This window comes from Arctopsyche grandis, chromosome 8 (genome assembly GCF_051622035.1).
Source record: "Arctopsyche grandis isolate Sample6627 chromosome 8, ASM5162203v2, whole genome shotgun sequence".
Lineage (NCBI taxonomy): Eukaryota > Metazoa > Arthropoda > Insecta > Trichoptera > Hydropsychidae > Arctopsyche > Arctopsyche grandis.
Window position 1 is genome coordinate 24131098 of NC_135362.1, and position 288358 is coordinate 24419455.

Below are 288358 nucleotides of genomic sequence, written 5' to 3' on the forward strand. Positions count from 1 at the left end.
TTTTAAAAAGGATATTACATGTATTGAAAGGGTTCAAAGGAGAATTTCAAAGATTCCTTCTGAACTCAAATCACTTTCTTATAATGAAAGATTGAAAATAATGAATCTCACTACATTGGAGACGAGAAGATCTAGAGGTGACTTAATCGAAGTCTATAAAATTCTTAATAATCACTATAATTGTCATATGTCTAATGTTATTTCATTCAACATAAACACTCACCTCAGAGGTCACACGCTTAGACTCCAAAAAGATAAATCTAATAAATTGATCAGAGATACATTCTTTTCTAACAGAGTGGTTTCAGTTTGGAATAGTCTTCCCAACGATTTAGTAACCTCTATTAATATTAATATTTTTAAGAATAAACTTGATACTTTTTTTAAAACCAAAGGATTTTTGTGATTCTTCTTTCCCATAATCATATTTCTGTATTTTTATCTTTTTTTGTTTATTTATTTTATATTTTTTTTTTCTTCTCTTATTTTATTTTATTTTAATATTGTTTTTTTTTAATGTATTTTAATTTTTCTCATTGTTTTATTGCATATATGTATAATTTGTAAAATTATGTTTATTCAAACCCCTTGGGCCTATCGGCTTTGCCGCCTCCCCCAAGTATATTAAATAAATAAAATAAATAAAAAAAGAATGTCACTTGACAACAAAAGAACACCTAAAGCCACTTCTATTAGTATTACATTTCTTTGGCGCTAGTCCATTTATGTAATTTTTGTATGGAATTGTGTATGTATGTTTTACGTGTCGAGAACAATTGAATGTTCTCTTTCGCTTATTGGATGAATGGAGAATTTTTCAATAGGAGCTCAAAGAAAAACGCACTCGAAATAGATGGTTGACGCACCAGGCTCGGCACGGACAACTGTACTTACTATTATCCTACCATATGTCATCAGGATAGGATCAGTGGCGGCTCGTGATAATTTTTAGTGGCGGGGCTGCACTGAAAAGATGTCTAAAAAATGTCACCATAATTGTTCTATCATGTCATAACAGGACAAAATAAGCACAATTTTTAGCGTACGACCACTTACATGTGGATTTAAGTACTATTGAAAAAAAAAACTAGCAAAATTCACCACCCATTAAAGGGGTGCGTCCAAACGCGATGAAGATTTCGAAAAATACGCTGCCACTCCAGTAAGATTGCTAAAAAAAATTCGCGCTTGCTGGTTTCGCGACCCGGCTTTCTCAACAACTAAATTAAGTTGATGAGCATAACAGTGAACGAAGTGTGCATTTTTATAAGTTTGTTTCAAAATTTTCTGTACACCTCCCCTCTCTCCGCTCATTACAGCGGCACCGTCGTAAGTTTGAGCAATAAGTTTTTCATTGTCATCGTTTAAAACTAGTGTAGGCGGGGTAGGTAAGTGTGTTGACAGCGCTGTTGAATGATCAGAAGGTTGCGTAGATCACGTCGGGGTCACCAATGTAGGCGGGGTACATGTGTGTTGACAGCGCTGTTGGATGATCAGAAGGTTGCGTAGATCACGTCGGGGTAGTACCAATGTAGGCGGGGTAGATGTGTGTTGTCAGCGCTGTGGGCTGATCAGAAGGTTGCGTAGTGTAGTGGTGGCTGTTCAGGAGCTGTATGTCGACGCTTGCTGCTCTGGGTCGACTGGCGTTGTTTGGGTTGTACCTCCTTTTATAGTGTTTCTGGAATCGCCTGACCGATGGTGGTGGTTTGTTGATGCGTAAGAAAGGAATGCACTTTTGTCGAGGCGTAGAATTTTCTGGAACGATTGATGGAAGTGGTTGTTGATGCGTAAGCGCATGTGGTTGTTGATGCGTGAACGAGGAATGCACTTTTGTCGAGGCGTAGAATTTTCTGGAATGATTGGCGCCGTTCCGCTCGATGTGGTTTAATGGTGGCGGCGTGTTTCGACCGTTTTGGTTCCACTCGACTGGTAGGGGCGTTCCGCTTGAGTTTAATATAATGACTGCAGGTGTACGACGTCTGGTTTTCGGGAATGTAGTTTGTTGTTGCGGAATATTCTCGAATGTTTCGATGACGATGACGACGACGAGATTCCTACACTAGTTTTAATTGTTCAGTAATGCATGCGCTCTTATTTTCCGGATTAAAAAAAACCCCAAAAACTTTACCCCCTAATTCGTAACGAAAAACATTAACCTGTTGACAATGTACATATATACATCGGTTGTTTCATCTGCCATAACAGCTAGATAAGTTGCTTTTTTTATTTCAGCACTTATTTGTTCCCTACACACGTTCAAAATAAAATCTAAAAGTTCATTTTGAATAGTTTTTGATGTCCCTTTAAAAACCGAAGAAGTTTGAAAATGTTTTTTTAAAGAATCGTCGAAATTTTGTGAATATTCTAGAAGCCCCCGAAAAACTCCTGGATTTTTTGAATTATCTGTTTCATCGTGTCCCCTCATTGGCATTTCAAATTTACCGCAAAATTTAATCAATAATTTTAAATAAAACATCCCGATTTTTTTTGACGTTTTCGTTATGCTTATCTATTTCCCGCCGACAAGCTTCGCTTAAATGGGTTTTTATGTTAGCCGATCCCAAAATCGTGAGATTACACACATTTTTTAAGTGTTCGACACTTCCCTAGTGTTATTTAATTTTATCGTTTAAATGTTTTAAGTCAATAACTCCTGTTTTATAAATGTCTGGATTAAATTTTCGCGAGTAACTAAAAGATCTACTAGTTGCAGGCTGTGAAATAATTAAATTGGGCGTGAGGCAGCCTAATGCTTTTATAGCGACTTTTTCGGTAAGTTCTAGTCGCGAAAAGTGCAAATTTTGTAAATATTTTACTGAATTCTTTTTTTCTTCCATTTTTAAAAGAAAAAAAAACTTAATATATTTAAATAAAAATTACGAGAAAAAGTTAAACAGATTTGAAAAAAGTTTGCTGTTATCAAAATGAAAACGACTCACCGAAGATTTGATGAGGGCTCGTACACAACCAATTAAGAGTAACGAAAACGAATAAAGCTGTGATCGTGCGATTCAACTAATCAAATGTAAGATCAAGCGCGCGAAATCTTAAACAAACTGACAGATGAATGTCGTTTAACAGGCGAAGGCTGCCGACTATCCAGCCCAAAACGCCAGAGTGAGTGAAAGAGAAAGAGCTATCTGCAGTTGCAAATAGCTCTTTCTCTTTCTCGTTCCGCAACCCGGGCTGCGTGGCGCTCAGGGCGGCGCTGTAAAACTTTACAGCCAGTACAACAACATTTTAATTCATCTATCACCATACAAGTTAGTGGGGTCTTCGAGACGGTCAACATTACTTACAATATCACCCTTTTGGATATGGGTGATATTGTACGTAATATTTACTCTGTCGAAGGCCCCAATAGTTCGTCCATCCAACTAATAAAAAAAATATCATTAATAAATAAAAAATTAAATGTATTATTAATATATTTAAGAATTTTATAGGAGGGGCTGCAGCCCGGCAGCCCGTTAGGACGAGCCGCCACTGGATAGGATACTTATAATTTCTTAAAAACACCCACTCAGTTTTAGTGATTTTTGTTTATTTTTCTGCTAGTATTATATTAATATAAATTTGTTAATTTTTGACTGGGCAGTTCACCGCATCAGCGCTCCTTAGGACGAGCCGTTCCTGGTTGGGATTATCAAATGTGTACATTTTATTCCGGCGACTGTTTTTGGTTGGCTAAGATAATTGGGCGAGAGATATATGTACCTAATAAAAAATACTTGGGAGAAGACATACATATTATGAGTCTATATTTTTCTAATTTATTTCTGAGTCAGTCGAAAAGTATCATAATCGAATGAAAAATTTAGTGCTTGCTAGTATATGCATACACGCGATGTATATTTTTCTATTTATTATTAAATAGCAAATTGATAATGAAGCTTTAACAATTAACAAAAACTAAAGCCAATGCACCCGAAAAATGCGGTGAATCCCCTGAATTGAGAACAATGGTGGAAAATTTGGACTAGATTATATTAATGTGATGCGATATATCTTTATCGATATGAAAAATGTCAACACGGTTGATATACAGTTGGTCGTGATTATGATGTTTAAGAAATATAATTAAAAGGCAAAGATCGAATTAAAAACATTTTATTACTAATTATACATTTATCATAAAGGTATTAAACTACATATAAATTCATTTCCTGGCAGGTGTGTATATTATATTTAACAGTCTGCAGTCGGCTTCCAATATGGTTAAATCCGTCTCCGAACCTAAAAACCTAGACGACAGTTCCAGATCGTTAACCATCAGTCGAACTTTAGTACCGATAACATAATCGTTCGCATTTTTAATCGGTCGATTGCACACACACTGAAACTTCCATCCGAAATCAATATAGAGATCGTTTTCGACAATATTCACTATTTCACCGGCCACGATTTTGCCTCGGGGATCGCCAAGCTGAAACATAGATTGCAGGTTATGGCAAATGCGAACTCGTTATTTATAGTATGAGGAGTTTGGAGGTGACGAACGTCTACGAATTTGGAGTGGCGAAGGAGAGCTGCGAAGGTGCGATTGTCTGGTGGGGCTGGAGCCGTCGCGGCTTCTATGTCGGCCGATTGTCTCGCGAAGGCTTTTGCGAAGCCGCTCACTCTGTGGACAGATTCTGATTCCGGGGGCGAAGTCTCTGTCGTGGTGGAGAGACGAGCCCCGAACGCCCCCCGGCCGGCTACCGCGAGCCCCCCTCTCAGCCTCAACGCTGTCAAACCTAGCATCGTAGGTTATGTCAATTTACTCCGTGCTGGACCCACGGATATGACAGCTGACGTAACAACGCATTCTACGGCCAGACTTCATTTTATTTTAATTCGGTAAACGGACTACTAGTCAAATGTGAGCCTGTCACAGGACAACTGGTCACTCTAGATCGGTCACTCGTGATCATCCGTCACGCTAAAACTGGTCACGAGAAAACTAGTCACACGCTAAAACTGGTCACACGCTAAAACTGGTCACGAGAAAATTGGTCACACGCTTAAACTGGTCACGAGAAATGTCGCTTGTCGATCGTTTGCATCAAACCCACATTTTATATATTACTTGATATTAAACTAAAACTTCTACATAATTATGTAGATATGAAATTTCAGTTCAGAAAGGTTTTGGAGAAAATCTTAAAAAACTTTAGATCAAAAGCACCACTACCGAAGTAAAACTATTAGAAAAAAATAAATAATACACGTGTATGAAATTTATTATACCTTACCAAGATTTATTGACATCGATAAACAAATAAGTATGTATGCAATTAACACACTATCATAATAATAAATGTTGTAATATAACATTTATAAGATTTGGCAAATATATGCCTCGTTGATTCTGTGCATATTTACATACATACATAATGTAATACATATGTGTGTATGTATGTATGTACATATGTACATATTTATGATGAAACATTTTCATCTTGATTTTAAGGATGTATACAAACTACATTGCGAATTTAAATTAAATATGATTTATTTTATTGTCATTTATTTGAGACATTTAAACATTTATTATAATTTTAACAGTTTATCTTTTTTTAACAACACATTTATTTTTTGTATTTCATAATACTGATTATTTTATAATTCAAAATATTTTTGATTGTTGAAATTGACAATCATAAATACATTTCAATAGAATATTTTCATTCACAAAATAAATGGACTATTTTAAATATTTTTTGGAACACGCACGGGGAAAATATCTTTTTGGTTGCTAATTCTAAATGCAAAAATTCTACAACTAAAAGTATTTTTATAAATCAGTGAAATATAATATAAAATCAATGAGACATAATTTTTTTTTTCAATAAAAATTTCCTATAAAATATCAATCAATAACTAGATTTAATTGACTTTTAATAATATGACTTTAAAAGTTTTAATTTGTTGAGATTCAGTATGTTATTTGAAATCAATATGGAAAAGCAAAATATGCTACCTAAAATGCACGTTTACATTTTTTAACGAGTCTTAAATAAAAATAAAATTACATTAAAAACTATTATCACAATTTTTGAAATTTACAATTCTGGACCGAAATCTATTGTAAATTCAACGAATACTACATTCAACAAAATATTGCATTATAGTTCCATGTTTATTTATTAAATATGAAGCTCGATCGGGACAATGAATACTCTATAACAGGAACAATATTAATATTTCAACATGAAGTTCACTTCTTTTCGTTGATTTTCAATATTTCAGCATCGTTTTTCTCCAAGCCAGGTTTCACCTCTTTTTCAAATGGGGGATTTTCGATGTGTGTATTTCTCACAAAATGTTTCTGCTTCACATCATCCGATTCCAGAGCGTTCTTCTTTATTATTTCAGCTCCAGATTCCTTATTTTCGGGACCCTCAATAGTCGATGGATGCAAAGTGGCCCAATTTTTCAAATAGTTCACTACGGTAGTGTGACCAAATATCTCTGCTTCGTTCAATGGGATGCTTCCCCAACGGTCGTGAGGATCGTGAGGAACGCTACAATGTTCCAAAAGAAATTCAACACAAGATAAGTGACCTTCAGCTGCAGCTAGATGAAGTGCCGTACGTCCATCATAATCTGATAAAGTCATATCCATTCCGGACAAACGATGTCTAAAAATAAACAGTAATAACATATGTACATCTACTTAAGTGATTTAAAACAACAAACATACATAAATGCAGAATTTTACCTTCGTAAAGCACTCAAATCACCACTGGCAGCGGAAAATAAAAGGTTAACAATGCTCAACCCTGTCGTTTCGAACTTAAATCTTCTCGGGTTCTTTTTGTTAGTTGCATATCTCAAATTGTCATAACGATGAAAGTTAAAACGTTCCACCAGTTCCTGAAAAATTGATTATACAAATCATGAACACGTCAAGTATGACTGGAAGCAATTGGTCCTATATAAATACCCCGCAAAATTGTAGTCCCCTGCAACTGTTTCCAAGTGGATCTAAAGTCGGCGACCAAACGCAGATTCCCATAACGTTTGGTACAACTATGAGCATAGCACCAGACACCCCTGACTTAGCCGGAAGACCTACTTTGAAAGCAAACTGTCCGGAATAGTCATACATTCCGCAGCTGTGCATCAGAGACAGGACGTTGCGGACTGATTCAGCTTTTAAAACTTTTTCATCTGTTATAGGGCATATTCCACCGTTGGCGAGGGTGGCTGCTATCACCGATGAAACATCACAATTTGCCTCCATTGCACAACACTTGAAATTAAAATGGTAAATGTATTAGGGATAATATGATATTAGTGTGCATTTTTTATGATCTTAAGTCCTAGATAGTCAAAAATCAACTCACTTGAAAGTAAAAATCCATACACTCGCGAAGATTCGTCTTATCTGGGTAACATTTGTGTTCCCGCATGTAAAATCCCAGAGCATAGTTACGATCTGCCGCCTCTCTCTCCGACAAGAATGTAGCATTGTTAAAACTCAACGGCTCGTTGCCGGCCATTCGCTTAAAAAAGTCCATTACATAGTCAAACTTTTCAGCGAGCGTCATCTCTGGCTTAACAAGAGTCTTCAGAATTGCGCACACTAGAATAGCCCCAGCGTTGATCATTGGGTTATGCGGTTTCACTACAATCAAATTCACTCATAAATACCGTATAAATATATACATAAATGTATTCTAAATATGTATAGACGACTTACTGTTAAAATCTAAAACTAATTCATTGAAATTTCTTCCACTTGGTTCGGTGCCGATGAAGGAATGCACAACGTCCGGGCCGAGGGTCTCCAAAGCCATGGCATATGTTAATGGTTTACTGCACGACTGAAGTGTGAAAGGTATCGCTGTATCACCAATGGAGAATCTCTGTCCGTCGATTGTGCAAACGCTTATACCCCAATAGTCAGGATTCATGCGTGCAAGTTGTGGAATGTAACTGGCTACTTTGCCGTCGCTGTTGCTTTTCGCCAGCCAGTACATCTCTTCGATGTCTTTGATGAAGTCTTGAAAGTCGGGGACGACGAATTGGCTCTTGAAAGCTCGCGTGATCAAGACTATGTTGGGAGATATGACTTGTTTGAAGGTTTCACGGTCGAGTTTTTGGGTTTCCGGCGAGCCACCTTCGAATCCAGACTGTCTGTGAACTTTGTGCAAGTTTGTCATCACTTCTTTGAGTCGAGGGTCTGTCTTTCTTATTCCAGTCGTTCTCAAGGCCTAAAACGATCAATGTTATGTATAAAAAACTGAATGAAAGCTTTATGATTTGTATGGTTTTACTAACGGCCAGAAATTTTCCAATCGGCAGAAGACCCGTCTCCTCATTTTTAAACATGTCAAATAGAACATCTTCAGCGTTTTTATGGTCTTGTTCCCTTGATCTGAAATTATCAATTGGTTGATTGATAAATGTATTCTATATAGCAAGTCATTTTGTAAAATATTTTGGCAATATATTGTGAACGAAAAATGTAAATATTTCAGATAGGGATTTATTAATTAAAATAGCGTCATGCAAATTAGATAATAAAGAATACTTCCGTCAAAAACAGTCAATATTTTATTTTTTAAATACAAAATTTAATTTATTCATGTGAGATAACGATTTTAAAGTTGAACCTATACTCGGCCAATTGTCCTCTTTAACTTTGTGACTGACCTCTTTGTTTCTAGCAACGCTTTTTAATTTATTGACCTTGACAAAGATTGGTTAAAAGACGATTCGACTACTGATGATTAAACAGTATATATGTAAGTATTGCGACATATGAAATTTAATTCACAATACTGACGCAGTTCAATGCATTGAACTATAAATCATATTTAGATATAAAATTAATGTTAGATTCATTATCTTAAGTGGTTGATGAATCAAATTAAACATTCTAATGAAACTTGTTATGATTTTCGTCACAATGAATGCTAAATTTAAAGTCAAACATTGACTTGTGATCTTATCATTCAATGAGTATAATGTGATTTTTTGACCCCGGCCCATGATGAACTCAAACATTAACTTTTTGATATATTCGCGGTTATAGTATTCAAAGATACCACATTTAATTCAACCAAATAAATTAATCAATATAAAAAATAATATATAATTACATACATGCAAATTGTTATTGGAGTTCAATAGAAAGCAATATACACCAGTGGCGTGCCGTATGATTCTACCTGTTTTTGTCGCACAGCCTTACTTACGTGTGCGCAAGGGGACTATGTGACATCATGCCGAGTCACCTTGTATCCTGCTCGCACACACGTAAGTAAAGCTGAGCAACAAAAAATAGGGAGATTTTCCCTGCACGCTACTGCCATACACATGATTATTTCTAATTAAAATTTTACATTTCCAAATTGGAACATAATCTATGCATGTAAAATCTTATTTTAAATCAGTGCTTAATTTCTTATGTTCAAACTTGCCTATGTAAATGATTTACAATGTCAAGGATTTTCGCATACTATGTATTCATGTGGCCAACTACTATATATAGACCGGCCAATTACTGCCGCCTTCTATTATAGATTAGTTTCATTACTGTAATTCACATTTACATATATAGTATTGTATTGTGAAAGATGAATTAGCAATGCGAAAATCCTTAGCATTAACTACACACTAAAAAGAGATACTGCATTGTATGTTATATCAAAATTAATTACCATTCGGTTCACACAAACACGACAGTTAATGCAAGCGTGAACACAAAGCAATATCAAAATGTATCAAAAATTGAAATTCCATCTAAAACACTGGATATACTAACTGGCCACTTACTTGTCCTCGAGACGGATATCGTGGACGAAAGACAAGTTCCTTGCGCAAAGACAGACAAAACAGAAAGAAGATTAGAGTCGGGCAACAATACCAAAACGTACCCTAAGTATTTCGCGAGCAGTTTGTAAAATCTATCTTGTTTGTTGAGCGATCGAGCCACGTGGTTGTTTTTATTAGTGTCGAACTGATGTTCCTTGCCGATTTCACCCATTTTGGAGGATTGGAAGGGAAAGCTCCTACCAGAACCGAATCGTTTAAAGGCAAGACGATCTTTGTCGCCAAAAGTGATGCTGGATGTTAGTTTTGTAAAATTTTCCAACGTTCGAATTAAAAGAGCAAATAAATGGTGATAATAGCTTTTGCAAATCCTTGGTACTACCAGTCAAAATAAACGTAAACAACTTAATGCTCAATTAGTGCATGTTGTAGTTTACATTTCATTCCGTGTATTGGTCTGTTTATTGATTGGCGATAATATGTTGACTTTCTATTAAGGTAAATTGAATGTGACATCGTTTAATGTCTATTTTAATTTACAGACGTATGCACGTACATACTACATACATATGTACATTGGTGGAAGATAAACGTTTCTGCAATATAATAACAGTGGATCTTGGTTGTTACTGAATAATTCCATATATTGATTTTATCAATCTACAATAGTGTGTCTTGAAAAGCGATGCGGTGCAAACAATCGACAAGCGCCAGACAAACTGAACTACAGATTAACGACACGTGTACCTTATGCGTGCGCACTGCTCGCACTTACACTAAGCGAAATCTACCCGAAGTCCCGACATACCTACCCTGTATACGTTCTGTGCTTCTGATTCTTTAGTTCCGAATTTTGCCTTATTAAACTCGCCAGAAAGATCCAACTCAATTTTAATAATTGCATCTGTGCACATCGAAAGGTTACTCGTCATCTGATGTGCAATCTATCATTTGTGAAGTCGAGAATTGCGTTTAAAGCAGCCATCCAGTTAATCTGTGGTTCAGTCTGTCTGGCGCTTGTCGATCGTTTGCACCGAACCCCTTGAAAAGACCCAGTTTTTTTTTCATGAACCCATTGACAAATAATAATATTAATGAACAACAGCTGGTGCTTTTCTTGGCAAAAGTGTTTCACAATTGTTTTTATTTTTAGGATTGAACTTTTCAGTTGGGTTTTTTTAGATTTTTTATTAGTTTCACCGACCGTGCTCATGGCGCAATATTTGTGAGCTGATTTTGAACCTCTTCTGTTCTTCCGATCGCTTTGATATTTTACCGACATAAAGGGGGTTAGCTCTCATTATATTAAGCAAATATTAGCCAGCAGCATGGCTCGGAGGTTGCGTTGATAGTAAACACCGAGAGGTCGCCGGGTTCGATTCCGTGAGTATAATCTTTAATGCTACTGGTCACACTTGGATATTTGTGACTCCAAGTTGATCGTTTCCTATCAGAGTTTGCCAATTTATCTGATTGAAATCATTGTTGAAGCGGTTCCTCCATCAAATTGGCAAACACCATCCTATCCATTATGTCACCCCTATTTGAATATGATTTCAAAAATTGATTGTCTATAACATATATGTCTCGCTAATTATCTTATATATATAATATTTGTATAATTTTAATAAGTCTGGTCACAGTGACGCGTTACGAGTACTCTATAATGTCACTGTGGCTATATGTACATAAATAAAAATAATAATAAAATAAAACACACGTCGCACGATTATCGCGTTCCTGTATGAGCATGCATGGCCGACCTTGCCTGAAACATCTTCGTTCACACAAGGGCAAAGACAAGATTCGACTCGCTCTACATAAACAACCTCGACACAACCGACAACCTACCAGGATATAAACTATCGCACTAGCCCCAGATCCCAGTGAGAAGTTCAGCCAGCCCACTCCTCTGAAGTCGAGCAACTATCTCCTTCACATACAATGTTACTTGTACAATAAATAATCTACCATCTTACCCACTATGTCACCTCTATTCGAATATGATTTCAAAAATTTATTATCGATAACATATACATATGTCTCGCTAATCATCTTATATATAGTATTTGTACTATGCTTATATGTCGGGTCACAGTGACGCGTTAGAGTATTATGTAATGTCACTGTGGCTAATATGTAAATAAATTAACGAAATCATTAAAAATTTCAGGAATCATCTGTCAGATCGACGGGATGACAGCTAGCTATCTAAAAACACCTTTCTACCGCTCCTGCGCAACTCACAGACGAAACAGTTGAACAATAATTATAAAAATGAATTTTTTTACTCATATAAACTTAATATTACAAGCTTTCACACCTTCTCATATACGTACTTTAATTCAGTAATAAATTATATAAATAATTATTTATATTTACATATATCGGACAATTTGTACGGTATATCCAGATAGCAAGCTCGATATACATATGTACATATATGTAACTGAATTAGTGCATGGGAAATTGATTGAACGGAATTTATTGTAGTTTATGTTCGTAAAAAAATGGTACTACTTTACTTGCCCTTGAGCAAATTTTATCTACCAAATTTTTGAGCCAATTTTCGAATACTAGAACTTCCTGACTAGATGAGATGTAATAAATTTTATTAGTAGTTAAACCAGTTTCCATTCGGCTTTGTATTCGAGTGGAATGTTTTATTTTAACATCCTCTTCTATTCATTTAAATTATGTAGAGATATGAGATATGATGAAATCGATAATGCACATTTCAGCATAACGTGCAAAGGTAAACGAAATTATCTAAAGCAAACAATTGTCTTCTGACAGGCTTGAATCACAATTCGTGCAAATTAATACTTAATGTGGATTTAGATTGTGAAATTTCACCAATGTAATTGACAGTCGCCTGTGATAGATGACAAGTTAAAGTGCATACGATAATCTACAACCTATGTATTATGTAGTAGGTACGTGACGCAAAAGTCCAGATTACATTACCCAGAAGTCTTACAATACGACGAACTATATGTATATGTATTTGAAGGTTCAAGGTTGGCTGCTCGCATAGTATAGTAACTTGAAAGAATGTTCAAGATGACATAACTACCGTTGTAACGTTGTAATAATAAATAATATGTCCTAATTATAAGTACATATTTACAATCCCAACAATATGACTGCCAAAAATGAACTAGACCTTACGTTCTAATTATAATATCACACACGGTTAGAGAACGATTATATCAGAGGCGTGCAAACACACTCGAACCGTTTCGAGGTCGTGATAGAAAATTTGAGACGGCAAAATTTTTCGTGGAAATGTGAGCATTTTCTGAAAATTGCGCGTACGACTTGTCCGGATAATTCGGGCAAAGCAGTCGACAAACTTGAAGGTCAAGATTTTTAACAAACTCTGATATGAATTCAACGAATAGAGGAATACGAAATTAATATGAATTCAACGAATACAGGAATACAGTGGAACCTCGATTTACAAGTATAATTCGTTCCCAAAACGTACTAGTAATCCAAAACACTCGTATATATGTATGTATATCAAATTGTGCAAATTGTCGACGTATGTAGATTTCTAAGAACATCTTGCGATGTCGGCCACTCGCATGTTGGTGCTTCTCGATAATTTTCTTCTCAACTTATATCGTGATCAATGATCACGATAGAAATTAAGAAGGAGAAGGATTATCAAGCCAAAATTTTGCTTGTATCTCGGAACACTCGTAAGGGCGAAATCACACAGGGAAGAACTCGTACGTCGTGTGCTTGGCTCCCCGCTGTGGGGGTTATTCTACATTTCTTCAAATATGGGATACACCGTTATCGATCACTGTCAAGCAAGGATAAATACAAGGATAAAATTTTACCGAAAACACACCAGGGGGTGATTTTGGAACGGTGTGTGCTGGGCGTGCCATGAATATGTGCAAGGCATGCCACATTTTTTTCGCATGTTTAAAAGTATCTAAAAAAAACATGTACCCCGTTCCTTTTTGTGTGATTTCGCCCTTATAGTGCGGCAAGCGTTATCGCAGATACACAGGTACACAGACAGAATAGCGATATTTTATTTATTTATTAATTTATTTATAGTTAGTTTTGGATCATTGTGGCATTACAGGAAGAACCTAATACGCCACAATGGCCTATTTATGATAACGTTACCCAAAAATCAAGGTTGTGTACGCTAAAAATGCGGACCCGGGCAACGCAAGTATAATATTTATAACTAAGCAGTTTTTTCATGGGTATAATTTTGTTTAATTTAAAAAAAGCCCTATGACATTGCTGAGAGCTAATTGATACTAATTGATATCAATCAAATTATTTTCCCTCTAATTGATACCAATGTACTATTTTAGTTCGAGTGGTCAATAACTATACCCTGGCCAACTGGGTCTACCTTACGGGACCGAAAGTGAAACGCAACGATCGAAAATCGAAAGATAAAAAAAAGGTCTCTCCCCTCCCCCCCCCCCCCCCCCGTCGTACATACTCACTTAATTTGCGCGAGCAAGATACAACAGTAACAAGAGGAACAGGCTTTTCCTCCCGTATTCTGCGCGCGCACATTTAACAAGGCTGTATGACAAAAAGAGAGATGATTTCACCGCATGCCACTCACATGTACATATTATATATACATAGTACCGTTTACCATGCACCCTTTTTTTTTGATATTTCGAATTAAGATCTTTCGATTTTCGATCTTTGCCTTCCGATATTTGCGTTTTCGGGCGTTTCACTTTCGGTCCCGTGAGGGAGACCGTGGCCAACAATATCCTCAATCTAATAATATGAATATTAATTATTTGAATGTTGATTTGTACGATCATACAAAATTTTCTAATACATCAATTTGTGACCAGTATTAAATGTATGTTCTTTTGTTTCTTCAATACTTAAAATGAATACAAAATGGAAGCCAAACTCCATTTGAATTTCATAACGTCAATCAATTTATTTTCAATAGCAAACAATACATATGTATATATAAAAAAAAAATATATTTTTTTAACTATTCAAATTTCAATCGTCATAATTGTTCGACCAATCAAATATAATACTTGATTTGTACGATCATACAAAATTTTCTAATACATCAATTTCTGACCAGTATTAAATGTATGTTCTTTTGTTTATTCAATAATTAAAATGAATACAAAATGGAAGCCAAACTCCATTTGAATTTCATAACGCCAATCAATTTATTTTCAATAGCAAACAATACATATATAGAGAAAAAAAAAATTTTCTTTTCTTATTTAAACTATTCAAATTTCAATCGTCATAATTGTTCGACCAATCAAATATAATACTGTGGCAAATTCTACAATATAGTTGCTTTTGCTTATACATAATTCATGGTAGAAAACGACTACATTCTTTCAGCAACGATTAAAACTTCGGCTTGAGAAGCGTAGGAGCGTAGGAACTAGACAAGACGAAAACTTTTCTTTATTTTCGTACGAGTGACGAGAGACGAGAAAAACAACCGTTCGAACGCTTCGCGCTAATGAAAAGCACATCAGTGACGAAAATATTATACCACGGGCGTGTAAACAAGCTTCCAGGTGTTATCAAGCGTCACTTCATGAATGAAACACGCATTATAATAACTCAAAAGACGAACATATCGTACCTGTTTTGATTTCCGAAGAAGTGTTCGAAGGCGTAGAAGCCAGACTTGCCTCCATGGTGGCTCATGGGACCCACGGAAACGGGCCGACACTGAAACTGCCAATGAAAACATTCCTCAAATCGTGTCAGGACATATCATGTTTCAGGACTTACATAGTATTTGCTACTTACCCTGGTGGTTGGTTTTCGATCCACATCGGTCTGTATGCGCGTTCTGGCCACATTGGGCGGTCTGATTAGGGTCGACGAGGGTCTGGAGATGGTGATCTGGTTGGCGAGGGTCAACAAGGACCTTCTGTTGGGATACATTTCGAGGTCCAGACAACTAGTTGACACCCAGCGGCGCGCGCACACGATCTATAACAGCCGCTGCCGAATTTACACTGGCAGTGGCGGCACGAGACACATTTTTATCTATGTTTACCCCGCCACTGAATCACCGTAGAAATTCCCTCGATTATAATAGTCATATACGTATGTATATCTATATTATGTACACGCTTAGGATAGTTTTTTGCGTGACTGACACGCGAGTTCATCCATTTATAATGTGTTAGGGGAGTATTATTTTCAGCTGGTGGTTTCGCACGTGTTCTATTCGAAGTGCTCGGCTCTTCCTGGATGACGTAATTGATTTCTATACAACTTTTTACAGGTGTTTTATTTTTAATAGTTTCTAAATAAAATGAAAAATACGTTTTTGTTGTGTCTTATATTATCATTCTGGTGAAAATATACTATTCTTTGGAGTTTAAGTCTGCATACAAATAAATTCACTTCGAAGGTTATGAATCCTATTCTAGTTTTCATTGGGTTGGTTGGATTGGAACTGCATATATAGAATTTTAGAACTTGCCATTTCATTACGAAATAAAAAACCATCTCGATGCGTATGTAAAACTTTGTGAAGTTCATTAAGATGGCTGTACACCCGAAACCTTAATTTTGTTGCCGTTCCTTTCTTCGATATATATATTGAGTGAATGCGACAATATATATATTGAGTGAATGCGACAATATATATATTGAGTGAATGCGACAGTTGCGCTTCGACCAGATAATACGTATTTTAAATCGACAAAATCGAGGTTTCGTATTCTCCAATTTTCTCCTCCGAAACTGGACTAATTAAAAAAAAAAATTCATCATCGGTATGAAAAAGATATTTTCTATTCAACTGTGCGCGTATTTTTTTTTAAATCGACCGTTAAATAAGCACGCTGGACTCTTTTCGTGGGTGTAAAAAAGAGGCGATTTTATAGATGTTTGGCGGCTCCTAGCTCCTATAAAAGATAACTAATCAAAAAAATAAAAGCATAGATGCATGCCAATGGTGGATATCCATAGCATATTAAAAAATAATTTCTCTAGTGCCATAATTGAGGAAGGGAGAAGTGTAATACGTTTGTATGGACAAGGCGCTGGTGTCAGCCCTCTTAAGCGGATTTTTCGCTTTTATGTATGTAAGTATGTAATATATAATAGAATTTTCAAGCAGTTTCACTACAGCGTAGTTGAAATTCTATGAAAGAATTTTACTCCTTTTATAAAAGGTTTATCAGTCATTAATATATGAGCCGTTATATTATCTCGAAATATTTCATGGTTTTCGTTTAACAATATTGTAACGTGGGAACATAAAAGAGAGTATCCACTGTCTGCATTCGTGGGTGAAAATATAGACCCCGGATTAGGCTAACGGGACTCAGTAAGTTCCCTAGAAAAGGATACGCTGAGTTTTCACAGACCAGGGCGAGTGCGTGCGTAAGCAATAAACTCGCCAGGATATATCTTTAGGTACCTAGACCACTGGTTCTTAACCTTTTTGGAGGTACTTACCCCCACCAGTTTCATATGCGCATTCACCGAACCCTTCTCAATTGGCACCCAAATCATATGAGTCGGGTGTGTGTCTTGACATCTGCCGAACCCCTGAGACTGACTCATCGAACCCATGCTAAGAACCACTGACCTAGACAATAGACACATTAATGGATCGGGGAAGCTATGCTGTGCAACTTGTCCTTTATAAGGAGGTACACAAGGTAGATCGGATTATTCTGGAGTGAGCGGTGGTTCCGTGGGGACCTCTGGAATCGTTAAATAAATGCTGTGAAGCGATTTTGGCCTTTCATTTGGATCTTGAACCCACCCCTATGCAACAATACTTAAAAAAAAGAGCCTTGTAAAATACTGGTGGCCTGTAATACGTTTATTTTGCTTTTACGAGATTCTGGGCATATCGAATTTAAATAAGTAAACTGAATCAAACAGAAAGTGTTTTTGGAACTGAAAATTGAACTTCCACCACTTTCAAATATAACGGCTTATACTCGAGTTTTTTGAATTTTGGAAATCAAATCAACGTTCACAAATCAAATTCTATTGATTTCGTGAGTCATCAACGTTTCTAATCTAACGCTTCTAAGAACTGTGTGAGCATATGATGACTTTCTCTTAACATCAAATAACCTTGTCCATGCAAAAAAGCGAAACTATCACACAAAATTTGGGTCAAACAAAATTTTTAATACAAAATAATCAATAAAATACTGCGAACTGCATTAAAATATAAACAATTTTTAGGAATAAGTTTGAATACCCCAGTACCGATATAATAAGAAACCAAAATCAACAAGTCTTTCAACAAATATATGTACATAAAAAATCTACACAATGATTATTCCAAAAAAGTTAAGCATGCTAAGTGTTGAGATATTTAACTGTTTTGAATTTGCTGAACAAATTTGAAATATCAATCAACGATCGATTTTTGAAAAACATTTACCATTCCGTAAAATAAACATATTTACACATTTCACATGAAAACTATTCCATGACACAAAATAGGCACAGGAGTATCAAAGGATGAGTCATTTTGGGAGTTGCTTAAATTAATATCTGACGTTCAACACAAATTGATAAACAATATCACTAGTGGTACTATGTATAGTAAACCACAATGGCATTTCAAATCATTCATAAACTTCCTGTTAGAACGCCAGGTACCGATTAAGAATCCATCAAATGTAATATGTACTACATATGTATATAAATAAAATAAGATTGTATTATAAAAAAAATAATACACACATGTTTAATTAGAAAATTCAACACTTTCGCTAAGATAAAACATTACATTAGTGATCAGTCTGACAAATATACAAGAAAACATTCGAAAGAAAGTGTAGATAGTCTTCTTCGATCATTTGAACTTCAGTTAGCGGACAATATTCCGGATCAGCAGGACTCAAGAGTACGACATCGTCTTGAACAGGTAGCGATTCGTCCCATGTGACGTGTTTTGTAGACCGACTCGTGCTTGGCGTCGAAGATATACTCGATTTAGATGTGAGCAAAGATGGCGGGCTTTGCTCCGGAGACTCTTTAGTGCCGGGCGACTCTCCAGTAGTTTTCGTCTTGTCTAGGTGCAGTTTCCTGACGACGGAGACTCTCATAGAGTCGTGGGAGCGTTTCGGAGGAGGCGGCGGCGGAGTGTGCAAGCCTTCGACGTTCTCGGGTCTCTCCTCTTCGTCTTCCGATTGGATCATCGACAAGGATTTGTTCTCATCTTCATTCGACAGTAACGGATAACTGCCATACTTTCTTCGGCACAGATAATTCTTTGGATGAGAGAGATCGATGACTTTCTTCTTCACAAAGTCGTGGAATACTGGAAGTTCAGCGCACAGTTCTCTGCGGATGAGCTGTTTGTCCCGATTGGACATCATCGGATCTTTCGCCGCCAATAACGCTTGTGAAGCGAGCAGCGTGAGCAAATTTTCTAATGTTATAAGTACTAGTTTTTTATCTAGAGCAGCGAGACAATTAGGATTTATCGAAGTGCTTGTCGTCGAAGACACACTGGTGACGCTGTCACTACGGAATGATCGACGACGGATGCCGTCTTCGCAACCTGATCCACCAGATGTGCGTCTCCTCAAGGAACTCCTCTTTCCGACGTATCTTTTTATATTGTTCAACGGAATATCTTCAGCGTGATAGTTCTGAAAGTGTTTTTACGTTAAATTACATGTCAAATAAATCATTCCAGCGGTTCAATAAAAGACACTTACGTAATTCAGCGAGCGTGTCAAAAGACATACAGCAGACATGACCGTGCCGAAGGTCAATTGAGGAAACGGATCCGAAGACAACTTTGGAGCACCAAATTGCAGCTCCATTAACGGTTGCCAGTTTGAAGTTTCAAAGCATGGATCGGTCAATATATTTAGCAGGTTCGGGCTGAAGGATCTCAAGCACATGGCGGACAAATTCATAATTTCCAACAATCTAAAAAAAAACATGCAATTTATAGATGCACCATTATAACTACAAAACGGTTTTTATGGACCATAAAATTTCAGATGTACGTGTATCTAATTATATAGAAAAACAATTATACATAGATTTGATCTAACATAGAATTGCTAGTTTAAAAAGCATGTAGTAAATTAGAATCATATTTCCAGCTATTTGCTTATCAAGCGACGTTTGAAATGACTTGATTACGAATCACTATCAGCTAATGGTTTAAGTCTGATTTATTCGTTAATTACACTGAGCAACAAAAAATCACGTTTTTGAGTTACCAGAGCGGAGACCAGCCAATCTTTACTAAGTTTGACCCGCTGAATTGGAATATGATATTGATTTTTGTTGGTGGGTGATCGTTTACGAGATATGAGCGTTTAAAAAAATCCGTGATTTTTACAGTTTTTTGGTTTTAGGGTCTTTAACTCGAAATTTAGGATTGTTACGATCAAAGTGAGTATTGGAATCAATAGTCAGATATTTTTCCTATTAGTTTTTATATTTCATTGCTTTAAAATACTTCTAATTAATTGTCTAGCGAATTTTAAAAGTCAAAAATATATTTTTTTTTACGGATTTTTTTTCCGTGCTATTTTTTATTTATTTGGCAAATTTTTTATTTCTCCACGTTTATAAGGATTGGTTTTCTATCCCAATATTTTTATTTTTTATCTTAACGTACTAACTCGAGCGGTTTTTGCGTAAGAAAGATTTTCATTCAGATCCCGTGAAAATAATGAAAATCAAAAATAAAAAATAAAAAATTTGCCAAATAAATGAAAAATAGCACGGAAAAAAAATCCGTAAAAAAAATATATATTTTTGACTTTTAAAATTCGCTAGACAATTAATTAGAAGTATTTTAAAGCAATGAAATATAAAAACTAATAGGAAAAATATCTGACTATTGATTCCAATACTCACTTTGATCGTAACAATCCTAAATTTTGAGTTAAAGACCGCAAAAGCTAAAAAACTGTAAAAATCACGGATTTTTTTAAACGCTCATATCTCGTAAACGATCACCCACCAACAAAAATCAATATCATATTCCAATTCAACGGGTCAAACTTAGTAAAGATTGGCTGGTCTCCGCTCTGGTATTTTTTTTTTGTTGCTCAGTGTTATTGAGTCTGGTATTAGTGAAATACTGTCATTATCGTGATAGTCTTAATGCACCATTAAATTTAGAATAATGGCTAACACCATACATTTATATGAGGAAAGCTGCATTTTTCAAGATATGCAATTGTTTTTTGTTAACACTATAATACATACTTATTTAAAACTGCGATGACTTTCGGTGACGGGGCACTATCTACCTCATCTATCGTAGGCAATGAAGATGGTGGTTCAATGGCTAGATGTATTCCTCTCGGTCTCAAAATCAATGTGACACAATAATGAAGACACATACTTATACTCCGCTATATATGTGGAACAAAAACATAAAGTAAAGCATAGTAACATTGTATTGTACGATAAATTCAAATAGTTTTATATAATTGAACCAACCCAATCGATAAAATTTTAATAGTCATCATTTCATGGATGATTTTTGAATAATAGAAAAGAAAATTTAACGACAGTAAAGGAAATTATTAGTAAATGGGAAGGTTAAGCCTAAATAAAAAAAGTCCATACAACGACGTACCATAAAATTCAGCAATGACTGATAATGTTCATGCTTCCATTTAAACTCGTACTTGGTCAGCTGTGAGATGAAATACAAAGCAGTGTATGTTAAATTCAAAGCCTCCATGTCCAACGACTGCCGCACCAGCAAAATCGACTCCGTCAAGTACTCTTCTTGAACACCGGCAAAGACGATAGCATCAGACGAGAAGTAGTTACCTTGCTTCTCCAAAATAGCCGTGACGAGCTCGATTCCACAACGGTAAGCTTGCCACCAATTTCCCACCTGCCAACATTCATTCGAGTTTTCCAAAGTCGGGTGAGCCAACTCTTTCGGCGGCAAAAACTTCAACCACAAATTCTGACCGATGTCACAGTACAGCAACTCTTGAGAAAGTTTGCTACGAGCGAAAGCCGTCAAGCAATTCAAAGCCGCCAAAGACTGCCTGAACAAAAAGTGCTTTTGGATTGAATTCGTAACACAATATACCAATTTACTTATGAGACTCCTCGATATGAAGTAGTTTTCCCATAAGAAGCCGTCTTTGAATATGTATAAGCTTTGCTCTAATAATTTCAAAACCATCACTGATGAGTTGGAATTGCCGTTGACAGGTTTGTCTGTATATCCATTGATATAGAGTTTGTCTAGTTGAGAGGTAGCGATATGACAGACAGCTCCGATTACTTCCAATGAAAGCTCTTTATCGCCTTTCAGGTCATATGCTAGAATATTAACGGAGAGTGTGCATATTGACAGTATTGAGTATTTTGCTCGGTGATGTAAGCTTTCGAAGGAAGATGATGTGTGATTTAGTAAGGCTGTGATTTGTTTAACGTGTTCTTGTCTGTCTCCGAAGCAGTCGTCTTTCCAATTCGAGAAGTACGTTACATACATTTCAGCAAGTACGATGACGATTCTGTTATCGCCGACAGTTGCCATCTCCCTATTAAGGGTCTCCAAGCAAAGAGAGACCATTGTTATTTTATTCTTGGTATTGATCGGAAATGGTAGGTATTTTATGATGATGCAAACAAAGTCCTTCCACGAGGTAAGTAGACTCAACCAACTAGGGGTTTCGTCTTGTATTTCGTCTTCGATTTGACGACCTTCGAAGGAGAATATGTACTCGATCCATTTCTTTAAATAGTCGTTGTTATGATTGAAGAAATTCTCCAACGCACCTTCTAAACTTTTGTCGACTTTACCTTCGAAGATGAACAATTCAATTCCGACCATGTTGAAGATTTGCGAGTACGCTTTCAAGTCTGGTAAGATCTTTTGGAACAAAGGACTGCATAAGTATTCCCAAAAGTCAGGGTTTCCTCTCAAGTCTTTGACAAGCATTTGCATATTGTTTTTCCATAAAGCATGAAACAAGCTCATTATTCTACTAAGCAATGGATTGTAAAGGCTGTTTGTATTCTGCAAAAGAAATTACAAAACTTTAATAATACAAACCAATTTTTTATGCATATGTATTGTAATGCAAAGTCTTACGTCTTTAACAGCTGATAGATACTCCGCCATATAAGTGAGGATTCCATCGGTCTGCTCATTTACGTCGTTCTTGAGGAACATTCTGCTCTCGTCCTGAGGGTGTGACACTTTGAAGAAGACTTCAGTGAGACCCGGTTGATATTCTACGCATGACGCTACGAACTCTAGTATGACAGTCTTCAACATTGGAGACTCAGTCTCGTCTCGCAGTCGTTCTAAGAACATGATGCGAATTTGGTGTGGTGACATGTCCAGGCATACTAAAAGCGACATACGAGATTCCTGAAATGATAAAATATTTAATATACATCGCAAGTAGTGAAGCAGGTTAGGTTACATGTTGGAAAACGAGTTGTCAAATAGAATAGAGTTGTGCAAAACTAACCAAAGCGAATCTTTTGAGTAGTTTGCAAGCCGTATTTGGGAGATTTTTGTTGAAAACGTGATTCATATAACCGGTGACTGTCGGGACAATCTTCAAAGTGCCTTTTTGTTTCGGTTGAGTGTAGATCAAATGCTCCAGCGGACTGAATGAGGACTTGTCGCGAACTAGATGCTTCAATCTCAAGACTTGCATCAACGCCGACATCGACATTTGAACCATTTTTATAGAATCGAATTCCAATCCGGTCGTCCAATTAGTCTCGTCTTCCATCAGCGACTGTATTTTGTCTTCACCTGGAATTATTTATTTATTTTATTCTAAACAGACCATTTTGGCATAACAGGAATTCCTAAAGCGCCACAATGGTCAAAAACATAACAAAAAAAAAAACAAAATAACAATTAAACACAAATCAATACACAACGAAAATCACCCATCAATTATAAACCCTTATTTAATAATTATAAACAATAAATCGACAACATTTGATAATATTTGTACATACCAAAAGCGACTAGCTTTAACAACGCCATAGCATTTTCTAAATTGAGCAGACTATGAAGGCAAGTCTTATTCAACAGTCTATCTACAGGACGTGTACTTTGCTCCGGAGACAGTTGCAAGATTTTAAACAGATAAGATATACACTTAAAGTATAACTTTCGCTTCTGTTGCGCCGATTTAAAATACCACTCAGACATGTGTGGGAACACTTCCCTCAATATGAATATCAATCCGGGTAATAAGGCTCCCGTAGCAATTTCTTCACTATGCTCACACTGTAAACGAGAGACTGGTGAGTAACAAGTATGAATTTTAGCTAATTTCATTGTATGTATTTATAATATGAGAACTCACTTCGCAGAAGGCAGATATTAGATTCAGATATGAAGTGAAGACTTCGTATTCGCCTGATGGCAGTTCTACGTTCACCAGATAGAGACCAATCAGCGATGAATGGAACGACTCGCCATTAGAATATTGAACTTCGGTCAAATTAGGATAGTCGACGTATGGAAGAAGACCAATGTTCATCAATCTATAATATAATATACATAACGTGTCAAAATTAGGTTAATTTTTTAAGCTTGAGTCAAAGTGTAATCATTTCAGTTATGTTGTCAATACCTGCCGAAAATTTTGCTGGAAAATTTGGGCACCAAAGCCACGGAAACGTCTAAACAAGCGGAAATCAATGAAGGATACGGGGTTTTAGAATTGCAAAATCTGACTAAGATATCGAAGACGGTCTCGCAAGGACCGACCAACGAATCAAATACAGCATCGTTCGATTCCAATTGCAAGAGTACTGAATGTAAAGCTTTGATCCCCCAAATGGCTCTTTCGATATCTTCTGCGATGTCTAAATTTCCACGAAGGCAATAGTTGACGAGATGATTCAACTCTTTGTGCAGTATTTTCCAATAGGAAACGTTCACTCTGAAATGAATGAGAGTGGCGTTTCTTCTGTCCATTATCGACGCTTGGGTTCTGCTTTTGATGACAAAGTCTTGATCATCATATGGACAGTAATCTTCAGTCAGTCTTACGCTATCTTCATTATTCATAACATTGGAAATGGTGACCGCTCTCGGCTTATATCTTTCAGTGTAAAGCGGTAGATTATTTAATTCACGCAAGAGCTGAAAGCCAAATACAATAAAATATGATATCCACGTATTACAAAAATGATTTCAATTGAAATAATGGATATTACGATTTGCAAACTGTGCGGTGAAGCTTTCGAAAGTCCGATGATGAAAATTGAGAGTGCTTTGAAGTCGAACGGAAAGAACTCGAGAGCCGTATTCCATAATGACACTAGTCCAGCAGATGCAGGCTCGTCGATCGACTGCCAAAAGTTTTTAGCTAAGGTTGAGTCGATTAATAGTTCGCCGCAAAGTTCGATTGCACAAGGATGCAACGATATGGAGCCATCATTGTCGAAACGGTTGCATATGTTACACAGCAGTTGATATACAGAGTTCCGGAATATAGAAGCGCACCTTGTGTTACCCTAAAATTGAAAATCTATTTTATTGAGCGGTATGATTTATTCTTTTTGATAAATTGTCTAAACTTACGGAAAACATTGAATGTTTGCACATATTGTGTAGGAATTCAAATACTCTAAGTTGTAGCGCTTTTGTTCCGAATTGTTGATATTTATTTATGAACGTTTCTTCGGCAATGGAATCCTAAAGCACATTGAAATTGATTTTAGTATGGCTAAATCAATGCATAAATATATTTAAGCTTTATAAGTGCAAAAACAAATATAAACCTCCAGCAAAAGTAGCATCCACGCTAGTAAAAGTGCACCGTGTTCTTCATTGTGTTGTAACCGAATGAGTTCATTCTCTACATCATCTTTTATACTTTGTATTATAGTAGGCACTGCCGATCTAAAACATATATTATTTCAACATTATTAAAGTGTGTTTGTTAATAATCTATTACGAAATTACTGTCCACACACCCTTTAGCATCGTTTACTATCTTAAAGAATATCGCAACTTCAGCGTAAATTATCTTCAAGACGGTTAACTTATTGGTGTCATCGAGATGTTTGTGGTAAATGGGTTGCCGTCCAAAGTTGTGCATTTTGAATGTGGAAAACAACTGTTTGAATTCTTGAACGTATAGCTTATTTTCATCAATCACTAGTAATATGAGCATCAACACTTCAACCTGCTCGCGCAAATTCCGTTCCATCCACAGCTTTTGCATTTCGAAAGTGACAACATCGCCATTTTTCGATTTGATAGGCGGATTCTCGGCGACCAAATACTCGAATTGTTTAATCAGGGATTTGCGTACATTTTCTAATTCTATGCTCTTTATGACTGAATTGAATTCGTTGTGGTACATATGATCAGAATTTTGTTTGAATTCTATTATCAATTTGAGCTGATTCAACATAAATAAACGCTCCGAGTTGTAAAATACCCAAACGTCTAATAAAAGTTTATTTGTTAGAACGTCCATAAATGAGAAGTTTTTCAACGCGCTTTCAACGGAACCGTGAAATTGATTCGATAAATAGTGACAAAATATATCCCACGTTTGAAAACTCTCCAAATCCTAAAATTTGCAATGTGTAAATTCATAATGGTTTATATAAAAAAAAATTTTAAAATAAGTTGAAAAGATTACCATAAACTGTTGTAGTTTTTCAATGAATGATATAACTTTAGGGTATTCATTTTTTTTCGCAGCTAATTTAGTGTATGATTCGGGTGAACTAGGTTGAAAAAAGCACAAGCCTTTTTCCAATTGATTTTTGACGGTGTTAAGCTTTTTAGTGACTGTGCTACGATATGAGGCATTGTTCGAGCTGGAATTTGAAGTTAACCGCCAAAGTTCCCTCCAATAACTATAACGAAATCAAGATATAATAGATTATAGGTTATGTTCAAAATATCAAAATGTCATTTGAATAGCCTTTTACAAGCGTACAAAAGATTTAAAAATAATAAGATATTAAAAATAAGATTGCAATACCAGACGGATTCGTGTTCTGCCATTGAAATAGATTGTAATCAAAGAAGGACATTAAAAACAAATTGGAAGCTGCAATGACGGTTGTGGCGGCAATAGGTTATAAACGTTTGACATTAGTGAATCAAACATACGTCATCTAACGACCATATACAGAAATAATATAAAAATTTATTTGGGCATGACGTCAATGTTGGATCATAAAGAAATTAAAAAAAAAACAACACATTAAAGCAGGAATGGTAAATACATGGCACGCGTGATAGGTTGGAATTCATTTATAATACGTCGAAATCGTTATTTTTGACTGAATACTTGTTATATTATACATGTTACGTACTATTACGTGGGGGTAATGTGGGAGTTATTTTTTATTTACTTTTATTTATCTAACTCAGGTCTACCCTAAACAGCTGCTCGCTCAAAAGTTTTACAACTACTGTTTATAACTCATTGAATGCATTGGCCATTTAGAAGGTTTTCTTCCGATTCTTAACCAAGTGAGTGAGCACTAGTAGTAATTCGAATTAATTTGATCCTATTCAGATTTGTGTCCGCGCACAAAATCTCTACATTAATGATAAAATCCAAAATATGCCAACAGTATGTATGATATGATGCCAGACGTAGTGGTGTCACCTTAATGGTTTCCATGGGTTTCCGGAAACCCGTTGTTAAAAATCAAAAGTTTCAGGAAACGCGTTATTTAATCTAAAAATTCATATAATTCTTGTCAAAAATTATACAAATCTTGAAAATGTAATGAACTCTCATGTAATAGTGCCTTGGACGAAAAAAAATGCATGTACATACATATATATATTTTCAAAATAATTTTATTGATTGAAAAAAAAAACCCCGTTTCCATACTACTTCGAGGGTCAAGAATTTTCAAAGTTGTACCTGTATGGATTATTTGATTTGGTATGTAAACGGTTCGGTGATTACTAGTCAAATGTGAACCGGTCACAGGACAACCGGTCGCTCTAGATCGGTCACAAGTGATCACCCGTCACACTAAAACTGGTCACGAGAAAACTGGTCACACCCTAAAATCGGTCAACCAGTTTTTTCGTGACCAATTTTAGGATGTGACCAGTTTTAGTGTGACCGATCAAGAGCAACCGGTTGTCTTGTGACTGGTTCACATATGACTAGTAGTCCGTTTACCATGTAAACACATCCAATGTGCGCTCGACCTAAAGGTATGTTCATACCTATCCAGCACGACCCGTATCCTGCAGGTGTCATGCAAGTGCGGATAGTATTCTTTAATACATTCTATATGGACGCGCATGAATGCGTAAATGCGCATGCGCAAATGGATTATGAATACGTCCATATAATGTACCAAAGAATACTATCCGCACTTGCATGACACCTGCAGGATACGGGTCGTGCTGGATAGGTATTATGGGGGATGAACGAATGAGACGACTGGCATGTTAATGCACGTGTTTATTATATGACAGCTAAAGGCAGAGTGAGTAGTGGCTCTCCGAACCCAGCCGAGTTGGTTCCCACTCGCAGGAAGGCAACCAAACTCGACCATGTCGTATAAGCGAGCCGCCACAGTATGAACAGACCTTAAAACGACGTGGAACGGATGAATTTGAATAGGTCCGTACTTGTATTAAAAATTCCAAAGGTAAAGTACTTAGAAATGAATATTTTAGCATGCCAATAAAATCGTTTTCGCCATTCCTGTCTTAGGTTTAGGTCTATCAAGTGAACGTTATTTGGAAAGGGCATTTTTGTAAATTTGCATAGTTGGCAGCGAGCGGGGTGACGTTGGCAGTGTTGAGTGCACGTTGTCAGTCGGCGTGCGACCGGCTTGCGTGACAGTTGTCGTTGGGCCGACTCATTCCATTCCATTCCCCGTTCAAAATGCCACCAGTGAGCATAGCCGAATTACGTGGCGCCTCCCGGGAAACTGGAATCAGGGCCATCCTGATGGGGCCTCCCGGATCCGGCAAAGGGACTCAGGTCACTCAATCATTCAATCACTCGATCACTTTCTCTTGCACCTTCACCTTGAACCTACTCACAATACCTTTCGCGCCATACATAACCTAACCTAACCACTATTACTTATTACATAATGCAACAATCGTTACTGATTTACACCTCATTCTCACAACCGATACTGGCGATTTCATTTTTCATTTGATTTTTATACAATACTTATGATTTGTTGCACAAACAAATATTTTGCTTGTTGCTTTCATATACGCGTCAACCGTTCAAGCGAAACGACACACTGTTTTATATGTGTATGAATTGCTATATAAAAACGCAAATATATTTCCTTCAAAAAATTACGAAGCTTTTTCCAAATACTTGTGTGCTTATTAGAGAACCAAAATAATTTATAAACTTTTGTACAAAATTATGATTATTCTAATATATGTATGATATTCAGTCGTTTTTTTTCTTTTGTAACTTTGTCCGAAGTTTAATCATTGTATTTTATTTTAGTCCAACATATCACATGTTAATGAATTTATATACATACATAGGTATTGAAAATATATGTAGGAACTATGAATTATGATAATTGTATTATCTAAAAAAAATATTTTCATTTGACCCCAGCAACTAGCAAATACACCCGGCGTTGCCCAAGCCATAATAAGCTAGCAATTTGTTATTGTTATTTTACATATTTTATTTTATTTCAATCGAACATGTACACTCGCCTTTACAGATCGCTTCAAAGCGACGAGTGTACTAATACAGATACAATACAATCAATACAAGCATTTATATACAATGCGAATTCTTACAAACATCTTCCACAGTGACATCTATGGAGAAATTTTTGCAGCATTTTATTATACAAATCGAGGAATCTCAAGACGCTGAATAATTTGAAATTTGCAAGAGGTATTGAAAAGGAGATGCCAATTTTACAGGAACCGTTTCATTGAAAATCTGATAAATAAGCAAACTCTAATAGGAAACGATCGACTTACAAATTATTTATTGATTTACATTGATATATACCAGGAAAGCCTAACAGGTAGACAATTAATTACAAACATTGCAGCATTTTTATTATATAAAGCGCTGTATTTCGAGATGCTGAAGAACACGAAATTAATTAATGAATTAATTCATAGAGATGTCTATGGATTTAGATTTCAATATAAATTTTTACATATTGTACATAAATCAAATTCAGATATTGGTGACATAGTGGGTCGGATGATTTTTGCCATTTTGATGGTGGAACCGTTTCAACAATGAAATCAGATAAATTGCCAAACTATGATAAGAAACGATCGACTCGGAGTCACAAATATCCAAGTCTGACTAGCAGTATTAAAGATTAGCACGGAATCGAACCCGGTAACCTCTCGGTGCTAAACATAAACACATGGCTGATCAGCAGCATTGAAGATTATACTCGGAATAAATTCTTTTCAATCGAAGTCAGCTCACAGGATCGAACCAGGTGACCTCTCGGTGCTTAGCATAAATGCAACTACCGAGCCATTCTGCTGGCTAATTATATGAAAGTTTATAAATATACCAACGTATATTCAGAAATATGTGTACCTGGCGTCGCCTAGGTCATAATTTTCTTTCAAAACTTGCAAGTTTTGTTTCAAATCAATCACTCCATACATTTGATGATTGAACTTTGTTATATATTGTGGGAATTTAACCTTTCACCGTGTTGCGTAAAAAAATAAAACGACACAGAATCTTGACAGTCTCATCAAACATTGATATCAACTGATAAAAAATGGGTATATATTGTTTGATATGTCAAACGATCAAAGAACAAAAATCAAACTTTCCTTATCGATGAATCAATAGTAACAATTACAATGTATCGAAAGTTGTAACTGTGTGATATTTGGAGGCTGTTGACATTCTATTTGCTGTATTATAGATTGTACGTGATCGAATTATTCGAGTGACATAATCATGTGGAATTTTGGTTTATTGATCAATGTTTCAATACGGACTCGTTTTTTGAACACTGCATACAATTAAAAAAGTTCATTTTGCATTGTACTTTTTAGGCATCTAGAGTTAACCAGCGGCGTGGATTAGTGGTTAGTATATGTTTTCGAGCAGAGTGGTCACGGGTTCGAGTACCAGTAGAGTCCGGCTGCTGGCCAGAACTTAGTTTGTGACTCCAGGTCGATCGTTTCTTATCGGATTTTGCAAATTTTTCTGATTTTCATTGATACAGTTCCTGTAAAATTGGCATCTCCTCTCATATCTCTCTTGCTAATCTCAAGTTATTCAGCATCTTGAAGTTCGTCAATTTGATTATAAAATTCTGCAAAAATTTCTCCATAGATGTTTGTATGAATTCGCATTGTATAAAATGCTTATGTATATTGATTGATTGTATTGTATCTGTATTAGTGCACTCGTCGCTTTGAAGTGATCTGTTTTCTACATAGTCTCCAACTTTTTCAATATGCATACGTTCCAGTTGTCCACAAGCTTACGTATTACTTCCAAGAATAAGGTTTTCGGCTAATGATGTACACGTTGAAACTATCTGTGTGTAAATAAATTGAAGAACGGAAGATGTAGAGAAGCTTTAACTCCCTCATATAATTGAAATAATTGTAGTATCTTATTCTTCTTCTAATGCCTTATCCGCATCCGGACGGTGGCGACCAGCTCGTCGATCATTTGTAGATATCCACATGTCTTCAGCGGCTCGGAACAGACCTTCTGTGCTCATTGCTCGGTCGTTAAGCTTCTGCTTAGCGTCGAGAGGCACCGGGTTCGATCCCATGAGCTGACCTCGATTGAAAAGTATTTTTCTGTAGTGCTGATGGTCAGACTTGTATATTTGTGACTCCAAGTCGATCTTTTCCTATCAGAGTTTGCCAATTTTCTCTGATTTCATTGTTGAAACGGTTCCCGATTAAAAATTGGCTAAAAATCCTTCCTACCTACTATGTCACCGCTATTTGATTGTACAATTAAATTTATGTATAATTCATAAGATGTCTCGTAATTCAATGACTTGTAATAAAAATGCTGCATTGTAATTGTAATTTGTAATTGGTCAGGAAGGCGCATTGGGGTTTACCTGTACGGTCTTCCTGGTATATATGTAAAAAAATAAATATTAGCCAGCAGCATAGCTCGGTCGTTAGGCTTCTGCTTAGCACCGAGAGGCGCCGGGTTCGATCCCATGAGCTGACCTCGATTGAAAAGAAATTTTCTGAGTACATCTGTAGTGCTGCTGGTCAGACTTGGATATTTGCGACTCCATGTCGATCGTTTCCTATCAGAGTTTGCCAAATTTTCTCTGATTTCTAAATTTCTGATTTCCCGTTTAAAATTGGCCAAAAATCCTTCCTACCTACTATGTCACCACTATTTGAGTATGATTAATGTACAATAAAATTTATGTACAATTCATAGATGTCTCGTTAATTTGCTAGTTTTTCAATGTCTCGTAATTCAGCGACTTTTATAATAAATAAAAATCTGTATTGGTTGTAATTGGCCAGGAAGGCGCATTGGGGTTTACCTGTAAGGCCTTCTTGGTATATATGTAAAAAATAAAAATATCAGTACACATTCGCATGTTTCGAAGCCAAGAAATCTTCTCCCTGCCAATCCATTTTCTACTTTCTATTCGTATTTTGGACCCCGTGTCATCTTTCTCCGCTTGATGACAGAAACAAGTCCCCTGCCTATCCCTATAATGCCTAGGACAGCTATATTTGAGACTTTTTTGGTCCATGGGATCTTCAGCATACGCCTGTAGACCCATCCTGGGCTTCAGAGTACACGTTTCACATCCATATAGTAACACTGACGAGACGTAGCCCAAACGCGGACGAATTGGAGTATAAATCAGTAATATTTTCATTGAAATTAATATTTAAAACGCAAAATTTGCATAAAAATTTCTTTATTTGGTTATAAATAATATAGAATGTCGCGCTATTGATAAATATTTCAATGCCACACATACATTTGCACACACTATACATACATAGAATCCACTTGTTGTTGAACGATATTTTAAAACTGTTCCAGGCGCCGCTTTTAAAAGAAAAATTCTGCGTTTGCCACTTGGCGACAGGCGACATGCTCCGAGCTGAAATATCTTCTGGATCTGACTTGGGACATGTTCTCAAGAAGGTCTTGGACGAGGGAAAATTAGTCAACGACAATCTAGTCGTCAATATGATCGAAAAGAACTTAGACAAGCCTGAATGCAGGAATGGCTTCCTTTTAGACGGTTTCCCACGAACAGTTCCTCAAGCGGAAATGGTAATAATACAGGCGACAAACACCGACGTCTCGCGATTGAAGAATTCATTAATCATTTTGATTGACGTTTTCAGTTGGATACGTTGTTGGAGAAGCGACGCGCGTCATTGGATGCTGTTATCGAGTTCGGCATCGACGATTCATTGCTGGTGAGGCGCATCACCGGCAGGATGATCCACCCGTCAAGTGGACGGAGTTATCACGAAGAGTTTCATCCGCCGAAGCTGTCGATGACTGACGACGTGACCGGCGAGCCGCTCATCCGACGGTCGGATGATAATGCCGAGACTCTGAAGAAGCGACTCACTACTTACCACTCGCAGACCAAGCCGTTGGTCGACTATTACGCGTTGCAAGGTCTCCACTATAGGGTAGACGCGTCCAAGTCGGCCGACGAGGTCTTCAGCAAAATCGACAGCATATTCTTGAGGAGGAGTTCCGCTAGGCTCATGCATAAGTAACGTCGTTAGAACAATTTCAAATTTTTGTATGTATGTATGTATATACATACATTTACAAATTTTTATAAGTTTACTATATACCAGTTTGTTTCGATCTTATATTTTTTAGTTTTATTATTTTTTGTTACGATCCATCTTCATTATTATGTTTAATTTTCGATTCCTTGTACATAATATAATAAATATAATTTACATTTGATTTTATTATTATTATTTATTCATTCATATTCCATGGTTGCTTCATAACCGATGATACAGAATTTTAGCTTTAATATAGGTAGATTAAAATTCTTAAGGGTTTTTGTGCTTTTTGAAATATTAATAAGTTTTAAATCTTATTTAAGAAAGAGTGGTAGTATATTTTAATATTAATAATATATTTACTATATGCATATATGTTACAGTCCAAGTGTACACTTCGATCTTTCATGAACATACTAGTTTGTTCATACACCAATCTACCAATCTAGCTAGTGTACACAAAAGAACAAATTGAAAAACGAACTAGTTTCTTCATACACAAACCAATCTAGCTAGTTATAGTGTACACAAATGAACAAATTGACAAACCAACTAGTTTGTTCATGCACAAACTATTAGGCATACGTTTAAGTATTCTCAATCTCAATGGCGTTGAAATATTTTAAAAGTTGCGATTGAATGTTGTACTGCGTTTTCTATAGAATTTCACTTTTAAATACTTGGTGTTTTGACAGTACAAAGTTTCATGCGACACCTGGTGAGTCTATTTGAAGATTAACTGAAGTAAGTCTATTGAAATATTTAATATTTCATTTAATTTAATTTATCTAAATTGAGTCTATTTGAAGATTAAATTAAATTAAGATTGACGGTTAACTAAAATTCGTGTATGGACAAACTAGTATGTTTACAAACGAACCGGAGTGAACACTTGGACGGAATCAGATATATTCTTTGAATGATGAGAAGGGGTCTAAATTGGTAAATATGGATGAGAAGTATGGTCGAGGCAACATTGAGCTTTTAATAAGGTGCTAGAATGGCATTGAAGAAGGTATAAAAGAAACTAAAGAAAATGTATGTAATTGGGGCTATCACGTTAGATGTCATTTATCTAATATTGGGCCAATCCTAAGCGAAATTATACCAATGGTAGAAATGTTAATTCAACAATGAACAGTGGCAGTCAATCATTTGATTAACCCTTTGAGTGCTGACGTCTTTTCTGTAGAAAGCCCGCCACGCTGAAAATTACGACAACATTTCAACTAGAATTATTTAGAAATCCAATAGAAAGCAGGTATAAAAATTGTATCTAATCCAAACAAACCCTAGATAACTACCGCCGAGGATTTCGAGTTTTGTAAAGGTGTGTTTAGACTCCCTAATATATCTTGCAACAATATAAAATAAAAAAAATAAGTCTATTAATGAATGTATTTTTCCAGAACTAGTTCCATCTTCTTCATTGTTGTTAAAATGTAATGCTCACAATCTAAATGCCAAGCCACAATCTAAAATACTCAGCAGTTAGGGATTTCCATCGGGAAATTCTGCTATGGTTATAAATTCAGAAATTCCGGTGTAAACCAGTCTTTATAAACGTTGACAAATTAATGACACAGATTACACGACCCATGTTCAATGCTACCTGGAAAGGCTTAGCCGGTAGTATTCTTGTTTACTTTTTACATGCCCAAAATACAAAGCCTTTTTCAGGTCCATGGAATTATTGGCAAAACGCCGATCGGCGTTGGTCAGCATTCAAAGGGTTAAATGGTAGCTTTAAATGCTCTAAAATAGGAACTGAATAACAATTTCGACTAATTGGCATTAATATCATTGATTGCTGCCAACTGGTAGACATGAATATATTAATTTACCGTAAATTATTATTCAAGCGGCCAATGACTATTGTTTACTGGAATTGAGGCTGTCAAAATGTATCGACTATTCTTCAGTTTCAGGCTTGATTCTATATGGAATTGTATTTCAAATCAATGATGAACGGATATGATTGTTTTTGGTTACTTGTGGAAGTGTGGAATTAGAGCTGTTGTAATCTCTAAGAGCCCAACCACACCAGGCGACTTGCGGGAAACTCTGTATATGACTTCGTTCCGCGAGCAGATCAAATGTATGCAGTTGTATGGAGCATACCACACCAGGCAACTCACCAGTTGCCCAGGTAGTAAAGTTACCCAACCCGCGAGAAAAAACTATGACCATGTGAGACTATAGTCATGTATTGAAAACTTTTATATGTGGGTATCAGTGGGCGGATTCTTGGTTGCTTCTGGTTGCCCAAGAGTGGAAATAGAGTAACTTGCAAGTCACCAGGTGTGGCCTGGCTTTAATACTAGGCACAATCGTACGTTGAATTATCATATTGTGGAGGTTAGAGCTTGATTGGTGTATCCTGCGCCTTTTGTATGCTTTTTATCCTTCTGCAAGAAGTGTGTTGATGTGTTTAGAATGTTCACGTTCTGATGAAGAAAATGGAGTATCATTGAAGTCATGTCTATGTATATATAGAGACCGATCAAGTTCAAACCCGTACGGGAAGTAGTTTCAGTATAGGATAGATTCAGTAGTGGAATACTTCAGGTTGGACGGAGAGTTCTTGTAGTATTTAATATTGAAAAGGCGGTCACATTTGAATAATTTATTTTTTCAATATACAAACTTGATAAAACACGTCTATCAATTGACACTGGAATATCCTAACAATACAATAAATAGTAAAATTCGCAACAAACGTCCATTCAAGGCAGAATTATCAAACAACGTTTACACACGAACAAGCTCGTTTAAAAGTCGCCAACGATCTCAAAAAATTATTTCCGCAAACAAAACAATCATTTGTACTTTTTTTTTTCCTTCATTATTTTCACATCATATAATAAATCTAAACCGTTACATATTTACACACACACACACACACACGCACTCTTATACAAGTTACATACATATATACCAGTGGCGTGCGGTGATATTCTCTGTCTTTTTGTCATACAGCCTTATTTAATGTGCGCGAGCAGGATACAAGGGGAACGGCCTGCTCCTCTTGTATCCTGCTCGCGCACATTAAGTAAGGTTGTACGACAAAAAGAGAGAGAATTTCACTGCACGCCACATATATATATATATATATATATATATATATATATATATATATATATATATATATATATATATATATATAATATATATAAACAATAACACTAATCAGTACAAATCAACAAATTATAGATTATAGTTTTTAAGGTTATACATTTTTTCAATTCGATATAAATTTGATTATCAGTTTGTATATGTGTCAAATATATTATATATATATACATTATTACATAAATTTCATAATAAAAATTGATTGAACGGGTTATTTATATGTATACTATTTTTTTATTGTTTATTAAAAGTAAAAATTCTTCAATGCTTCATCACATTTCTGTATTGTTATTGTGAGAATTTTCACTTTGAATATATTGTCTGTACAGCCAAAAGAGTTTTTGACGAGGTTTTTACTGGATTATTATCATAAATAACAATATTAGAAGACTAGGCTGCTAGAAAATATTACCGTCGAACGTCTTCTACTCAACTTCTACAGTCCGACGAAGATTAACATTGCTAATTATCCAATTATTGTAACAGTTTGAGGTATAGGAGGAAGAAAATATCTATGCTCTAAATTTTTACTATGAACCGTCTTCGCATCTGATGAACGATGAAGTCTTGACGCAGAAGCGTCACCGAGCACATTCCAAACATATGAGAATCTTAACACACATAGTATATACGACAAAATTAAATAAATGCATTTCAATATATAGGCATAATATGATTCACACATACCCACATTAAAATTTTTGACTTAGAATTTCATACGGTGTAAAACGCATTTTATATAATAATAATATTAAAAAAAAGACACTATTTCAAAAGGCAATTAATACTATTAATACCATTATACTATACAAAGAAATATAAACATTCATAACTAATACCTAATCCTAATATGTACATACATACATATGTATATGCATCATCATATATTACGCTTGCCAAATCATCCATCATCCATTTTTGAATTATTTTTTTGGTTATTTTCATATAAGCTACAAATATAATAGAAACTAATGGAAATTAGTATCTACAGTCGTGAATCGTTATTATTGTAGAACATTTCAAGTACCTGAGCCGTAATATTATACGTACATATCATTACTTTATATATTTTATATGACGCTAAGCGCAAGAGAGCAATTTCATTAAAATGTATCCAAATTAAGGCATAATTAATATTATTTATGTTGTATTTATTATGTATGCATAAATATATTATTATTATATATATAAATATGTTGAATATTCAATCGAGTCTATCCTGGGAACGGCTGGAAGACCGTGACGTCTTGAGATGGTTCAAGTAAGCGGCCGGTGCCCATCCTTCTCCTGTACCTCCTTAGCAACGGAAAAAACAATAAAAATCAGGAATTGTTATTGATAGGACGATTTTACAAGTTAAATATCAAATGATTTACCTATGAGTTTGACAAACCACCATCCGGCGCATCCGACCTTTAACAATTCAACTCGATCCCCGTCTCGTAGCGATACTTCTGAAGGTCCTACGGCGCAGTAGTCGGCCAGGGAAACGAGTACACTTCCTACTGCCTAGTTTTCAAAAATTACAAGAAATATATAGTAAAACAATACATGCCTTAAAAGTTAGCATGTATTATATGTATGTATACGATCATATAATCCTTAAGTGCAATAATATTATGTAATAATAGGTACTCATTAGAAAATCTAAAATTGCAAATCATTTTTGTGCCGGCGAAAACCTTACAAACCATTTTTTATAAATATTTTTTTACAGGTCACAGTAATTGGCCAGTCTAAGCATAGTAGTTAGCCACTTGAAACGTATTCTTATGTTGGAAAAATAATTGCAAATAATACATTTAACCGTTTGCCCGCGGCCGTCTTCTATGGAAGCTTTGGGCGACAAGTTTGTAGCGCGGCTGTCTTCCATAGAATTTCTGAACTTTGTACGGGATTTTGAGGCTTATATGCGCCTATTTCAACTGTTTTAAGGTTCAAAATTGGTTGAATATATTACTGAGAGTTGAATGCCATCTATTCAATTTGCTTAAAATGAATATATACCAGTCAAAAATTAGTTTTTTGTGGAACCATACTGAAACCTCGTTTATGTGACGTCACGTCTTCATACAATTATGAAGAATGATTATTTGACAATTAATCCAAAACTACGAGATATATTATGTATTTTATTGTTTAAAATAATACTTTATGTGTTAGTTAACATATCTAGTTACTTGAGTAAATATTAAAATCTGTATTTAAGGTCGAAAACTCGATTGCCAAATTCGCGAAAAAGGTACCGCGTACAGGGCTTGTTCGCTATATTTATTGCCGCGGGCAAAGGGTTAATAATTTTAAATCTGCTTCTCCTGAATTTCATATAGAATTCTTTACTTTTTCACTTACGGTGTGTATGCTTAATAAATAGCATACATATTTACATATTTACATAATGCATGGGTAAATTAAATTAAGTAAAGCAGAAACAATTTCCGACTACAATGCCACTTTTTTTAACTGCTAATTAAATCTTCAGGTGGCCAACCACTATAGACCAATTGATGGCCGTCCTGAATCGTTAAACTTTTGACAGAAAATTACAAAAAAAGGTTTATTCATACTGGTACAGCACATACCGGCAACGGCACGCAAACAACAGTTCGAAAAGTATTATTTGGTATATTCTATATGGACACATTCATATGATCCGCAATGTGTACGTGGCGTAGCGTAACAGCAGTAGCCGACAAAATCTATTCATATTACACAGCAGTACATGTCACTGTAACTCATCAAGCAAACCCAGTTTTCTTTAGCCACTGTGGAAATGCCCACACGTGATGTGACGTCACAGTAGCGAGTGCACGCGTACTAACGAAAGTGCGCATGCGCATATGAATATTTTCTGAAACGCCATATTGTGACAATATTGGTATCATTGCTTTCTGTGATGTATATCTTTAATTTATACCAGGAAGGCCTATTATGAAGAGAAAATAGCTAAGGTTGCCAATTTGTTGGAACCGTTTCAATGAAAATCAGATGAATTGGCAAACTCTGATAGGAAACGATCGACCTGGAGTCATAAATCCAAGGTTTGGTCAGTATAAACCAGTGGGATTTGAACCCGTGACCACTCTGTTCAAAGCATTATATGCTAACCACAAGTTTATTCTGCTGGTAAGCCGATTTTGTAATGTAATGTATATGTGAGCCGATTTTGCCTTGCACGCAGTCAAAACAAGTCTGAACGTGCGCTGCTGTATAGTGTGAATTGAAGTAGTCTTTTCCGTGCACTGCTGTGCCGGGCTGTTGCCTTGCAGTGCTGGATAGTATGAACAGACCATTAAGGGTTTGACATATATAGTTTTAGACATAGCTTGTAAGGTTTACATCGTATAGTATATTTTTACATAGAAAGTGCATGAACTTTCTACATATTGCATTGAATAGTATTCGAGATTGAAAATTCAAAGCCAGTTTTATATATGTATATAGGGTGCTTAAAATCTAATCTAAATAGATTTATGTGCTTGAATAGAGTGAAAAGACCCGGAAGATTTTTTTCTATATGTATTTCTTTCCCCATATATATAGTTTTACAGTTTTCTTTATGAGTACTAATGAGAGATTATAATATTAATATTGGTTAGTATCACATCCACAAACATACACAAAGTTATGATTGAAAAACAACCATCACCACTGTTAAAAATAAACATGCAAATTGCGGTTAGATAGATGTATAGTAGATGCAAACCGTTTCATAGCAAGTTAAAGCTTATATTAGACGGACGGCAGCCGGTAGAGCGTATTGCAGACTTTGAATTGTTATGTAAAGCTGTTAAATGGTAGATATGAGTTTGTTTATAATTGAAATTCTCAATTTGATACATTTAATTGTTTGTACGCGTATTTTTTTTGGCCTTGGCAACTTGTTATTGAAAACTTGGGTGATGTTAGGTATATTTACTTATTTTCAATAAGTTTTAAAACAAATTTCATCCGCAAGCTTTCAAACTAGTGAATTTATGTAATGTATGAATAACAATACAATCTTGAATGTATGTAGGATTCAAATTACGAATGTGAAATGCACCAAATGAAAGTTGGTGCTACTTTAGTATACGGTCTACCTTAGCATGCGATCTACCTTGTAGCAACGAAATGTTTATTACAATTTTTCTTTTTTCCTGCCGCTCCATAATGTTGTCGAAGCATTTCTATCAAAATATCGTCAACAGATACATATCTCTTAACCAAATCTTAAATGAATAGGGCCAACCTTAACTTAACCTAACCTATCCTGACCTTTAAATAAATAAGTGTTGGCTGATAAGATATGTTTTTTTTTGTGAAAATATTGATAAAATAAAACTTAAAAAAATATATCTTAGCAGCCAACACCTATTTATTTAAGGGTTAGGATAGGTTAGGTTAAGTTAACCCTTTGGCTGCTACGAGGTTTTTCAATGTCCAAGCGAAAAATGCTAACATTTGTAATTATTTTGAAAAAAAATAAATATAATATTTTTTTTTTACATACTTACTTCGCCGAACACTCGTAATTTTTATAATACTTTATATACATTTTTAAGAAGCAGTCGTGGACTCGTGCTCTCTCTTTCTGTCTTGCTTTTACATGCGTGCGTGCGAAAGAGATACCTACATATATACACTAAATAAGTTTTGACGATTTTTTTCCGACGCTTTATTCTTTTCAATAATCTATTTTTAGATATCGATGTATCCTTACAACATGCGATATATTCGAAACAGGTAGCGGTCTTTCTCTCTTTCTTTCTTGGTTTTAATTGTGTACGTGTGAGCGAGACACACAAGGATGCGAAGTTTCTAATAATCAAATAATTTTTCAACATGTATCATAAACATTTTGTATGCATTTCAGTTGCATTTGATTGATTGCATGAATTCGTGACGTCTCGTGACCTATATAATTGAAAGCGGATTTCTATTGTTTATTGCCATTTATTTTAACTCTGCAAAATGATATCGGACAGTGAAAGTGATGAAAGCGAAATAATAGCTCCTCGCCGAGGAACTCGACAAATCAGCAGCTCTACTGATTCTGAAAATGAATTTATCGACAATAATCAATTCCCAAGTAATAACTCCTTATATGACATTGACAACGAACCCGAAATTTACTTTGATGATGAACCCGAAATTGAAGAGCTTTTATTTAAAAAATTGATAAATATTTATAAAGCTTGATTGAAAAATAAATATAAATACGTATATAAAAAAAATGTTTCGTGCCACTGATGCGCTGGTGGCTCAAAGAAAGTATTGAAATACGACAATTAATGACGTCAACAACGATCGTCGTAGCAATCTTCGCCGATTTCAAAACAACGATTTATCGTTGTTGTAGCAATCAAAGGGTTAAGGTTGGCCCTATTAATTTAAGATTGGGTTGTTAGGGTCGGTATTATTCAGTCTCAGTGTCACACGCGAGAGCTGAGACAGTGAGACCGCATATTAAAGTAAAAACGTGAAGGTAGATCGCATACTAAAGTAGATATGTGAAGATAGACCGCATACTAAAGTAGCACCTGAAAGTTTAAGTTAGTCAGTTTGTATCAAAAGTCCATGTGGACAGATGCTTTTGCAATGAATAATGGGTTTAAACGAGTCTAATTTCGTTACTCCTGCCATTTGTCCTATCCGATAGGATCCTAAAATAGTGTCTAAGTTACGCTCTGTCCGTTACCGACCGAAATATAGACACAAAACAATATCCATTTTTCACATTCTCCAAATTCGTTAAATCAAAAATAGTTAGAAACAAACGTAATAAAAAATTATGTATTGCATTCCTCAAATATAATTTAAAAAAGAAATAATAAAAAAAATATGATAGTGCATAGTTCAAAGCAAATCAAATATCATCGGACTCATGACAACAAAACATAAATCAAATATAATAGAAAACATAAATGAATGAAAACCAAACTTACTGGTTGATTTGCGTAAAAGTGATGATCGATGATGAGCAAAAGAAAGGCTTTCAAAATCTGCACATTATGTATATATATATATATATCTATATAGGCGGCAGCAGATCTTCGATAATTTAGATTTATATAGACATAGTTAATTATTGGATAGAAGTTATGTACAATTTCATTCATATATGTTTATATATATAAATATGTAGGTGTATGAAAAGATTCGTTTTAAAACAAACAACACTCAGCGGTCTTCTCAATATTGAGAAACGTAAAACGTAGACGTGCTTTGCGTGCTGCCGATAAAGAATTGAACCATTCTGTGAATTGTGCCCATCGTCTCCACCACCTGTCGAAATAACAATGCTCAGTGCCAAAACGAACCCGGCTACATATATACACAAGTTTATAATTTTATCTTTTTAATATTAAAATAAATATAACATCAGTGTGGTTGTAAATAGTATATACGTGAAATTGTGTATATATAATATATATAAATATAATTATTGAAACAAACTTTCTTTCAATCCAAATTAGCTTGAAGCGTTGGTAAAAAAGTTAATCTGAAAAATTTAGTGAGTTATTTATAGAGTTGTATGCATTTTTGAAAAATTATAATTTAGAAAAATATAAGTAAATAATTTGCATGAAATGTGAATGAAAATATAAGAAAGAGCCGATTCGTGTTGAAAAAAATAATAATGTGATATAACGGTCGATTTTGAGTAATAAATTTTTTATTAAAATTAACGACACTACGACTATGACTTTCAATTTTTTAATAAATTAAATTTAAATTCCACTATAATAACTTCAATATTAAAAACCAATAAAATCGAAACTAATTTTTTTGGGAGTAAATTTGCATTAGACATTTACATATAATCAACGCTCGAGGCGAATCAAATCGTGATTGTTCAGTTAAGGCCCAGTTTTAGAAAAACCCATATATTGAACGGGGTTCGGTGATTACTCCGCATAAGGGCGAAAACACACTGAATAGTACGGAACGTCACGTCCTTGGCTCCACGCTGTTCCCCAAACTGAATTCGGGTGTAGTTGCACGTGCAGAGTGCATATGTTTCTCCTGGTTCGGTGATTATAACTCACAAAGCGCTCGCCCAAGTCACATAAATCTCTATAACGGAACATCTGCCAGCCGAAAAGTCCATCATACTAACGAAAAGTCCATCATACTAGTGCCAAATATTCCGTATCCGCGATTTTCATGACAGAAATTGTCTTTTGGGCGATCGCTATGTGCGTAATAATCCAATTACCGTTTCTCCTACATTTTTTCAAAAATGGGATTCACCATTATCGATCACTGTCAAGCAGGGATAAAATATAACCGAAAACACTCCAGGGGGTGATTTTTGGGACTGTGTACCATGTATATGAGTTAGGGGTGCTGCGTTTTTTATTACATACCTCATTTACGTTTCACTTACGATTACAATTCAGGAAAAAGTTTGCCTCTTATCCGATCGTTTTATTACTTTGCCATATTGCTCATTTTGGTCATCAATATAAGTAAATTGATCCTCCGCCATTACGATGGTGCAAAAATATCGTGTAAGACGCGTTTGATATCTGCCCGGCGAGATAGTCGTTGACGTTTATCCATCGTTTGTTTAATAGTTTTAAGCATAGATGGCAGTAGTAAAATAAAATTATTGTTTTTATTCAAAATAATAATTTTATATACAAATTACAGAAGAGGTATGTTTTTAAAAAACTTTTTTTTATTACTAAGTTTTACCCATTAATTTTTTCGCACGTTTAAAAGTATCCAAAAAAACACGTACCACGTACCACTCAGTGTGTTTTCGTCCTAAAGCGATCTCGCACACGTCATTAAAATCTCAATTACGGAACATCTGGAACCCGAAAATTCCACCCATCAACTATCAACTATCATACTAACGAAAACTTAAGTGCCAGATATTCCGTATTCGCGATTTTTGTAGCAAAGATTGTCGTTTGCGCGATCGCAATGTGTGAAATAATCCGTTTACCGTGCAATGAGACTTGAAGCAACAGCAGATTGTAACTACTGATAGCAGAGAGATGTAATAAGAATAGAGGGGCCCTTACGAATAAATAATTGTTGTCAATTTTACGCGGCACGTCTTTATAAATACGCTACATCGCACGGAATACAATCGGATCAATTTACTTTTAAAAATTTATCCCATGTTGTTTATTGTGTGTTTTTGAATGTATTGTGCAATTTTTACCGATGCTTGCCCATCTTGCGAGTAATATAAACAAACAGAGAAGTTTTTATCGGACATAAGTCGAGTACCAAGCGTCAAATACGACTGATGCTAAAATTATTTAGGTCTGTCCGTGGACAGAATGTCACTTGACAACAATATAACACTTAAAGCCACTTCTATTAATATTACATTTCTCTGACTGATGCCTCACAAACACATTTGTTTTCTAGTGGAGAAATAATAGCAAAAAAAATTCTACAAATCTGTAAAATTTGTAAAATACTAATATATGGCATTCGGAAATTTCAATACCGACATATGAAGCGATTGGCCACATTGATCTGGGGAAAAAATAGTTCCATGTACAAAAGCTCACTTCAATTTTTCAAAACAGATGTTCAAAAGCAACAGCCAATGCATGATCCTAGCATTGCACATCTTTTCCATGAAGTGGGGGCGGGCTTTTGTAAATGGAACAACTTCTTTTGGCGAATCAAACGTGGCACGTACACACGAAGCAACAGAGAATCCCACCATGTTTACCAACTAGATCTACTGGCACTTCAATTAGCCTTGAACTGACAGTACACAGGATTTGATCACCTCGAGCACTCATTATACCACTTAGAAATTTATTATGAACATATAAAATGACAATCCTTCACCAAATGATGATTTATTAATAATAATTAACGTAAACATAAACGGTGCATTAAAACTAGAATCATATGAAAGTATCATACGCACATCAAAACCGAGATTAGTACAAAGCGTTAAGGTTAATGGGACGTTTACATCGAAAAATATTGATCTACAATCTATATTATGTATAGCATAACGTTCCGTCGGATTGCAACATGCCGTTTTATATATCGCACATGTCTTCCATACGATTCAGTCTTTTTATGCACATGGTATTTATTTATACAAGTTAAAAAATTTCAATTAAAATATGAATTTTTCAACCACAAAATCCGGATACTCACGGGAGCCTGATGTTGTTCGGAGACTGGCGTTTCTTCATCGTCGCTATTGGAACAGTCGGAAGACCACGGTTCATCGGACGATGCCGCCGTCGAGTGGGGGTGGTTCGGAGTATCACAACTTAGAGCACGGGTTGTGCCACCTACGGGACCACCCATACCTCCTCCGGAATCCCAAGACGCTGCCGTACGCAACGATCTACGAACAATCGAGTATAAAAATACCCACTGCCTATGTATAATTACAATTACAAGTTTCAGTCGCTTACCGATGGTTGGGTTGGTGGTGATAGTATTGCTTTACTCGTTCACCTTTGAGTTCCTCGAGTTGTTCCAATAGCACTCTTTTGATTTGTGCTACCCATGCTTGCCTTACGGCTGCTGTGGAAGCTGTTAAAGTGTGCACCTCGGCACGACCCTGAAGCCACACTTCGAATCGTCTAGGATCGCCCTTCACAGACTCGGTCAAACCTATCTGTGACATCTGCAAATAAAAAGACACTATTATAGTTTAAGAAATTGAACATCAAATAGTAATGTAACGTGGGAATATGAGAGAGTATCTACTGTCTAAATGGATTCGTGGGTGAACAATAGAGACCCCGGATTAGGCTAACGGGACTCAGTAAGTGCCCGAACAAAGGATTCGCTGGAGTTCTCACAGATATGCGCGAGTTCGTGCGTAAACAATAGACTCGCCATTGTAAACCTTAACGTGCCTAGACAATAGACACACTGACAGATCAGGGAGGCTGTGCTGTGCAACTTGTCCTTTATAAGGGGTTACACACGGTAGATTATAGATTCTGGAGTGAGCGGTGGTATCTGTGTGGACCTCCTGGATCGTTGAATAAATGCTGTGAAGCGACTTTGGCCTTTCATTTGAATCCTGAACCCACCCCTACGCAACAGTAACATCATCATCTTCAACCAGTAGCATTTTTGACTTTGCAGCCCAATTTTTTGTGATGGAGTTAAATGTATTGACAGCTAAAGTAGAACTATCATTAGACAACCTCCAGTTGATCAAATCATGTGTACTGAAAGATATACTGCTGGTTAGACTTGGAAATTTGTGACTCCAAGTTGATCGTTTCTTATCAGAGTTTGCCAATTTACCTGATTTTCGTTGTTGAAACGGTTCCTCAGTGATTTATGTAATAAAAATGCTACAATGTTTGTAATTAATTGTCTAGGAAGGCGCATTGGGCCTTCTATGTAAAAAATAAAATACCGTGTACGGTACTATGGCGCTTTTTAGAAGGTTGAACACCATACTGCACAGTTATAGATCAGCGTATGTGTAATAGTGTTACTATGATTCAATTTGGTTTGAGTCCAATTTGTTATACGTTTTCAAGTAAAGTCAGGTTTATGTCAATGCAAAACCCTATATGATTGTAAGTAGACTTCATACGTACTTGAAGATAGTGCTTAAAGTGGTAGGTGGCTTTATTATGGCTGGACTTGGCTACGGCTGGTTTGCAAAATAGTACAGCTTTCTGATAGAGGAAGACATGCCGCTGACGGGCACGGAGTCGAAGTCTCATGTCGCGTTTACTGTCCGTGACGACCGAAAAAGAACCTTGCATCAATAATTCACCTTGTTGACTGAGATCCACCTGGAAAGTATACAAGACTTCATTTCATAATGCGAATTCGGCAGACATTAATTAGTGCAATAAATCGGTACTCACAGGAAATCCTGTAATAGCAATTTGATGCATGGAATCATTGACACACTTGAGCACGACTAGCATGCACTCCAAAGCTTCTTGCAAGCCTTTACTGGTCGATCCACTTTCACTATATCTTAATAAATCCTGTAAATCGGTCGAATTATTATTAGTATTGCATTGTATGTTATATGTAATGTATAGAATTGATTTATTTTTGTCCTGTACCTTTAAAAGTAATTGGTATTTTGTTATCCTTTGAACTGGTTTGAGCAAATATGCAGCCAAAGGAAGTTTATGTCCTAATTTTAACTGACACGCCTGGAGGAATAGATGAGTGTCTACTAGAGCGGAACGTAGCCTTTCCGAGCGTGGTATGTTCTGACAATAGTAACTATATAATCGGAAGAAGGTATCTCTCTAAAATAGAAAATAGAAAATAAACATAAAACACATTTACATATATTTGATATAAAAAAATATGAATTTGAAAGCTGATAACAAGTGGCAATTCAGAGGAAGAGGAAGTAGTGTACGCTGTTAAACCAAAGATAACACGAAATAACAATGAATAAATACCCAAAGCCTCATTAAAATAAAAAAATTGTCAAATTTGTAGTATATTGAAATTTTTTGATTATAACAGGTTTTTGAGATTTAACCAGCTTATTATACTTTTAAGTAGGACGCATTATCATTTTTTTTTGTGTTGTGAAGTCTTCCAAGTAAAAGCTCATAAAAGATCATGGAAAAATGAATATGTACATATATGATTACTCCGTAACAAGCGATCTCGCGCACGTCACTAAAATTTCGATCACGGAACATCTGGCACGCGAAATATTGTACCAAAAAGAACCTGATAAGAAGTGCCAGATATTCTGTATTCGCGATTTCTGTGGCATCGATAGTTGCAATGTGCGCAATAGTCCGTTTATCGTATATGTATATATAATACATAATCAACAGACAAGAAGGGATACAAAATATGTGAAAATTTAACTTACTTTCTGAACAAAACATAGAGCAACAAGTTCAGTAGTCGATATGCAATTTTCAATATCTTTCAAAAACACCTCCGAGTGAAACGTGAAGATTTCATCTAGATTACCGAAGAGTACATTCACTTTGTCGGTGAGTCCAGGTGGGATCAGAGCCGTATTATCCGGATTTTCCACTTCTTCTTTATAACCCTGAAACAATCAAAATTGAAAGATTAATACAATATAAGCCAATTGAATACTTAGTAGGTGATAAAATATTACAGAATCATCGGAGAGAGTGCTGAAGGCTTCAGTCCATTCCCGTAAACGATTATCATATAAATCGTATAAAGATTTCAAATCGTCTTTGCCGTTTTTATTAGTATAACTCTTCGGCTTATGAAGTTTGTGAGACGGTATGGGATCGGTATAAATGTTGCTTTTGGCCGATTGCCATTTCATATTAGAATAATCTCTATTGTTATATTTGGATAGTATTCGTTTGCAGGTCAGAGTTGAACTTGACGTTTTGGCATTCCAATCTGATGCTTTTTTAGTCTTGGCAAAGTTCGGCAAAGTGCTGTAGTGATCGCTCATTGTACTATTCCATTTGTTCATCTTTTTAGTATAGTCTTTAATCAAGGATGAGTATACATCGTCTGAATTCTTCCTGCAACACTTTTTAAGCGAGGAATAATGATCCGATTGTAAAGAGTTGCACGATGTTAAGTTTGGCAATGATGAATATAACAAATTGTTGTTTTTCAACGATCTAGTATAAATACTTTGTTTGAGCGTTGTCGTCGAAGATGGAATTGACTTCAGTGAGGATTTACAAGATTTATTTTGAAGGTGTGGAGCGTTGCACAACCGAGTACAGCATCCGACAAAAGGAGAACCGAACGTGACGTTGTCGTTTAAAAAGTGTTCAAAATTTAAATCAGAAACATTGACTTTGGCAATATCTTTATCACTGGCACACTTGTAACTTCCAAAGCACATGATTTTAGACTTGATCTTCGAACATCGTTTCTTTGTCGCACTGTAATCGAACAGTTTAACTTGGTTGGCGTAGTCACTGAACAGTGTCGATTCGGACGGGGTGCGTAAAAGTCTATTCTTTGTCCTCAATGCCTGCTTGAACTTTGTCAATCCACCGCATTCTGAATCCTCGTGCTGATCCATCCACTTGGAGCTTTTATCCAGACTGTATTTGCCATGTTTCATTTTGGTGCTTTCACCACGAGATCGTTGCACCGACTGACTAGAATTTGCCGATGCAATGTTTATCCGACACGCTCGGAAGGACGCCGTGGTCTGTTAACCGTATTAATAAGTAGATATCCGCGTTCGTCTCTAGAGCGTTCTTGATTTATTATAGATTATATAAAGTAAGGTTACCTTTAATATAGCGCCGAGTTCTTGGACGTAAGCTCGCTCGGTGTGGAGGAGTTCGGCGAGGACGTGGCCCCGCTTTGCTTTGCGTGCTTCACTGTCTTCGGTCGAAGTGGTTGAACTCTCTGAACTGGCCGATGTTTCCATCTGTAAAGATAAAAAAAGTGTTACAATTAATACAACGTACGGCTTTGATTCACATAAGAGAGAGATTATAGCAATTGGCCGGGGCATAGCATAGTAGTTGGCCACTTACATAGATCTCCAACTCAAAAGTAGTCATATTCCCATTGATAAACGTATCATTTTGGGCATATAAGATTCTCTCACTAAGTTCAAGTGGTCAACTACTATATACTACAGACCGGTCATTTACAATTCATTTCAATTTTATAATCAGTAAATTGTACATATGTTATAGATAGAATATGAAAGCTAGCTTTCGATAATAAATCATATGTAAATGGGACCAAAAATTTATTGATCATTCGATATGGAATATATTGACCTGGAAAGCAATTTGAGCTAGCTTAGTCTACCTTTTGCCTAATTAATTCTGTCATTAATTTTAATGCAAATTTTACTTAAAAAATAAAATCTTACTTATAGCATTATAAATAAATGGCATGGTTATTAAAAATATATATATACATATGTAACAAAAGTTAAATTCATAATATAATAAATCAGGAAAATAAGCAACATGTTGTTTATTTACAATAGTGTTTTAGTATGAAATTTAATAAGAGACAATTTTTGGCCAGTTGATATTGTAGGAATTGGGCATTTGAATTAAAGCCTAAAATTAAAATATTGCAGATTGCTATCAGTAAGAAGTGAGCAAGAGCACCATGGATTGCACACCAGGTACATATTATTTATTATATGTATATAAAATTTAGCATTAATATTGATCAGATTAAAAATAATTTAAAACCTCATAATATTTCTCTAATTAAAAATTGTATAAGCATATGAATTAAAATACAGGTAAATTAAATTTAAATAAAGAGGCAGAAACAAAATCCCCTTTACTTCATTATGATGAAATAATTTACTTTTTATTAGAAGCTGTCAAACTCAAATAGAAAGTCTCATCTGAACGATTATAACCACAATGTGAACTCTCTAATCGTCAAAAATTTCATCCGCAATAAAACACACGTTTTGCAATAAAAATATATTGAAAACGGACATGGTCACAGTCGGTCACCTTACGGCGCCATTATCAACTGTCATTTCAAACATCAAAATCAAAATGCCGGCAATTAGCAATAAATTACCATTCTAATACACATAACATAAACCCATATTGAAATTTGCACAATTGTAATTCGGCGCCGACAATTCGACTTTGAGGTTACGAATGCAAATTTAAAAAAAGTCGTTACAGGAGGTCGTAAACCGAGAGACAATACACGTGACAAAGGCGGCTCGTGAAACACACGAGTGAATAAACAATATTTTAATATTTAAAAACACAGTGGCGTGCCTTTTTTTCGAGCAAGGGAAACGCGTTAAAAAGGCGATATCCACATTTGAACACTTCGTATATGGGGTCGTCCATTTCACAATAATATAAAAATATACAATACAACCGAACGCCGACAAAAGGGGCGTTCAACTGCGGGCTCGCGTACCGACAGGGGTAACAAACGCCATTTACGTCCTAACGCGCACTTGGGAAGCGCTCCTGCAACTGGGGGACGCGACCCTTGTAATATTTACCACAAAACCCACAATATGAACTAAGTGTTGCGTCCTTAGAAGGCAAATACGATATCTCTACATTACCTAATTCATCGGAGCATCGTTTGAAAGATTACAAAAAATAATTTTTCATTTGTAACAATTACAAATGTAAAATTTCCCATTTGTGTTTTGCCCGTTAATATTTATTTCAACGGGTGATTTTGGACAGGAATCGACATGTAAAAATTTATAACTTTTGTACATTGCATTGCCAAAAAATGTGACGTTATTTTGAAAAGTTTAATGAAAATAGGAACAAAACTCAGAGAAATTTAATATTAATAGAAGTGTCCTTAGGTTAGGTGTTCTTTTGTTGTCAAGTGACATTCTGTCCACGGACAGATCTAAATAATTTTAGATGGGCAAGCGTCGGTAAAAATTGCACAATACATTCAAAAACACACAATAAACAACATCGGATACATTTTTATAAGTAAATTGATCCGATTGTATTCCGTGCGATGTAGCGTATTTATAGAGACGTACCGCGCAAAATTGACAACAATTATTTATTCGTAAGGGCCCCTCTATTATTATTACATCTCTCTGACAAAACTACATTAACCCTTTGAGTGCTGACGTCTTTTCCAACTAGAATTATTTAGAAATCCAATAGAAAGCAGGTATAAAAATTGTAGATAATCCATACAAACCCTAGATAACTACCGCCGAGGATTTCGAGTTTTGTAAAGGTGTGTTTAGACTCTCTAATATATCTTGCAACAATGTAAAATAAACAAAAGAAGTCTATTAATGACTGTATTTTTCCAAAACTAATTCCATCTTCTTCATTGTTGTTAAAATTTAATGCTTACAATCTAAAATATTCAGCAGCTAGGGATTTCCATCGGGAAATTCTGCTATGGTGATATATATTCAGAAATTCTGATGTAAACATGTCTTTATAAATGTTGACAAATTAATGACACTGATTACACGACCCATGTTCAATGAATTTTTTTTTGAATGCTAAGGCTTAGCGGGTAGTTTTCTTGTTTACTTAGTACATGCTCAAAATACAACGTTTATCGGCGTTTTTCAGGCCCATGGACTCGTTGGCAAAACGCCGATTGGCGTTGGTCAACATTCAAAGGGATAATGGCTCAATTTGGACAAAGCGTGGAGTTACGTATATTATTGTGTATCTTTGCGTTCTCAGCGTTATATTTTGATGTGGACGTTCCGCATTTTTGGCGGAACTCATTATAATTTATAATGTGAATGTAAAAATAAATTATGCAGTGTTAGTATTTGAATGGGCAAATTGCAAACAAGTCGTAAACCCAAATTTAATTAATTATGCGTTATAACTGTGTTTTTTTACTATATTTTTTGACGTGTCGTTGATGTGTCCGTTTGTTTGTATAACGACTTCCGTTGAGCGGTTTTTAGAGAAATTATGATAAAACGTTATTAAACAAGTCTTAGTTGATTCATCACGATAAAGATTATTGGGTAGTTTTGCGCAATGGTCCTAACCTTTGAGAGTATTATTTGTATTTGTATATATTATAAAATATGATGTATGGACACGAAATTTGGGAATTGATGTCAGAATGTTGTACAATGCACTCAAATAAGTATAGAGCGTTACATATTTCTTAAAAAAGTGAAAAAAATAATGGTATGGGAACAAGAAATAAGGTTAAATTTAAGATGTGTAAGGAATTAATATTAAAAACAATATTTTCAAACTATACACATTTAGTCTAAAAGTATAAAAAAGATTTAATCTAAATACACAGTTATTATTTTATTAATATTATATGCATTAGTAAACAACAGTAATGTAATTTTGAAGCATTTTTGAAATATGTGGGTAGGGTCTTTTTGTGTAATCCATACATGCATATTGCCAGCACTGATAAATAAGTATATCATTAATATCTATAATAGTGAAAGATTTATTATGTACAACTTGTTGCTACCATAATACGAATATGAAAGGGGTGCTTTCGTTAAATGTTGAGATGCTCTGGTAAGCAAGGTACAACGGCATTTTACCTTGAGACGCGAGGGGAGGGATCCCCAAAGACAGCTGGTCCACACAAGTGGTACAAAAAATAACAAGGGCAAAAAAAACGAACCGCTAAGAAAAGTTGGGTTAACACAATTTAATAAATCATATCCAATTACAATAAAATAACACAAATAGTAGCAAACATAGTATTTATGAAAATATTATGACGAAAGTATTATTAAGGATTACCGAAAAGGGATGGTAGAGGACCTTAGGAATGCGATGATGGCCTCTGGCCCAAAGCCGAAAACTAATCGTAATTTAGGAGTGCGCCAAACGGAGATTGATAGGTATTTTTTTTAGTCTCCATGCTCGACTAGGAATCACAAAAACTTTTTTTTGTGACCAACACACGACTCGACAAATGAAAAGGCGATTTCAAGAAATTTATATGAACGACTCGACTTTAGAGAGTCTTTAATTAATATTATGTATTAGATGTATTATGAACATTTATAAGGATTGTAAATAGGTTTTTGAGCTCTTTTTCCTATTATGCTTTAGATTAACATTAGAATAATATAATACTGTGATTACTAACCAAATTAAATTAAATTGTAAAATAGAAAATGATCAGTAGATCAGTAGCTATTAAAATAGATATAAGATGTATTGTGAACATAATTTCGTAATAATAAAAAGCATTTAAAAATCAAAAAAATATGAACGACAAATAATAAATAAAGCTCGAATAATGAAAGTGCACCAGTGTTGGCATTCCCATTTTTACTAACCTCTTATACGTTTTACATGGTTTTCGTTTGAGAAGTCATTTTTATATCTGTTATCTCTTCCGATCGTTTTCATACTTTTCCATATTGCTCATTTTTGAATATTATTGCCAGAAGTAGGCGTTCGGTCGTTGCTTTTCGCACAAAAAGTGATTCACTATTGTCAACCATGCTTTTTTGCTCTCTTGCATTGAACACTGATGGAGCGGTCTATTGTTATTTGAAAAGTACCCAACCAACGCCGAAGACTAATTACTGCTTCGAAATAAGGAATTACTGCGAAGACGAAATAAGGAAAATGTGTGGGTTGAGATGGATGAGAGTTGCGCAAAGCAGAAACGAGTGGAAGCGTTTTGGAAAGGACTTCATGCAGCAGTAGATGGTGAATGGTTGTAAATGATGATTATGATGAAGCCATAACTAAGAAAAGGCGGTCAGGATGCTTTTGCCCAGAAAAATCACTTCAATTTCTATTATCAACCTTTTTTTTTACTCTCTAACTTTGTAGAACAATAGTAATGGACAATAATTAACTCTTTTTCTTAGGAAATGAAAACTCCACCGCTGAAGACTAGTCATAACCAAATATCAACATTGGGACGATGGTTTTTGTACAAAAAATGGTTCACTATTGTCAACCATGCTATTTTACTTCCTTGCTTTGAACACTAATGGAGCGGTCTATTGTTATTTGAAAAGTACCCAACCAACGCCGAAGGCTAGTCATAACTCATAACATAATTAGTCGTCGGGTTAATTGCGAATAACAATAGACCATTCTATAATATAAGTGATCAAAGCAAGACAGCAAAAAGGCTGGTAAAAATGTTTTTTTTCTAAGAAATAAACAAAAATACCCTGATCCCTAGCCTAAGTCTAGTCATAAGTCATAACTATCCTTAAAAATTTAGTGGTTTCTAAATAATAAACAATACTTTTCTAGTAAGTTGCCGTAACCTTGGAGAAGAATTAAACAAAGAAACATGTTTGGAATCCAATATTTGGTTAAAATAATCTGATATAATAAATGATAATATGTTTACTACATAATTAGATTCAGTTTGTGAGATTTCCTGAGAATCCCTCACTAAACGACCAGCGGTGTTTTTTTTTTGTGGAAAGTTTCCTTTATTAACTTATTTTAAAATGAGTTTATTTTTGACCTCTGATAAGTATATAAATGTCATAATAAAACTGTATAGAAGATATACATATAATCAAAAGAAACTACTGCAGCTATTCTTCATATGAATCAAATTAGAATTAGTGATAAAAAAACTATAAAATTAAATCTGATGAACAAAAAAAAAAAAAGATAATAATTATTGAATTTATCGAGCGTAAGAAATATTTCGCCAATTGTGCGTACAATTAAATTACATATTAATTATTGTGTTTTACATTTTTTTGAAATGAATACGTACGCTTGTGCGCTTTAATTATTCGAGGGCTTCTCATAGTGCGTGAGAAAGTATACTGGCAATTAGTATAGAAAATGTCGTGTTGATTAATAACTACTACAGCAATATACCTACATATATAGTAAACATAGTAATAGACAAAATTTTGCTATTACGCACAATGCGTAATTAATTATTTATTACTACCAAACATTATTATTATATTAATTGAATAAATGCAAAACAAATTGAATCATAGCGGTGTGTACATATGTATATGTTATAGGGTCAAAATGTTTAGCTCGTTGCCGTGTAAAATCAAGTTTCGCCAATTAAATCACCCAAAATCCAATTAACCCGACGATGATTGACGAGCGGGTTAATCGAGTCGCTTCATTATACGGTGGTGGCCGGCACGATGTTTCCATTTGCACGATATTTAAAGACAGTAGTTTAGAAAGGCATGGCACAAATGGATAGCGCGCGCACTCGCCGACTTGATTTCGTTGATGTAAAAGTAAAAGTGACAAGTGATCGATGAAAACTTTCCAAGTTCGCCTTGAACTTTACCAAGCATATCAAGCTGATGGACCCATGCAAGGTCTATTCGTTCAAGTCACGACCTTCAACTATTGATCAGACAATATGTATGAAAATTGTCGAAAACAGATTTTACAAAAAGTTCTTGATTACGACTAAAACAATAGTATCCCTGATGCATGTGAGTAGCTGTGTAGTATTGTGTATCAAATTGAGAGGTAAATCACTCAATTTCGGTAGGGCAATTTGTTTCAGGCAATAAATCAATTACAAGACCAAATTGAATCAGACCTAGACATATTTACAATTGAACAAGCAATTGTTAACAAAAGGTTTGGACCATAATTAAGCTGAAACGTCTGGTATATTATTAAATATTAATTCCTTGAAAGACCTACTACCCAATAGTTTATTGTTATTAATATTAGCATTAACTTAAAATAATATAAATAGCGTCTGAATATAAAAAAAAACACACACAAAGTAAGGGCACAGACACAGAGTGGTACGCGGTACGTGTTTTTATTAAGATAATTTTGCACATGAAAAAAAAACGCTAGCACGCATGATCTATGCCAGGCTAAAACTCGCCCCTAGGGTGTTATCGTGTTATCGCTGATATATTTTCCTTGTATTGATATACATAGGTTTAAACAGTCATTTCCATATTTGAAGAAATGTAGGAGAAACTAGATAGTACGAATTAAAAATGACATAAGACAAGCATCGGCAACCTATTTTGGCTGCGGGTCAAAATTAACCAATAGGTATGTGATTATTAAGTAGATGTTTCGGGTCAGTGGATATTTTCATTTTAAAACAGTTTTTATTGAATAATTATGTAACGTAGAGATTATTTGACACCAAAAAGGCCTCAAGCGTATAAACGAGCCGTATACAAGAACCAATAAGGTCTTGCGACCAATCGACCAATAATCTATCTGTTCGGAGAGTATGGATATCAGAACATTTATACCCAATGGGTATAAATATTCGGCGGTTTTGATCCGTGCTTTATTCGGAGCTGTCAGGCAGACGGATCGAGAACAATAACTACCTCTACCACACTGTGCGTCTTTCACTCCGATCTCGGAAACTTCTCTACACGTCCACGCTACATTGGTGTCAGACAAATCTTAACGACAAGTGATGTCTTAACAAGTGAAGTCACTCGGTGACCCGCGGGTCATAGGTTGCCGATTGTTGAAATAATACACGTCCATTCACAGCTGGAGTTTACCTAGGCATGCCGTGCTGTACGATTAAATTCAAGCAGCACTTATTAAATTTGAAACGACACTCATATGAGTTACGTTACTTTACTAAAAACTCAAGTCGTGTTTATTTTATTTTATAAATAAAACATTAAAACACGTAGAGAAAGAATGCAATGGAAATTCCACTGATAATGTCCGACTGGAAAAAATCCCTCGACACGACCGTAAAGCTTTATTATCTCTGCGTGCTTTTTGAATTTCGAATTTTTTTCATAATAAATCTCGTCCAAAAGCGAAAGAAAGCCATACGTGCCGGGTCGGTCAGAATTCGCACTTGCGGATGAGACTTGTTCAGGATGGGAAAAGTTTAGGCAAAAAATATCAGAAAAAAAATGGGAACGATAAACCGTATCAAAGCGATAATTTGGAACATCGACAGCCGTGAACAATACTGCGGATCATCGATTAGCCTTACAACGGTTATAGCTGAAGAAGCCACCGTAATGATGATGAAAATGATGGACGTCCACGGAGATGCAGAACCAGTCAATCAGCGTGTAATAAAAAAGTAGACGACGACGAATGAGTCAAATGATTCGTTTCATTGAAAGGTTTAAATCATTGGGTCAGTTGTCGATGACTATTATCAAGATTAATAATTTTAATAAGTTCTAATTATTACTATGAAAAGGTAGAGAGACTAAGGGCGAAAACACAATGAGCGGTACGTGTTTTTTTATATACTTTTAAACATGCGAAAAAACGCAGCACCCCTAGCCCATATACACGATACAAAGTCCAAAAAATCACCCCCTGAAGTGTTTTTAGTGATATTTTATCCTTGCTTGACAGTGATCGATAGCGGTGAATCTCATATTTGAAGAAATGTAGGAGAAACTTGTCGGTTGCACATGGATATTCATACACGTGCAACTTCCCAAACATATGTATGAATCCTGCACGTGCAAGTACACCCGAATTTGGTTTGGGGAATACTCACAGCGAGTAGCCTCATACCACTCAGTGTGTTTTCCCCCTTAATCTGTGTGTAGGATCTTTCACTTCGGAACATTTCGTAGACGGAGATTTATCGGCAAGCTTGTCTGTAGACAACCTACGAAAAAATGAATGTATCAAAACTAAAATTTAGTTTAGGTTGGCCTACCAAAAGAGCAACGTTCAATACAAATTTTAGTGTGTGCATGTTTTCCTTCGAGTTTTCCGTTGTAAATGGATAATTTTTTATTAAATAAATTCAAAGTTTGTCCTCACAACATGTACTTCTTTAAGTTAAGTCAATTTTATGATGCAAGAAAGGGTCAATCAAAGTCGATGGCTATTTTTAGACCTATTTTAAATTCAGCAACGGAATATCGAATTGTCGATCGACTCCATACGTGTGCCGGCTATAAATGGACGTATACGGAAGTGAAAATGTTAATTATGTCCATTTAAAAAACCATTTTCATCTGCCGAACGCTTGTAGTATCAATAAAAAAAATTATTGCCGCACTATCTTATAAGGTCAGAGTGTGCAAACTGGTTTTTATATCTCCTTTGGGTCGTCGAGATCCAAAAATACACAGCAGTGTCATCGTCCCTTTCGAATCCTGTTCCATATGTTAAGTTTATTTACTTTTTGTCTTCAACGCATGTTGAATTTTTATGTGGCGGTTTGAGTCTAAAGAAATACAATGTATGTAATGTAAGAAAGAAAGTCTTCAGCTATAACATCTGAAGCATTCGTGTGAAGCCAATACTATAAGTACTATCAAAATATATGTATATAGTTAATATATGTAGTTACATAACTTTAAACTATGAAGCTGTATTTTAAAAAGGACATAGGAGTTTGAGCAGAAAAACTAAATGAGGATTCTAAGAGAAATGTATAGACTGATCTAGCTGATCTACATACAGCAGTTACTTTTAGATTCTAATAGTTTCAGATATAACTAAAAAGGAAAACTAAAACAAAATGTTGATTTATTAACTAAATTAGTGAGATTTGTGTGTTTTTAAAAGCAAATTTGCAGAAAAATGTCACTAGTCAATACTAGCTGGTCAAAGTTTTGCAGTCAACGTTTCTAAAGTCAATGTTCAAGGAATGAGATATCTCAAGGGAGGAACAAGACGGGATCAAATACATACCACAATTTAAAAATCGATGTATTTCAATTAGAGAAAATTGAGAAAAGGTTGCTGAGACAGAACTTTATCGACTGAGATGGAGATTAGTTCAATCTGTAAACTCTAGTGGGAGTACACAATATATTTACCTGGATTTACATACATAGTTGGAACTTTTACTCATATTATGTAGATACATAAATAAATATATAACATTATTTCAAATTAAATTGAACACACTAGGATAAACACAACAGTTATTAATTACTTCGGTAAGACTGCTTTTCACTAACAACTGATATATTATTTTTTCGTCAGTATATTGTTTCAATTCAGTGGGCAATAACTGTGTATATGCTGGCCAACAATTGTAGCATTCTTCCAAATTTGTTTTGTTTTCAATAAGAATTGTATTGTTGCAACATAAAAGCAAGCATTTTATTATACGCAACATTAGTTATTTACAAAAACTGCACTACATAAAATAGTAAATGCGGTCAAAGTCATAAGTGTTTGAAAAGATACGCAACCGCGTTCATATATTACTTTTACGATTAGGAACAATAGAGTGGGTTCTAAAGAACAAATGCACGTTTGAATGCGCGACTTTTTGTTGTTTTTCTTTTCCGTCGTAAAAAATAACAAAACTATGTCAAACGTATAGTTTCTGCACGAGCGAAATGTGACATAATTTTGCGTGAAAAAATTACAACACCATATATAATATAATAATAATTCAACTCGGCAATTGCAATCACACTACTTCCCTACATTTAAACGAATGCATTTTGTTCCACAAAAGATGTTAATAATACCCGAAACAGTTAGCCCATCAGTGCTCACAAAAAACGATTAAATGACTTACTTTTCCCATTGTAATTACGATTACACTGAAATTTGAATCGGAAACGCTTTGCCTTTTTTACCACGAGAAACTTACAATCCGTACAATCGATTACATTGTATTTTAGGGTAGGGAACTGCGTGGAAATTCGTGAAAATCGATGCGTTTCAGTGAAAGTGCACGCGATGCATCAGTGCGTGTGAAAATTGCACTGATTGTCTGTCTCTTTTTTTTTTAATACATGTGCACTTTAAACACATGTAACAATTTCTTTGAATGATTGTATATCTCATTAGTATTATACGTATATACATACGTATATTGATTTTATTTAGTTCCATGAGTGTCCACGTTCGTAATTGTTATAAAACGTACATTAATTTCATAAATATAATTTGACCATGGATTCATGAAAAAATTGGTATCAAATTAACCTTCTCAAAAGACTTTCTCATTGAAAAATCAAAATTGACAAGGACGTTATGGGCGAAAACACACTGAGTGGTACGTGTTTTTTTTTTTTGGATATACATACATACGTACAGTCCCAAAAATCAACCCTTGGAGTGTTTCCGGTGATATTTCGGTTATACAGCGATCGATAACGGCGAATCACACATTTGAAGAAATGCATCAGAAATCTGTCGGTTGCATATGGATATGCATACATGTGCGACCTCCCAAACATATGCATTCTGCACGTGCAACTACGCCCGAATTCAGTTTGGGGAACACCCACTGTTTGAGGTCACGGAACATCCACTTTTTACAAGCTAGGACCGTGACGTCCCATAGGGCCGGGCCGCACCGCTCAACTCGCGAACAACTTGGTTGAGGGCGACCAGACCAATGCATGCAGGTAGATGGGACATGCCACACTCGTCAACTTGTTTGTCGCACACATTTCCATACATTTTTTCGTGTCGCGCAACAAGTCGGCCGACAAAGTTGCACGGTGCGGTCCGGCCCTTAGTGTGGTTTCGCCCTAAATCATCGTTATATGGGAAGGATTGTGAAATTCCCTGACAGTGTTTTTAAAGAGTACGTAGTTAGAAAGAAAACATTTTACGTAGAAACACATTTACCATTGAAAGTATCAGTGTAATCGACGTTTAACCATCTTCATGTCCATAGCATAATAAAACTTCTACAAATTTCCTCATGGCAAGAACACACACAAAAAATCGGCACGGGACGTGTTCGTGGTTTCCAGCTGTGATGGGGGTATCTTCATGTCAATTTAAATTCGTACGGTAAAATATCAAGTGTTTGCCAAGGATTGCGACGGTAAAGATTAGGCGTACTTGCGGTTTTTATGTGGGAATATATAGTTGAACTTTATTTTTAATCGTATTTACTAAGTAGACAGAACTTTATTTGAAATATTTTTAACTTAAAAAAATAGATACTATTCACTTGATACACCTTGTACACTTGTTTTATTTTCAATACTGATACGTCAAATATCACGTTAAATATACTTGTTTACTTTATTTTCAATACTGATACGTCAAATATCACGCGCTTAAATCTAAAAAAAATATCTTCGAAACCTGGGTTAAAATTTGTGGTTATATTAAATAAATGTTATGCTTAGTATTATGTTAATGCATTGTCAACAATCTTATTAACGTTGATTAAAAGCGAATGAAGCAGATTTGATTCATCACTGATATTACGAGTGGTCTCGTATTAACTGGGTTCAAATGTGTACACATAGTCGATTCCTCCGAACCAATCGATGCAGCGATCAGCTTTAACTGTTTGCCTAGTGGTTACTTTCAAAACTGTATACTGCATATTGAATCTCGGAAACAGGACTGACTAGGGAAGTTCACCAGGTTGGCGATACTTTGCAAAGCCGCTACTCCGACCTTGACTATGAACTAGGTATTTATGTAATACGAAACGTGCTTATCCTGACCTGCTAACAGTTCTGCTAGCGGTTCTACTAATCCAGAGACGAGATCTGTAGGAGCCGCCAGTTGCATCACGGAAGGACACTGGGTCGTATCTATTAATTATGATTCAACTAACGGTCCCATCCAAGTATCCACATTCCTAACTACATATTACTATTACTACTTCGATGAATATTACAACATGGCCATAAAGTGTACTGATTCATAGCTCATGCCAAAGCTTGAACAATTCAAATGGGTAGGTATACCAAGTTATGATTGTATGTATGAATTTGAGTCTGTGATATTCACAGAATTCTTCATATTCTCATATGTTGGTTCAATCCTCAGTAGAAGCTGATGTTACCGATTTTTCTTACTCTCCCTATAATACGGTAGATATGTAGGTTCTGTGGTATGAGAAAAAGTTTTATAAGAGGGACTCACATAGATTGAATGATCAACCTGTTTTTTTAATTTATTTACGTATGTATGAGGGATTTCTCGTGCTTCAGATCCTCAGATACTAGCTCTTTCCCTCGGTTTACTTTCTGCCTCAGTTTATACATCTAATATATAATTTCGAAAGAGACTTTGTATGTAACTATGTAAGGTTTGGGTGGGAGCATCGAAAACAAATCAAAGTTTCTATGACGACGATTTTTTTCGATTCAAATAAATTTAATAAAAAAACAAATCAATGTTTACTATTAGATTATTTTACCATGTTTAAGCTGTTTATAGTATTAAAAATACCGAGCGAAGCCGGGTAAAACCACTAGTATACAATATTTCATAGATAGGAATGATATAAAATGAGGAAAAGATAAACTTTTTATAAAAGTTATAAGGAGGAAGCGTGTTATAGGGGGGGGGGGGGGGGAGTAGGTTTAATTTAAAACTGTTTTATGCACAATTTTCCCTCTTTTCAAAAAAAGTATGTGCCTGGAAGCTATTGAAAAATACTGCACTATCAGGATCTATACATAAACAGATTCTCCTCTCAAAATCATTGCCCCTACCCAAGACTTTTTTGTATACGATTCTCACGTTGCAACGCTCTACGTATGATACGCAACATTTATCGTTCGTATTTTATATACGACGACTAACTAGAGACAAACGTGTAATTAAAATCAAAATGTCAGCATGGAAACTCATAATATAATAGGTTATGCAATTATTCCATTGCACAATTGACTACCTTTTTTTAATTATTCGCTTGCTTGTCTTTGCCATTATTTATTGTCTACCAATTTCACGAGATCAACGAACCGACCGCCAAGTCTCCGATTTCCTTCTATTGTTCCAGATGCGATTCTCCTGTCTGTTTTTTCCTACTTCTTTTTGTTTCGTGTATCTGTCTTATTTACACACGTAGGCCGTTGTTCTTCGACGCGATGGAATTTCTCCCGTTCTTCGTATATAAATACCGATGGCAATCGTCTCGATTCAATTATGGTTACATTTCTTCAACGTGGGGGGGAAGAAGGTCTAGCAGTGAAATTACGCCATAATTATCTCCAGTTTCCCACCCGTCGTCGACAATGGATGGTCGCCGTATGTACGTTTTTGTTCTAAAAAGCGAAACTGCGAAGTCTCCACATCTTTTGACTCTTAGAAAGTTCGCTCAAGATACGAAAATGGAAACTGATCAATAAATCGAACGATAGTGACTCGCCTGCTTCTATTATTATTTACACATTTCTAGAGACGTATGTATGTACATACATACATACATATGTACATATGTGTCAATGAAAATTGATTCTATCGCAGATCGTATGCTGTGTTAGAAAACAATTATTTATGATTGGAAAACTAATATGTTAGTTTTATGCAATTTCTATGATAATGGTCGTTGCTGTAATACAGCTCAAGCTGAAGAGATTAATCGGGCTATACTAGCAACTAGCTCGTTGACCATACTGGTGACCAAATAAAAATAGCAGGAGGGCTGCAGCCCCGCAGCCCCTATGGACAGCAAAATACCATGCATTTTACTATACTTGGGAGGTTGCAGCCCCCGCAACTTATATGGCCGACCCACCACTGGTAGTAGGTCTTTCAAAGACTCAAAATATTATAGGTATGCAAGTACAGAAAGGTAATGTTGAAAGTTGAAGATGAAGTGAATTTCTAAATGTATTAAGTTGTCGAACCATTTGTCTTACCAATATATCGATCATATGTAAGTGATCAACATTACCAGCAGCATAGGTCGGTGGTTGCGTTAATGCTAACCTCCGAGAGGTTCCCGAATTCACCATTATTTGAATATGATTACAAAATTTATAATCTATGAATTATGTAAAAAATTTTATATCATACATAGGTGTCACTCGGGGCAGCTTGAAATGGCATCATGGGAAAAATATAAAATTGGGTCTATGCCACCTTTCCCAAGTATTAAAAAAACAAAAACCAGTAGGCACATGTATACTATTTAAAATATTAAATAATATATGTACATGAGACCTATGGCTCGATTGTGGTCAAGACATTTTTATACCTTTTCGTCAACAATTTGTTAATCTGATTTTTTTTCTTCAATATGACCTTAAAAATTGCATTTTTCAAAGGAATCTATAAATATTATCCTAAAAATTGGGTCAATTTATCTATTAATATAAAGATTTTCATCCCATATGTGGGACCGTTATTTTTATAGTTATACATAGTTCGTTTGAACTTTAATCTTAGTATGAGTTCACTTCCTTTGTAAATACAATAAACAGAAACATTTTAAATTGAACGTCTCTCACGAATATCTCTTGCCTTTGATACAGACGAACAATTGAGTTAAATAGTAACTAACTAACGAGTGAAATATTTGAGCATATCTAAAAGTGTCATCGTGAAGCTGTGTGAATCTCATTTTTATTTGAATGTCGCATTGTGATCGCCGACTGTATAATTTTCCATCATTTTTCATGAGTCCAAGATGACTGAAATGTGTAGAGATTGATTGCTATGAATTTGTTCGTTCCTTATATGTAAAATCCGTTACATATTGCTCCTATGTACATACATACACGATGTAATAAAGAGGTGCCATAAAAAATTACAGCGATTGTAATGTAACATAAATTTGAATTAGTCATCTTTAAATTACGTATAATGGTACCTTTGGATAGGCGTACTTAAGTAATCTAACGGTACTGTGCAGTTCTAGAAATGATCTTCTGGGCCTCACTGTCGTAAACTCGTAACCAATTTGGTCTCCGAAGTTGAATAAATTTAAAATAAAGAATATATGTATGTAGACGTATGAAAATGTTGGAACTTTCTTTTATATACAAACTTTAATTTCAAGAAATCATTTCTAATCAACATTGAGTTGACATGTTAGAATTCGTTCACAGAAATTTCATCTTTTTGCATAATATAGGCAAATTGGACTCAAACCAACAGCCACAACATACACTGCGAGTTGCACTAGTATAATAAACGTAAACACTGTTTGTCCAAAACTTACGATAGATAGGCAATAAGTTGGATTTACTTTGATTTATCATGTTTTCAGAAATGATACCATCACATATTCGCAATATTGAGTCTATGCAAAGAGATTTTATTCTTAACAACCATCAGATGTATCCTAAAATCATGCATACCTATGTACTTCAATGGACATAAAAACATTGTCACGATCTTGGGAAGCTTTTAATTTTTTTCCCTTAAATTTAACTTATATTTTTCCCATGATATCATTAACTATGCAGAGCCGGCTCAAAAGTGCAGCAGACTAGGCATGTGCCTAGTCTGCTGCACCTTTGCACTATAGACAAGGGGCGCTGCAGGTCACCCCAATTTTTATTTTTTTGATTATTAAATAAAAATAATAATTTGGCTTTCTTTGACCATATAAAACATTTTATATTCAACTTAATTTTTCTACAATACTGATTTTAGAATATAATTTACGTAACATATAAGTAATAATACTGATTGTAAAATATAATTTACGACGAACGCGGGAAGTTGACTGTCAAATATCAACGATTCACGAATAAAACTCGTAAAACAACAAACTGTAATTTGTAAACTGTAATACTGCTGATGTATGTACATATGTATATATAAATATTTATCAGGGATAGATTTGCTTCATGAAATTGAATATCTTAACCAATCATATTCGAAAGAAGAAATGTCACTATATAAAATTTTTCAATTCATTGTTGAATATAAATTAATGTCTTCATTACCGAATTTATTCGTAATCCCTATTTCATTTCATATTATTCATTGTTTTTGTCTTAATATATTTTTCTTCAACATAAAATTTAACGACCTTTCATGAAATTTATTGCATTAAAATTTAAGGGAGGGGAGGGGCGCTGAAACCATTAAATTTGGCATTAAACTTGTACATATATAAATTTTTGAAATCATATTTAAATAGTGGTGACATAATGGGTTGTAAATTTGATGAGGAACCGTTTCAACAATGAAATCAGATAAATTGGCAAACTCTGATAAGAAACGATCGATCTGGAATCACAAATATCCAAGTCTGACCAGTAGCACTATGGAAATACTCAGAATAAATTATTTTCAATCACGGTCAACCTAGCGCTTGAACTCGGAAACCTCTCTGAGATTAGCATTAACGCAACCATCGAGCTATATGTAATGCTGGCTGTTTTAAATGTATACTCGGCGTCACCCAGTTTAAATAAAATATTATTAATGTGAGATTTTTTAACATATATTGTGAATATAACTTTAGTATTTAAAAACGTGTTATTATATACTCAGCGTATATGCTCCAACGTTTAAAATAAATCGATGGGATTATTCTTATCGTAGGCCATTGAAACGCAAACCCATTGAAATATGAGGCTTCCGAGACACCCACCGTGAAAGTTTATTTCCATACAAAGAAATATTACGTGATTCATTCGCTTTTTTCGTCTCTGCGAGACGCGCTCCAGTATTCCAGTTTAGCCGCACATCACCTGTGTTTATTTACTCGTTACGAATCATACGACCTACCGCATCATCGCATGTGATACACATCGAAAAGTATGCACAAAAAGGCCTCGTTCGTGACTTTCACGAGAGCTTGAGTTCGCAGACGATGATCTTATCTAAATTGGCGTGGAGAGTCGGGTCCAAAATTGAAAACTGGGTACCATTTTGGCGCGCGGTGGAAGAATACCGACCGATTGACTACTCGTTTGTTTATTTATTATTGGGTCATGGTGTGTTTACGTGTGTAATTTTGTGCTTATATGCCTCGTCAATGTCGCACCAGTTGATTGCATGTATGTACATATATGTAAGTAAGCACGATCCAAGTTACCCAAGATGTGTGAATATTAAGTTTGAAACATTGAAAAGTGTGACTCACATCTCAAAGCAATAGCAAGTGGCGACAAATCAAAGCTGAATCGCATGATGTAAACCCAACGAGGTGTTTTCATATACACAGGGCCGACTCAAAGGCATGTACAGCAGACTAAGCACATGCCTAGGGCGTTGAGAGGCGCCCCCATCTTTCTTTTTTTGAATTTATTAAATAAAATAAAAAAATTGGCTTTCTTTGAACTTCTATATCCAACTTAATTTTTTGACTCGAAGTAACAATACTGATTGTAATATATTGTAATTTACGAGAAACGCAGGAAGTCGACTGTCAAATATCAACGACTCTCGAATGTAACTTGTAAAACAGCAAACTGTCGTCGGTACAAATGGTAATTTGGACTTGTATTTTATATAAAATAACACTGAAACATAAATAAAAATTTAAATAGAGGGAGCTGTTGTATTGCATTTTCAGTCAGCATTAATATATTACAGTGCTAAACATCATATATATAATATCACTATTCTGTCTGTGTGTCTGTCTGAGATAACGCTCGCCGTACTATAATAGTCGTTTCAATTCGACATACATATGTACGTCACAGCTATACCACTGCCAAAACGTATATGCGAATACAATAACAAAATAAATAATTTCTATATATATATATACTATTTCCTACTAATGTTTCCTCTTGGCAGAGAATTTACCGCCATCCATTGAAAATTTATTTAATTAATTAATTTTTCAATTGATGTTTTAGATTGTTTACATGTAGGTAGGTAGGTAGTTTTTACCATTTTTACAAACCTCCTTTACGTTTTTTCTTCATATTAATATTAAATATAAATATAAATATTAAATTAAATATATTTAAAGGGTATTTCAAAAAAATTCGACTGCGTGGGGACCGAACACATGACCGACGACACATTTCTTTTATTTATTTTTTATTTAATAACTTAATATGCCAACACCCATGCGATGATATGTCATCGGGTACAACACTAGTACATACATTTATACATATACATACACATATCAGAGATGGATTTGCTTCACGAAATTAAATATATTAACCAATCATATTCGAAAGAAGAAATGTCACTCTATAAAATTCTTCAATTCATTGTTGAATACAAATGAACTCTTCATTATCGAATTTATTCACAGTTATCCGTATTTTATTCATTTTTATACAGAAAACGTGCCTATTTTCAATAAAAAATTTAAATTTAATTTTTTGTTTTGGTTTTAATATATTTTTCTTCAACATTTAAAGAACTTTCATGAAATTTATTGTTTAAAAAATTAAGGCGGGGAGACGCTGAAACCAATCTGCCTAGGGACGCCATATACCTTGGGCCGTGCCTGCATATACAGAGTCCTTTGCTGCGCCAGGCTTTAACTTAGACACAGATCGAGTATACAACAACCCAAAATTGAGTAAAGATAGATAGATCACCTTGTCACTGCAGACGCACACATAATCCGGATTGCAGTAGGAGCAGTCGCATTCTGCACAGTCGTTCCAGTAGATCTCCCCATTGCATCCGACGAGGCGGGCGGGCGAAGGGCGCTGCCCGCCCACTTCCACCCACACGGACTTGCTCATCCGAACATGCACTCGGAAAAGATCATCCAAGGCAAAAAGTGAACCTTTTCCAATCTTAAAGTCGCGACACAAGAATCAAAACACAGCACACACATTCACCAAAGTTTACACGTCGAAAACCGGATGGATCTAAAGAGCATAATATCGCGTCTTTAGAACGCAATACTGATAACTCCACAACACATACCTGTTTAGGGCAAAGGTTTAAATATGAATACTTTGGAAAGACAGCATAGCCAATGGACCCAATTTTACATTTTCCCATTATGCTATTTATCTTTGGGTTGCCCCTGAGCAACATGTATGGTATACTTTTACACATGTACATATATGTATGTCACAGTGAAATAATATTTAAGTGAATATATATAGTTTGAAATCATATTCAAATAATAATGACCGAGGGAAGGATGGTTTTTGCCAATTTGACAAGGAACCGTTTCAAGTATAAAAACGGATAAGTTGGAAAAAACAAACTCTTGATATGAAACGATCGACTTGAAGTCACAAATATCCAAGTATGACCAGCAGCACTACAGAAATACTCTGAATAAAATCTTTTCAATCGAGGTCGACCCACAGGATCGAACCCGGCAACCCCTCGGTTGTTAGCATTAACGCATCAAGCTATGCTGTTGCACAAAAGAGGTCACTATTTTTAGAAAAACCATGTCTTGGTTTGTAAACTAATGGAAAGATATATTGTTATTTGTAAAAGTAACTACGACTAGCCGCTTTTCACTGATAAGGCTTGTGCTAGCAAGTATTAAATAATGTGTTGAACTTTTAAATTTGGGATGATAACGTTTGAAAGTGATTTCAAGCTGTTACAATTTGATAAAATATACTTATTCAACAGAAAATTCTCAATTGAGATCGAGCGATTTGTCTATCGATGTGTCCCTTGTCAGGGTCGGTCGTTGCTACGAAAAGTTTCGTAGACAGCAATTTATCAGCTGATTGATTGGGCCGCTTAAGTTCCTTTGACTTTTATTTTCTATTAGTATTTTTCCAGTTGATAATGCAATGGGTGGTTTTGGATACGTGATTTTTAATTCAAGGTAAAACTTTTGTAGATTGTATTAAAAAACAAAATGATACGTTATTTTGAAATGTTTCTAATAGAATATGAAAACAAGAACAAAACTGCATTAATATCTGAATCGAGCTAAATTGTGGAGTAATTGTATTTGTACTCTAAGGACGCGATATATTATTGGGTACCAATTGAAATAGAAATCAGACGGTAATATACATACGTACATACACAGTTGTACAATTAAAATAACCGTGCATACACATAGCGCGCTATGCCAGAGAACGAGAACATCTAACGACTTTTGCGCGGAAAACTGAACCTGGGACGATTTCACCTTCGGTCTCTACAGTAACCAACTTGTGGGTTTCAAACGTAAACACGTGTTCCATTGTGTTCAAGGCGCACGTTTTCACCGTCCTTTTCAAAAGTGGATCTAAACGTGCTCGTCCTATACTGGAGAGGACCCACTTTCGGAACAATCACTTGTCAATGTGGTGGATCACTTTGTCCTGGTTTCCCATGTGTGTATGTATGATGTTTACAATTGAGGACTCATTTGAGGAAAATTCGGAGTGAGATTTACGTCACATGCACAAAATGACTAGAGCTCAATTGAATATTTATCAAATTTACTAGATTAGTACTTATCCAAGTCAATATGTTTCAGATTGAAACATTTATGCTACGCTAACGACTAAGACCCAGCTATCTAACCGAAAATTTGGTAATTTCCCCAATGAGTATATTGAATAGTTCTAGCACTACTCAGAAGAGATTGAGGTACAAATAGTCAGGATTTGGAACAGATGAGTCTCGACTTTGAATGTACAAAATATTATTGTCGAAATATATTTTAATATCTATAAAAACAATGCTTTTAAAAAAAGATTAAAAAATAAAAACAGTTCCGTTTTTTGTAACCTAGTATGAGTAATAAAGAGCATGCATACTATTATAATAATAGAGTCAATACTTGTTTTACACATGAAAGGGGGCGTTTATAGAAAGCAAGTAAGATTCAAACCCGTTCAAAGATTGACAAGGTTGTTTAAAAAAATTAAGACTAGAAATGAACAAGTATTGTTTTTTGTCTGTAATGACTTATGGATGTGAAATTTTAGCATTGAACGCTAAAAAAGTGTGGAATGTAGTATGCTCGGTATAACGAGAAGATACAGGAAGTTACAGCATAGCCCATATATGTACATGATACACAGTCCCAAAAATCACCCCCTGAAGTGTTTTTGATATTTTTTCCTTGTATGTATCCTTGCTTCACAGTGATCGATAACGGTGACTCCCATATTTGAATACATATAGGAGAAACATATGCACTCTGCACAGCGTGGAGCCAAGGACGTGACATTCCATACAATTCAGTGTGTTTTCGCCCTTAATGTCAGGTGCGGCTCGTGCATAGGAACTGCGGCGCTGCAGCACCCCCAGAAAAATTACAAAAAAATCACATTTACAACTTGTATTTAGATATATTTGACATACTCATTAATAATGATTATGTGAAATATCTAATCATTCTTATTTAAATAATATTCACAAGTTGTAAATGTATACAGATGGGATTTTTTGTATTTTTTCTGGGGGTGCTGCAGCACCGCAGTTCCTATGCACGAGCCGCGCCTGCAGTTAATGTACATAAATACGACGTTTTTTTTTTTTTAGATAGTATTGCATATGCAAAAAATGGTCAAATCTGTACCGTCGCGTTCCTTCGCAAACTTCACCCCCTGGAGTGTTTTCGGTGATATTTTATCCTTGTATTGAAATAAGTTTGACAGTGATCGATAACTATGATTCCCATATTGGAAGAAACTTGTCGAAAAAATAAGATCGTATGTATTAATAATGACATGAAGAACGCCTCTTACAGTTGGAGTTCACCTTCGCGTCCCGTGCCGCACTTTTGATGGTGTTTTTTTTTAATTTACTACTTTTTAATTAGTTATCAATCAGAGTATTTTATGAAGGTATGCTCGCGGGCATATTACAAATGAATCGTCGGATTCAAATCTTTCAAACAAGCCGCCAATTAAACACACAGACACACATTCACTGCATCCTGGATGCAATTAAAAATCAAGCCAACGAACTCTGCTGGGCGACAGGACGAACAATAATGGCATTAAAACAGATTGAATCACTTGCCCTTAATTTGCATCAATAAAACAGTCACGAAATCAACAAACAACGTACTTTCTTTGGACTAAAGTTCTACCTGTGTAAAGCTTCGCATATATGCGAGTTGATCACTGTATGGCCGGTCACACGCGACTAAAAACACCAATCAATTCCATATGAAAAATATAATAATAACAACATTCAAGTTCAATGTTGATAAACCTTATCCACAAACAGTCACTCATGCGTACAATCAACCGCAACACTCAATAAAAAAATCACTATAATTCCGACTATTAAAATTTTTGCATTAGTCATACATTTATTCGTTGACATATGCGATTATTTCATGTGCATATCCGTTTATGATTGATGCTAACAGAATAATTCCGTTTTATTATTCATCATATAATCAATGCAGACTTCTAATGAATTTCCAGAAATCCTTAATTCAAAATTTCACATATAAACTTTTGCTTTGTGCATATATAAAAATTTGGCAATGTGTTTTTGAAATATTTGCAATGGAATAAATTTGAAGTTAAATCGTGGGTCTTTATGGATATTGAATGTTCATTTTATTACTTGTTATAGTCATGTCTATATAATCATCGTCAGTCACTCTACATACTTATATGGAGTTGTAACGAATGTAACGATTTTACCCGAGTACTGACAAAATGCGCTTGTATGCATCGGTGCACGGTTAATTCAATTATGGCTGTTATGCAACGCTAGGTGTGGTTCTTTTGTATCGGAAAAATATTATGATTTCGTAATTTGCTCTCGATTCGATTGTTTGCGTGTGCAAATTTTGAGAACGAGTGCTGTAAGGAAAGACGTGCCTCAGATGGAAACTTTGCATAATCAATCAAAATATGTATGCGAAACGAGTGTCACTTTTATATGTACATGTACTAATGATTTGCATTAAAAAGTATATATGTATATGTATATAGATGGGCCGAAAGTCATGGAGGAATTTGTTTAAAAGTTAACTATTTGATAAGATTATATTTGACATGATATGTGGTCCATTTTATAATACATATTTTTCCCTGAATAAAATATTGGGTAAATAAAATTGTATTCCTAAACTATTTTTAATGGATATACAAATACATAAGGCACAGTTCAATATGAAGGGCGGAGAAATTAAGAAATGTCACCGAAACAAAGAATCTTTTCCGTTCAAAGAATAGTTCCGTATTTTAAAAGAGTGATCATTTATGTATAACGAGGGTATATGTATATATAAGTTTTTTGTATATGGAGTAAGCAATCAAAAAAACATAATGATTTGTAACGAATTAGCTTGGAGTTGAATTAAAAATTGATATTTTATTTTTTTTCATATATTTTGATGCGGTTTTGTCCTTCAACGCATTTTGCAGGGGCGGTTTTGTCGCGGCGCGGTTATATCGGGGCGCTTATTGACCGAGCGGTTTTGACTGGATACCAAAAAAAAAAAACGTATAATGAATTTTCGTCTATGGATATTACTTTAAAAGTATATTAAGTTAAGATTGAGATAGTCCAAAATTTAAAATGAAATAAATATATGAACATATATTGTATATGTATATGTATATAAATTTTACCGAAGAGATACAATTTGCTTAAAAAAATACGTACTGTTCATTAACGATTTATATATATTTTTTTAAATAATGCAGGAAAACATTATTAAATATCAATTAAAAAATTTTAAACCTAAAATTTCGACTCGAAACATCAAAAGTTTTTGACAAAACAAACTGCTCCATAAATAATGGCCCACTGTGCATTTTTGTGAAATTGTCGTGTAAAAAAATACTCTTTTGTTACAAATTAAGCTTTCGGCGTATTTTCAGCACCCGGAACAAAACAATCACTAATAATAACAACGATCAAACGAAACCGTCTTCATTAAGTACATGACAATTAGCATTAGCACAACAATTCAGACATTGGCAAGACGATGACATCAGTATAATTTAGCACTTATCACACGAATACATGACACAAGTAGATCGCTTAGAGGCACGTCATCCCATTATAAAATTGAACACACAAAACAACATTTGAAAAGGGAAAACTAAAAAAAAATCACACACACACACACACACCAATTGGTAAATGAAGCGGTCGGATTTCTTTTCAAAATTCCAATTATCACTTTAATCGAACGCGCAGGGTCAAAAGTGCGTCGGTTTTGAACCGAAAGGTTAAACTTTCATCTCAGCCAGTGCGTGGGTGAGGAGTAGGAGATGTCGCGACGGCCACCAGCTCTGGTGAAGCGAGAGAAACTGATCAAGCGGCAATACCACTCGCCTGGTGTCCGTACGCTACTGCCGACTGATTCTCGGGAGTAGGGATGTGGACACTGTTATTTATTTTATTATAATATGTATATTGACAGTGCAAATTCACGGGTGCACTTGCATCTGAGCCTATAAATTTTCGTGTAGATATCTTAAGCAGAAATTGTAACATATGTATGTCTAATACATATGTATATTATAGCCAGCAGCATAGCTCGCTCGTTAAGCTTATGCCTAACACCGAGAGGCGCCGGGTTCGATCCCATGAGCTGAACTCGATTGAAAAATATTTTTTCCGAGTATATCTGTAGTGCTGCTGGTCAGACCTGGATATTTGTGACTCCAGGTCGATCGTTTCCTATCAGACTTTGCCGATTTCTCTGATTTCATTGTTGAAAAGGTTCCCGATTAAAATTGGCCAAAAACCTTACTACCTTCTATATCACCACTATTTGAGTATGATTAATGTACAATTCATAGATGTCACGTTGATTTGCGCGTTTTTCAGTGTCTCGTATTTCAGCAACTTGTGTAAAAATGCTGCATTGTTTGTAATTGGCCAGGAAGGCTCATTTGGGTTTACCTGTAAGGCCTTCCTGGTATAAAATGTAATAAATAAATAAATAAATATTGGCCAGAACGAAAAATGAAAATTTCGGATATCCCACGATAGGCTTGCTCGAAAACTTGGGGAGTGTCAAGGGAACGTTATATAAAAAGTGTCAACGATTTTAAAGCCTTCATCTAGTCGTTTATCTACCTATAGACAAAAATCATAACAAAGTGGATATAATAGGTTTCTGAGCTCTTTTTCCTATTATGCTGTAAATTGACATTTGAATAATATAATACTATGATTACTAACAAAAATAAAATATAATTGTAAAATAAAAAATGATCAGTAGCTATTAAAATAGATATAAGATGAATTGTGAAAATAATTTAGTAATAATAAAAAGCATTTAAAAATCAAAAAAAAAGCAAAGTGGATTTGAATTTTTTTTACTATTTTTAATAAATCAAAATATGATATTTTGGCCTGCTTTTGCCAATTTGGACTTTGGACTTTTGCCAAGTCGTTACTGATTGGCTACATTGGCTACGTTTGTGATTGATCGGTCGTGAAATAATATAATTTTTTTCCATTCAAATAAATTTAATAAAAAAATCAAATGAAGATATTTTTATGGTTCCACGGTATCCTCACTACTACATAGACTGCATTTCTATAAACTGAGCGAAGCCGGGTAGCACTAGTATTTCATAAAACTCATATGTTTTGGTGTTTTAAATAAAGTTTTTAAATAAAGCCCAAGGAAGCTCAAAAACTTTTACATCCAAAATATTGACGAGAACATGAAAAAATTAAGATTTTGAATGACAGATGTAAGCGTGGCGCGTTTTTTTTTTTGGGAGTAGAAACTTAAAAAAAAAAACTGCGACTTCAAATTCACGTTAATTATTCAAAATTAACCGTAATGAACCAAATCAAATTTTGTTTAAATAGTAAACAAATATATAAAAAAAACCCTTTTTAAATACTTTTTCGGGATAAATCGATTGGTTGGAGGCACAGGACATTGTTTAAAATCGATGATTTTTAATCCAAATCCAAAATTTTTCGTTCCAGCCTAATGTAATAAATACATATTTACATATATTAGTAGATTATTTAACGTTTTAACATAACCAAGACTTAGGAGTCGTTAAAAAAACACGACTGATTTAAAAAAAATAAACATCAAATACAGTTTTTTTTTGTTACTATTTTTAAATATCTCTGGAGTACTAATACACACTTCCGATAATATAAAAAGTAACGGAAAGTATTTTGGTAGCGCTAATTTTTGCATAATTTTGAATAAATCATTCCAATATATTCTATTTAAATTTGTTTGTTTTAGTTTTAAAAACAAAAATGACGATAAATCTTTTATTAATAATTACAGACCAATAGCCATTGTTTCGGCTCCAGCCAAATTATTCGAAATAATTTTGCAGAGATTACTTTATAACCATTGCAGTCGGTTTATCATAGACCAACAGCATGGTTTTCGTTCAGCACGCTCTACGACTACTAATCTTTTGTCTTTCACAAACTTCATTACTAAATCGCTAGATGCAGGGCATCAAGTTGATGTGATCTATACCGATTTTGCTAAAGCTTTTGATAAGGTTGATCATTCAATACTTATTAAGAAATTGGCCAATTTTGGTCTATCGGATAATCTTACTGATTTTTTTACTTCTTATTTAAGTAATCGTCGTCAGTTTGTTTGTTTTGATGGCCATTTCTCTGATGTATACCTCACATCTTCTGGCGTGCCCCAAGGCTCTAATTTGGGACCTTTACTGTTTCTAATATATGTGAATGATATTGGCTCGGTACTTTCAGATTCAAATTTTTTACTATATGCTGATGACCTCAAGTTATTCATGAAAATTGATAGTGTTTCTGACTGTGAGGTCCTTCAGAGTAATTTGAACTCTTTATGGTGCTGGGCGACTAATAATCATTTACCTCTTAGCGTTAGTAAATGCAATATTATGTCTTTTTCTCGGTCTTCTAACCCCACCTTATATCAGTATAATCTTGGTGGAACTCCACTGTGTAGAACATTATCCAAAAAAGACCTTGGCGTTACGTTTGAGAGCAGATGGAAGTTTGGTATCCATATTTCCAATATGTGCAATAAAGCTTCAAAGATGCTGGGTTTCGTTTTACGTAATGCTCACAATTTCAATAATTTAAGAGTTTTGCGTCTTCTTTATAACGCATTGGTCCGAAGCATTTTGGAATCTGATGCCATTATATGGAGTCCCAGTGAATTAACTCACTCTCTAAAAATTGAAAGAGTTCAAAGGAAGTTCCTCCGCTATCTATATATGAGGGAGTTTGGATACTACCCTCAACTGTTTCCTAGTGCTTTTGTGCAAGGTTCTGTTGGCTATACTTCCCTATCTCATCGGCGGGATATGCATCTTGTGTGTCATTTCTTCAAATTATTAAGAGGTGATATTTACAACCCAACTATATTGGAAGAAATGAAATTTTGGGTTCCATCTCGCCTCATTGATTATCGATTGCGTCCATTGTTCCAAACTATTAAAGCAAGAACTAATGTTCTTGCTTTTTCACCAATCGCTCGAGTCTTACGCTGCTTGAATTTGGTCAGCAATCACATTGATATTTTCAATATTTCACCGGATAATCTATCCGTATTTTTACTGTTTTTTACTTTTAATTCAATTTAAACTATTTATATATGTGTTTTTTTTTTTTGTGTATTATTTTCATTTTTGATTTTTCAATTTATTAATTCTCAATTTTTCAATTTTTAATTTTTATGTACAATTTTTTAAATGTTTTATTTTATTTGTTTTTCTATTATTGTTGTTTTATTTTTTCTTATGTATTTGATCTTTTATGTATTGTCTGGCCACAGTGTCATATTGGGGTGACCTGTAAAGACTCTGTGGTATACTTGTATATTAAAATAAATAAATAAATAAATAAATAAATAAATAAATAAATAAATGACCGGTCAATCTTCCACAACCAGTATTACACGGTATAAACATTCTACAACTTCTATTTTAAAAATCAATATTAATTTCAACGATACAACCTGTCAATTTATGCAAAGTATACGTTACAATGATTATATTTTAATTTAAAATTTGCAATCCACCTATATTTAATTTAAATTTCCAGTTTATTCGCGAACAGTACCGGTTGAAGACCGCCATACATAATATAATAGACTAATTTAATGGCAGTATATTATTATACAACGAAAAACATCTAGGATATGCATAGTGGAGAAATAAAAAAAAATAAAAAAAATGCAATATGGTAATGTGGAAAAATTAAGGACAAGAGAAAGAGAACACGTCCTCGAAAACCCGGACGTTTTGGTCACCCTAGTTACGTTACATACATCTATGAAAAGAAAATTTGTCAAATTGTAATCACCTGGATTACATTATACACACTCTGAATCACAAATGGAATTGTAAACGTAAATGAACTATAATTGATTTAAATGCAATGGATAACATTGAACGTGGATTTAGTGAATTCTTTGTGGAGTTATTATGTATTAAAGCGTCATCGCCAAGGTACTCCACTTTCATTAAAGCGTTCTCAACACCCACATTAATGCAATTAAATTATAAAATATACTGACAATAATACATTTAAAAATATGTATTCTCATAAATTTATCTAAAGGCAAAAATAATTTAAGATCGAAATTTACAAAATTTCTTAAAAAAACAGCTTTTTGTTCTAGTAAACAATGTATGCACATAGAATATTTAAATCGATGGCGAACCGATAGGCGTTGCTCAGATGGATAAAAGATGAAAAAAAGAAAAAAAAAAAAACAATAAAAAAATCAAACTATTCTAATAAATTTTTGTAGTCTACGGTCTAAGCGCCATGAATTGTGGAATTTTAACATGTGTGTTAAAATTCCTATACATACTATTTTATGACCAATGTGATAGTACATATACTAAAGACTTGTGGTTTTAAACTGAAGAAAAAGCATTCATTATTATATCATCATCATTACTGACAGCTATTCGCCATCACTGTTGGATGAAGTCCGTCCGTGAACACGCGTCCATTCGTCTCTGTTTTGGGTCACTCTCGTCCATCTCATCCCACACATTATTTTCTATCGTTTAATCCACCCATATCCACTCCCCGGCCAACCTTGCACTCTTTTACATTCCCTAGGGTACCATGCAAGCCCTTCCATCGTCCGCTCTTCTAACTACTTGACCCGCCCATTGCTATTTCAATCTTTTTACCTTCATCATAACATCAATCATTCTTGTCATATTTCTAACCCACGTATTCCATTTTCTATCTCTCCTCGTTATGCCAAGTATAAAGCGTTCCATACTTTTTTGAGTGCAGCATTCTTGCGTTCAATGCCCAAGTTTCGCGATCATCATCATATGTCATCACTAGCAAACAACAACATTCATTCGCTTAAATTCACTCCATCCTAATTTCATACGTGTCTTTATTTCTAAGAAGATAAAATATATGTAGATAGTTCAGAAGTCAAAATTGTATTATAAAATAAGAATGATTCAGTTAAAAATTATGAAATTGTTTTTAATTTAAATCGGGAAATTTTATAAGAAAAGTAATATTTGCTGAAAATGCTGTAATACATATGTGTATTTATGTAGATTTAACTTTCGAGATATTCATTGCAAATATTTGTGGTTTATGTACGTTTTAGCGGCGGATTTCGCTCTTAATTAAATACAAATTCTGAATTTGAACGAATTCAAATTGATAAAAACAGTGACGTAGTGAGGAAGTCAACAATATCCGAAGACTAAAATTCCAATATACAAACAATGATTAAACACCGTCAACGTGATTTATGGAACAACGACATTTGAAATCGATTTAGAACTTAAGTTCAGAACACAGTCGATTTCTCTTACATTCTCGTTGAGATCATTTTAAAAAACGAAAACAAAAAAAAAAACTAAATATATTAGTGGGTGTGTGTATGTAAATATAAAACACCGATTAAAACACTGCTCAGCAGACGATTTATGCTCTTGATAATGATTTTTTAAGACTATTTAAAAGTAGGCAGCGGGAAGCACGCTAATTAATCCGCAATGAAGCGAATAATCCGGGAAAATTTCGCTGAAATGTTTTTATTTTTCCGATAACGTCACTGTGAAATTTATGACGTCATATTCGAGTGGTCTTTCCTTATATAGTTTAGTAGTTTGAGTGTCGTCGCCTTTTTAGAAGCCAACATTCCAGTTTGCCTACACCAGCATAAATATGATTTTACCTGTACAGAATAGACAAGATCGATATTGAAAATGATTGCCACTTTTTAGGTATCAAGATTTGTCTTAAGAGCAGATAAGAATCGTACAGATGTCAAAATCGCATTCGACGAACTAATGTTTTGATCAGTAAAAAATCTTAGAAACATATTAGAGATTTGTCTATATATTTCTTGATAGTGAGAGTAAAAAAAAATGAGATGCGTTGGGCGGGTCACGTAGCTAGAAGAACAGACGATAGATGGACGAAGGGATTGCTCGAATGGTACCCATGAGAATGTAAAAGGGTACAAGGAAGGCCACAGGGGAGATGGGTGGATAAAATCAGAAAAATGTGCGGAATGAGATGGATGTGAGTTGCTCAAAACAGCGGTGAATTGAAGTGTGTTGGAGAGGATGGAAATTGGCTGTGAATGATGATGATGTCTCTCGTAGGGTCAGTCTACTTTTCTAACCAAAAATCATATGACAGACTGTCGATAAATCATTCCGTGAATGTCCACTTTAAAACTGAACTTCATTTACAACGTATCTATAAGTATTTTATAATACAGTAGAATAAACTTGAACACATAAAATACTTCTATTGCATGTGAACGAAGTGATAGGTGGAAGTCCTTGCTACATAGTTATGAAAATTCAACCAACGGCAAAAAAAGTACACAAATGGTACCATTTATCACGGATATCATCGTGGTTCGTGAAAGACCAAGGTCTCAAAGACTGCATTCCGAGCACAATCAGACGAGAACAATCAGCGGTAACCAGTATATACTTTTGTGCTTCATTTTTTATTCGTCGTCAAATCGCTAATTGAACGTCAATGAGAAGAAAAGATAATTGGATTATAATGAGGATCCGAGCCAATAACCGAGAAACGGTACTCGATTTAGAATGATTTATAAACTCTACAATATACTACTACCCATAAAACTACAGTAACATTAGCCTAGTTAAATCTGAATGCAAAATAGGAATTGAGAGATGTTTTTAGTATTATGCATATTATTGACATTTTGCCATTTGGCTATTCAATGAGCTTTAGTCTTGATATAATATTAACGTTCTATTAAAATAAAATGAGATTTACAATATTTATACAAGATAAATTTCATAACTTTATTTAACAATGAATTTAAAGATAATCTCCAAAGATTTATCGATTGTATATATGCAAATATCGTAGCTAGAGATATTACCACCTACGTATGTACATATATACATAAACTTGAAATTGAGAGATAAATAGTCCAACTATGGTTGGTTGATTCTTTTTAGACTTGGTGGCCAAAAGTTGCATTGTAAAAATGTAATTTTTGTAAAAAAAAGAACATAATCTAGACTAGAAAGTTAACTAAATTTTTTTGAGTAATCTAAAATAAATTTTTGAGTTATTGAAAGAAATACTTCGAAAGAAAAATTGCACAATTGAAATTGTATAAAATATATACATAGTTGTTGTCTTTCTCGATCGAATTTTTCCTTAATTTTATTAGGATTTGTAAATATATTCAGTTTGAAACATAAATATTAACAGATAAAAAGGAAATATTTAATTAAATACACAAGAATCTAAGATATCCAACTTCACCCTCTTCCTTTTTCCCCTAGTCATGATTTTCAACTTCCTATGAGTATTCCAAATGTGCTGGAGAGATATTGTTTTTGAATCGTTAAAGCTGAATCATTTTCAGACTTTACGGGCACAAACGTTACGCCTCATAAATGTAGAAATAGAGATTTTACGAGGCAATGCTAATATTGTATTTTCCCTTATGAATGAAAAAATATGTAGCTGGTTTGACATTTGAACAGCGATGTTAATTAAAATGTAAAGTAATTTGTTGTACTGTCGAAGTTCACGAAACCAAAAATCAATGTAATATCATCATCAGGTTTGTTGACATTTGAAGTCGATACTATGACAGGAAAATGCTGATTGGCAGAGAACGTATCCTGTCAAGTGTGTGTGTCCGACGACAACAATTAATGGCGAAGAGATACGTACGACCCACGCAAGCTTTGGATCGTTTTTGCACAACACTAGTCCATCGATCGGATGACCTTTTTTGGAAGCACGATCATTCCGGCTGCCATTTGAAAATCCAAAAAGAAATTTGGTACTAAAGCTGTATGAAATGTTACCAATTGGTCGTGTGACCTCGAATATTGAAAAATAAGTAGAATTGAAGTGCAAGCTGAGAAAATTAAGACGGAGTTCAGAATTGAAGAAGTCAATATTTGTATCCTGACACATACCAGTCAATGTCAACGAAGACTATTTTCGACGACAAAGAATGTCATTTTTTAATAAAATGCTGTTGTGTTTGCTTCGAATTAGTCTACTTTATGAGATCGCGAGAAGAAAGGACTACAGTTAGACACGAGTCCTTAGCTAATACTTAAAGATCAAGAAAGAGGTCAAATTGATTTGTCATACACAAGGTATCCGATGTTACGGTAAACGCTGTCGCAACAATGCTTTTATTTATATGTAAAACGAGTTGGTACTTTATAAAACACTAGCTGGCGTGTTTTATAAAGTACTAAACCCGGTAAAGTAAAGTAGTAGCGCGGTACCTGGTAAAGCCGGGCATTTCCGGGTTCCATCTGGATTAAATTCGTGAAAGTTTACTTGGCTGCAACCCCTCTCAAAACATGATTGGTGATTTCATATAAAAAAGTGTGGACTTCCACCGAGGAAAAAACAAACTTTACCCGGCGTTGCCTGAACGTTTTTGTATAAGAGTATATCGATCTCGCCCTTTCAAACAAGTCTACAGTCTGACATAGGACACCATAAAATAGTATATTGATTTGGTCCCTATATATTTTCTATATTCGTATGAAGTATGTATTTGTTTATTTAAATTAAATGAGATTCGAGTTGATGGAACCAAAACATAAGCAGTACTAATGAACGCTAAGAAAATATATGTATGATTTCAAAATAAGATAAATGTTTTCATAATACAGTACACATTGTGCTAAAAATATCCGTACAATATTAAGACCATGAATCATATGCTAATTACAAATTAAACAGAATCATAAACTAATGACGATGTTTATGTGAAACGCATAAACATTAGATAAGGACGCCATATTGAGATTAAAATGAATGACGAATGATGAAATTTAGCATCCAACACTACAGGAAGACGATTTCAAATGAAAAAAAACCACGACACGAGCATGTACCACATATACGAAAAGCGTGATGTTGAATTCTAATAAAACCGACTTTTTGCTACTCAAATCAACACCGTAAATCACACCACCGGGTGAGGTTAATAGACACTTCTGAATTTTAATATAACATATTAAAGTTGACCTTTCGATGTGTGTGTGATACTTTTTCTGTTCTTCAAAACGGTTTACCTCCACTGGCCGTTAGCCAGAATGTGTTTGGAAAAACTGATTGAAAACACTATGGGAACTTTCACATGACAAAAACGGGGATTAACCTTTCAAGTTCAATTGAGACATGACTTGTTATCGAAATTGCGGAAGTTGAGTGGGTTATCCAACGTTTTGATTGGAACTGTTGTGATTACCGAATAGATTCGATGATGTAACGGACAATAGAAAAAAGAGGCGTGGAGAATGTCTGAATGCACGCACAAAACGAAACGAATGAATGATAAATTTGATGATCACATATTTGACATTTATACGTGATCATTGACGTAAAAAATTGGCCGTAGACAATTCTCTAGCAACTCGTCTGTCGTAGCTTTTTATCAGCGACTGACAAATTCTATGATAAGATATGTAAGTCAAAATTAAGATATACGCTTTGACAATAAACTTTAAAATTATTTTTAAAAAGGTACAAATATTATACTAGAAACGTTTAGTTGAGTTCAGTTTAGTTTTGTTGTCAGAATGATAAAGATAAGTCTACCTTAGCGTCTGTAGCTACGAAAAATGTCGTAACATAGACCCTACGAGAGATGAAAATTTTCAATAAGCCTTGATCAAGATTATGGTGAAATGTTTCGAAACTTTGCCATTTCCATCTTATATATAAAACCGAAACGGCGTCTTCAAGGACTAAAACACACAGCACGGAACGTGGCACGTGAAACGTCGACAAGTTCTCTTATATTTCTTCAAATATGGGATACACCGTTATCGATCACTGTCAAACAAGGATACAATTTTACCGAAAGTTTTAAATTTTAGTTTTGTTGTCAGAATGATAAAGATAAGTCTACCTTAGCGTCTGTAGCTACGAAAAATGTCGTAGCATAGACCCTACGAGAGATGAAAATTTTCAATAAGCCTTGATCAAGATTATGGTGAAATGTTTCGAAACTTTGCCATTTCCATCTTATATATAAAACCGAAACGGCGTCTTTAAGGACTAAAACACACAGCACGGAACGTGGCACGTGAAACGTCGACAAGTTCTCTTATATTTCTTCAAATATGGGATACACCGCTATCGATCACTGTCAAACAAGGATACAATTTTACCGAAAACACTCTGCGGAGGGGGGGGGGGTCATTTTGGGGCGGGGCGAGCTGGGGGTTCCATGAATATGTGCAAGTCACGGCCCTTTTTTTCGCATGTTTAAAAGTATCTAAAAAAACCACGTGCCACGTGCATCGCTGTGTGTTTTCGCCCTAATTCGATTCTGATTGGCTGTCGTCAAAGTCGTTCTGATTGGCTGGATTGGTCAAAGACGATTGTGGTTGGTCGGCCGTTGAATATTCTTTCTCATGGTTCGACAGCATTCTCTTTATTAACTAGACTACATTTCTATTTACCGAGCGAAGCCGGGTATCACCACTAATTGACTTATACATTGGAAATACTACAAAATAAATCGCAGAAATCTTTGTAGGAGTTTTAAGATATTATACTCTATCCCTATAGATAGGTTTTGAAAAGTTTGAAATATTTCTTATACTTCTAATCGATCTCAATCAATGGTTGCAAAATTTCGTATTGATGTTGATATAACTTGGAAAGCAATTTCAAACTGGTTCTGAATCCTTTATAGACGAATTGAGAGCATATCGTTCTTCCGAGAGCAAAGTTGATTTTATGTTCGCACCCACCATTCTCATACAATTTTGTAAGAAAAGTTCAAACATCGATTCAAATAGCAGTTACAAAACTGACACTCCTGCTTCCTAAGCGACCAACTCCTCTAACGAAGTTAATATATGAGTTATGTAAGTTTCTTTTATCACATCTTGCGAAATACTGGTGTTTAGTCCAATTTTGATATAAATGCGTTCGTGGGTGCATGGCAATAATACTGACTTGGTGCTAATTTGAAGCACGTACACCTTCGCGGAATTACCTCAGCGCTGGTATTGGAACGAGAGGTTATTGTCGCGATATATACCCACACGTGCAAACCCACGCAATTCTCCTCCTTCGAGGGTCAAAGCAGACGTTTTTGGAGAGGCTCATTAACCTGGAATTATGCTAATATGAGATACATTAGCACTCGCAGAAAAAGATCTGCTAAAATCTCATTAAAATCAAAGTTTTCGCCGAACCAAAACTACAGTATGGTATGTGTGCCATGGAAACAGCTCCATGGCAAAGCGTTTAGTACAAGATTAGGAGTTCTATGGCATGACAATTAAAAGAGTTGTAGATAGAAAAAGTATTGGAATAATGGTCATAATATTCTAATTTAATACGAAAAATGAACCATCAAACATTCATCTACAATTGAACTCCAATTCATTAAAGTTTGTTTTACAACATATATACATACATAAGTAGGAAGTATGAAGCGTTGTATAATTAGCCCAATGGCAAACAATGGACGGCACATAAACGAAGAGGACATTCAGATGGTACCCAAGAAAACATATAAAGAAACAAGGAGAGCTACAAAAGCAGTTGACTAGCAGTTAGAAAACGATACCTAAGATAATGTACATAAATGGAAGTAAAACGAGTAACATAAGCGTTAAATTCAACAAGGGATGGCTCATGAGTAAAGGGCGGCGTTCAGACGAAGTTTTATGCACAAAAAATGGTTCACTATTGTCAAGCAGCTCTTGCTGTGTACGGTAGTGAAGAGGTCTATTGTTATTTGATGAGCACCAAACCAACGCCTAGGTCTACTCATGAGCAGTGGCGGCTCGTCAGATGCTGTATCTCTATCGAACAGACCGTAAATGCGTGTGTGCGAGGAGCATTTCGTAGGTTCGCCAGCGCTCCTCGGAATCATTGCTCACTTACATGCAACTATGGACTGTGCGATAGAGATACAGTATCTGACTAGTCCCCACTCCTCATGAGTAGACATCGGATAGTCTTCGGGGCAATGGCAAATAAAAATAGACCGTTTCACGAGTATTCAAATCAAGACAGCAAAAAAGCTGTTAAAAGATGGTTTTTCTAAAAAATTAACAATAGTTTTCTATTAATAGGGTTTTTACCCTCTACCTCGATCCCTATTCAATGTCTTCTTATTGGCTACGTCCACACTACCGATTTCTACACCCGATATTTACGAAATTTGCCATAAACAGTTCCTAAATAGCAACCACAGGTTGCAATATGGGAACTGGATATGGAAAATTTCGTAAATATCGGGTGTACATAGATATCGGTCTTGTGGACGTAGTCATTTGGCTTAATATTTGTATGACATCTAATCAAAAATCAAGTAATGGCTACGTAATATATGTATGTATAACCCAGAACTAATAAGTCAATTGTTACGCCGTGTAATATTAAAGGAATTTTGTTTCATACTTCGAAAGCATTGCCTTCAATAAAATTTAAGGAGGAAATTTGACCTTGAAAGATAAATTGCACATCGTTGGTGTGCCCTTTACTTGACAGTTCCACTTTCTCCGAGTTTTCTTTCTTTATTCGTTTTTTTTGAGCCGGATTTTAGCAACTTTTAATATTTTGCGAGACTTGTTTGGATTTCATTCATAATAAGTATGATAAAAGTGTCAATACTCCTGGAGACGAACGTAGACCTGTCTTGGAATCCATCGCTATTTTGACGCGAGAACTAGAATGCAACCACTAGAACCTGACTTGCATCAACATCGACAATTTGAGAATGCAATGTGAGTGACGTAAACGATTGACACAAATATTTTGAAAATACATTCTTCCACTTTTACACATCTGCGCTCTTCTTGAGAAACAACCAGGCACCAAACAAGGACATGCACCATATAGATCAAATGCACTTTCCCACTTACAAACCGACTAGGAAATGTTTTTTTTTATCTCAATTCGGAATACTAACCGGTTTCAGATCACTATCTACAAAAATCAAATTACTAACATTCACCTTTCACATTTGTCCAAAAATCTTTTGCCAATTTGCGCCGAAATGTCCAAAAACCGCTACTCGATCTTAAAACGTGCATTAGCATTGAGACTAATTTGGCATAATGTAAACATCCCATTCCACACCATTGACTACTGATCATAATACGGCTAGTTGTTGTGTGCCACGAAACTAACATAGGGTCAAAGTTCTCGATAGGCTCACGTAGATTTAACAGCTGTGACCTTTTCGATGCTGATGAATAAGGGAAAGTGTAGTTTATGGTGAAATTGCCTAAAGGTGGGGCAACCTGTCAAATTCAGTTACTGAGAAAAATCTCAGCCTTGAGCAAATGAGCTCTAATAAGCTTCGAAAGTGTATTTACCTAGTATTTTACCAGAGAGAACAGAATGGTTAGTGTGAAGGGTTAATGATTTTGTGGCACTCGAAAACTGTTTTGTAGCACAAATCAGACAAGACTAAAGCAATTTGTCTTGCGACTTGTCTGCAAATGAAGCTTATGTTCATAATACATACAATATAGTCAGTCAAAATGTTATTAACCCTTTGGCTGCTACGAGATGTTTTTCAAAATCCTAGCGAGAAATGCTAACATTTATAATATTTTCAAAGAAAAAAAAAGTATCATTTATTAACATACATTGACCGACCGTGTCTTACTTTAATGTGTCTTACTTTCATGGTTGTAGATGCACTAGTTTATGATTTTGGTATTGTAAACATTTGTGTGCATTTAAGTTGCATTTAATTGCACTACGGCTCATGACCTCTATAATAGAATACGATTTTCTATTGTTTTTGTTATTATTATAAATACAAAATAAAGGAATTAGAAAAGTACCCGAGCGCAAAGAAACAGTTTGCGTTTATATAATGTTTATATATGTACATATATATAAAATGTTTCATACAAGTAAGTATTCAAATACGACCATTATGACGTCAACAACGATCGTTGTTATCATTCTCGTCGTTTTCATAAACAACGACATATTGTTGTTTAGAATTCAAAGGGTTAAACAATAGATTTTAAAAGTTAATAAAACAAATACTTATTATAACAATTTAATTAATATATATGTATTTTGAATCTATGGAAGAACTGACGCCAAAATAGGTCAAATAAAGCTCAAACGTCTCGAGAAGTTGTACAACTGGTTGGTAGATGGTTAATCGTATCATCTATTATATTTATGGACAGCAAAAAAATACTTTTTAAGAAATATTTTCCAACAATTACTCTACTGCGAACTCGCGTGCGTGTACGACCTTTGCCTTTTCTCTCGCTCTTTTGGACCGCGCTGTCTTTTGTTTTGCCGGTGACAAAAGGTGTTTTTTATTCCACGCACTCGTCGTCGTCGTCGTCGTCTAATTGTTCTCGAGACTTTCGAGAACGATTTGTTTTCGACAAAAAAGCAGAAACAGAAAGGTTTCATTAATTTCAAGTTCACTTTTCAAAGATGAAAAATGAGTGGGAGATGTTTAGACTTGAACGTGAACGGAATGCATCTATGTAATAGCATTTTATGAATCGTGTTCGACATTAATCCAATTGAACTTCACCAAGAGCGACCATGTCAAACTTGATAAGGGGGCAAAACTTATGTATGTGCCGAATATTTAAATGAGCAATACTAGTTTAAATGAAAATTTCAAGACAGCAAAGAAAGTGTTGAAGATACTTTAGATAAATCTAAAAAGAAAAAGTCGCGTAGACTCGACTCGATCGTTTAAATTCTTATATTCTTAATATAGGTATACGTATGTACATTTTTCTTAAAAACAAAAAATTGATAATAAGGTCAGGATCATAATTCATTTTTCGATACTAAAATAATCATACTTTCAAAGTTTATTCGACTCACGTTACGAAAATTGGCACTACCCACTCACCTTTACCCAACAGTTTCTGTTAACTTGTAATTGGGTCGAAAATACCTGTTTTCTTAATAAATGGTTGGAAATATAAGCATCGAAAGCTTGAAGTAAAGAATTCGATATTTAGTATACTATGCAAATGAAACATTATATTGAAATATGGATAAGTTCTCTGGAGTACGTTCTCAGGATGATGAAAAGGATCCTTTCAGTAATACGAAGATAAAAATACCTAAAAATCGAATGAGCTCAATCTGTCAAAAGTTGAGACTCCAGCAGGAGCAGATTTCTGTAGTAAGCCAAGGTTAGGTTATCTTGAAATATGCAAGGTTATGTTCCAATATTGGATAAGGAGGTTGATGAAAAATAATAATGCGAAATTTATGTGGAAATACATATACATACATATATGCAGTTGTTGACCCTTCGTTGTGTATATGCAAAACTGGAATACGTCTTTTGCAATGATGAAACTGTTACACAGAACATGTATTCAATAACGAGAAATAATCGAATAATAAAACAAAGGGTTAATTGTAAAGTCTGAATTGATATTTTATTTAGGTTATTTCTCAACATGGAAAAAATTCAAATGGTACCCAAGACATTTAAAAAAAAAATCCCCAAAATACACACACATTTTTTCTAGATCATGAAAACGTGATCAGTAATCGATTCTGATTTCGAATCAGTCAAAATCTCGAGTTCGAATTTTCGCATGATCACAAAACTTCATCTATTGTTACAACGTACATAGATAAAGTGAAAAGAGTATCTAGCAAGAATGGAAGAAGATTCTATGTACATACATACATATGTAGATGGAGCTTCATATTGTTTGTGAGCTTACAAAGTGCTTACTATAAAATAATTTTAATCGGTGCTCATTCTGGTTAAAATCTTGTCAAGCCTTGCAATTGTAGCGAACTGCATACATACTTGCATTTCAGTACATATGTATATACTATTTGGTCTTATTAAGGTACATACATACTATTTGGTCTTATTACCCTTTAAGACCTAAGCCATGTATCGTTTGAAATATTGCCTATAAATAAAGCTCATTCGCAAATAAAGTGTTTCCGGCCGCCGAGCAGACACACATACCGCGTCTCAAAGCGCACACTTATCCCAAAAAACGACGTTAAAACCGTCATAAAGCGACTTCAACGAGACTGTAAAAAGAAAAAAGATGAGAGCAAAACCGACAGACAACTTCTTTTTTTAGAAAACAAAGAAGACGGGAAGCAGCGCATGAAGGACAGTGACAGTGGATGCAACGCAACTGGTCCAACTAGTCCAGGGATCCCTAATCTTTTTTTTTGTTCTATGGATCTCTTGCCAGTCGGATACAATGGTCAATTTTTTGATAAGGCAACACTCATGGTATGATCGGACATATAATCGATTTCGAGTTGAAAACAACGATTAGCATACATATGTAGATATGTTGCAAACAGGGTTAAAACTTCTCTAGCTCATTTTGTGTACAACCCGAGGACATGCTTTTACCAGAGAAAAATCAGGGTTCTTCATTACTTCTTTGCTATCTTTCTCAGCCACTGGTTAAGAACGCCTAAACTAGTCCGATGCACAAAGAATGCACTCTTGCAGTGTAACTGTAGTCCTGTTATGTAACCGGTCGCGAACCGGTGCTGTTCAATACCTAATTCGGACCTCGATCATATACGGGAATCCAATTATCCCTGAGCAATTTCGACGGGTATCGAGCTGTCGATAATGATCTTCGGCCTGATCACCGAGATACGGCAGCTGGCTCGCGAGCGAAATCACTCGAAATCGAGGAATCCGCTATGATATTGTTTTCACCCTTGTGACCCTGTCAGTCTCGTCGACCGGTACCGGTTCGCAATTCGCCAGATTAAGGGGGGATAATTAATTGAGATACATACATACGTGCGTAAGTGTGTATTTTGCGGTTTAATGAGGATCGTAACTGTGCGAAATTTCGAAATGTCGGGGAGGTCTCAATTACGAAATTAAAGCCGCGAAGTCTTGAAACATTAGCGTTTAATCTGACGTTGAATTACCTTTCAATAAGACAAAACGGCTTTCGCTTTCGAATTAAAAATAAATGTTCTCCGAATTGTATAAACTCCGTTTAATTAATTTTGGGAAGATCTGATTACATAATTGCATATCAATTTTAATAAAAAACGTATTTTATGTGTGTTAAGTGCCGTAACTAGGCAGTTAACTTGCCCAAAGCAATAGAACTGACAAAAATGCTTTTTTGTTTAGTTTATTTAGATAAAAAATACAATGATAAAAAACCAACGACGAGATGAAAGTAAAGAGTAAATATAAAAATGTGAATTATAAAGGTTGTGCACTCAGAGCGAGGCCGTTGCAATAATAATCTGGCATATTTGATCTAGTCGAAGTGTATTTTCAGTTGTAATACATATATTCCAACTTGTGTTTTAGGTCATTCATAATCGAATACAATTCAACTAGTAATCTATATCTCTACAAAAGCATATACACTTTCAACAATGTGCGCCAGTTGTAATATAACAGTTGAGTTTTGACAGCTCTGATGTTTTTACGAATGCTTTAGAATTCAATAATGCGTTCAATAATGCGTAATAATAATGCTTTAGAATTCAAGAATGCTTTATAATTCAATAATAAAGAATTCAATAATTCAATAATCAATAATCGTCTTTTGAGCTCGGTCATCGCAGTTCATAATATCGGTACATCGCAGTTCATAATGTCAGAAAAATTAATAGAAGTTGTGCGACAGTACGAATGTGTCTATGACGTCAGATCCGTAAAATATAAGGACCAAAACATTCGCAATGAAGCTTGGGAGGAGATGTCAAAAAAAATATGGGATACACCGTTATCGATCACTGTCAAGCGTCGTCCGAGGGTCGACGAATTACTATATATCACCGTCAAGTTAGTATAAACAATTCTATAGAATTTCAACGAGACCGCCCCGATCCCGCACGATCCCGTAAGATCCGGCGTATCGTACCGGGTATGACCCTACAACTTGTGTGTGTTTAAAACTATCTAAAAAAAATATCCCGCGTATAGCATACCGCTCCCTCGCTGTGTGATCGCGCCCTAATATTTATTGGGTATTACGAATAAAGGTAATGAGTATCGTATTACGATGACTCTAAGAATGTGTTCAAAACAAAAATGTAACTTTCCAACTCAAGTGACGTTTTCACGAAAACCTAACTTCTCCATCTAAACTGGTACCAACTTATAGTTGAAATGTATTTTCAATTGTAATATATTTTGACCAGTTGGAATATAATTCGCCATATGAATATTCCAACTAGTCAAAATATATTACAACTGAAAATACACTTCAACTATAACGGTAATCATGTATGTAGTACCAGGTTAGTTGGAATGTATTCTAACTATTCAAAATATATTACAACTGGAAGATACAATTCAACTGTAACATATACAATTACTAAATATGTACCATATACCAGTAGCATGTAGTGACTTTTGAAACAAGACAAGATCTAATTTTCGTATACATTGGATTAACCGTAGACAAAGCTTTACGCCTATTAGCATATGGTACTTGGTTCAAACGGTGATCACATTTTTCGAGCAGTTCTTATTGCTCGGAATCATCTAATTGAACCAATCCTCCTTAAACATCGTGATGAAATCATAATTGATGTGCTTCGTCGTAATTTATTGTCCAGTTTTCCGTTAACCTGCCTTCGGTCGATTGCGTTGTTTAATTTTACATATTAATCGAATGATTCGTTCGCGTAATGATCTCGTCTCGTGTTTTTCAAAAATTTTCAATATTTACGTCACTTTGGACTCATTCGACGAAAGACTGTTACATCGTGTCGCTCCACACTGTCGCTGGGTAGCCATGTCAGTGGGAAAATGACCTGTTACAAATCTACAATTCAAAACCATACGTAATAAAACACAAATAAATTATGTATGTATGTTGAAATTAATTTGCTAACGAGATGGAGGTCGTCGCGATAAACTCGTGCATTTTTCAGGCAAGATCATGGATGGAAATCATATGGTAAATCGGACACAATTCGCATATGTAATCCAAGACATCCGAAGCACAATAAAGGCGCAAACACACTGTTCTAGGCCCCCTGTGGTGAAAGAAATTTTCTCACTTCGCAGGGTTTTATTTTCAAGTTTCTCCTACATTTCTTCAAATATGGGAATCAACATTGTCAAACCTATGTCAATATAAGAATTTTTGGCTTGGGGGCCATAGCAGAGATCAGGCGAACTAGCGTTTTTTTTACATTTTCATTTTGTTTTTATTTTACATAGATATATACCAAGAATGCCTAACAGGTAAACATTGCAGAATTTTTATTACATAATTACAAACATTACAGCATTTTTATTACATAAATCACTGTATTTCGAGAGGCTGAAGAACACGAAACTAACAATTAATTAATACATAGAGATATCTATGGATTTAGACTTGTACATACATTTTAACATATTGTACATAAATCAAATTCAGATATTTGTGACAGCGGGTGGGATGAGTTTTGCCACTTTGATGGAGGAACCGTTTCAACAATGAAATCAGATAAATTGGCAAACTCTAAACTCCCGTGCTAATCTAGCAGTATTAAAGATTGGAATGGGATCGAACCCGGTAACTTCTCGGTGCTAAACATAAACGCAACCACCGAGCCATACTGCTGGCTGTACAAAACTATCTAAAAAAACAAAAAAACACGTGCCGCATACCTCTCTGTGTGTCTGCGCCTTGAGAATGCCCTTTCACGGGATTTTTTGCAGATAAGTAGAGGTAGGATAGTCACAGTGCTATCCATTGTTCGACAAACCTTTAACAATGAATTTACAACCTTTGAACAATACACGGCCCCCTCAGGCTCCGGTGACTACAGATAAGTATGCCAATAAATCTCTATATACAAAATTTTCCGTAGTGAGAGATATATTAAATAGTTAAATATATTTAATATTTCATCACATGCAGTTTTGTGACCAAATAGGTTTTAAAAAGAGCTTTCAAGGAATCATAATAAAGTTAAAACGTTCTGTCTATTAGTTACTAATATATTGAGACCTTGAAAACCAATATACATATGTACATATGTACATACATGTATACATACTACTTTGAGAACACCTCTTCCCAATTATTACTAACAAACAAAAAAAAATTATAGACAAGTTGCTTGTCACTGAAAAAAACCGGTGACTAACAAATTGCTCAAGACAAAAGAAGTGGACCAAAAATTCATTGTAAAATTTGAACTACACAAACAGAAGTGTTATAACTATGTACATAAAACCACATCATAACAAAAATCGAATAAATTATTAATGTAGAGTATATAATGCGCAAACACACTGAATCGTACGGAACGGGTACGTTTTTGGCCACCTGTGATGAAAAAGCATGTCTCACATTGCAGGGATTTTCTTCGACAAGTTTCCCTTAGATTTCTTCAGATATGGGAATCACCATTATCGATCATATGTCAATATGTGCAAAAATATCTAAAAAAAAAAAACAAACACGTGCCACGTTCCTCTATGTGTGTCTGCGCCTTTAATAACGCACATGCATATTGTACCGAACGTACGCACCTCAGTTTCAGAAACACTGCGAGGTCTCCTCGTTCATCAATCAAGCATCGGTACAAGTCTGTGGACCATTGAAATCCACAGCACTCTTGACAATTGCAGACGAGAAGCACTCAGACCTTATGGGGACTGCGAACCGGGAAATTCGCACATGCATAATATCAGACATACAAACGTAGACACACAAATGAACGAATATGGCAATGCATAATTTTAACTGATATTGCATTAGTATTGCGGTTGAGTGCAATTCACGCCATTTTGGTCTACTTCATTTGAAGTACACAAGTTCAGTGCGTTACATATGTATGTATGTACGTTCCACTGCCATAATACACGCACGTACAAATACGGTTGATTATCGTCTTACGATTATGGACTATTCGAGAAATTATAAACGTCGATTTTATACGTTGGAGGTGAACTTAAATGAGGACGTTGATGTTGATTTTCTCGAATGGATGCAATTGCGTTTGCGATCGCCTGACGATTTTCATGATGATTATGCAAAATGCAATCTCGAGTTCTTTGACTAGTACAGAAGTTTTATGTTCAGTAATAAATGCTTCAAATTATGTTGCAGACTGAGCATTTAACATTAATAAGAGCAATAATAATTTAATAATTTAATAATAATTTAATAATATTAATAATTTAACATTATTTAAGAGCATTTAACATTCCCTGAAACAAACTTACTAATTTTTTTTATTTTTAAATGCTTTTTATTATTACTAAATTATGTTTACAATAAATCTTATATATATATTTTAATAGCTACTGATCTACTGATCATTTTCTATTTTACAATTTAAATTTAATTTTGTTAGTACTCATAATATTATATTATTATAATGTAAATATGTACAGCGTAATAGGAAAAAGAACTCAAAAACCTATTTACAATTCTTATAAATGCTCATAATACATCTAATACATAATGTTAATTAAAGACTCTAAAGTCGATGACCTAAAGCAGATTGTGTTTAGGTAATCAATCTGTGGAGGAGCATAATTGAACTATTATATTTTCATCAGAACGAGTGTGAAATAGCTTGTTTTGGAAATATTAAGCGTTCAGTTTGCGATAGGTATAAAAAAGTCCTTAATATCGGGTTGAAGCGATACAAATGTACTCGAACTGAGCTAATTTGGATACTAGGCCGTTGCTACGTTACGCGTAACGTCCGAGTGTCGAGTGATCAAATTAGCGCAAGTGAATGTCCAAGCGGTCCAAGCTAATGAAAAAGACCCATCTGAGTAATTATGAGATAGATAATAATCTGCTGACATCAATTTTGAATAATACTTCAGTTCAAGGTTCAGAAAGTAGAAGTGGCATTTAGGAAGTAAAATAATTAGAGATTCAAAATCGACGATAATCATTCATTGAGAGGTTTCAATTAAACTGGCTGTTGCATATTTTGCGGATGAATGAAACATCACTTTGGATGAAATTACCCAAAAAATAGTGAAGTTACCAAGAATAAGATATACATGTTCAGTTCAACTTTTTTGTTTCAACATTAAAACCAATTTTTATGAATTTTGAAATACATACTTGAGGTTTTTCAACCAAAAGATCGTCTCCTACCTGGTTTTTAATGTTAATAAATTTAATTATTATAAACAACTTAGGTTGCCACGTATGAAAAACTTTTCATATTTTAACTGTGACTTTGCAAGATCTGAGAAGATGTAATCTATTGTAAAGGATGGCTTCAGATATTGAGAAGTTAACTACATAGATGTGGAAGTATAAAAAAAGTGAGTTTTACTACTGATCAAGTTTTTAACGTTTGAGTTGCAAAGGGGCGGTAGAAAGTCACGTTTGGATAGCTGGCTATCATCGCTACGATCTGATGTAATTTTAAATGAGTTATTCAATGATTGAGCTCCTCTAGCTTCCTGTCGGGGACACTAGTTTACCTCAATGTTAGCTAACCCCCGTATGTTGGTGAATATCAAGGCGATCTAAAGAGTATATTTGTTAGATATCAAAGCGGCCAGAAGAGTTAAGTGGTTCAAAATCAGATCACGATTTTTTGACGGGCATTAATGTCACTTAACTAACAGAGTGAAGATAGCAAAAAGCTTGTAATAAAGAAAAGGAGATTGAAATTTGAAGTAAAGCATTTGTTTTATGAAGAAAACATTAAAATCTACTGATATACCTATGTACATACATATGATATTTGATCTAAGCAACTGGGATACGGGCAGCGCCAAAATATAAACAAATTTTATTCTACATATAGAGAGAATTAAAAAAAAACAAGTCCTCTTGTATATTAATATTATTTGCTCAATGATAAATAATTACTTCGAATAAATTAAATTGAAAAGAACGTGCAAAAACCCAGTTGAAGTTGTAGAATACCGTTTTTCTGCCACACTGCATTGTACATACATATAGTGAACGTCAAACGGAAAGTCAAGATTTGAAGATCATCATCAATGGAAAATAAACATATTTTACGGTGAAATATAAATTAATAAGCAATCTCCAAACTTCATATTGATTTTCAAAAATATTTATTGCGAAAACTTTCACTCTGGTTCAATGTTCATACGAAAATGCACATATGTAATTACCTATTTACATACCTACATAGATAAATTAAATATTTTTATTAGAATGAAAGCAGTCGTTTCCGTTGAAACGTGCGAAACTTCCTAGACAAAGTCTTCGAAATATACATACGAAAAAAATAACCACATTGCATAAGAAGTGGACGAAAAAGACGAATAATACGTAAAAAATCGCATCGAGATGCGCTTTCACCGATTTTTCTTAAATACGAATTCGCAAACGTTTCGGATATAAATAAAATTAACTTCTCACGATAAGCATTATAATATTGTGCAAATCGAGAAATGTTATCATTTAGAGAGGATCGCCATTGCGCAATAGGTTAACGTCCTCTGAAGATGCATAAACGTCATAAGAACGCTATATTTTAAAGACAGGTGGCAGATGGGAACTGAAGATGTTAAGCATTAAAAAAAAACTAAACACACATATGTATGTGCACAAATTAAACTTCCAACTAACTAACACCGGAAAGAGTACGTTAGTATCCATTCCGTTCGACAAGGTTTAGGTAACGGTTAAGTTTATTCACTTTGGGGTTGAAGACAAGTTCAGTTCAAAGTTTATAGTACATATGTATGTATATAAAATCAATACCTAGATTACATAATAAAATCAATATATGTATGTTTGTATTCAAGAGGCACATCAATCGTACGCGAATAATGTAAAATTTGCGTAACGGGTTTGCGTTACAGGCTTCTCTAACCAATATTGGTTAAAGTTAAACATTACGAAATATTTCACGCTTCACTTTTTGATACGAAAGTGTATAAATAAATATGCATAGTGGTGTACGCGACTCGAAAAGATAAACAAGTTTATTTATAGTGTTGAGCAATTGCCTTCAAATAAATTAACACTGCTGTACTTCTTATCCAAACAATTCGAAGTTCCTTCCCTTTTTACTTTCCGTGAAAGTTAAAGGGCAATGGGAGGTCACTGGAGAATGTACTTATCATGATTAATGAAGTAACACAAAAAAAATGCCTGTTTAAAAGAGAAGCGTTAAAAGATATAAATATTAATCAACAATCACAAACAAGAAATCAACTATAAATGCAATTTTTAATGTTTCCATATATGTATGTACGTAAGGCAACATTTTTTTACATTCATGTATTGGTTGAGGAATTTTGCAAAAATCATTATTTTTTATATATATTTAACTTCATATTATACAAAGGCAACAAGTGTCAAAAAGAAGGCTTCTTATAAACAAAATATCATTAACAAGTTTTGTTTGGTATTACATATATACATGTTTGAATTCGTATATTATTATATTATTATCTTTTAGTAAATTTACAGATTAAATTAGAGGCTTACAGTATAAGCGATTAGTCCTTTCAATAAATCGGACAATTTATCGCAGTGATTCATCACTCATACACTCGTAGCGACGAATTATTAAATTATGCATAGGTCTTTCAAGGATTTAAAATGTTATCTAATATATAATTTCGAAAGAGACTTTGCATATATGTAACCTTGGTTGGTTGGTTCGTAGACAAAACATTCGATTTATTTATTTTTCGATTCATAGGCGCCGATTCGATTTTTTTTCGATGCAAAGGATTCGAAAGTCCCGGGGGCACCAAAGGCTCCGGGGGCGAAGGCGCTGGCGCCGGATTCTGGTATACATATAATTTCGAAAGAGACTTAGTATATATGTTTGTTTGTGCGTGACAGTCAATTTAATAAAAAAACAAATGAGTATTCAAATAAATTCATATAAAATAAAAATATTCAAATAAATTTGATAAAAATGTTTACTATTAGATTAGTCATGTTTAAGCGGTTTATATTACAAATACCGAGCGAAGCTGGATTTAAACCACTAGTTAAAACCACTAGTTTAACTATATAAGGCAAGAAGATGTTTTATGGTAACAACACACTGAATCGTAAGGCATAAGCGTGCTCGTGATTTTCAGCTGTGATGGGCGTATCTTCATGCATTGTTGATTCGCACGATGTTATGTAAGTCTCCCTACATTTCTTCAAATATGGTAATCACCGTTATCGATAACTGTCAAATCAATGATAAAACATCACCGAAAACATTCGAAGGGGTTAGTTTTGCCCTGGATCGCGACAGGATAGGCGAGCTAGCGTTTTTATCCTTGTGTGAAAAATTATCTAAAAAAAAAACGTGCCGCGAACCACTCTGTGTATCTGCACCTTTAGTTGAAGAACTTTGTATCTATTTTACACATGTCTTTTGCAATATTCAAAAATTAAATTAATTATTAATTAAAATTTCACCTGAAAAAATATATATTTTACTTGACAAAAACAGTTCGAAACATATTATTTGAATTGAATATTTGGCGGAGTAAAACTGCTATGATACAAATATCGTAGAGAGTGATATCTACGATCAACATATTATAGTATTTCATCTATGAAATCATATAGGAAGTAAACAAATATATCATAAACAACAAAAGTGTAAAATCAAACAATCGCAGGATCATACATTGATAGCAACAAGGAAATATTTCGTACTATAAAAAAGGAAACTAGGTCACAAGGAATGATGAGATTTTCCAGCGGGATTCTTTCAGAAAGGACAGAACTTTTGAACCCATCGGGAAATTCCCACAATGTGGTTCAATTCGATTATAAATCATTGCCGATTGTACATACATACATATATTGGGTCGAAATTTCACAGCAATATTTACGATCGAGGTGCAAATCAAACGGGTTAACCATACCAGACCGCTTCCACTGAAATCTAACTACTAAAAGATGCATTGTTTATTATTAAATGAAAACACACTCATCGGATGTGAATGCTTGCAATTATAATGAGTGCATTGCGCAGTGCAATGTCAATTGCCCAATCAATCAATTTATTGTTGTCCCCTTGCATGGGAAGTGCATCGTTTGCGAGGGTGTTGAATACGGTTCACCACTTTTTCAATCGTCGCCTTTTAGCGAAATGCTAATCGGAATATGAAGCTTATGAAAAGAGAATACAATCGGCTTTCAATTTACCCGTATGGAGATACCTGTAGGAGTGGTGATACGACTTTTCGAATGTGAATTTCATTAATATTCAACAGTATTTTACAACAGTACTTTAAATTCATTCGAATTCGAAAGAGAGGAGGTCAAATGAAAGAATCTCGCGTACCGAATGCAATCGATTAATTAGAAAAACCATTTGTTTTTATGTCGCGCTCGGTCAGTGGGAGGGCGGGAATTTTATAGTGGGCTATAAAAAGTAGAAAAGTTTCAAATGCAATTCCACGAACGAATGCACATATAATATTTTGTATTTATTTATTTAAGACTACTCGGGAAAGGCTGCAAAGCCTATGGACCAAGAGGTTTCAAACAGTAGTACAGAAAAAAATTTAAATAAGATAATGTAAACAAAAACAATAAAATGAAAATAAAAAACAAAAGAGAAAACCGAAAAAAAAATATTAGCCACTCAAAATAGACAAAAAGAAAACAAACAAGAAAAATTACAAAAGATAAACTTGAAAAAATACACAGACACAGATACACATTTTTTCTAGATCATGAAAGCGTGATCAGTGATCGATTCCGAGTTCGAATCAGTCAAAATCTCGATTTGGAATTTTTGCAAGATCACAAAACTTCATCTATTGTTACTACGTACGTATATACATATAGAGATAAAGTAAAAATACAGAGTGAAAAAAGAAAAAGTTATAGACGTTTAAACAATTGAAATCTGACATGGCGAAAAGTGAGAATAGTCTAAACAAGCGTTGGATAAACGTCAGGCACTTTTTCATCGTAGAAGTTTCAAACGCGCCTAACGCGATATTTTTGCGAGCCAGAATGTTAAATTACAGAAAACACAAATATCGGAAGGCAAAGATCGAAAATCGAAAGATCTTAAGTCGAAAGATCAAAAAAAAGGGTGCATGGTAAACGGTACATACTCACTTAATTTGCGCGAGCAGGATACAACAGGATCAATAGGAACAGGCTTTTCCTCCCGAATTCTGCGCGCGCACATTAAAACTACGGAGACCGTATTTTTGCACCATCGTTATGGCGGAGGATCCATTTACTTATGTTGATGAACAAAATGAGCAATATGGCAAAGTATGAAAACGATCGGATAAGAGGCAAATTTTTTTCAGAATTGTAATCGAAGTGAAGCTAAAAGGAGGTTTGTAAAAAGGATGAACTACAAAAATCCATTAAGTTTATTTTTAAAAAGGTTTCAGTTATTAGAAGTTATTACTATTACTTTTAAATAAAGATAAATTATGTAGACGGCATTTCAAGGACTCCAAACATTATTAAACAAAATACTAGACACATGAACGATGAATTGAAAACTACATTTGCATGTTACAGTGAAAGCATATTTCAACTGAAAATATATTTTCACCAATTCAAGCAGTGAATATGAATCAAACAATGAATTTACTACGTTTAACTGTATAAATTTAACCCTAACAACCCAATCTTAAATGAATAGGACCAACCCCTACATAACCTAACCTATCCTAACCCTTAAATAATACCAACCCTAACAATCTAATCTTAAATGAATAAAACCAACCCTGAAAATGTAACTGGTTATGAATTTACTGAAATATACATAATATCATTGTGACATACATATATGCAACTGCAGTTTAGATTTTTGTCACATTTGCACAATTACCAAAAATATTTTCTATTCCTACCTACGTACATATACGTACATATGTAAGTTTACGTTAATTACATATTGGCAACTCTGACGAAGCCCGTTTTACAATCAAATGATTTGGTCAGACCAACTGTAAAATTTTTGACCCAAAACTTTTAAAAACATTACTTTTTACAATCGAAAAAATCTTTCCGGTTATAAGTACCTACTGTTCAGCGTAATAAGTATGCAAGCATGTACCTACATATTTCAATTTTTCTTGTTTTTTAATTGGTTTTGACTTTGGTGTTATCGAATTGACTTCTACCGGATCCAACACACATACATACATACATACATAGTTGGATAGCCTCAAAAGACGAAAGTGCATAAATATGTAGCAGGTGCTCTTTGGAGCAAAAGCGTTCATAATCGCTCGGTTTGTTGTTCGATTTACCTACATTTCTACTTTTTCACATCATACTTTGTTATAGCATAATCATCCTGATTTCGCGATTAGGCAATTGTGAACGACCCAATGCTACACTTAGGATTATATACGTATATTTCCTGGTGATATATATATATATATATATATATATATATATATATATATATATATATATATATATATATATATATATATATATATATATATTTCTTGGTTATATGTATATTTCCTGATATTCACTTTACATAAAGACTTAATTAAAAAATTATCCAATCAGTGCAGAGCTTTGAAGCGAAATTCCTCTATGACTATCCTCTGCGATGATTGAATTTGAACTTGATGAACTCGATTAAGGCCTACTCGTTAGTAACGATGCAAATAAAACTGACGAGATTTAACTCGCAAAGAATTGATTGAAGATGAAAATTCTGATTGGATTTAGCTCAACTTTTTAGTTCTTATAGGTACATATGTATATATGTACATATGTACATACAGAAATCACATTCATGGTTTTTTCTTGATCACACCTCGTATCGAAATCGAAAATTTATTGATAATGCGGTAAAAATGTAGAACGGAATACGTTAAAGACCAGTGTTTTCGGACTACAAAAGAGAGATTGAGAAATAAAGAGTGAACACGTGAAAAGCCTCGATAAACAATCGATTACTGGTGCCTTCAGGCAATGCTTCTTTTTTTTTTGTTGAGAAAAGTCAGAGTAGGATTTCTGTATGGAACATTTGCATAAAACGGCCTGAATTGTGAAGAGCGAGAGACAGAAATGAAACAATGGACGAAAAATATAAACACGAAAACAATAAAACGGAAGAAGATCCTTGAGTTGTGAAACGAAATTCAAAAGATGAAAATTATGCATACTAAAAATTAATGACACCGATAAAAAAGCAGTGGTTTCCAACTCGTGACTTCATTTATATATGTATATATGTATATGAGGAATATAAAGATTACAAATAAACAACTATGATAGTGTATTAAATTTACGATTGAACTTTTTGACTTTCTACGAAAGAATAAAACACCTACTTTCAGATGATCGGATTTTTTTTTGTTTCCTCGCAATTCAACATTTCGATTAAGGATTATAATTTAAAATATTGAAAGGTCAAAAAGTTAAATAAAAATTAGTAAAATTAAGAACCTCGCGACGCTACTGAGAAACTTTTGTGGCTTTAATGGTACTCCTATTCATTAGCATTACTAATGATTTTTCAATTCTATATATTTTATTTTATTTTTATCTTTCAGCCTAACAGGTAGCCCCAATTCGCCTACCTGGCCAGAAACATTGTACATTTGATACAAATATTATTAGTATTATAAAAAGAACATAAATACATATCAATCAATATTCACAGAGACATCTATGTCCAAATTTGTAAATTTGCAGCATTATATACAATTCAGCGAAATTCGAGATTGTTGAAACTCGAGATTTTGCGAGAAAATGGGTAAGGTTGCCAATTTGTTGGAACTGTTTCAATGAAAATCAGACAAATCGGCAAACTCCGATAGGAAACGATCGATATGGAGTCACAAATGTCTGGTCAGCAGAAACCAGTGGGATTTAAACCCGTGACTACTCTGCTCAAAGCATTTCATGCTAACGACTAGTCTATTCTGCTGGTTATAGGTATACATATGTACGCAGAATAGTTTCTGGGAAAAGCTTAAAAATCGACACTAAAAAGTACTTCCCGTTGGAAAAATGATAAGGAAGAACAAATAAGAAATAAGTGGAGACCTTTTAAGGAGAAGTATCACTTTTACAAAACATATAAATTAATTTCTCGTTAAAACAACACTTAAAATCGATAATATTTTTGGCACGGCTGTAAAATAAAATACACGACAAATGTCAAATCGACATTTAATTTCAAATTAACATCTCTAAAATAGCTCGTACGACAGAATCGGCGTTCGCCCGGCAAATCAAACGTGAAAACGGATTGCCAGTAACAAAAATAAAATTTGACGATTCAGTGAAATCATAACCAGTTATATTTTCACTGGGAGATCATAATATCTCAGCAGCCAATACTTATTTATTTAAGAGTTAGGTTATGTTAGGTTAAGTTAAGGTTGGCCCTATTCATTAGATTAAGATTAGGTTGTTAGGGGCGGTATTTATTTTTTCTAATTTTATTTTTGTTACTGGCAACCCATTTGACGTTTGATTTGCCGGCGAAAACCGAATCCGTCATGCGAGCTATATTAAAGAGGAGCATTATTTTTGTTGCCGGGCCGATAAATGAAATTATAAAATTATTCAAATCCAAATAAAATTATTCAAATCCAAGCACGCATACATTAGTGCATGTAGAAAAGAGCGAGCATTGATGTCACGCCCGACAGTAAACTATGCAAATGTTTGCATTTCGGTAAAAGTAAAATCGATACGTCGTTTCATTTCAGATCCACTCTCCGCGATGAGCTTAACGGTCGTGAAAAATGCGCATAATTGATTATACACAAGTAATCGATACGAACCATACGATATTAAGTCACGAAGGAATCTGCCGGATAAGTCAGCACCGGAGAAAGCTTTTGAAACAATTAAAAATGATTTGGACCACCCGAGTGAAACCGACGGTGAAAACGATGACCGCCTATACATATGTTGTATTAGGATGATGAAAATGTGCCACAAACTTCATGCGAGCATCGAAAATTGGCTATCGAAGATCTAAACACTCAATAGTCACGTATAACACGTCCAATTGATTGTGTTGTATAATAACTTTTACTATACCGATTAGTGTCGATCAATTTCACCGTTGATAATGTTAGTACATATTTGTGTGTAATCATTGACAATAATGTTATACTATTAGTTACTTAAAAATGAGCATTTTAAATGAAAAGTAAATCAAAGGAGCATAATAATATATGCATATACAAAACGGACGCGATGTACATATGCGGGTATGTGCCAGACCGTGGAGACACAGCCAATCAGAGTCAACTGGTCGAGAAGACGCGGGGAAGTATGAGGGGGGGGGGGTGGAGCGTCATGGGACGTCAGGCCGAGCGACGAAAGGCATGTGCGACGTCAGGCCAAGTGACGGGTGACACATACACATACATACATACACACACACACACACACACACACACACATACATTTATTCATAATTTCATATGCTTTATGTCATCGACTTTACAGAGTCTTTAATTAATATTATGTATTAGATGTATTATGAACATTTATAAGGATTGTAAATAGGTTTTTGAGCTCTTTTTCCTATTATGCTGTAGATTAACATTAGAATAATATAATACTATGATTACTAACCAAATTTAATTTAATTGTAAAATAGAAAATGATCAGTAGATCAGTAGCTATTAAAATAGATATAAGATGTATTGTGAACATAATTTCGTAATAATAAAAAGCATTAAAAAAAAAAAATTCATCATTTCGAACGGGTTGGATCGGTGAGTGTGTAATGCGCGCAATTTTTATTACAATTAATATTACGTGTTAAGAAATGTTCCTGCACCAAGTCATGTCTTTCTGTGGGTATTTGATGGAAAAAGCGTACATACATATGTTCATCAACTTCAAACGACTTCAACTTAGTGGAATAGTAACATCCAATAGGAAATTTCAGTTATAATTTGCTCAGGAAAGTGTCGAAAACATGTTGAGCTCACCTGAGTGATAGTGTCATCTTGTAGCATATTACAGTTTGGTTTTATTTAGCTTCTAATTATTTCTGTCCCACCCTGCACGATATGTGCATAGTAAAGATATGTAAGTATGTAAGAATCGAGATGTGTTTAGGTAGCACCTTGTAGGCGTTTGTAAGGCGTTTGCCGATGATCTTGAGATTTTCAGATGTTGTATTCAAACGACACCTACTTCCGAAGACATTGAACCTTCAAGGTAAAGGTGTAGGACTTGACCCACTCATAATTTGCATGCGTATATGCAAATAGGGAAATATTGTGAATTAAATAATGAAAGAAAAAAAAGCCGCTTGCTCATCATGTCAAAATAACGTGGGAAAATATTACATCACTGTTCATAAATTTTCAATGATCAATTTCAAAAATAAATAAAACAATGAATAGTGTGTAATAAAAATTGATTACTATAAGCGTTCTTGAATATTCTGGAATTGTCGGAAGCTTTGTTATTATTACGTAAGTTATGTCATATATCAGACGTAAATCTCAGAATTGTTTGTTGACGCAATTTGATTTAATTACTGATATAGTTATAAACTAGAAAAGTATTAGAAATAATGTAGTCAGCTGGAGGCTTGAGTACTATTTATATAAGTCATCACTGTATACATATGTAGAATAAGTGAAACCAACGTTGAAATACATAGCAAAAACATTATTCTGTTTTTAATTGCTATTCCTAATATGAAAATGTTAATAGTTAAAGAAAATATATGTAGTTCTTACTATTAATTTAGTTCAAATTGTACAAAAGTCGACAAGTAGAAGCGACGCTACGATAGTTAACAGATGCATCTCACCATCGAATTAAACAGAAAAATGTTAGATCCTACCTTCTGCCTAACACAATTGTTAGTAACAGCATCATGTTGAACAGGAAGGGCGGGAGCTTGAGGATTCACCTGTTGAACAGGTCTTGGTGGACGGATGACAGCTCGCTGCAAAGATTGACGGCGAGCACCCAGCATCAACCATACATCATCCACACGTTGTAAAACCTATACAAAATAACACAAGTTAATATAATATACAGTTTCTTGGTTATCAGAGTAGTTCCATATGTAATTGACAAATATAAAAGAATTGCTGGTTTAATAAATATGGGCTTTCAACTCACTTGAGTAACTAATGCTTTGGTTTCTTGCGTTGCCGACTTCAGAAGGGCTTCCCTGAATTCGTTCGGAGCCGTCAAACCAAAGTGATGGGCAGCTTGAATGAAGGCGTCCAGGTTGTTAAGCTCCGTTGCTGGTGATGACGAAGGTGCAACGCTAACTGCTAACATTTCAACTCCGGCAGCACACCATTGATTTGCCTATGAATGTATCATACGTAATTATAAATTTTAAACGTGCAATATTCAAGTAGCAATTTATTTATGTATTAACCTTATCAATGCGATCCATCAGCTCTCTGGCTTTGGATAAAAGTAGATGTCGTTTTTGGATTTTTTCTTCCAACAATTTATTGGTTCTACGCAGTTCTTCGCATTTTGATTGAATACTATCTATGGCACTTAGCGGATTTAGCATCAAGCATTCACCTTTAATGGTATATAATAATACATTATACTTTCATGCTTACAATTAGGACAATGAAACTATAAAACAAACTGATTTTTTTTATTATCAACAAAAATTTAATGGTTGGTACAGTTACGTATTTTTGCTGTACACTCTATAGTACTTTGGAAAATTAATTAAAGTATAACTCACCGACTTGAACGATTTCCTCAGCACGTTCTACATCAGACATGCATATTTTTTCAAAAGCATTGATTTCTTTGATGAGAGTATCTACCCGACCTGCGGTTTCTCCGACTTCAGTCATATCACAAGCCGTCTTCATATGAGCATCCAAAACAGCCTGAAAATGGAATAAATCATATAAATTTTAACAATAAACTAACCTTTATTTAAATAATGGTTTCAAAATAGTTTGAAAAAAAAAAAAAAATGAATTTTTCAATTCTAAGTGTTCAATTGTTTCAATCCTTTTTTCACATTCAACAAAATGGCTCCTTACATTCTGTGCAACTACAAAAAATGTCGGAAACCCTTACAAGTTAAAGCATGGGTAACCAGTTGCTCTCACGCTTTCTGCATGGAACATGGCGAATTTGAATTCAACAACCCGTCTCGGGGTGTGGTCACTTGTCCCGCTTGCAACATTCAACTGACTGACAAATACGACTTGGTTCAAGCTGATCTTGACCCGCCCGAAGGTTTCAAATCGATCGTATTAGCTGGAATGAAGCCTGACATCGCAATGGATGTAGCAATGAGGTCGCTAGCATTCTGGACATACCAGGTCGAAGAGGAGACTCGGTACCAAGAAAACAAGAGCCGTCAAACTCAAGACAAAATAAAAAACATGGAAGAATTCAACTTGGCAACTGTGCAAAATTTAAAGAAGGAACTATTGACGGTGAAGAATAAATTGGATTCAGTGCACGTTGAATTCGAAAAGCGGAAGCAGCAAGCTGATGAGTATTCTGTCAGCTTGGAAGAAAAGGAGAAGAAGATATTGAAGCTTCAACACGAATTGTTTACGCTTCGAAGAAATTCGTGTCGCATAAACGAATTCGACAAGTCGGTACCGAAAAGGAATTTAAATTCAATGGACTTGGTCACAGGCAGACATCAACAGTCCAAAAATTTTGAACTTCAACTGAGCACTCCGATGAAGTTTCGAGAATCTCCACGATTGTTCCACAATGTCACGCAGAATGGAGATGAATTTATATTTAATCCTGCTCGTAATTAAATGCTTAGCAAATTACCTGCATTTCTTTGAAATCCAAAAGAAATGTCCTAAACAACAACCAATGGTTCAACTTTGATGAATGCCTCTGCCAAAATTCATCGAATTGCCTCTCCGTCTCTTCGAGCTGAACGAGCAATCTTAAAATAAAAATACATACTATTATATTATTTGTTTGTTTCAATTTTAGTTAATTATAAAATAGGAGTAGGAGATTTAGCTATTAAGTTATAAAGTATTTTTTCACAAAGTACTATATCATTATGTATCATATGAATTCAATTGATTGACAAAAATAAATAAATTTTAAATTGAACACTAAATAATAAAATTATGTCAAGTTTAATCATTTAAAAGATACTCCTCAGTTATCTACAAGGCAAACAAGCACATGGTAGATTGTCCACAGATTTCTTCATGAATCAGTGCGCAAGGATTATATTAGCATCATCGGAGTATGTACGAGTATAATACAATGATTTTTGTTGAAAATTAGATCAAATTTAAATTAAATAATTAAATCAAATGAAAAACAAAATAAATAAAAACAAACAACACAAATGGGGGGGACAAATTGCACCTACAGCCAGCAACAATGAATTACTGTAAGTGGTGGAACAGAAAACAATTTAGTACATTCATAGAAAGCACTACACTACGTTTAAATAATGGATAATTGTAGTTAACCTTTCCACAGCAGCAATATGTCCGATAGCATTTTCTGGTTGACTTTCCTTTTTCATATCGCCTAATAATTGTTCTCCGTGACTAGCAGCTCCCAATATTTCCTCTTTCAATGATGTATACCTTGAATGTTTATGTTCAATTAAATTATAAAACAAAATAATGTTTATATATAAATTGTATGTATGTTATTAAAAACGGACTTTGATCCTTGAGATTCTAGAAGTTCTCGCGTTTGTTGCGGATCATTGCCGAGATCACAATCGACGATGTCTCTCATGAAAACGTCCAGATGGGAGGAAACTTCACGCATCAAACCAGAAAATTTTTCTAATGCCTGCAAAATAATAAATAAAAAAAATATATTTAAAAAGCATTTCAAATAATATTTAAATTATTTTCTGATTAGAAAACATTAAATTATAGATATGTACATATAAGTATTAAACTGTACACGATTAAAACTCTGTTTTTATGTAAGTTTGCTTTATTTATTTATTTTTGAACAAAAATTGTAAAATTTGCATATGAATATTTATGTAATATGAAATTAAAAGATGTAGTTTGTATTTGGAGACTATCTATCCTGAGACTATCAGTATCTGGCAGCTAACAGTGAATTTTGTATGAGTTGCTTAGTATTTTTATCGGCAAGTACTGCAATTTGAAATGCTAGTGGGGCTCAGTTGATAACTTGTTTGTGTTATATGTGCCGGAATACTGGATAATTGAAGTTAATGTAAAGTGCCAGATGTCGATTATGAAAACTTAAATCCATTTTAGTTAAGATCAAGTGGAGAAACAGATCGGTTAGAATCTTGTTGGAAGATGGTTTCAGTTTCAAGAGTAGTTTCATTGCAAACTTTAATCCATTTTAGTTAATAACTTCGTCCAAACATCATCAAGGCTAAAATTCATAGAAAATCTCGGTGGCATGTCAAGTTCAAGGGATGGTGGAGAAACGGATGGGTCAGGATCTTGTTGGAAGATGGTTTCAGTTTCAGGAGTAGCTTCATTGGAATCTGCTCGGGAGACAGTTTCAGTATCAGGATTTATGAGAACAGAATCTGGTTCTATGGAAGTTTCAAAGGAGGTTGCGTCAGGATTTGGTTGAGTGAAAGTTTCAGGTATAGCATCATCGATTGTATCAAAGGATTTATAGGAATTTGGAGTTGGTTTAACAAGAATCTAAAAATGAATTGTTTGCATTATGTTATGAAGTAAATGATTGTGTTAATAATGCACAACACTAACGATTCTTTGTTGGATCCATTCAGGGTGAGAGTAGGGCAAATCTCCACCAAGATCAGCCGTCAGTTGAGATCGGTCAATGTTGTCGTACAGTTCGTCGACAGTTGAACACACAATGACTTTAAATTTGAACTCTTCTTTGAACAGTTTGCTGCTAACTTCGGACAAAGCTTTTTGTATAAAACTAGCCGGTCGGAGGACGTAAACACCATGGATGATCCCGGGAAAAAATTCCTGTAGAGTAAACACAAAAATGAAAACTTAGTATCCAAAAGTATGTTTTAGAGATGCAAAGCAATATGATGGTACTCACAGAAATTCTAAGTAAGACTATTTTAATGGAATTCCAACGATCCTTTCGCCTATCTATAATTAAATGGAAGCCCAAATCTGCCTCTTGTAAGCTGAAATGAATAATTGTTACATTTAAATCTCTCATATTTAATTTGAACGGTGTTCTAGAACATATACATATATGTAGGTGTGACTTACGAAGGAACTGAAGTAAGGTATAACAATAATCTTTGGTATTCTTGAGGCGCTAGGGTGTGGAAGTTAGAGTGATCAGGAAAGGTGATGAGGGGACAGCCATCTCGGGATCGTCCGCCAGTGAGCAGAGCATACTGTGGTAGTAGCAGCTCGGCAACAGCTCGACCTTCACCGGTGGCCCCGGCGACCCCACAACCTGATCCATTGATTCCACCCTCCACACTGGAAGCGTCTCCGTCAGTATCTGAAAAGAGAATGAAACATTAATCAAAAGTTTATGAAAAACACTATTAAAAATGTGGGCGATATTCACTGGCTATCTCTACAACTCTGGGTCATTTTACTGTCCAACTGGGGTCTCAGAAAGGAATCAATATAAAGAATGTATCGATCTATTGATTTAATACTTGGCTTTAAAATTACTTAAAGTTGGATTAGGATAGATTATTATCGCCTTAGATGAAATGGGAAAATATTTACAGCACCACAAAATGAAACATTATCGTTACAGAAAATGGGTGACAAGAAAAGAAACCAACGAAAAAATCTATTTTCGCAACTTAAACTCGGCGATTTAAAACAATGGATAACAGGATTAGATTAGGATTAAAACAATAAAGATAAAACTGTATAGTACACAAACTGACAAAGTGTGTTAGGCCATGCTTATACGGAAGTATTACTGTTGTCATTTGACGATTTCATATTCTGTATTTACATATTTATTTTTAATTTACATTTTCCCCATGATGCCATTACAGGTCGCCCCTGTGCGACACACCTATGATATTAAACTTGTACATCATATTCAAATAGTGGTAGGATGGTTTTGCCAATTCGGTAAGGAACCGTTTCAACAATGAAATCAGATCAATTGGCAAACTCTGATAGGAAATGATCGACTTGAAGTTACGAATATCGAAGGCTGACCAGCAGCACTACAGGAATACTCGGAAATAAATTATTTTCAATCGAAGTCAACGAAGGACTCGAACCCGGCAACATCTCTGTGGTTAGCATTGACGCAAACACCGAGCTATACTGTTCTAACTCTGTTTCACAAAGGAGTATTTTACTAATTCTATCATGCAGATTTGTGACCGGTCAATAAGCTATACTGACATTTAAAATACATATCATTCAAATGAAACTAGTGGTTTTCTAGTATTGAATGATATTCGTACTCCATATACAATTTTGTAGGAATTACGAACTAAGTAACTTATTTCATAAATTCTGAAAAAAAAACTACAGTAGAACTTCAATTATCCGGATTGTTAATAACAAACACAAATTTTACGATTTTGCTGATTTGAAATTCATAACATAAAAATTCTAAAATAAGACGGAGAAATGAGTCAGTCTTCAAAATTCAATACTGAAAGCAAGTTAGTTTCTTGAAAATTTGATCGCGATTTCAATATTTATTTGTAATATTACCAATATGGAAAAGAAAACGTGTTGTGTTATCATTAAAAGACAAATTAGATATAATTAATGCCTTAAAAAGCGGTGTCTTAGGACATTTTTTGTCAAATAAATAAGTTTACTGATTCTATAATGTCAGAAGATGGAAGCCCAGAGCGTAAGGTTATGAAAAAATCAGGAAATTAAGTCGAATGGTGTATTTTTATGTGGTTTATTCAAAGAAGATCGTCTGGACAGCCAATATTTGGTCCATTATTTTATGAAAAGTATTCGCGATTTCAGCTTCAAAAAGAACGGCTTGCTTTGAGAAAAAATCCATAATTGAATTTCTTAATAAAGAATAATTTAATATTGATCTTCATGTATACTAGGGTTTTTACCCAGCTTCGCTCGGTATTTGTAATATAAACAGCTTAAGCATGGCCAATCTAATAGTTAACATTTTATTAAATGTATTTGAATAGTTTTATTTTATTTAAATTTATTAGAATATTCATTTGTTTTTCTACGAACCAACAATAGTTACATACTTCTTTCGAAATAATATATTAGATGTAAATGTAGACAAATAAAAAAATGATTCATACTGAATGTACAAGTCTTTCCATGTCAATTGTGATTTTTTCGATTGTCCGGATATTTCATTATCCGCACTAGCTTCAACCCCAATTAGTCCGGATAATCAAGGTTCTACTGTATATCTTAATATTTAGTAAAGATTCGAACCAATAATTGAAAATGCAATCAATAGATGTCACATACATACATATCTTCAATTTTATTTTATCTTCAATTTATACCAGGAAGCCTAACAGGTAACCCCAATGCACCTTCTTGGCCGGAAACATTGTACATTTGATACAAATATTGTTAGTATTATACAAAGTACATAAATACATATCAATTAATATCCACAGAGGCATCTATGGTTGAATTTGTAAATTTGCACCATTTTAAACAATTCAGCGAAATTCAGTAAATACATATCAATTAACATCCACATAGGCATCTATGGTAGAATTTGTAAATTTGCAGCATTTTATACAATTCAGCGAAATTCGAGATTGCTGAAAACTCGAGATTTTGCGAGAAAATGGGTAAGGTTGCCAATTTGTTGGAACCGTTTCAATGAAAATCAGATAGATTGGCAAACTCTGATAGGAACCGATCGACCTGGAGTCACAAATCCAAGGTCTGGCCAGCAGAAACCAGTGGGATTGAAACCCGTGACCACTCTGTTCAAAGCATTATATGCTAACCACTGGTCTATTCTGCTGGTTATATATATTGAGTAAATCAAAATAAAGATCTTTTGAACCAAATTATCATATCAATCATACCGATCTCTTCAGATGTTTTATCAGCACTTTTTATAATACAAATAAATACATACGGGTCTGACCTAATTCTGCAGAGGTTACCAACCACTGGTCTCAATTTCATCACCTCTATTGTGATCAATGCATAGTTTTTTTAATGCGATAGCATCGGAGTGTCCATTCAATCGACAAATTTTAATACACCATAGAAAGCGCCGATAAAATAATAAATTTGCTAACAGACTATGAGAACGACATAGTTCATCGATTTTTCCAACACAAAATAAAAATCAAAAAAACAACAGGTTATGAAACATCAGAGATTCTCACATTTTATTTTATTTCCAGAGAAAGCGTGAGCACCCATCGACAAAACTGATGAAAAAAGAACACATCCATTGAAAAATATGCTTTGCATAACGAAATTAGTATGTATAATATAAGAAGAACCACGATAGTTAACAAACGCGACCTCGACGTTATATAAACTGATTTGATGATTACTGTGACGCGATTCTTTGGAAAAATCAACGGTTTTTACCTGTGACCGTGAATTTAAACTCAAAACACGCTAAAAAAAATAAACAAAGCGCACCGAATCAACAATTTCGACGGTTTTTTGTCAGACAGATGACAATCATCAATAAATGAAACGGATAATATAATGCGAGGCCTTCGCGATAAATTGACTTTGACCGGTAGGCCTCCGTCTGTTTTTTGGGATCAGGTCTGTTTTATATATCTTTTATATAAAGAAGTTTATAAGCCGAAGTCAGAGGTGATCAATCACAGACTGAAAAGTTTTTTTCCCTGGTGTAATGAACGACAGTTATTTATTGTGTGTGCTTCTTTGATTCGTTCCCCAGACGGTTATTAGCAGTATTGTCGGTTTTTAACGTCAAATTATAACGGCTCATTAAATTTAACGTCAAATGTAACGGACAGTGAATTCAATAATTGGTTTTTAATTCTTCTATTAATATTGTTTTCATTTTGACATTACTCAGAAGTTAAATTTACAGTTTTCTATTAAGAACCATAAAATACCATCTCACGGCACAAATATGTATATGTACATATATATTTTAAACATATATATAAATATATATATGCCAGGAAGGCCTAACAGGCAAATCCCAGTGCGCCTTCTTGGCCAATAATAAATAACTTAAAGAGCAATTTCAGAGAGCATCAAATTCGAGATGCTGTTGAAAACTCGTTGTCAGCATAAAGTTGTCAATTTGTTGAAACCGTTTCAATGAAATCAGATAAATTGACAAGCTCTGATAGGAAAGGATCGATCTGGGGTCACATATCCAAGGTCTGGTTAAAAGCACCGGGCCAGGGATTGAACCTGTGATCGTTAAGTTGAAAGTATTACACGCTAACCACTGATTTATGCTGATATGTATACTTCTTAGTCCGTTTTTGGAAGTGATAAGTGATGAAGTTTGGAAGTAATTTTTTTTTCAACTCGTATAAAATTTACTGAAAAAGTATATTTACTTTTATTCCAACTTTCATCTTCCTGGACAACGCTTAGTCAAGTCGCAATTCTTTTTCTAAACCGTGCGTTGAATATAAACGGGCACAATACTAATCTGTAATACAATATTTATATTTAAATACATTCAGAGTTAGGAAATTTTTTTAAAAGGTTGTTTTTGAATTTGACGGATGAAAGTTTCATGAATTCGAAATCAAAACAAATAAATGAGAGTGAAAAAGGCAACTATTAGTACTGCTTAAGTGAAATGTAAAAGGGTGGTAGAGAGCCGTGTTTGGATAGCTGGTTGTCATTGTTCCGATCTGACAAAATATTCCGATGTAAATTGTAACGAGTTCGTTAATAATTAAGCACCTACGGTCTAAATTAGAGTACAATGATATAATTTGAGAGACATTTGATGGTTCTAAATTGAAAATTGAGAATTTGTATACCAAACAAATAAACATTCAATCAAGTCAAGTCAAGTCAAGTCAAGTCAAGTCAAGTCAACGATCAAGTAAAGTCAAGTGTTTTACACGAAGCACACCTTCAAATCAATTAAACAACAATACATAGTTAAAAGTGGAACAAAACAATAGCAAATCCGCATTATTATGTTGAACGATTTCGCCAGAAATTGGAGCGAATCAAAAAAAAAAAACGCGTCAAAAATCGATGTGTTCCAACGAGAAAATACAGCAAGTTTGTGCCAATGTTCAATAATGCTACATACGAAGAGTTGAAAGTTTCTATTTAGAACTTCCATAAAGCTTCCCCCCCACTGACAATTATGTAAGCCACTCTGCAGATGCTGAAAAACCCACCCCAGTCTACTTGGCGCCAATATAACATATCACGTAGTTAGAGCACAAAGATGATAGCCCTACAATGTGGCTTAATTACGTAAAATAATTCAATGTTTATATTTTATCAGAGCACCTTTGGTAGCTTTTCAAAATTATGTCCCATTTTTTGGCAATACAATGCATAACCCTTTGAATACTGATCAACGCCGATCGGCGTATTGCCAACAAGTCTGAAAAACGCCGATAGGCTTTGTATTTTAAGCATGTACGAAGTAAACAAGAATACTACGCGCTAAGCCTTTCCAGGTAGCATTGAAAAAAAAAAGCATTGAACATGGATCGTGTAATCCGTGTCATTAATAGAGGTAGGATCGGAAGCGTGCTTTTTCCAGGAAACAGGGCGTTTTGGGTATATTTTCCAGGAAATAGAGCAAACTACAAAACTAGAGTGCAAAAAAAAAGGTTCATCATAAAAATGAACAATGCACGGCGAACAATAAACAAAGAACGGCACGCTTCCGGTCCTGCCTCTAATCATTAATTTGTCAACGTTTATAAAGACTGGTTTACACCGGAATTTCTGAATTTATAACCATAGCAGAATTTCCCGATGGAAATTCCTAACTGCTGAGTATTTTAGATTGTGGCTTGGCATTTAGATTGTGAGCATTACATTTTAACAACAATGAAGAAGATATAACTAGTTTTGGACAAATACATTCATAAATAGACTTCTTTTGTTTATTTCATATTGTTGCAAGATTTATTAGATAGTCTAAACACACCTTTACAAAGCTTGAAATCCTCGCCGGTAGTTATCTAGGGTTTGTTTGAATTAGCTACAATTTTTTAACCGGCTTTTTAAATAATTCTAGTTGGAAATTTTCAGCGTGGCGGGCTTTCAACCGTAAAGAAGTCAGCACTCAAAGATATAATAATGTTATAATTTTTATATTTACGAATCAATTCCTTTCCAAAATCACTTACTTATATCAACGGGAAAAATATTGGTAGGAAATAAAAGCATACAAAATTGAAAGACATGGAGTGAATAATGAAAAAATATAATTTTATATAATATTTAGTTCCTCTGATTTACTCTATCTTGAACAATCGGATCTAGAAGAGTTTTCCCATTTGCGCTGTAAGGACGCAATATTATTATATATTGTATACCGCATTATAACATACATACACACTCGGGTGTTTGCCTACTTCTTCTGTATTGACAAAGTCTGTATTTGACACCGAGAAATACCAAGCTAGTTTGTAATGTAATTACTCTTTTTAAAATAAGCATTTGTATAGCTGGAACTTTTATTAAATGCGATTTCGCCACTGAAAATAACAATTCTCCCTATATTTGTATACTTTGCATTGTATATTTGCTCGTTAATTGAAAATCTATAAATTCGAAGTCGGTCCTGAGCGGCTGATATGTGATATTGATTTACTTCTGTTCTTAAGGAGGGCATTCATGGAGATATTTTATCTAAAGGCGCAGATACACAGAGTTTCGCGACATGTGTTTTTTAGAGATAGTTTTGCACATGTAAAAAAACACTAACACGCCTGATCTATGCTATGGCACCCAAGCCAAAAATCCGTATATTGACATAGGTTTGACAGTGATTCCTATATTTGAATACATGTTGGAGAAACTTGTCAAAAAAAAACCCCTGAGGTGTAAGATATGCTTTTTCACCGCATAAGGCAAGGAACGCTCCCGTGCCGTACGATTTAGTATATTTGTGCCTTAATGGATCTCGGGCCAATATATTTGTCGTAGCTAGACACCCTACGACAGACACTACTTATGATTAAAGGCCGGATAACCAGGGTGCCGCGTAATGTTCAAGTGTTGTAAATGCATTGTTAATGGTTTGCCGAACCTTTTTTACAATGGATTTACAACAATGGAACAATGAGCGGCACCTTGGCTATCCTACCTCTACTTATGATTATTGATGCGTGGACGTGTAGAGGGGACCCAGAGATCGGAGAGAAAGACGCAGCTAGTGTGTTAGAGGTAGTTTATTGATGTTCACCCACCGAATTCATACGTTCAGCTCCGAATGGCATACAGTTCGAAACCGCTCAATATTTATACCCATGGTGAATTCTCCGCACAGAGAAATCATTGGTCGCAGGATCGCGAGACCTCATTGGTTGTTGTATACGGCTCTTTTATACGCTGAGGCCTTTTTGGCGCGAATTCGAAATCAGGTGATCAACGCTATTAAACCATTGGTTAACACGCTCCACTCATCTAATCTCTACGTTACAATATTATTATTTGTTTTATCAATATGATATCAACGTTTAATTTCGATGACTAAGGAATACGTTGACAAGGCTTGATAATGAGTAGCTACGTGCATCATATTATGGTAAAACTCAATTCAAACTCAAAACGATTGAGTGAATCGAATAATGCCAATTTTACACATGGGTCATTGATGTCCAATGACCTACATATATTATATATGTGTGGAGACAATATAAGCCTAATGCTATACGCAAACGACATGACAATAGTAATACGATAATCCCAAGTGAGGAACTGTCATTGAGGTAGCATCGACAGCTACTGAAAACTTTCCCAGGATGTTGTGTTTTTAGCATCATTACGTATGTACATATTTATGTATGTGCATCCATATGTAACTAGTTTATGTAACTATTTAAATAAAATAAAATAAAATAAAAATATGATTCAAAATCTTTCAGGTTCATGATGAGATGCGCATAAAAGTAATCACTGCGACGACATACTTTAATATGTTGTAATTATTTATTATTTATTGATTGTTTGTAAAATAACTCATCTAATTTCTAATGTTTTAATTTTAATCATTACCGACTGTAGATGATGATCATCATCTACAGTCATTCACCATCCACTTATGGGGGAAGGCCACTCCAACACGCTTCCACTCGTCTCTGTTTTGCGCAACTCTTATCCATCTCATCCCACAGATTTTATTAATTTCATCTACCAATCTTCCAGGCGGTTTTCCTTTTACCCTATTGCATTCTATCGGGTACCATTCTGGCACTTATTTTGTCCACTTTTCGTCCATTCTTCTAGCTACATGGCCTGCCCATTGCAATTTCAATATATTCACTCTATCCACTATTTGTATCCAATACCATTGTCATACTTCTCACCTACGTATTCCGTTTCCTATCAATAAATATATGTGTAGAGCTCGAGTATTTTAAACAAGATATTTTTATAAATTAAATTCTATTATCTTTTTCAAATCAATCTATTTCTATTCTTCTATGTCGAGGAATGAAATAACATAAATTTAAGACTCTTTCAGAGACAAAGACTCGTGTTCGCATTAATGATTTTGTCAGCATTTAAAAATTAAAAATTGAAATAAATTTACCTTTGCGAATTTGCACAGACCGCAATAATAGCGTCATCATAAAAGTAAATAAACAATATAAAAATTAGCTTTGTTTCCGAAAGAGAAATTGCTAATTTTACATAATAAAAAAACAAAAACAATAACAAAATATCTCAATCATAATATAAAACGTTTGCGTGAAAATTCACACAACTTTTTTCCTCCCATTGTTCAATAACTCAATCCGATTTTTTATCATACGTATAATATATTATTATTATAATTTTATTCAATCAAATATGTGTCGAAAGTGACAATTGAAATATAAATAAATAATTTAACTATAAAATCATATACAATGTATTTTTAATATATGAATAAATACAAAAAAAAACAATAACAGACATACCTAAAGCAGGTTTGGCGAAACACTGCATGGGTTTTTTCCCAATGTAAAGTCGGTCGTATATCATTTAAACTTTCACTAATTGAACACACATGACAAAAGAACGTTATACATGAAATTTACACATATATTTCACACATGAAAAACACATGACAGACGAAAAACACGACCGATCTGCTCGAACGAATGATGGACACTGCATGGGTTGAGCCAGAACGAGATTGAGTTGCGGTTCAGTGACGACGCAGAGGCGCACTCTTATCACACTAAAACCAGTTAAAATAAATAAAATACAAAGCACGTGTCTTGGATCCAATATGACGTATGTCGAAGAAGATTTTAGACTAATTATTATCATTAGGATGACCTACCGAAACGCATTTTCACCAGATTAGTCGAAATTCTAGTCGAGAGTTCAACTGACCAAAAAATACATGTGGTTATACAATATTGCACAAGGTAGAAGTGCAGCTTCCGAGTTGTTTGTGGGGTAGCGGTGCGGGGCGTGCGCTTCCGTAACGCTTCCGCACCGAATCGCACGCATAGAAGTTTACACTTCAAGCAATAATATTTAAAAAGCAATGATATATGAATAGAAGGTTCATTATTTAGGGTTTTATATACGTATCTGTAAGTGGTGTCACACGTACATGTATATACATATTATATATGTATAGTGTGTAAAGATAATATTTTAAAAAAAGTTTAAAAGTTATAAGAAACATAGCATGGTGGTAAAATGTTTATATTTAAATAAATACTCTTGCCCTGGAAACTATTGACAATGAAATCAGCCTGGATGAAGATTTTTCGACCCTTTTCTAAGTTACAAACAGCAATTATTTTTAATTTATCTTTCATCCCAGTATAGATTTCAAGTCATTGTTTTTTTTTATTTTAAATGCCTATTCATTAGCACTCGATGAAAAATTTAAGTATATTTTTTATCATTTAATTTCTTTTTCTCTACAATAGAATAATTAAACCAAATTTACACGTTTCTAGAATGTTCGAAACCGAAATGTTACATTATGGATTTTTTGAACTTACAACTCTTGTAACTTACTCCTAATTAATAATTCTTTATGTAATTATGTTTTCATGTATTCTGTACTATGTACATATACGTATGTATGTATGTATGTACTTAATCGATTCACAAAACTTTGTATAGGTATATTGTTTCATCTCCAAACTTCTCAGCTATAGTTAAATGTTCTTCTTTGGATAACAAGGTAATGTGTATGTTACAGTCGACGTGTATTTTCAGTTGTAATATATTCCAACTAGCATTTTAGGTCATTCATATTCGAATACAATTCAACTAGTAAATTATATCTCTACAAGCGCAAATACACTTTCAACCATGTGCGACAGTTGTAATAGAACAGTTGAGTTTTGACAGTCCTGATATTTTTACAAATGCTTTAGGATTCAATAATGCATTCATATTTGCTAGGTAATAAGTATCGTATTACGACAACTAAGAACGTGAGTTCAAAACAAACAAAAATGTGACTTTCCAACTCAATTTACTAGTAGAATGACGAGTTCACGAAAATCTAACCTGGTACCAACTTATAGTTGAACTGTATTTTCAATTGTAATATATTTCGACAAGTTGGAATGTAATTCGCCATATGAATACTTACGTGGGTTAGACGGAATATATTCCAACTAGTCAAAATATATTTCAACTGAAAATACACTTCAACTATAACGGTTTTGGTAGCAAGTTAGATGGAATATATTCCAACTATTCAAAATATATTACGACTGGAAAATACACTTCAACTGTAACAAATATACAAAGTTTGATCCAAATTGGACAATACAAAAAGCAATATTCAGAAGAACAGACTTATATGTACATACATACATATAAGTCTGTTTTACGACTTTCAGCTGAATACAACTACTTGCTATTAAAATTTTCAGCATTCTATAGGGCATAGAAGTATAGACGTGAAAGACATAGTGGAATGCTAAATCAAACATGTGAAACAACTCAATTTTAAAAATAGTAGTTTATTTTCACGGATGCATTGAAAAGTTCAACAACATTCAACGAGGCAACATATACATAGTTTGGTTCTGAATGGTTCAGCGTACAGTCTTAAAACGAATACTTCTGGGTCCTTTTGTTGGAGAATACAATTATTGTATTGTTGACACGAGTAATTTCGATCAAATTCATACATGTTGAAATGTGATAAACATTTAGTCAACTTGTTTACACGATTAAACCAGGAAAACGTTCATTATGGTGCAAGGATAAATTTGCATCCTCATGTTCGTGCAGGATCTAATTAATTTTGATGAGCTGTCACACTGTATGATATGGACTTTTGATTGTTCAGAATAAACGACACAATTCAACGTGCTTAAAAAAAGGACTCTATCAAATGTTTTTACAATACAAACTTGTACAAACTGAATGAGACCACAAAATATACAAATATGCAATATGAACATGCAAACGAATTTTCAAGTTGCAACAAACTTATCGGTAACAGCTGACGAATATTTGACGAATCGCATTATATAAACATCATTTCCAATAAATGATAACATACCAAAAGTTATCATTTATACCAAAAATACCAAAGCCAATCCTGCAAACGCAAGATAGCAACCTAATCAAATACTATGTGTAATGCGTAAAAAATTGCAAAAACAAATAAATTACTAGCAATACCCAGTATCTGAGCGTGTCTGGTGAACCTCAAGGTGATGAAAAAACATGAGGTATGAGTACTAAAGCGTTACATCATGTCTGTGTATCGCTGGACCGCTACAATAGATCAGATTCCAGTTGATAGTTGACAATGGGTACCTTTTGACAGGTGAACAAGGTGATTTCATGGGAACTTCCATCCGAACCAATCAAAATCAAGTACCAGGTGTTCGCAGGAGCTGTGCCGCATCAGCAACGGTATCAGACAATCGATATTTACAAATTATTAGATACAAATAATAACAGGTATGACTAATTCGACGGGGAGTACCATCCGATAGCGCAGACTTGTGACACTTTTTGAAGTTGTCATGCTGTGCTGCTTTCGTTACCCAAAAATAACGAGTTCCACTTCAAGGTGTCAAGAATGACTCTCCAGGTGGTGATGGGTCTGGTCGAGCAAGTTTCAAGCATGCGGATTGTATTGTTAAATCTGAATGGACACTTGGACAGGTTTCGATGCAGTGAAAAATGCTACCCAAAAATATGACATGTTTATGTTAATATCAGTGTCGGCCTTACACCCGATGGCGCCCTCGGGCAATTTTTTCTAAGCATCCTGAATGGGTTTTGGCGCTCTAATTTTAAATTTTAAAGCGCCTTTGGCGTATCGTTCGGCGCCCTAACTTATTTGGCGCCCTCGGGCGCCGCCCGACCTAGCCCCCCCCCCACTAAAACCGGCACTGGTTAATATGTACATATGTACATACATAAACTCAGTATAAGATAAGAAATTGCTTAGGTCTCTACTAAATATGTGTGTGCTTAGATTGACATGTACCATGGAATCGTGATGATTGTTTAGTATAATATAGTTCCATAGTTTATACGTGCAGAGGAATTCGTCTGATTATTTTGCACAACGTTCAGAAGATAAAACTAGTAAAGAAATATTCTTCGCGGAATATTTAATTGCATGCAAATAAAATGTTACTTAAAGATTATATTTACATAATGAACTGTATCAGAGGTATGTAAAAAGGTAATACATGGCTGATCTGATGATAGATTCAATTTTTTGCCATACTTCTTGAGATGGTTTCGTGCTGAAGAAAAAGAATAAGATATTTGATAAGGGTATCATGGAGATGTCTCAAATCTCTTGATATGTTTATTGGGATCGTCCATGCAGAAGATACATACATATGTACATATGTATGTAGTTGCTACCAAGATGTGGAATGTGGATGTTCAGATGTGTCTTGATACAACTGTTAAGACGGTTCTATGTAAAGTTAATACAAGCAAATCTTCAATCTACTCATCAAATCATAAGTAGGTACTTTCAAACCTGTTTTCTACATAAAACTATGGGAAATCACTCCTTGACTGCACGTTGATTTGAGTTTCCTAGTCTCCTAAACTGAGCACCTTTTTTGAGCAGAAATCCTAAGCAAAAATAAGACACTACACATTATAATGAGTTAGCTAATATAACTTGGCATATTTTAAAATTAGAATATCAAAAATAGAATATTATTCTCATTCAATATGTTCAATTAAAATAAAGTATACGCCGCAGACGAAAAACTTTTCAGATGTTCGAGAAAGCCTAGTGTAGAATATGAGCTCAATGGGTCTCTGTTCGATGAAGAGTATCTTCAAAAGTCATACAGTTTTTCATCTATGTATACATTTTACTTGCAATTGTGATTTAATATTGCAATATTGGAATATTATTTTCGGCAATAATTATTAAATTTCAATTTTTTTCAAAACTTACGAAAGGGTACGGAAATTTTAGATTTTTAATTTCGTGCCCTGAACAAAATGTGACGTCACATCGTGATGTACATACAAACATATGTAGAAGCAATACGACCTTGTCCTTAAAAGGTTCAAGTCTTAATGTTTTGTCAATCATAAAACCGCAAACTTTCCCACCGAATGACACCATAAGCTCCCAGTACGAAACTTCGTGTCAGTATATTTATAGGACAAGTTTTTTCAAGGACAGGTTTTGTATAAAGGTCAAGGCGCATACGATCGTAGTTCGACTTCAACCTTATCTAGAATGGATGCTTTCGGTTGGCCTTCATCGCGTGACGTCATAAGCCCTATTGCTAGACCTCACGATAATAAAGTTGGGGCTTACTCATTCCCGCGATTTTTAGTATTCCAGTCAGTTTCACGCTATCGACAATGTTAATCTTGATCGGTTTTTTTTTTTTACTTTAAGTACCCGTTAAGTCCAAACAAAAATTTAGTTGGAAATTCATTTTATTTGGAATTGTTGACAATTTTGTAACCAATTTCTTATACCTTGGCAATGAATGGAAAAATTTCAGATCTCGATTCCTATCGATCAGAACAAATTTGCTGAGCAATAAGAATCGCACATTTTTCTTACCACTGCCAAACGAACTGAAATTAAATCGTTAGTTTTCCGTCGGTTTGTCGCTTACAATTTTTTTATATTTGACTGAATTAATTATAGACGAAAATCTAAATTGAACTCAAACCAACAGCTGATGTCGTAAGAGTCATAGGCTAAGTTGATTCAATTTTATGAATACGGTTTATAAACTTAACTAAAAAGCTTATATGTATGATCGTTTTGTATGGAATTTATTGGGGGGGGTAGGAAGTGACTGACCCCTGCTTTTATCCCTGGTGGAATACTTTCTAAATACTTACGCCACTGACAAAAAGTATAAAATGGCACTGTCCCAAAACTAAAGCAATTTTCGTCGACATGTACTACAAAAGCAATAATGGCTAAAACAATTGAGTCAAAAATAGTATTATTGATTAACTGTCTAGCCATGGAGCGTTCAAAATTACAAGCGAAGCGACAACCAGATCAAATTAAACTACAGTTAGGAAAGTTCTTAATGCAAACGAATGGTTGTGTCATAATTGTCGGATGCTTGTTATTCAATTGAACTCGTCAAATGTTCCCAAATATTACAAAGGAAAAGATTGCGCAAACTGCACACTTTTCACTTTCCGATATGGGAGAGATAATAGGCTTATCATGGCGATTGAGAAACTTGATTTGCATGCTACTTGCACGATGACCCAATCGGATCCTGATGATTGTCGGCAATGCAAACAAACCCCAACACTTGTCGGGTGAGAGGAGAGGAACCGCTAGCACCCACTCGTCTCGAATTATTAGGGTCTCGATCCGATGTGATGGGCCGTCGCACTCAATTAGGGCTCGTTTGAGAAGACAAAAGGGAATCCGCCTGGTAGCAAGTTATTCCGAACGAGCAATTACTGGAGCTTTCAACCCGTCCTTCAAAAATTGATCAAAAGCTCTGGCGAGGAACTTTTCGAACCACTGAACAGAAAGGACGCCACCCATATTTTAAAAGAATCAAACTTGAGGAGGGTTAGGAAAGTGGTGACAATTAGTAAGGAGGTGAGAGGTTTTGGTCCACTTTGTAAAATTTTAAATTCAATTGAGATACTGTCCCAAATATGTCGGGTAAAATCAACATCTGGATGGGGAGGGTGAAATTTCATAATTTGATTTTTGTATGATGATTTTTAAATGTACACTTCTTAGGGAGCGAAAGTGTTACGGAAATGGAAACGGAAGCACTATCCGCTATCAAGAAACGCCCCAGAAGTTTCACTTACATATATAGCATTTTATTTTTATTTCATAGAACATGAACACTCCCCTTTACATATCCCTTCAAAGCGACGAGTGCACTTTTAAACAGATACAATCAATTTATATAATATAAGCATTTAATACAATGCGAATTCATACAAACATCCACAGTGACATACATATGTATATGGAGAAATTTTTGCATTTTGTAATCAAATGGGCAAACCTTAAGACGCTGAATAACTTGAGATTAGCAAAAGCGATAACAAAGGAGATGTCAATTTTACAGGAACCGTTTCAATGAAAATCAGGATGGCCCATTAGCGAAACGAAACGTAGTAAAAATTGGCAAACTCTGATAAGAAACGACCGACCTGGAGTCACAAATCATAGTCTGGCCAGCAGCGGGACTCGAACCTGTGACACTTTGCTCAAAAGCATAATTTTTCAAGCACTCAATTTTTTAAAAATTAAAACTTCTGAGTAAAAGCAGCAACAGCGGTAGTAAATATAACTCGTATTCCAATGCGTAAAAAATAGCGCCAGAGATTGTTAAGATATATGTTAGTAGTAGTCATAGTAAAATAGTAGACCGTCTCGACAATTTGACTTTACTACACAATATCACATAAATGTATGTAATTTAGCTTGGTAGTAGCCCAATTTTGAGGCCAATATAGTTGAGATGATCACTCCCTATATTGCATCAATCTTATTTCCAGTATATATACATAGATAGAAACCTAACTAATATAGTTTTGAGGTCCAAATCCTGGTAGAAATCGAAAATTTTGTTCCGTCACTTGTTTTTATAGAATTGTAATGAACGTGTCAATTATCTACTCTACTGATTATGACAGTTTCATACAAAAAGTGGGTACTACCAAATTGTCATCCCACACACCGAAACATTCTCATTATTTGTCTATCCACATAACAAGCAGTGGGATAACTACCAGAGAAGTGACCTTTCCGAAACAATTCACTGTATTACTGAAAGTAAAAGTTTTTATCGCGGAAAACCAACCACTCTACAAATCCATATGTACATAGATTACATACATAGTTAAGCATTATCAAAACAGACACATGTTAAATAACTGTTATAGGAGAAAGGAAGGAAGGAGTATATGTACATACGTACAGCAGTGTTGCGATAAATAACAGTACGAATGTGTAATTAAGAATGGTTTAATGCAAAAACATCTGTGACGTGTTTAAAGTCTTAAACATAAGCACCATTGTTCCAATCAGCCAGCTTAAACAATACAAATATTTTAATAAAGCACCCGGCGTGTCCAGGGTTCGAAAACGATTAAGAAGAAGGAGAATTATTCAGACAGAATTTCATTAAAAAAAAACTTGGCCTTAACGATCGACACGCGCCGTACATTATAAGTGGACTTATGGGACGATAAAATGAACAATTGTCTTCAAATTGATTTCAAATTGCGTTCAAACTTCAATACGACCTTGAGGTAAAAATACTGATTGACATATACACTAATTGATCTAGAATCACAAGGTATCTATGTACAACTCTTGTCTTGAATGTGTCATTAATTGATTACAAACATTATCATTTCACCTTTTGACTTTGTCAAGATACCAAGCAATTTTGAAGCAATTAGGTAAATATACGCACAATAATTTTTTGTTGCTTTCTAGATGGTTTCCAGAGAAAGATGGGTCAAATCTAACCAATATAAGGCGATGTTTATTTTTCAGCACGAGAATCGTTGAAGCTGATATCACCGTCAAAATGGTACCTGTGATGGGTTTGGAGAAGAGATATGTTGACTTCTAAAATATGCTAGAATCTACATATATCTGGTGGCGTTTCTTCATCGGTCTCAAAAGTGTTCCGTGCCTACTTAAGCCTCAAAAGTAAGGGGCGAAAATACACTGAGTGGTATGGGACGTCATGTGTCCCTGGCTTTCCGCTGTTCACGTACAGAATTAATATATTTGGGAGGTCCCACGTGTATGCATATCCATATGTAACCTTTAAGTTTCTTCAAATATGGGATTCACCGTTATCAATCACTGTCAAGCAAAGATAAAATATCACCGAAAACAGGGGGTGATTTTTGGGACCGTGTACCATGAATATGGGCTAGGGGTGCTGCGTTTTTTCGCATGTTTGAAAGTAACTAAAAAAAAACACGTACCACTGTTTTGATTCAGCTTTACAGTATTAACGCAGCTAGAAGATGGCACTAACTTACCAGGTTTGATTATTTTAATTAACCCTTTGAATGCTGACCAACGCCGATCCGCGTTTTGCCAACAAGGGCCTGAAAAAAGGTATTGTAGATAGGCGATGTATTTTGAGCTTGTACAAAGTAAACAAGAATACTACCCGCTAAGCCTTTCCAGGTAGCATTGAAAAAAAAATCCATTGAACATGGATCGTGTAATCCATGTCATTAATAGAGGTAGGATCGGAAGCGTGCTTTTTCCAGGAAACAGGGCGTTTTGGGTATATTTTCCAGGAAATAGAGCAAACTACAAAGCTAGAGTGCAAAAAAAAGGTTCATCATAAAAATGAACAATAAACAAAGAACGGCACGCTTCCGGTCCTACCTCTAGTCATTAATTTGTCAACGTTTATAAAGACTGGTTTACACCGGAATTTCTGAATTTATAACCATAGCAGAATTTCCCGATAGAAATCCCTAACTGCCGAGTATTTTAGATTGTGGCTTGGCATTTAGATTGTGAGTATTACACTAAACTAATTTTGGAAAAATACATTCATTAATAGACTTCTTTTGTTTATTTTATATTGTTGCAAGATATATTAGAGAGTCTAAACACAACTTTCCACAACTCGAATTCCTCGGCGGTAGTTATCAAGGGTTTGTTTGGATTAGCTACAATTTTTATACCTGTCTTCTATAGGATTTCTAAATAATTCTAGTTGGAAATGTTGGCGAAATTTTCAGCGTGCCGGGCTTTCAACAGAAAATACGTCAGCACTCAAAGGGGTAAGGTCTACTTACAAGGCAAAGGTAGCCAAGAAATACTTATATAATAGTAAGACTTCAACAATCCACCGACTTATTAACGATGGTACTCTAGAAATCAACAAAACATCCTATGCAAACAGGGCAGAAGCTCAAATTGCGGTGAGCGGTTGAACCAAACCACCGGAACTTACCTCTGAGCAATTTGAAGCGCCTCCTGCAGAATCCCAGAAGTTTGGAGCACGGTGCCATCTGGTCGAATCGAATCTGCCGTAGCCACTGGTATGTTAAAAGCAGTCGACCGTCTTGACCAGAAGACACCCAAAAACTGAACGTGTCCTATCGGCACATGATACACACCCGAGGATAAGGTGCGTTCCAAAAGATTTGTTTGCACACGGAGTAAGACGACGGCACGTGCATACGAAATATGATAAAAATGGTCACGAACGTGCAACGTCTTCGCCGCGAATGGTCAACCGGCGGATGAGAAAGTGACCAGCGGTGGGTCCACCAACATCAGAGATCGTCAACAGTCATCAACTCTGGCGGAAACGGATGTTAGATATTAGCAGAGTAAAGTATGCACAAAAAACTGACTGAAGACATGCGCATAGTTACATAAAGCAAATCCGATGACGCCAAGTACATAAATCACAATGCATTTGAGTATCAAGATCATACATACTCAAAGAGGTTTCATACAGTCATGAAACATTTATTTCAATCCTTTCACAGGTTGTATTGATAATAATAACGTCGCATTGTTTCTTTGCCATTCGTTTTTTATAAGGTTTATCCGCAATTGTTGAATTACCTCATGCGAATTACCCAAAAGTAAAACCCACTGCTTTTTTTGTAGGACAATACAAAAAATCATACAATATACCGCCAGAGACAAAACATCGAACATGTCGAAGGTGACTGATATGGATACAGAGGAAACAATTAAATCGTGATGCAATTGATGTAACAATATGTCTGTAGTTAAGAAAGAGCAATTTGTTTGCTGTAGGTGAGCTACTTGTCTGCCAACTTATAAGACTTTTAGGACGAAAACACACTGAGTGGTATGTATTCTCATACTGCGCGGCACGTCAGAGTTGGTACAAAAGGCAACTCTGATGGAAAGCTCTAAAATGGTAATGGCTCCAATCCAGCCAACACAATGAAAACTATAAGAGCGAAAACACACCGAGTGGTATGGGACGTCACGTGTCCTTGGCTTTAACAGTGGGTGTTCCCCAAACCGAATTCGGATGTACTTACACGTGCAGAATGCATATGTTTGGGAGGTAGCACATGTATGCATATCCATATGCAATCGACAAGTTTCTCCTACATTTCTTCAAATATGGGATTAACTGTTATCGATAACTGTCAGGCAATAATAAAATATCACCGAAAACACTCCAGGGGGTGATTTTAGGGACTGTATACCATGTATATGGGCTAGGGGTGCTGCGTTTTTTCGCATGTTTAAAAGTACCTAAAAAAACACGTACTACGTACCACTCAGTGTGTTTTCGCCCTACAGTGCGGACAGAGTAGTACGCGGCACGTGTTTTTTTTATATAGTTTTGCACATGGAAAAAACGCTAGCAGGTCTAATTTATACCATCGCAATCCTTGGCAAGATTCACACCTGGAGTGTTTTCGGTGTTATTTATCCTTGTATTGACAGTGATCGATAATGGTGATTCCCATGTTTGAAAAAATGTAGGAAAAAACTAGTCGAAATAATAAGATCGCACGAATTAACACTGACATGAAGACAAGCCTATTACAGCTGGAGTCCACCTAGGCGTACCGTGCCGTACGAGTGTATTCTTGCCATTATTCATAAGAAAGTATACTGTCTTAATATTATGTATATTAAAAAAATGAACTCAACGTTTAACCCAGCTTTAGGACAGTCGCTCGAAAGTTTTGTAGTTTAAACTTTTTGGTCGTAGAGCGAGCAACTTGTCTGTCAACTGATAAGACAATATATTATACTATCAATGAAGGACTTACAATATTCCATATTATTAAATAACGAACCCAACGCTTTAGCCTTGTTTTGTTAAACAAAAGAAAAGAGCGATTTGTTGCTTGATAAATCGCTTGTAGTGTCAGGCTAAGCATCGTTCGCTACAAAAAAATTCATAGCTAGCAACCAATCGGCCGATATATTGCTTGGTGAATGAATTGCCAGCTTAACCCTTTGACTGCTACAACAACGATAAATCGTTGTTTTGAAATCGGCGAAGATTGCTACGACGATCGTTGTTGACGTCATTAATTGTCGTATTTCAATACTTTCTTTGAGCCACCAGCGCATCAGTGGCACGAAACATTTTTTTTATATACGTATTTATATTTATTTTTCAATCAAGCTTTATAAATATTTATCAATTTTTTAAATAAAAGCTCTTCAATTTCGGGTTCATCATCAAAGTAAATTTCGGGTTCGTTGTCAATGTCATATAAGGAGTTATTACTTGGGAATTGATTATTATCGATAAATTCATTTTCAGAATCAGTAGAGCTGCTGATTTGTCGAGTTCCTCGGCGAGGAGCTATTATTTCGCTTTCATCACTTTCACTGTCCGATATCATTTTGCAGAGTTAAAATAAATGGCAAAAAACAATAGAAATCCGCTTTCAATTATATAGGTCACGAGACGTCACGAATTCATGCAATCAATCAAATGCAACTGAAATGCATACAAAATGTTTATGATACATGTTGAAAAATTATTTGATTATTAGAACCTTCGCATCCTTGTGTGTCTCGCTCATACGTACACAATTAAAACCAAGAAAGAAAGAGAGAGAGACCGCTACCTGTTTCGAATATATCGCATGTTGTAAGGATACATCGATATCTAAAAATAGATTATTGAAAAGAATAAAGCCTCGGAAAACAATCGTCAAAACTTATTTAGTGTATATATGTAGGTATCTCTTTCGCACGCACGCATGTAAAAGCAAAACAGAAAGAGAGAGCACGAGTTCACGACTGCTTCTTAAAAATGTATATAAAGTATTATAAAAATTACGAGTGTTCGGCGAAGTAAGTATGTAAAAAAAAATATTATATTTATTTTTTTTCAAAATAATTACAAATGTTAGCATTTTTCGCTTGGACATTGAAAAACCTCGTAGCAGCCAAAGGGTTAACATAGAATTGTCGTAACTAATTAGTGATACATATGTATATAAATTGACTTGAAATCTGTACACGATTCCGTAAATTATTAACTTAACTTTGCCAGAAGGAAAGCTATTATTCCCGATTCTTATTACTCAGACTATCAGACCAATAGGAATCGTGTTTTATAACCAAATTTTCCAGTATCAATAACGAAAAAGATTTCTCATAGGTTAAATAAAGGGTTTACTTTAATCTCCTAAACATATTGCTGGTTTCTGTTCAGGTTTAAAGTCAACAAGGTATAAACATGTTGCATACTTTAATCAGGACAAATCCAGCTAAAGTTGAAATGAAAGAACAATTAGGCACATGAAAATTTACATGTCAAGGATATGTTAAACCTTACTTGAAATCAAAAAAATTTAATAAACATATTATGATGACTAATGGTGTAAGAAAAGGATTGAATCTACAGACCAACCAGTTGTAAATAATCATTATTTAACATTAGTCGACATAAGCTAACAAAAAACTGGCTTTAAGCCATCACTCAAATGTTGTTAACCCCTTTGATGCCACAATGGTTAATTAGTGAATTGCGCGACCAATTTAACGTTCCTAAATTGAACAATTAAAAATCATAATGTATAAGAGCACATATGTACATACTTAAAATACAACTTTTCGTATTAGTATTTGTACACTTTTAATTGTAGCATACTATTGTCCGTGGCCAAACTAAGCCGTAGAAGTTTGGCCGTGCGTACAATGTTATATTGTTTTAAAATTAAAATACAAAACGGTTAGATTGATATTTCGTTTAATTAAATATTTTAAAAAGATCGCTACACTTTTCGACACACTCCGACGAATAAAACATTAAAATATTATGCATGTCCGAATTTATACATATATTATAATAAAAAATATTATACATTTTTTCCGTAATTATCATCGTTACTAATAAAATTATATATTTGCAAAATATAATATTTATATCGTCTAACTACGTGTCTTAAAATCTTAAAACAAAATTAAATATTACATACCTAAATTGCAACTTACACAAATAAGTCTTTCGTGTCTAGTTAGTTACTTTTTACAGTCTTCAAAAATGAGTTACATTATATGTAAATATTTACAAGTAAAGAAGTCGCTAGCGTTTAATAATAATGATTGTGATCGATGCAAATCTGACATAAATTAAGATCTTGCGAAAAAAATTTATATTCTCATTAAATAATATATATATGTATATATTTTGTAATACAAAAAAATTTTTATGCATAATACATATATATTATAAATACATATCGCAGTCTCACAACACAAAGGTGACATATTCATAGTTCTTTTATACACGTCAGTACGACGTCTCAATTTTGTTTTTGTATATAAAAATCCGAAAATGGACTTTAAATTACAATGTTCAATTTTTATTATTATTTTTGTACAACAGACTAGAAACAAGTATGTAGGTCTTTACTAAGTCAGACCCACTGAGCAAGAATATGACACAAATGTAAGCATTTTGATAATATGTATTTCTAGAAAAAAATATTGCTTTTGGCTACATTTTTTTTATTTATTTTATCGTTAAACCATTCATTAGATACAGCCCAATGTGCTTCAGAGTTAATTTCAATAAATTTTAAAGTAGCATTCAAATAATTCATGGGAATGTTAATTATTCAAAAAATAAAATAAATATAGAGAAATAGCACAAGGGTTGCCGAACTAAGAAATGGTAAAAAAAACTCAAATACATTTCTAGAATGTAAAAAATAAATGGAATCTCAGTTCTCCTAATACTAATATTTTGAAAAAGTTTAGACATTTGAAATAGTATATAAAAAGATATCTATAAGAACTAAAATTTAATATATACTTTTTTATATAAATTATTTATGACAATGGATCCAAACCGTTTACTACATATAAATAGGCATGTCAGCTTTGTATTCTGAAGATGCAATAAATATTACGTATATATTATATAAAATACTCCATAATAAACAGAAAAATAATTAAAACATGAAAACTCAGAAATCATGATTACAAATGTGTAGTAGAAGTAGTAGTATTTTGATACGTAAAACAATATCAAACATTATACGGATTAAATTTTATAAGATCTTCCAAAATAAAAACATAGCATTTCTATAATATTAAAAAAATCACAAATTCATAAAACAGTCTGCATAAAACTTAAAATCAGTGTCGGCTGTACCACGTGCCGTGCACTGACGTTTGCAAATGCGATACCGGGGTGACAATATAAGTCTGTTGGGGCTGTTGCACCACGGTCAGGGGTATGACTTCGATTGGCTGCGAGCTAGAGTCTTCGCTCACCGACTGAACATTCATCTGTTGGACGATCTGATGCTGGCCGACCTGCTGGATTGCCTGCACCTGCTGAACCTGCTGGTTCTGACTAACTTGCACCGTCTGTAACTGCTGCTGATGGACGACAACCTGTTGCTGCTGCTGCTGCTGCTGCTGCTGCTGCTGTTGTTGTTGTTGTTGTTGTTGTTGTTGTTGCTGTTGTTGTTGTTGCTGTTGTTGCTGCTGTTGTTGTTGTTGCTGCTGCTGTTGCTGATGTTGAACGACATCTTCCTGGGTCACCTGGATATTATGCTGGATGATGATGTGATTCTTCTCCTTCTTCTTCACTTCCATCGCCGCCTTCTTGGCATCGATCTTAGCCTTTTCGGCTTCCATTCTGATTGGATCTTTGTTCTTATCATACGTCATACATTTACCACTTTTGAACGGGACGTTAATGTTCTTAGGTTCGACTTTAGTAGTGCAGAATCGAATGTGTGGAAACTGCTCTTTCATGAAATGCCTAAATGTTGAATATCCCATCAATTTTATACCAGGTTCTAAGATCTCGCCGTACTCTCTGTAAGCGTCGTAGAGATTCCGCCTCGTGTCGCCTTGTATAAAAAGCTTTTTACTATCTTTGGCTGCTCCAGCCGAATGCTGATCCAAATACTGTTTGAGAAATTCCGTCGCATGTTTGTATATATCCAGAGGAAAGGTGTTGTATGGTTTTTTGCCCAGATTGCCGTGCACTCTCGGTGCCACACCGTGAGTTATTACATGGTGTCTTATCCGTTTTAACTGGTAGTGTGTGACGTTTTCCAGGTAGAGGAACGCTTCTAGGCATACTCTACGTCCTTGGTAGACGTACGACGCCCGTAATCGGCGTCGAGCTTTGTGCCTGCTGGTCTCCGAAGGGTTTGCTAAGCACGCCATGGTGACTCCCATCAGGTACATGTCGTGTTCGCCTTTGGTCAACTCTGCTATATTCAATCGGTGTTTGTATACATTCTCCGGTAATAAGCCTCGGTAACAATTATCCTTGCATTCGCAACCTTTCTTTAAGCGAGCTTTAACCTACAAAACAATAAATATAAATTAGACACACTCCGGCATCTTTAGTTGCAAAGAAATGGAATACTCATTTCACCGTAAGAATATTATAACAAAAAAGGTAAACATCTTATTTGTGGCTATTTTAAACACTGACCATAAATTTTCATTTAAATAGGTTTGTATTATAACAAATCTCGTCGAGCAATAGGAATCGAAATATAAAGTTTACTTACTGCCTTACTTAAATTAAATGGGGCACAGTTGATGCAAACTACAATGTTTAAATTATACACAATGTATTAAAAACCTTCAAAATATTTTTGCACTTCCTTTTAATGATAGGCGAAATACTTTCAAGTAGTATATTACAAGTAGAACATGACATGTGAAGAAGAATTTCTAGACCTGAGATTTCAAGTAGTCCATTGTCAAACAAGAATTCGCTTAAAAACACGTTCGAATAAATAGATTATTGCAAAAAAAATATGGTCAAGAATAAAAACGTGTTGTAATTTTCCACTGATTAATAGAAATTTGTAGCCTTTTGATAATTGTTTTATATAATTAGTGCTTTTTTGTTCTAATTTATCTTGGTATTTCCAATTTCAATCTACATCAATTATTATTGGCGACGAGTGATCAGCTCCAAATACTGCATTATTCTCATTGCATAAAAAAATCATAATTATAATAACCTGAAGTGGATTTTCTTCTAATTTATTCCTATCTTCCGTTTCCGGCTGTTCGTCACCTGACGATGCAGTTCTTTTACGCTTTTTAACAGGGGTTTTTTTAACAGGAGGCTTTCGTTCAACAATCAATGGATCATTTTTTATTGGAATATTGTCCATATTATCTGTGATGGAAACTATCGGATACAATTCTTGCAGAATAGTCTCACCACCGACATCATTACCATTTTCAATTTGAATCGTATGCCCTTGCCATATAACCTGAAAATATATAAAAAAAAAAAAAAACAATAAAATACTTCAAAAATATAGTCCGTTTAAAAATCCATTAATTTACCTGCTCTTGTTCACGTTGGTTGTATTCATTGTGTTCGATAGCATCTCCGTCAGACATGTTGAACACTGAATGCTGGCCCATGGTGACCGGAGTGTGCCACTGAGCTTGCTCTGCACTGCCAAAGTCCTGATTCGACGCATTCTCCATGGACGGAATGGACACAATGATGTTTTCTTTCGAATCCAACGTTCTCCTTTCGACGGAGAGCAAAGTGCGTAGTACTTCGCTAGCTTCTTTCTCCGCCGAACTAACGGGACCCATTTTATCGAAGGACATTTTAAACGAGTCCTATTTGACAAATTACATTTATGAATATCAATACCACAATAATCAATACAAAAAAAAAGTGTCGCCAATAAACCGAGCCACCATACACCGCATACGGAACATTAGAGGCATTATTTTGAATTCACATATGTAAATAGTATGAAGTCCAAAGATCAAATTCAATTGAATTACTACTTGTAGATATTTTTTTGCATATTGGCAATAAGCCATAGAAAATATATAATAGCATCTCAACAAGTGTTAATGTTTAAAACCAAAATGTGTTGAAGCGATCCTTTCTAGACTATAGTCCATCGTTTGCTAGCAAGTTTAAAAATATTCAAGTAAGTAATTATTTATGTAGTTACGAATTAGGCAGTTCGATCACAAGTGACTATTTATATAGTACTGGTTAGTCATAATTACTTGTGATCAAATCGCCTAAATAATGACATTAATTAACTACATACATAATCACTTGCTAGAAATCAATCTCATATTTTTAAACCTGCTAGCAAACGATTGACTATACTCTATAGCAGACAAACGTTGAAGCTTCGAATGAGATAAAAAAGATTCTATTCCAGACTATATACAGATATAATATCTATTCTTTTAACATTTGGGCTCGGATTCTTTTTACATCGCAAGTTGGCCGGCCCTATGTATAGATTAATTTCTAAGACATTTTACTAGTCAAACGATTTAAAATGAATGTGACCATTTTATACATAACCAGCGGCGTGGACTAATAGTTAGCATATTATGCTTTCGAACAGAGTTCCATGGGTTCGATTCCCACTAGAATCCTACTGCTTGCCAGACTTTGGTTAGTGACCCGAAGTCGATCGTTTTTCAACAGTTTGCCAATTTTCCAAGTTTCTGTAATAAAAATTGGCATCTCCTTTCTTATCACTCTTGCTAATCTCAAGTTATTCAGCGTCTTGAAGTTCGCCAATTTTATTATAAAATGCTAAAAAATTTCTCCACAAATATCACTGTGGATGTTTGTATAAAAAAATGCTTATATATTGTATTGATTGATTGACTGTGTTTATCTGTTTAAAGTGCATCGATTTGGAGCTATCTGTAAAGGCGAGTGTTCATGTTCTATGAAATAAAATAAAAAATGTTTTAGGTTATGTGAAAAAACCAGACATATTTTTCAAAAGAATGTTTCTAAATACTTGAATTATTAATAAAAATAGTGAATGCTCATTAATGAAAATAAAATCATTTCAATATTTATAAACAGGCCCAACCCAAGGATTCTGCCAGGATAGATATCTAAAAAAAAAAAAAACCAGCACTGTACTGGTAAACTAGTACGAATTTTCACCTTATTTTAAATACACTCCTATTGAATAGAAGACAAATATGGTAATTTTCTAATTACTTCTTTTTTTATACTTGTAAAAGTCTAGGTGAAAATTTACATAAAAAAGCTCAAGTTTAGTCAGATATTTGGCACCAATATAAAAATAAAGAAAAAGTGCTAAAATACTTGTATAAAGAAGAACTTTTCAATCTTCCAGAATGATTTATTCAAATGATAAAATTCACGAATTTGAAAAAATGTTGACAGTTTGAAGTAAACTTTGAACTTGGTCAAGCGAATTAGAATCTGATTCGAACAATTCAAAAAAATAAAACAAACGAACAAATAAAATATATATTTAATCGTTCAGTACGAGAGTGCAAGTGTATGAATGAATGAGTGTAGAAATTTCATTGATAAATACAGATCCACTATCAGCAGTAGCAACTGTCAAAAGTGGGACGCGGAGAGGTGGGGAGGAGCGGGGCGTAGCCCTACGGCGAGAGACACGCGTCGAACAGAACGCAACAGCATACGAGCAGCCGAGTATTTGTATTTGAATAATGCGCTTCGGTGTGGGGCGGTTGTCCGGCAAAAATCCGCCTTATCGTCGGATGGTAAGTTCCATAATCGCGTGGCGGAGGCGATCACCTGCAGCCAATATTGGTCCGTATGGCGGTGGGTGTAGCGAGGAGTATCGAAGGCCCGCGGATATCGCGGTTACCTGTCCGAATGCGGGCGGGGGGGCCGGGGGCGGAGGCGCTCAGCGGGGCCCCATGGGGCGCGAGGGGAGCCCGAGGCGGAGCGCTGCGCCCCCGAGCGGCGGGACGAGAGGCGCGCCGACGTTTCTGCGTTTCTCGACAATGGCGGTGCGGCGGGCGTCGCAGTCGCCGGCCGCAGTCGAGTCGCGCATGCGCATCGCTCTCCTCGCCTTTGCACGAATCACAAAGCCACGCGCACGCTATCTCCGTGCCGCCATTTTCGAATTTCAATTTTACCCCTAAGCTTTCATACCAGTCATTTCAACATCGTACAACAAGTACCCGGCGTCACCCAATTCTACTTTAGTGACGCATCAACATTGCTCGAATCATACGAAACATTTTCAATACGTCCTACGTATTAAACTCGACACATTGTATAGGTGAAAATATTCTGCCGGATAGTATTACATACACCAGCGGTTTCCAAACTGGGAGGCGCGCCTCCCTGGGGAGGCGCCAAAACTTTTTAATAATAAAAAAAAATTTCATACCATAATATCTACAAATAAATAAAACTTCATATCGTAGCTTAACAGTAAAAATTCAATGCATGAATGTTTATTTTTATTTTTCTTTCATTTTATATACACATTTAATTAGCAACCTTTCTCGAAGAAAACCTCTCTATAATTTAATTGTTTAACTTGCCTATTTGGTTGAAATTTTTGGAAAATTGAGGGGTTTAAATAAATCAATGTAGGGATCACAAATACATCCACTTGTTCAAAAAGACAAAGTAAAAGCTTTCATTAAAAAGTTGAAGTTATGGAAATCAAATTTACAAAAGAATGAGTTGGATATGTTTTCACTTTCCAAAGATTTCTGGGCCACAGCCAATATTGAAGCAAGTAAAAATCTTTTTATTGACCACTTGGATGGTTTAGTGCTGCATTTTTCCAATTATTTCAAAGACCTTGATTTCTCAAAGTTTTTGTGTATACAGAATCCATTTAACTACAATGAAGAAGACCAATTCGAATTGACAACCATCGAAAAAGAAAAATTTATAGAATTATCATGCGATAGCTCACTAAAACAAAAGTTTCAAAATGAAACCATAATAAAATTTTGGATGAATCTTAGTGGAGAGTATGAATCTTTGTATTGCAAAGCAATGCAAGTGTTTCTACCGTTTGTAACGTCTTATTTATGCGAAACGGGCTTTTTAGCACTAGCTGCAATGAAAACCAAATATCGAGCCAGGTCAATAATTGAAAAGGAGTTACGAGTGGCACTCTCCATATTGCCCCCAAGATTTAATAAACTTTGTGCCAGTAAACAACAAAATCATTCGCATTAAATTTTAATGTGTTAGATGTATGTAGTTTAATTAGTAATTTAATATAATAATAAATATACGTTTTCGTATATATTTATGTTATAGCAAAACCATTTTATTATTCTGTCTATTGTAGTGTTCAGTATTTTTTTTTAATAAAGGTTTATTATTTAAAACGCGTCTATATTATTATATATATTAAAAAATAAAAGGTAGGGAGGCGCGGAAAAAAAATTTTTTTTTAGGGAGGCGTAGTAGCATAAAGTTTGGAAACCGCTGACATACACACTAGTGTTGTACGGTATTTCATCGGGTACAGTACCGGATGAAAAATAAAGCACTATGATATAATCTACCATTTTAATGACTTTGGGTGTTTATTTTATTTAAGATCACTGAAATTTCACGCAAAATCACATTTTTCTGTGGTGTTCCGGTTTCCGAAACCGCGACTGTATATAGTATTTGCATGGTAAGGAATGTGAGGACAGGATACACGCAATATGTAGATCTGTTTTGGTAAGAAATTTTGTGGAAAAAAAGTTATTTGCGAAGTCACAATTATAATATGCTCAAAGTTTAATATATTTATTTACAATTTTGTCATAGTTCTATTATCGATAAATGGTTTTAATAAAAACCATTTATCGCTAATAAGCTCTATGTCAGAAAGCTGTTCATATTCTTCACTAACACCTACCAAAAATTAATAACCTTATTTATTTCGAATTCAGTTTTTAAATGATATAATTGGAAAGTTCAATTAAGGTTTGGGGAAGCACTGCATATTAAATGTTCAATTATTTTTCCACGTATGTATATCCCGAGACATTCTATTTAGACATACTATTCTTGTTTTCAGATAAGAAATTATGTAAAGTTTCCAATACTTCACTTTGATCATTTTCGATACATCGATTCCAAAATTTAATTTTCTAATCATACTTTCAGATTTATCTGCAACATTAAAGATCATTATCGAGTTGTTCTCAAGTGTCAAGTGTCAAAGTGTTCTCAAGAGTTATTTATTTATTGGAGCGCTAACGCGGTAAATTTAAAAATACACTCCAAAAATCCATGCTGGATCTGAGGAAAACGTATCGATTGCCAGATTTTCGATCATCAACTGTGCATATTGACGTAGACGATGACTAATTAAGATAATATTTATTAATTATATAAAAAAATATTTCTATTTTTATGATTGTAAATCATTCATTACTGCATGTCCGCCATTATTTTTTTTCGCGTACCACCAACCATCAACCGCGTACCATCAAGTGGTACACGTACCACAGGTTGGAAACCGCTGGGTTATGGCATATTAAGTTAAATAAACAAAATAAAAGTAATGTGTGGGTTCGTTCGTTCGTTCCGCACGCGGTCGCATTTTTTTCAAATACCTTTTAAATATATTTAATTTAATATGAAAAAAAAGTAAAAACTACCTACGTACATATAAACAATATAAAACACCAATAGAAAAATTTATTTATTTATTTATTAAATAAATTTTCAATAGATGGCGTTAAATGCTCAGAGACAGCGCCGTATATTAGCCTAAAGGAAACATTGGTATCAAACAGTATATATAGAAGTTTTTTCTATTGCTATTATATTTGTACGTTTCGTTGGCTACTATATTCGTGTTTTGTTTTATATTCGTGTTGGCTGTGATCTACATACATATGTTTGTCGAATCGAAACGAATATTATAGTACGGCGAGCGTTATCTTACACTAAGGTGACCATTTTTTCCAAATTCAAAACCAGAACAATTTCTAAATACTTCAATTATTTACAACGACGATTAAAGAATCATGGACGCACATTTATGAAAAAATGTATTCATTTTCTTGAATGCTCTTACATATAAAATTCTATACAAGAGTGGTTAAACTATACATACATATTGTTCATCAAAGTAAAAAAATCCTTCGGCTGGTGCATTTGTTCTTGATAAATGGAAACAACATTTCACTAATTTGCCAATATTTTTGTAGGAGACATCATTTTCGCCGAAGAATTTGTAGATTTATCCATTTATTAAAAAAAAACAAAAGTGTTGGCACACAACTTACCAGGACAGATTCCCAACATTACTGTCCTGACAGTACATATGTATACCCAACATTACTGTCCAGGACAGATATTACCAACCAGTACTCTCCTGGTAAAATCAGTACAAATGGTCACCTTATCTTACGCAGACACACAGAATTGCGATATTATATATGTATATGATGCAAATTCAAAGTAGTTACATGAATGTCCTCTAGGTGTCGCAAAAAGTAAAGTACTGATAGACGTTACATCGAACAATATCGATAAAAATCTAAAACGCGTTTAGCAAATAATTTTATTATGATCCATCCACTGTAGGAGACAGCTAAAAAAGTAGGGATTGCAATACCGGTATATTTTAAAATTTAACGGTATTTAAATTTAACTATTTCATTGCAAAGTAAGTTCATATATAGGCATACTATTGCATAAAATTACATTAAAAAAGGTCGAACGACTGAAGAATTTTAGCTCGATCGTTTGCGAAGTGAAGTATAAAAGAGCCTTGTAAAAATCGATGCAAATGGCGTATTGAAGATTAGGTTATTTGGAATTTTTAATATTAAAAGTAGCAATTTGAAATTGATAAATTCACTGACAACACGGACTAACCAAATTGTTATGAATGCGATCAGACGGTTGTTTCAATTATCGTTCCTTCAATTTTTTTTTTGCTTTGCCTGTTGGCATTTTAACGGGTGCTTTTGGAAAGGAATTGATCCGTAATTTGACATTTCAATTGTATTGTTAAAGAACCTAAAGAAAAAAGTTAGAATGCGAAAGAAAAAAAAATCGGATGTGACCAACCCAAGACTTTATGTATGTATTTGAGGAATATAAAAAGGTCGCAAAACAAAATTCGATAATTAAACATACGTACACGTTCACACATACCGGTTATGAGAGCATTTTTGATACAAATTGAGAGCAAATGTATGGAAATTTACACAAGACAAAATTTCTACTTCCGGTTGTCGGATTTTGTTCGAAATTTTTTTATTAATTAAAATCACTACAAGAAAATAAAAATAATTTAAAAGGTCAAAATAAAACAATGAAAGTTTAAAAAAAAAATACTACTTCCGGTTTAAAAATTCCGACCAAAACCTTATCAGCTCTAAGTTAGTACATAAAGAATACATATATAAATTTTCAGCTTGATAAGTTCAGGGGTGTGAAAAGATCGTAGTCACAACATTTTTGACTTTTCTCAGAGGAAAAAATCCCACTTCCGGTTTATTAAATTTAGTAACAAAATCATAATAATGTGACCCGAAATCCAGAGTCAAAACTAAGAGTGAAAAATGTAACTGTTATAACTTTTTAGCCTGTGAGTGAAAGACCCGTATTGATGACGAGCTGTCATCACTTCGAGTTGACACAAGATTAAGATGAAAACATTAATAACACTGAGCAACAAAAAATCACGTTTTGGAGTTACCAGAGCGGAGACTAACCAATCTTTACTAACTTTGACCCACTGAATTCGAATATGATAATGATTTTTGTTGGTTGGTGATCATTTACGAGATATGAGCGTTTAAAAAAATGCGCGATTTTTACAGTTTTTTGGCTTTGGTGGTCTTTAACTCAAAATCTAGTATTGCTGTGCTCAAAGTGAGTATTGGAATCAATACTCAGATGTTTTTTCTATTGATTGTGATATTTAATTGCTTTAAAATACTTATAAATAATTGTCTAGTGAATTTTAAAAATCAAAAATATTTTTTTTCCATGCCATTTTTCATTTATTTGGCAAATTTTTTATTTCACCACGTTTATAAGGATTGGTTTTCTATCTCAATATTTTTCTTTTATATCTAAACGTACTAACTCAAGCGGTAATTGCAATTTAAATGCTTTCGTTGTGTATATGGTTGTAACGCGAAATGTATTAGGTGCGAGCGAGATGGCATGTAGTCCGACCGCTGTACTCTGTGAGGTGGATTACATGCTGTCTCGCTTGCACCCTACAAATTTCGCGTTACGAATATATCTAAGTCGAAAAGTTAACTTTGACGCAAGGTGTCGTTCTACGTTCATACAAACAATATTTGGTCGCGTACTGTTGAGAAGTGAAGGATCGTTCGGTTGTCGTATAGTGCGGTCAGACCTCTACTCAAAAATCACTTAATATGTCTGAAATAGTTTCATTGCTATTATGTTTTGTAGAAAATCGCCAAACAGCAAATTTTAATGTGAATTCCGAGCTTAATGTATTTGATTGATATTTCGTGCGCGAATCTAATGATACATTAATTAGAGCGTTCCGTTAGTAAAGCTATGGAACTTTCGTCTAAATTGAATTATGAATACCATATGTTTCTCAAAGTTATCGTAAATGCGATAGATTTTCAAAACAATCGTAAAGAATACGCCGACCGAACGCAGACGGCACGCATAACACATATTATTCTGCTAAAATTTTGGCAAAGCAAAAAGAAAATTTATGTTTATTTGTACGATTCGATCCAAAATGTGCGAATCTACAGAGCGAACGTTTACGATCTGCGAAATTCCTTCATCGATGCGAATTGAATGGGAACTTTTGGCGCATTGTTTCTATCGAAATCTCAGGAGATTTTTTACTCCATGCAAATCTACGATCAAATCAGAACTGGTTGCCGGTTTGTAAATCTAATGAGCCGTAAAGAGGCCATCGCGATATACATACTACGTAATGCTACTGATAGCTCAAAGTGTCCAAACAAACCTTATGTATGTGTTTTCATGAAGGATTTAACTTGGTATTGGAAAAGAACTGTCACATGAATAGTCCACTAGGCATCGTTCTATTAAGGAAGGCTCACCCCCACTCCACGGAAAAGATGCGCACACTAACATCATGTACCAAACATTGCTTTTGCGCATCCTTAAAGAAAAGTAGGCGAGGGCCTTCTTATATGAAATGACTTAGATTTTAAATTCTCAGTTTACAGTCAGATTTCAAGCGAATTTAAACACCAGTATATCTGGTGTTTAAATTCGTTTTCTCATTGAGAAAAAACCTTGATTATATTTTTATTTTGATTTATTTTATTTTACATACATACAACATATATAACCAGCGGCGTGAACTAGTGGTTAGCATATTATGCTTTCAAGCAGAGTGTATTTATATGCTTAAAGTACACTCGTAGCTTTGGAAACGATCTGCAAAGGCGAGTGTTCGTGTTCTATGAAATAAAATAAATAAATATAAATGTGACAGAAATTATCATAAGGCGACACATATGTGTAATTAGATTGCTTTTGTACAAATCACTAATATTTTTTCAAACAATACATAGCATACAATAGAGACATCTATGGTCTATCAACAAATATTTAATACACAACAAATTTGCGCCAAATGCATAATTTAGGTAGCATTTTATGAGATTCAACAAATTTGAGATGTTAATAGCTCGAATTTTCGAGAAACTAAGGGGAAGGATACCGATTTATTGGATCCGTCACAATAAAACTACAAAAATTGAAAAGAGGAGACGATCGATGTGTATTTTTAATAACTACAAGACCTGGCCAGCAGCGTATTTGGCCGGGACTTGAACTCACGACCTATCTACTGGTATGCAATAGCTCTACCAGTACACTACGCTTTGACAAATTTAAAAGTCTATTTTATGAAATTCTTAGGAAGAAACCTAAAATTAGTGACGACACCATGAAAAACAACATCATAAACGAAAGGAAACGTATCAATTTTCAACACAAAGCACACTGATATGAATTATTAATACGAGAATTCGATCGTTTCCCACGACTTTTATTTTTTTGTTTTCGGTTAATTACTTAAAATTGCACAACCGAGCTGAATTATTCGAATGTGGCACCATTTTTTTCGACGTTCATTATTATTTACTCGAAAATTCCAATCCTAAATGTACATACATACAACAACGAAGTGTCGTAACTTCGCCTATATGTACATATGTATTTAAGTATGCATTCCAATTCTCATGTCACGTTTTTACCACATCTCCCCCCTCGTTCGTTATTAGACGCCTTTGTCTTTCAAAGAGGGGGAGGCTAACGAGAGATGACTGAGGAAAATATAATATTTATATTGGAAAAACTGACTGCACCACAGTAGGAAATGTATACAAAATGCCATTCGAAACATAAAACATACGAACTCGACGACAAGCAGTACGTATGTGTATACTATCTATAATACCTGGGTATAATAAGCACGATTGTTATTCCACGTGGGATAACAATACGGTTATATACATATGTACGTGCAATGAACTATGAACGCGATAAACGCATCGTTTTACACGAATCCCTGCGGTCTTCCGTTTACCCATTTGCATTCTCTCGAGTACCATTCTAACACTTTTTTAGTCCATCTTTCGTCCATTCTTCCAGCCATGTGGCCCACCCATTGTCATTAAAATCTCTTTACTCTATCCACTACCTTGTCATACTTATCACCCACATATTGTGTGGATACCTGTTTACCTCGTTATGCCGAGCATACAGCGTTCCATACTTCTTTGAAAGCATTGAAATTTGTGTAGCATCTTGGCGTTCAATGTGGCAAAAGGCATTGATCTTTTTCTTCGGGCAGAGTGGCATTTTTTCTAATTAAAAACAACATTCATTCGTCCAAATGCACTCCACCCTAAAGTCATGCGTATAATAATGAATTAATAAATGCAATGCAGAGATGAGAGGAAATGAGAAGACGCGGCAACACGCAAAAAATTCGACGATAAAAATACACGACGACGTAAGGAGGCCGCTGTCATCCTGAGAATGGCCTCAAAATGAAACCCTTCTACAAACATCTGCGACGCGCTGCAACCCTTTGGTAGTCCGCAGGTAAGACAGCCCCTCTTTACTCTCTCCTGCTTGTATTTCGTCCAAAGTTCACCAGTATAGAGGCTAATACTTAACACATTTATAATCACCTCTTCGTCTCTATACTGGAGTGGTAAAACCGTCTTGCTAGCATATTTTCCCTTACACAAATTGCTCTCCTTTGCCTTTCGATGTCACGGTCATCAGAGAGATTCTCCGTCAGTAGGTGTCCCAGGTACTTGACTTCCCGCACGGTTTCAAGATTTCATCCATCCAAAAATATGTTGGGAACGAAATATGCACCTAGAACGTATCGGAAAATCAAAACCATCGATTTGCAGCATAATACGAGCAAACTTCCAGAAGTCGATTCAGTGCGAAGAAGGCACCAAGAGTACCATATCGTCGGCATAGCTGATGTGGTTTCCGCATTTTATGATCAAGAAGTTTAGTAAACTAGCCTTGTTTTGGTCAACGTAAAGTCCCATTTCAACTTTCAACAAAGAATATTTCGTCCGAAACAAATTCCACAACAAATTTTTGGTGTTTTAGTGCTAGCACAAGGTTGGGTACCCCCACGGTAGATAGCTACGCTCTATTATAGTACATGCGACAGTCTGAGTGAGCAAGTACACGTGTATATCCACATAGCGGTAGACTATAATAATAAAATGGCGAAGTGGTGAGTTTGGACACTAAATCGATAAAGCGACATTTCGAGCAGAAGCTTTCAACTCGACTTTACGGAGATAGCTAAGTTGAGAGCCATCATAAAAGTTTATACCTATGCCGAGTTCTATCGACATCGCCTAAGCACTCAAAGTACATTCCGCAAGAGTTATTCAGTGCATACTCGATTGCGAGCTTCTTCATCATCTGTCACATGGTTAAAAGTTTTGGGTAAGACATGAAGTGGTTTCTTATTATTTTCTGGAGAGAACGAAACGGAAAGTGAAGCGGGATAATGGTGGGATACGTCTTAAGATGGAAGTTGAGGTGAAGATTTATCTTCAGACAAATTGGCAACTTGTCTGCTTATACATAAGGCGCAGACACACAAGATATATTTTTGCACATGTAAACAAAACGCTAGCACGCCTGATCTATGATATGACACAGAGGCCAAAAATCACCCCCTGAAGTGTTTTTGGTGATATTTTATCCTTGTATTGACAGTGATCGATAGCAGTGAATCCCATATTTGAAGAAATGTAGGAGAAACTTGTCGAAATATTAAGATCGTATGAATTAGAATGACTAGAAGAAATGCCCTTCCCAGCTGGCAACTACAGTACATGCATGGCGTAAGATTCAGTATGTTTGCGCATATAGGCTTTTATCAACAATACGTACAATAGATCGGGTGATCCTAGTTGGGTTCGTTACTATAGTTCAAATAAAAATAAGAATTTCATTAACCGATACTAAGTTTCAGTTCGATAGGACTAACGGTGTTAAAAATATCCCCAAAATACACACACACACATTTTTTCTAGATCATGAAAACGTGATCAGTAGAGGTCGGAATCTGAAGGGGCCGGAAACGCGCCGCCTATTGTTCCATTGTTGTAAATCCTTTGTAAAAAAGGTTCGGCAAACCTTTAACGATGCATTTACAATCTTTGAACAATAAACAGCCCCTTCAGATTCCGGTCTCTAGTGATCAGTGATCGATTCCGAGTTCGAATCAGTCAAAATCTCGAGTTCGAATTTTCGCATGATCACAAAACTTCATCTATTGTTACTAGGTACATAGATAAAGTAAAAAAGATCAGAAACACAGTCGAAGGAAATTGTACAAGACCCTACGAAAGACGTTTTTGCAGATAAATTTCTTGGTTAATGACCAATTTAAACCTGGTTACCAAAACAAAATATTGCATGATTGTAATATGTACATATATCAGATAAAGCCTACGAAATAAGTTCAAATATCAAAAATACATTCTAAATATTCGATTTCTAAAAATATTTTCATGTAAGGGTCAATACTTATACGCACGTAACCCACTAATTTGCACGCATGCCAAATAGTGAACGGTTTGCGAAAATTTTTATCCATTAAAACTTATCAGTATATAGTTTTCTATTAAATAAATAGTATTTATACACGATCTTGGGTATGTTTCCGCTTCAACGACACTTTATTAAAAATGTGATACAAAAGAAATTAAGGCCATTGCCTAAAGCAGAAAAAATTGATTAAACCTGATAGGCGTTCGCTTTATGTGATCCAATTCGGATAGGCGTAGGTGGAGACAGATTTATCAGAAATAATACAACGTATTCAATTTAAGACGCAACTTAAAAGTGTATTTCAAAATAAAATATTAATCTCGACAAATGTTACGATGAGATAATGATATTTTTAAGAAGTCGTTTTTGTGCTTCAATCGATCACGTACTACATATTAGATGATCCAATTTAGAACTATTCGACTAAATGGTTGGTTATGTATAAACCAAGTCTATGCTATCCATCATCAATGTGAACTAATTTACATGTGTATTTGTAGTACTACATATGTACTATTGAACCTGCTCCCCCTGGAGCCTCAACTTATACTGATTCAGCTCATCTGCTTCTTTCTTTGGGTCGCCTCAGAGGTCTGTTACCTGCTGAAAAAATCTAAGTCTAAAAATGCTTGGGTCATGTAAAGAGCATATGTATAGTATTATAAGTATGTAAGTAGAGCCGTGCTCAACAATGGGAAAATGTATTGTATTCAAAATACATAGAAGTAATATTAAGCAGACATTTTACACCGATCCGTCGTTGGGTCAAAGTTAATTATAAAAGCAATGCTTACTACCTCTCTTATCTTCTTTTGCCTCAACGATATCAAGAGTAATTTAATTAGTGGCGATAAAGCCACAATGTGAAAGAACGACCTCCAAATCTCTTATTTAATTACACTCGATACTCCATAAACTTACTTGACTTTTCGAAGCAATTAGAGGTGGAGCACTTCGGATAAGGCAATTCCGACACAACTATGAAACAAATTGGGTTCGTGTAGTTTTTTTCCTGATTTCTGTTTCTCGTAGTTGTTGGGTTCAGCAGTCGCTATCCCAGAAGCAAGCAAATCGTTAGGCGACCCAGATAACTATTTCGGACCCAACAACGATGATGTTGCCATTACCTGAATTGAGTTAAATATTAAAATTGCATTATTTTTAGGTTTTCCTACTTCATTATCAGAAGTGTCTTGGGAAGAATGTTCTCGTGATTTCGCAACACAGCGAAGCCGTCTCAATACCAAGGTACATGGTAGTCATACTTATGGTAATCAAAATGTAAATTGAATTGATTTTACCACATTGTAGTCTAACTGGAGAACAAATAGGTATATTTTAACCATCAGCACGGACTAGAGGCTAGCATATAATGCTTTCGAACAAAGTGGTCACGGGTTCGAGTCCCACTCTGTGACTCCAGGTCGATCGTTTCCTATCAGAGTTTTCCAATTTATATGATTTTTATTTAAACGGTTCTTGCAAAATTGACATCCCCGTCTCTATCTCTTTCGCAAATTTCATTAAGTTATTCAGCATCTCTGTTTCACTGGTTTAAAAATGTTGATCGTATTTGTCATGTGTAAATCCTTACAATGTAAATTGTATTTCTGTACAATGTCTGATCGTAGATGTAAAAATCTAATAAATAATTTCGAAAGAGACTTTGCATATATGTAACCTTCGTTCGTTGGTTTGTAGACAATATATTCGTTTTATTTTTTTTTTTCGATTCTTAGGTGCCGATTCTAATCGATTTTAAGGATTCGAAGTCCCCGGGGGCGAAAACAATAAACACATTAATGGATCGAGGAAGCTGTGCTGGGCAACTTGTCCTTTATAAGGACACGTTGCACACCGTAGATCAGAATATTAAGGTACACACCGTACATCAGAATATTTCTGGAGCGAGCGGTGGTTCCGTGTAGACCTCTCGAATCCTTGAATAATTGCTGTGAAGTGACTTTGGCCTTTCATTTGGATTCAGGATCCAAATGAAAGGCCAAAGTCACTTACCCTTACGCATCAATACTTAAAACGATCCAAAAATCGACTATTCAATATGTGTAATGAAAACAAATATAGTCTGAGAAGCAATCAGGGGCGTCATTTCAGTTTTTCCCAGGGGGGGAGAAAGTTTTTTGACCAGTAATGAATGACTTTCTAGGACGGGAGGGGTGTTATGTTAAAAAATTAGTGTTTATGAATTTTAACTATTTATTTTAATCATTTTTTCAGAAATAGAAAGGCAATCCTATTCAACAACTTGTTTCGTAGGATAAACGAGTTTTACAAATATTTTTCAAGTCAAGACAAACAACAAAACAAAATATATTTGGGAGCTAACATTTTTTTTTGGGAAAAATCGACGTGTTTATATACCTGACAGTGTTTTAAAGGATTTAAATACTCTATTTTTGTTGGTGGAGTATTTTAATTCAAATTCATAATAATACATTAAACAACGTGGATAGTCCCGTTCAAATCTAGGGGGGGGAGTCATCTGGGGTGAGCCCACACCAGCCCTTCCCAGATGACTCCCCTGGAAGCAATGTACGGTAGAAGTGAAACTAAAGGTGGCGGGAGCATCCCAAGTTGATAAGAATGTAGAAAATAAAAGAGGAGGCAGTGATGCAATCAGACAGCGTTGATTGGTTTGCAGATGGGTAGTGAGAGTAGACGGAGGGGGGCTGAACTTACAAAGTGCAAGTATTTTACAATGAGTCTAGCAGAAATAGCAAACAGACACACGTGTAAGATAGAAGCAGTCTATTTCGTTACACCATTTCCGTAACGGTTTTTCAAAGAAGTTTATACCTAAAAATGAATATAATTTGTAAAATATTTCCGAGTGTGCACATTTTACATTGAAAACAACCCCTACCTGTCCTTATTTATAAGGATGTTGTATAATACGTGGGTATTACGTGTGTTAACCAGTTTAGTAGCATTGATTTTCATGTAACGCAACTTTAGACGGCTTCTTCCTGAAACGCAGACCAACTGCAGTGCAGATATCTTGGCAGACATTCGTGTAAATATTTTCAGACATGTTTGTGCAAGGTAACGGACATGTGCCATGAAACGAAAGTGACTTTCGCTGAACAGGGGAAAGAGTCAACATACTTGCAAATCATCCAATTTTACGGCCACACACAATTTTGAAATGTGCATCATATGTATAGTGAATTCGTTCATACGTAACCGCTCAATCTAATTATTCCAAACAAATGGATCAATCAATTTTATAAAATACTAACCAAATTAAGAAAGTGAATGTTCCTTCTAGAAACCATCTCAAATTTCAATCTATGACGATGTATCCAAATCTCCAGCTTTGAACTTCGAGAGTTCAAACCACGACGTTTGCCAGAACGTCATTAAAAATATAATAACTAGTTAGACAAATAAAGGGTTCCGTCATTGTTATAAACTTTGAACCAATGCGGAAAGGACACGCATCCGGGACGGCATATCCATTGTTCCAGAACAAAAGCAGATTTAATGTGTCCGGTTTTGAGCCAAACATACCCAAGCGTGTGTGTATCAAAGTTCATTAAGCGATCTACTATTATACTTTCAGGTTCAAAGAAAACTTTTCCCTGCCGTAATGAGAAAACTTTCAGAAAATTAGAAAAAGTAAGACGGTTCGTATATACTTTTCTTTTCATACCGTGTAATAAAATGTAGCCAGCAATATAGCTTGGTGGTTGCAAACCACTGAGAGGTTGTCGGGTTCGATTCCGTGATTTGACCTTGGTTGAAAATAATTTATTCTGAGTATTATCTGTATTACTGCTGGTCAGACTTGGATATTTGTGATTCCAAGTCGATTGGTTCCTATCAGAGTTTCCCAATTAATCTAATTTCATTGTTGAAACGTTTCCTCGTCAAATTGGCAAACCAACCTACATATGTATCTGTCACCACTATTTGAATATAATCTACAAGTTTAAAAACCATATGTGTCGCTTAGGACAACTGTAATGGCACCATGGTAAAATATAAATTAAAAAAGTAATGCAATCGCATTGGAAGGATCTATAAAAAAATTAAAAGATCAAAATTGGTTTAATTAATATTTTCATCTTAAAATCGTGGTCCTTTTCTGCTTCGCATGTGTTCTCTTTACAAGAGCATTGTTGCAGGATTTCTTTTGGCAATGTCTGAAACGTTCCTATTCTCCCTATCTTACACACGCCTAGCTAACGCTACTGGTTCAATTCTACACATTCAAAAGTGCGGCACGGCACGCCTAGGTAGACATATAAGAAAGGCGTATCTTCATGTCATTGTTAACTCGTACGATCTTATTATTTTGACAAGTTTTTCTCACATTTCTTCAAATATGTGAATAGCCGTTATCGATTACTGTTAATGCAAGGATAAAATATCACCGAAAACAATATAAAAAAAACACGTGCTGCGTACCATTCTGTGTGTCTGCAACTTACTATATTACAAGGAACTTAAATGTTTCACTTCGCAAATGATTGAGCTGAAATTCCTACAATCTTCTGATCGTTTTGAAACCTTGTCATTTTGCGCGGTTTGGTCAACGATAGAAATTTCAATCGATTTTGATAGTTTGATGGTGAAAAATAATCGTAATAGACATGTTTGAAAATGTTACAATTTGACCATCTTGACGTCTTATGGTAGGTAAGTAGCCTTATATACATATTTGCCTTTCCGCCACCCTCTCGTTTTGTCAGATTTTAATAATTGTTTAAACGTCTTTAACTTTTTCTTTTTCACACTATATCTTATACAATTTTTTGCACTCGCTTTATAGTTGTGAAAAATCAGCACACTTAACAACATCCTTCGCCGTTAAAATACATATGTACATACATATTTTGAACCGTTACCAGACAATTTTAACTTGAGTCCCACAGAATGTGTATAAAAACAGACACAGACAGGCTAATATATGAGTTGACTGAAAAAATGAATTGAGCATTCATAATTTCTCCTGTTCTTTTGGGTGTGCGTTCCGCTTTACGTACCCCCATGACCGTGACCTGCAAGTTTGACCGGTGGTAGGAGATGATATCAGAAAATATTTCTGTTATTCACTCCCTGCTTTTCCTTAGCGCGTTTATATCGCATTAAAATACGGTATGAAAATGGAAACGGAACGGTATAAATATTTATATTTAAATTGATAGGTAGATACGGTCGGTCATAGCGTTGGCTGAAATTCAACCGTACTTTCAGATCCATAACTCACGCAAAATCATTTGCATTACAGATACGTGTTTATTTCGGTGAATGTTTTCATTTTCGAACCGTTTTTTATTGCGCTCAAAGAGAAAACTTTTTTTTTGCTATATTTTGAACTCGATTGTAAAATTAAACAGTGCGTCATTCGTGGCAAACGAGATAAGCAGATCAAATATGTTTTCAAACCTTAAGAAGCATGTCAAGTTTGCGCGCAAGATGCTAAGCAAGCAAAGAAGCAAGTTGGGTTCCATGGAATCAGCAGCGTGTTTTTTTTATATTTTCATACATATATGTAGATACTATATATACCAGGAAGGCCTAACAGATAAACGCCAATTCGCCTTCCTGGCCAATTAAACACTCTCAAACTTCTTGTCGAATTTCGATGCTGAAAAACTCGAAATTTTCGAGATATTTATGAACAAATTTGCAGCATTTTTATACGAATCAGCGAAATTCAAGATGCTGAATTTTGCGAGAAATGTAAAGGTACAGGTTGCCAATTCGTTGGAACCGTTTCCAATGAAATCAGATAAGTTGACAAACTCTGAAAGGAAACGACCAACCTTAGAGTCACATATCCAAGGTCTGACCAGCAACAAAGCCAGGAATGGAACCCTAACTGCCACACAATCGAAAGCATTACATGCGAACCACTGATCTATGTTGCTGTTCGTGGTTACTTTAAAATGTTATAAAACGCAAGTTCATTGATAAGTAACAACTTGCATGAACAGTGCAAATACTTTCATACTTTATGTGGAATGCAATGCAAATTATATGTGGATCTACTTTACCATGTGACGTCACGTCAGTGATTCAGCTTGCTTAAAAATTAATAGGTCTAACTTGCTTCATTACTTGCATCACATAAAGCTGTCTTTACTGTGAATTTATTCTGCACGAAGCAATATCAACATAATTATTCTGGGAAATCAAGTTTGCAATCGATATTTTAACCCTCATTTTTGCACCCTTCAACTTGAGATACACATCAACAGTCTAGACTTTTATGCGCAGTTAACTTTTTACCCCTTCATAAAAAACTCAATACTTCCATTATATAATTCAAATTTATTTAATAATACTATCATATATATAAAGACGGTAATCTGTGTGTGTGTGTGTGTCCTAACTCTCGCCGAACATAATGAACGAATCGATAAAAATCGATTAATTCATTTTTCGACGAGACGACTTTGTCGCGACTCGAACCGATCACCCCAAATAGCCTGAATATGGATCTAAATTGAGCTAATGGTCTCGGACATCACGCCAAATCCAATTTTTCATTTCGCCTTTTTTTTTAAACATTAATTGAAATATTCCTTCTCGCCATATAAAAATACGTAATTTTAATAATTTCATTTAGCGAGGTTTTGAACCCTTTTTTTTCTTTTCATATAAAACAATTAAATATATATTTTTAATTGAAATTAATTTATATTTTAGCGATATTTGAAAAATAAAATTAATTCAAAATCACGGAATCAAACTAAGGCCCCCTCGCCCAGAACAGGTCGCTAGCCATTAGACTACAGCCTCGACAGAAAAAACGCTCTAAAATTACTTAATATTCGATTATCCTTTAGAAGTATGGGGAACCAATCATTCGCGTATCTTCGGCTTTCGTCGACAATCGATTTCCGATTTCTTATGATCAACCATCAACCAGTATGGGGAACCAGTCGATTCCATATCTTTAACTTTATTTTTATTCGAGTTTCAATTTCTTTTCGAAACCACCCGTTGAAATCAACGGGCCCTACACTAGTATTATTATATTATCCGTAATTAAAACAGCTTACTTTTGTAATGCTTGAGAACGATATACGATATGTGACCTGACTATTGATTGAATTTCTCGGATATTTTATAAAAACGCAATTAAACTGAACAATAAAAAGCTGAATTTACTTGACAGTTCTTATTAAATGTTGACACACTGAAAAACAGCATTTGATTGCAAAAAAAGAGAAATTGTCTTTGTCTTTTTCTTATATAAACTTTGTAAAAGAATATGTTCTTTTTAGAAATATCGAAAAATAGAACCGACAAACGAAGTGATTTATCTCTCGTAGAGATCGCTCTCTACAAAATTTGCATCGAAACTAGCGATTATATTAACCCAAATCTTTGATTGGGTAATCAGTATTGGACAAATATTTTCCAGATAAAAAAATATTTAGTCCAATGCAATTTTGAGATCATATTAAAATAGTTATTTTCATCGTTAATCAAAAGATGCATTATAAATTTCCTCCGCCCTTGCTGTTTATTTTTTGTGGAATTTCTTTATTCGGTATTTACATTAAAGGGGCATACAAATATTTTTTTTGTATTAATTTGTGGAAAATACAGCATGTTTTGTAATTGACTTAGACACAGCGCAGTGCACTGGTAGAGCTATTTCATACCAATAAAGAGGTTGTGGGTTCAAGTCCCGGTCAAATATGTTGCTGGCGAGATCGTGTGGTTATTAAAACACAGATCGACCGTCTCCTGTTAGAATGTTTCGATGTTTCTAGCTTAATTGCCGTGACGGATCCAATAAATCGGTATTCTCACCTTCAGTTTCTCACAAATTCCAGTTATTAGCATTTCTAATTTGTTGAATGTTATAAAATGCTACCAACATAATGTATTTCGTATCAAAAAATTTCTGTTTGCCCATAGATGTCTCTATTGAATTCTATATCCTGTTATGTTTGAAAAATTGTTAGTACTTAAGTACAAAAATAATCTAACCATCTGTGTCGCCTTCCTGTCATGTCACATATGATGTATGTATATATGCAATAAAAAAAATACACCGATATAAAAAGGTCTCGATGAAAATAAATCGAAAATAGCTTCAATATCGCGATAAATTTAATGTACATTGCAATGTGCACAGGGTCTGAGGGGGTTAAATGAGTCCTCGAAAGACCTATGTATGTAGCTTATACCTAATAGTCTGTCGCTACGATAAATTGTCCAACTAATTATACGACAGATCGCTGTTCATGAGTTTAAGATTTTTCTTAATTATATCGAAACAAATAGCAAATATTAAAAGCTTCAAAAGGCAACACAAAATGCGTAACACAAAACTGTATCACCTACGTAAATTCCGATATTTATTTATTCATGTAATCAATATTTTAAATATTCAAAACTTTCGTTTACACCTGTACATACACACTTTCCCTTTACCTGTACGAACGACTCATCATCACAAAAGGGACACTCATAATTGCCAGGTGTCACGCGACAACCCTTTACCATTATCAACTAAGCATACGTACATACATACATACATACATATGTAAGATGTTAAAAAAGTGGTTTTTCATTTTTAAGTAGAATCTTATATATAAAATCGAAACGGCGTCTGTAATTCGTTTCTGATTGGCTGTCGTTAAAGTCGATTCTGATTGGCTGTCGTCAAAGTCGTTTCTGATTGGCTGGATTGGTCCACGACGTTTGTGATTGATCGGTCGTTAAATATATTTTTTTTGATTCAAATAAATTTAATAAAAAAACAATGAAGATTTTTTTCATGGTTTTCATTTAATTTTCCATTTACCGAGCGAAGCCGGGTAGCAACTTTGTGAGACTAGTTTTATCAGATATTCACGACAGTACATCGACTTGAATTTACGAATATAGATTTGGCTAAACTTAATATTACTAAGACTTATCGAGACAATGTATGTATTATATATTATCCAACACTATACAACTCGGCTAAAAGACTTCTATTCACACTATACAGCAGCACACGTTTTGGCCAAGTGTAAGGCAATATCCGAAACACTCTTCGCACACATGCAACCATGGACTGTGCGATAGAGATACAGCATCTGACGAGCCACCACCGATGAAGTCTTTGTTCCAAGTGAAACTTTTTATACTATAGTTGCTACAATCAAAGAAAAGGACTCCTTATACGGTGAAAAATAAAGTTTTGATTCAATTTGTTGTCTTTTACTCACATTTTCCAGAGACTTTTTGAAAGTTCCACCGTACATATTATACTTACATACATATGTATGTGTCTATATGAAGTTTCGCAAGTTGCAAACTTCTCGAAGCTTTGTGGTAAGTGAGATAGAAGTTGTGGATGTGCATTCAGCGTGTTCGCTGGTGCATTGCGAACTCGTCGGCCAATAACCGGCATTCGGTTCCCACAATGCATCTCGAAACGCCGTTGCAGATTATTATTACTGCACTTTTTTGTCGCGGAATGCATAAAATTGCACTTTTACAATTGTATACATAATGGAATCGATCCGTTAGGGGTTTTAATGACTCTCAGCGTGACTGTGGTATTTAAGAAAATGAATCGTTACTTACATGCATAGAATAACGTAGTGGACTCGTCTATAAAGTCAATTCCATTTTTTTAGTAGCCTCTTCTTACTTCATTCTGGTTTGGTGTGAATGAAATCCAGAATAGTATTTGAGGAGCACTGGTTTTTACTCGAGTGACGCAGTACGATTCCCGTTTACGCATTGCACACACGATATATTACATACACGTGTATACTTTGGCGCGCAAAATTTTGCTCATACATATTTAGTATCTCTTCAAAGTGTATTTTGGTTACGTTTTTTTTTTAATTTTGAGTATGTATGTATATGTATAATCATATCCTAAAAATTTAATAAATTTATGTACTTAATAGGTCGGTAATTTCGCTCGATTCAGTCAATAAGATATTGCCTGCTTAAATATCGGTTAATATCATTGTCTGTCAAAAGTACTGACCAAAAATAATACTGATCGTTTATTCATATATGGATAGTGAACTGTTTTAAATAGGTACATAATACATACGTAAATATTCGCAGTTTCTATTTGGGATGTTTAAGTCAGTGAGTGTGGATTTTGATTAAAAGAGTCGCGATAGAATATATGATTTAAAATTCGACTTCAAAAAAATGGTGAAACATCAAACTCGTGTATATGTATGGATAAACGGATTACATCCCAGATTACATTGGTCAGCAAATGATTTTTTTTTTACGAGATTTGAGCAATTTTCTGTAGCGGCGGTTATCCTGTTAGCGATTCACATTTGGGATGTAATCACCGAACCATATTTATCTTATAAAATAAAAAGCTCATAAAAACAGATCAAAATTAAACCAAACATTGTTTCATTGAAGGTGTTCGTCAGCATTAGGAAAGAAAACGGAAACTATTTTATGCTTTTATGAAAAATCCATGCTTCAATAAATATACATTCTGAAATATTTGTCATTTTTTAGCCAAATTTAATTTCACATATGGAATTTTTTTTTTTTTTTATTTTATTTAAATAGGCACACATACAGAATAAAATATAAAAAGAAATTTGTATAATGAGACAAAAAATAATAATAAACATAAATAAAAATATAATATTCCATTTACAGTGAGCACCACATGGTGATATAAAAAAGTAAAATTACAAAAACTTAAAATTACAAAAAAATTTTGTTAATACGTTAAATTAAAAATTTTGTATACGTTACAGTCATGTAACGTTCGTTTATGAAACTTTTAGTTACCCGGTGTCGCATGAAGCTTTTATCTGTCAAAATTTTAAGCTGTCAGAAGTATATGAAATGGGAAATCATATAGAAACCGCATTACAACGTTGCTATAATTCCCATTTCTGCTAATTTTTAAAACATTTCAACCCATACATAGAAGACAGCGAATGGAGCAAACGATTGAAAATATGTTCTTAAACTTATGCCTGATAGTTTATGCATATACTTTGTGTGCAGTGTAACTGGCAAGATTGGTTCCTATATGAACAAACTAGTATGTTCATGAACGAACTTACCTACACTTGGACTGTTCATACATACATATATACTCTTTTTATAGTCAATAGAAAATTAAATATACATACATAAGTAATACACCATAGGATAACACATTAAAAGGGCGATTTGTATATGACGTATGAAAAAAATAATAGCACAGCAAGAAATCGGTCATTATAGGGTATCGGAAAAGTCTGAAGAAAATTTTTCAGCGACCGATTTTCATTCATGAAAATCTGATAGTATGAAAGAAATGCGTATTGCGTATTCATCGATCGGCACGCATCCTACGCGATTACGCAAAATGCGAATGAAAATAAATTGGCGTAAGGAGAGTAAATAGTAAAGGTTACGCACGCCGGAAGTGAAGTGGGAAGGGTTGTAAAAGGGGTGGGTGGGTGGGGTGGGGTGTGGTGGGGCGCTCACCTGAGACGTTGTCCAGGTTGAAGCAACTGCTGCGCGAACGAAGAACGGGCACGTGGGGCGGCGGAGGCGAGTCGGGGGCGGGGGTCGGGGCGGAGGCCCACTCGGGGCGCTCCTCCATGGCCCTGGAGGCGCTGCGCTTAAACTGTTCCAGGAAGCTGTCAATCTGCGTCTCCATGGTAGGGGAGGTGGCGGCCGCCATGGCTCGTCCGGCCTCGAGTCCTCGTCAGCCGCGAACCATCGCCGGGCGAATTAAACCATCGCACCCCGCTAGACCGGCATCGATCGACGCACCGCACCCGCAACACGCCCGGCGCAGGCGGCTGTCACCGCGCAACTGACAACAAACGCCGCTTTATTGCCGTTATACTTTATGGCCATGCCCAGCACACAACACTTTTAAATATTTATGAACAAGAAACGGAAACGTGGTTGAGATGTATGACCAAGATAGTTGATATATAGTGGAAAGAGTGAAGAGAATGGACGAAATGTGGGCAAAAGAAGTGCTGGAACGGTACCCGAAGAAAGGCCGCAAAGAAGATGGTTGGATGAAATATTAAAAATATATATAAGGTGATATTAATCATTGCTGCGCAAAATAAAAACAAAATGGAAGCGTGTTGGAGAATGTCTATAAATGATGATGAATTAACCAGATTACACTACTCGTTCTGTCTCCGTTTCGGTTAAATAGATTGTGGCAACTCCAATGTACTGACCGTAAAACCATCGGTTGGTCAGTGCTTCGCCGGTAAGCATTGACTTCCTCCCCGGCTGCCGAAATAAACAGTTGTGCATTACCAAAATACCAACACAGTCGTCTCACTCGCCCTACCTCCATAAAATTATAAATTCAAACAATTCATATCCGCGAAACTTTATATTGTTACGTGATTGTTGGCAGTGCATTTCATTTTACTTTTATTTAATGCGATTTAATGTTGGAAGAGGGGCCGCACTGAAATGAAGTGCGTATTCATTAAGTGGTTATAAAATCATGATTAATAAATCAATTATTTTTTAACAAGGTTTTTATATGTTTTTATATTAAAGTATTTGAAATACAGTATTGATAAGAACTAAAGTTTTGATATCGCTACAGTTTAAATTAACGTGCAATCAACAGTTTACAATAAATTTCATTAAGATAAAAATATGCTGCAATTGTTAATGGTAGGCATTTTGTTTACAATTAAGAATCTTAAAGATATTGACTTAAATTACGATACATATGTACATTAACATCGTATCGAGTCCCTTTGTATCCTGTCCTACGCATGCGCTCGTTAGTAAAGCTGTGCGATAAAAACAGAGAGATTTCCACGGCACCCCATTAATCGAGAGCATGAAACATACCCAGTTATAACACAGGATTTATATTCTTTACTTAAAAATGTAAGTAGATTATAACCTTATATTGGGAAATGCCTGTAATATTTCTTCTGAATTTTTGAAAGGTATTTTGTTTGATTGCTTTGAGGTACGTAACATTTTTTAATTGTGACATTTTATAATGTGATTGTTTTAAAAAATATTATAACTAAGATAATGTTAATGGTGAAAAAAAATACACTTAAGACCAACTTTATAGGTCGGCGCACCATCTGTCAAGACAACAGCTGTCTTTTGTTTGTCTCCTATAATTTTTCGCATATTCAAAAAAAAAAAGTGAATATGATGGAATTAAAATAAAAAATAAAAACGAATTTCCATTTTTAGTTACAAGGTAAATCTGAATTTGATAAATATATACCATACTACATAGTTGAAACTACCTTTATTAATTATTTGTTAATAAATTTTATATTTAACATTAGTTTCAGGTGAGGATGTATACTGTAAAGAGGCGTATTGATCCAGAAAAGAACACAGTAAAGGGAGGCTTTGAATTATGTAAACTTAAATTCAACGGAGACAACGACGTGGAGGAGTTCATATCTGGGATCACCATTTACAAAATAGTGAATAAAATCGACGACGCGACTGCTAATCGAGATTTACATCTTGTATTGGATGGAAAAGCTGCTCGTTGGTGGAGCAGTATTAAATCTTCAGAATTCCTATGGACTGAATGTACTTTTTTATTGAGATCTAGGTTTTCGAATAAGATGCCAATTAATGTAATATATCAAAAGTTGAAAGAGAAGCAATCGCAAAATTCCAGTTCTACTTATTTCATAGCTAAAAAGAGGGCTTTGATTGCCAACTTGCCGGAATCCTTTTCAGAAATGTATCAGGTCAAAATTGTCACTGACTTATTGAAGAAAGACATTAAAAATCTGATTAAACGGGGTGCGATTGCTACATTTAAAGATTTGTATGATGAAGTCGAAGTTGCGGAAAGCATACTGAAGAGCAAACACCGAAGCCTGGCTAATCATGTGAAAGAATCAACAAGTGTGAAAAAACCAAGAAAACTCAAGAAAAATTATACGATACAGAAAAATAAGGCCGTTAAATGTTCTCATTGTTTTAAATATTCTCATCCGACGGAATTGTGTTGGAATAAAATCAAATCAAAATGTAGTACGTCGCTGCAAATTCGAATAGTGAATGAAAATTATAATGCAAATACTTTCATTGAATCTGTACTGAATTCTCGTGAAAACAATCTGAAAGATACTTCTCAAGAAATGGAAGTGAAACAAATTTATAAACATGAAAGGTCGATAAAACATGAATCTCCCGGACAAAGTGAATGTGATTTACGTGATGTTTTAAACAGGCGAACGATTGATTTTGCCAATGATATTGAAATATAAGTAACGTTATGTTTTAATATAATTACATGCATATAATACATTTTAGTTTCCTATTTAGATTTTCCTTGAAGGTGTCAAATAAAAGGTTTTTTATATTTTTTTGATTAACTTTTATTTCTACCAAGTCAGAACATTCGTTAAATTTATCAAATGCTCGTCAACAGTTACAAGTAGTATGTCTATTTTTTTATTCATGCCATAAATAATGCAACAGAACTCACAGTAGCGACATTATTTTTTATTTCTTAAATATTATCACATTTTTATTTATTCTTTCATTTAAATTAATTATTACATTTAGATTATAATTTTTCAAATCGTACACTTCATTGTCACATATTATCGATAGCATTAATGTTCAGTGTATATTCTATGTCATTATATTGTTTACATAATCAGTTTTAAAATCGTTCCAATCCAGTAATATGGAAAAATTTCATTCAATCATTTTATATTTCAAGTCTAAGGTCTCGTTTTTCTTTGGGAGTATATTTTTAAAAAGCTAGTTTCTAGTTTTTCTTTAGACTTGCTTTTAGAAAAGCATCAAACTTAGAAAAAATGTTGATTTAATAAGGTGTTTTATTATTGAAATTTACATAAATTTTATTCTAAAAAGTTATTCTGATTGACCGAGTTTAACTCTAAGGTCAAATTTATAGTAAGATTCTATGTATTTTTACTAATTAAATAAAATTGAATGTTTTTTCTAAATAATTAAAATTGTGACACTTTAAAAACATTTAAATTTGTTTAATATTTTTATTCCAAAATGTAATAAAATCACATGTTATATATTTCTGGCAGAGCTAGACATTTATGAGCTATCTATCTGATTTTTTTTTACTTTTTTTCCAATCTAAATTAGTAGATGTTATAGTTAATACATGTTTTTTTAAAGTGTATTCTACGTCTCCGTTAGAAAAATAGCAAGGGAATCTTAAATTTTGAAATATTATGAAATTCGCAATGTAATGTACTCGATTGTATGTCTTTTATCATCATTTCAATCGCATATGTATTCAATTTAACTAACATTTTAAGACAATATGAATTACAACAAAAATGGTCTAGTATCAAGTCTCACAATCTGCATGTGTATTTAATTTGGTTTCACTTGTGTATTGACATATTTTAATATCAATTCATGTCAATTTAATACCAATACGATCAAGAAAGTATATGTATGTTACAATTGAAGTGTATCTTCCGGTTGTAATATATTTTGATTAGTTGGAATATATTCCATCTAACTTATTATCAACTACCGTTATAGTTGAAGTGTATTTTCAGTTGTAATAAGTCGGTACCAAGTAAGGTGGAGATGTTAAGTTTTCTTTAAAACTTCACTCGACTTGTAAATTGAGTTTGAAAGTCATAATTTATTTTGAACACATTCTTAAAGTTATCATTTTTCATTCTCATTACCATGTTTCATAATACCTAGCAAATATTAACGCATTATTGAATTCTAAAGCATTCGTAAAATCATCAGAACTGTCAAAACTCAAGTGTTATATTACAACTGGCGCACATTGTCGAAAGTGTATTTGCGCTTGTAGAGATATAATATACTAGTTGAATTGTATTCGAATATGAATTACCTAAAACGCCACTTGAAATATATTACAATTGAACATACACTTCGACTGTAACAAATACACTAGCAAATATATCAGGCGTTGCTCGAGTATATACGTATATGTATGGATGATGAAAACTAATGTGAGTTTGAGAGACGCCAGGCATGTTAACTTATTTCTAAAAATAAATCATAAACTACATATAGCTCATAATCAAATAATAAGTTAATCATAATAATTTATATCAAATAGTAGAATGTATTTTTACTAACCTCTTCTTATTATTAATACCTTTCTAGGATCATTATGTAGTGAGGATTAAATCCTGGCAAACATGCATATTAAATTTTGTATATAATAGATTGTAAATTTTAATACAAGACCTTTCATGTAATGAGCGAAATATTATATATTGTATATTCTTAAAATATAAATCATTTAATGTCTGTAGTCATATATCTAAATTATTTATATATCCTAGACATGGCAACAATGAAACAACTATTATAAACTGTATTCTATATATCTGATAAACCAACAAGCCGATGAATAAAGCATATTTTACATACATATTATATTATATTACAAATCATTGGACGTTTGGTCTTCTGCCAAACTTGAAATATCATTCGACAAGTTCCGCTACGATGGCATTACATGTTTTATTTGCATCTTTTGGGTAGGTATATAATGTTCATCGTTTCATCGTGCGAACCTTTTTTGTTTATACTACAATAGATAGTCTTTAAATGATATGCATACATAAAGAAAGCATAGTCATTCAAATCTAAGTGGGTTCTGTGTCCGGCGGGTGAGCTCCGCAGAGAATCGCCGCTGTGGCGAGAGCGGTGGCCACTAAGAAAGCAGCTAGGAGTGCTCTGTCTAGCACGAAGGCAACTTGTCTCCATTCCAGAGCGGAACTTTCACGTTTGTCGTTCCTGATTCTTCGTTTTTCATCTCGTTCTACGGCCGCAGTCAAGCGACGGAGGCCACAGCGCTCAGCGTATGCACAATCTGAAAATTTTCAATCCAGTATGTAATACCTTTATGTGATTTATTTAAAATGTATTGTTTTGATGACCTTACGTGGATCATCATTATCTGTCGAGTTCCGTCTCAGAAAAAATTTCGGAGAAGTGTTATGCGGTACGCTACCATCCAAATCTATCCGAGTCCCGTCACTCTCCAATCTGCTACCAGTGTGTGGATTCACCTGAAATTGCAACAATTATTTTATTGACATATAAGATTATTTACAGACTGCTACTGACGTATTAATTTTGGACCCTAATGGAGAGTATCAGATCCAGAGCCGAAGCTAGGGTAGTTTGCGACCTGGGCAAACATGCTACTAGCCCCCCCCCCCCCCCCTCCTACCTCCTATTATCTTTTTTATCACAATTTTTTAATACATCCATTAAGTAAAATATCAATATTATCGTGTTTCGATTTAAATTTATATTTCCAAACAACAAATAAATTCGATTGAAAGGAAAATCATCGTAAATTTACGATTTCTAGCGGTCTATCTACCCACTTTTTTCCGAGAAAATGAAGCATACGAAAATTTATCCCAAAATAATATCAAGCATATTATAGTATTGAATACACTGTTCGACAAATGACGACTTTTTTTTTTGGTTCAGAGACGAGATATGACTTTTCTTATAGATCCCAGTAAACACGAATCTGGTAATAAAAAATGTTGATTGGCTCGACATTCGGAGATATATGTGTTTTTTAAATCGCGCAATTTTTCTATATCTTGGTGTTGTTCGGTCGATGTCTCAAAATCTATCAATTTTCTGTTCAAAATGAATATTGGAATCTATAGTCGGGTATTTTATCTTTCATTTGTAGTACTTTTTAGCTTTCAAATATCTCCAAGTAGTCGTCCAGTTTAAATCAAAAGTACGTATTTTCAGTTGGGATTTTTTCCCACTGTTAAGAGGGCTGTACACCTGAAACCTTAATTTTGTTACCGTTCCTTTCTTCGATATATATATTGAGTGTATGTATATATTGAGTGAATGCGACAATATATATCAATATATATATTGAGTGAATGCGACAGTTGCGCTTCGACCAGATAAAACGTATTTTAAATTGACAAAATCGAAGTTTCGTACTCTCCTATTTTCTCCTCCAAAACTGGACCAATTTTTAAAAAAAAATTCATCATCGGTATGAGAAAGATACTTTCGGTGCATCTATTGGCGTATTTTTTTAAAAATCGACCGTTAAATAAGCATGCTGGACTCGTTTAGTGGGTGTAAAAAAGAGGCGATTTTATAGATTTTTGGCGGCTCCTAGCTCATATAAAAAATAATTAATCAAAAAAATAAAACGATAGGTGCACCCCAATGGTGGATATCCATAGCATATTAAAAAATAATTTCTCTAGTGCCATAATTGAGGAAGGGAGAAGTATAGTACGTTTGTATGGACAAGGCGCTGCTGTCCAGCCCTCTTAATACTATTTTATATAGAGTATTTTCTATTGAAATATGTTTATTGGGATAGTATTCTGGCCACACTATTTTTTATTTAAAAGGGTTAATTGGAAGTGTGCTGAATTTTAAATCGGTAAAATTGCGAGCTAATAATTGAATTGCTATCATAATTGAATTACGACATTGAATCCAACGCAATCAAAGTCGTATACGCACTTGCGATTTTTTGTCGCGCGACCACTTAGTCGCAAAAATAGAACATACAGTTTTAAGTACGAATGCACGCACATGCGACTAAATATTCACAGCCACTTTGTATGGTTTCTGTCGCGCAAGAAAAATATGGCGCGATCGAAAGTCGCAAGTGCGTATGGGGCCTAATTCATTGGCTTCTAGAATATTCACATATTATATAGCTGGCTAAGATTTCTAAAAAGGATTTTCTCCGTAGTATTGGTAGGTAGTAGACCAGTGCGAAGCCTAGCAAAGTACATATGGGCTCAATTTGTGAAAGGTTAGGACTCCAATAGGACTTTGTTCCATAAAATCAGATAACAGGTTTGTTTGGAGGAACTTGTGTAATGAATTCATTGAGGCCTGACCTAATTTCTGAAGAGAGAAAAGAAGAATAAATGAAATTTAATTATAATAATAGCCCAATAGTTAGATAAATGTGTGCGTAATCGAGATCGCAAAGTTTTCGGTAAGCTGTTTTTCTTCTCTGATGGGTAGTGATATGGGAAACAATCCCGCATTACTACGGCGACCCAATACATCTTTTTTTGTACAAAGGATTATACTGGAGCTCGGATTTACTAAGCAGCTTTGGCCATTTAAATGCCACTATCTGTGGGTAGAAACACTAATCTGTCCGTCAACTGAACGGAAGCTTTTTATTGAATATATGTTTGTATGTATTATTGTATATTTCATTTAATTGATCAAGTCACTATGAAGTCAGGGTCGCGTCTACCATATCTACAAATTTGTGCAACGCACACAGGCGGCCGAAAGAATGAGAGTTGAAAGAATTATATTCCTTAAAAAATACAAAACAAGACATCGTACTTTTTAAAATGTGTTTAGATTGTCTTATTGTATACGTATTTGTGTATTGCTGTTGCAAGTTACGTGGAAATAACGGGATAGCAGGTATAGCTTCGCATAAAGCTAGGTCTTTTATGTTATATTATCTTTGCGACTGCCAGTTGTATTTCTTCATGGATGTTGAGTATTGGTTGGTCATCGAAAGAACAATGTCCTAGATCTGGAATTGAGGGTGAAAACCCTATATTTTCTCTTGTCGTTTGGTCCCGTTCAGAACTAGACGTTTTGTCTGGTTAATTTTTATTGTGATTAAATTTTTTAACACGATATCCCGAATTAATATGATTTATAAAAATGCTAATATAATTAAAGAGTGACCGATTTATGTAAGTTTGCACACAGGCGGCCGAGCTACTAGGCGCGGCCCTGTATGAAGTTACATACACATTACAAATAAACGAACGAATATAAATAGATTCAAACAAAAATCAATGAATTTAATGAAAATTTTCCATTTAGAATAGAGCCTTACATTGAAAACAGTTCATTCCACCTTTGATACTTTTTGTCCCATCGTAATACTATTATCGAATCTCTTAAACGTTCTAAAATACACAATAATGAAATTACAGGCAAAGTAAACACGGGCATACTTAATATAAATACACAAACGTAAAATTCGGTGGATTTAATTGAATGCGGGTCCTTTTTCCCCGAGCCGAGCGGTCGGTCGGTTCGATCAATTAGGTTTCCGGTAGCCGGGAAAGCTTATTATGTGAACCGATCAGAAGGACTTTCGGTTTGAAAGTTTAATGGAGTGTCGAAAGGTCAATTTGGAACCTACCTGAGTTTGGTTCTTATCCCCGGTCGCGTGCTCGAAACTGATGAACATTAGTTTGGCCAACTTGCGCAGGACTAGATTGCGAACGCTGGCCGGCACCGCAGATCCGCCTACACCCCTGTCGATCAATGAGATCCTTTTTTTACTCTTTACACACCTTTTATACGACAATGTACAAAGCCATAATAATGTCGCTAGTCTCGCCAAAGCTAATCCGCCAAAAAATGTGTTTAATTAACCTTTTTACGCCGGTATAACAGTCCGTCGCTGGGGCGGTGGTGCAGTTCGAGGGGACCCAAGATGGCGTGCTGGTAAAGGGACCCCTCGGGTTGGCCTAACGCAGCCTCCTCTCCCTCCCCGATTTAATTTAAAAGGTATAAAATTTCGATTTTTCGAATTAAAGCATTGGCCGGCAACCTTTTCAAGTTAAAACTTTTTTGAAAAATGGCATAAAAAAGACCTATCACTATTTTAAGATAAATAAATAAAAAAGATTTTTTAAAGACCAAAAGTTAATCAAAATTTAAAAAAAAATGTAATGAAAGATCCGAAAAATATTACACAGACTTACGATTTGGGTCAAAGGTTTACTAAAATGCGATGGAGAATTTTTTTCATATCAAACGTGGTTTTGAAAATATACATATATTTTTTAGAAATATCATTTTATTTTATTTTTTCATATACTAGTTGTAAAAAAGTGTAGGAACTTATAAAATGTCGATGTTTTAAAAAAATATTAAATAACGCCTTAAAATTGTATATGTGTGTATGTATTTAAAAGACACATATGTATGTATGTATGTATGTAAATTTCTAAAAAAAATTTCTAAGGCGTAAACATACTGAGTGATTTTAAATATTAATATGTCTAAACCTTGAATGGGAACCATTTTTATTGAATTTCGTAATGAAAAGAGCATTCACGTCCCGACAAAATTTGTTATATATCTAATTATACCTACAAACTTGAAAGAGATTGAGAACCAAGTAATCTAAAGGCGAAAACACACTGAGTGGGATGTGGGACTTGTTTTTTTTAGATACTTTTAAACATGCGAAAAAACGCAACACCATATCCATATACACCATATACAGCCCATATACATGGTACAGAGTTCCAAAAATAGCCCCCTGGAGTGTTTTCGGTGATATTTCATTCTTGTATTTATCCTTGCTTGATAGTGATCGATAACTGTGAATCCCATATTTGAAAAAATGTAGACAAAAATATGCACTCTGCACGTGCAATTACACCCGAATTCGGTTTGACAAACACCCACTGTCACAGCGTGTAGCTAAGGACGTGACGTTCCGTACTATTCAGTGTGTTTTTGCCCTTATAGTTGTATTATATTTTTATATGTAGATAAAATTTTATATTTATGCGTTTAATTTTTTTCAAGGTTAATATTTTCGGTATCAAAACAGAGCGAAGTCGATTTTTCTCAACAAATGTGTGTCGTACAAAAATTTAATTTAATTTATATTAAATAAACTAATCCTTACTGCTTGCTAAAGTATTTAAATTAAAATGATTCCCGAGCACTAAGTTGCCGATTTGTGTTCTGAAAGGCCGAATAAAAAAATGATTTTGATCAATTGCACCATACAGATACATATGTATGTTTGTGTATATGATCGACGCATCGCCATTTTTTCTCAGTGACTTTTCGATAGCGCGAATGTTATTTTTGTGAAGAGACACTTTTGGCGTCGGAAAATACAGAAAATGTCGTCGAGCGAAGAAAAACACAAAAATGTACACAGCCAGCACAAAAAGAAGATTTAAAAAGGAGTAAATAAAAGGAGAGAGAAATGGAAAAAAGTATGGGGGCTCGTTGAAATGTGTTGGTGTTGATCTAGTTAAATTGAAGGTGAGTGTAGTTTATTTAATAAAGGAGTAAATTGTTTTACCTGTGATATACGTTGAGCGTCACGACGGAGAGTGCAGAAGCGAACGAAACTAAACATATACTCACGCCGTAGTATAAACCTGAAATTATATTTACTTCTATTATTTTTCCATTTACTTAAAGTAAAAGTATCATACATGTATTCAAAAGATTGAATTGAAATAACAAATTAACATTTTTATAAACGATATTGCAAAATAATATTGTAACGTAGAGATTAGGTGATTGGTGCTCGTCAACCACTGATTTACTAGCACTGATCACCTGATCTCGCGTTCGCGCCAAAAAGGCCTCGCCGAATGAATAAACCATATACAGCAACCAATAAGGTCTCGAGACCAATCGACCAATGATCTCTCTGTTCTGAGAGTACTTGCTAAATATTCGGCGGATCTGTTCCATGCATTCATTCGAAGCTGGCTGGCCGACGGATCAAGAACAATAAACTACCTCTTCCACTACTCGCTGCGTCTTTCACTCCGATTTTGGAAACCTCTCTTTATGTACGTCCACGCTACAATATGATATTTATAAATTGAAAAACGTAAAAAAGATTGATTGATTGATTTCAATTATTATTTAGAGTGGTGGCAAACTTTTTTAACCACTTAATCGCTTCGCGTTTTTAGACACCGATTAGATTCATTTATTTTTTTGTTTAGTGTCAACCCTTGACACTGTCTCTTGAATATATGTATAACAAACTAAGGAAAAATATTGACTTTTTCAAGGAAAAATAAGGAAACATATTGACTTTTTCAAGGAAAAATAAGGAAACATTTTGACTGAGCCCGGCATGCGTTACAATGCCACAAGAATGCATGCAACTCCCGTTACCATTCCCGTTGCGTTCCCGTTCTCGTTTCCGTTCCCGTTCCCCTTCTCGTTCTCGTTCCCGTTCCCATTTGTCGGAAAAATGCAGGCAGTGAACACATTTGAAATTATTCAATGTTTGTTTATTTTACCCTAACAACGCAGAAATTATTGCGTTGCAATGCCACTCATTCCCGTTTTCCCCGTTTCTGTTCCCGTTTCTGGGCGATTTTTTTTTACAGTAAGCTTTCCGGACATGCATACAACAAATCCTGAAAGTTCCATCGTAATCGGTTCAGTGGTTTAGGAGCATATACGAGACAGACAGACAAACAGACATTCATTTTTATATATATAGATACTAGTTGTTTTACCCGGCTTCGCTTAAACATGGTGAATCTAATAGTAAATATTAATTTGTTTTTTTATTAAATTTATTTGAATCGAAAAAAATATAATATTCAACCAATTGAATTGTCGTCATAGAAACTTTGTATTGTTTACGAAGTTCTCAACCAAATATACAAACTTACAAAGTCTCTTTCGAAATTATATATTAGATAGATTGGCTATTGTTAAATATTCAAATAAATTCAATTAAAATAAATTTAATAAAAAAAACAGATGAATGTTTACTATTACTATGTTTAAGCGGTTTATGTAAAAAAATACCGAGTGAAATCGTTATTTATTTTTTCGCTCGTTATTTATGTTTGTAACTTAAATGCCAATGAAATTTTTAATTTCATGATGGTTGCTTTTTTCTGTCGATTTGATTGATGATTTTTCTTTAAAACTGAAAACAGTTCTCCGAGTTTAAATAAAAATCTGAAAACGCCAGTTCAACTTTGCTCTAAGGAAAATTCTCCGAATATCAACTCGAAGGTTAGACACGTTAATTAAATTATTACTTACTAATTAGAGGCGTCTTTTCAGTCGGGGGTAAAGTTTCCCTTATTGTCATCAGAAAGACGGTCATCGATAGTAGAGCGCTTATTCCCAAAGTAACCTTTTCACCTGACTCTGACGGCACGTAAAACACTAAAAGGGCTGAAGAGAAGATTCATTAAAACTATGTAAATTTAAACCAAAATATATGTATATATCTATCGTATTAATTCAACTCTTTAAAGTCCGACAGTCAATAAATTTCAATGAAATTTCGGAAGTGTTATGTAAAGTGTTATGTAAAGAATCTCACCAATTCCGTTGATAAGTATGCACGGCAGAATTAGATTAAAAACATAAAACATCGGCCTCCTGCGTAATTTGATCACATAAGTTATGTCTGGATACGGCTCTGGACAACAGGAATAAAATACGACATGCTTCTTCGCGTCGAAACTCACTAAGTCGAATTCTCCGTTCGCTTGGTAATTGCTCATGTCGCCTTGGTCCGACTGCTGGAGAAGCTCAAGCTGGCAGAAAAAAAATCACCTATTAAATAAACCCAATTTCCACTTTCATAAAATTCATTCTACTTAGCTAGGCACTAGGTGGAAAATACGCTATTGCCATTAGTCAAAAAGATAGCTGGGATATAATCATATATATAACGACGGTAATCTGTGTGTGTGTGTGGGTGTGTGTGTGTGTGGGTGTGTGTGTGTGTGGGTGTGTGTGTGTGTGTGTGTCCTAACTCTCGCCGAACATAATGAACGAATCGATAAAAATCGATTTATTCATTTTTCGACGAGACGACTTTGTCGCGACTCGAACCGATCACCCCAAATAGCCTGAATATGGGTCTAAATGAGCTAATCGTCTCGGACATCGTGCCAAATCCAATTTTTCATTTCGCCTTTTTTTTTAAAACATTAATTGAAATATTCCTTCTCGCCATATAAAAATACATAATTTTAATAATTTCATTTATCGAAGTTTTGAACCATTTTTTTTTCTTTTCATATAAAACAATTAAATATATATTTTTAATTGAAATTATTGAAATTGAAGTTAATTTATATTTTAGCGATATTTGAAAAAATAAAATCAATTCCAGGACGCCGACTCGAACCTACCCCCATCGCGCCCAGATCAATATACACTGACCAGTACAACATGATACGGATATAAAGGCTGCTCTAAATAACGTTAATATTCAATAATCGTACAGAACGTATGGACAACCAATCAAAACGGAGTCATATCTTCGGTAGTTGTCGGAACAAGTCGGAATTAGTCGGGTGTCATGGATCGAGTGAATCGATTTCGATTTGCAGTATCGCTCGGGGCGATAGCTAATAATAATAGAAAAAAATAGGTCTTTAAATAAATAATTGAAAACTCTCTATGGGAGTCTGCGTATTTTTAAGAATTGTAAATTATTACAAATAAAGAATTGAAAACTATCTATGAGAGTCTACGAAAATAACGGTTCCGGTTCCGGATTTTTTTTTTTAGTTTTATACGAGTATATAATAATTTTATACCCATGCGATGATGTTTCATCGGGCTATTCACTAGTAGTCTACATAAAAGGTACTCAAAGTAAAAAGTGTCGAACTAATTGAAAGAAAATCAGGATGACGCTATTGGTTATCCAGGTTAACTCATTGCCAGAGATCGGTGGCCAGGATTCTTTTCTGCATAAAAAATGGTTGACTATTGTCAACCTTTTTTTTGCTCTCTTGCTTTGTAGGACAATAGTAATTGACAAAAGTGAACCATTTTTTGTGTATAAAAGAATCCTGGAAATCGATTACTGCTCATTACTAGAGGTAGGACCAGAAGCGTGCCGTTTATTGTTCAATTGTTGTACAAAAGGTTCGGCAAACCTTTAACAATGCATTTACAACATTTGAGCAATAAACGGCCCCCTCAGGGTCCGGGCTTTACTCATTACTGTTTATTTTTGAAAGATAAGTATGCATTGAGTCATTATTAGGGACCGGTGGACAAGATGCTCGACGGTTAAAAAAATGGTTTACTATTGTCAATCATTTTTTTGCTCTCCTGCTTTCTCGGATAATGGAGAGGTCTATTGTTATTTTATGGCGGCAACTCGACCGCCGATCTGTAGTTATTATACACTCTATTTGTCCAAAAGTTAGTATGTAGAAGTAAGAAATAGGTGTGTCAATTGATTGGATTATGCAGTGTCGTTGTCAAAAAATGGACCAGTGACATGGAATAGACATTTGATTTGAGTTGAGTGACTAACCGGCATTACTTATAGTGTTTGTTATCATCTCAGTGGTTTACTATTATACACATCTTTAAAATGAATAGTGCAAACAGAATATTAATTTTTTTTCCTGAGCTGAAGTAAAGTGCTGAAAACTTAACTATGTATATTTGTATATCCAACTTTTTTAATTTAAATTTTTCAGTTTTGCTATTTATTATGTTTCATTAAATAAATTTGGTAGCCATCTGTGTTTAGGATAAAGTTCTTATAAACTTACATTAATTGACTTTATAGCTACAAAAAAAAAAACAAAAATTAAAAATTAACAAATGGAAAATTTCGTATTATCGGGGTTTCATTATGTTGCATATACTGTATTGAAACTACATACATATGTAGTTACTGTCGGCATGCGACATTTTAAGATTAATTTAATACGTCAGTATACATATGTATTTCAATACTCTAAGCATATTTTTTTCGAATTTAAATACACTCGTACGTATACACAAGTGTATACCAAAAACTATCTTATATGAAACATTCGTACATTACGAGATTTTTATATTAAATCAGAAGGGTCTCATGTAAACGTATATAGAAACCCTATTTAATAATATTGTAAGATGAAACGCCGAGGGTAGCTTTAATAATGTCTCAATAGCTTGATGGGTCGATGGCAAGCGAGACAAGCTTATCTAACTGAACGATACCAGTGTTGCCAGCACACAGGGTGGTACCACTGTTCGATCAGCTCACATTGTGAGTACCCACAATATATTATACATATGCATATACAAGTATATTTGACCGTACCTTTACTGATATGACCGGATCATTTTTTCAAACTTTCTTTTATGATTATTAAATAAAATATAGATAATGTGAAAAAAGGGTTGTGCAATACGAGAATGGATACTATGTGATCATATCGTTGTCGTATCGAGTCGTTCGTGTGAAAGCAGATTTAACAGCGTTCGGGTGCAAAAAATGTATAATAAAGAGATCGGCTCACCTGATAACCGTCGTAGGTCCACGAGGCCCATTTCAAAGTGCACATTTGTATGTCGAATGGGAAAAATTCCACGTTTATGTCACAGGACGAGCGAAAAATTCCATGACTTAGCCAGACCACGTCACCGGTGTGCGAAATTATCACGTTGGTGTTGATCACCGATGAAGGGTATTGGGGATCAGCGCTTTACAAACAAAAATACATCAATATTAGTTTCACTTTCATTTGATAGTTTTTCATTATATGTATGTACATGTGCTTCAATTTTGGCGACTTAAATACTTAAATAAAATTTTGCATTACTTTCACTTAAAACACACATTTCTAACTGGACACTTGGCGTCCAGTACAGTGGTTAGCGGATTTTCTCCCTGTCAACCTACATTTCATCAAATATGTACATATATGTACTTCAAATTTTGCGTGGTAAAGAAATGTAATCAAATCATTATTTAGTCGTCCGTCTTCAATAAGATTTCTTTGTGTGATAAATATAAAATATTGTAACGTGGGAACATTGGAGACAGTATCAACTTTCTAATTGTACTAGTGGGAGAAAAATGGAGACCCCGGATTAGGCTAACTGAACTCAGTAAGTGTCCAAACAAAGGATACGCTGGAGTTTTCATAGAACAATAGACTCACCACGGTAGACCTTTACGTGCCTAGACAATAGATACATAAATGGATCGGGGAAGCTGTGATCAAATAAGCTATAAATGGGTCGGGAAGCTGCAACTTTTCCTTTATAAGGAGGTACACACGGCAGATCACGTTATTCTGGAGTGAGTGGTGGATCAATGTGGACCTCTTGAATCATTGAATAAATGCTGTGAAGCGAATTTGGCCCTTCGTTTGGATCTTGAGCCCACCCCTACGCAACAATATGCTAAAAAATTCATGGAATTGCCTATCTGTAGCTTTAAGCTTGTCTTTCAGGTTAAAGTGCTCTAATTATTTCAATGAGCTGTACATATAGTGGGATTGGTAACCAACAACATCATATTACTTTAAACAATTAGAGGCGTCACAATTAGCTGTTGATTTGATCCAATTTATCAAATATGACGACTCTTTCCTCCCCCTTGTTTAAAAAAAATCATTGATTACAGATGCTACTTCAATGACAGTTCGTCTTTTGGTACTATTTGAATACATTTGTCACTTCGCATCGCGATGCGTCGCGCCATTACACAGCGTTCCAGAAAAAAATCCAATGTATTCAGGGCTAAAAACAACCTTATTATAATACATACAAATAGAGAGAGAGATATAACCGAATTATCGTAAAAAATGTTTATGGAGAATATTAAAAAAATCCAATGACGTAACCTGTGCGATTTTGCGTCAATGTGGTACTTTTGCTTAAACGCAAATGATGTGGAAACGAGTTGAGATATGCCGCAAATCCAATGTCTTTACTGTCAAGTCGTCTAAAATTTTCCGACGATGAAAAATGGTACAAAACATCACAAGAAACCATTATTGATTTCGGGTGCGAAAGTGCGTCGAAACAAATTAGCATTCCTACAATAAAAGTCATATCCGAATCGATAAATCATCCTATACATCGTGATCACGCAGAATTGAAAGCCCTCCAGTAAAGTTCATTGCTGCAATCAATTCCTTCGTTCGAAAAGCTTTCAATTAAACAAAGTCTTATGAATAATGTATAAAAGAGCCTTTATATCGACAGCTTCCGGATCTAGTTTGATATATCTAAGATTTGAGAATATTACTTATATAACTGTAATCACAATTACATTGGTAAATAGAACAGTGATTCTTAGCCGTATATTTGCCTGCCTTCAATTCTTTAACAGATAAGATTCTCATCTACATATGTGGTTTACTTTCTTGTGATGAAGAAAGTGCTTAAAGAATTTCATCATTTTCTATATAGGAAAGAGTATGGGTATATTTCTACCGCCTACCCCTTTACTTTTGTAAATGCTTGGGTATAATTCCCTTGAACTTCGGAGAGACTTATCATTAATTTGTTTTGTTTTCCAGCTTCTACATATATGGTAATACGTCATGCCCGTAATTGCCGGAACAGTTGGAACTTTATGTCCCTAATAATTATGTGCGTGGTTGATATCATCATTTGATGGTTGTACCTCCTGCCCGCACAGTTCTTTATCAGATGGCTCATATTCCAAGAGCTATCCGACTTCTTAATAAAATCGTTGCTGCCATGCCTGAATGTGATATTTTCCACACCAATGAGCGAAGATTAGCAGAGGTTATTTTAACCTAGTTGTCTGGTAGCCTGCGCTCATCGTTATTTTCATAATTGAGTGAATTTTGATATTTTCTTTTACATTCGGGCTTTACGGGGGATTCTTTGTATTTCCGGCTTAGTCTTGTACATACAAACATATATTGGTGCTGGATGTTGATGCATGACAGTGAACGATGGTTAACAGAGATTATTTTAACCTAGTTGTCTGGCAGCCTGCGCTCATTATTTTCATAATTTTAAGTGACGAATGAGTGAATTTTGATCTTTACTTTTCCACTCTGGCTTCACGGGGATGTTTTGTTTTCACCCCTGGTCTGGTCATTTTGTACATATGTACATATGTACATATGTACATATGTACATATGTACATATGTACACACATATATTGGAGCTGACTGTTGACATTCTCAATTTTTCTCTTTATATTTAACGATTATTATATGTTTTATGAATACTTCTATTATTGTTTGAACTTTTGCTAGTATTTCTTTATGTATTATGTATGTATTGCATGTATGAATATGTAATATTTTTAATAGTTATATATTTTAATAGTTATATATTTGTTCTCTGTTATATTTTCGACCATTGTGGCGCATTAGGAATTAATGTTATGTCACAACGGTCCAAACTTTAAATAAATAAATGTTTTTTTGGATGGTGGTTTAAAAAATTATGTCATTATGAAAAAAAACTCAAATAATATAAATAATAATATGATCTGAATAGTTGCTCCGCACTATTACTCGCGTTTAAAAAGAAATTCAATTTCACACTTTGATATAAAAATTAAGCCATTAAATTAAGCAAAACTTTGGCCGTTAGTTCGGCTGCTGGTGTCCCTAAGTGCTTTAGTGAATTTTTATACAGCCCAAATATTCTTTCTTTATTACATTACTTTATTTATTATAAGAGCGCAACACTGGCGATAAATAACTATCCAGACAAAGAGACAAAGATACAATAATATTTCGGTCAAAATATACATACATATGTACATGTGCCTAAATAATACTTAGCACAATTCATACATAAAACGACGGGGGTTTACATGTATAATGTTGCAATTTATTCTATTTGCATTAATTTGAGCTTTTTTTTTGTTCTGAGCCTCGTTCTATTTAACAAGTATAATATTACGAGAAGTTTACGCATAAAAGTTCGCAGACGTGCAACTCTATCGCAAATCCCATTTATTAAAATTAAATTATTAGATATCGTTACCCCAACTCGCGCACAAACCTTGCAAATCCACTTTTGGACGAAAGCATTATTTTTATGTTATGTTTTAGAACTATTCCAAATCCACTTATGTGTACAACTTTTAAGACCATTACTGTATAAAATAAGGTCTAAAGGTCATATTAAATATAAGTCGAGAGATGGAACAGTTTTTATAAATAACTAGTGTTGTGCTCGTTGATTTCAAAGGGTGGCTTCGGAAAGCAACTGATACGTGAATTAAAATAATGTTATGTATATATAAATATAATGTAAGTTAATTTATAGGCAAGCGCACGCCTTAATGGTAAAATGTTAAGTGCGCGCATTACATTCTCACTGATCCAAACCGTTCACCCGTTCGAAAAAATAAACGAATGTGAGTGTGTGTGTGTCTTCGTGGATGGGTGTATATGTGTACGCTCCCGAGCAGTGCATCTGATGCTGACGTCATCGGTTCCAAGTCGGGTGCTCAATATCAGGAGCACATGTCAGATGCTCCACACCCCACCCACTTCCCCGCTACCCCGCTTCCTCGCGTCTCCTAGACACGAGTCGTCACGCCACATCTCTATAGCGGATGCTTAAAATGCACCCATTGGTCAGAATGTATCGGTATTGCTCTAATTGGTCAAACGTTTTAGTCCACGTGGACCACTTCACGCTGATTGGTTGTGCGCCTCGTTCACGTGTGTTTATTTTATTAAATATCTCAAGGCACAACATACATATACTGCTGGCATTCTAAAATTAGATTTTTTTAAATTTCCATACTTGTCGACGTATCCGCCACATACTGACATACATACCCACATTGTTTTAATATATCTTATAATCTAATATATAATTTCGAAAGTGACTTTGTATATAAATATGTATCTAACCTTCGTTCGTTGGTTCGTAGACGACATGTTCGATTTTTTTTTTCGATTCATAGGCGCCGATTCGATTTTTTTCGATTCAAAGGATTCAAAGTCCTCGGGGGCGAAAACAATAGACACATTAATGGTTCGGGGAAGCTGTGCTGGGCAACTTGTCCTTTATAAGGAGGTACACACCGTTGATCAGAATATTTCTGGAGCGAGCGGTGGTCCCGTGTAGACCTCTCGAATCCTTGAATAATTGCTGTGAAGCGACTTTGGCCTTTCATTTGGATCCTGAACCAACCCTTACGCAACAATACTTAAAACGATCCAAAAATCGACTATTGAATATGTGTAATGAAAACAAATATAGTCTGAGAAGCAATCAGGGGCGAAGTCTTAGGGGGCGAAGACTCTGGGGGCGCATATATTCTGGTATACATACATATAATTTCAAAATAGACAATATATAAGTGTTTAAGCGGCTTATATTACAAATACCGAGCGAAGCCGGGTAAAACCGCTAGTATATTATATCTAATTATAAATTTTCTACGTGATGAAATTAAAAGCGGGTAGTAATATTTTTCGATAAGAATCTGTTAGATCTGTTTGATTTAAAAATACTCACTTATTGTACAGAATGATGTCTGGTCTCCAAACTCTCTGATAAGGCATTCTGATCACAGAAATTCCAGCAAACTCTGAAGTGTTCCACTGCAAATGATGATCGGTCCAAGTCTGAGTTATCCAACAGTTCGTTGTCAGAATTTGATTCTTCTCATCCTGCAAAAAAAAAATTGTAAAGCTATAAGATGATCCCAAAAGACAATTTTGAATGGCAGACGAGCTCATTTCACTTATTAAACCAACCATGGCAACTGGGTGACAAACGAAGATGGATACCTATGTTACATCTTCTGTGCGAATCGGTAAGAGTACGCCCGAAAAGCGACAATATTAATATATATTATTATATTATACATATGTATTTTAAGTCTCGTGTAATTTTCTGACTCGTGATTTTCCCGGGCCGCAATTTTCAAGCAAGCATTTCATTTCGGCGCTTTCGAATATTCATGGAATACAAGCAAACGATTATGTCGCTCTTTAATTAGGGAGTGTTTTCGCGTACGTTGATGGAGGGAAGGTTCATTTTGAAACGCAACCTCAATTATCATGTGTCTCCGCATGCTGAATATGCCAGTCTCGTTGTTTTTGATGCTATGGTAAAGGTTGTAAATTTTCGTGGTTGTAAAGTCAGCGTGTCGTGGTGCTTGGAGCGAAAGAAGTGGGCCACATGGTGCTGATTTTCCGTGCGTGATCATATCTTGGAAAATACAGTATTTTCCGGGTATAGTATTGTGTACTAGGTGTTTTTAAGTATTTATATACAAAATTAGACTCTGTTGTAAGAAAATGTTAAATAATAACTCGGAATTTCTTGTTGTTTGTGCGGAAAAATCAATGTTTTCCCGCAAAAAATTTTCATCCGATAAGCGGGCGCTTACAGTAGTGGTAAAGTTTTGCTTGTTTTTGTAAAGAAAGAAAAACATTAAAATATATACAATATGTATATATCTATGTATGTATGAACAATAGATATATATTCGGAATATATAATTTTTATAAATTTAAATGAATACGGTTGAAACTTCTGTTTTCGCTTTATGTAAACAATACTTGATATGATAATCCGTTAATAAGATCAAGTTAGAATTGATTATGGTCATAATTTAATGCTAATAATAATAAATATGATCAAAACTTGTGTGATCAAACTTAATGTAATAATATAAACGGCAACATTGCTCAATGGTTAGCATATAATGCTAAAAGCTGATAGGTCACGGATTCGAGTCCTGGCCCGGGGTTGCTGGCCAAACTTTGGATATGTGACTCCAGTTCGATCGTTTCCTATCAGAGTTTGCCAATTTATCTGATTTCAGCAGCAGCGTGAACTTGTGGTTAGCATATTATGCTTTCCAGCGGAGTGGTAAAAGTTCGATTCCCACTAGTGGCTGTTGGCCAGATCTTGGTTTGTGACTCCAGGTCGATCAAACGGTTCCTGTAAATTGGCATTTTCTCTCTAATCTCTATTGCAAACCTATTCAGCAAAAATTTCTCCATAGATGTGTTCTGTGGATGATGTTTGTTTGGGTAATTGGATTATTTGTCACATTGCGGTTTTCACATAGACAATTTTTGTCACGAAAATCGCGAATACACAATATTTGGCACTCAAGTTCTCGTTAGTATGATAGTTATCATTCGTATGATGGACTTTTCAGCTGCCAGATATTCCGTTAATGTGACGTCATATGTGATGAGTCATTTGTGACCAATAATCACCGAACCGTTTGTTTGAATTCGCATTGTATGAAAATGCTTGTATTAATTGTATTATTGTATCGTATCTGTATTAGCACTCGTCGCTTTGGAGCGATCTGTAAAGGCGAGACATGTTCGATTGAAATAAAATAAAATAAAATAAAAATAACGACTTATATGTATGTATATTTTTCAAATTATCAAACTCGTGTGCAGTGGGCGTAAATACACATGTATGTACATATGTCCCAAAGGTTATATTTCAACGGCATACATAAATATGTATGTTTGTATAATATATACTCGTACGTTTATGAAAATCTAAATAGAGCTGTATTCATCACTTCAATACCACATTCGACATCTCCTTTCAAGTACAAAGCAGTGATGTTCAAACTTACAAACATATGTATATTATAGAATACTTCAAGAACTGCTCACATTTCCCCCCCCCATGCTATATAAAGTAAAAAATAAATTGATTTTATTTTTGCACCTAATAAAATCAATATATTTTTTCAAATATCACGCTTTTACGAACGTACAAAAATAAAATTGTGAAAATGTGACACATGTCAAACCCACACGGCACACATTGTACACAATGCGTTTCAACTTGAACCAGCATTCCCAAAGATATTATATCATTTTACACATTTTACATATTATAAAAGCGACGAACGATTTACAACCATCGGCATTAAAAAGGAATCACGCACACTTGGGAAAAATAAGGAGTTAGCAAGAGATGAAGACTGAAAAACGCACAATTGGCAACTTTTCGTTATATTGACAAGCAAAGCACCACATCGAGCAATTCCATTGAAATATATATATTTAACGGTTTTGAAAGGTACCGTAACACCTTTCATAGAGAAGGAAACTCCATAAAAAAATTCCCTGGCAGTGGGCAGCAGCTCTGTCAGTACCATCCACGGCGGAAGTATATGCAATATACTAAAACGGCAAAAGATGGAAGATTCAAAGCGACGTGGCAGCCACTCAATCGGTTTGAATTCTGCGGAGCAGAAGGTTTGGGGAAAACTACTGTGCTCTCATATCCCTAGTATAACCACCATGAAGAGAAAACCTAAAACCACGGCCCCGAGTCTCCGGCGTCCCTTCAATGGGACAGGGGTGCTAAGAATCCCCGGACTCAAAGTGGTGAACATACGAAAAATTGGTACATGGAACGTTAGAACCATGTATCAAGCAGGTAAAATTGAAAATCTGCAAATAGAAATGAAAAAAAACCAAATACAGATGCTCGGCATAAGCGAAGCTAGATGGCCTGGAGCAGGAAAAACGATGCATTGCAATGGATATACGACTTACTACTCGGGATCGCTTGACGGCACTCATAAGAATGGTGTTGCTGTGATTCTGGAAGACGACATCAGTAAAAGTGTGAGAAACTTTATTCCGTTATCTGAACGAGTCATGATGATACAATTAGCAGGAAAACCTATAAATGTTAACATAATACAAGTGTATGCCCCCACTTTTGATAAAGAAGAAAATGAGATTGAAGAATTTTATCAACAAATCAAAGAATTGATGACATATACGAAAAAACATGATGTTAACATTATAATGGGAGATTTCAACGCCAAAGTTGGAGACGAAGAAACAATGGGTATAACTGGTCGCTTCGGACTTGGAGAAAGAAATGAGAGAGGAGACAGACTAGTTCAGTTTTGCCAGGAAGAGCAGTATGTTATCTTGAATACTTTCTTTAAGCTACCTAAAAGAAGATTATACACATGGAAATCCCCAATGGACTGTCCTGATAATATTGTGCGAAACCAAATTGACTTTATTTTGATAAACAGTAGATTTAAAAATAGTATAAAATCGGTGAAAACCTACCCTGGTGCAGACGTGGCATCCGATCATAATCTACTTTGTGGGAAATTGAAGATAAGACTGAAAAAGATTTTAAGAGCATCAAAACCTAAACCAAGATTGGATTTAGAGCTGCTTAAAAATCTTACGATCCACGAACAATTTACAAAAGATCTCAATAAAAATTTTAAACAAAAATGTATTGAAGAAAATAGTAATGTAAACATAAAGTGGGAAGGTATGAAATCAGCAATGACCCAATCTGGGAAAAAGTTTCTTGAAACAAATCAAATAATTAATAAAAAACAACCTTGGATGACGGATGAAATTATACATTTAATGGAAGAACGTAGAAAACACAAACATAATAATCCAACACAATATAAAAATATTCACCGCCAAATTCAAAGGAAAATTAAAGAAATCAAAGAAAAATGGATGGAAAATAAATGTAACGAAATTGAAAAATTACAAGAAAAACACGACGAATTTAACGTACATAAAAAACTAAAAGAAGCAACAGGATCATTCAGAAAAAAAGATTTCATACTCCTTAGGAATAAAGATGGAAAAATCATTTTAAATATGGATGAGAAGAAATCAGAATGGACCGAGTACACAAAATTGCTCTTTAAAGACAATAGAGAAACCGGAGGGCATATTGAAGATCCAGAAACGGGACCATATATATTGAAATCCGAAGTGGAACATGCTATAAAACTAGCAAAGAGTCGGAAAGCTACTGGACCGGATCTGATTCCTGCCGAATTTCTCAAGTTATTGGACGACGATAACATAGAAAATCTAACAAAACTCTATAATAAAATATATTTATCAGGCGAAGTACCTAGCGATTGGTTACAATCCATATTTATCCCGTTGCCCAAAAAGAGTAACGCGAGGACGTGTAGCGACTTCAGAATAATTAGCCTAATGAGTCACACATTGAAGATCCTACTAAAGATAATACAGGGCAGAATTTACTCACGGTGTGAAGAGGCGATTAGCAGAGAGCAGTTTGGGTTCAGACAAGGCTTGGGTACCCGAGAGGCCCTTTTCTGTATGAAAACACTACTCCAAAGATGCAGAGAAGTCCGTAAACCTGTGTACATCTGCTTTATAGACTTTGAAAAGGCCTTTGACCGTGTCCAACACGCTCGCCTGATGGAAACATTAAAAAATATTGGCCTGGATAACAGAGATGTCAGATTGCTACGAAATATTTATTGGAATCAGACTGCAGTAGTACGTGTCGATGATCAATTCACTGATGAGATTCCTATAGAACGGGGCGTCAGGCAAGGATGCATCCTATCACCTACTCTTTTTAACACCTACACCGAATCCATCTTCCACGATGCTCTCCAAGAGGCGGAGGGCATCAAGGTGGGCGGCGAGACGATCACCAATATAAGATATGCTGATGACACGGCACTAGTCGCTGAAAATTTAGCAGACCTGCAAAGATCTCTAGACCGTGTACATCAAGAAAGCAATCGAAGAGGTCTGCGCATAAATCTAAAGAAAACAAAATTTATGATAGTAGATAGAATGCAAACAGACACCGGGAATCTAACCTTGGATGGAGAGGTGATAGAAAGAGTAAAAAGATTCAAATACCTGGGTACCTGGCTGAATGAAGAGATGGACCCAGATGAAGATCTAAAAATCCGCATCGAGATGGCTAGAACAGCATTTGTAAAAATGAAGGCGGCCCTTACAAACAAGCATCTCAATCTTCATACGCGGTTGAGATTCGCGAAGAGCTACGTCTGGACAGTATTACTACACGGATGTGAGACGTGGACTCTGAAAACCAAGATGATCAGCCGCATTGAAGCTTTTGAGATGTGGGTCTATAGGCGTATGCTGAAGATTCCGTGGACCAAAAAGATATCAAACGAAGCTGTCCTCGGCATGATGGGGAGAGGCAGGGAACTTGTTTCTGTCATCAAGCGGAGAAAGATGGAGTACCTCGGACACATGATACGGGGTCCAAAATACGAATTTCTCCGTTTGATAACCATGGGGAAAATAGAAGGAAAAAAATGGATTGGCAGGAAAAAGTTATCTTGGCTTCGAAACATGCGCATGTGGACCGATATGAGCGCCGAAGATCTGTTCCGAGCCGCTGAAGACCGATGCGGATATATTCAAATAATCGACGAGGTGGTCGCCAACGTCCGGATGCGGACAAGGCATTAACAAGAAGAAGATATATATTTATGAAGAGTATTTAATTACTTAAAGTGCTCTTTGATATTTTGTTCTTCAAAATTTCCTTTCGTTTAAAATAATATTTATATTACATAATGTCGAAAGTTTCTGATGGCAATTTTCGTGGCGCTATTGCGGTAATAAATTAATAAATAATAATCTTAATGTGATCGAGTCTATACTTAGTCTTACAATATATCAAACTTAAGGGATGGTACATGTACATTGAACATAAGCCTTTAAGTAATGTATAGTTTAAAAAAAAACCCAAAAGATAACCCATTTTGAAATACATACATATGTACATGCATACATACAATATTTTGTATATATACATACATATATCAGGTATAAACACAAATTTCCTAAACATAATCTGCTTTAGATCGTCGGATTTAGAAAGTCTTAACATGGTATTATTTATAAAATGTATTATGAGAATTCAAAAGAATAGGTTTTTGAGCTTTTTTCCTATTATGCCTTACATTAACATTAAAATAATATAATACTATAATTAGTGACAAAAAAAAGAAAAATTGTGAAAATAGAAAATGAACAGTAGATCAGTAGCTACTGTTGCGTAGGGGTGGGTTTAGGATCCAAAGGTAAGGCCAAAGTCGCTTCACAGCATACGAAACCACCTCTCACTCCAGAATGATCTATTATACCGTGTGTACCTCCTTATAAAGCTTCCCCGATCCATTAACGTGTCTATTCTTTACGCACGCACTCACTTAGATCTGTGAGACCTCCAGCGTATCCTTTATACGGGCACTTACTGAGTCCCGTTAGCCTAACCTGGGGTCTCTATTGATCACACACGAATGCACTTAGACAGTAGATACTCTTTCTCTCCCATGTTCCCACATTACATTATTATTATTATACATCTAAATTTATTTTAATGCATGTGTCAATTATTTTTCCGAAACCACCCGTTGAAATAACAACGGGCACAACACTAGTATATCTATAAAATAAAATAAGTTTCTGCTTATCCGAATTCGTTAATTTCACTTTGAAATGACCAAAATTTTTATTAATGTCTTGAGATGAATGTTTTTCAAAAGATTTTCCAATCTAATATATAATTTGGAAAGAGACTTTGTATGTATGTATGTAACCTTCGTTCGTTGGGTCATAGTTCGTAGACAATTAAGATTTTTTTTTCTTTTTGATTCATAGACGCTGATTCAGTTTTTTTCGATCCAAAGGATTCGAAGTCCCCGGGGGCGAAAACCTAGGGGGCACCAACCAGAGAAATGTTACTTTTCCATAACCACGCAATATTGTACGCGTATGCTAGTTGTCGCTAAGAAGCTTTCATATACGATGTTAATTGAATAATGTGTTACTTAAATGATCAATTTACTTATAAAAATGTATCCCATGTTGTTTATTATTTATTAAAAATTGTGTGTTTTTGAATGCACGATGCATTCAAAAACACACAATTTTTATTGATACACTCGCCCGTTGTCCTTGCCCAGAGAAGTTTTTATCGGACATACATATGTCGACCACCAAACATCAAATACGACTGATGCTAAAATTATTTAGGATTGTCTGTGGAAAATCGTCACTTGACAACAATATAACGCCTAAACCCACTTCTATTATTATAACATTTCTCTTGCGCCGATAGCGAAAGCGCCGAAGACACCGAATGGGGTCGCTTTTGTCAGAGCAACTGAGTCCCCAGTGAGCCCAAGGGGGCGCAGACGCCGTGGGGGGAGCCCTAGGGGGCACAGACGCCGAGGGCGGAGCCCAAGGGAGTGCAGGCGCCAAGGGCAGAGCCCTAGGGGGCGCAGACGCCGGGGGTGTACAAATATATTTTTATAAGAGACTTACTATATATGTTTGTTTGTTCGTGACAGACAATTTAATAAAAAAAAACAAATGAGTATTCAAATAAATTTAATAAAATGTTTACTATTAGATTAGTCATGTTTAAGCGGTTTATATTACAAATACCGAGCGAAGCCGGGTAATACAGCTAGTGCCTTATAAATATGACATACATTATAGACTTTGAATGAATATTGTGTAGGTATATTAGATTCAAATGAAATTTATTGAGATTTGTAGTTACTTTTGTATCCTTTGTATTACCGCGTTCGGGCCAAGATTTATTATAATAGTTACTCTCTCTTATGTTCCCACGTCACACTATTAATATATATGTATGTAGATATAAAATTTATTGTGAACATAATTTATTACTAATTCACACTATACATAATTCACACTATTAATATAGATATAAAATTTATTGTGAACATAATTTAGTAATAAAAAAAGCACTTAAAAATCTAAAATATCTACATATAATCATTCACACTAGGGATGCTCAATTATTCGACGTTTTTGGTATTCAGGTAGATGAGTATTTCCCCAATTTGTACCCGGGAGTTCCGGGAATCCGGGAATTAAAAAATAAAAATAATTCAGGATCAAAAATTACAACTTTTTTCCTCTCATAACAATGTAATATATATTTAGTTCTTTGTTTTTTGTACGTTTGCATATGAAACGAACTACAACGATGAAGAAGCTTAAAATTTAGGACCTTAATACAAGACATAAGAACATATGTTTTATATTATGTTGCTTCGAAGAAAGGATGAAATTGAAATTTTCCGAGTCTAAACGAATGCCTGAGAATAGTACAGATTTTTAAATATAATTCAAGTACAACGCTTCCTTTGAAACTTACATCTGTCGGTAAATGAGATAAGAGTTTTATTTTCAAATTCTATGTCTATACCAAGAAAAATTCCTGGTACCGTAAATTATATAAGAGATTTATTTATTTTGTTATCTTTATCTTTCTTGAGTATCTACTCACACCAGGGACACAGTCGGCAAACCTACGAATACATAATTAAATACACTTTAGATCGGATTATATAATATTTAAGGCAAAAACGTTTGCTTTAAATTCAAATTTTTGTTACCCGAGTACTCGATGAAAAAATTGGAATAATTAAAATATCGGAAACAGTCAAAAATCTCTGATTTTCCGGCTATCTAGTGGTTAGCATATATATTTTCGAATATAGTGGTCATGGGCTCGAGTCCCACTGGTTGCTGCTAGACAGACCATAGTTAATGATCAGAGTTTGCCAATTTATCTAATTTATATTGGAACGGTTCTAACAAATTGGTAACCTTTACCCATTTCTCGCAACTTTCATCTCGAATTTTGCTGATTCATATAAAAATACTCAATACTAACAAATTTGCCCATAAATGTCTCGCGAAGTTTCCCAGCATCTCGAAATGTGACCATTGATATAAAAAAATGCTCCGAAAATCTAAGTTTATAAAAAAATTACCAATAGATAAATGAGAATATGTACATACATATGTATGTATGTACATAGGTTCACTAAATATGATTTTTTTTATCAAATGTGATATTCATTATCAATACTGATAATCGAATCGTTTATAGGTTAAATAGAACATATCTTATCACAAAACAAATCATGTTTATCGAACGAGATTTATTTTATAGTCAGTTACCTTCGAATACTTGATTCGGATACACTTAAAGGTAATACATACATACATAACACTATCTATGCTGGGAATATATATTGTATAATTATAATGTATAATAAACAAAGATATATGAAAGTTTTTGTTTATTTCATTTTAAGCCCCTTTTTTCCAACATTATATCAACGACTTTTTTTGTAATATTATTATTACTAATTCGTATTAAAATATTTACAACAATTTAAATACCTGAATATGTACTTTCAGACTATGCAAATTTAATTATCGTACATTAGATGTTTTGTATTTACATACAATCCCTGGAACTAACGCAATAATCAAAAATTCTTTATGAAATTTCGTAGCCATGTATTATTTACTATACTAAGCTGGTTTACATATGTATGTACATACATATATAAAATTTCACTAATGTAGGTACCTATTAAGGGAATATGAAATTTTCCCATTTGTTTTTGATCCCCTATATTAATTCGCTCTCATACATTTCAAAGTTCGTCAGGTAATAGCATATGTTCATCACGGAATCATAAAAGGGGAACCATCAAAGTTTGGTACATATTGGATTAAGTGTTGAGAAGTTATTAAGGAATATAATTGGTTATTATAAAGAAATACACGCATTCAATGTTAACAACCCTTATTAAGAATCGAAATTATATAGAAAACTTCATTATTAGTGATGGATTTAAACAGCCCAATTTCTTTAAATTCTAGATTATAACCGTACAAAATTTGACAGATTTTAATATTAAAAATGTATTACAGATAATTCATCGATCATCACGATGTGTGACGACAAATACTTTTCAGAACAATACGCATTCAATTATATGCAAAACATGAGAGAATTTTACAAGAAAAAATTATACTGCGACTTCAATATAGTTCTGAATAATAAAAAGTAAAAATATTTATATAACACAAATAAAACTTTTCTAATAAAATATTAAAAACAATGTTCAAGGTTTTCAGTTCACAAAACGATATTGACGTATGTGAGCTGCGAATATTTCCTGGAACAATTCCACCGAAACCCATATGAATTGGTCTTGGAGACCGGCATCAGAGAGGAATCTTTGAAACAGATTCTGGAATATATGTACAAAGGAACAGTGGGTGAGAATGACTTTTTTAATTGATGTGCTGGGGGAGAAGGGTCGTCGCTTTTGGGTCGTCTTCGGTCTGCTTTTGTCTTCTCATTTATATTCTATATAACCCCTTAAAGGTTAAATCTCGAAATTTAAATTTTGCCGTTGCAGACCTAGAGTTACATCAAATAGCCAATATTATGAAATTAGCTAGACTTTGGCGGCTGGAGAAGTTGAAGAAATGTTGCTATGTCTTTTTAGAGAACGCTCTTTACCATAATAACGTTTCGCTTGTTCTGGCGCAGATCTATGAATGTTGTTTGGATACGTTTTCTGAAGTAAGTATTGTTTACATACATACATACATATGTATATGCGATGATAAACAAGCAGGTTTGTTTTATGTACAGATTTCATAATTGATCATATTTCTGGACCAATCTAATAAAATTAAATTTCAACATAACTACAATCCGAACTGATAAATTGTCATTTTTAATACTAATAGTTCGATATATAGTTTTGTATTATATAATACGATAATTTTTAATTTTTTCAGGAAATGACGCACGAAGAGTTTCTGAATATGCCTGTTGATAAAGTGAAAGAATTATTACAGTCAGGCGATTTATAAATGCTTCGGAAAGGAAGGGTTTTATTTATAATACGTAATTACATAAATATGTGTCCAAATATTAATAGATATATTATTTTTTATACAAATTGACTGTTAACCAGCTACATTGATCAGTGGTTAGCGTCTAATGCTTTCGATTATGTGGTCACAGGTTCTATCTCTGGCTTTGTTGCTGGCCAGACCTTGGATATGTGACTCCAAGGTCGATCGTTTCTTTTCAGAGTTTTTCAATTTATCTGAATTCATTGGAAACGGTTCCAACAAATTGGCAAAAACCTTTTCTGTCTTTCACAAATTCAATTTATGGCATCTCATGATTTGTTGATATTTAAAAATGCTGCAAAAATTTGTCCATATGTCCATTTGTTCATATCTTGTATGATGATTTTAATGTTTGATGATCAATGTTGGTAATTGAACTTGAATAATATTCATATTCAAAGTTGACAATTGATGTCATGTTAATAAATTGGGTGTATATGTACATGTATAAATAAATAAATATATATTACTTAATTAATTCAATTATACCAAATGTCATATGTATTTACGTATTAACTTATAGAAAAATTACATTTCCACTGAATTGACTGAATATTTATGGAATCACATACATATTATATAGTATTTGATATTAGAAACACAATGAAAGGAGAGTATTAAAAATTTTATTGATACAAAGAAAACTACGGAAATTTTTAAATTATAGAAAAAAAAACGATTTTGTCAAGAATTTTTTTTTCATATTTAAAATAAATTTCATGGCTATCAAAGCTAAGATTTCAAAATGTTAAGTAGTTATGAAAACACTGCTATGAATTTAATTCATGTTATAAAAATGTATAAAAATATAGAAAATGGTTAAAAAACTACCATAGATTATATTTTTATTTATTTTATTTTTTACAATTTCGCCATAGTGTTATTACAGATTAGCTCCAGGTCTTCACTATGGCTAATTTATTACAAGACATTGAAAACTCATAATAAACGAGACATCTAAATACATAATTATTACATACATACACATGTAAATCGAAACAATACCTGACATCTATGGTCAGATATTACAAACATCGTATAAATACGATTAATAACATTTTTCATGTAACAATACGAATTTTTACATTTGATAAGCAAACACAGAGACATATGTACATACATATGTGGTGAGAAATCTGACGAAACTTGAGATACAACAATAACTCAAGGTTTGCAACAGAAAATTGGAAAGGAAACGCCAATTTTACAGTAACCGTTTTAATGAAAATCATCAAAATTGGAAAATTCTGATAAGAAACGATCGAACTCGCCAAACTAAGGTCTGGCGAACAACGAGACTCTTAGTGGGAATCGAACCCGTGACATCAAGCAAGAAATAATTCAACACTCACCACTAGATCACGCTGCTGGTTTGTATACATATATAGTAGTAATAGTTTAGCAATAATTATTTTAATTCAATAAAATAAAGATTATTATAGATACATATATGAACGCATTGTGATGAATGAATGTTAAAAAAAATTTCTATGAAAGATTTTTAATATTTGTAATCTAAACTTTGGTAGTTATTTATTGAAAACCGTAGATTTGCATAACGGACAAACCAAAACAAACATTCATATTCAAGTATTAGATTTTACAAATATTTTCCCGTATATACGCTTTTAACATTTGGAGTCCTCATTTTAAAAAGGATATTACATGTATTGAAAGGGTTCAAAGGAGAATTACAAAGATTCCTTCTGAACTCAAATCACTTTCTTATAATGAAAGATTGAAAATAATGAATCTAACTACATTGGAGACGAGAAGAATTAGAGGTGACTTAATCGTAGTCTATAAAATACTTAATAATCATTATAATGTATTGTCATATGTCTAATCTTATTACATTCAACGTAAACACTCACCTCAGAGGTCACTTGCTTGGATGCGGTGCATCCGCTCTAAAATCGCCAGACAAATTGAACGACAGATTAACGGACGGCTGCTTTAAATGCAATTCGCATCTTCTCGAATGATAGATTGCACATCAGATGACGGGTAACCTTTCGATGTGCACAGATACAATTATTAAAATGGTAATTATTAAAATTGAGTTGGATCTTTCAGGCGAGTTTAATAAGGCAAGATTCGATAAGTTCCGAATCTTGCCTTATTAAACTCGCCAGAAAGATCCAACTCAATTTTAATAATTGCATCTGTGCACATCGAAAGGTTACTAGTCATCTGATGTGCAATCTATCATTCGAGAAAACGAGAACTACGTTTAAAGCTGCCGTTCTGTTAATCTGGCGATTTTAGAGCGGATGCACCATACCCCACTCGTTTAGACTCCAAAAAGTAAAATCTAATAAATTGATCAGAGATTCATTCTTTTCAAACAGAGTGGTTTCAGTTTGGAATAGTCTTCCCAATGATGTAGTAACCTCTGATAAAACTAAAGGATTTTTGTAATTCTTCTTTCCCATAATCGCATTTCTGTTTTTCTTTTCTTTTTGTTTATATTTTTTTTTCTCTCTCTCTTATTTTTATTTCAAACATGATAATTTGTAAAAATATGTTTGTTCAAACCCCTTGGGCCTATCGGCTTTGCCGCCTCCCCCAAGTATATTAAATAAATAAATAAATATTTAAAGCATCATATCCCACAAATTGAAAAATAAAGAAGTGACGGAAATATCGAATTTTTCATCAAATAGATAAAGTGGACTTACCGCCTTTTGGAACTGCCGACATTTTTTCAATAGTTTCCGAAAGCTTTACATTCATACAGGTATGCACATTATCCACGTATAGGTAAAATCGAGCCGGGGCGTGTTTGCGTGCGATTGTCGGTATTGAAAGGGTTAAAAAGCCTGGCTAGGAACGATGCACGTTCCCCTTTATTCCCAGCCAACCCCCTTCCCATCCCCCTTTGTGTCGGTCGGGTTCCCGGTCGGTTCATTATGGCAGTACATACAGTGTTGAAAGAAAGGTCCCTGTTGTTGGGGACCCGTCTACATATCGGGGCCCCGAGCTGTTTCACTCCGCGCACACGTTTCCACCGCAGACTCCACTGAATAGAGGATATTCTTCTTTTTTTTTTAATATAAAAAAATAACAAACCACCCCCTCCCCCTCTGGACCACCCGGCCGGCAATATATCACTGTGCAGGATGTCGTTTATAAAAGATTAAACGCACATATGCGTAGCAAGAAAATCAGCTGCCCATAACTGGGTTAAAACGTATCATTTCATACTATCTATAAAATGTCAGCGTATTTTTTTCTTTCATGTTTTACTATGAAAAAAAAAACGTACATACATTAATATATGTACATACATATGTATGTATACACGTTGACGTTTGAATGCACGCATTTTCCGTGGAATGTGCATTTGTCTCAGTGACTTATAAAGATGATGGGATGTGATACTTCCATACAATTTCAATTAAGTTTTTTAGTCAGTTTTGTATATTTCAAATCATCATATTTGAACAAGTCTAGATTTATTATAGTGTGAAGGTAGCATTTGGAAATTAATAGAAATAGCTGCTTTGATAAAGTGAGTGGCCTCGTGCGAGTATCATATATATAAAGACGGTAATCTGTGTGTGTGTGTGTGTGTGTGTGTGGGTGTGTGTGTGTGTGGGTCCTAACTCTCGCCGAACATAATGAACGAATCGATAAAAATCGATTAATTCATTTTTCGACGAGACGACTTTGTCGCGACTCGAACCGATCACCCCAAATAGCCTGAATATGGGTCTAATGAGCTAATGGTCTCGGACATCGCGCCAAATCCAATTTTTCATTTCGCCTTTTTTTTTAAACATTAATTGAAATATTCCTTCTCGCCATATAAAAATACGTAATTTTAATAATTTCATTTAGAGAGGTTTTTTCATATAAAACAATTAAATATATATTTTTAATTGAAATTATTGAAATTAATTTATATTTTAGCGATATTTGAAAAATAAAATTAATTCCAAAACGCGGGATCGAGCTGGGGTCCTCGCGTTCAGAACATTCACGCTAACCACTACACTACGGTCTCGATAGAAAAAATGCTCTAAATTACTTATATAATATTCGATTACCCTTTACAAGTATGGGGAACCAATCATTCGCGTATCTTCGGCTTTCGTCGACAATCGACAATCGACTTCGGCTTTCGTCGACAATCGACAATCGACTTCGGCTTTCGTCGACAATCGAAAAAAATTTTTTTTTCATTTTTTTCAATTTTTTTCATATTTTTCATTTTTTTCATAATTTTCATTTTTTTGTGCCTTTGTCTTTCCGAAACCAGTCGATTCCATATCTTTAACTTTATTTTAATTCGAGTTTCAATTTCTTTTCGAAACCACCCGTTGAAATCAACGGGCCCTACACTAGTAGTACATAATTGGCCTCCATAGCCAGAGCTTAGCCAATGCATACCAGTATGTATGTAAATAGGTCGTGGGCTAAAGTGGGCTAAATTAATTGATTCGTATACGCTGCTGGCAAGATCTGGATAGTTATTATAGGTAAAAACCCAGATCGACTGTCTACTGCTAGAGTTGCCGATTATATTTTATTTTATTTTATTGTTACAAATCAATATACACTCGCCATTACAGATTTGCTCCAATGCGACGGGTGTACGTTAACGAAATAAAGAATACATAAACAATCAGAAATCAAAAATACAGTAATACATACATATACAATCAGAATATATAGCATATAACAATTAATCAGAAATAATCATAGAGACATGTATGGATTATTTTTAGATTTTTTTTTTTTGTATACAATTTTTATACATATATGAAACTATAGAGATGTCTATAGAGATATCTATAGATTTCAGATTACTGTGTATAATTATTACAAATTGTACACAGGCAGATTTTGTGACAACGGGATTAGATTTAATACCAATTTTCAGGAACCGTTTCAGCAATGATCAGATAAAATTGGCAAACTCTGATAGAGAAACGATCGATTTGGAGTCACAAAACCCCCAAATCTAACCAGCAGTGGCGAGGACTCGAACCTTTGACCTCAGTGGTGCTAAATATATACGCTACCACTAAGCCAAACTGCTGGCTATCTAGCTTAATTGTTGTGGGGGATCCAATAAATCAGTATCCTCCTCATTTCTCGCAAATTCTAGTTTCCAGCATCTTGAAACTGTTGATTGTTATTGTAAATATGTTACCTACATACATTTTAGTCCGTAAAATTCATTCTCGAAATTCGCTGTATATCGATTTGTTGATTGTTGATTATCGGATTATCGGATTATATAGAGATTATCGGATATTATTTAGATTTAGATATTATTATTTTACATAGATTATCGGATATTATTTAGATTTAGATATTATTATTTTACATAGATTATCGGATATTATTTTAACATATTTATCTAGTAACCTGCGCTCATCATTGTTTTCTTGAAATCTCCATACTTGTCCATGCACTCGCCACATACGGACATACAAACGCAGCCACAAACATATCCAGTTGAAGTGCGTCGCAAATGTTTGCGGAAGGGCACGTACCTCACTTTGAGGACATTCTCGGGATGAGACCGGCCTCCCTACGCTATCGTGTCTCTCTCTGAATCATCAAATTATATTCTTGCCGTGCGATTACTCATTTCCATTCATCATAAATTAATTTTCAATTGATTAATTAATTATTTAGTTATTTATAAATAAATTCTTGAATTGCCTAGACAATAGACAGTGTCTATTGTCTAGGTACTTCAAGGTCTACCCTAGTGAGTCTATTGTTTACGCACGCACTCACCCAGGTCTGTGAGAACTCCAGCGTATCCACGAATGCACTTAGACAGTGGATACTCTCTTTAATGTTCCCACATTACATTATTATTATTACACATCTAAATTTATTTGAATGCATGTGTCAATTCTTTTTCCGAAACCACCCGTTGAAATAACAACGCGCACAACACCAGTATATCTATAAAATAAAATAAGTTTCTGATTACCTGAATTCGTTAATTTCACTTTGGAATGACCAACATTATTACTAATATCTTAAGATGAATGTTTTTCAAGTGATTTTCCAATGGCTTATAAAGATGATAGATACATTATAGACGAATAATGTATGCACATTGTGTAGGTATATTATAGGCAGATTCAAATGAAATTTATTGAGATTTGTAGTTACTTTTGTATAATATATATAACCACTTTGAACCAAGATTTATTATAATAGTTATCGCTTTGTTATTATCACTAGCCTCTTTCAATTTGAGTATATTTAAATGAGGTAGAATTTTTTGAATTTTGGAAAAACAAACAATTTTATTGACTCATTATGAAGCCACTTTATACTTCGACAGAATACAGATTTATAATATTATGCAAAGTTCAAATTTAATTGGCCGCGCCAAAATCAACATCTTTAACGTCAAAAATGGGAAATGAAACCTAGCGATATCCGGAAATTACAATTTTTAATTAAAAAGTATTTACATTTAAATGTATAAACTCACCATGAGCCTGTTTTAAATGGAAAACTTGGATTTACGATACGTTACATGACTAGAATTGTTTATGCACATATGTACATGCGTTTATAGCACAGCTTTGTACTCTGAATTAAGATTCCTGTATGAAAACTCTAGCTTTTCAGCTTGTCATAATGAAAATCCCTGAATAAGTACATACATATACATACGTACACGCTTTTACTTCATTTTCTTCCCGAATTCGCATGCTCTGAATATATTCATAGAATATACATTTTAAAATTCGTGATAATTCCATGAAAATAATCAAAATTAAGTAATATAAAACGCACTCATACAACCTGATCTGATTACAGCACGAGAGTATTTCGTCAGCCTACAACCTCCACTCGTACATGAACGTGCATACTTTCATCATCAAAGAAAATATTTTAATAACCGAAATAAAAAGCAAAAACAAGCGTAAATAAAATAAATAAGGAAACGTAATAAAATTTTCCATTTCTGGATTCCTTTGACGTTCGCGCGTACACAACGTTTGAATTTTAATAATATTAGAATTAGATCACATCGACTCCGGTTCTCAAACATTTTTTTTAATTTGGCCTCAAGTATCACATTAGCGCCGGCGGCGAATCAAGATTGAATGTAATTTTTTTAATTATGTTGACACTGAATCTGCTCGAAAACGTCTCGGCTCGAATATCATCCTCTTCGCGAAACGCAAAATGGCGGTCTCGCCGAATGATAATAGTCATAAATTATGGCGACAACATAAAAAAGTTCAAATGTCTCTATTTGTGCGTCGCCACGTTTTATTTATTACATATAATATAAATCAGGGGTACGCAATCTTAAAATCTAATTTATGTATGGACATTGTATTTTTGAGAGCCAAATGTATGTGATCGATTTTTATTTTACAATTTTGATCCAAATACATAGATTGTAATAAATGTAAGCCAAACTTTCAGATTGCAAAATTTATTTATCACGATGAAAGCTTGCTCATTCTCTTAAACTTATCCTGTTTGATTTCAATGGCTTGCTATTAAGGTTACCCATTTATTCCATATTGGCAGGAATCTTTCATGAACATATTATATTTACATACATTTCTTAGGATCTGTAGAAGATTTCTGATTTTCATATATTCAAGTAGAAAATTAAAAAACAACCTCGGATTTTCTTCCAATTATACAACTTCATTTGTTGATACTTCTTATATATGTACGTATAAATTCGTTTATGTAAGAAGTTTTAGAAAACGCCTACAAGGGCTGGATACCCGAAACATTAATTTTGTTGCCGTTCCTTTATTCGATATATGTATTGAGTGAATGTATGTATGTATATACTGAGTGAATGCGACAATATATATCAATATATATTTGAGTGAATGCGACAGTTGAGCCTCGACCAGATAATATCTATTTTAAATCGACAAAATCGAGGTTTCGTATTCTCCGGTTTTCTCCTCCGAAACGGGACCAATTTTAGAAAAAAAATCACCATCGGTATGAGAAAGATATTTTCTATGTTTGTGTGGTCGTATTTTTTTTAAATATCAACCGTTAAATAAACACGCTGGACTCTTTTCGTGGGTGTTAAAAAGAGGCGATTTTATAGATGTTTGGCGGCTCCTAACTCATATAAAAAAAAACTAATCAAAAAAATAAAACCACAGAAACATGCCAATGGTGGATATCCATAGCATATTAAAAAGTAATTTCTCTAGTGCCATTATTGAGGAAGAGAAAAGTGTAATACGTGTATGGACAAGGCGCTGGTGTACAGCCCTCTTAAGAAAGAGAAAAATAATATAATGTCAAATTGAAATTTCTATACGGACGGTATAGTGAGTTGTTTAGATGTGAATTCAGCATCATGAAAAATTTTAACGCTGAAATAAAACTAAAGTAAAATGATCAAGAAGACCCCTCATTCTACCCCACCTCCCCTTTTCCTCTATCACCCCTCCCCCTCTTCAAAAATGGATTTATTTCAGAAAAATTTGTATTCTACGGCAAGTTAGGGTACTACGCAGTTTAGTAATTCTCAATACACAGACACACAGAGTCACACACATTTTTTTCTAGATCATTAACATGATCATTGACCGATTCCGACTTCGAATCAATCAAAATCTCGAGTTCGAATTTTCGCATGATCACAAAACTTCATCTTATCGTAAAAATATAAAAGAGGAGAGAGAGGGAATGTAATTTTTTGATCCATCCGGCGTAAAAAAGCACTAGAAATGAAACGAAAATTGAAATAACGTAAAGGCTTTCAGCGTAATTTTTATCACAGGAAATTAAAATCGGGCAAGTATAAAGATACATTCCACAGATATGCCAGAAAAGTTTAGAGAAACAATTAAAAGTTTTCTTTTATATCAGAGGAAGCGAGTGAAATTTTATGAGGTGTGCTTCACAGGGCACACCACTGCATAATAAACCTAATTTATTATTTTTTTTTTCGGCGACCAAAACATCTATGCAAAATTCAACGAACCCTCAAATTTGCAACCGAGACATCCGCGAAAATTTCATCGGTCGAATTACCGCTATTTTTTCGCAGTGAGTTATGGAGATCTGCGAGAAAATATTGCGCAACCCCTGGGGAGGAGGGCGGCCACGAACCGTAGGGTTTTCCCCGAAATCCCAGTTGGAAAAGCTTACCGATGATATACTGAAGAAAGTGTAGCAATATACGAGTGTGTATGGAGAGTTTAATAGAGCATACATTTGATATAAATAACATTATTAGACGTTGCTTTATTGGGCATTAGGCTAACTATATGTATGCATGTATGTATTTTATCACGTGAGACAGATCCTGTAGTGTATGCATGTACATATATACATGTGTATTTAAGTTTTGCACCCCAGGGAATGTACAATAAGATGCGGTTAATGTAGGTCAACTTATTCTTCATTTAATTACTGGTTCGAGTGTATGTGTACTCTCACATAAATGCAAGTGTTTTTCAAATCTTTTATTTTATTTATATAACTCATACTCATTTACACTAGTAGAGCTATTGCATACCAGTAGTTGAAATCCCGGTCAAATACACTGCTGGTGAGTTCTTGTGGTTATTAAAAAAAAAAACACAGATTGACTGTCTTCTGTTAAAATTATCAAATTTTTCTAGATTAATTGTTGTGACTGATCAAATAAATTGGCATCCTCCCCCTCAGCTTCTCGAAAATTCGAGTTATTAGCATCTCGAATTGTTGAATCTTATAAATGAAATTTTGATAAGATGGACTTTACTGCCCAACAATTTAAAAAAAATATTAAAATTTAAGGAATCAAAAAAAACCGGCTGTCAACAACCTACGACTTTATCTATGTATTTGAGGAATATATGAAGTATAAAAAACAAAATTCAATAATGAAACCGGCTAGAGCATTTTCGATACAAATTGAGCGCAAATAATGTAGGGAAACTCACACAAGACAAAAGTTCTACTTGCGGTTGTCGGATTTTTTTCTCATTTTTTTATTGCTTAATATTTATTTATTTAAAGTTTAGACCATTGTAGCATTACAGGAATTCAAAAATATAACATAATATAACGTCAAAAATATAACATAAAAGAAACAAAATGATAACTAAAGAAATTAGACATCACAAAAACAAAACATACATATGTATATATGTATACACAAACAACACATTTAACACAATCATAAAAATAATAAGCTATATATGTAATAGTGGATAATAATAATAATAATTACAAATTATAAAAAAAAAAAAAAATAAGGGAATGTCTTATAAAAGAAAAAAGAGAAAGAAAAATAAACATAAACATATGTACATATGTACATATATACACAAACAAAAATACATTTATACATAATCATAAAAAAACAATGGCAATGAATAATAGCAGAAAACAAAAAAAAATATCAAAAATATAAAATATAGCATAAGGAATGTCTTGCACCTTCAGCCAGTTCCAATAAATAAGAACCAACGCGCAAATACAAAACATCTCTGTGAGGCCCAAACGGAAGAGAGTAAATCAAAAGTCCACTCATATGTACATATATCACAATCAATCATGAAAGCAATGATGAGCTCAGACTACCAGACAAATAGGTTAGAATAATATCCGACAATTTACGCTCACTAAGGTGCAAAATACCAGATTCAACATCAGAATATGCATAAAATATCAAGAAGGTAGAATTAATTTAAAATTTAAAACTAAAATAATGAAATATTGTTAGTTAAAAATCACTACTTCCGATTTACGAATTCCAACCAAAACCTTATCAACTCCAAGGTAGTACATAAAGAATATAAATATAAATTTTCAGCTTGATGCGTTCAGTAGTGTGGAAAAATTCGTGTGGTCACAACATTTTTGACCATTCTGTAAGAGGAAAAAATCCCACTTCCAGTTTATTAAATTTAATGATTTTTACTTTATCTATGTATGTAGTAACAATAGATGAAGTTTTGTGATCATGCGAAAATTCGTACTAGAGATTTTTACTGATTCGAACTCAAAATCGATCACTGATCATGTTTTCATGATCTAGAAAAAATGTGTGTGTGTGTTTTCTGTGTATTTTGGGTATATTTGAACACTGTTAGTCCTATCGATCAGAAACTTGGTGTCGGTTACCGAAATGTTTATCGATACGATGTAAATTTGAGACTGTAGTCGACGCATACCGTAAAACTTTTAATTAAAAATAATAATTTAACTTGAAATGCTCCAACTGCACGACTCCAACTCCAACTCCAAAGCCCTGATACAATCAAATGAGAGTTCATCTTAAAGGTCAGATCAAAACCACCTGAATTTTATACAAAAGTTTTCACTCGTTGGAAATTTTCAATAAAAAATAGCGCATATTAAGGTTCGAGCCCAGAACTTCTCAATCGTAAACCGAATACTCAACCATGCATCAAAACAACCGGTGTGACAAAACGGTTCCCTTTTTTTCGCTCATACTTAACTATACCATACCCAAAAAAACCACAGGCTTAAACCACATTACATAACGTACTACATATATGTACATCCCAGGGGATGGGAAGAAGGCGACATCGAAAGGGACGAATATGTAAATGGGCGTATTTTGACGACGCTCGGTGTTTTCCCGATCAAATCTCAACAGGAGCAAATCTCCTACGATGCGAATAAAACGTCGACTTCCATAAGGGCGAGTTTCCCGAGTCACAGGGGAGGAGATGGGACGGAGGGTGGGATGAGTGGGGTAAAGAGGTACCGTTCATCACCGGTGGCATCCATTGTTATCTCGTTACAGCAGATTGCAACTGAAGTTAAGCCGCGTATGTTTACGCTCCAGTTGTTGCATCTCGACCGGTCGCTGCAATGACGATGCGAAAAATGCGCAAAAGTGCACCGACGAAGGGTAATCAGCGAACGGAGAGCAAATTGCAATATATACTATTTTATGTACATTTACGTGTATGTATGTAAATTTGCTGTGCCTTTCAAACTTCCTTTTCTACACATAATAGAAACGGTCCGTCTATTGTACTGTGTGTATGTGTGTTTGAGGATTAAATGTTCCTATAACTTTCGAAGTCTACTAAATGCAATGATCTGTAGAGCAATCAGTCGGGCAATTTGACAAAGACGATTTACCGTGGAAACAGTGGCATAGCTACCTCATAGTAAAGTCGTGCAAAGCACGAGGATCCAAATTTATATATGTAGATACATACATTCAATACAATTTTACATTGTCCAACTTAAAAATATGGAAAATAATAAAAATGACTCCAGTCATATACTTGTAAATATAAAATATTAATTTGCTACTCCTTTATTTTACGAAGCAGAAATGTGAAAAGGTCTATTTGGAAAAATATACATATTTGGGTTTTTATTGTTAAAAAAAACTTTATTGGAAATATATCCATAAGATTCATCACAAAATTTTGCCATAGAAAACTCATCACAAAAAAAGTCGAGAAAGATGAATTTTTTTAAAATTGGTGAGGTATGCGTAATTTGTTTATTTTTTTTTGACTATTATACTGTGTAAATATGTATCAACGAATAACTTTAATTATTTGATGTCATATCTCAAAAAATCACATTAAGGGGGAGGGTTGGGGGGGGGACTTTTGCAAGAGGGCCCGAAATTCCTAGCTACGCCACTGCGTGGAAACAAAATATATAAATAAGTAGGAAGTACATATTCATGGAATAAAAATATTAATATTACAATGTAAATGATTTATTTGCTTACCATGATTGTTTGATGATAACATCAGGATCACGAAAAAAACATTTAGATTGCAATAGGTGAAATTTTTTTTGAAAATAGAAAACAATCAAAATTACTGTTTTTTTTCGAGATACAGTGCTTAGACGAAGGCACAGAAAAATATTTACAACCTATGATTTTTTATTTATTTTTCGTTACCTCGATTCAACGCAAATTTTCCACCAGGTTCATCGTGGGAAATCCAAAATTTACCTTAGTTAAACCATTTACATGAAAATGTGTCAACAGGTTTTTAACCAAATTATTTAAATATTTTTACTGTAATAAATTATGGAATTTGGAACCATTAAGTTCTTGTCACGTTCCAAGGGTTATTTGTGTTTATTAGCTTTATTTATTTTATTAAAAGTTCCAACACAAGTTAGGTGAAATGAAAGGATTCGTTTTGGCGCTAAATTTTATATTAATATTTAAAACACTTGAAATTGGAACGTTGAACTGGAGAACTGATTATGTAATTATTATGAGCTTATGTTCGTACTGTCCTGACACTCGTACTGAGGGTACAGTTTATACATTGACATCAGCAATGATTTTCTTATGTTAATTTTTAATCCAAGTCATGAAAACAACAGTGAACTAACCTAACCTAACAAAACGAATCCTAACTTAACCTAACCTAACCTAACCTTAAATAAATAAGTTTTGGCTGCTAAGATATTATGATGTATTTCCGTATCCAGTCCCACACATGTGACATCAAAAAAGTCAAATCGAAACAGATAGTGGACCATGAGGAGAGTGGGAATGGACAGGAGTGGGGTTGCGATGCACTATCATCCAACTGTCAAAAATTATAATTTCACTAATAGGGGCCAGTGAAAATGTAATTGGATATGATTTCACTGAACTATTATACTAAGATGAAAATGTAACTGGTTATGATTTCACTGTGATATATATAACAATATTTAAATATATTACATGTAGAACATGTTCGTTACACGTTACACGTTCACATGTAGAACGATGTGAACATTTCGTTTTAAAGTTTTGTTGATAGTATTACATATATAATTAAATGTTATTACATATAAGTAATGAAATTTTCATTAATCTTCAAGTTCAAATTTGCAAGTTCTTCGTATTCAAGCAAATATATTATATTACATTTTAATTCATATTAATATTCAGATTATGTATATATAATACTAGTGAATAGCCCGATGAAACATCATCGCATGGGTATAAAATTATTATATACTCGTATAAAACTAAAAAAAAAAATCCGGAACCGGAACCGTTATTTTCGTAGACTCTCATAGATAGTTTTCAATTCTTTATTTGTAATAATTTACAATTCTTAAAAATACGCAGACTCCCATAGAGAGTTTTCAATTATTTATTTAAAGACCTATTTTTTTCTATTATTATTAGCTATCGCCCCGAGCGATACTGCAAATCGAAATCGATTCACTCGATCCATGACACCCGACTACTTCCGACTTCTTCCGACAACTACCGAAGATATGACTCCGTTTTGATTGGTTGTCCATACGTTCTGTACGATTATTGAATATTAACGTTATTTAGAGCAGCCTTTATATCCGTATCATGGTGTACTGGTCAGTGTATATTGATCTGGGCGCGATGGGGGTAGGTTCGAGTCGGCGTCCTGGAATTGATTTTATTTTTTCAAATATCGCTAAAATATAAATTAATTTCAATTTCAATAATTTCAATTAAAAATATATATTTAATTGTTTTATATGAAAAGAAAAAAAAATGGTTCAAAACTTCGCTAAATGAAATTATTAAAATTACGTATTTTTATATGGCGAGAAGGAATATTTCAATTAATGTTTAAAAAAAAAAGGCGAAATGAAAAATTGGATTTGGCACGATGTCCGAGACCATTAGCTCATTTAGACCCATATTCAGGCTATTTGGGGTGATCGGTTCGAGTCGCGACAAAGTCGTCTCGTCGAAAAATGAATTAATCGATTTTTATCGATTCGTTCATTATGTTCGGCGAGAGTTAGGACACACACACACACCCACACACACACACACACACACCCACACACACACCCACACACAGATTACCGTCGTTTATATATATGATATAGACTAAAAATTTCAACAGTATACTTCAATTTCATCATTGAACGAATTCAATCAACTCAACGCTCGAAAATATAATAATTTCAGATTAAAAGTCACACTGCCAATCAAAACAATATAGAATTAAGAGCTTTTCCGCAAAATCAATTTGTTTTCGCGAAAATTTACCGAAGTCGATTTTTCCCACGGCTAGCGAACGGCCACGTTCAAAACAATGGGATTAAATTTCATTGTATATTATTATTAAAAGTGGCGATCGTTTAAACCGGCAATTCTCAAACTGCCCGAGGTTCAACCATGACACGGAGCTCTTGCTCGGTAAACGAGTAAAATATGATGAATTTTTTAGACTTTTATTGCGAGATTAGTGTTGAGAGTGGACCCGAAGCTCGAACTGACGAACCCCCTATCCTTTTACGACCTTATAAAATAAATGAACAATAAAATTCAACAGGGTCGTATATATTCGAAGAGTCATATATATTTATGTTTATTTCTATATCGACCATAGACCAATTTAATGTATGTACATAGATAATCGAATCATAAAAAACTTAAACTACTTCAATATTTTCAATGAACCAAAAGTTGAAAATAAATCTATTCATCATTAATACAACTGGAACATAAACAAGTTTAATTACAAAATATGTGGATGCATTTTATATTTACAAGGTTTTTATTTGTTTTTCACTATTTTCACTAGTTTTGACAGATTTAATCTTCAACATGTAGTATTACAAAAACGTAAATGGGATGACTTAAAAATGACTGTGATAAAAGGTGATAAAATATAGTGTGATAAAAGGTTTGTAAAATATCGCAGTATCTATATGTATACATATATAAAATTGAATGTCTGCCTGTGTGTCTCGTATAGGCTCCTAAACCACTGAACCGATTACGATGGAACTTTCAGAATTTGTTGTATGCATATCCGGGAAGATTACTGTAAAAAAAACTCCCGAAAAACGGGAAAAACGGGAATGAGTGTCAGTGAAACGCAATAATTTCAAATGTGTTCGCAGCCTATGTTTTTCCGACAAATGGTAACGGGAACGGGAACGGGAACGGGAACGGGAACGAAAACGGAAACGGGAACGGGAACGGGAACGGGAACGGGAACGGGAACGGGAACGGGAACGGGAACGGGAACGGGAACGGGAACGGGAACGGGAACGGGAACGGGAATGGGAATGCGTTATTGTGGCATTGCAACGCATGCCAGGTTCAGCTAGTAAATATATAAAATCAAGCCAGAAAGACGAAATCAGTCCGAGCTGTCAGAGTGACGCGTCTAAAATTTGGCCGTAACACGTACATATGTACATAGTATATCAAAATTATAATATACATTTTAACATTCATTATATAACCTACGAGTTGTTTTACCCGGCTTCGCTCGGTATTTATAATATATACAACTTAAACATGGCGAATCTAATTGTAAATATTCATTTTTTTTTTATTAAATTTATTTGAATCGAAACTTTCCCAACACATACTTACGTAAAAAGTCTCGAAATTATATATTAGATTAGTAAAGTAAAAATATATATGAGAGATAATAAGAGCCCATAATGAAAATTGTATTAGTGTGAAAAAGATACAGTTATTTGCGTTTAAAATCTGACAAAACGAGTGGGTGGCGGAAAAACAAACATTAAACAAACAAGCCTACTGACCACTATTTTTACTTTATTTTATTACTAGCTGTATTACCCGGCTTCGCTCGGTATTTGTAATATAAACCGCTTAAACATGACTAATCGAATAGTAAAAATTTTATTAAATTTATTTGAATAGTTTTATTTTATATAAATTTATTTGAATACTCATTTGTTTTTTTAATTAAATTTACTGTCACGAACAAACAAACATATATAGTAAGTCTCTTTCGAAATTATATTTACATTATACCAGAAATTATACCAGAATCCGGAGCCTGCACCCCCGCGGCTTTGCTCCGAAGGCGACTTCGCCCTCGGCGCCTTGGCCCCCGGAGACTTCGAATCCTTTGAAAAAAATCGAATCGGCGCCTATGAATCGAAAAAAAACTACGAACCAACGAACAAAGGCTACATACATACATATATAAATATATGCAAAGTCTCTTTCCAAATTATATATTAGAGTACTAGTGTTTATTACGTTTATTTTTCACCATCGAACTATCACAATCGATTTAAATTTTCATCGTTTCAAAACGATCGGAACAAACCACGAACAAACCGCGCAAAAGTTTCAAAACGATCGGAAGAATGTAGGAAATATTGTCAGACTAATGAGCGAAGTGAAATATAGAAGAGTTTTGTAAAAATGATACCTTGCGTGTTATCGGAGACAGAATTTCTAATTTGAAAATAGATGAGTAAGTATAAAATTTTAAAATAAATAAATAATAAAATTTAACATGCCCTAAGTCTGTATTATTAAGAGAAGCTCTTCCAATTTTTTTGATTGATTAAACAATTGATTAAACTTGAGAAACAAATTATAAAAATATTGAAATTATAATAATTTTTTCATCAAATTTGTTCCTGTAATATTATATTATATTTGGAAACGAAAATTTAATAAAACTTTGCGACCTTCCTTTTTCGGTAATTTATTCCAATTCCATTACAATTTTTTTCCCACTTAAAGCATTTTCGACTAGCAATCGTCGAATTTGGGTTTTTTTTTTTAATTTTATCTCTCCTCTGCGAATATTGAGTGTAACTAAATATTTGCCAATGTTGAATAATCGGCTGAAAGTTATCACGTACATGCAGTCGGCTTTTTCTTTTATATGTATGTATGTAAATATATATTTTTAATAAGAGTGTCGTCGTATCTTCTTATACTTGGGGATGTCTTTGAATCGATATTATTAGATTAGCGAGTTTTCCGTTTGGCTGAATAAATTTTCCTCGATAAAATATTACACAATGTAACGCAATAAAAATATAATTTAACGAGACGTTTTATACAATGGTGTTAAATTTGAATAAAAAATTTGTATGAATATATAAAGGTTGATATATAATTTATAGCTTTAATTGCATGATTCATCTTTCTTCTATACAAGGTGTGATAAAGATTAATTTAAAAATTATAAAAACTGAAAGTTTTAAAATACAATAAAGCCTTGTTGAGTGGAAATATTCTATGGCTTCAAACTAGGCAAGAAACTTTCACATTTTTTGCACTTCTCAACTGCTGTAGAATATAAAAGCCGAAATATGTATACCAATGCAAACATTTCCTGTTAGTTTCTTATAACAGGATATCTTTTTCAAGACATCGAATTCGAAATTCAGGTAGCCTGAGTTTTTTTTTATTGTAATTTGTGATTTTAATAAAAGTCAAGACAAGACAAGCAGTAATTTACAGTATAGATCGATGGTTGCGTTAATGCTTACCACCGAGAGGTTCCTGGGTGTTTTAACCCTGGGTCAACCCTAGGTTAACCTCAAATGAAAAATTATTTTATTTTGAAGTATTTCTGCAGCACTGCTAGCCAGACTAGGATATTTGGGACTATCAAAATCAGTCTTTTCCCATCAGAGTTTGTTCTTCATCTTATTTCATTGTTGAAACGGTTCCTCATCGAATTGGCAAAATCATCCTACCCACTATGTTACCACTATTTAAATATGATTTCAAATATATAATCCATTAATTTATATATTTACAAATTTCATACCATAGAAGTCACTCAGGGGCAATATGTAATGGCATCATTGGAAATAAATGCAATAATGAGAACCTATAAAGTGAATTATAGACATTTAAACAATTAAAATTTGATATGGCCAGATCACGGCGAACAGGTTAGAAGACATGTGACAATAGCTTGCTTGATGAATAAACGTCAAGCAACCCCAAAAATCGGAAACTTGAAACGCGTTGTATACGATATTTTATCTCCAACGTAATGGCAGACGATAAATTAACGTATATTGATAACCAAAATGAGCAATATGGCAAAATATGAAAGCGATCGGATAAGAGATAAGAGATATAAAAAATGACGTCTTAATGTGAAACGTAAAGGAGGTTTGTAATAAAAAATGAATACTTTTAATTAATCGTCAAATTAATTTTCAACTTATAAACAATTTAGAAATGTTTTTACTGTAAAAGTATTATAAAATAATATCATTTTCGATTTATATAAATTTAAATCACATCCATGGTTAATACATATGTTTTACATATACATAATATTTATTATATGTACGTATATTATATATGCGCAAATTACATTGAATCATGACAAACCAGATCTGATTTAATTTTTATTAAATATCATTAAGAAAATTCGCTCAGATAAATCCAAATCATTGGTTATGTTGCGAGTTCGTGGTGCCTTTTAATTACGAACATTATTTGGCCTCTAATGCGTCCCAAGTCAAACATTAACAATTAGCAAAAACATTGATCCAATAGCAAACCTTGTTCATTTGCTTAAATTCCATACAAAGGTGAGTTTCTATTGCATAATTTGAACACGAAAATCACCTTCCACGTACATATGTATGTATGTATCTCTCTACCACAAATACATATGTATGTACATACATAATATATTATTTCGTTTGAAACTCTCCAATTCTGTTACATACATTGAGTTGATAAAACAACAATAAATCATGAAACGCCGAATTCCTTATTTTCATATGTAAAAGATAACCACATTTGAAATGATTTCGCATATTAATAACAATCGAGTTTGGCAAAAGCTTTAAGAAATTTATATTGGGAAATTTGATTCAAAATTGCGTTGCGACTGAATTGAGCTCTCATATTGAATTTGAATATGTATGTATGTACATTCGAAATTGTGAATTTAAATATTGATTTATGTGTATTTTTTATACCAGTCATAGCCGTAGCCAGGGAGGGGGCTATGAGGGCACTGCCCCCCTTTAAATTAAAAAATAATAAACTATAACTATGAGAATTATGTCAAGATATATCACGCGATCGTGAATGAATTATTTGCGCCTCGAATTTAGCAACGGTATTTTATTGAATAAATATAAAAAAACCGTATTAAGGCGCTGTAGATGTAATTTTGTTTTAATAGTAAAAAATAGCAAAATTAATTTGATAATTTGGTCCAAAAATGTCACAAATATAACGAAAAATCGATTATTCTTTCAACTTGATATTATAGTCGTATGAATGCCTTGAATAAATATTTATTTAAATGTACCGAAGTATATGTATGTATGTCTATAATATTATAAACACGCCCTAATTTCCCGAAAATTCTTAGGCTTCCAAAAACTTTCATTTTTACTTTATCTATGTATGTTTGCACGTACTAGTAACAATAGATGAAGTTTTGTGATCATGCAAAAATTCGATCTCCAGATTTTGACTGATTCTAAATCAGAATCGATCACCGATATGTGTGTCTGTGTTTATTTTGGTGATTTTTTGGACACCGTAAGTCCTATCGAACTGAAACTTAGTATCGGTTATTGAAATGCTAATTGATACGATGTAATTTTTTTTTAAATTTTTAAGTTGACCAGAAATGGCACCTACGCTTATATGTACATATGTAGGTGTCCTCTTTTTTTAAGCTTATGGATTTAATTATCTTCCAATCCGCTCAACAGATCAGAATTTTTTTCATGTAATGGAAATTATAAATTTTATATCTTAGTATTTTATTTAATATTTTTACCTCAACCGGAAGTAGTACTTTTACTCTAGACAATCGAGGTTTTTTTTTATGTTTTTCTCAAAAATCTTTCGGTGTATTAAACTGAAATTACATATCTAAATTATATACAAAATAGATAAATCAAGTCATAGGTTGGGCACATTCATATATATATATATATATATATATATATATATATATATATATATATATATATATATATATATATATATATATATATATATATATATATATATATATATATATATATATATATATATATATATATATATATATATATATATATATATATATATATATATATATATATATATATATATATATATATATATATATATATATATATATATATATATATATATATATATATATATATATATATATATATATATATATATATATATATATATATTATGCATATTCAAATAATATCATTCGAGTCAATTTTTCGACAGACGATAAAGTTTCTGTGAGGAAAATTTAATGGCGAGGAATTGATTTATGGCCTCTTACGTGTAATAATATTTAATAAATATGTGCTTTATGTCATAATAATGACATATTTCAAAACCGATAAATATATTTTTCATGTGTTTAAAAAAAGCGTAAATAGATTTAAATATAAATCGAGCTTATCCTAACTGAACCACCATTGGAGCCCGCTACTTTTATTGCAAATTTACCCTTTATCATGTGACGTTTACTTGTACTCGTATAGACGAACAATACATATTTCAGTAAGCGTTGTGGTGAAGTTACTCACATTTATGAACAACTCACGCGTTCGCAATATGCGTTAACGATCTCACGTTTATAAACTCAATCCTACATTTATATATGTGAATTTCCCAGCTTTGCCCCAGCAGGTGAAAGTAAGAAATGAAACTGTTTCAGAAAATTTTGCATAAGGGCTCCATGATCCCGGGCTAGAACCAATCCCAAAAACCATTCACATTTATGATGCAGTACATACGACCCTCAGTTTATTTCAAGCTTTTATTAGCTTCACCGACTGTATGTCCGTGGCGCAATATTTGTGAGCTGATTTAAAACACTTCCATTTTTCCGATAGCTTTGATATTTCCCCGATATACGGAGGCTAGCTCTTATTAAAGCAAATGCTCTGACATAACGCTAGAAGAGTTTAATCATTAACGAAATCAACAAAATTTTATCACAATTGACTCTAAGATCAACATGATGACATCTGGCTATTAGATGCGCCTGCTCGCCGCCCCTACTTAACTTCACCGGTTACATATAATAGTTACTTTTGTCAAACTATTTACTATAAACATATGTACGTACTACAAGCTTTCACACTTTCTTATATACATTTTTAATTCTGTAATAGATAATTATCTAATGCGGATTTTCAAAATTTATGATTTCTTTAAATTGATTTCTTATGATGAATAACGATCAGTTGATACAGCTGGCATTGCACAGGTTGGCAACTGCACGTAAACAGCAGTACGAAAAGTATTATTTGCTACATTCAATAGGGACACATTTATATATTGTGTAATGTGTACATGGCGTAGACCTAACAGCAGTAGCTGACAAAATCTATTCATATTATACAGCACTACATGTCACCGTAACGTATCAAGAAAAATCGGATTTTTTGGCCACTGCGGAAATATTCACGCACGACATATGCATGCACATATGACTATTTTCAGAAACGACATATTTGGACAATATTGGTTCGACGCAAGCAATATTGCGCCATATCGTCACGCTCTGTAATGTACATATATAAACTGGTTTTTCCTTGCACTCGGCCAAAAAAATCAGAACGTGCCGAAGCGTGCGCTGCTGTATAGTATGAATAGTAGTATTTTGTAGCAATCCGTGCACTGATGTACCGTACTGTTGCTTTGCAGAGCTGGATAGTACGAATATACATTAAATTGAAAGAAAAATAATCTTCGACATGTGGGATGACAAAAACGAAGTGGGACGACCTTAGAATGACTTACAAAATCTAGTATGACAAAGGCCAATAAGTCGAAATCAGAGAATTTAAAACAAAGACAGAAGAGGTTGAAAAGAGAGACGTCAAACAAGAGGTGAGAACGCATTGGCCAAAGAACAAACACCGCATCGGCCATTTCAATTTTATAAAAACATATTTTTATCATTCATTATATAGGTATAGCTTATTAGTGAAGGAAAAAAATATATGTGAGATAATGAGAGCCTATAATGCAAATTTTGTAATATATAGTGTGAAAATGATAATGTTATAGGCGTTTAAACAATTAAAATCTGACAAAACGAGTGGGGAGCGGAAAATTAAGCAAACAAGGCTACTGTCTATTGGGAGTGGGTGAACTGTCATCATCTCCAAAATTTTTGTATTCTTAAACATATTTATTACAATTATGTTTCACCATCCACTCAGCGGACCCCATTGAAATCTCTATCGGCGGCCAAAACCTCGTATAATGACAAAATTTCAAAGCGATCAGAAGAGTGTAGGAAGTTTGTCAGACCAATTGATGAAGTGAAACTAAGTCAAACCTTGTAAGTAACAAATTTTCGTGGAATGTTTCTATCGCGAATATCGAGGTACGGGTGTATAGAACATTTTGTTTCATTTAACTGTCAATTACACATAAATTTCTTTGGCTTTTACTTTCTGCCCATTGAATTTTCAACTGCTGTTCTTGAAAAGGAATTAATACGTGACTTGAAATCAAAACTTTTTACATTGTATGGCAAAAAAAAAATGAAACAATATTTCGAAAAGTTTCAAATGTGCTCGATAAAATATGAAAACAGGAAAAAAGCTGCAGTAATAAATTAACTTTTGTTTTAATACTTTATTTAGTTCTTTAAGGGCGTGATATTTACCTACGTATATTTATAGTGTACTAATGGTTTTACCCGTCATGCCCGTTGTTGCTGGAGCAGTTCGGACTTTATGTCCCTTATAACTATGTGCGTGGTAGACATCATCATTTGATGGCTGCACCTCCTGCCCGAACAGTTCTTTTTCGAATGGCCCTATTCCAAGAGCTATTCGACTTGATGTCGAGACTGAATGTGATATTTTCCACCTTAGTGAGCGTAAACTGTCGAATATTACTCTAACCCATTTATCTGGTAGTCTGCGCTCATCATTGTTTTCATGATTGATTGTGATTTATGAATGGAATTTTGATTAACTCTCTTCCATTTGGGCCTCACAGGGATGTTTTGTATTTGCAGTTACTTCTTGTTTATTGGAACTGGCTGTAGGTGCAAGGCATTTCTTTTGTTATATTTTATATTTTTACGTATCTGCTATTATAATTGCTATTATTTTTTTATGATTATGTATAAATGTATTTTTGTCTGTGTATATATGTAAATATGTTTATATTTATTTTTCTTTCTCTTTTTTCTTTTATAAGACATTCCCTTATTTGTTGTTTTTTTATAATGTGTAATTATTATTATTATTAGTTGTATGTGTATATACATATATGTTTTGTTTTTGTTATGTCTAATTTCTTTAGTTATTATTATGTTTCTTTTCTTTTCTGTTATATTTTTGACCATTATGGCGCATTAGGAATTCCTGTAATTCTACAATGGTCCAAACTTTAAATAAATAAATAAACCGCTTAAACATAGCTGATCTAATAGTATACATTATATTTAATTTATTTGAATATTCATCTGTTTTTTTTTATTAAATTTAACGTCACGGATTATACGAACCAAAACTTATTAAGCAGCAACGTACATCCATACAAAGTGTCTTTGTATGGATGTATAATTATATATTAGATAATACATACATATACTAATAATATAACATACAATCTATATAAAATATAAGAGTACAAATTGAAGAAAATTCCATTATCATTTCCCGCCACCTTTAATTAATACACCGGCGGGAAACCGGAAACGGTCGGAAAATCCGCATTAGTATCGACTTCGGACTTTTCAAAAGAGGAATCTTGTACACTTTTCAGACCGGCATGGCGGATGTGTACAACCTATATTTGAAAGCGGATACAGTCGATTCAAGCCCAGGACTAAGCTTTAATGGAGTCGCGAGGTGGCTTCCCACCTATTGAGGATCAGAGACACATACATACATATACATATATACTAACACAAAATGGAAAAGCTTGCAAAAGGCGGAGGGATGATCCAGCCAGTCACAAAAAAAGGACAAAGCGTTAATTTAGTCGACGGAAAAAAGGCGTCAATATTAACGGATACCCCCCCTCGCCTTATTTAAGGATTAAGTGTTGTTGATTTTTCGATCCCGAAATTCGTGATTGGATTTGGTCGGGTGAGTGGGCTTTCGGTAACGTCGACATTATTGCTACATTCCGAGTGTCCTGGCAATGGGATTCCTGCAGTTCCTTTCGGCCTGTGTAATATAATTAAATCGAAAAATTCGCCGTGGAAGTTTGAGTTTAATATCCTATTGGATTACGGTTAATTCGATATCGTCCCGGTACAAATTCCCGACGGGCCTTGTTCCAGCGAAATATCTTGTTTTATTCGGGCAGAGTTGCGCAAAAATTTTCGTTGACTCATTAAGTGTTAAATGAGACGTGGCCCGTCAAAATAAGCCATGGTTAAAATTTTATAAATTTATTATAATGCTATGCGGACGAGTTCGAAATAACAAATGCTCGGCGTACTTACTTTTCTGATGAAAATATTATTCTTTCATTACGAACATAGTGTAATAAATAAAATTATTTTTCGCACATTTAATTGGTGAGTCTAGTAATGATAATTTATATAACAGTACAAAGCATTAGCCAGAAAGCTATTATATAATATAGGTACATATTTAACCAGCAGCGTGGATTATTGGTTAGCATATTATGATTTCGAGCGGAATGGTCACGGTTCAATTCCCACTAGTAGCTTGGTTTGTCACTTCAGGTCGATCGTTTCCTTTCAAAGTTTGCCAATTTTATTGAAACGGTTCCTGTAAATTGGCATTTCTCTTGCAAATCTCACGTTATTCAGCGTCTTGAAGTTCACCAATTTCTATAATAAAATGCTGCAAAAATTTCTCCATGGATGTCACTATGGATGATGTTTGTGTGAATTCGCATTGTGTAAAAATGCTTGTATTAATTGTATTATTGTATCGCATCTGTATTAGTACACTCGTCACTTTGGAGTGATCTGTAAAGGCGAGACATGTTCGATTGAAATAAAATAAAATAAAATAAAAATAACGGATTATATGTATGTAGATTTTTTAAAATACAATAAAGAAATGTATATTTTTCAAATTATCAAACTCGTGTGCAGCGGGCGTAAATACACATGTATGTATGTCCCAAAGGTTCGATGGAAATAAAAAAATAATATTAATATCAACAATATCACTTATCAATTTTAAAATTGGTGAAGTTATATATTATGTATGAAAGTTGCCATACCATAACGTTTTAAGTGCCATAAAATTAAGATTTAAAACAAATAAATAATGCATAAATTCATGCTTGCAACATTTTTTAATTAATCATAATTCTTCAACGAGGTATTATAATCATTCAACAAGCAAACAATAAATCTTAGATATTAGAAAAAAATAAATAAAAGAACGAGGCGTTTTAAGTGCCCTCATTAGTGTTATAATTAAGTTCCAGAATAACTTTGTATGTAATGGTATTTCATAATTATAAATGAACAACTTATGTTACACTGATCATGGTAGATGAAGACATCATCAGTTTTTTAGTTTCAATCATTTCTTTAGCAATATTCATTCAGTTAACGTTAAACTGACACTGCAACTAATAAGGCACCTACCATTTTATGACTTGCTACTTCAAGTTCCTATCCCTAGGAGGTTGGCAATCAAAAAGTGGTAATTAAAAAAATTAAGTGTAAAAGTAAATGCCAACAAATACAAAACAAATCACGAATACAATGCATTTGAACGTATGTGGCACTTACAACGTATCCCTCATGTGGTATTTTTGAGGTCATAGATTTTAAATGCGCAATGTTTGACAGCGATTGCATTGGAAAGGAGATAGATATTTAATAAAGACGTTCAATTTTATATAAATAATATATGTATTATGTAAATTGGTTATAGTAAAAACACTAGATATTTTTACTAAATATACGTATGAGTATCTCATTTAGTAGAAAAGGAATCGATTCATTACAAACAACAAAGATGTCCTTTAGGTGACCTTAAAGTTTATCCATTTAAACTTGAAACAACCTGTGTGTATGTAACATTGAACGATGTACATACATATATTGTACACGTAGATTTTGCTGATATCCACCATCCTTATTGGGAAACAAAATATGTATACACAATAGAAAAATTCGATGTTTGGTCTTCATCCAAAACTCATTAAGCAGCGTTGAACTGTTTCGATGAAAGAAAAACAACAATAATCGCAATTCTTATAATATAATGGAATATTGAGCGATGGCAATTCATCAGTAATTATTTCAATTTGTATTAATATATAAACCTATAAAAATAATAGTATTATTTGAACAAACGAACTCGCAAAAATTCTCGGAACATAATCTTCAAGAGAATATTCTATGACCCGGAATTTTCTTTTGCAGAATATCAGACTGATTTTATATCATTCCGTTTCAATTCAACTTGAACTACGAAAATTGAAAAAGATCAAAACAAATTCGAAATAACTCTAAACGACATTGGATATTTTCAATTGATGTAAAATCATTTGGGTTTCTTCATAATATACGTTTATGTATTATTTATCAACCTTTGACGAATACATCAAAGGTTCAATCAATATATTTGGGGAATATGTACATTGATTTTCAGCAATGAAAATGTTCCAGAAATATTTTTATAACCTTATTTATATTACAATTTTAAATCATAAGATAAAAAAAAAATAATTTAAGAGAAAACCACTCTTTCCAGTTGACGAATTTTCATCAAAACTTCATCAACTCTAACCCAGAGATAGTCCATGTATGTACGTATACACGTACATACATATGTAGAATGTAAACATAAATTTTCAACTTGATATGTTTATTATATTTGTGCGGCAACATTTTTGACATTTCTAAGAGGAAAAATCTCCGCTTAAAATTTCTATTTAAATATTTAATCCAGCACTTGGACCACTTTCACTCAAAGTCTCTTTTATAATGGGAAATTAAGTTCCTCGTTTAGAATGCGCTCGCTAGATGAATCGCTTTTCCTTGAAAAGCTCGTCTGTCAATTTTATTTCGGAATACGATCCCCACAACTCCGAGAAGAATCAATCAATCGTTTTTATTTCAATCCCAATCGGAACAAAAAACGGAAAAGAAAAAATAATGAAATAAAACCTCGATTGATACTAGCGAATAAACGAGGGGTAATTTTCACCCAGCTACCATTACACAAAAACCAGAGTTTCTTAACCTTTTAATGCGATGACCCAAATAGCATTTACAACTTTAAAATCTCCACTATCCATATATATGTATGTACATACCTTGTACTAAAAGCTCAACTTTTCGTATAAAATTTACATCGGCGAATCAATGTATCGGAGAGGATTACTCGATGTACAATTTTCGAATGGAGATTTTATATTATAATATAACGGCTGAACTCACGAACAGATAAAAAAAACCCATTGTATAAATAAAACTATAAAATTTTGGTTTATATCAACAATACGTGAAGCAAAATATCGTTCATATGCTTCATTCAATTAAAAATCTAAGTTTTCGCAATAAAAGTGAACCAAGATGAATCGAATGTTGTCTTTCAATGCCGACGTATTTTTAGATTATTGCCTAAATGAGTTAAATTGCATGATTTTGGTAGGAAATAGATTGTCTGATGACTTGTATGAAATGAATCACGCTCTTATTAAAACCAGAGCTGATTTATATCCATAGCATTAAACTTATGCCATAAAGGCATTAAAGTGAATATGAACTGCTTGAAATCGAAGCTGAAAGAATGATATTATTCTACACACGATCAATCATTCAGGTATAATAAATATTTCCCATATTCACCGATGAAATATGTTTCATTTAGAAAAAAACTTCCACGCTTTCAGATCGCCCTTTACTTTTATTTATGTGAATTGTACCCGTCGATTCCTCCGGGATCGTATTTTATTTTTACATTTTGTATACCTGTAATAAAGTGACCGTATATAATCCGGTCCGAAATATGCCAAACTACATACCTCTGGGATTTAATTACCGTTTGATTTCGAAGATGGCCGCGCAGTTCTAAAAATTCCACGCACCGGCCTGAATTTAAATTTGACGTGTAAAACTGGGGGAAAATGAATGAAAAAAATATATAAAAAAAATCATCTGAATTGGGGTTGTTAGTGCAGATGAACGATCACACCTCCCCAATTTCGCACACTCGATTTACCAGCTAGAGAAACGTCGGAATAAAATCCAACTCACGCTGTTTTGAGGCCTGACGTACATATTAAATATTAGCGAACAATGCTCTCTGCAAATAATCGACGGATGAAAGCTAATGGCCATCGTAAACAGTGAATGTCATTAAATGCCTGAATCGGTAGTGTTGTTTATGTTTGTGATTGACAGGATTCAAATCCTGGCAAAAAGCAAAAAAAAAAAATCATTTAAATTTTTCTTCAATCATTTAACTTCATTATATAAATACTAGTGTTGTGCCCGACGAAATATCATCGCATGGGTTTTGGCATATTACATAAGTTATTAAATTAAAATAAATGTGTCGGTCCTGTGTTCGATCCGCACGCGATCGTATTTTTTTTAAAATACCTCTTAAATATATTTAATATAATATTTATATTTAATTGCTAATTTGATAAAAATGGTAAAAACTACCTACCTATCTACATATAAATAATATAAAACGAAATTAATTAATTAATTAAATAAATTTTCAATAGATGGCACTAAATGCTCAGAGATTTATTGTCCAAGAGGAAACATTGGTATCAAACGTACATACATACATATATAATAGAAGTTTTTTGCTGATCTGTTATTCTGTTCGTATTATATTCGTACGTTTTGTTAGCAGTGTTTTAGCTGTGACGTACATATATCAAATCGAAACAACTATTATAATACGGCGAGCGTTATTGCCCATATACACACAGAATAGCGCTATTATATATATGATGTACTGTGTACATATATATTAAAATACTGTTAGGTTCAAAATGAAAGGCCAAACTCGCTTCACAGCATTTATTCAATAATTTAAGAGGTCCACACGAAACTACCGCTCACTCCAGAATAATCTGATCTACCGTGTGTACCTCCTTATAACGGAAAAGTTGCACAGCGGAGCTTGCTCGATCCATTAATGTGTCTATTGTCTAGGCACGGAAAGATCTACCCTGGCGAGTCGATTGTTTACGCACGCACTCGCTGGATACGCAGAATACGCAGGTCTGTGAGAACTCCAGCGTATCCTTTGTTCGGGCAGTGACTGATTCTCGTCAGCCTAATCCGGGGTCTCTACTGTTCACCAACGAATGCACTTATACAGTTGTTACTATCCCTCTCATGTTCCCGCGTTACAATACCTAGCAATATAGCTTTAATGTTGGTCGCCTACTGATAACCACCGAGAGGCTCTTGAGTTCAAGCCCTAGGTTGACCTTGATTAAAAAGATTTTTTTCGCAATTATTTCTTTAGTAGTGCAGGTCAGACTTGGATATTTGTGATTCAAAGTCAATCGTTTCCTATCAGACTTTGCCAATTTATCGTTTTTATTTTATTGTTGAAATGTTTCCTCATCAATTTGGCAAAACCATCCTACCCACTATGTCACCACTATTTTAATATGATTTAAAATTTAAAATATATAAATTTATATATTATGTATGTGCAGTTTAATACCATATGTGTCACTCAGCGGTAACCCGTTATGGCATCACGGGAAAATATAATTAAAAAAAATAAAATAAATAGAAAAGGTGCTGAGTACATTGTTTAAATTCAGTAAATAGAATATTTTTTTATATATACATACTATAATACATATGTATTGATGAATGACTCTTCATCACTAAAGATTTTGTGGCAGCGATAATAGATAGATAATAGTTGATGGATTTGATTTTTCTTTTGTTAGTTTCACTAAAGAAGTATTTTAAACCGCCTTAAGGGCACAATAAAGTTAACAATTAAAATGGTCAATTTGATTCTAAAGCCAAATTAAAAATTGAACTCCCTGCCCCCTTGAATAGAATAAATTTTGAAAGACCTTTCCGTCACGAAAGTGAAATGATATGTATATTATACATATAATAAATATGTACATACATAGATAGGAAATAAAATATGCAATAATTTTGAGAAGTTATTATGAATAAGGAGACGTAAGTAAGTATGAGTATTTTTTTAAATAATTTAAATAAAGTCCAGTGCACTAAGAAAAGTATGGATCGTAGAATGCTTGGCGTAACGAGGAAAGAGAAACGGAATACGCGGGTTAGAAGTATGACACAATGAGTTGGTATAATGGGGAGAGTAGAAAAATTGAAATGGCCATGGCTGAGTCACGTAGCTCGAAGAACGGGATATATGTAGATGGATGAAACAAGTGCTCAAATGGTACCCGAGAGAATGTAAACGAGTGCAAAATGGCCACAGGAGAGATGGATGGATGAAATCAGAAAAATATGTGTAATGAGATTGATGCGAGTTAATCAAGATAGAGACGAATGGAAGCGTGTTGGAACGGCCTTCATCCACCAGTGGATGGCGAATGGCTGTGAATGATGATAGAAAAATAATAAGAAATTTTAAATATCCTGCCAATTAATAATATAAATATTAAAATATCAATTAATTAATTGTAAATAGGTTTTTGGACTCTTTTCCTATTATGCTGTACATTAACATTAGAATAATGATAACTAACAAAATTAAATTAAAATTTTAAAATAGAAAATGATCAGTAGATTAGTAGCTATTAAAATATATATAAGATGTATTGTGAACATAATTTAGTAATAATAAAAAACATTTAAAAATCAAAATCAATCTCAGCTAAATAGGAGGATGTTTAAGTATTGTCTAGATTTTTTTTATAAAAATTTAAGATGTTATTATACATATGTAAATAAGCTTTGTATATTAATATCCGGTGTTGCGTAAGTATAACATAATATGTATGTACATATTCATACACCGCTTAAAAATCGAACAGGCGAATTAAATACATACATATATGTTCATATAATACAATAATACATGCGATATTTAAATATTTCAAACCTTTCCGGGATCATTTATATGAGTAAATATGTACAAATATGTATGTGTAATAAGTCACAAAAATGGACAAAATGAGATATGACAGATTTAAACTTCAAAAAAACATCTCAACATACGTTAAACTTTATATACAATATGTAAATTTTTCAATATTTCAACGTGTTAAAGTGAGATTTTTTATTTGAAATTGAAATTTCAAGCACACTTCCATGTTTGAAGTGCTGAATATGATCCTTTTTTTGCGCTGTCAGCCATCAGACTAAAACAAGAAATTTGAAAACTCCAGAACATTCACTATTTAGCAAATTCCAATTTTCATACTGTATATCTGTTTTGTGCAATATACGAGCCGTTATATTTGAAAGTAGCGGAAGTCTAATTTTCAGTTCAAAAAACATTATTTCTGTTTGACTCAAATCACTAATTGTTATCACTTATTTTTATTCGATATGTCCAGAATCTCTTGAAAAGCAGAATATATGTACGTATTACAGGCCACCATTATTTTTAAATACAAAACATTTTATTTAATATTTTGCGAGACATTTCTCGAAATGAATAAAAGTAGACTTATGCCACAATATTATAGCAGCTCATATGTATGTATGTATGTATATTAAAAAAAACGGATGTGACTAACCCACGACTTTATCTATATATTTGAGGAATATAAGGAATGTATGTAAGAATTGTCAGTTTTCAAAAAAATTTAAAATTTAAAAAAATAATTCACACAGAATTATTTTTTTTCATATATGTATGTACATATGTATATATATTTACATGACTTCAACTTCACAGCATACATACATTGTACATACATGAAAAATCTTACATACATACATATGTATATGTATATAGCACCAAGTACACAAAACGTAGGACTTTAAATTTTCAAGTAATTGTAAACACAACTTGCTAATTGATTCTGTAACTAATTGTAAGTCTAGACGATGTATTTCAGAATTGTAAACTTGCCATACGACTGTTAAAGTGCTATATATACATACATATGTATGTATATATATATATATATATATATATATATATATATATATATATATATATATATTATACATACATACATATATACAAATGTAGAATTATGTAGAATATACACGCTTAATTTAAAATGAACAAAATTCCTAGAGTGATTAATTTTGAATAATAAATTGAAAATCGTATACATTTCTTATTTATGTAAATGGTTTTCAACCCTCGACAATACATATGTAGGAAAACTTTCAACTAATCAAATATCAAAATGTAAGCGAATTGAAATTTCGTATGAGGAAAATCGTCTTGAATTTTCCGAAACTTTCTTAATAAGTTATGTAATTTGGATTCTTGTTTTAAAAGGAGGCCATTTAATACGGGAGGATAATTCAATTTATTTCTAATTTTAAAAAGTAGTTCCCAACTCGAATGGATTACATTTTCAAATTTACATTCTGGTGGCAACTACATACAGATATCATAAATTACAGTATAGTCCAACTTATATATGTACATACATATACATACATAGCTTATTTTTCTATTTTATTATGACAACATATTTAAATGATTTTAAAAAATTAAATATGTTTTGTATTATTATTTATTTATTTATTATATGTACATACATATGTACATTAAAAAAAAGTCTTATACGTAGAATTAATTAACTTCTAATAAAAACCTCTATTTAATGAATTAATCCCGTTATATTAATTAAGTCACATTTTATATTTCTTTACTATTGCATACCAGTAGAGGTCGTAGAATACGTATACATTTTATATTAATGGAAATTTATATTTTTTAGACGATAAAAGTAATTATCAACGTCATGTTATGGACAGCAAAACTTACTGTGTATGTACTTGTAAATATGTACATACGTATAAACCGCTGGTTGAGAGTTGCTGACCTACATATTATATTTTGACTCGTTCAAGAAAATAGCACACACACTCACACACACATACATTTCAGTTTTGGAGTTTTGCATTGTTCCCAATTTGAATAATGCCTCTCCGCGTAAAGTTATAAATTATAATGCTAAGACCGGTCGACTGCTCGATTCCATGTGACAAAGTCGATATAAATTTTCGTATGAATTTCTCTTTATACCGCCATTCAAGTTCTCGGCGTCTCAACGTTGAATGCAATCGACTGGGTGTGTGATCGAAAAGTTCACCGACTGACTGACTGCTCTTTAAGTTTATCGTCGCAAGCACAGCTTCCGCAACTTGTTCCGGTTTGGCTTCTCTTTCAGACATTCTGCGGTGTATTTTTCAGCAAAATATCAGTTTCAAATCTGCAACGCTTCCAACGAATATCGTTTGCATGGGCGGAAAATAAGGAAGCAATGTCATGAAAATTCCCATAAAAAAGAGTAATATAGTTTTCTCCTAGTAAATGATATAATTTTAATTAAATGCATAATAATATATAACGTCATCCGCGTCAATTTAATACTTCATTTAAATCAAAATAAGAAATGCATAAAAAATTCGGATGTGACCAACCCATGGCTTTATATATGTATTTGAGGAATATAAGAAGTATAAAAAACAAAATTCCATAATGAAACGTTCACACAACCGGCTATGAGACCATTTCGATACAAATTGAGGGAAAATGTGGCGAATTTTACACACGTCAAAAGTTCTACTTACGGTTGTCAGATTTTGTTCCCATTTTTTTTATTACTTAATATCACAATACATACTATAAGCATAAAATATCAAGAAGACGGAATTAATTTAAAATTTCAAAATAAAATAATGAAAATCGTTTTAAAAAAAAATACTACTTCCAGCTTACGAATTCTAACCAAAACCCTATCAACTATAAGTTAGTACATAAAGAATACAAATATAAATTTTCAGCTTGATGCGTTTAGTGGTGTGGAAAAAATTGTGTGGTCATTTTTGACATTTCTAAGAGGAAAAAAATCCCACTTCCAGTTCATTAAATATGATGATATTTTTTTTATTTTCATCAGAGTGATACAAGGATTATAATTGAATATTCTCGTGAAGAGTACACATATTTAAAGGATCGGAAAAAAATAATGGGAGAAAATCGAACAAGAGTAAAGTGCCACTTCCGGTTGACGGTTGTTCACTAAATTTATATTTAACTTAGTATTAAGTTATGAACATCTAGATATGAATATTCTGTTCAATACACTAAAAGGTTAAAAGGAGAAAAACATTAAAAAAAACTCGATTATCTAAAATATATAAAATTTATAATTTCTATTATTTGTAAAAAAAATCAGTCTGAAACGTTAAGCGATTTGAGATATAATTTAATCCAAAACCTTAAAAAAAGGGACACCTATAAGGGGAGGTACCATTTCCGGTCAAATGAAAAGTTTGAAAAAATTAACATCGTATCGATAAGCATTTCAGTAACCGATACAAAGTTTCAGTTTGATAGGACTAGCGGTGTTCAAAAAACGTAGCATTCGTATTAAGTCCTTATGAACCTTTTCGTTGAATAAAATATAAAGGAAAAACACTGAAAATCTAGTTCCAAATCTTGTCAACCTCCACACTGTCTAACACGGAAAAGTCTTAAATTTATTATTTCAGATTAGGGATGACACCTCGAACTTATCTCTAACCTCCTCGAGAGACGAAGCGAACACTAACTTTTCCTTTTTTTACAGATAATTGTGCTTGACACACTGATTGATGATATCGCTAGAGTACTCCACGTAACGCTCCAAACACCAAGTGTCAATATATATACACGTATATGTAGATATGTAATGGAATATAGGAAGCAAAACAAAAGGGCAAAGCGTGCACGGGTGACTTTAGACGCGAATGAGTGGGGTGGAGCGTCTCGTTTTTGTTTCTTATTCTTCTCCTCTCCAACGAAAACAACAAAGAAAACGTAATCCGATTCGTTTATCTACAAAGGGGATTATTTAGAAAAGTACCATTAGCAGGCCCAAGTCGATACGCATAGTGAATGACGAATGCTGTGGCATCCGTACTGGATATATCGTGGGATTGGCGGAGTGAATTCATTCTCTTAAAACTACTCAAAGTACATTCCTTCTTAGATAGTTTGAATTCGTTCGAAACGTTTTCGGTAACCAAATTTCTGGCTGTAAACTATTACATAGAACGTCAAATGAAAACGGAATCTGAAATCTAGGCGGTGGAATTTAAGTCGTCTGAAAATTTGGCACGGACGAGTTTTAACGGTAGAATTAAATTGTTATACTCTGACACAAGCCTAGCATGTAAACATATGTACTTATAATAATAATAATAATAATTAATAAATAAATAATATTAATAAATATTATTAGTTATCAATTTAATGTGTATTTAAGGTAGTCGGAGGAGTAGTTCCATCCATCGAACATACAGTGAAGAGCGCAAATGAGAAGACAAACGACAACTATACGACAAAAATACTCGACGACGTAGGGAGGCCGCTCTCATCCTGAGAATGGCCTCAAAGTAACATCTGCGACGCGCTGCATCCCCTTGGTAGCCCGAAAAGAACACGGTAGCAATCTTATGCTTAGGTTTGTGATATATTCTCAGTGGGGGAGAATTACCACTCTTGCACAACGGTGTAAAGGAGTGAAGGTGCAACATTTCGTAACACATTCAGCGGATTGACTCGAATTTACTCTTCGAATGATTTGAATTCGAGATTTTGCCTGATTTGAACTCGGAATCGGTAACTAATCACGCATTAATGGTTTTAAAAAAATGTGTATTTTAGATATATGTATGTACATATGTACATATGTAGTTCAAACAAGGTTAATCCTGTCAAACGGAAACTTAGTAGCAGTTCAAAATTTAGGTTGACCAGAAGTGGTACGTCTTCTTATATATACCTATACACGCATAGATAGGTCTCCTCTTTTTATTAAGTCGTTGAATTAAATTATCTTCTAAACCACTTAATGGATTGGACTAAAGCTGTTTTACGCGTAATAGGAATGAGATTTAGTTTTCTAATATACGTATGTATTAATGGTTAGGTAGGCACGCACGAGTTGAAGAATGATTAAGTTGTCATCTTGTACGTGTAGCGCGGCGAACGATAGTTTGTTGTGGCTTCTGTGAAAAAAACAATATTGTAAACCACCCAACGAGTCTCATTTTACTTTACCGCCTATGTCTCCTGACAGCCAGATCCTTAATAGGTTTAATACATTTTATACCGAACTAATTTTAAATATTTTTATATCTACCGAGAGTATTATTTTTACCATAGTTTTTACATAATATTGCAATTTCGACAGTCATGCATGAAGGATCCCTTATTGGGCATCGAAAACTTTCCTTCTGACGTTTTTATCTATCTTCATCGACCGACGATCTCTCTTTGTGAGAGTACACACTGTGTTAAATATTCGGCAGATCTGTTCCGCGCTTCATTCGGAGCTGACTGGCCGACGGAACAAGAAAAATAAACTACCTCTACGACTACTCGCTGCAACTTTCACTCAGATCTCGGAAACCCCTCTACACGAGCACACTACAATACTAAGAGATAATAAGCCTTAACTAACATTTTCCATATATGTATGTACATACATACATATATAAACTGACACTGTTCATGCATTCAGGTGATATAAAATCAATTTTAATTAATGATATACATATTCGTAGTAACATCTGGTACACCCGTTGTGTTCGATTTGTTTTATTTATTCGTTTAGGAGGGGAATTTAAATAAAACGAAACAAAAGAACCGAACAATTTTAATTTTACGTTAAAAATTCATACACCCACAGACACACACATTTGGCAAGTGATAAATAATAAAAAATAAAGTTTTAAATTTGACCCGCTCAAACCCCTCGTTTTTGCACACACCCACAAACATACATATATACAGAGCATAATAAAAGCCAACACGGAGTTTTAATTCGGCCAGTGTGAGAGATGTGCAAATTTGGACAATGGGTTCGAGTTGTGCTGAATGTTCAATTCGAAAACGTCGGAAGCACCTTCTCCTCGGTGCTTTATTGAAACTAGACCAGATATATGTAGAGGTAGGACATCTCCACGTTCTTCCTCCTGTCTCCTGAATATTTTCGTATATTTCATTCAGCTGAAAAACGAATGAAATCGCGACCAGTTTATCAAAATCTGAAGCACGCCGTAAGAACGATTTGACATATTGCTTTCGTTCGTATATTAATATATTTGTTCACACAACTTCGGATGTGTGTCCTTTTTTTTGTCTCGAGATAGTCATGATAAATTCGAGTATCTGTCTGTGAAGATTGATCGTGTCCGTTATTGTTATTAAACGAAAAAGTTCACGATCAATTTCGGTAATGAGTCAGAATACCGCACTTGCGGATTACATTTTCGAGGCTCGGTTCCAAAACGACCAATGTGCTTTAAAAGAATACCGATAAAAATAAGTTTTAACCACATCTTCGGAATCTTGGTAGTTTTGAAACCAATACAAACTAATTAAAGTGGTTGAAAATAATGGCCATTATCTTAAAGATTTTTAAAGGTGATATATCGACAGAAAACTTTTCAAAATAATGCTGTAAATTACATATGTGTATGGAAAGTATATGTTGAACGAGCGAGAAAGAGTTAACACACATAATCGTACGGCACGGCATGTTTAGATAGCTTCTAGCTGTGAATAGGCGTGTATATGTCATTGTTAATTCGTACGACCTTGTTATTTCAACAAATTTCTCCTAAATTTCTTTAAATATGGGAATCACTATTATCGATCACTGTCAAACCTATGTCAACATAAGGGTAAAATATCATCGTAAACACTCCGAGAGGTGAGCTTTCACTAAGATTTCGATGGCAAAATTAGCAAGAGGACAGCAAGAGATGAATTTCTTAGTAAAGTATATCACTGAAAATAATCCAGGGGTGAATTTTGGCCTGGAATTTTACGGGTCTACATCACGACATCGAAAGGTCGAAAGATCAAAAAGAATGTGTGCATGGTAAACGGTACTATGTATATATAATATATATCAATGGGCTGCGGTGAAATGATCTCTCTTATCTAATTATTTGTCGTACAGCCTAGCTTAATGTGCGCGCGTAGGATACGGGAGGAAAAGCCTGTTCCTCTTGTATCCTGCTCGCGCAAATTAAGCGAGGCTGTACGACGGGGGGGGAGAGAGTTTTACCGCACGCCACTGATATATATGTATATATATATATATACTACACGCTTTTCATATGTATTCATGGTAAACGAACATTTTCTATTTTTCGACCTTTCGATGTGGTGACGGTCACCGTTTTTACATATGCAAAACTATCAACAACAAAAAAAACATGTGCCGCGTATTTACATATACATATATGAAAAGTCAGTATTTATATTAAATGACCAGTATTAAACGGCCGGCATCCATTGTTCAGTATACAAGTGGTCAGTATAAATAATAAAAGGTTAGGATTTACATATATTAAATCGTCTGTATTTAAACATAAATGGTCAGTATTAATGTTAAATGATCTTGATAGACAATTCCATCCAATTGACATTGCTAATTATTCTGGCGAATGTATGTACGTCAGATTTCTAATTCGTTTTATGCTGTCCATTTTTTATTTACATATACTCAGATTTATTAATATAATACTGACCATCTTGTTAATAAAATACTTAATTACTACTTACCAAAATAGATTAAAATACTGACCATTTAATCTGTTGCCTTCGTTAACGCGTTTCGCGAACGCATGAGGTGTTCGTTAACGTGAGCGGATGATTCGGTTGGTAGTAGTGGTTAATTCAACCGGAAACCACTAGTTCGCCGAGAAGTATGCCCGATGTTATATAAACGCTTGAACACGTTTCTCTACACTCTCACAGCAATTAAAAAAATCAAATAAGAACCTTTATTCTAGAATTAATGCTACTATTTTACTATGAATGTTTTGTCAATTTACAAATACGAAGTCAATTGAGTGAGATGATTCACTCGGTATGATAATGCATCGAGAAACCCTATAGGAAGGTTTTTCTGCAATAAAAGACGACTTAAAGTCTCATTTTTTCACCCCTGCTTTGGCCCAGCACCGAAAGGCGCCGGGTTCGATCCCGTGAGTTGACCTCGATTGAAAAGAATACATTCTGAGTATATATGTAATCTGTATGATCATACTTGGATATTTGTGACTCCAGGTCGATCGTTTCCTATCAGAGTTTGCAAATTTTTCTTAGTTCCTCGATTAAATTGACTATAAACTTTCCTACCTACTATATCACCACTATTTGAATATGATTAATGTACAATAAAATTTATGTACTAGTTAAAATTCATAGATGTCTCGTTAATTTCGAGTTTTGTAATTATTTTCGACTAATGTAACAAAAAAATGCTGCATTGTTTGTAATTGACCAGGAAGGCGCATTGGGGTTTACCTGTTAGGCCTTCCTGGTATATTTATTTATTTATTTAATAGTTTTGGACCATTGTGGCATTACAGGAAGAACCTAATGCGCCACAATGGCCCACATTTGAAAAAGATATAAAAACATAATATAAAAACAAGTAAACTGTAAATAAAGGAAAAAAGCAAAAGCAGTAAACATGGTAAAATAAAATAATAAAAAAAGTAACAAAAGGAAAATAATATATCATTCTATATAATAAAATAAAAAGTAAAAAAATGTATGTATATATTTTTGTACACATATGTATTATCATAGTGACTTTTTGGAATAGCCTGTAAAATTACTATTACTAGTAAAATTACTAATGAACACAAAAACAAGGTATTGTCAACTTTTGGCCACTGTTGTACTTTTAAACGTAAAAGCGAGCATAACACAGTAATTTTATACTCTCCTATACCTTTCGTTCCTTTGAGCAGGATCAAATTTTCCCAAAAACATTCAAACTCGAGTCTCAAATGATTCAAACAACAAGACACATACATACAAGATTACTTCGTAATTCATACTAATCCATACAAAAGTTAAGCTTGAAGCTACATACATATACATACATATGTACACCACATCCTTAAATACAAAGACTCGGTCCTTTAAGATGGACGGCCGCCATAACGACACGCCAAACCAAACTGCCAATAATAACGACAACGATACAGCGGGCAATATGAAAACGATAATGGCGCATTGTTTTCGACGACGATTAATCACAATCGAAATAAATAAATTTCTGGTTTTCGCGCACAGGGGTGGTGGAAGTTGGAGGGGAGGAGAGGGCGAGACAGAGCAGGAAGGAAGGTCGAACCACCCTGACCGCAAATAAACGAATTTATTTATGATGTGATCGAACTGTCAAAGTGTGAATTAATTTCGCGAAATTGATGCGTGTGAACGAAATCGATCCGCAGAATTATTATTAGATATTAAAATCGCTCGCCTGAAATGAGTGAACCAACTATTTATTGGTGGTGTGACTCAGTATTTGAATAATATTTTAAAATAAAACTTCTCCATGGACAGTATGATGATGGAATATGGATAGGACGGAATCATATGTGGGGCTGTTAGCTACAATATACGAGTACAAGAACGCAACAGCTACGGTTAAACTTTTTTCAGATACAGATAGATTTAGCATAGGAAAAAAGTGAGGCGAGGAGATACCATCTTGCCCAAGTTTTTCAATGCGGTACTTGAGGGAGTTTTCAGGATCTTGGAATGGGACACAGCAGGACTAAAAATCAAAGGTCGCTTCTAGAGTCATCTCCGATTCGCAGACGATATAGTTTTAATAGCTCGCGATCCAACTGACATACTTAACAGACCAACACAGCTGGACAGGGAAAGTAGGAAAGTAGGATTAAAAATTAACGTAGATGAGACCAAACTATTGTTCAATAGTTATTGCATGCCTGATAGCTTTTCATTAGATGATGAATAGTAGAAGTAATAAATAATTTAATTGATATGTCCGGTAGTTAAGAAGAATAAATAAAGAGAAGTATAAAATTAGTATGGAGTGCATTTGGACGAATTAATGCGGTTTTTAAATTTAAAAAAATGCCACTTTGCCCGAAGAAAAAGATCTTTGATCAATGTGTGCTGCCAGTGATGATGTAAGTATGTTAAACTTGGACATTGAACTCCAAGAAGCTACACAAAGTCCAATACACTCAAAGAAGTATGGAACGCTGTATGCTCGGCATAACGAGGAAAAATAGGAAGCGGAATACGCGGGTGAGAAGTATGACACGTGTAGTAGATAGAGAGAGTGAAGAGATTGAAATGGCAATGGGCGAAACACGTACCCGAAAGAATGTAAAAGTGTAAAAGGAAGGTCACAAGGAAGATGGTTAGATGAAATCAAGATGGATGGGAGTTGCTCAGAACAGAGACGAGATGATTTACGCTATCCACTTTTGAACAACTATAATTAAAACTCTACAACTATACATATGTCTATACACATACATAAAATAATGATAAAGCCAAATTCTATGGTCAATAATTTAGTAATATTTTGAGTCGTTGAAGCACCTACTACCTACTATTTTGCCACTAAGACCACCCCACCATATATGTATATGTATGCATGTGTGAATCCTTTGAGATTCATTGAATAAAATCACATCCATTCGTCCTTTTACGATACATTCATCACATAACGACGAGGTTGGCCATCTCTAATATAAAATACGTATGGAATAGTCCGGTATCTTCGAATGCATTGCAATTTCGAATAATGCAACCGAAGTTAACCAGGTAGGTGACTTTTCCTTGTATGCTCACATGAACTCTCCTTTCCGTAATATTTACGGGCTACATTTTTATTATTTTCCCGGGATGAAATTTCCATCCACGGGATGGAAACCTGAAAGGCCCACGTCGTTCGACATTATTTGCATCTCTTTACTGTCGACAATAGGTCGAGTTTTTGCATCGAAGGATACTTTTAGTATTTTTGAAGTGTCTCTTACAAAATGCATTTTTCCCCCTCGGAAGACTCTCGTTAGATGTATGTATATTTAAAACAATTTCGTTTCCGTTTCGCACAACATGACGATGCGATGGTTGAACTGCAAATTTATGCTTTTTTCGGTACGATGGAGATGTAAAACATTGCTCGTAAAATAATTTGATTTATTGTATCGTCGGAAAAAATTATGTAATGACGAAAACATCCCTTTAGACGAACGAGGTCGAAAATACTGAGGCGGAATTAGATTTTTTAACTTCCAATGCCTTTTGTCTTCCTCTCATGTTCTACTTACATATAAATATATACATATATACACTCATACATAGTCCATATGTATATGGCATAATAAATAACATCGCGCTAATTCGACATCCGAATATACATATGTACATAAAGCAGTTTCATTAATACATATTTATAACAAAGCAATCTTTTGTATAGTGAAATATTTTTTTATATGCTACATTGAATTATTTACATTACATCAGGGCAGCATACAACGAAACTCTATTAATTGGCAGATTTAGTTCAAAAAAGCTGGATCCATACACCAGAACCCGTATGTATCTTTAATCTCTTTAACTGTATCAAACCATACAAATTAGCTACTAAGCTGTAAGACGAGAGAAATAAGACCGAAAAATAAGTAAAAGCTTTAAAAAAACTTCAATAATCATCACGCTCTGCAAGCCCTAGAAACTTATCAGAGAATCTTGCAAACTCTGAGCTAAAATACTAGAAACAGCAATTATACGGGGGCGTTCAAAATTTTTCCGAAAATACAAATAAAAGTCCATATATGTAAGTATTGCGCCTCCAACACATTTGTTTTTTATTCATATGTAATCGTTAGAGGGGCATGTCTCATGAAAAGGGGCCTTAAATTAAAAGGCAGCAAGTTGAATCAAACACTCAATTTATTTTTCAATATATTGTACCTTAGAAATCCGGACCAATTTTAAGTGGAGAATTCCAAATTTGCATTGAATAACGTTTGTGTAGAATTACGAGTTTGAAGGAAAATAGAGTTTTTGGGGAATGCAGTGCCTGTTCGGACTACTGCATGTCCGAACACTTGCCTACTTGCTTTTAAAAAGAGGGACACATAGTAGACTGGACATTCTGGAGGACAACAAATTAAATGGCCAGTATTTTAATCAATTTCGTTAAGTATAAAAATCAGTTTTAGGCCAGTTTTTATTAACGAAATGGTCAGTATTGTACTATTGAATGTCAGTATAAATAACAAAGGATAGTATAAAAAACTGACGTAAATTCACCAGAACAAATAGCAATCAATGCCTGTTGGATAAAATTGTGTATCAAGATCGTATCAACCTTGTGTTAATCACAATCAAAAAGTAATACTGGCCATTCGTCAAAATAAAACTTACCATTTAAAATGAATACTGACCATTTATGTTGAACTACTGACCATTTATGTTGAACTTCCGACCATTTATATCGAAATACTGACCATTTATGTTGAACTACCGACCATTTATGTTGAAATACTGACCATTTATTTTAAATTAGACCTTTTATTATTTATATTGACCACTTGTATACTGAACGATGTGTATATGTATGTAAATACTGGCCATTCAATATAAATATTGACCTTTTTTATTTAAATACTGATAAAAGTGCGAAAAAGATAAAGTTATAAGCGTTTAAACAATTAAAACGTGTTTATTACGATTATTTTTCATCATCAAACTATCGACAGCGATTTAAAATTCTACCAGTGACCAATCCGCGCAAAATGGCAAAGTTTAAAACGATCGGAAGAATATAGGAATACTGTCATTTGTAATTCGTTTCCTATTGGCTGTCGTCAAAATCGTTTTTGATTGGCTGATTTGTGATTCGTCGGTCATTAAATAACATTAATTTTTTTCGATTCAAATATAAATGTAATAAAAAGACAAATGAAGATTTTTTCACGGTTCGCCGGTATTATCACTACTATGTAGACTGCATTTCCATTTACCGAGCGAAGCCGGCTAGCACCACTAGTTATTCATAAAGAGTGATTTTATTTAGAGTACCGTCTCTATAAACATTTGTGACAAACTTAAGAAAATCAAATTAGAGTTAAAGTTAGCGCACATTTCAAGTTTCATCAAATGCATGTTTGTAGATGCAAAAGTAATTTAAAACCGACATTTGTACATATTTGTGCAGCACTATCGCAAACACTTGATAAAACAAATTTCAAAAAGCTTATTACGCTCACATACAAACTGTATATATGTAGGTTCTGTTTACGAATATTAACCACTACCTGGAAACTCTTTGAACACATGCGTTCAAGGAGTACGTAAAAGACAATGAATACTATCTGAATAAAATGGCCACGGTTACTTTTGGCCAGTCGACTGGTTCTTTGTTTCGCGTTGATGTTTCCCTTACAAGTCAGATAGTTCTTTGTTCGGCACGATTAATTAAATCGATGTCTTAAAGCGCTAATCTAGCCTGAATGCTAAATAATGTGGGGGTTTTACCACAATCGCACTCGGCTAATTGAGATACAGAACTATCCCGACCACCCACCCACCCACCCCCCCCCCCCCTTCCATACACGGTTCAATACTTGGATTAATCTCCTATTGTGTCAGAAAAGCCTCGGTTGTGTTATATTTAATCGACTGATTGATTCTGGATTTGACGCACGTTGAACTGTAGTCTGGGTATCAAATTTTAAACGGCCGTCGTTAAAATGCCGTAAAAGGCAAAAGAGCGTGGTTATTTAAGGGATTTAAATGGGGGGTGCGATGGAAGGGGTTCTGGAACTTTTTACAACTATGAGTGAGTCTGGAAATTCATATCTGCAAAAATGTATAAAATCCAATTTTAATGTGCACAAAATTTTCCAGCGAGTCCGTCAGAAACAGAAGCGTAATTTTTCGTATGCAAATATTGTATAATAATATACCGTTGAAATTAAAAATAATATTGCGGAATTTAAATGCATGTATTAATAATACAGACGTTACACTTTAATATGTATAAGACTATTTTTTGTTCAATTTGAATTATTCGGATGAAAGATTGATTTTTTTATTATACGAAAAAACTGTCACTTTTGACGGACGAGAATAAATGACAGGCAGAAAGCTCGTTTATTTGAATTTCATTAGTCCAATAATAAAATCGTTATATAAAAGAGACGAAAAATTAACAGTAAATAAATAAAGATCCGTTTATATTATCTAGAACTGCACGTCAAGAGCTCGGCACAGCACTGCACCGAAAAGACTATTTCTATTCATAGTATATAGCACCACTTGTTTTCGGTACATTCATGCTTTTTATGGACCAGTTCAAGACACAATCAGCTTAAAAATACACTATAGAGCGTGACAATATGGCAACACTTTCGTTAGTACGGGTGAACTCGCCACTATGACGTCTCGTCACATGTGAATATTTCCACAGTGACCAAAGAAAACCAGTTCTGCTTGTTACGTCTCGGTAACCTTTACTGCTGTATAATACGAATATATCGTGTCGGTCGCTGCTGTTTCAGATACGTTACATGCACATTACGGAAGATATGAATGTGTCCATATAGAATGTACTAAAGAATATTTTTCGTACGTGCAGATTCCGGCTTGAGCCGTGTTGGTATAAACGAACATTGAGTAATATTTTCAAAAAACGGATATGTGAGGGCACGCACGGTAGAAATTAAAATAAAAAAAATACCTTGTAAAAATTGACACTTTTTTATCACACAATTTTTGCAACCATTTTTCATTTTTTTATCTTTCAAAGCTTACACTTACACAAACACCGTTCTTGAATTTTTTGGCAGTTTAAAAATATATTAAAATTTACAATGAATTAAAATAGATTCAAGATTACATTATTTTTAAATGAACTTTGCATATACTTTAATATTAATATATGAGGATAAAAAAAAATAATAAAAGTGACTTTTTTTTTATAAATTACGCACAGTTGTTATAAAAACTAGTGTTGTACCCGATGAAATATAAGATCATCGCATGGGTGTTGGCATATTAATATGAAAAAAAAATGGTAAAAACTACCTACCTACCTACCTACATGTATATAATATATAAACAATATAAAACACCAATAGAAAAATTAATTAATTAAATTTCTTTCAATAGATGGCGGTAAACGCTCAGAAACTTAGCGCCATCTATTTGCGTAGAGGAAACATTAGTAGCAAACAATATATATAGAAGCTATTTCTTTTGTTATTATATTCGTATTCGTTTTATTGGCAGTGGCTTAGCTGTAACGTACATACATATGTATGTCGAATCGAAACTACTATTATATTATGACGAGCGTTATCTCACACAGAATAGCGATATTATACATATAAATTGATAGATTTCTGGAGGTGCAGAACAAGTCGTCGGAAAATTGGAAATTTTCCATCAAACTTTCTACATGATGTTACATTTTGAGTTAATTGCTTTCCATTTATCCAAAATATGAAGAAACATCTACTGCTTATTCAATTATGTAAAGTCAACATACTAACTCATTCCGTCGAAAATTTATTTCAACAACCAAAGATTATTTCTTCATACAAACTCTTCAAACTATCAAAAAATACTATATTTAAAATAGACTACTTTATTGTAGACAAACCTTATTGGCCTTTTTTTAGATGTTATTATAACTGAATGTATTTATGTACCTATATAATTTTTAAATTAAATAAATATACTTAAAATAAAAACTAATTAAAATCTGGATAACCGGAAAACTGAAATTTTTCAATTTCCAGGTTACCCGGGAGCCAACTTTGTCTCTGATACTAATAATTACACATTTAATAATTATTATTATACAAAATGATCAAATTTTGATATAAATATAAATTAAATGTACACACATTTTTCCATCGGTGGAGAGGAATCCTCAGTTAGAGCGCAAATTTATGACCCAAGACGAAAGAAGTGATCTTACACTACACTACACTTCCAAAATAAGCGTCCCGACAAATTTGTACCGCTGACCCAAAAAGGCCATCAAATATACGAGCCACACAATTTACTACGTGGCGTATGGACGTCACGTTTAGTTTTCGTCATTTACTTATTGAATTGGGTAACTTACCACGTCGATAATGTGATGAAGGGAAACTCCGAAGGTGACCGGCAGGGGTCTGGAATAGTCTTCGACGGGTCTGACTCCGGCATCGTAAGTTTCCATAAGCTTTCTGGACAGCAGGTACTCCTGAATGTCACCTTTGATGACGTGCACTGTAATAAATAAACGGATCCGGGTCAGAAACGTACTAAGCGCCTATACAGTACACAATCAATTATCAATACTTTTTTTATATATAAAATACATTCTTATTTTATCTACATATGTACGTAGTAACAAATAGAAAAAGTTTTGTGATTATACGAATATTCGAGTTCGAGATTTTGACTGATTCAAACTCAGAATCGATCACAGATCGCGTTTTTATGATATAGAAAAAATGTATGTGCATGTATGTGTGTGTGTGTATCAGTGTATTTTGGGGATTTTTTGAACTCCGTTAGTCCTATCAAACTGAAACTTAGTATCAATTACTAAAATTCTAGTCTACATGATGTAGTTTTTTTTCAGATTTTTAAGTTGACCGGAAATGGTACCTCTCCTTATATGTGCCCTCTTTTTTTAATTTCTTGAATTCAATTATCTCCCAAACTATTAACCAAATCAGGCTGAATTATTTTACATGTAATAGAAATAATAAATTTTATACCTTTATATTTTATTATAATTTTACCTAAGCCGAAAGTAGTACTTTTGTCTTCCTACATTTAAGTTTCCCTACATTTAGGCTCAATTTGTATCGAAAATGCTCTCATAGCCGGTATGTGTGAACGTGTACGTATATTTATTGAATTTTTTTTTTATCCTTCTTATATTCCTTAAATACGTACATAGATAAATTCGTGAGTTGGCCACATCCGAATTTTTTTTTCTTCAGCAGCGAAGACAATAAAAATATCAAATGCATTTTCAATGACCGGAACTGTACCCATATAAATAAAAATTCACAATATAATATTTTAAATTGGGGGCCGAATCGCCATTTGATTACAGCCGAACTAATTATGAACAGATTTCGCCTCGGCAATTAACCATTAAAAGGGTCACAATTTCGTCGTCCCAAAACAAATCCCCGCCAGGGGTCAAAAGTAACAAAAAACTTTTTAAACGACGCACAAATGATAAATTCAAAGTACTAGCCCTACATCTACATACCTACATATGTACATATGTACATATCATATATAGTGCTTAGAGCATAAAGGTACAATTCGACCAAATCAAGTTATTAAATGCACTTTACGTAAATTTATAACATTTTTACTATAAATTCGAAACTATATTTAAAAAATGGTCACACATGAGGATAGGTTGCCAATTTGCTTGGAACCGTTTCAACAACGAAATCAGATAAATTGGCAAACTCTGATAGGAAACCATCGATATGGAGTCATACATGTTCAAGGTCTGGCCACCAACATCGGGCCAGGGGCTCAACCCATGACTCCTCGGTTCATAGCATTATAAGCTAACCACTGAACTATGTTTCTGGTTCACCACTGAACTATCTGTGCACATATTTGTATGTATGAATGTAATAGTGAAAATACAAGAAGAGGTGGTTGTAGAAAACTCAACGAAAAGAAAATTAAAAAGCTACCGTTTTAAAACGCTATCTTTTTCCGAGGAAAATTCGTTCACAGTGTGTACGTTTTCCACTCGAAAATAAATTAGTGTAATTTTTAACCACTTCTATTGAAGTTGTGTACGAAGTATGCATCTGTATATAGACTGAACCACTTTACGATTTTAGTGTTGAAACTTGTAAAATGTGCGCTCATATTGAGTATAGCGAGCGTCAATTTTGCGGGCCCAAATTTATAACAATATAAAATATATGTACATATGTATGTATCAAAGACCTGAGCATCACTTTAATATGTGTTCGTAATTAAGCTTTTCTTTGCCTATTTAAATCAATTTTGCGGGCCCAAATTTATAACAATATAAAATATGTATACATATGTATGTACACATGAATCATAGACCTGAGCATCACTTTAATGTGTTCGTAGTTAAGCTTTCCTTTGCCTATTTAAATCAATATATGTATGTAAATCTAGAATGATGATAATATTTTTATTTTGTCAAATCAATATCACAATCGAAAAAAAGAGGACAACTATAAGGGGGGGTACCATTTCCGGTCTACTTAAAAATTTACGTCGTGTCGATAAGAATTTCAGTAACCGATACTACGTTTCAGTTAGATAGGACTAACGGTGTTCAAAAAATCCCCAAAATACAATTTTTCTAGATCATGAAAACGTGATCAGTAAACGATTATGAGTTCTAATCAGTCAAAATCTCGAGTTCAAATTTTCGCATGATCACAAAACTTCATCTATTGTTACTACGTTCATACATACATAGATAAAGAAAAAACCAAATTGGTGATGATTGAACTTTATTTAGCCAACAATACAGCTCGGTGGTTGCGTTTATGCGAACCACCGATAGGTTCCCACTTTCAAATCTTGGGTTGGCCCCTGAATTTAAGAGAATTTATTCGGAGTATTTACGCAGTGCTGCTGGTCAGACTTGGATATTTGTCAATCGTTTCCTATCAAAGTTTGCCAATTTATCTGATTTTATTGTCGAAACGGTTCCTCATCAATTTAGCATCATAGTAAAATAAAAAATAAATAGCTAGATACAATTTATATACAAACGTATGTAGATATTATAAATTTGGTGCTTACAAATTGAAAACTGTAGATTTGTTTACCGAACAAAACAAACACATCTATCATCATCATCATATGGTAGATAAATTTAGTGGTTTTTTCTATTAGATGTATTTAAAAACGACGTTCTTTAACGGTTCGAGGACATTTCATCGCACGATCATTTCATCGTGGGAACATCTCGCCGACAGATTTCATGCAACTATATTTTTAATTATATTATACGGCAATAAACAATTTCGAACATAATATATAATTAATTGTTTTGTTGAAAAGAAAGCGAGAAAGCTTGCAATTAATTTTATTAAAAAATAGTAACTACATACATATGTACATACATATACATATACATATGATTTAAAAAATAATTTCTCCAAATGTTTGAATAACGGTTTCAATATATATTTCAAAAAGTACAGTCAACATAAAAATTAAAGATTAATAAATATTGTGGATAAAAAAATATTTGCATGAAATACATATGTACATATGTAAGTGATAAAAAGCCACCGCGATGAAATGGGTATGCGATAAAATGCCCGAACACATCTTCAACATTTAGATATATGTACATATATAAAATGAAAAATACGCATTTAAAACTAATTGCAAAATTTATTTGAAAAACAATTTTTACAATTCATTAAAATTGATATATCGTCAATTTGAAAAGTAATGTATAAATTTTACTAGAAAAATATGTTATGATATTTATACGAAATTTTCATATAAATTTTAATTTAATGTAGCATTTTTCTTTGTCAATAATAAATACAAACGGAACGATCTGTTTAAAATAGTTTTTGTATTACTGGCCCTGGAAATTGACGTTCACTCTTCATTGTAAGCATTTTTATTCCACGTCACGAGACCGTTCGAACAAACAGTGAAATTATACGTTTATATTTCGGAAATTTAAAAGCGTTCTCGAACAATGGAATCGTTGATTTTGAAAGTGACATTTTCAATTCGGCATGACAGTTTTAAAATCTAAACAAAGGGAACATCGTGTATTATATTAATTAATGTACTTATGTATATAGAATACATTTGTAGAAAATATTCTCAATGATTAAATGGCGTTCAACGTTTATCTATTGATTACACTGATTTTTTTTTTGATTGAAAAAAGTTCACGTTGAATTTTGCAATCAATACGTCAAAAGTGTCGAAAAAATCATTTAAGATTTCCGTGATTTTCCGTTACATATTTCGCTTTGCACGGAATTGACAAGATGTCAAATTATACGAAATTGTATTTGACAGTTAGCCGGGTGAACTAATTGTGTATATATATTTTTTTTTCAACAACATTATTTAGTCTTGAATAATTGCTTGCTTTCGGAAAGAAAAGAAAAAAAAACGGCAAAGTAAGCAAGAAACAAATTATGCAAATGTGATATATAATAATAGACATTTCATCTCATCATAACACTGTAATATCCTATTCACGGCGAAATGAATATTACATAAAATTTTATATTATATGTAACAAACGCTTAAGTTTAAGTGAGTATTTTCATTAAATCCTGCCATATATTATGTTGAACTTAAAAATCATTTATTTATCTTCTTTTTTTTCATATTATATTAAAATTCGAAAATACAATTATTAATTTGTGTCAATATCGTCAATGAAATGTAATAATGAGCACGAATGTATTAATTCAAAAAATACTCACTATATTTAAGCGTACAATTATTCATAAAATAAATTGAATAACCTTATTTTTAATTTCAGTTTCAGTATACAAATGGAGGATACTCTAAAGGTTTTCAACAAAAGGTTAATCAAAAATTATTGTAGTTAATAAATTGAGCCAAACTAATTTAAAAATAATTAAATCTAGCACGAATTAAAATCATTCAATAAATATAATTCTAAAATTGAACCATTTTTTGTTCATATTTTTAAATCGTAATATAATTACCTATGATATAATAAATTTTATCAAGGCTGCAGAGTCCAACTTTAGCATTTTCATTTTCATGACATTTTCTAACAATCCGACTCCGACATTTTCTAACAATCTGACTCCGACTCCGATTCCACAGCCTTGAATTTTATTTTTGCCAAATTTACAACGTATTTATTGCTTATTTGAAAACAAACCTTTTGTGTGCGAATAGATTTTTAATAGAAACAAAAGATAATTAATATTTTATTTTATTCTATTATTCCAAGCCTTAAATTTATACGGAACAAAAAAGAATAAATTTAAATTGTGTGTCATTAATTGATGATCATTGATGAAGATTTTTGCCATATCTTTGATTAAAATGTGCTATCTTAATATCAAAACACTCTTTGAAATGAATCATTGTGTTCACATAAACAGATTAAAAATATATTCGAACGTTTTTTAAAATCTCGAAGTATTTTAAGTTTTAAGTTTTTTTTTATTTAATTTAAAATATGATCATAGCATCTCAGGTTAACATTTTAGCAAATTTCCAAATTAAATACAATATTCCATATATAGAATACGGCAGAAACCACACAAACATGATAATATAATATAATACTAGGCAAAGGGATTCCGGGGGTGCGTTTTGCTTTGATACAATTTATTCCTTTCGCATCGATGAACAACAAGAGACGACAGAATGCCGTCTATAAATTAGCGCAACCGCTCACAGTGACAATTCTACATACATATGTATAACATAATATCATACTACTATTTACTCACCATTAGAGATCAGATAACAAATCAACAGGAACGCGTTGAAGATGCGAATTTTACCGAAAGTTGCGCGCAACATCAGAAAAAAATCGGAAAATATTTTGAATGGTTTTATTTTTTATTTATTTAAATTTTGATTTTATATATTTATTCAGTCGATCACTTTAGGGCTTATGAGGTTGTCTTGTATATAATAATAGACTGTGTTAATTAATTCAACGGGAGCGGGCACGTCGCGCTGCTTCGAGCTCTTGAAGGGATTTGAGTGGGAAACGGGGGAAGAGAGAGTTTGACGATTCTCTCTCGGTTATCTGACACACAGACGCACCAACTTCGGCCAGTCTGTGGGTGGGGGTTGGGGGGAGGGTTGGGAAGAGGGAAAACTTCTGGGAAAGCACCCCAACCGGTGAAAATTCACGCGGAAAATATGGAAAATCGTCGTCGGCGCTGATAGTTCACTCGAGTTTTGTAGGGTCGTTTTAATGTGTAGGAGATTATACAGGTCTTTATTCGATTCTTAGGTAAATATTTTTTTGTGGAATATCTTAGGAAGGCTATTTGTGGTCGTTTTCCGTTGACGGCCGTTAGAAAAAGGATGTTGTTTTGATTTTTAAATGCTTTTTATTGTTACGAAATTATGTTCACAATACATCTTATATCTATTTTAATAGCTACTGATCTACTGATCATTTTCTATTTTACAATTTTAATTTAATCATAGTATTATATTATTCTAATGTTAATATACAGCATAATAGGAAAAAGAGCTCAAAAACCTATTTACAATTCTTTAGAAAAAGGATGTGAATCTGGAATATGTGATGATTTGCTGGTGACAATTACTCCGATATCTTCTATTTTCACAAAGAAACGAATGAAAGACGTATAATTTTCAATAAGGTTCTACCAAATTGGTACAAACTTTGTGGTATTCTATCATAGACCGTAGATGGTTTTTGAAAGGGGTTTCAAAAACCGTCAAACGAAGATTGAGATCAAGAGACTTTTATACAGATATTGAAATAATCAAAAATACATATTTCATTTAGAGGGTTTTCCCACTTTAGTTGGCAATAATAAAAACTTCATATACTATATTATATCCCATGTTATAAAAATTGATTTCATTACAATATGCTTAATGGCACGTGTCTTAATTTAGCAGTTTTGAATAACTCTAGTGTTACTTGCGATAGAAATATTTATTTTTATTATTTTATTTTTATTTTATATAGATATATACCAGGAAGGCCTAACAGGTAAACGCAATGCGCCTTCCCAGACAATTAATTACAAACATTGCAGCATTTTTATTACATAAATCGCTGTATTTCGAGAGGCTCAATTAATCCATAAAGATATCTATGGATTTAGACTTGTACATACATTTTTACATAAATCAAATTCAGATATTTGTGACATTGCGGGTAGGATTGTTTTTGCCAATTTGCAGGAGGAACCGTTTCAACAATGATATCAGATAAATTGGCAATCTCTGAAAGGAAACGATTGACTCGGAGTCACAAACATCCAAGTCTCACCAGCAATAATAAAGATTAGCACGGGATCGAACCCGTGAACTGTCGATGCTAAACATATACGCAACCACCAAGTCATACTGCTGGCTAAAATAAATATGTACATACATATACTATTATTGTTAGGGAATGTTTTCGTTACATATTTTATCATTCAAACGATAAATTGTATATTCGAAAGACGTGCTTATTTGACAAATTGTCTATTCGATTAAAAATGAATACAATTTATTTTTTATACTGTGTTTTTGCAAGGCTTATTTAATTGGACAATACTTCACTCGGTGAAGTGTTTGTTCGACTTCGCTCAAAATATGGATCTCTTCTCCCAGCTGAAGTACATATTATTTGAATTAAATTATTTTCTAATACTTTGAACGTTCATTTATGACTTTAATTAAATATGAATAATTTTCTTTTAAATATTATTACTATTTTTAAATATCTGATAATGCACTGTTAATAATTTTAGAGTGATTCTTATACTTCTTCTTCATCACTACAAGAAATATATATATAAAAATAGATTTTCAACAAGCGATTTAAGCATATCGGAAAATTTAAAAAAAAAATCGGAAAAATGCAGATCAGTTTATATGTAGTAGTTTCATAAATAAATTCTGCTTCCCACTAATTCATCAACTTAAATCAAATTTTGTGCGAAATGCTAACATTATGAGTCCCTAGTGAAAAATATACCCTTTTTATAGCCACATTAATTAAAGCACTAAAATTTCAACTGTATTGTATTATTCACGCATTCAACACTACACAAAACTAGCAACTGGGAAAATTCAGTGTGTAAAACGTTTTGCATATGATTAAAAAGTCGCGGCTCAAACTTTGGCCACAGTTGAAAAAAAAAACCAGTTTTATCTTTCTACAACTGGTGGCGAGATTCAGGCCGTTATAAAATCTGAAACTATTTACTATCTTCCATTAAAATTTGCCGATTTAATACTCTTTAATACAATATTTGAGAGTGCTCTATACAAAATTGACTTGCCTTCATCACTTTTCACATGAACATTCACCTAAAATAAATAATACAGATTTTCATGGATTTATTTGCTTTAGTTTGGATATAAAATATTGGTACGTGGCCGTAAAACGGATTCTAGATTGAAGACGCATTGATTAGTATATGTAGTTTGATGTTTACATCTCGGACAGCCAACTTCAAATGACCAAACGGAGCAATCTAGCGGATTTCTATAGAAAGAGCTATTGGTCGATTAGTCGCGAGTCCTCATTGGCTTTTGAACGCTGCTCATTCATAGGCCGTTGAGTCCCGATCGCTGATTGGATGATGAGTGCCACAAGCACTGACCATCCAAGCTTCGCGTTACAATGTTATTGTATACCGGCGACATGTTTGCCAAGTAGAATTTTGTGGGGTATTAAATCAGAACACGGAGTGCGCTTTTTCGGTCAATAAGAAGTTTCAGCAACCAACAAATGCGCTTATAAATAATTTCAATTTCTAGCTGGGTTATTTGAAAAGTTCTCAAAGTGTCGTTACGTTCTGTGGTCGTTGCTTATGTCGAGTGTCATCTCTCTCGCCTCCAGCATACATATCTCTCTTTCGCATGATACGCAAGCGGATACATACTTTCATATTTACGCTCGAAAGTATTTCGAGTGGTCTTCAATTCGTACATTTTATAGTGCTTTTTCTTGTAACCATAAATGTAACTATTTGTCAATAGAAACACATAAAATATACATGTATTTACATTGCACTGATCGCATTTATGCGATACAGTGCTATCGATATCTTTTAGTATGTCTATGTAAACGGAACACTACAGTCATTGACCATGCGATAGTTGTTGGCCACTTGAATTAAAATAATACCAATTGAAAGTATGATAATATTAATTAAATTATTCGATCATATCACATGTTTCTTATTGTTTATATGTATACAAACTTAAAAATTCAAATGGTCAACGACCTTGGCACGGTCAAAGACTGCAGTTTTCTCTACTTCAGATGTAGAAAATAAAAATTTAAATTCAATATGCCATAATGTTGCTTGATCGAATCATTTGACATGGTTTTGCTTATTGGATCCATCTCTCATGAGTGATATTTTTTCTTAAAAAAGTATTTTTGGTAAAAGTAAAATAACTTATGGAAATTCATGCGAATAATTCAAATTTAATTTTAAAAAATTGAAAGTTTTGTTTGCTTGAAATTTAAATATTATATTAACGTGGGATTACACAAATATTTAAATGTTAATTGAAATCAGGAAAGCGCGATGGAAACTGGAAAATTTAAGCTTATTCAAATTTTCGTGACTGATTTTTCACTTGTGATTTACGAAAAATTCAATGCTCAACTTATTTTAACTTAAATTCGCAAAATGTATCCGACTTAATCTTTGACATTATTTTACAAACATATATGCACCCCTTTTGCATCGCCTTAGACCAATTTCCATTTTTCACATTGTGACCAACAAAAAAATCTTCGAAAAAACTTACGTAGAAAAATTACTCCTGCGCCCGTGAAACGACTAATTTCGTTACCTATTTATGTACTATTTTTCAACGAAGATTTGATACATTTATATTATTTCTAGCTCCGCTCTCGTTTTGCTATAATAAGTAATACCAGAATTGATGACTTTACAACTCTCCAAAATATTTAATAACTTTTTGATCAATACACTAATTTCAATGATATTACATGCCTTAAACATCGAACATGTAGAGACATATTTGTCTAGGTACAGAAGTTGAAATTTTTAAAATCAGGTCCATTTCCCGTTTCCGCCTCCCAAAGTAAGACTCTTTTGACTGCATTTTTCATAGCATCACTTTAATTTTTATTTTTTATTCAATCAATCATGCACATTCATCTCACATATTGCTCCAATGCGACGAGTTTACTATAAAAATCAAGACATGTAAATTACAAATAAATAATTATTGTATATTTTTACATTAAATATGACAGCTGTGATCAAACATTGTTCGGAAACATTTTACAATACAAATATGATCAACATTAACAGCATTTATACAAACCAGCAAAAAATCGAAATGCTGAATAACTCAAATATTTGCGATAGAGATGGACAGGGATGCCAATTTTGCTGGAACCGTTTCAATAAAAATCATAAAAATTGGCATACTCTGATAGGGAACGATCGACCTGGAGTCCCCACCAAGGTCTGTCCAGCAGCAATCAGTGGGACTCGAACCCATGACCACTAAATTTGATAGCATTATATGCTAACCACTAGTCCATTTTGATTTTTAGTTTCAATGTCTATACAAATATTCTCTTTGGGCTGCTTAAATGAAATGATGCATATACCCACTATTTCATTTATCCCCACAGGAGCAAACCAGAAGCTGAAAGGTCAATCAAACGAGGAAATCAATAAACATAGGAATTTCTTAAGATTATTCAGCCATCAAAATTTCAATCTCATAAGGCGATGGGGATGACAACGATGACAATAGGGGCAGCGGCAGTTTGTTATACATTGAAAATAAGCGCGCGTTTGGGGCTCCTAAATCTTAGAAGCCCCGAAATGAGCTTTTTCTACCAAAATTTACAACTTACAAATTATTATCAATGTCCAGAATATGTTCGCAAGCCAAAAATAAATGATACTTATATCTATATTACATAATATTTTAAAATAGTACCTCTTTTATTCCAAGAACTGTTCGCGCGATAGAAACTATCGCACAAAAATATTACGGTGCACGCACTTGCGACTAAACAGTCGCAAGTTTATCAGTTTCAAAATGGATTTTACAGTAACGCGTTGTTTTGTGGCTCTCTTGTTGCGCTTAAAGGCAAAAGAAAAGCGTAAACAACAATTTTGGGTACATCCCCTTATTAGTCAGAGGCTTCTAAAAGGACAATTTCATAAAATCCATCTCAATTTGATGGATGCGGTGCATCCGCTCTAAAATCCCCAGACAAATTGAACGACAGATTAACGGACGGCTGCTTTAAATGCAATTCTCATCTTCTCGAATGATAGATTGCACATCAGATGACGGGTAACCTTTCGATGTGCACAGATGCAATTATTAAAATTGAGTTGGATCTTTCAGGCGAGTTTCGAATCTTGCCTTATTATACTCGCCAGAAAGATCCAACTCAATTTTAATAATTGCATCTGTGCACATCGAAAGGTTACCCGTCATTTGATGTGCAATCTATCATTCGAGAAAACGAGAATTACGTTTAAAGCTGCCATTCTGTTAATCTGGCGATTTTAGAGCGGATGCACCAAACCCCAATTTGATAAGTCATCCCAAGAAATTTTTCAAATCAATGGTTCGAGACTCTTCATTAAGTACTGAAGTACGACTAAGCTGCAGCAAATGCGCGCGGGTTCATATTTTGTGACAATCACGTTGCTTGTAGAGGCCAGTTGCATCTTTTTAGCAGCTACGATTTTTTGGTCACATGTGCGTGTGGTCGTATTTAAAACTATATCACGTGACAAAAATCGCTAGTGCGTTTGGGGCTTTAGTCTTTCAAGTACATATAGTAAAAACATGGTTTTGTAAAACCCTAATAAAAAACCATATACTGAAAAGCACGGTAAAAGAGGTAATTGGATTATTACTCACATTGCGATCGCCCAAAAGACAATTTTTGCCATGAAAATTGCAAATATGGAATATTTGGCACTCGAGGTCTCGTTAGTATGATAGTTATCGTTAGTATGATGCCAGATGTTCCGTTAGAGATATCTTAGTAACGTAAAGTTGGGCGAGCCCTTTGTGGCCAATAATCACCGAACCGTAAAAAAACGATGATAGCATTTTTTTTACTCAAGTGGGGGCCTCAAATTTCAAATGCTTCTAGAGCCCCCATAGATGTAGAATAATCTAGATAGGCCCCCACGCTCTAAGACGCTCTACCTGGCTTTGGCATGCATACAAATAAAGTGCATGCCTTACAAACAAAGCTAGCCGGAGCGTTTTTTGCGGCTTTTATTTTCACCACTTCCCCACTAGTTAAACCCGCCGCACCCCTCAGTTAGTTGTGACCAAATCTCCAACGAAATTTATATGTAATGGCATATCTAGGTCAGTAGCGGCTCGTGAAAATTCATAGTGGTGGGTCTGCAGAGATAAATCAGGCTGTAGTAGCTCGTCAACCAAACCGGTGATCGAATGAAAACAAAAATAGCATTCATATGTACTATACGCCTATGTAAACGACAAAAATAGCATGCATTTCTACGGGGACTGCAGCCCTGCAGCCCATATAGACGAGCCGCCACTGATCTAGGTTATTCTACATGTATAGGAGCCCCCCCATTTATTTGATCTGCATGTTGCATGATCTATGTGGAAACTGCATGTTGCCAATTGTAGGAAGATGAAGTATAAAGTGAGGAGTGGCGTAACACATGCAAGGGTCGTCTTTATACGCGTGTTGATTTATCGGGCGTGTCAAATTATTAAGGCGAGCGTGTTTCTGAATACGTTTGAGTTGTGATGATTCCCTACAGAAGCAATCCCTCCTGGATCCGTCCTTGGAGAAAATACTGAAGTCTTTAAATTTTAATATTAAAAACTAAAAATATTATTACAATAAATACGTTTTAGGATATTCTGCCTCACTACTGCTATTCTCGTAGTTCCACGTCTTTGTTGTTATATTTATTTGAGTATGAATTATATTTATACGTTGGCACTCGTGAGCCGAATGCCATGTGCAACTAATTATGATACAATTGGCGGCCATGTCGTTTGACAGCTGCGGGCGCGAACCAAAGTGACAGTTGTGGCCGCACGATGAGCTGCGACGTCCAAGGCACCTTCGTCGAGGAGAAAGTACGCAGAGTACGGTGGTTGCCGGAAGCCACTTCCGGTTCCGGAAATGGCGCGGCCACACACTTCCTATCAGCCGGCTGGGACGATACAGTGAATCGATTGAGGTTATGGGGGATCGACGATGTCGAGGACCCCAACGGAGCCCCTTTAAAGCCCCTCGCCGGCATGAAGGCGCCCGGGGCGGCTGACTGGACGGCCCTAGAGGTTGTAGGGGGGTTGGGTGGGGCGCACGAGACCAGGGCTGCCGCTTCCACTTCCAATGGAGACCTCCTTCTAGTGGCCCCTCACACTCAACATGAAGCCAACTCCATCACCACAGCACTCACTTGGAACAATCTGCATGGCTTTGAGTATGAATACAATTAATTTTTAATATTTTGTAATAAACAAAACCACATTTGTTTATTACAAAATATTAAATTTCATTTAAAAAAATTCATTTTTTTTACTTGGTAAGGTTTAAAACTCAGTAGCCAAAACTTTTAGTATATTATTTTATAGTTCACTTGTTTCAAAAATTAATGCCGGCTGTGGAAGTCCTTTAAACTGTTTTCGAGTATCTCTGCATATATGAAATTATACACTCGTTCATTTTAATATCTTAACCCTTTGCTGCTACGATGCTTTCAAAATCCTAGCTAGAAATGCTAACAATAATGGTGTATTATTTATTAATGTACTTCATTGGCTGAGCGTGTCATAGTTTATTTTGGATTATATTTGAAACAATACATTTGAAGCAGGTGTTTGGTAGCTCCTTCTCTCTCTCTCTCTTTCTTTCATGGTTGTATAGGCGAGCGTGCGAGTGAGATGTGCTAGGGGTTACAGTTTATGATTTTGATATCGTAAACATTTGGTGTGCATATAATTGCACCATGGCTCATGACCTCTATAATAGAAAACGATTTTCTATTGTTTTAATTATTATTCTATATTATTATAGATACAAAATAGTGGTATTAGAAAACTACCCGAGTGCAAAGAATAAGTTTGCATTGGTTTAAAATAATAATAAATATATACATATACATACATATATAAAATGATTCATACCAATGATGCACTGGCTTACAAGGTCACGTATTAAAATACGACCATAATGAAGTCAACAACGATCGTTGTTAGCAATTCTCGACGTTTTCATAAACAACGATATATGGTTGTTAAGCATTCAAAAGGCTAAAAAGTAAAATTAAATATGATCATAATTAATTTATTATTAGGGGTGTTTTTCACAGGGGTGTGCTCATGTATAATGCCCTCCCTGAGTGCATCAGGTCTGCTAAGAACATGGATGCATTCCTGCGAGGTGCGAAGAGACACCTCTATGAGGGACAGTACATATAAGTTAATTATAAATTTTAGAGTTAAGTATAATAATTAAGATGTATTTTTAAATTAGCTTGATAGCTAAAATATATATAAATAAATAAATAATCACAGTTTTGGTGTTGTCAAATGAAACAGTAACAAATACAAGAGACAGGATGGGAACGATATCCTTTTTTTTAGTATAAAAACCTTTCCTTTCCCGTGTCAAGGATCAGGCCAGACTCTCGTACACTCTCATTGAACTCTTTAAGGTTTTTGTTTCAAAAATAAACTCATAGGAACGATATTCTCCCGAGAAAAATGATTGTATGTACTACTACATGTAACATTTATTTATTTATTTATATATAATTTTAGCTATTAGCTAATTTTAAAAAAACTAAAATTATATATTTAACTTATATGTACTGTCCCTCACAGAGGTGTCTCTTCGCTCCTCGCAAGAATGCATCCATGGTCTTAGAAGACCGGATGCACTCAGGGAGGGCGTTATACATTAGCACACCCCTGTGAAAGACACCCCCAGCTGTCTTTCTTTTTCTTACTCTACCTACAACTAAATTATTCGTATTTCTAGTGTAATGATTATGAATATCTCTATTTCTTGTTCTATAATCCTTAAAATAATCGGGTAATAACTCATGATCTAACTTATAAACAAACGATAATGTGCTTAGCTTTTTACTATTACTAATACTCAACCATCCCAATTCATCTAACATACTTCTAATACTTTTTAATCTACTAACATTCAAAATACCTCTTATAGCTTTATTTTGTAATTTTTGTATTTTCCCTAAATCTTGGCCACTAAACAAGTTAAACATAATGACACTACGTGTGGAAAGACAATTGTATTATAGACTAAAACTTTACTTTTTCTACTCAAAACATTTCTTAACCTACATAAAACACCAACTTTTCTAGCCTTATTTAACCGTATCATTCTTATTTTATTAATATTAATTTTTAATTTATTTACACACATAATTATTGTCAATTTCAAGTTTAAGTTCACCACACTAACGCTCCTTAGAAACAAATATTCAAAATACACTTTTTTATGTATGAATTCTATTATAATTTCAGTGACGGTACTCCAGCCCCTTGTACAGCTATAGCTGTGATGGAAGGAGACATTGTAACCGTCGGGGAAGACGGAAGAATGAACTTTCTTACCTGCCACCAATCACAAGTAGTGCGGACGATAGAGAACGCCGACAGCTGCACCTTACATTGCGTCAGCTTCCTTAAACACAACGAAGTGAGTCTTCACATAAAATCTTCATTCGCTTAAAACCACCTCACACTAATACAATTCATACCTACACAGGTCGTGACGGGAAACTTGAGGGGACAGATGAAAATTTGGGACCTGAGATCGCAAAACAACAACCCATCGGCTACATTCTCCCTGGGAGGAGACCAGGTTGCGGCTACATGCATCGTACGACATCCGACACAACGGCATCTGGTTATAGCTGGCAGCGAAAATGGATCTCTGACCGTTTGGGATCTTCGAGTCAATACGTACCCAGCTTCGCTGCTCAATGCCCACTCTGCAGCGGTGTCTGAGATTCAGTTCCATCCCGATCAGCCGCAGAGGCTGTTCACTTGCTCGGCCAGTGGGGAAATTTGGCATTGGAATACGGCCACAATGTCCAAGCAAATCACAACGACCGCTTCGGCGATGTCTTTGAATGAATCGACAATCAACCCGTGGCTGATGAGCGACGAAGATAAGTCCAACTTGGAAGTTATGTCGCTGATGGCAGACTTACACAAGCCGATCAATTCTTTGGATTGTAATAAGAATAGAGTTATATGCGGTTGTGATAATGAAGCAATTTATATTATTAGTAATGTTTTCATATAAGTTTTTTTTTGTATAATAAATATTTTTTTGAAACATATATAAATAATTTTATGTATTACTCCAATTTTGAAGATATTCATACATATGCAGGTCATCTTATTTCGATTAAACTTAATTTAACCATCTTTTTCATCCACCTCTATTTTGATTAATTTGAATATAGTGTTGCGTAGGGGTGGGTGGAGGATCCAAGTAAAAGGCCAAAGTCGTTTCACAGCATTTATTGGTGATTAAGGAGATACACGCACTGGCAGTGCTCCGTCCAGAATATCTTGATATCGCCTAAGTACCGCCTTATAACGGATTGGTTGCTCAGGGCATCTTCGACGTCCGGTTACTTCCCTATTGTTTAGGCATGTACCCGGATATGTATTCCCACGACACCCAGTCCCACGCTATCGGTCACTTCTGAGAAGGGACCAATAGCGGCCAATTCGGTGGCCATTGTTTAGCCTACTTGCACTTATTCTGGAGATAATCCTTGAAACCAATTATAACGGTCACACAGTCTCTGGGATGCTACTCGGCCTAATCCGATTGCACTTACTCGACGGTGTACATGACAATAGCATTAAAAATTTGTACATAATTATATTCTTCTTTCTCTTTCCAAGATCAAACAGAAAGTTATTTTTATAAAGTCTGACTTACCCCGGTTGTTTTTACATATAAAAATTGATAGGAAGTTATTATACACCAAATTATCTCAGGTCAAAGTTTGGCAGGTTCAAAGGCGTTTCTTATTACATTTATAAATGCGTTTATATATGTACTTCACAATCGTCATACAATAACACAATAGAAGATTAAAGAGTCTATTAATATGGCACATAATATATTGTACATAAATGTAATAAATTATGCGTATGTGTATAATTTGCATACACAAATGACAATAATAAAATAGTTTTATTCGTAAGAAGAACATTTGATGGGTGATATTTTCATTGTGAGTTAAATATGCTTACCGATCAACATAATTGAATTTGGTTCAGTGATTGTAAATATTTTTATGCGATTAAAGTCAGTCAATCTGAATTTAATTTGCATTCATATATAAATATCCGTTCGTAGTTTCTATGGTGATTTATGTATTGTTACACTACCTTTAACCCACACTCAATATTCATAATGTCGTTGACCTTTCGGTGAATTTCCTATGAAAACAGGTTGACAATCGCTGATACGTGTTTTGTGGGCTCGTCATCAATTGAAGTCACCTATTATCACCCGTTGTGAGGTCATTCGGGAGTGATTTGCCGACCCAAGATGACCGGCAAGTGGTTAACGCTTCTATGTGTAACAACATGTTTGATATTAGCTGCCGTCGATGCCAAGAAGAGATTCTATCAAACGTTCTACATTGATGTTCCATTGGATCATTACAGTTTTGCCGTTAATAAAACATTCAAACTTCGATACTTGGTTAATGATACGTACTGGAACAAAGATGATGGACCTGTGCTGTTCTATACGGGAAATGAGGTAGGTAGAATTGTGTTAAACATATTATATGTACTTTATATATCAAATCACTACACAAACAACTTTCATGCCACCTAAAGTAAAAACGTTAACAGCAACAAATAAAAATATATAGTAGGAAAAACACTAATCATCAAGCATGCTAAGATTGTTGACACTTTTAAAATAAAATAAATATAGAACCCTAATATGTACATAGATTAGGGTGCCCTCGGTGATGCTCCTTTTCATTATTAATCAAGATAGCAATCATTTAATTTACCGTCCATTAGCTTCGATGTATTATTTTAATTCATGTGGATATGGATTGTATATTTGGCATATATTTATTCTTTGCTGTTAAGGATGAGAGGCAAGCCTCTCTCCTTCAAGCGGATATTAACGCTGTTATAGAATTCAGTTCCAGTTTAGGGCTTGAACTGAATACTAGTAAATGTGCCATTATGAGTTATGGACGTGCGAATTCGCTCTATTGACACGGATATTCCATTGGATCTGTGTTTTTGCAGCGTGTGGAATCTATGGTCGATTTGGGTATCACTTTTGATCCTCAATTCACCTTTCACAACCACATCAAGACAGTCGCTGACGTTTCCTTTCGTCGACTTGGATTTGTCTTGAGATATGCTAGGTTATTCTCCAACCCTTTGTCTTTTCGCTTGTTAGAAGTAAGCTAGAGTATAATGCGATTGTGTGGAATCCGCATGAAGCAAACTACTCTCTTATTATCGAAAAAGTGCAAAAAGCATTTCTTCGTTTTCTTTATAAGAAAGAGTATGGGTACTACCCATATCTTTATCCTACTCATTTCCTTTTGGGCATGCTTGGGTATAATTCCCTTGAACTTGGGAGAAACTTCTCGTTAATTCGTTTCGTTCTCCAGCTACTGCGTGGTAATACGTCATGCCCGTTGTTGCTGGGACTTTATGTCCCTAACAACGGGGACTTTATGTAACAGTTGGGACTTTATGTCCCTAATAATTATATGCATGGTAGACATCATAATTTGATGGTTGTACCTCCTGCTTGCACAGTTCTTTTTCGAATGGCTCCTATACCAAGAGCTATTCGACTTCTCAATGAAATCGTTGCTGCCGTCCCTGAATGTGATATTTTCCACCTTGGTGAGCGTAGATTATCACATATTATTTTAACATATTCATCTGGTAACCTGCGCTCATCATTATTTTCTTAATTTGAATGTGATGTTTGAGTGGAATCTTGATCTACTTTCTTCTATTATGTATTTTATTTTTCTGTTTTTCATAATCAAATGTAGGCCATTGTGGCGCATTAGGTTCTTCCTGTAAAGCCACAATGGTCCAAAACTACTATAAATAAATAAATATATGATAATAATCAATTATGATTCAGGGTGCTATTGAGTTGTTCGCCGAACATACTGGCCTTCTCTGGAAAATGGCGTCTGATTTGAACGGTCTCGTTGTCTTTGCTGAGCACAGGCAAGCATAACATGACATATATTGGCAATTCAAGTCTGCAATTGTGTTATTAAATGAACATTAACGATTTTTTAGGTATTACGGAAAATCGCTACCGTTCGGAAACGAATCTTTAACTCCGCACAACATTGGATATTTGACGTCATCTCAAGCAATTGCTGATTATGTTGATGTTATATCGTTTATTTTGAAAGATAAAGCATCACAAGAACGAAATCCAGTTTATGCAATCGGTGGTAAGTCTATCTATAGTGGTGCACATCTTACATTACGTATATTTACATACTTTTTTGCCCTTTGCTTTGATCAAGAGAAATTCCGTTGCTATTTTAGTCTCAGAATTTCATAGATTTTCATAATTTAAATAAGAATTTCATAATTTAAAACCTATTTCGGAGCTTACTTCCTCTGGAATCCTATTCTTTTAAAGATTTAACTTATCAGTCTCTTCCAGGCCCTCTCAATAATCCCACCAGTGTATTTATTACCTTTTCAGATAAAATCTTCCTTTATTCCTATTCAATCCACTTATATAATGTCGGATTAACTAACTCTTCTAAGAAATCTTATTAACATTGCCCAAATTCTAGATCTGACACTTTTCATTAGAATTGATATCCATTAGTTAACACCGGTCTGTTCTTGGATGCTTATTAGTATAAGTTCCTCTTTTTTTGATAGTGTTAAGATTTAAAGAGTTATAATTAAATTACCTATCGAGAGTAATAGTCTGTCCTATCAGTTGAAAATTCTAATGATGTTTTACTGTAAGGTGACCATTCTACTGATTTTACTAGGATATTACTGGTTTTTTGGGTTTCTGTCCTGATAAGTCGTGAGATAAAACCAGCACAATTTTTTATGTAATAGAATTTTTTCATCTAATAGATGGATTTTTATACAAAGTCTCCTACAAAAATATTGGCAAATTAGTCAAGTGCTGTTTCCATTTATCAGGAACAAATGCACCAGCCGAAGGATTTGTTACTTTGATGAACAATATACATACATATGTATAGTCCAATGATAAAACGAAATTTAATGTATGAATGAAACATTAAAATGTTCTCGAAACACTTAATTTTAACTAGCCTTGTGTAGAATTTTATAAAAGCATTGATAAAAACGAATTAATTTTTTCATAAATTCGAGTCCACGATTCTTTAAGCTTCGTTTTAAATAATTGAAGTATTTAGAAAAAATGTCCTGGTTTTGAATTTGGATAAAATGGTCACCTTATTTTACTGTGAATAAAAACATACATATATACTCATAAATTGCAGGCTCTTATGGTGGAATGCTATCGGCTTATATAAGAATGAAATATCCGCATGTGGTCCACGGTGCCATTGCAGCATCTGCTCCGATTCTTCAATTCCAAGGTTTGACACCGTGCGACGTGTTCTATCGTATTGTAACATCCGCATATAGATCAGAAGATGATAGATGTTCAGATAATATCAAAAAATCTTGGTCTGCGATACGGTAATATTTATTCATTTATACTCGACTTTCTAGAACTGACCAACACATTTCAGTGCACTATTCTGTATGATGGAATGATCTACATACATTTAAACGACGTAAGATCTGATGCTATGTTCCATTCTTTATGTTATTTTAATATGTTGACTGTATTTATAGGCTAAGCTTTAAAGACTACAAAAAAGCATTTGACTCTGTATGTATGTCAGAATCCTGTATTTAACTCTCTATAAAAAAATGCCACTCTTCCTGAAGAAAAAGATCTTCGATCAATGGGTTATGCCAGTGATGACGTATGGATGTGAAATTTGGACACTGAACGCCAAGATGCTACACAAAGTCCAATGCACTCAAAGAAGTATGGAATGCTGTATGCTCGGAATAACGAGGAAAGACAGGAAGCGGTACACGTGGGTGAGAAGTATGACAAGGGTAGTGGCAATAGTGGATAGAGTAAAGAGATTGAAATGGCAATGGGCGGGCTACATGGCTAGAAGAATGGACGAAAGGTGGGCAAAAGAAGTGCTTGAATGGTACCTGAGAGAATGCAAAAGGGTAAAAGAAAGACCACTGGGAAGATGGGTAGCCGAAATTAGGAAAATGTGTGGGGTGAGATGGATGAGAGTTGCGCAAAACAGAGACGAATGGAAACGTGTTGGAGAGGTCAGCAGTGGATGGTGGATGGCTGTAGATGATGATGATGATGATGATGAATCAAATAAGAATATCAGAACCTATATGAGACAATTCATAGCAATACACATACATATTTTATTTTATTTTATTGTTACAATCAATACACTCGTCATTACAGATCGCTCCAATGCGACGAGTTTACGATAACGGTCAGAAATACAATAATACATATACAATCAGAATACATAGCATATAACAATTAATCAGTACAGAAATAATAATCATAAAAGACATCTATGGATTATTTTTAGATTTTTGTGTACAATTATTATTACAATTTTGTTGTAGAGATGTCTATAGAGATATCTATAGATTTCAGATTACTGTGCATAATTTTTACAAATTATACACACAGATTTTGTGACAACAGGAAATGATCTAATACCAATTTTCAGGAACCGTTTCAACAATGATCAGATAAAATTGGCAAACTCTGATAGAGAAACGATCGATTTGGAGTCACAAAACCCCCAAACCTAACCAGCAGTTTGACGAGGACTCGAACCTTCGACCTCAGTGGTGCTAAATATATACGCTACCATTAAGCCAAACTGGCTGGCTATCTGTATGATGTACATACAGAATTGCTGATTTTTCAGATTAGTTCATTACAGACACATTTAGTTAAAATTTAAAAGGCATTAGACCATCGCTCCTAAATGATTGAATGTCCTATTTAGATATTTAAATTTTGAGAATCATGGAACTATCCAACATGAAAGTGCCCTGAAAAGTGTCAGTTTTGTATAATATAACAGTTGTGAAGTTCTTTATAGTTGAAAAAATATTGCAGAAATGTCTCATCTACAGCAGACGGTAGAAGTTGGATTTCGAAAGAGTTTAAATTATGCAAGCCTCTTTCCGATGCAAAGGACGATATTATAGTATTTAAAGATTGGTTAATAGACACTTACACCAATCTAGCGATGGTAAATTATCCATATGCTAATGACTTCTTAGCTTCGTTGCCAGCTTTTCCAGTCAAGGAAACGTGTCTTCATCTCCGCAACAAGTCATTGAGTGATAAACCTTTACTACAGGCAAACTTTACATTATTTAATTATCTGACCTACTTTGATGTAGAATTCATAATCAATATATCGTTTTTAATACTAGGCAATATTCAGAGCAGTCAGTGTCTTTACGAACTTCACTGGTACAGCGAAATGCAACGATTTACAAGCAGATTCTTTGAACGATCTTGGCACCGAAGCTTGGGACTATCAAGTAAAATCAACTGCCTCCTAGTCATACGTTATGTTTACAAGTTAAATTTTATTTTGAATATTGAATATTCCAGGCTTGTACGGAAATGGTGATGCCTATGTGTACAACGGGAGTATACGATATGTTCGATAATGCACCTTTCAGTGAGGATGATTTTACGTCCGAGTGCAAGAAGAAATGGCTGGTGGAACCGGCATTTAAGTTGCCGTTGAATGAATACGGTGGAAAAAATCTCAAATATTTCTCAAATATCATATTCAGTAACGGTCTACTCGATCCGTGGGCCAGTGGAGGTGTTTTGAGGAACTTCAGCGAATCGGTCGTCGCCATCATCATACCAGAAGGCGCTCATCATCTCGACTTGATGGATGATAATGTAGACGATCCCGATTCCGTAGTACAAGCCAGGGCGTTTCACACAGACACTATTAAGAAATGGATCGACGACTACCAATTGAGCAATTGAATGCTTCATAAACTGCAATTTAACAATTGAATGCTTCAAAAATTGATGCAATATATTTTATGTCTAATACATTTTGTAGTTGTACTTAAAAATTGATTATGTTTAAATAAATGTTAAAATATTGTATTGTATTATTATAAAACTTAATTGTAAGTCTATTTATCAGTCGGATTGATTAATTAAAATACGAAGGGGTGATATAAAGGGGAGGGGTTCATAAGTACAGTATGAATTACAGATAGTAGCATAATTTTAATCGAATATGTTTGATTGAAGTATGTATATATTCATAATTATAATCAAAAATGCATCATACGAAAATTGTATAAAGATAAGCTTTAAAAATGAATGAATAACTTTCTCGATGAATAATGTTTATGTTGATACTTACAAGCAGGCCCGGCACAAGGGTATATGACGTAAATAGGCATATTGGTTTCAAATCCACTTTAAATTTTTAAACAATAAATTTCATGAAGTTCTTAAAATTTGATGGTGAAGAAAAATATATTAAGACAAAAACAAAAAAGTAAATCAAATTTTTTATTTAAAATAGGCACGTTTTATGTATAAATATGAATAAAATAAAATAAAATACGGATAACTATGAATTTATATTCAGCAATGAATTGAAGAATTTTATAGCGACATTTCTTCTTTTGAATACGATTGGTTAAGATATTTAATTTTGTGAAGCAAATCCATCCCTGATATACATATGTATGTACATATATGTATATATATACATATACATACATACATTTCAGCGGTATTATATATATTTTTTGTTTTCTCCCACTCTTATTTTATAATGTAGGCTATTGTGGCGCATTAGGTTCTTCCTGTAATGCCACAATGGACAAAAACGTTAAATAAATAAATAAATATAAAATACAATTCCAAATTATCATTTGTACCGACCACAGTTTGCTGTTTTACAAGTTTTATTCGTGAATCGTTGATATTTGACAGTCAACTTCCTGCGTTCCTAGTAAATTATAATATTTTATAATCAGTATTGTTACTTCGAGTAGAAAAATTAAGTTGAATATAGAATGTTTTATTAGTTCAAAGAAAGACAGATTATTTATTTTTATTTTTTCAATTTAATAACCAAAAAAAAAAATGGGGCGCCTTGCGGCGCCCCTTGTCTATGGCGCACTAGGCACGTGCCTAGTCTGCTGCACCTTTGAGCCGGCCCTGCTTACAAGGTTTATTGTTTTTAAAAGTTTACTAATTAGAAAGACTGATTCAGACAGTGTTTTATAACAATTATAAAATATCTTTATGAAACTCAGAATTGAAACCAAAATACATACATGTATGTATATACATATGTACCTAATTCCTCTTAATTGTTTGCATATCATTAAGTGATATAAAAATTATGAAGTGTAATGTTGTGAAGCAGATGTGTAACTAGACAGAATCGCAGATATCAAAAGCATAATTATTTGAAAGCTTGGGAAATATCATGTTTTTGTATAATCCAAAATGATCAGTCACCTTAGCCTTACCCTTAGATCTTTTCTGGTACGTGAAATGACAGCAAAATGTAGTCTACAAGCTCCTCTTAAAATATGATATTCAAAAACCGACAGAATAATAAAAATAGCCTTTAAGTAATATATTGTTTATATTTATTGAGATATAATAAATCACCGATACAATTACATACAGGAAAATTGACACTGTTGTAAAATAATACACACAAATTTTAAAATATAAAAATAATAAAAAATCAAGTTGGTAATATAAACTAATAGCTACAGATATAATTGGTAAACATGAATATGTTGATAAATGTGTCATATTAGTACACTATACTAATTTTAATACTCAATAAATCATACTACATATACCAGAAATCAGTATATAAACCATCTAAAGATCAAAAACAATCAACAAATTACATTATCGATCACAAAAAATAGCCCAATTTTATTTCATAAAAAATTAAAATTCGGTCAAAACTAATCACACCGTCAATCGTCATAGAAAGGCCCAACAACTACACAAGAAAACAGAGTCCTGTGTAAACATAACTTTTAACTGCACAAATAGAACAATCTACGTAAATAGATGAGTCATTATAAGTATGATGATTGATGAACAATACAATGATTATCAATATTAAATGATAACAAGATGAATTATAGACACACTTGAAAATTTTAAAAAGACAAATCTGGTGAATGAGTAGATTTCTAACAAAATGAAAAAAAACTAAACCTATCAATTATTTTAAAAATGTTCTACCACCCATCATTATTATTATTATATTTTATAATGAATCATTTAAATGATAATACATCATTGACATGTACATACAATGAAACTCGGCTATAGCTAGAGTGCATCCTCATCAACATAATCAAACCGTGATACGTTTCAACTTATTTGCGGACCGAAGTCAGAATGTCCAAAACTCGATTGATGTTTCCGTCACCTGATTCAAGCAAGTGCGTCAACACACCCTGATCGTTGCTGAATCCCATTGACATCATTTGATTCAGGGCACGAGCGATACGGGGATCTAAAATGCAAAATTTTAAATATCAAAGTAACCCACAAAAAAAAAAAACAGCTAAAATCGAAGAACGATGAGCTTAAAATTAATGTTAGTAATCATACTAACCACTCGGAGTAAAATCGAAGGCTGGTGGTGGTGCAGTCGGTGGTTGGACGGGAGCTACGTTAGTCGAAGGGTGGGATATGTCGGTTAGAGGGTTGTCAGTTTGAGTTGTTGTACTTGACGGAGGACTCTTAGCCGAAATCGAGTTGGTCAGATCGATTAAACTGTCCGGTGCGGGCAACGGGATTGGACTTCTGGCCGGTGCTTCATTGGCCTGCACTTGCACGTGCGTCTGGAACCCATCCACAATATTATCCATGTCTTTTTCCATTACTTGATCTTCGGTATTCCTCGGGATCGAGATAATTTCTACAAAATTTGATTTGTCAAAATATATTTGTTCAATATCTTAAGCTGTTTTTGTATGCGAGTCAATATTATCTTAACGATTTTGATGCTTAACCCTTTGAATGCTGACCAATGCCGATCGGCGTTTTGCCAACATGTTTAAAACCCGGAAATACGCTGATAGTCGTTGTTTTTTAAGTATGCAAAAAACAAACAAGAATACTACCCGCTAAACCTTTCCAGGTAGCATTGAAAAAAAATGCATTGAAAATGTGTCGTGTAATCCGTGTCAATGTTTGTAAAGACTGGTTTATACCCAAATTTCTGAATTTATAACCATAGCAGAATTTCCCGATGGAAATCCCTAACTGCCGAGTATTTTAGATTGTGAGCATTACATTTTAACAACAATGAAGAAGATGGAAAAATACATTCATTAATAGACTTCTTTCGTTTATTTTATATTGTTGCAAAATATATTAGAGAGTCTAAACACACCTTTACAAAACTCGAAATCCTCGGCTATAGTTATCTAGGGTTTGTTCGGATTAGCTACAATTTTTATATCCGCTTTCTATTGGATTTCTAAATAATTCTAGTTGGAAATGTTGACAGAAAATACGTCAGCACTCAAAGGGTTAACGATTTGCCCTTACTACCCTTTCGAACCCAAAAAAGCGACTGAAATAGACGTTTTGACTTTAGAAGGTGGTTAATTTATTAGAATCAATAAATTTTTATGAATGATTATACTGACCACTATCGTCTGATTCATCGCTGTTGAGCATAGTCCAATCGTCAATTTTCTCGGGGGGAGCAGCTGCAAAGATCACGGAACCAACTGAAGTCGGTGCTTCCTGATTATGTTTGAAAATATTTCCATTATTCTCAAAAGGATTGGCATTTTTCCTGATAGATGCAAATATTGATTTTTCAATGTCAGTTCGAGGTTCTACTTTATTTTTTGACATTTTCAGATTGGATTTTTTGTTTGTCATCTTAAAGTTCCCTTCACTATTTGAGACACCTACATCTTTCAAAACAATCCTAATGTAGTCTCCGGACGTTTTGGGAACAGCATTTTCATCTTGTTGGGTTGCAGAAGTGGTCGCCGAAGGTGGGTCAGCATTCTCCGAAGGTGGAGCACCGTTTGTGGACGATGAATCAGCATTCGACGACGGTGTGGCAGCGTTACCTGACGATGAGGCAGCGTTAGCCGATGCAGCAGCGCCAGCTGACGAAGCAGATGCGTTAGCCGTAGATGTGGCTGTGTTCGCCGATGCCGTTGCACATCCATGCGGTTTGTATTGGGTCGTGAAGCTGAGATCGCCGGCTAGATTTGTAAAATCGTTCATGAACGTAGCAAATGTAGACACCCAAGCTTCGGGATCCTTGCCGCAAAACTTAGGAAACTGGCGCTTCTCGTGATGGCGACCATGCTTTCCATGGTGTTTATCCTCGTGGCTCTTCTCTTTGTGGAAACTTTTCCTAGACGAAATAAATAATTTGATGTATAAATTTTACACTGCTTATACAATTGATACCTAAAAACAGTATGTATAATAAAAGTATTTTTTAAAGACTTGTGTATATACGTGAAATCAACATACATACAGTCGAATATTTGTTAAATTTTCCCTAGAATCGTATCATTCAAATTGGTCAGTATACTTTCTCCTTCAAATAGCCCCATAAGAAGAAATCATACGGCGATTTGACAGTAGAGTGCGAAAGTCAGACAACGTCTCCTAAACGAGACATAACATAAGCTTTTTAAGCTCCTAAATAGTTTCCTTGATTGTCTCGATTTACTGAGCAAGGTTGGTTTCAGAATCCCAGTTAGGTATACTAAACATGTTGAACTCTTATCACTTAATCCTTTCAAAACCAATTCCCTAAAATATTCCCATCTACAGCGTGTTTATCGTATGTTTAACGGGGAGCTGAATGATGTTGATCTATTCGGTATTTCCTTGCATCAATTCAGGACTGCCATCGGGAGAGTTTTGATTGAGTGATTCATTTCTATTTCTATTATATAATCTTTATCCAATATTATATCACTTTATGATAAGTTATGCACTGTTCTATTTATTCATTTTCTATTTATTCATGTTCTATTTATTCATGTTCTATTTATTCATTTATTCTACATCTGTTGTCTGTTGATTTTTCAATAAATAAATAACACATTGTGGAAACATTTCTCGGATAGCTCATATGGAGTTTTGTGCAGTATTCATTCATCCAGTTGTGACCCATCCTATAAAAACTACTCCAAAATTTCCACTCGAAAGTTTATACCTTTTATTTAGGTAGTGAATATAGTTTTCGTCCCACCTTTTACTTAGAAATAAAAAAAATAACACAAATACAATAGATATAAAATTACCTGTCTCTGCAATGCTTCTTCCCAAACGTCGGTTCTTCGGTCTCACACCTCTTCTTCACGAACATGTCAACATATTCTCCAAGTTGAGACCCACTCACATCGCAATGCTAAAAATACAATTAAACATAAATAAACAATTATCAATACTACAATGACATTCTAGTCAGTTGACATGTCAACTGATACTTACGAAAGATTTGATAGGAATTGGAATACGGATCATGAAATGTTCCGGATGGTTGCAGTTGCTTTCGCAAGCTTGGCACAGATCGAAATCCGGACAGACAACACACTTGTAGCGGAAACCAACGATAGCACCGTTGCATACATCACACTGAATATTCGGATGTTCCGGTGATGACTCGGAAGCCCGTTCTACACAAAAATACATCAACGGTTAGTTGAATGCTAATAAGATAGTACATAAGAAAATCAAAGAAACGGAAGCTCACTGCGAGAAGGAGAAGCTCCATTTCCACCAGGGTCGGAAGAATCAGCAGAATCTTCCATTGTAATGTAGAACTTCTTCAAGTCAAAGCTCATGTTTGATAGAGCGAATCTAAGTTCTTGGTCGCTAGATACCACAACGTAGTCGTTCTCATTGTCTAAAAAAGATATTATATTAATCACGTTGTATATTGATCAGATATTTAAAATGAGAATAGTTGCTTACCAATCCAGGAAATGGTGAAAGTTTTCCTCAGAAGACAGGGGAACACGCTGATTAACTTTGCGTAGAGATATTCGAAATTGTTTTCCGCTCCACGGTCAATGGTGAAGTATCTTATTTCTGGCTTGTCAGCATTATCACCTTTTCTAACGTAGGCTTTGAAAGCCACCGTAAACTCGGACTGCATTTTTACTGCAAAAAATACATGTTTTGTTCAAATTTAGCATAAAATTTACATTTCAAAATAGATGACGATACATATTATTATCGCGGTTAGTCATACTTTAAATCCGTAACAACTGGTTCTGCGCACTCAAACAAGGGAAATGGAAATGCATTTTGTATATCAAAATTGCCCGGCATTGTTGGAAATGTGAATTTTCAAGAATTCCCTTCAAATTAGATTCCATTCCAATCAAAATGATGACAGGTGGAAAAAATGATTTTATGACAAAAATTCTCATACTTCAATAACATCTTACCGTACAATTTGAGCCAATTACAATTGATCAATCAAAATTACGCAAGAAAATCTTTTCATGTTTTCAAAGACATGCGAGTATGAAGAGTTGGTCTGAACAGCACAAGACTGAGAGCTATTCAAACAAGAGGTTGTACCGTTTACCATGCACCTTTTTTTTTTGATCTTTCGACTTAAGATCTTTCGATTTTCGATCTTTGCCTTCCGATATTTGTGTTTTCTGTAATTTAACATTCTGGCTCGTCACGTAGACCCATCCCAAACATATGCAGTATACATGAATTCGGTTTGGGGAACACCCATTGACTACGGTCACAGCAGGGGGGCCAAGGACACATGACGTCCCATACCACTCAGTGTGTTCTCGCCCTAATATATACATATATACTTAATTCCAATGAATCGTTTTTCAAGATCAACAAAATTATTTATGAACAAGTGATTATATAATAAGAAAATCATAATACAATACAATATATGTGGGTTTGGTGCATCCACTCTAAAAAATTTGTACAGCAAGTTGTATTATATTTTGGTAGATATTATATTTCGATCAAGCTATTGCTATTTATGTATTGTTTTTATCGATCAGTTGGTCTGTGTTTTGTATTATAGAATGACACGGCTGAAAATGTACCATATTGTCCATTTTATGACTCATGCAAAATAAAATTACGCCATTTTGTTTCGCTTATGGAGATGAGTATTATTATGTACATATATTGGCTGCGGTGCATCCGCTCTAAAATCGCCAGACAAATCGAACGACAGATTGACGGACAGCTGCTTTAAATGCAATTCTTGTTTTCTCGAATGATAGATCGCACATCAGATGACGGGTGACCTTTCGATGTGGACAGATGCAATTACTCGTCATCTGATGTGAAATCTATCATTCGAGAAGGCGAGAATTGCATATACAGCAGCTGTCCGTCAATCTGTCGTTCGATTTGTCTGGCGATTTTAGAGCGGATGCACCGCAGCCAATATATGTACATAATAATACTCATCTCCATAAGCGAAACAAAATGGCGTAATTTTATTTTGCATGAGTCATAAAATGGACAATATGGTACATTTTCAGCTGTGTCATTCTATAATACAAAACACAGACGGACTGATCGATAAAAACAATACATAAATAGCAATACCTTGATCGAAATATAATATCTACCAAAATATAATACAACTTGCTGTACAACTTTCTTTGATGATAAAAAAAAAACATAGACAAACAGGTTTTTATTATAGAATATAAATTCAACTTTTGAGGTTTACTCTAACAGTCACCCACGATCGTACGATATTGCGTGCTTTTGAGGAATATGGTGCAAAAAAACACGGAAATGGCGCAATACTACGCATAATTGAAGATGACTGTTCATTGCAAGCCTAACTTTCAATGTGATGAGGACACATCATCGTAACAGTGTAATCAGAAATGCAAACAATCGATTTTTCGAATGAGCAATGGACAGTCTTATCTATAGATATACATACGAATGGAAATGAAGAGTAGCATCTCAATAAATTAAGAAACAAGAAACGAACATGTGTACTAAACTTTGTATGATCCAATCGCTAATGTAAAAGCAGTTGTTCAAATATCAAACAGATACTCAAAAATAAGTCAAGACAGTATGGAATTTGGATATGTTTAAACACATATGTAAGTAATTGTTGATATCTGCTTCAAAACTTGCGTATGAATATTGACGTATAAAATAAGAGTGATTTAGTTTTATTGTTAAATACAATTTCTAGATATAATGAAATGTATAGTGGATATGGAAGAAAATCGTGTTTTTTTTTTTTTGGAAAGTATCCCTGCATTTTATATGAGCTCTGTGTATTTCTTATGAGATTTTTTATCCTGGAAGTAGTCCTTTAAACTTTTTATAAAGTTTTTTGTGCAATGTATTTACTAGGGTTTGTCGGTTTTTAATAATTGGTTTTGAAAACTCGGTTTTTGGTCTAAATTTATATTGTTTGAAAATTGAGTTTCATTTCATTGATAAAAATTTATTTCTGAGTGTATGGGTAAAAGGAAGGACGCAAGGAAGGTGGGTAGACGAAATTAGGAAAATGTGTGGAGTGAGATGGATGAGAGTTATAACGAGGAAAGATAGGAAACGGAATACGTGGGTGAGAAGTATAAGAGTAGTGGATATAATGGATAGAGTAAAGAGATTGAAATGGCAATGGGCAGGCCACGTGGCTAGAAGAATGGACGAAAAGTGGGCAAAAGAAGTGCTTGATTGGTACCCGAGAGAATGCAAAATGGTAATAGGAAGGCCGTAAGGAAGATTCTTTTAGACGAAATTAAGAAAATGGATGTGAGTTGCACAGAACAGAGCAAGTGGAAGTGCGTTGGAGAGGAATTCATCCAGCAGTGGATGGCAAATGGCTATAGATGACGATGATGATGCATGTTTTGTTGAAATACACGCAGTTTTCGATTTCAACAAAGCCGGTACTAGTTTTTTCCCACTTACTCTAGCAGTGTCTAGTTTTCTAATCAATGGATAAGTTAATGTATTTTTTTACGCAAAATTTATCCTGTGTGTTATTTCGAAAATAATACTTATATATGTTTTTTTAGTAGTCAATAATTATTTATATTTAGGTCAAATAATTGACATGTCCGGTAGAAAAGAGACGTATGAAACTAGGATGGAGTGCATTTGGATGAATGAATGTTGGTTTTAAATCAAAAATGCCACTCTGCCTGAAGAAAAAGATTTTCGATCAATGTGTTTTGCCAGTGATGATGTATGGATGCAAAACTTGGACATTGAATGCCAAGTTGCTACATAAAGTCCAATGCACTCAAAAGCATGGCAGGCTGTATGCTTGGCATAACGAGGAAAGATAGGAAACAGAATACGTGGGTGAGAAGTATGACAAGAGTAGTGGATATAATGGATAGAGTAAAGAGATTGAAATGGCAATGGGCAGGCCACGTGGCTAGAAGAATGGACGAAAAGTGGGCAAAAGAAGTGCTTGAATGGTACCCGAGAGAATGCAAAAGGGTAAAAGGAAGATGTTTAGACGAAATTAAGAAAACGTGTGGGGTGAGATGGATGTGAGTTGCACAGAACAGAGACGAGTGGAAGCGTGTTGGAGAGGCCTTCATCCAGCAGTGTATGGTGACTGGAGATGATACGTTTTTTTTTACATTTTAATTTAACCTTTCATTTTGCTAGTTATTTTTATTTCATTTTATATATCATTTAAAAATATTATTTTCTATATACATAATTTCATTGAATACCTTAAATGAACAATATTAATAGAGTCTAATATGCAGTTTATTGGATTTTTTTCTATAAACATTCGAAAATCCTTTATTCGGGAAAAATATTCGATTTTTGTATGAACCCTAATATACATATACCGTGTATATCGAGAGATGGATGTATTCATAAACTACTCAAATAAAACGATAGTATTAAAATAAACTGCAATCAAACATTAAAAATTCAAAATATGTAAAGTAACGAACGAAAGAATTAACTACCATAACAAATCTAATATACATATGCAGATATAATATAAAAATAAAAACACCGATAAACATAAACGACTTGAAAGTAATCAATGCTAATATTCTTGACTAACTTAATATTCATGATAATGATACTCAGTTCGAAGAAAAAAAAAGGTCGTGGACTAACAACTACTTGGATTGAAAGTTACAAGTTGTAACTTGTTGAAACCCATCGTTTTTTTTTTGGCAACATTAATATCTAAAAAAAAAAAAAACATTTTTCCATAGCAAGCATCTAAACAACAGCTTTGAGTGAGACTATTTTCATTTGTATAAGAATAATAAAAAGGAAGTCAATTATTAGAGCAAAGATAACACAGCGGCAAGGTTTTGCGTCGCAGTTGAAACGTAAACAGTGGCCATTTGCAAACCCAAGCTCAAATTTCAATACATAGTTATAAAATACACGCTTCGAATAGACTGGAATGGCTACGAAGAGTGTGGTGGGGTGATGCAACAGCAGATCCACACTCGGAAATACCAGCAAGGGTCTCTACTCCAAGGGTCAAAGGGTGAAAGGGTGAGGGTGCATTCTGTGGCAAACAGCATAGTTATGTGAATGCATTACAACACCACGACGACAATGATGCATGTCAATGCGGATGTGAATGGTGAAGCCATAGCGTTTCCTTTGTTGTTACCTCAGTCGATGGTGCAATTGAGCGAGCGGACGAACGGACACGCGACAGTCTCTACACTCCGACAGCCGGAGAGCTACTGAACGTCATTTGTGCGTCAGTTTTGTTATGTATGCATCAGACGTGGGGTGGGGGTAAAAACAAGAACATATGAGAATGTTCGCGAACTTGTCTTTCCGCCCGTCATCCGGTCTGATGAAATTCCGGTGACAGAATTAATTATTCTGTACATATTATTGTAGATGAAGGGGAGTCTATTTGGATATAAGTATTAAAATTTGTATATAAGCTAGACAAGAATCTATTACCCAAATATTTTAATAATTACATAGTTAGGAATAGAGATTTACATAATTCTAAAACTAGAAATATGAATAAATTAATTATAGGCAGAGTAAAAAAAGCAAGAACTGCAGGAGGTGTCTTTCACAGAGGTTTTCAAATCTATAATGCCCTTCCTGAGGACATTAGAAGTGCTAACAACATTGGTGCTTTCTTGAAGGGTGTTAATCATAGAAGTAGAATGCATAGAATCGCTCTCAGCCTCCAAAAATGTTGCTACAAAAACTCTGTGCGGCAGAGTTTGTTCATTATTTGCTCATTGTTTGCTAAACTTCGTCTCTCTCTTCAATGGCGATGGGAAGATGTTGTAATTATATAGGTTAATAAAATGCGATGTTTGGCATTATAATTTTATGTTACAGTTACTAATTATAGTTTTTTTTGTTGCTAATTATATATTATGTTATTTTGTAGTTACAATTATAGTTGTTACTTTTGTTATATATTCATTAGCCAGCAGTTTGGCTTAGTGGTAGCGTATATATTTAGCACCACTGAGGTCAAAGGTTCGAGTCCTCGCCACTGCTGGTTAGATTTGGGGGTTTTGTGACTCCAAATCGATCGTTTCTCTATCAGAGTTTATCAATTTTATCTGATCATTGCTGAAACGGTTCCTGAAAATTGGTATTAGATCTAATCCTGTTTTCACAAAAATCTGCCTGTGTATAATTTGTAATAATTATACACAGTAATCTGAAATCTATAGATATCTCTATATACATCTCTATAATTTCGTATTTAAAAAAAATCTAAAAATAATCCATAGATGTTTCTATGATTATTATTTTCTGATAAATTGTTATATGCTATATATTCTGATTGTATATGTATCTATTACTGTATTTCTGATTTCTGATTGTTTATGTATTCTGTATTTCGTTTACGTACACCCGTCACATTGGAGCAAATCTGTAATGGCGAGTGTATATTGATTTTTAACAATAAAATAAAAATAAATAAAATTAGCAATTTGCAATTTTTAAATAAATAAATAAATCTACTCTGTTCGAACGAATTGGATTTTTTAAATTTCTCGCCTGCTTGAAGAGGAGTTTGTATATGAACAATAATATTTTTTGTGCATATAATAGATGGTAATTGGACTATTCGTCACATTGCGGTGGTCACAAAGACAATTGCCATGAAAATCGCGAATACACAATATTTGGCACTCAAGTTCTTGTTAGTATGATGGACTTTTCGGCTGCCAGATGTTCCGTTATAGAGATTTTAGTGACTTTGTGACGAGTTCTTTGTGACCAGCAATCGGTTCGGTGATTACTAGTCAATGTATTATACGGTTCGGTGATTACTGGTCACAAATTACTCGTCACAAAGTCACTAAAATCTCTATAACGGAACATCTGGCAGCCGAAAAGTCCATCATACTGTAACGTATACTAAACAGAGCCGCCGAGTAATTGCGATCGGATTAGGCCGGGTAGCGTCCTGAGAGACCGTGTGACCGGGGTAAGTGGTTTTAAGGATTAGCGAAAAGCTAGGTGCATGTAAGCTAAACAATGATTGCACTTCTCATACCGTGGGAATACATATCCGAATACGTAGGTAAACAGATTAGACGTCCTGAGAGATCTACCCCTTATAAGGCGGTACGTAAGCGATATCAGGTCATTCTAGACGGAGCACTGGCAATGCGTGTATCTCCTTAATCATCAATAAATGCTGTGATACGACTGTTGGCCTTTTACTTGGATCCTCCACCCACCCCTACGCAACAATACTAACGATAACTATCATAGTAACGAGAACTTGAGTGCCAAATATTGTGTATTCGCGATTTTCACGGCAAAAATTGCCTTTGTGACCACCCCAATGTGACGAATAATCCAATTACCGTATTATACACCAATGGTTCCGAACGAATACAAAAAATATATAAAAATTGAGTTTTGAGCTATTTTTTACACACCTCTATAGAACAGGTGGTCGAGTGAAAGGTTTCGACCGTTTCCCGGCCTATGGAAATTCAGTTGAGTTTGAAAGAGGATCGTTTATTTGCGTTCAATTGGTACAATGGTTATTGTATGTACGAAGAGGTTTCTTCGGAGAAGTGATCTGTTTGAACTCCAGAGGCTCACTCTGCCGGTGGAGGTTGCTGCGTTGCTTTATATATGGAAGTTCTAAGCGTGGCGTGTGCAAAAGATCTCTTTGTTCTCCAGGGCACGTGTTCTCAGGGCGAGAGTTTTATAGCTTTGGGGTTGTAGGAATCTCGTCATAGTCATCGTCATCGAAACATTCGAGAATATTCCGCAACAACAAACCACATTCCTTGCGGAACTCACATTCATCAAAGCAGTTACTGCGACGCAGAATACATTCCCGAAAACCAGACGTCGCACACCTGCAACCATTATATTAAACTCAAGCGGAACGCCCCTACCAGTCGAGTGGAACCAAAACGGTCGAAACACGCCGCCACCATTAAACTACATCGAGCGGAACGGCGCCAATCATTCCAGAAAATTCTACGCCTCGACAAAAGTGCATTCCTCGTTTACGCATCAACAACCACTTCCATCAATCATTCCAGAAAATTCTACGCCTCGACAAAAGCAAATTCCTTTCTTACGCATCAACAAACCACCACCATCGATCAGGTGATTCCAGAAACACTATAAAAGGAGGTACAACCCAAACAACGCCAGTCGACCCACAGCAGCAAGCGTCGACATACAGCTCCTGACCAGCCACCACTACACTACGTGGACTTGGAAGATCAACCAGCCGGACGAGCCAGCAACACACTGCCGTATCCAGAGACCTTCCGAACATAGCCGAACACCGAGCCAGCAACACACTGCCGCATCCAGAGACCTTCTGAACATAGCTGAATGCCGAGCCAGCGACACTCTACCATATCCAGAGACCGCTGAACGACATACTTTTGCCCACAAATACCATACCTTTGTACAACCATAGGCAAACAATAAAACTTTATAAAACTAGCACAACAGTGTTTCGTTAGGCCGGGATACGGTCAACACACATGTACCCCGCCTACAGGGTCAAAGCCAGGACGACGTCCGTAAGAGAATGGGGTCATACGCTTCCTTTGTTTCCAAGACACGTGTATACGAAGCACGTGTCGACCTATTTTCGAGGCGCGTGTTCTATAGGTTCAAGCGCCACACATGAATGCTTTTTCTTTGTTTCCACGAACACGTGTAAATGATTGCCACGATTTTCAGGATATGTGTCGCAGTGGCCCGGTGAGATCATTGGTTGTTGTACTATATGCCTACACCTCCTTTACGTTTCACATGGCTTTCTTGTCAGCGGTCATTTTTATCTCTTATCCGAACGTTTTCATACTTGGCCATAAAAAATTGCCATTGCGGGAAAAATTGAGGTTTGAGCCATTTTTCCCGGAATCGTCTCAGAGAATGTTGGCAACCCTAGTCGCAGGTGAGTCTTTGGTGAAGAGCCACCCGCTGACAGCTTTGTTTACGTCCTACGGCTGTGCGGTTTGAGGTTATGTGATGCTATAATATGAGGGGCGCCGGAGAGTCACGCCCCTTCTCGCCCCTCCCTAGCACCTCTGGCGACCATTACACAATCGCGCTCAACGACTCGCTTTTCATTGCCGCTGACGCAGGCGCAGAAGCAGAAGCAGAAGCAGAAGCAGAAGCGGGCGCAGACGCAGAAGCACACGCAGACGCAGACGAGAACGTTCCCCCACCGGAAGTCGACTCCGAGACGCACTCGCACTCGCACTCGCACTCGCAGCCGTCTATCAGATCAGAACCGGAAGTCCAACCCGCATCAGTGGAGGCGGCCGCTCGCGATTCGCTTCTGCCTCTTCTCTGCGCCGTCGCAATGGAAACCGACAGACTCGACGCCGAACGCTCAAGACGACACCCACGACAGCGAAATGCCACAATAGCTTCCCTCGAACCCCTCACGTCCACGATGGAGACCAGAACAAACCCGCCCCACTCCCACATGGCGATATCCCAATACGACTCGGACTCGGACTCCGACTGTGAGATCATCGAGCCTCTGCCGAAGCGGATCGTCGCACCGATAGACGCGCCTTCCGGTCGTCTCCGCAGCAGGACTCGAAAGCGCATCAAGCGATCTGCGGCGATCACGACCATAGAAATAGACTGTTCACCCGTCGCGCGCTCCCGCTCGCCGATTTCCCAGCTCGACACTTCCATGCTGTTCGACCTCGACGAAGACGACTCGTTCTTCGACCGGGCCATGACCTACTTGGGCGACTTCATGCACGTCAAACACTTCAAACGGCTTTCCCCCACCCGGATCGTAGACACCGTAGACTTGTGCGGGGATACGTTCAAGCCGACGCCGGTGATCAACGAAGTCATAGTCATCGACTCGGACACGTCTTACACGGCGACCTCGCCGTCGCCTCACGATCAGAATACGAACCAAGTCGAGTGCACGAGCAGTTCGCCCGGCGTTCCGAAGCTCCACGACTGTCCCGTCTGCTTGGAGAGTTTGTCGTCGTCGAGGACGATAGTATCGACGTTCTGCGGACACGTCTTCTGCACGCTGTGCGTTCGGGTTATCATGAGCACTACTAAAAGATGTCCGACATGTAGGAAAACGCTGAAGGGGAAAGGCTATCATCAATTGTTTCTGTAACATGGTGACAATATGTACCGAAATATAATTGTTTTTACCTACTTCTACTAAAATTATGTGAAAATAAAAAAAATTTAATTGTACACTCGGAACGAATTGTTTTAAATCAATTGGAAGTGTTAAGATTTTTTTTTTTTTATTTCAATCTTACAAATTAAAAACTATAGGCGTAGTTATGCTTAACATTACTAAAACAAATGATTTTTTTTTTGTAAAATACTCTGAAAACATTCATATATAGTACACTATTGTCATTTTTTTAGTTTACAAAAAAAAAATACACATTATTTAGGTTAGGTTTATTATTCATAACTACATCCATATGTATGTACATATATATTATAATAGAAAAACACTTTAAATTAATATGATTTTTTTTAACGCTGAAATAAATATTTTATAATTCAAATGACCGTAAAATGTAATTAATTGTAGTTTCCTTTTTTTAAATCTTATATTAATATACATTTATTTATAGATACTTATCCTTTAGGTTGGGACTGCAGGTCGCTGACGATCGGTTATAGTAGAAATTAAATTTGTATTTATTCATAAAGGATGCAAACCAGACAAGTTAAATGCTGGCAACTGCATCCATATATGTATATGTATATATATATTATTTTTCTTTTTAATTCCTATAGTAAATCAAAAATGCTACTATACAGTATTTCGGCTGGTTCATGTAACAAAAATATATAATGATGTTTGAAAATAATATTTTATAATTTGACGCACATTTCAAGTTATGCTTTAAATGTCTTGCCCAATTGAAGAATCCCAGTGTTATAAATGTTACATTCCAAGTTTGCTATGTTCAAATTTGCTGATTTATTTTATATATTGTAAATAGTATACATAGTTTGTAACTTACTTTGCATTTATTTTTTTTTGTTACAATTAACAGATTATTATACATATATGAATGTGATAATTAGTGGTGACCACATAATCATACATACATAATGTACGGCTATCACTGTGATCTAGATGTAATTATTTTTTCTTTTTTTTTTAATTATTTTAGTCATTTATATTTGTATATTTTTCTTCTAGCTATTTTTCCACAAATGTGTATCAATTATTTAAAATGTGAAAATTATGTCGTCATTGGTGTAAAATGTATGTTATCGATTTATTTATCTACTATATATTAATGTATAAATTGATAATTGACGACTTGCAGTACGTATTACAGATCATTTGAAATTATTCATCGGATTTGAATTCGGTGAATTTGTCTTGAAATATGTGCTGGGAATTGTTGATCGCTCCTTAATATACATACAAGTTTACTTAACGATTATTCAATGTCTATATCTGACGAAATTATGTCATTTTAATAACCAAATATATTCTGTGTTTGTGTAAATACGGTGGAATTGTATTATGAAATTCTTTAATATAATATGCGTACCATATAGACTTTTCATGTTGTTATTTATCCCCATTGATATAAAAAAGATCCCACATTCTGTACGGTAAGTAGTGGAGTCATTTCATTATTGTTGTCAAACGTGTTCAGCTCTTTGGATTTATATAATAATAAATATATACAGAAACAGAAGGAATGTATGTATATATATATTTTTTCATGGATAAGTATGAAGATTTCTAAACATTACATTTATCAGAAGTCTATAAGCATGCAGGAGATAGCACCATGCACACTGTAAAGAGCACTAAAAAGACAATAGCCTCGGGTGTGGTTTATGTATCAATTATTTCCCAGAACAAACCGTTGAAATACCAATGGGTTCAACACTAATTCTAATATCATAAACGAGTAAAGTTTTAAGTTGACTGAGCTATCTCAGATTACCCTCCGTGTTACTTTTATTATCTGCAATGGCTAATCTTGTAACAAAATATACGTACCTTGTTTAAAAAGCAGTATTTACACATTGCTGCTTCATCAACAATCTCTAAGCGATAAGTTATTGTAATGTGAGAACATGAGAGAGGATATTTGACCTAATGGAATTCGTGCGTAGACAATTGTCACCCGAGACAATGGACACGTACATGTCCAGATAATGGATACACTAACGGACTGCGGATTCTGTCCTGTATAACTTGTCCTTTAAAAGCAGGTACACATTGTAGATCATTGCGTTCGTGGGTGAACAATAGAGACCCCCGAGTAGGCTCAGTAAGTGCCTGAACAAAGGATACGCTGGAGTTCTCACATAACAATAGACTCACCACGGTAGACCTTTACGTGCCTTGTCTAGGCACGTAAATGGATCGGGGAAGTTGTGGTATGCAACTTGTCCTTTATAAGGAGGTACACACGGTAAATCAGATATTTTGGAGTGAGCGGCAGTTCCGTATGGATCTCCTGAATCGTTGAATAAATGCTGTGAAGTGACTTTGGCCTTGAATTTGGATCGTGAACCTACCCGTATCCAAAATTATTATTGAATGTAACTATCGCATCTGTTCGGACCTGAAGGAACCTACGCGGCTTCCAGGGTAATGTTCAAACAAAAACTCGCACACATACTTGAATAGGATTAGAGTAAAAGAACTTTCAAGTCTAGAAATACATCAATGTTTCAGCAGATATGTACATATGGGTTTGTATATTAGCATTTATTTATAATTCAATGAATGATTGTACGTTAGAAATGGCCTCTTTAGTTAGCACGTGACTTTTAATAATTGAATATTTAATAAGATAAGCGACCGATTTGATTCAGTAAGTATTTCAATAGGGCACCATTTGATCTCAGAGAAAACTATCTAGCTGTTATCTATGCGATAGTTGAACATTTGGATTAAAATATGTAATACAATATCAACTGTAAATTGATATCTTTTTCTTTCTCATACGGTGAACGATCCGCCTCCACTTCTTAAGTTTTAAGCAGTGTTTAGGGACGATCCCATCAGTTCTTTAATTTGATCTAATCATCTTATGGGAGACCGTCCTCTCACATGCTTTCCCTCTGATATTCTGGTGACAACCAGACTAGACTAGACTCTCCACATTCTGCCTGGTAATATGGCCAAAGTAGGAAAGAATCCTTTTTCTATGTACATGTAGTCGTGGTCATTTCTACTACCTGGAATTTGGTGGACCCTTCAAGTTTTAAACAGCGTTTAGGGACGATCCCACCAGTTCTTTTATTTAATCTGACCATCTAATGGGAAACCATCATTCCGCTCGCCTTCCCTCTAGAATTACGGTGTCAACCAGTTTCTCTAGACTCCAAATTCTTCCTGGCAATATGGCCGAAGTAGGAAAGAATCCTTTTCCTGAAACCATCCGCTTTTTGAAGATGGAGATGTTCGTGCGTCTTGCGGTCCATGGAATGCACAGCATCCGCCTATAGCACCACATTTCGAAGGCATCTAACATGTCCCTTTCTCTTTTTAACTTCCATGTCTCGACTCCATATAATGGATTATCGATGTAGATCATAAGAAGTTGCACCAGAAGGATTTTCGTTTTGCTCCTTATAGAACGGTTTTTCCATATCTTTGTCAGACTGATCATCGCCGTTTTCGCTATTCATATTCTTCTGAGGATTTATGATTGGCATCCTCTTTCTCTGAAGATTAGGGGACCTGGGTCAACAAAATCGTTGACTTTCTGGTAGTCTTTTGGACTCAATGTGTCAACGAAGACGACTTTTGTTTTGTTTTTGTTTATCTATAATTGATATATCTATTGTTATCAATTAGTAGTGAAGATGAGAATCATAAAGGGAACGAAAGACTCGAAAATGTAAAAGAGTTACAATTTTGTATTAAAATTTAAGTGGCCAGTTAATTTCGTGTGACTTTTGATAGATTTCGCTTTGAAACGAAATGATTGAAGTCATCCCTATTCAAGTAATACAAAATAAATCTCTAAAAATAATATATAATACACCCATATATACTAGACCTGCATGCCATATATAATATTCCATTTGTTACAGACATTACTAACAAACTAACCAGTAGATTCTATGACAGAATCACTAATAACCATACTAACACACTTGTGAAGAGTCTCGGTGATTACAACAAAATGTCTATACCCTTCAGGTATAAACACAGATTACCTAAACACAATCTGCTTTAGGTCATCGACTTTAGAGAGTCTTTAATTAATATTATGTATTAGATGTAGTATGAGCATTTATAAGGATTGTAAATAGGTTTTTGAGCTCTTTTTCCTATTATGCTGTAGATTAACATTAGAATAATATAATACTATGATTACTAACCAAATTATATTAAATTGTAAAATAGAAAATGATCAGTAGATCAGTAGCTATTAAAATATATATAAGATGTACATGTATTGTGAACATAATTTCGTAACAATAAAAAGCATTTAAAAATCAAAATCAAGTCATCCCTACATTCACAAATCTCAGTGTAGTCATTAATCTAGTATTTCTCATATAATAAACACTGAATTAATAAGCAAAATTTCTTCTTTATATATATGCACGAATATATAGAAGTTTTTCTGTTTATTCATTTTATGTATTTGTTTATAGTTACCAGAAATTACCATAGTTACAAAGTTGCATCACACTTTAGATTAATCAATGCACTCCATGTGTTGCGTTCATGTGATACATTAATATTTAAAGAATGATACAGTCTGCAAGCTTCACTTTGGACGCTACTTTGAAACAGTTAAAAGTCAACGAGAGAACTTTGAGTACAGCTTCCGATACCGCACTGAGCCGACTGAGATGCTCTAACATAACCGAGCTGAAGAACACTCTGGATGAGAATTTGTTTAGTTGCATTTCATTTATATAGTTAGTATATTTCTTAAGTATTCATGTAAATGTTAGTTTATTTTGTTTGGGTATGCGTAGAAGGCAGGAAAAATTAGATATCGCCGACGGATGCAATCTCGTTCATCAGTCATTGAATCAATTGTATAAGAATGTCGTGTCTGAAGAAAAAATTAAGAAATTAGGTAAGTGTGTTGGTTATAACTATACTGTAAGGGCTCTAGGACATGGTCGAGTTTGGGTCGCCATCTTGTGCGTTGAGACCGATTTGACCATGTTGGTGGATACTACTTTACTTCCTTCCGTGTGTTTACAACAATACCGTCATTTCATTCTTGTATTAAATATGATCGATCGTAGATGTGACGTATTACGAGCGACACGTACAAGAATTGTTGACTCAACTGAGCAGTACTAAGGCTTTCATCAGCGAGAAGCTGGAATCTTTAAAAGGCAGTGGAATAATACTAGAAGAAGAGGTTTTTTTTGTGTTTTATGTTATGGTATGATTTTTTTAAGTTTGATTTTAATATTACAAAACGATTCTTTAGGTGAATGTCGCTGAAAGACTGTGTAACAATACAACGAATAGTCTGTCGTTGAAAGCAAAACCGTTTAAGATTATAAATAAACCAAAATTAACACTCGCTTTTGATCAGGTGGTTTATTTTTGTTTGTAAAATTTTAAAATACATAGATTGTGTGTGTGATTGTTTGTGTTTTTTAGGATGTGGAAAGTTTTCAAAAGTTCCTCGCAAGAACTGGAGGTCATACGGGTAGTTGGGATGACGAGGAGCATAGGATATTCCTTAAGTTGTGGCACAAATATCGTCTCCATATCTTCAATCGTTGCGATGAAGACGGTGCAAAAGGAAACTTTATTTTGTATGAAGAGGAATTTCAAAATGCCGTTCGTCAAATATTATCAGGTTTGTTAAAATATAATAAAAAAGGGCTTTTAGCATGTGAATAAAAAACTAACCTCACTTTTTATGATTTGGAAAGATTTTTTGAATTTATGTAACTTTGTAATTAAAATTTATTTTATTTTAGACAAAACGCTGGATGAAATATCGTCGCATATGAAATGGATGAACAAATACAATCAACTCAAAAAATTAAAGGATACGGCATTGGAAAATTGGAAAGCGTACCGTAAAGTTAATAAGTGTGGTGAAAATTCGCTGATAGATAGTGATAGCGGAATAGTACTTATGAATAGAAAGCAGAGTGTGGATATTCAAATTGTTAGACAAGAATTAGAGCATTGGAAATCCATGAAGAAAAATGAAAAAAAGAATAATAGCGAAATAATGGTTGTTGAAATAATTCAAAAAAATATACGTACATAAACAAAATTTTGGGTAAGTTTTTTATTAAAGTTCAATTTTAGGCTGAAATTGCGATAGCAAATAAAGAATTGGAGTATTTAAAAAGTGAGGATAGAAAGATTGATAAAGAGACCATTCTGAAGTGGGTCAATGCAAGGCGATTTCAATACGAACATATGGAGCAGCAGAAGGAAAGGGAAGAAAATAAGATCAAAGAGAAGAAAATTAAACAAGCTAACAAGAAGATTAAGGAATACAGGTAAGGTGTTATTTAAAGGAATAAAGCACGCATTTCCGAGTAAATCGTTATTTATGATTACAGAGCGCGCGACCAAGCAAACATAAACCGACGACTAACGATCATCAAAAAGCAAAAAGAAGACGAATTGCATAAAAAGATCGCCAAAATGAAAACGAAAAGCTATCGAGAAGTTAAAGGACAATATGCAAAATCAACAGAAACATGGTCAAGAAGGATATCGCATACGGATAAAACCAAATCTCATTCAGAGCAAAAATGCATCATTAACGGAATAGAAGCTATACCCAAGCTGTAAGTGTGAAAGTACATACATATCTTCACTGAAAAAAGCTAGTATTATTTTAAATTATAAATTTTAATTTTATTTTTAGAGCCGTTCCAAAATGGAGACGTGGTCTGATCATACGATAGACTTGCTGTATCACAAAAAAGTCAAATAAAATTATTTCAATATACATACTTTAACGATTTATTAATATCTTCAACATTTAATACTTACATTCTCAACAGAACTATGTATATTATTGTAAAATTCAATATTTTATAATATATATAATATAATATCTAGCACTACATGATAATCATAATACATAATATCAAATTAAATTTTTTTTTCTTCAAAATATATCTTGAAATGTGTCACAAAAACAAATTACAACAAGAATAATATTTTTTGCGAAGTAAACTGATCGATACGCATATACATATATATACAATATTTTACCAAAAACAAAAAAAAAAAACAAACGGAATGTAAATCAACATCGTAATAATTTACTATATATACAATCATCAAAGTAACTCACCATGTTTTCATCGAAACCGTGTAAATACATAAGATATGAATGGAAAAATTACAGATTAATTAATATTTACAACAATTGTATAATATTATCATGCATGAAAAAACAAAGCCGAGTGTGTAATTTGAATTGTATGTCATTCAATACTTTTAACAAAATAACGCGTAACGGGATTCGTTCGGTTAAGCCTTGGTTCCGAGCGGATTTGCACCGGACTGTTTCCCCGAGTTGCCAGTCTGTTCCTTCTCTAACTGCTTACCGAGGTATTCCCTGATAAATACGACACAAATTAATCAATCAATCAATCAAAATCGTCAATAAACATTAATCAAATACTGAATAGAACCCTCACCAATTGTGCACCATGAGCTTCTGAACGGCCAAGAGCGCTTCGTAACGCACGTTAGGATCCTCATGGCTCAGCAGCTGCATCACCAACTGCTTTCCACCGAGTTGTTCAATAACACTACAATCATGGATAAAATCATCATTCAATAAGAAACTACAATCAATATATATATATAAATATATATATATATATATATATATATATATATATATATATATATATATATATATATATATATATATATATATATGTATACGAGATACTGACTGTTTTCCACGAGGATAGTGCCTAACGTATTCTCCGATGTCGTACGAAGCTACTGACAGCACGAGAGGATCCCGCGATGTCTCCAGTAGGTGGATGAGGATGCGGAGAAGCTCGTAGTTCTTCTCGTTGAGCCTTCCGGCGTTCTCGCGCCAGAACTTGGCCGATTTGTGAACAGGCGACCATTCCAACCTGCAAAGTGTGCAATTATGTAAGTAAAACTGTTGAATATGCATATTGAGCGAAATATTCGAACGAACCTTCCACTCCTGATTTCTGTGGAGTATTCGTCGAATGAGCTCAAATCTTGCACGGAAGCTTGAAGCTTCTCGTTCAAAAATTCAACATCACCCATAATATCTTCATCGTCCGATTTCTTCTGCTCGAGTATGGACAATTGTTTCAATACTTTACATTGTACCATCGCCATGCAGTGTTCTTTAGCTACCTAAAAAGCAGATTCAAATCTTAGAACAGCTTCCAGTAGAGAAATACAAATTGAAATCCATAGAAACGATTAGAATACTTGATTGTCTTCCGGTTTTTCGATCAAATTACGGAACACGGCCAATACGATTCTGGTGACCTTTTCTTTGACAGAATCGCTGAGGATGTCAGCCAAGATGGGAATTACGTTAAATTTGTTCATCTTCTCGGCGAGCAGTGGATTGAATGTAAGAACCCAAAGGCAAAACACTAATTGATATTGTACCTGAAATAAATAATACAAAGATGGTTTAAAATTCAATTCCATGTTACATAATTAACAATGTAACGTACCTGGAAGTTTACTCGGGACGATAGAATCGATAAAATGGTGGAAATACCGTCGACAGACAAAAATGCAAATCGATATGCGTCAATTCTCAACATCATCTGAAGACAACGTGCGACCGATTGAATGTATTCGTTGTTCTGAAAGCATCAATCAAAACATTTAAACAAAATTCAATATTATATTAATACATTCTGAAAATAAAAGGCATCAATGAACATGTTAAATATATAATGCGAGTGATAAATTATAAAAAAAAGATCATGCTAATGAGAATCGATTCAACATGCATTGTATAATATATACAGTGAGACACGGGAACTCTTAAAAGTTCACACAAAACACTCTCCGCTGAATCTGTATTATTATAAATTTAAAAAAAAAGTACTACATATCCTAAGCTTAAGCTATAAATCTTTCATTGTAAATTTCTGTCTATACAATTTAAAAAATAAACAGACAGTTACCACTGATCCGGAATAGGATTTAAGCTCGTCGATAGCGGCCGATATATCTTTGCACTTCTCTTGGATCGTTTTAATCCCCTTTAAGCCGCTGTTGCTACTGATTTTCCGGGCCGTTTC

General features: G+C 34.3%; 14 protein-coding genes and 1 long non-coding RNA gene across 21 annotated transcripts in view; 7 read left to right on the plus strand and 8 right to left on the minus strand.

The window, feature by feature from the left end:
* Positions 1-4095: 4095 nt before the first annotated feature.
* Positions 4096-4803, minus strand: mRpS28 (mitochondrial ribosomal protein S28). The gene is made up of 2 exons (XM_077436219.1): positions 4501-4803; positions 4096-4426 (listed from the first exon to the last, which is right to left on the minus strand). Exons 1-2 carry the CDS (start codon positions 4741-4743, stop codon positions 4160-4162), a joined length of 510 nt encoding a protein of 169 aa, XP_077292345.1. The 5' UTR covers positions 4744-4803; the 3' UTR covers positions 4096-4159.
* A 402-nt stretch (positions 4804-5205) lies between these two features.
* GLS (glutaminase) lies at positions 5206-16097 on the minus strand. 3 transcript variants are annotated; one of them, XM_077435990.1, is made up of 9 exons: positions 15562-15823; positions 15392-15486; positions 9769-9807; positions 8269-8365; positions 7688-8201; positions 7332-7612; positions 6929-7237; positions 6704-6858; positions 5206-6623 (listed from the first exon to the last, which is right to left on the minus strand). In XM_077435990.1, the coding sequence occupies exons 1-9, from the start codon at positions 15697-15699 to the stop codon at positions 6200-6202; spliced, it is 2052 nt and encodes a 683-aa protein (XP_077292116.1). In that variant the 5' UTR covers positions 15700-15823; the 3' UTR covers positions 5206-6199. The 3 variants fall into 3 exon arrangements, with proteins under 3 accessions (XP_077292116.1, XP_077292117.1, XP_077292118.1); XM_077435991.1 differs by lacking the exon at positions 9769-9807 and having other exon boundaries at positions 15562-16097; XM_077435992.1 differs by lacking the exons at positions 9769-9807; positions 15392-15486; positions 15562-15823 and adding an exon at positions 9870-10042.
* Positions 16098-17582: 1485 nt separating this feature from the next.
* Nup188 (nuclear pore complex protein Nup188) lies at positions 17583-26863 on the minus strand. The gene is made up of 15 exons (XM_077435994.1): positions 26730-26863; positions 26382-26601; positions 25705-26309; positions 25510-25630; positions 25310-25423; positions 24943-25242; positions 24354-24868; positions 24084-24264; positions 23731-24004; positions 23226-23518; positions 22841-23122; positions 21359-22765; positions 20983-21131; positions 19467-19683; positions 17583-19397 (listed from the first exon to the last, which is right to left on the minus strand). The coding sequence occupies exons 1-15, from the start codon at positions 26750-26752 to the stop codon at positions 18531-18533; spliced, it is 5568 nt and encodes a 1855-aa protein (XP_077292120.1). The 5' UTR covers positions 26753-26863; the 3' UTR covers positions 17583-18530.
* Positions 26864-28501: 1638 nt separating this feature from the next.
* Positions 28502-33656, plus strand: Ak2 (Adenylate kinase 2). The gene is made up of 3 exons (XM_077436141.1): positions 28502-28712; positions 32757-32993; positions 33068-33656. Exons 1-3 carry the CDS (start codon positions 28614-28616, stop codon positions 33452-33454), a joined length of 723 nt encoding a protein of 240 aa, XP_077292267.1. The 5' UTR covers positions 28502-28613; the 3' UTR covers positions 33455-33656.
* Positions 33657-36843: 3187 nt separating this feature from the next.
* On the minus strand, positions 36844-130339 carry LOC143915453 (guanine nucleotide exchange factor DBS-like). Of its 2 annotated transcripts, XM_077436113.1 has the most exons (20): positions 130210-130339; positions 111941-112181; positions 111762-111852; positions 111452-111682; positions 110401-110534; positions 110201-110320; positions 109533-109653; positions 108466-108616; positions 108139-108293; positions 107871-108065; positions 107587-107751; positions 49794-49934; positions 48417-48602; positions 47638-47829; positions 47431-47556; positions 47155-47355; positions 46003-46217; positions 45737-45932; positions 37984-38116; positions 36844-37903 (listed from the first exon to the last, which is right to left on the minus strand). In XM_077436113.1, exons 1-20 carry the CDS (start codon positions 130265-130267, stop codon positions 37812-37814), a joined length of 3144 nt encoding a protein of 1047 aa, XP_077292239.1. In that variant the 5' UTR covers positions 130268-130339; the 3' UTR covers positions 36844-37811. The 2 variants fall into 2 exon arrangements, with proteins under 2 accessions (XP_077292239.1, XP_077292241.1); XM_077436115.1 differs by lacking the exons at positions 36844-37903; positions 37984-38116; positions 130210-130339 and adding exons at positions 42680-42874; positions 120748-121000 and having other exon boundaries at positions 107656-107751.
* LOC143915481 (uncharacterized) lies at positions 52874-59221 on the plus strand. The gene is made up of 2 exons (XR_013260913.1): positions 52874-54517; positions 54990-59221. It is a non-coding gene; the product is annotated as an uncharacterized LOC143915481 (long non-coding RNA).
* A 3272-nt stretch (positions 130340-133611) lies between the features above and the next one.
* Positions 133612-140069, minus strand: LOC143915456 (uncharacterized). Of its 2 annotated transcripts, none has more exons than XM_077436118.1 (4): positions 139874-140069; positions 137565-137852; positions 137231-137488; positions 133612-136556 (listed from the first exon to the last, which is right to left on the minus strand). In XM_077436118.1, the coding sequence occupies exons 2-4, from the start codon at positions 137838-137840 to the stop codon at positions 135369-135371; spliced, it is 1722 nt and encodes a 573-aa protein (XP_077292244.1). In that variant the 5' UTR covers positions 137841-137852; positions 139874-140069; the 3' UTR covers positions 133612-135368. The 2 variants fall into 2 exon arrangements, with proteins under 2 accessions (XP_077292244.1, XP_077292245.1); XM_077436119.1 differs by having other exon boundaries at positions 135262-136556; positions 139859-140052.
* A 23035-nt stretch (positions 140070-163104) lies between these two features.
* On the plus strand, positions 163105-166440 carry LOC143915353 (activity-regulated cytoskeleton associated protein 2-like). The gene is made up of 2 exons (XM_077435966.1): positions 163105-163261; positions 163353-166440. Exon 2 carries the CDS (start codon positions 163365-163367, stop codon positions 164295-164297), a length of 933 nt encoding a protein of 310 aa, XP_077292092.1. The 5' UTR covers positions 163105-163261; positions 163353-163364; the 3' UTR covers positions 164298-166440.
* A 224-nt stretch (positions 166441-166664) lies between these two features.
* LOC143915541 (neuronal acetylcholine receptor subunit alpha-7-like) lies at positions 166665-240967 on the minus strand. Its single transcript, XM_077436238.1, has 9 exons — positions 240857-240967; positions 182054-182208; positions 177093-177276; positions 174149-174365; positions 173863-173997; positions 172136-172214; positions 170222-170336; positions 166964-167090; positions 166665-166891 (listed from the first exon to the last, which is right to left on the minus strand). Exons 1-9 carry the CDS (start codon positions 240950-240952, stop codon positions 166665-166667), a joined length of 1335 nt encoding a protein of 444 aa, XP_077292364.1. The 5' UTR covers positions 240953-240967.
* Positions 240968-253468: 12501 nt separating this feature from the next.
* Nup43 (nucleoporin 43) lies at positions 253469-256835 on the plus strand. Its single transcript, XM_077435822.1, has 3 exons — positions 253469-253937; positions 256009-256183; positions 256253-256835. The coding sequence occupies exons 1-3, from the start codon at positions 253549-253551 to the stop codon at positions 256793-256795; spliced, it is 1107 nt and encodes a 368-aa protein (XP_077291948.1). The 5' UTR covers positions 253469-253548; the 3' UTR covers positions 256796-256835.
* A 736-nt stretch (positions 256836-257571) lies between these two features.
* On the plus strand, positions 257572-264726 carry LOC143915761 (lysosomal Pro-X carboxypeptidase). 2 transcript variants are annotated; one of them, XM_077436562.1, is made up of 8 exons: positions 257572-257744; positions 257965-258280; positions 259655-259743; positions 259819-259979; positions 261027-261228; positions 262718-262964; positions 263041-263151; positions 263225-264726. In XM_077436562.1, exons 2-8 carry the CDS (start codon positions 258065-258067, stop codon positions 263615-263617), a joined length of 1419 nt encoding a protein of 472 aa, XP_077292688.1. In that variant the 5' UTR covers positions 257572-257744; positions 257965-258064; the 3' UTR covers positions 263618-264726. The 2 variants fall into 2 exon arrangements, with proteins under 2 accessions (XP_077292688.1, XP_077292689.1); XM_077436563.1 differs by having other exon boundaries at positions 257690-257877.
* A 510-nt stretch (positions 264727-265236) lies between these two features.
* On the minus strand, positions 265237-274397 carry ref(2)P (refractory to sigma P). Its single transcript, XM_077436561.1, has 8 exons — positions 274275-274397; positions 269606-269794; positions 269385-269537; positions 269123-269307; positions 268933-269039; positions 267298-268028; positions 266256-266561; positions 265237-266153 (listed from the first exon to the last, which is right to left on the minus strand). Exons 2-8 carry the CDS (start codon positions 269787-269789, stop codon positions 266014-266016), a joined length of 1806 nt encoding a protein of 601 aa, XP_077292687.1. The 5' UTR covers positions 269790-269794; positions 274275-274397; the 3' UTR covers positions 265237-266013.
* A 3621-nt stretch (positions 274398-278018) lies between these two features.
* On the plus strand, positions 278019-281305 carry LOC143915460 (uncharacterized). Its single transcript, XM_077436124.1, has one exon. The coding sequence runs from the start codon at positions 278124-278126 to the stop codon at positions 279240-279242; it is 1119 nt and encodes a 372-aa protein (XP_077292250.1). The 5' UTR covers positions 278019-278123; the 3' UTR covers positions 279243-281305.
* A 2451-nt stretch (positions 281306-283756) lies between these two features.
* On the plus strand, positions 283757-285994 carry LOC143915543 (coiled-coil domain-containing protein 112-like). The gene is made up of 9 exons (XM_077436240.1): positions 283757-283987; positions 284072-284175; positions 284351-284469; positions 284542-284649; positions 284718-284919; positions 285044-285306; positions 285384-285580; positions 285644-285874; positions 285955-285994. Exons 1-9 carry the CDS (start codon positions 283839-283841, stop codon positions 285992-285994), a joined length of 1413 nt encoding a protein of 470 aa, XP_077292366.1. The 5' UTR covers positions 283757-283838.
* Positions 285995-286022: 28 nt separating this feature from the next.
* The window catches only part of VhaSFD (V-type proton ATPase subunit VhaSFD), a 7231-nt gene continuing 4895 nt past the window's right edge, over positions 286023-288358 (minus strand). Inside the window, exons 5-11 of one of the 2 annotated variants that reach the window (XM_077437174.1) lie at positions 288242-288358; positions 287780-287914; positions 287526-287711; positions 287260-287447; positions 287003-287191; positions 286739-286852; positions 286038-286656 (exon numbers count right to left, since the gene is read on the minus strand). The exon at positions 288242-288358 is cut by the window's right edge and continues 33 nt beyond it. In XM_077437174.1, the coding sequence (XP_077293300.1) occupies positions 286569-286656; positions 286739-286852; positions 287003-287191; positions 287260-287447; positions 287526-287711; positions 287780-287914; positions 288242-288358 (1017 nt within the window). In that variant the 3' untranslated portion in view covers positions 286038-286568. Of the gene's footprint in view, positions 286657-286738; positions 286853-287002; positions 287192-287259; positions 287448-287525; positions 287712-287779; positions 287915-288241 lie in introns of both variants that reach the window. The other variant, XM_077437175.1, reaches the window with a different exon arrangement.

What these genes read in the sequence shown, in the direction of transcription:
- LOC143915456 (XM_077436118.1), bottom strand. Translation starts at nt 137,840, where the DNA reads ATGTCCTTCGATAAAATGGGTCCCGTTAGTTCGGCGGAGAAAGAAGCT. An exon ending in ACCAACGTGAACAAGAGCAG is followed by an intron (nt 137,489 to 137,564) that starts GTAAATTAATGG and finishes ATATATTTTCAG; the next exon opens with GTTATATGGCAAGGGCATAC. An exon ending in TAGAAGAAAATCCACTTCAG is followed by an intron (nt 136,557 to 137,230) that starts GTTATTATAATT and finishes ATTGTTTTGTAG; the next exon opens with GTTAAAGCTCGCTTAAAGAA.
- LOC143915460 (XM_077436124.1), top strand. Translation starts at nt 278,124, where the DNA reads ATGAGGGGCGCCGGAGAGTCACGCCCCTTCTCGCCCCTCCCTAGCACC.
- GLS (XM_077435990.1), bottom strand. Translation starts at nt 15,699, where the DNA reads ATGTATCCCAACAGAAGGTCCTTGTTGACCCTCGCCAACCAGATCACC. An exon ending in ATCGAAAACCAACCACCAGG is followed by an intron (nt 15,487 to 15,561) that starts GTAAGTAGCAAA and finishes TTTCATTGGCAG; the next exon opens with TTTCAGTGTCGGCCCGTTTC. An exon ending in ATTAGTTTTAGATTTTAACA is followed by an intron (nt 7,613 to 7,687) that starts GTAAGTCGTCTA and finishes ATTTGATTGTAG; the next exon opens with TGAAACCGCATAACCCAATG.
- Nup43 (XM_077435822.1), top strand. Translation starts at nt 253,549, where the DNA reads ATGAGCTGCGACGTCCAAGGCACCTTCGTCGAGGAGAAAGTACGCAGA. An exon ending in AACAATCTGCATGGCTTTGA is followed by an intron (nt 253,938 to 256,008) that starts GTATGAATACAA and finishes TTATAATTTCAG; the next exon opens with TGACGGTACTCCAGCCCCTT. An exon ending in GCTTCCTTAAACACAACGAA is followed by an intron (nt 256,184 to 256,252) that starts GTGAGTCTTCAC and finishes ATACCTACACAG; the next exon opens with GTCGTGACGGGAAACTTGAG.
- LOC143915453 (XM_077436113.1), bottom strand. Translation starts at nt 130,267, where the DNA reads ATGGCACCGTGCTCCAAACTTCTGGGATTCTGCAGGAGGCGCTTCAAA. An exon ending in AATGGATCCAACAAAGAATC is followed by an intron (nt 110,535 to 111,451) that starts GTTAGTGTTGTG and finishes ATTATTTTGCAG; the next exon opens with GCATTAGAAAAATTTTCTGG. An exon ending in CCAAAGCATTAGTTACTCAA is followed by an intron (nt 107,752 to 107,870) that starts GTGAGTTGAAAG and finishes TATTTTGTATAG; the next exon opens with GTTTTACAACGTGTGGATGA.
- LOC143915543 (XM_077436240.1), top strand. Translation starts at nt 283,839, where the DNA reads ATGATACAGTCTGCAAGCTTCACTTTGGACGCTACTTTGAAACAGTTA. An exon ending in AACACTCTGGATGAGAATTT is followed by an intron (nt 283,988 to 284,071) that starts GTTTAGTTGCAT and finishes GGGTATGCGTAG; the next exon opens with AAGGCAGGAAAAATTAGATA. An exon ending in TAACACTCGCTTTTGATCAG is followed by an intron (nt 284,650 to 284,717) that starts GTGGTTTATTTT and finishes TGTGTTTTTTAG; the next exon opens with GATGTGGAAAGTTTTCAAAA.
- LOC143915761 (XM_077436562.1), top strand. Translation starts at nt 258,065, where the DNA reads ATGACCGGCAAGTGGTTAACGCTTCTATGTGTAACAACATGTTTGATA. An exon ending in AAATCTTGGTCTGCGATACG is followed by an intron (nt 261,229 to 262,717) that starts GTAATATTTATT and finishes AAAATATTGCAG; the next exon opens with AAATGTCTCATCTACAGCAG. An exon ending in GTGATAAACCTTTACTACAG is followed by an intron (nt 262,965 to 263,040) that starts GCAAACTTTACA and finishes TTTTAATACTAG; the next exon opens with GCAATATTCAGAGCAGTCAG.
- mRpS28 (XM_077436219.1), bottom strand. Translation starts at nt 4,743, where the DNA reads ATGCTAGGTTTGACAGCGTTGAGGCTGAGAGGGGGGCTCGCGGTAGCC. An exon ending in GCCACTCCAAATTCGTAGAC is followed by an intron (nt 4,427 to 4,500) that starts GTTCGTCACCTC and finishes TCTATGTTTCAG; the next exon opens with CTTGGCGATCCCCGAGGCAA.
- Nup188 (XM_077435994.1), bottom strand. Translation starts at nt 26,752, where the DNA reads ATGGCAGAACACGAATCCGTCTG. An exon ending in TCCAGCAAAATTTTCGGCAG is followed by an intron (nt 24,265 to 24,353) that starts GTATTGACAACA and finishes ATTATATTATAG; the next exon opens with ATTGATGAACATTGGTCTTC. An exon ending in TACTCAAAAGATTCGCTTTG is followed by an intron (nt 23,123 to 23,225) that starts GTTAGTTTTGCA and finishes TTATCATTTCAG; the next exon opens with GAATCTCGTATGTCGCTTTT.
- LOC143915353 (XM_077435966.1), top strand. Translation starts at nt 163,365, where the DNA reads ATGTATACTGTAAAGAGGCGTATTGATCCAGAAAAGAACACAGTAAAG.
- LOC143915541 (XM_077436238.1), bottom strand. Translation starts at nt 240,952, where the DNA reads ATGGAAACTTACGATGCCGGAGTCAGACCCGTCGAAGACTATTCCAGA. An exon ending in TTCATCACATTATCGACGTG is followed by an intron (nt 182,209 to 240,856) that starts GTAAGTTACCCA and finishes TTTTTTTTGCAG; the next exon opens with GATGAGAAGAATCAAATTCT. An exon ending in GACATCATTCTGTACAATAA is followed by an intron (nt 177,277 to 182,053) that starts GTGAGTATTTTT and finishes TTGTTTGTAAAG; the next exon opens with CGCTGATCCCCAATACCCTT.
- Ak2 (XM_077436141.1), top strand. Translation starts at nt 28,614, where the DNA reads ATGCCACCAGTGAGCATAGCCGAATTACGTGGCGCCTCCCGGGAAACT. An exon ending in GATCCGGCAAAGGGACTCAG is followed by an intron (nt 28,713 to 32,756) that starts GTCACTCAATCA and finishes AAACTGTTCCAG; the next exon opens with GCGCCGCTTTTAAAAGAAAA. An exon ending in CAGTTCCTCAAGCGGAAATG is followed by an intron (nt 32,994 to 33,067) that starts GTAATAATACAG and finishes TGACGTTTTCAG; the next exon opens with TTGGATACGTTGTTGGAGAA.